The sequence below is a fragment of the Pelobates fuscus genome, chromosome 6 (genome assembly GCF_036172605.1).
Source record: "Pelobates fuscus isolate aPelFus1 chromosome 6, aPelFus1.pri, whole genome shotgun sequence".
NCBI lineage: Eukaryota > Metazoa > Chordata > Amphibia > Anura > Pelobatidae > Pelobates > Pelobates fuscus.
Genome location: NC_086322.1, coordinates 277,540,382 through 277,804,660, shown reverse-complemented (window position 1 = coordinate 277,804,660; position 264,279 = coordinate 277,540,382). Strand labels below are relative to the sequence as shown.

The following is a 264,279-nucleotide window of genomic DNA, read 5'->3' as shown; positions in this document are numbered from 1 at the left end:
CAGACACCTGACTGTGGGCAGTTGAGCAGGAACTGCTCAAGGCGAGAGACGGAGTGGCGGATGGTTGAGAGGGGCAAGGAGGACAGCAGTGGTTGATGTGGCTGAAGATGCTGGACCAGGAGGAGGATGGCGGCTTTGAGTTTGTGTGCTGCTTGTACTCATGTGTTGATCCCATAGGCGTTTGTGATGTGCGATCATGTGCCTACGCAAAGCAGTTGTACCTAGGTGGGTGTTGGACTTCCCACGACTCAGTTTCTTTTGGCACAGGTTGCAAATGGCATCGCTGTTGTCAGAGGCAGACACACAAAAAAAATGCCACACTGCTGAGCTCTGCAATGACGGCATTCTGGTGGTGGACACAGCATGCGTTGATTGGCGTGCTGTCGGGCTGACCCCGGGTGCCGATGCATGCTGTCTGACTGTGCCACTAGCTCCTTGCGACGACCTCCCCCTGCTTCCAACTCGTCTCCTCCTCCTCCTCTCTGTCTGCCCATCTGAACTTTCATCCTGTTCTTCTTCTTGCCGAGCGGGCACACACGTGACATCCATGGACGCATCGTCATCATCAACCGCTTCACTTGTATCTGACAACTCAGCAAAGGAAGCAGCAGCGGGTACAACATCATCATCATCACACCGTACGTCCATGTGTGTAATGCTGCCTGCCTGAGACATATCCCTGTTATCTACATCCTCTGGCAATAATGGTTGCACATCACTAATTTCTTCAAACGGATGTGTGAATAACTCCTCTGACATACCAAGTGAAGCGGCTGTGGTGCTAGTGTTGGTGGTGGCGGCAGACGGTTGAGTGGTATCTTGAGAGGTGCCCGAAGCTAAGCTGGAGGAGGATGGTGCGTCAAGGTTCCGAGCAGAAGCTGTAGAAGATTGGGTGTCCTGTGTTAGCCAGTCAACTATGTCATCAGAACTTTTCAAGTTCAGGGTACGTGGCCTCTGAAAACTGGGCATTATTCTAGGGCCAAAGGGAATCACAGCACCACGACCACGATGCCCCCTGCGGGGTGGCCTGCCTCTGCCTGTAATTTTTTGGGGGGATTAGTGGTTCTATGCGTGCAAGCTACTGTGAGACCAGATATGAGTGGCACTGTGCAGTGGCAGAGGTTGGCAGAGTACACGCTGTAGGCCTGACACACCCGCTTGAAGACAACTAACTGCTATTCAATATATAACAGTGAAAAAAGTTTTTTGTTTTTAAATGCACGCTATTGTGACACCAGATATGAGTGGCAATGTGCACTGGCAGAGGTTGGCAGAGTACACGCTGTTGGCCTGATGCACCCGCTTGAAGACAAGTAACTGCTATTCAATCTATAACAGTGAAACAAGTTTTTTTGTTTTTAAATGCACGCTATTGTGACACGAGATATGAGTGGCAAAGTGGACTGGCAGAGGTTGGCAGAGTACACGCTGAAGGTCTGACACCCGCTTTAAGGACACTGACTGCTATTAGCTTACAGTGAAAAAAGTTTTTTCTTTTTAAATGCACGCTATTGTGACACCAGATATGAGTGGCAATTTGCACTGGCAGAGGTTGGCAAAGTACACGCTGTTGGCCTAACACACCCGCTTGAAGACAAGTAACTGCTATTCAATCTATATCAGTGAAAAAAGTTTTTTGTTTTTAAATGCTTGCTATTGTGACACCAGATATGAGTGGCAATGTGCACTGGCAGAGGTTGGCAGAGCACACACTGTTGGCCTGACACACCCGCTTGAAGACAAGTAACTGCTATTCAATCTATAACAGTGAAAAAAGATTTTTGTTTTTAAATGCACGCTATTGTGACACGAGATATGTGTGGCAAAGTGGACTGGCAGAGGTTGGCAGAGTACACGCTGAAGGCCTGACACACCAGCTTGAAGGACACTGACTGCTATTAGCTTACAGTGAAAAACTTGTTTTCTTTTTAAAGGCACGCTATAGTCACACCAGATATGAGTGGCAAAGTGCACTTGCAGAGGTTGGCAGAGTACACGCTGAAGGCCTGACACCTGCTTGAAGACAACTAACTGCTATTCAATCTATAACAGTGAAAAAAGTTTTTTGTTTTTAAATGCACGCTATTGTGACACGAGATATGAGTGGCAAAGTGGACTGGCAGAGGTTGGCAGAGTACACGCTGAAGGTCTGACACCCGCTTTAAGGACACTAACTGCTATTAGCTTACAGTGAAAAAATGTTTTTCTTTTTAAAGGCACACTATAGTCACACCAGATATGAGTGGCAAAGTGCACTTGCAGAGGTTGGCAGAGTACACGCTGAAGGCCTGACACAGAAGCTGGCAGACAACTAACTGCTATTCAATCTATTACAGTGAAAAAAATGTTTTTCTTTTTAAAGGCACGCTATAGTCACACCAGATATGAGTGGCAAAGTGCACTTGCAGAGTTTGGCAGAGTACACGCTGAAGGCCTGACACTTGCTTGAAGACAACTAACTGCTATTCAATCTATAACAGTGAAAAAAGTTTTTTGTTTTTAAATGCACGCTATTGTGACACGAGATATGAGTGGCAAAGTGGACTGGCAGAGGTTGGCAGAGTACACGCTGAAGGTCTGACACCCGCTTTAAGGACACTAACTGCTATTAGCTTACAGTGAAAAAATGTTTTTCTTTTTAAAGGCACACTATAGTCACACCAGATATGAGTGGCAAAGTGCACTTGCAGAGGTTGGCAGAGTACACGCTGAAGGCCTGACACAGAAGCTGGCAGACAACTAACTGCTATTCAATCTATTACAGTGAAAAAAATGTTTTTCTTTTTAAAGGCACGCTATAGTCACACCAGATATGAGTAGCAAAGTGCACTTGCAGAGGTTGGCAGAGTACACGCTGAAGGCATGACACCCAGAAGCTGGCAGACAACTAACTGCTATTCAATCTATTACAGTGAAAAAAATGTTTTTCTTTTTAAGGCACGCTATAGTCACACCAGATATGAGTGGCAAAGTGCACTTGCAGAGGTTAGCAGAGTACACGCTGAAGGCTTGACACCCAGACGCTTGCAGACAACTAACTGCTATTCAATCTATTACAGTGAAAAACATTTTTTTGTTTTTAAATGCAAGCTTAAGCTATTGTGACACCAGATATGAGTGGTGGCACTGGGCAAGTGGGCACAGAATCCACAGTGAGCCTCACACAGAAGCTGGCAGACAACTAACTGCTATTCAATCTATTACATTGAAAAAAAATATTTTTAAATGTCAAGCTTAAGCTATTGTGACACCAGATATGAGTGGTGGCACTCGGCAAGTGGGCACAGTATCCACTGTGAGCCTGACACAGAAGCTGGCAGACAACTCACTGCTATTCAACCTATTACAGTGGAAAAACTGTTTTTAGTTTTAAAGGCACGCTATAGTCACACCAGATATGAGTGGCAAAGTGCACTTGCAGAGGTTGGCAGAGTACACGCTGAAGGCCTGACACTTGCTTGAAGACAACTAACTGCTATTCAATCTATAACAGTGAAAAAAAATGTTGTTTTTAAATGCACGCTATTGTGACACGAGATATGAGTGGCAAAGTGGACTGGCAGAGGTTGGCAGAGTACACGCTGAAGGTCTGACACCCGCTTTAAGGACACTAACTGCTATTAGCTTACAGTGAATTTTTTTTTCTTTTTAAAGGCACACTATAGTCACACCAGATATGAGTGGCAAAGTGCACTTGCAGAGGTTGGCAGAGTACACGCTGAAGGCCTGACACAGAAGCTGGCAGACAACTAACTGCTATTCAATCTATTACAGTGAAAAAAATGTTTTTCTTTTTAAAGGCACGCTATAGTCACACCAGATATGAGTGGCAAAGTGCACTTGCAGAGTTTGGCAGAGTACACGCTGAAGGCCTGACACTTGCTTGAAGACAACTAACTGCTATTCAATCTATAACAGTGAAAAAAGTTTTTTGTTTTTAAATGCACGCTATTGTGACACGAGATATGAGTGGCAAAGTGGACTGGCAGAGGTTGGCAGAGTACACGCTGAAGGTCTGACACCCGCTTTAAGGACACTAACTGCTATTAGCTTACAGTGAAAAAATGTTTTTCTTTTTAAAGGCACACTATAGTCACACCAGATATGAGTGGCAAAGTGCACTTGCAGAGGTTGGCAGAGTACACGCTGAAGGCCTGACACAGAAGCTGGCAGACAACTAACTGCTATTCAATCTATTACAGTGAAAAAAATGTTTTTCTTTTTAAAGGCACGCTATAGTCACACCAGATATGAGTGGCAAAGTGCACTTGCAGAGGTTGGCAGAGTACACGCTGAAGGCCTGACACTTGCTTGAAGACAACTAACTGCTATTCAATCTATTACAGTGAAAAAATGTTTTTCTTTTTAAAGGCACACTATAGTCACACCAGATATGAGGGGCAAAGTGCACTTGCAGAGGTTGGCAGAGTACACGCTGAAGGCATGACACCCAGAAGCTGGCAGACAACTAACTGCTATTCAATCTATTACAGTGAAATTTTTTTTTTCTTTTTAAAGGCACGCTATAGTCACACCAGATATGAGTGGCAAAGTGCACTTGCAGAGGTTAGCAGAGTACACGCTGAAGGCTTGACACCCAGACGCTTGCATACAACTAACTGCTATTCAATCTATTACAGTGAAAAACATTTTTTTGTTTTTAAATGCAAGCTTAAGCTATTGTGACACCAGATATGAGTGGTGGCACTGGGCAAGTGGGCACAGAATCCACTGTGAGCCTCACACAGAAGCTGGCAGACAACTAACTGCTATTGAATCTATTACAGTGAAAAAAAATAATTTTAAATGTCAAGCTTAAGCTATTGTGACACCAGATATGAGTGGTGGCACTGGGCAAGTGGGCACAGTATCCACTGTGAGCCTGACACAGAAGCTGGCAGACAACTCACTGCTATTCAACCTATTACAGTGGAAAAACTTTTTTTCTTTTTAAAGGCACGCTATTGTCACACCATATATGAGTGGCAAAGTGGACTGGCAGAGGTTGGCAGAGTACACGCTGAAGGCCTGACACTCGCTTGAAGGACACTGGCTGCTATTAGCTTACAGTGAAAAACTTTTTTCTTTTTAAAGGCATGCTATAGTCACACCAGATATGAGTGGCAAAGTGCACTTGCAGAGGTTGGCAGAGTACACGCTGAAGGCCTGACACCCAGACGCCTGCAGACAACTAACTGCTATTCAATCTATTACAGTGAAAAACATTTTTTTGTTTTTAAATGCAAGCGTAAGCTATTGTGACACCAGATATGAGTGGTGGCACTGGGCAAGTGGGCACAGAATCCACTGTGAGCCTCACACAGAAGCTGGCAGACAACTAACTGCTATTCAATCTATTACAGTGAAAAAAAAATATTTTTAAATGTCAAGCTTAAGCTATTGTGACACCAGATATGAGTGGTGGCACTGGGCAAGTGGGCACAGTATCCACTGTGAGCCTGACACAGAAGCTGGCAGACAACTCACTGCTATTCAACCTATTACAGTGGAAAAACTTTTTTTATTTTTAAAAGCATGCTATTGTCACACCTGATATGAGTGGCAAAGTGGACTGGCAGCGGTTGGCAGAGTACACGCTGAAGGTCTGACACCCGCTTTAAGGACACTGACTGCTATTAGCTTACAGTGAAAAACGTTTTTCTTTTTAAAGGCATGCTATAGTCACACCAGATATGAGTGGCAAAGTGCACTTGCAGAGGTTGGCAGAGTACACGCTGAAGGCCTGACACCCAGACGCTTGCAGACAACTAACTGCTATTCAATCTATTACAGTGAAAAACATTTTTTTTGTTTTTAAATGCAAGCTTAAGCTATTGTGACACCAGATATGAGTGGTGGCACTGAGCAAGTGGGCACAGTATCCACTGTGAGCCTGACACAGAAGCTGGCAGACAACTAACTGCTATTCAATCTATTACAGTGAAAAAAATGTTTTTCTTTTTAAAGGCACGCTATAGTCACACCAGATATGAGTGGCAAAGTGCACTTGCAGAGTTTGGCAGAGTACACGCTGAAGGCCTGACACTTGCTTGAAAACAACTAACTGCTATTCAATCTATAACAGTGAAAAAAGTTTTTTGTTTTTAAATGCACGCTATTGTGACACGAGATATGAGTGGTAAAGTGGACTGGCAGAGGTTGGCAGAGTACACGCTGAAGGTCTGACACCCGCTTTAAGGACACTAACTGCTATTAGCTTACAGTGAAAAAATGTTTTTCTTTTTAAAGGCACACTATAGTTACACCAGATATGAGTGGCAAAGTGCACTTGCAGAGGTTGGCAGAGTACACGCTGAATGCATAACACCCAGAAGCTGGCAGACAACTAACTGCTATTCAATCTATTACAGTGAAAATTTTTTTTTTCTTTTTAAAGGCACACTATAGTCACACCAGATATGAGTGGCAAAGTGCACTTGCAGAGGTTAGCAGAGTACACGCTGAAGGCTTGACACCCAGACGCTTGCAGACAACTAACTGCTATTCAATCTATTACAGTGAAAAACATTTTTTTGTTTTTAAATGCAAGCGTAAGCTATTGTGACACCAGATATGAGTGGTGGCACTGGGCAAGTGGGCACAGAATCCACTGTGAGCCTCACACAGAAGCTGGCAGACAACTAACTGCTATTCAATCTATTACAGTGAAAAAAAAATATTTTTAAATGTCAAGCTTAAGCTATTGTGACACCAGATATGAGTGGTGGCACTGGGCAAGTGGGCACAGTATCCACTGTGAGCCTGACACAGAAGCTGGCAGACAACTCACTGCTATTCAACCTATTACAGTGGAAAAACTTTTTTTATTTTTAAAAGCATGCTATTGTCACACCTGATATGAGTGGCAAAGTGGACTGGCAGCGGTTGGCAGAGTACACGCTGAAGGTCTGACACCCGCTTTAAGGACACTGACTGCTATTAGCTTACAGTGAAAAACTTTTTTCTTTTTAAAGGCATGCTATAGTCACACCAGATATGAGTGGCAAAGTGCACTTGCAGAGGTTGGCAGAGTACACGCTGAAGGCCTGACACCCAGACGCTTGCAGACAACTAACTGCTATTCAATCTATTACAGTGAAAAACATTTTTTTTGTTTTTAAATGCAAGCTTAAGCTATTGTGACACCAGATATGAGTGGTGGCACTGGGCAAGTGGGCACAGTATCCACTGTGAGCCTGACACAGAAGCTGGCAGACAACTAACTGTTGTTCAATCTATTACAGTGAAAAAAAAATTTTGTTTTCAAATGTCAAGCTTAACCCCTTAAGGACCAAACTTCTGGAATAATAGGGAATCATGACATGTCACACATGTCATGTGTCCTTAAGGTGTTAAGCTATTGTGACACCAGATATGAGTGGTGGCACTAGGCAAGTGGGCACAGTATCCACTGTGAGCCTGACACAGAAGCTGGCAGACAACTAACTGCTATTCAATCTATTACAGTGAAAAAAATGTTTTTCCTTTTAAATGTCAAGCTTAAGCTATTGTGACACCAGATATGAGTGGTGGCACTGGGCAAGTGGGCACAGTATCCACTGTGAGCCTGACACAGAAGCTGGCAGACAACTAACTGCTATTCAATCTATTACAGTGGAAAAACTTTTTTCTTTTTAAAAACACGCTATAGTCACACCAGATATGAGTGGCAAAGTGCACTTGCAGAGGTTGGCAGAGTACACGCTGAAGGCCTGACACCCAGACGCTTGCAGACAACTAACTGCTATTCAATCTATTACAGTGAAATTTTTTTTTGTTTTTAATTGCAAGCTTAAGCTATTGTGACACCAGATATGAGTGGTGGCACTGGGCAAGTGGGCACAGTATCCACTGTGAGCCTGACACAGAAGCTGGCAGACAACTAACTGCTATTCAATCTAGTACAGTGAAATTTTTTTTTTGTTTTTAAATGTCAAGCTTAAGCTATTGTGACACCAGATATGAGTGGTGGCACTGGGCAAGTGGGCACAGTATCCACTGTGAGCCTGACACAGAAGCTGGCAGGCAGGCAACTGCAATTACATTACACAAAAAAAAAAAAGCAGACTGATGTTCTGTTTTTGGGGTTCTGTCCTTACAGCAGAGATCAGATGAGTCCTTCAGGACTGTAGTGGACACTGAATACCCTAGCCTGGCTATCAATTTCCCTATCAAATGATCAGCAGCTACACTTTCCCTCCTCTATCTAAGAATGCAGCTTCAGAATTAATCTAAAATGGATGCTGTCCAGGAGGTGGGAGGGTCTGGAAGGGAGGGTCTGCTGCTAATTTGCTGGAATGTGTCTGCTGACCGTGAGGCACAGGGTCAAAGTTTACTCAATGATGACGAATATGGGGGCGGATCAACCGTGCATGTGTTTGCCCGCCGTGGCGAACGCGAACACGCTATGTTCGCCAGGAACTATTCGCCAGCGAACCGTTCGGTACATTACTAATTCTGTGACTATGTGGCTTGCAGTTAAACTGCTCAGTACACTATTATTTACAAGTTAAATCACTTTGTTTGTACAGCCTAAGACAGATGTATTTCCGTGTCATGTGTTAGATTGTCAATGATACATTGTCACTATTTTCCAACCATCGTAAGTGTTTACCACCAATACTTACTTTTCTTGACCATACTTCTTGAATAGTTTTCCAAAATAAGTCTATTTTGTTGTTCAACCCTTTATGACCCTTGTGTAAACCTGGCAATATGTTTTCATTATTAGTTGTTTGTCTATGTTTTCTATGAACCATGTACATGGACCACTCTAAGAGACCAACATTTAACAGTCCAAATTGCATTTATGGTGTATTTTGTTGCATGAATCACTGCTTTTCTGTGACAAGTCTAGTATATCCATGTGTTCCTCGTGAAAAAAAAAACAAATATATATATTTTTTTATTCATTTGGCTGTCAACTTTCAAGTTCCTTATTCTTGTGCTTCAAGTGAAGAACTATTTAATTCAGCCACTTTTTATTTGTTTTATTGTTGTCCATCTGTCACTATCTCAACAAATATATAATCCGTTTGATCAGTTAATTCAAGTCTGTGTCTGGCATAGTCTGCGTGCAGTGGATATCAACTATGTTGCTCCAAGAGCCAAACTACAAAGGCTCGGTATAACCTTTACAAGGTGTGATTTTCTATACCTTTGATGTACATTTATAATATAAATGAGTATATTAATAATTGTATTCACCACCTGTAAGAGTTCTCATTAATTCACAAATTATTTATACCTTAATCACATTTAAGGCAGATACAAAACATTGCATAAAAGAATGTGATGCCTATAAAATACCCATAAAAGTAACCTTATTCTAGATAACTTGCTTCATATATAAGAAGGTTGAAGTCAAAGAGACACTTGCAGTTTACTTTCTTAAGAAGAAACATTTCCAATTCTTTGTACAACTCAATCAGAGATCAACATGAAGCATCAAGGCAGCTACTCTTCTTCTGGATCCCTCATGGTAGGCCACAGCTCTAGAGGCCATTGTTCCTCTGGTAGCATCTCTTCACTTCATCATGGAAGCTCCAATACATTTCACCATAAGAGCTTCAGCTGCTCTAATACTGGTGGTTCCTATAAATCATCCAGCCACCTTGGAGGAAACTCAAAACTATCTATCAGTTCATCTGCTGGTCTTGCACATGGAGGTGGAAGTGGCCATGGTGGCCTTAAAAGTCATCTCAAGAGTTCTAACAACCACGCTCATAACCTACTTCGTATTAATGAGAAAGATACAATGAGGGCTCTGAATGAGCGTCTTGCCTCCTATTTAGACAAGGTCCATTCGCTGGAGCAGGAGAATGCTGAGCTGGAAAGGAAGATATGTGAATGGTATGCAAACAATGCCCCAAGCTCACTCCCTGACTCCAGTGAGTACTATAGGACTATTCAGGAGCTACAGAACCAGGTAAAAATAGACATGTATGAGTTTATCTCCAATGTGGTTAGTTGTAGAATGATCTTACCTACAATGCATGTTTTAATGACTTAAAGTAAACTTGTCATTCAGTAAAATATCCAGACCAAAGTGTCTGCAAACCCTGAAAATTCAACTGTAGACATGACTGTATAATAGATATATAGAAATGATAAATATTCTATAATATTTTAAATACATTACATGAGAAAATATATTATATACACTGCATACATTTCATTCTGAATTGAACTAAACCAATATATATGCCATTAAAGATTTCTTCTACTGTGGATATTTGTTGGGTGATCCTACTTACAATGTATTATTTAATGACTTACCTTCTTAATAAACGTACCATTCTCTAAAATAATTCTAGTCCTAAAAGCTCGTGTACAACTGACTGTATAATAGAGATACAGAGATGTTCAAAATTGTTTTATGTAACTTATATAATAAAAACTGTTAAATACACTTATAAATAGTATGATGTTGTTACATTCAAGAATGTAGCATTTCACAGAGCACAGAGCTATAAAAATTGCATGTGGTTCAGCTTTTCTCAAATAGAAAATACAACATCAGTGTGTATAATCAACAGAACATTTTCTCATAACTTTAGTTATAGTCAAATATAGTTCACAGAGACTAAAATATTTAAACAAAATAAGTAATATAAATTATTTTTAGAGATTAATTGAGAATGACTTTGTTTACCAGATTTCTTCGGCGACAATTAACAGTGGAAGGATTGTCCTACAGATAGATAGCGCTCAACATGCTTCAGATGACTTCAGAAGCAGGTAAGTCCATGAAGTTATGAGATTTAAAGAGACAAGTGAAGACTTTGCTTCATACAACTGTAGCAGCATATATATTGTAAAGGTGGCTTTGTGTGGCCAAATATTAATATAAACATATATTAATCAAGTATGGTGGTTGGTATTAAATTAATAATTAAAAAAACACAATATTAAAAAAAAATCTAAAAAGCTCTAATTTCTCACAAAGAAACCTATTTTTATATTGTTACAGCAAAACATTCAGCATAGAATTGTACATAACTTCAGTTTAATGAAAATTCTCTCGAGTCAACGATGGGGGTCTACTAGCACTGAAGTAACTGCTTTAGTAATGTTCTTACTAAGTTTTCGGTTGAGGAAAGTTAGTGCAGTAGCTGTAAACTTTCTTATGTGTTCTATTAAGGTGTCTATTATGTTTGATTGTAAGCATTAGTTTCGTCTAGTATGGTTTTAACTGTTAGAAGCCATAACTTCTTTGGTGGATTTTCTGTTGATGTCTGTGTCTTTGTTTTTATTAAATGTCCACTTTGTAAAACAGACCGAGTTACGACCATAGGTTAGAAGATAGTGCTGACCTTTATGGTAGACTATTGTCTAATTTAGGATTATCAAGGCATTATAATTTATCCATAACTATTTCTGTATATTGCTGCATTCCGTGTAATCATAGTACAATATATTGTAAATACCTTTACACAATCCTTTACTAACTGCACATAGCATTACCGTAGTTATCATCAAGCTGCGTTTTTTTCATGTTATTCCATACAGAAAAAAATACTTTCAACCAGCGTTAAATTGAAAAGTGATAAATAATTAATTTCCATGCCTATTCTCAGAATTGATTATATAATATGGTGTGCTCTTTTATTATTTTTATCAATTTAGGTGTGAGATGGAGATAAACACAAGGAACAATGTGGATGGAGATACTGGTTCCTTGAGAAGAGTCTTACAACAAATTAACAATGAAGTGCAAACCTTATCCGGAGGAGTCCAAAGTCTCCAGCAAGAACTTTTCCAGATGAGGAATAACCATTCAGGGGTAAAATGGAAAGATGTAGATGGCTTATTATTATAATTTATTAAAACACTACTGAGAACAAAGATGCATTTGGAATAATTACAGGACTTTAAATGTCAAGTCGTAAGCTACTAGCCAGGCCTCAAAATTTTCTTGCCACTGCAGGCTAGAGAATCCTTGGTACTTTTACCAGTGGTTACTTTGTACGATACAGGGCTACATTTTTACTACAAATGTCCAGTTACATTTTTTCCATTAATTATTAAATGTGAACAGTTTTGGGGATCTCTTTCTTACATACATCGTGGGTGTTTGTTTACACATTCAAACCTAAGGGTAAAATGTTGAAAGGTTACTATGGGCTCCAATACAACTTTTCTTTATAAATTACTTTAAAATTTTCCTTTCACGTCTTACCCTAGTCCTTTGTCTTTTTCAAAGGAAGTGGATGGTCTGCGTGCTCAGCTTGGAACCAGAGTCAACGTAGAAATGAATGCTGCTCCATCCATCGACCTGAACAGAGCTCTATCTGAGCTCAGACAAGAATATGAAAACATGATGGAGAGGAACCTCAGGGAAGTCGAGGGCATGTTCTTGGCAAGGGTAATTCTAACCATAATATCATAGAGCAACTAGCTGACAGTAAACTATAACACTAAAACTATAGACCCATACCAGATTGGTAAGAACCGTATTACTGTTTTTACATGAAATATTTTTTTTATTGCAGAGTGCAGAACTGGACCGTGAGATGTCTTTAGGAGCCGTACAATTGCAGTCAGTTAATAATGATATCATTGATTCAAAGCGGTCTTTACAGACCCTGGAGATTGAGTTGCAGAGCCAGCTGAGTATGGTATGTCAGCATGAATTAAAATATGTAAACATATTTAAAGCAAAACCATGCCTATATTCCGCACTTGCTGTTTTTATTGGTTCTAATAATGCTCTATTGACTACAAAGTCTCTTGTGTCAGTCTTTAGTTTAAGAAAGTTTACCATCATCCATTTTTGGATGTCTTCAAGACGTGCCATTAATAGCATTTATGTCTTTTTCATCACGTGCATCTTATATTAATAATAATTCTGGAGAATTGTTTTATAATAGGATATTTAACATGTCTTGCTATTTTTGGAGGTTGACTTCATACAGTTTGGTTTGATTGTGTTTTTGATGATGACCTTCTAGTGTATGCTGGATGCTTTCCGGAGAAATGTTTCCATTGCCTTGTAGAAAAAAATAAAATAAATAAATAAATATATATATGTATATATGAATGTTAACTCTCAATGTTAAGAGTTACTTAATGTATTTGCATTGAATCTCCCAATCTTTCTGGGCGAGCATTTTATTATACTATGCAAAAATGTATCAATGTGTAGTGGTGGTACTCGTCAAACTTTACTTTCAACATTTGTTGAAAATTTATTTTGCGTTCACTGCAATACATCCAACCACTGACACACAACACAAAGAAGCAAAGCCAGCTATTTTAACTAATATCAGCATGATGGAATGTGGGAATGTTTCGAACCTTTAAATATATTAAACAATAGTACAATAATATGATGGAAAAAATAAATCCCTGAATAAGGGATCATATACCTACTTAGTTACGTAATATTGCTATGTCATCATTGGCAGAAATCAGCTCTGGAGGGCACCTTATCAGAGACGGAGGCAACGTTTGGTTCCCAGCTTTCCCAGTTACAATGCATGATTGATAACATTGAAGGTCAGCTGACACAGATCCGATCTGACCTAGAACAACAGAATCATGAATACCAAGTTCTCATGGACCAGAAGACCCATCTAGAGATGGAAATCAACACCTATAGACATCTGCTGGATGGACATGACATTCAGTGCGTATTACAATTTTTTGTCAAATTTAGTTGTTAAGTATTCAGATCAAAAAAGGAGAAGAAAAACAAAATAATGCTGGTTTAAGTGTAGTCATCATTGTCTATGATGGAAAAGTTGACAAAACCTGGCTATTGATATCTCTTAATATTCATGTATAACACCAATATATGGGGCACTTACCTACATTCCTGAGTATACTGTCACAAGTGAGCATAATAAACACTAGAATATTTTAAATGAATTAGCTTATAGAACATATCGTAAAATATAATATTAGTAACTGAGGTGGACAGTTAAATGTATATATTATTTGAATGGATGAGATAGGTGACTGAGGGAGAAAACTAAGGAGGAGATAATTATTGGTCGTAAAGAAATTACAAAATGGGGTTTCACACAAGGTATATGTGCGTAGATGGGTTTTGGGGTACAAAAAATTATAAATGAGGTGGCTGAATAGATAGTTTGTTTTAATATTAGGGTTTAGAAGGAAGAAGATGTGCAACTGGGAAGAATCCCGGAAGTCAGTGGTAAGGATGTAAATAAAGCAGAGATGATGAGTGTAGTTTACATAGTAGATTAGTAAGAAGACATAGGGAAGTGCAACATACTAAATCAGAAGTGGCCAAAACAGAGATCCCCACCTGTTACATAACCACAGATCACATGTTGCTTTACTAATTGTAAGGTTGACAGTGCGTCATTGGGATTATGTGTCTGCCATAGCTGGGCATCAAGTTTCTGGATGCACCTTTTTTAGAGGGATTTTTTTTTACTGGTTAAAGCGTTATTAATTAGTTTATTAGTAATCCTGAACGCATATTACGAAGTATGAAGTACTAAGTACCGAAGAATGTTGATGTTAAGGCAATACAATATGTGCTGCTCTATATACAATTACAGTTAATTTCACCTAAGGTAATTGCGTATTTTTGATAACAAATATAATACACACCTCTTTCATATCAGTTCTTCTAAACATCTCTAATTCTTTTCGCAGTATTTCCAATCATACCAGTTCTGGAGGTGAGTAATATACATCACAATAAAAAAAATTACATTTGCAACAAAAATGCTTAGCTATGTATCGCAATGATATTTGATATTTCCAAACCTTGCTTATTGATCCAACTGTTATACAGTATAAAGGGAATCAACACAGTAAAGGAGGAGACTATATTTAAAAGAAGAAAAACTACCACAACAAGAGGACATAGTCTTAAATTAGAGGGCAAAGGTTTAAAAATAATATCCGGAAGTATTACTTTACTGAGAGCGTAATGGATGCATGGAATAGCCTTCCAGCTGAATTGGTAGAGGTTAACACAGTGAAGGATTCGTGGGATAGGCATAAGGCTATCCTAGCTATAAGATAAGGCCAGGGACTAATGAAAGTATTTAGAAAATTGGGCAGACTAGATGGGCCGAATGGTTCTTATCTGCCGTCACATTCTATGTTTCTATGTTTCTATGTTTCTATTACTTTCTTAAGATTTAATCAACTCAAAAATAAAAGATGTAATAAAGTCCGTGTGCCAATCTAATTTTTCCATGTCTGCTCTGTTCTAGCATCCCATGACAACAAGTGCAAGTAATGGCCATGTGCTTCTCAATATGCTCTTGATGCTTCTCTAGAAAAGAAATAACATGAATTGAATCATTATGAAGTCAACTTCTCTGGAATTAGCAATCTGCCTTTATTGTCTTTCTTTAATTCCCTTTCCATTCCTAAACTGATACTGATTAAATGCAAGTGAAAATCCAACACAAAATATATTAGCTATGTGTACAAGTAAAACTGATATTGTTCTGAATTATTGGACACTGTTTGTGTCATATTGTTCCTGAAAAAAATAGAACTCATCTACAGCTTGTATATCAATACAATATTTACAATGACTATATGCAGCTTTATCGAAGGATGGTGTTGAGTGGTTTGCCTAGCAAATATTAAAGGAAAGAACATTTTAATTTCCAAGTTCTGAAAGCATTTTTGTAACTGTTTCATCAAATTATAATGATAAGACAATGTGGATCTGCTGCATATTTTTTTGTAAACTAGTATTTTACTGATATTGTAAAGCGCTGCGGATTAGGTGGGCGCTATATAAATGCCAAAAAGAATAATGAATTAATAATGATATATTTATTGTTTGGATTTAAGTTTTGTGGGAACTTTTGGACTGTATTGTAATTACAACTTTATTGTAACTGAATATACAATTCTTTGAAAATAAATAATTTTTCTTTGTCTTCTGCAAACCCGGTGGTGTATTTGTATTTTGTATTACGAAAGCTAATGTTGGATTCTCAGGTTTTTTAAATATTTTAGAATTGAATTTCCTAAATTTAGCTAGTAATATTTGTTTTCACTACTGTTTGGAGTTTAGTGAATAAAAAACCCTAAAACCCACACCCTCAGGCAGTTTCTGAAAATATATTTACTGTGATAATAATTACAATTAAGTTAGATCAACTTTAAATGTTAAGAATAGTTATAGTGTAAAAAAACAAACAAACCAACAACAACAAAAAAACAAAACATATGAAATATACCTCCACTACAGGCAATGTAGACTATGAATTGTACAACGTCTTGGAAACATTGTAAAAAAGAGTTTATTGGTTTGATATTTGTGAGAACAGCTAGCATGGGCATTCACAAAAGTGAGAATTCAAAGTGAATTTAGAATTTAAGGCTAAAGTCCACCCCCTCCACCCCCCTCCCCCCCCAACTGGACGCTAGCTGTGAATCCAGTTTGGTTACTTTGGCCTTACATTTGAAATCCATTCACTTTGAATTCCCACATTTGGGAATAACCCTGTAAGAGTAACTAAATAACATGTAGAGAATTCATGAATTGCAGATATCCAAACAAAGCATATTTTAATTTTGTAAACATTTAATTCTAAGAGAAAAGCAGTCTGTTTATATTACCAATATATAAAATTCATCTGTGATATTAAAAATATATATAATTTGAGAATAACATACTTGGCGTGTATAGCTTTATTTTTGTGTTTTAGTGTCACATGGGAGAGCAGCACATTGTTTTGGTCTCTGCTGTGGCTCACCTAATAGAAATAGATGGAGACCTATCATCAAGCCCCTACTTCAGGGATAGGAACCCTTCGGCATTCCAGAGGATGTGCACTACATATTCCAAAAGGCTCCTACAGCCATGATGCTGGCAAAGCATCAGGGGCGATTTTGTCCGCAACATACGAAGTGCCGAAGGATGTCTATCCCTACGCTACTTAGTATTTTAGGGTCACATAAAATTTTTATTCCTTTATTATGTTTTGTTAATAAAGGGACACATGTCTTTGTCAGTGTGAAGAAGCCACATGGCTCTCTCTAATTGCTCTAACAGCTTACAGCAAATATATGTGCTGACAACGTGGAAAATAAGTCAGTCACACATTGGACTGCATGAATGATGGAAACTAAAAAGAATATTATCGCCAACTTCTAATCGATGAAAACAACAAAAATCCAAAGGTAGCATCATATGGTACATTGGCACCTTTGATGCAGGTTGGGAAACGATGATTGGTATCTTCAAAAGTTTTGGCCCATACTAGCATCAGATAGACATCTTAAGGATGTCGTGACACTTCATCCATCTATTACGGCACGCAGAGGGAGAAATTTGATAGACCTTTTGTTACCCAGTCATCTCCCCACTAGTGCCACCTCAGGTCACCCTAAAAACTACTTTCCAGAAGGCACCTACCAATGTGGTCATTGTAGTGCATGTCCCTTTATCAACAAACATTATAAGACCTACTCCAGTAGCACCAATACGGAAATGTTTAGATCACACTCTTACTTTAATTGTTGCACCATTGGAATAGTCTATCTACTCACCTGTTCTTGTGGCCTGATGTATGTGGGTAAGACATTTCACCTATTTAAATACAGAATCCAGGAACACGTTAATTCAATATAGAGACGTCTGGAAACCCCAATCTCCAGGCATCTACATCACCATCATGACCACTCCTCAGTGTCAGGGTACCTGTTGTCTCTACCTCAGAGGAGGTGAGATACTTAGACGTTCATCCTCTCAGAGGGGTTGACTCACTCGTTCCTCGCAGTTCTCTCGGCCGTTTACACGCCGGCCGCGAGGGACCCGCTTCCTTTTATGACGCGGCGCTCAGTAGCCGACGTCATGACGACAATCCGTTCCGACCTGTCAATCAAGTCCCGACCACGAATCAGGACTCGTCGGGGGCGTGATTACCTATCTAGAACCAGGGTATAAAGTAGGGCTTTATGCATTTGCTCATTGCCCTGTCGTGGTTCTAGCTTGTCTAGTCACTCAGTGCTCTTGTTTTCTATTTGTCTCTTTGGTTTTGACCCGGCTTGTTTGTTCTACCCTGCTTACCTCTATTACCCTTTGACTCGGCTTGTCTCTCGCTTATCTGCTCTCTCGTTCCCTCGACCTCGGCTTGTCTCTAGACCATTCTTTGCTTACTCCTTACGTTAGTCCGGCCATTCTAAGGTCCGGTATACGTACCTACCTCCTGTTTGTACTTTGCGTGTTGGATCCCTGTCCCGATCCTGACATTACGACAGGGCCAATGGACCCTGCAGGTACAAACACTCAGGTTGGTTCTTCCGACTCTAGATTTGAGGCCATGGATCATAGAATGGATCAGATGGCTCTAGCGCTGCAGGCTTTATTATCTCGTTCTAATAATCAACCAGAAGAGATGCGTACTACATCCATCTCCCCTGTAAGTTCAGGTCTAGAGGTAGCCACAGTAGGTGCTTCTTCCCGTATTACTCCTCCTGTACGTTATGGTGGCTCTCCGGATAAGTGTCGTGGTTTTTTAAACCAGATAGGTATTCATTTCAAATTACAACCCCGCTCCTACCCTACAGATAGGGCGAAGGTTGGATTCATTATCACACTACTCATTGATAAGGCTCTGAGATGGGCCAATCCATTGTGGGAGAATGATAACCCGTTAGTCTATAATTATAATGCCTTTGTCGCTGCTTTTAGAAGAACTTTTGACCCTCCAGGTAGAAAGGTCAATGCAGCTAGATTATTGTTGCGCCTTAGACAAGATAACCGAACCCTTGTGGATTATGCACTAGAGTTCAGGTCCTTGGCGGCAGAAGTTAAGTGGAATGAACAGGCTTATATAGACGTATTTTTAAACGGACTATCAGATGAAATTCTAGACGAGGTTGCTACAAGAGAGCTTCCTGAAAATTTGGAGGATTTAATTTCTTTTATTTCTCGTATTGATGAACGTTTAAGAGAGAGGCAGAACACTCGAGATAGAACCCGTAGACCTTCCTTTAAACTAGCTCCCTCATTTCAAAGTCCTGAATCCACAACCTCAGCTTTTCCAGAACCTATGCAGATAGGCAATACTCGCCTCTCAGAAGAAGAGAGACAGTACAGGAGAAGGGAGGGGTTGTGTATGTATTGTGGAGTAAGAGGGCACCTACGCCTAAATTGTCCTAATCGCCCGGGAAACGCTCGCACCTAAGTTTCTCTAGAGGACAGGCCTTGGGTGTTTCTATTTTGTCCTCTATACATAATTATAAAGATCACAGGCTTCTGCTACCTGTTTCTTTAGCTTGGGAGAAGGGAGTACTAAAAACTATGGCGTTGGTAGATTCCGGAGCTGCTGAGAGCTTTATTGACCAAGTTTTTGTTACTAAACACTCTATTCCATCCCAGCTAAGGGATACACCCTTGGCCGTTGAGGCCATAGATGGTAGACCATTATCTGAACCTGTTATTTTTCGTGAGACCATACCTGTTAACTTAACTGTTGGTATCCTACACGAGGAAGGTATATCTCTTATGCTTATTTCGTCTCCTTCTGTTCCTATAGTCCTGGGGTATCCATGGTTAAAGAAACATAACCCTATTATTGATTGGGAACTAGGGGAGATAGTCTCATGGGGTCAGGGTTGCCAGAGCAGGTGCTTACAGAAAGTCTCACCGGTTTGCGTAGTTAACGCACCGGCTAATTCTACCCAGTCTACAGACGTACAAATACCGCCTCTGTACCTGGATTTAAAGGCAGTCTTTGACAAAAAGAATGCTGACACTTTACCTCCACACAGGCCCTTTGACTGCAAGATCAGACTCCTGCCTGGGACCATGCCTCCGAGGGGTACGGTATACCCTTTATCCACTAAGGAGAACTTAGTCTTAGAGGAGTATATTCGTGAGAACCTAGACAAAGGATTCATTAGGAGATCCTCCTCCCCTGCCGGGGCTGGTTTTTTTTTTGTGAATAAGAAGGATGGTACATTAAGGCCTTGCATTGATTATCGATGCTTTAATAAAATAACGATTAGAAATGCCTACCCGATTCCTTTGATTACTGAGCTCTTTGATCGTCTAAAAGGCTCCAAGATTTTCACCAAGTTAGATCTCAGAGGGGCGTATAACTTGGTGAGAATTCAGCAGGGTGACGAGTGGAAAACAGCGTTCAATACCCGATATGGGCACTATGAGTACACGGTAATGCCTTTTGGGCTCTGTAATGCACCGGCAGTATTTCAGGACCTGATCAATGAAGTTCTTAGGGAATTTCAACAGGATTGCGTTATTGTATATTTGGATGATATACTAATACACTCTAGAGAAATTGAGACCCACCACAGACAAGTCAGAAGGGTATTGCGCAAACTTCTACAACATGGGTTGTACTGCAAATTGGAGAAATGTAGTTTTGACCAATCTCAGATAAACTTTCTTGGTTACGTGATTTCTGGGGACGGGTTTAAAATGGATCCGGATAAACTCCAGTCTATTTTAGATTGGCCATTACCCAGGGGTCTCAAAGCCATTCAGAGGTTTATTGGATTCTCCAATTATTACAGGCGTTTCATTAAAGGATACTCTTCTATTATTGCTCCTATTACCAATATGACCAGACAGGGGGCTGACACTAAGACTTGGTCTACTGATGCTCTCGTTGCTTTCAAGACACTCAAGGAACTTTTTGCTTCTGCACCAATTTTAGTTCACCCTGATACGACTTTGCCTTTTCTACTCGAGGTAGACGCCTCAGAGACAGGGGTAGGCGCTGTCTTGTCTCAAAGGTTAGGTGTGGATAAACCGTTACATCCATGTGGTTTTTTTTCCAAGAAATTATCTGGGCCTGAAAGCAGATATGACATTGGTGACAGGGAACTACTAGCGGTCATCATGGCTTTAAAGGAGTGGAGACATTTATTGGAAGGGACCTTGCATCCTGTTACTATTTTGACGGATCACAAGAACTTGTCCTATATTGGGGAGGCCAAGCGCTTGTCCGCCAGGCAAGCTCGTTGGTCCTTGTTCCTCACTCATTTCAATTAGGTGCTCACTTATAGACCTGGTTCTAAGAACTCTAAAGCCGATGCTTTGTCTCGCCAACATGAACCTTCTACTATATCTGAGGCGGTTTTGTCTTCTATAGTTCCCAAGTGCAATATTATCGCCAACACGAGTCTCAGGATTCATTCTCCGTTGCTGGCCGAGATCATGAAGTTACAGCATCTGGCTCCTAGACAGGGTCCTGGGGCAAGGTATTTCGTTCCTCCTGAACTCCAACTGGAACTGTTACAGTGCTTTCACAACAGTAAGGTGGCTGGGCATCCTGGCATTCGCAAGACGTGTGCCTTGATTTCCAAAGATTTCTGGTGGCCTTCACTACGTAAGGATATTAGGGATTTCGTCGGAGCATGTGAGGTCTGTATGAAGACTAAACAACCTCATACGCTTCCATGTGGGCTTTTGCATCCCTTGGAAATTCCCGAGAGACCGTGGTCCTGTCTGGCTATGGACTTCATTGTCGATTTGCCTGTTTCTAAAAAACAGACTGTTATCCTCACGGTGGTTGACAGGTTTACTAAGATGGCTCATTTAGTGCCCTTACCTAAACTGCCATCTTCTCCCGAATTGGCTGAGATATTCGCGAGAGAGATTTTTCGTTTACATGGGATACCCTCCGAAATTGTTTCTGATAGAGGTTCCCAATTTGTTTCCCGTTTTTTGGAAATCCTTCTGTTCTCAACTGGGCATCAAATTGAATTTCTCTTCTGCCTATCATCCCCAGTCTAACGGAGCTGCTGAACGCACCAACCAAAAGATTGAACAATATTTACGTTGTTTTGTTTCCGAACACCAGGACGATTGGGTCGGTTTGATTCCTTGGGCGGAGTTTGCACACAACAATCTCGTTTGTGATTCTACTCGTTCTAGCCCCTTTTTCATGAATTATGGCTTTCATTCTTCCCTCGGTTTCTCCTTCCCAAGGGGTACCGTCGGTTGACGTTCATGTTGCCAATTTGAGGAAGTTGTGGGATCAAACTCGACAAATTCTCCTGCATAATTCCGCGTTGTTCAAGAAACACGCTGATAAGCGTAGAAGGGCGGCTCCGGCTTTTGTTCCAGGTGATAGGGTATGGTTGAGTACCAGAAACATTCGCTTGAAGGTTCCTTCTATGAAATTCGCCCCTCGTTACATTGGCCCTTACAGGGTTCTGACTCAAATTAACCCAGTTGCGTATCGTCTGGCCCTTCCATCTGCCTTACGCATTCCTAACTCCTTTCATATTTCCTTGTTGAAGCCTCTAGTATGTAACAAGTTTTCCTCCGCTGTATCCTCTCCTCGCGCTGTTCCGGTTGAGGGTCAGGAGGAGAATGAGATCAACTCCATCCTCGATTCTCGAATCTCTCGGGGGAGGTTACAATATCTTGTTGGCTGGAAGGGATATGGTCCTGAGGAGAGGACTTGGGTACCTCAGGAGGATGTGCATGCTCCTCGCCTCCGCAGGGCTTTTCACTCTCGTTTTCCATCTCGACCCGGTTCCTTCCGCCCGGTGGGCGTTTCTGAGAGGGGGGGTACTGTCAGGGTACCTGTTGTCTCTACCTCAGAGGAGGTGAGATACTTAGACGTTCATCCTCTCAGAGGGGTTGACTCACTCGTTCCTCGCAGTTCTCTCGGCCGTTTACACGCCGGCCGCGAGGGACCCGCTTCCTTTTATGACGCGGCGCTCAGTAGCCGACGTCATGACGACAATCCGTTCCGACCTGTCAATCAAGTCCCGACCACGAATCAGGACTCGTCGGGGGCGTGATTACCTATCTAGAACCAGGGTATAAAGTAGGGCTTTATGCATTTGCTCATTGCCCTGTCGTGGTTCTAGCTTGTCTAGTCACTCAGTGCTCTTGTTTTCTATTTGTCTCTTTGGTTTTGACCCGGCTTGTTTGTTCTACCCTGCTTACCTCTATTACCCTTTGACTCGGCTTGTCTCTCGCTTATCTGCTCTCTCGTTCCCTCGACCTCGGCTTGTCTCTAGACCATTCTTTGCTTACTCCTTACGTTAGTCCGGCCATTCTAAGGTCCGGTATACGTACCTACCTCCTGTTTGTACTTTGCGTGTTGGATCCCTGTCCCGATCCTGACACTCAGCTGGGATAAGATTTATGGGTCTGGAACAGGTACCTCAAGCAACACGTAAAGGGGGTTGGTAAATTTAACTTTGTCAGAGAGAGGCGATCTGGATCTATAGCTCAAAAACCCTATCGCCACAGCGATTAAATAAAGGGTTTTCTTACACCCCCTTCATATAATACAGGGACTGATTATGTGACTATGTGGCTTTTTATTGTAAGCTACTATGCTATACAACAATTGTTGTCTAAACCTTTTTTAACCTTTTTAGTTACTTATACTTTTTAATTGGTGTCTTTAATCACTAATTTTGCTCTCATCTAAATATGTATAATGATGACTGACTACTTGTGACATTATAGTAGTTCATGTATTCTTCAGTGGCTCTTTTTACCACTTTAAATTAGACTTCTACTTATGGTAAACCAATTGAGAGACACATGCCTGGTTGAATATATGAATTATAAACCTTGGATCGGACACACTGTTCATTAGTTATATGCTTGTTGCTGCAGACCTGACACTTGACTACCAAGGGACCTTATAATTTCATTACTTTTAATGTTATCACTGATTTCTTGATTCATTAGCCATATGCAACTTTTCTTTTTGATGCAATATTCTTTGGATTACGGTCACACAGTAGTGAGCTTGATTGTAGCATGATTTAAGTCACAGCATTTACTTGTGTAACCAACTGATGATACAATGTAACATTACCCCTGTCCTGGAACTACCAAGGGAATATAGCAAGAAGATATCCATTTATTATATATACTCAAATTACAGCTATGCTTATGATTACATGTGGGAGGTACCTTCTAATGGGTCAACCCACGTTGGTACTATTCATCCATAATGCATTCCCTCATCATATATTCGTCTTATGCCTGCCTTATAATTATGACATGGCAGAAATGCCATTTACTGCAGGACTTTTCAAATAATAGTATTAACCCTTCTTTACAGCTAACCAGGTCATAATATAACTTAATTTCCGTCGTGGTATACACAAGGGTATGATATTTAATGGTAACTGCCCACTATGTATGTTGGTTTGCAGCGATCGCGTGTGGGCGGTGCTTGAGGATGGGATGTCCCATCCCAGTACTACTGAACACACCCACTCTGCGCACATCACGGATGCTGCCCACGTCCCATGTTGGGTCGGACCTATGACGCTGCATACTGACGTCTCCTGTGCAGGCAGTTCGATATGGACGTATGGATGCAGCTTTCTTATAACAGGTAATGTGAACAAATATCGCCTAACTGGCATACAGCCATGCTAGTCACAGGTGGTGACTGCCTATTGGTGGTCTTCCCAACCCCATTGATTATACAGCTCCCTGCGAGGTCTGACTACACTCCAAATAAGGGGATTGGATGAGACAACTTTTTACACCGCCCCCTGACCAGCTGATTCTGTTATGGCTAATTGTTTATATGGTATTCAAACAGACTTCTGGATGAGACAGACTACTTTGCCCCTGATGACGGTGTTGTATCACGCCAAGACGCGCGTCACACTGTGTGCAGCACTGGCGTTAGTTCATATGGCAGATCATATGGATGGGGCATTGCGATGTCACTGGGGGGGGGGGGTAGGTGAGAGGGTGGGGGCGGAAAATCTTTCTTTTGCCTAGGGCGGCAAAAATCCTTGCACCGGTCCTGCGTATATGAGAGAATTAAAAGATGCATGAGGTTTAATAGAGTGCGAATGCTGGAAAGGGAAAATGAACCCTCGGAATAGGATGTATCAAAGGTAGCCAAGTATAAGAAGAATATTGCAGGGAGGGAGGGGGGAGAATATTGCAGGGAGGGGGGGATTGCAGGGAGGGAGGGGGGAAGAATATTGCAGGGAGGGAGGGGGGTATTACAGGGAGGGGGGATTGCAGGGAGGGGGAATATTGCAGGGAGGGGGGGAGATTGCAGGGAGGGAGGGGGGAAGAATATTGCAGGGAGGGAGGGGGGGAGATTGCAGGGAGGGAGGGGGGAGAATATTGCAGGGAAGGAGGGGGAGAATATTGCAGGGAGGGGGAGATTACAGGGAGGGGGGAATATTGCAGGGGGGAGAATATTGCAGGGAGGGAGGGGGAAGATTACTGGGAGGGAGGGGGAGAATATTGCAGGGAGGGAGGGGGGGATATTGCTGGGAGGGGGAGATTACAGGGAGGGGGGAGAATATTGCAGGGAGGGAGGGTGGAGAATATTGCAGGGAGGGAGGGGGAAGATTATAGGGAGGGAGGGGGGAGAATATTGCATAGAGGGAGGGGGGAGATTACAGGGAGGGAGAGGGGGAAATATTAAAGGGAGGGAGAGGGGGGAAGATTACAGGGAGGGAGGGGGGAGGGAGTAAAATTACAGGGAGGGAGGGGGAGAAGATTACAGGGAAGGAGGGGGGAGTGAAGAAAATTACAGGGAGGGAGGAGGGGAGAAGATTACAGGGAGGGAGGGGTGGGAGAAGATTACAGGGAGAGAGGGGGAAGTGAAGAAAATTACACCGAGGGAGGTGGGGAGAAGATTACAGGGAGGGAGGGGGAGTGGAGAAGATTGGAGGGAGAAGAAGAGAAGATTGCAGGGAATGAGGGGGGAGTGGAGAAGATTGGGGGGGAGAAGAAGAGAAGATTACAGGGGGGGGGAAGAAGAGAAGATTACCGGGAGGGGGGGAGAAGAGAAGATTAGGGGGGAGGAGAAGAGATTACAGGGAGGTAAGGGGGGAGAAGAAAAGAAAATTACTGGGAGGGAGGGGAGAAGATTACAGGGAGGGGGGAGAAGAAGTGAAGATTACAGGGGGGAGAAGAAGAGATTACAGGGACGGGGGAGAAGAAGAGGAGAACACTGGGAGGGGGGAGAAGTGGAGAACATAGGGAGGGGGGAATAAGAGGAGAACACAGAGGAGAAGAAGAGGAGAACATGGGGGGAGATGAGAACACAGGGATGGGGGGTTGAGGAGAATGTGGGGGAGGGAGAGACCACTAAAGGAGGGAGGGGGTGGTGGAGAGAGCACTAGGGGAGGGGGGTGAGGAGAGACCGCTAAGGAAGGGGGGGGAGTGGAGGATATACCACTAGGGGAGGGTGGGGGTAGAGGAGAGACCACTAATGGAAAGGGGGGGGGCAGAGGAGAGCAGAGACCACTAAAGGGGAGACGAGAGATCACTAATGGAAAGTCGGGGAGAAAAGGAGACCACTAAGGGAGGTGGGGGGGAGAGGAGAGACCACTAAGGGGCAGGGGAGATCTCTAAGGGATGGAAGGGAGAGCTCTATAGGACAGGGGGCAGGACAGGGAGCTCTTTCACACTACGCACACACACACACACACACACACACAATGCATCCCTTTACACACAGAAACACAACATGCTTCCCTTACACACAGAGAAACACACAATGCATCCATTACACACACACACACACACACACACACACACACACAATGCAACCCTTACACATAAAGACAATGCATCCTTTGCACATATACACAGAAACACACAATGCATCCCACACACATGCAAACACACACTGCTTCTCTTACACAGACACAAAACACAATGCATCTCTTACACACACTCAACGAACCCATTAAAGACACACACACTGCATCCCTTACATACACAGAAACACACTTTGCATCCCTTATGCATACAAACACAGATTCACACAATGCATCCCTTACACACAACAAGAAACACACAATACATCCCTTATACACAAACACACACTGCTTTCTATCCCTTACACAAAAACACACTGCTTCCACTACACACAAACACACTGCATCAACTACACAAACTGGTATCCCTATACACTACATTCCATAAGCACACACATTAGATTCTCTACAGTAACACATAACACATCCCCTACACACTCCACTCCCATGAGCGAACTCATGGGTGGAACATGTAGGTGGACTTATGGGTGGGCCTTATGGGCATACTTACCGTCAGGCCCTGGTGCCCAGACCTTGAGCTATGTAAGGGGCCCAAAAAAATGGAGCTGCTTCCTGTTCTCCCAGAACATTGAATTTTGTGACCACAGTTACAAACAGCCTCCAGAGATCCTGTTCTACACCAGACCAGTGGAGCCATACTGCAGCCAGAGCCCATCACCATCCTCATCTGATTGTAAGTAGGCAATCTAGTATATTATTAGTGATACTAATCTCTAATTTACCTCACATTAAAGGGACGCTATAGTCCCCAGAACCATTGCAGCTTAGTAAAGTTGTTCTGGTGTCTATAGTTTGTCCCTGCAGGCTTTTTAATGTAAACACACACTGTGTGCAGCACTGGCGTTAGTTCATATGGCAGATCATATGGATGGGGCATTGCGATGTCACTGTGGGGTGGGGGGTAGGTGAGAGGGGGGCGGGCGGAAAATCTTTATTTTGCCTAGGGCGGCAAAAATCCTTGCACCGGTCCTGCGTATATGAGAGAATTAAAAGATGCATGAGGTTTAATAGAGTGCGAATGCTGGAAAGGGAAAATGAACCCTCGGAATAGGATGTATCAAAGGTAGCCAAGTATAATTTAAACATATATGTGACCTAGTTAGGTCTCCTATTAAACTGACAGAGTATTGAGAACCTAGCCGAGAGCTTGCTTACAAAATAAAAAAAACTGTTAGTCATGACAGAAACAGGGGGAGATTGCAGGGAGGGAGGGGGGAAGAATATTGCAGGGAGGGAGGGGGGGAAGATTACCGGGAGGGGGGAGAATATTGCAGGGAGGGAGGGGGGGGAGAATATTGCAGGGAGGGGGTGGGGGGGGAGATTGCCTGGAGGGAGGGGGGAAGAATATTGCAGGGAGGGAGGGTGGAGAATATTGCAGGGAGGGAGGGGGAATATTGCAGGGAGGGGGGGAGATTACAGGGAGGGGGGAGAATATTGCAGGGAGGGAGGGGGTGGAGATTACAGAGAATTAAAAGATGCATGAGGTTTAATAGAGTGTGAATGCTGGAAAGGGAAAATGAACCCTCTGAGTAGGATGTATCAAAGGTAGCCAAGTATAATTTAAACAGATATGTGACCTAGTTAGGTGGCCTATTAAACTGACAGAAACGGGGCGGGGGGGATTGCAGGGAGGGAGGGGGGAAGAATATTGCAGGGAGGGAGGGGGAAGATTACAGGGAGGGGGATTACAGGTAGGGGGGGAGAATATTGCAGGGAGGGAGGGGGGAGAATTTTGCATGAAGGGGGGGGGGGGAGATTGCCAGGAGGGGGGGAGAATATTGCAGGGGGGGATTGCAGGGAGGAAGGGGGGAGGAATATTGTAGGGAGGGAGGGGGGAAGATTACAGGGAGGGGGGATTACAGCGATGGGGAGAATATTGCAGGGAGGGGGGGAGATTGCAGGGAGGGAGGGGGGAAGAATATTGTAGGGAGGGAGGGGGGAAGATTACAGGGAGCGGGGATTACAGGGAGGGGGGGAATATTGCAGGGAGGGGGGGGAGATTGCAGGGAGGGAGGGGGGAAGAATATTGCAGGGAGGGGGGGAGATTACAGGGCTTCTTTGTGAGGTTCACATTGGATACTGTGCCTACTTGCCCAGTGCCACCACTCATATCTGTTTTAACAATAGGTTAAGCTTTACATTTAAAATAAATATTTTTTTTCACTGTAATAGAAGAGCAGTTGCCTGCCTGCCAGCTTCTGTGTGAGGTTCACATTGGATACTGTGCCCACTTGCCCAGTGCCACCACTCATATCTGTTTTAACAATTGGTTAAGCTTTACATTTAAAATAAAAAATTTTTTTCACTGTAATAGAAGAGCAGTTGCCTGCCTGCCAGCTTCTGTGTGAGGTTTACATTGGATACTGTGCCCACTTGCCCAGTGCCACCACTCATATCTGTTTTAACAATTGGTTAAGCTTTAGATTTAAAATAAATCATTTGTTTTCACTGTAATAGAAGAGCAGTTGCCTGCCTGCCAGCTTCTGTGTCAGGTTGGATGCCTTGTCCATTTGCACAGTCTGTGCCACCACTCATATCTGTTTTAACAATTGGTTAAGCTTTAGATTTTAAATAAATAATTTTTTTCACTGTAATAGAAGAGCAGTTGCCTGCCTGCCAGCTTCTGTGTGAGGTTCACATTGGATACTGTGCCTACTTGCCCAGTGCCACCACTCATATCTGTTTTAACAATAGCTTAAGCTTTAGATTTTAAAGAAATCATTTTTTTTCACTGTAATAGAAGATCAGTTAGTTGCCTGCAAGCGTCTGGGTGTCAGGCCTACTTCAGCGTGTGCTCTGTAGACCTGTTCCAGCGTGCTTTGACAGTTGCCAATCATATTTGGTGTCTCTTTAGCGTGCTTTTACAAAGAAAAAAGGTTTCTAGTGTAAGCTAATAGCAGCCAGTCAGTGTCCTTCAAGCGGCTCTGTCAGTCCTTCCTTCAGCGTGTGCTCTGCAGAACTGTTCCAGTGCACATTGCCAATCATATCTGGTGTCTCTATAGCGTGCTTTTAAAACCAAAATTTGTTTTTCACTGTTATAGATTGAATAGCAGTTACTTGTCTTCAAGCGGGTGTGTCAGGCCTACAGTGTGTGCTCTGCAGAACTGTTACAGTTCACATTGCCAATCAAATCTGGTCTCACAGTAGCTTGCACGCATAGTACCACTAATCCCCAAAAAAATGACAGGCAGAGGCAGGCCACCCCGCAGGGGCCATCGTGGTCATGGTGCTGTGATTCCCTTTTGCCCTAGAATAATGCCCAGTTTTCAGAAGCCACGTACCCTGAACTTGAAAAGTTCTGAGGACATAGTTGACTGGCTAACACAGGACACCCAATCTTGTACAGCCTCCGCTCGGAACCTTGACGCACCATCCTCCTCCAGCTTAGCTTCAGGCACCTCTCAAGATACCACTCACCCGCCTGCCGCCACCACCAAAACTAGCACCACAGCCGCTTTACTTGGTATGTCAGAGGAGTTATTCACACACCCGTTTGAAGAAATGAGTGATGCGCAACCATTATTGCTAGAGGATGTAGATAACAGGGATATGTCTCAGGCAGGAAGCATTAAACACATGGAGGTACGGTGTGATGATGATGATGTTGTACCCGCTGCTGCTTCCTTTTCTGAGTTGTCAGATACAAGCGAAGCGGTTGATGATGACGATGCGTCCATGGATGTCACGTGGGTGCCCGCTCGGCAAGAAGAAGAACAGGGTGAAAGTTCAGAAGGGGAGACAGAGAGGAGGAGGAGACGAGTTGGAAGCAGGGGGGGGTCGTCGCAAGGAGCTAGTGGCACAGTCAGACAGCATGCATCGGCACCCGGGGTCAGCCCGACAGCACGCCAATCAACGCATGCTGTGTCCACCACCAGAATGCCGACATTGCAGAGCTCAGCAGTGTGGCATTTTTTTTGTGTGTCTGCCTCTGACAACAGCGATGCCATTTGCAACCTGTGCCAAAGGAAACTGAGTCGTGGGAGGTCCAACACCCACCTAGGTACAACTGCTTTGCGTAGGCACATGATCTCACATCACAAACGCCTATGGGATCAACACATGAGTACAAGCAGCACGCCTACTCTAAGCCGCCATCCTCCTCCTGGTCCAGCATCTTCAGCCACGTCAACCACTGCTGTCCTTCTTGCCCCCTCTCAACCATCCGCCACTCCGTCTCCCGCCTTGAGCAGTTCCCGCTCATCTGCCCACAGTCCTGTGTTTCTGTCAAGGACATGTTTGAGCGTAAGAAGCCAATGTCACCAAGTCACCCCCTTGCCCAGCGTCTGACAGCTGGCTTGTCCGAACTATTAGCCCGCCAGCTTTTACCATACAATCTGGTTGAGTCTGAGGCGTTCAAAAAATTTGTAGCTATTGGGACACCGCAGTGGAAGGTACCCGGCCGGAATTTCTTTTCACAAAAGGCAATCCCCAACTTGTACTCGATTGTGCAAAAGGAAGTCATGGCATGTCTGGCACACAGTGTTGGGGCAAGGGTCCATCTGACCACTGATACCTGGTCTGCAAAGCATGGTCAGGGCAGGTATATCACCTACACTGCGCATTGGGTAAACCTGCTGATGGCTGACAAGCAAGGAATGCGTGGCATTGCAGAGGAGTTGGTGACACCGCCACGAATTGCAGGCAGTCCTGCTGCCACCTCCTCTACTCCTCCTACTCCATCCTCTTCCATAACCTCCTCGGCTGAGTCCTCTTGTGCCGCTGCTTCTTGCTCCACATCAACGGCACCCCCCCAGCTCCCCAGGTACTATTCCACATCCCGGATACGGCAGTGTCACGCCGTCTTGGGTTTGACTTGCTTGAAAGCAGAGAGTCACACCGGACAAGCACTCCTGTCCGCCCTGAACGCACAGGTGGAAAAGTGGCTGACTCCGCAGCAACTGGATATCGGCAAAGTGGTGTGTGACAACGGAAAAAATTTGATAGCGGCATTGAAGTTGGGCAAGTTGGCACATGTGCCGTGCATGGCACATGTGTGTAATCTGATCGTACAACGCTTTGTGCATAAGTACACAGGCTTACAGGACGTCCTGAAGCAGGCCAGGAAGGTGTGTGGCCATTTCAGGCATTCCTACACGGCCATGGCTCACTTTGCCGATATCCAGCGGCGAAACAACATGCCAGTGAGGCGCTTGATTTGCGACAGCCCTACACGTTGGAATTCAACACTCCTAATGTTCGACCGCCTGCTCCAACAAGAAAAAGCTGTTAATGAATATTTGTATGACCGGGGTGCTAGGACAGCCTCTGGGGAGCTGGGAATTTTTTTGCCACGTTACTGGACGCTCATGTGCAATGCCTGTAGGCTCAAGCGTCCTTTTTTTTTTTCAACGTATATTAAAATTTTTAGTATACAAATGTAAAAACATATCCCATGCTTTACCCATTTTACAGTACAACTGTACACATGCAACAGAAAAGAAATCACTGAAATTCAACAACACAAAGCTTACATGGGCTTTGAGGTGTTTGCCAAAATGCATGGATTTGCAGCCCATATATAACAGTGGCTATAATTAACCTATGTAAACTTGTCACATCTGGCACACTTATACATTACTAAACACAGAATAGTAGTGAACTAAAAAACAAATTACAAATTTCTGGTATTTGAAGAATATATTCAAATCATTTGTTTTCTGCCTACATTTTGTCATTCAGTTTTCAATTCAGTACAAATAGATGTTCAGTGAATAAACAGCTTAATATGGGGTTGTTGCTTGCTAAAAACAGACAGTTATGCTTTCTTCAGAAAACAATTATTGAACATTTGAAACTCCCATAGAAAGTATGGCTTTCAACTTACTGAGACAAATTAAAATTTCAGCTTTGATGTTCAGCACATTACATGTATTTTTTTCAATATTTCGCTAAAACATAACAGTTAAAAAAAACCAAAAAAACGTAAATATAACAAAACTACAACATTTATGCAAAAGGTTGAGGTCCTGCAGTAAAATGTTGATCAGATAAGAAGTTAGGTGGTATTATTTGTGAAAGCGGGTAAGAGAAGAGATTGGCTGGGTCAATGGACAACGGCATGAGTGCATGAGTAGGGGGCAACATACCATGCCAGCCAGGGTAGGCTGCTTCTGGATACAATGGAAAAGATGGATATGGGAGACCTGCTGGAACAGTATTTGGCACATGGAGAGGTGGCATAATATTAGCACCCTGACTCTCTCCTATAATTACAGAGAATTCTCCTGGGAACTGAAGGCCATTGCTCAAATTTTGGAGCATATTCATGGTTTCTTGGTAATTACCCATTGGCTTAAGTCAGCATCACCTGGGGGGTTTATCAGCCCTTTGCATATAAGGCAGTCCTGATCTAAAAGGTGGCTCTTGTGTTGGGATGTTGTGTCCCTTTTCTCTGAGATGCAATCCTGCTGAGAATCCTGAGGCTGCCACACAGAATCAGACAGATCCTCTAGGGTCAAGTTCTGATCGGGCACGGTATCAATTTCAATTAACCCCTTGTGTGTCAGCTTTGTCATCTGAATCTGGTATGGCTGTCTTTCCTCTTTCTCGATTAGTTCCAGTGCATGTTTTCTCTTTTGAATTCTCCAGTTGGCCAGCTCCTGTGCAGCCATTTACGTTGCACTCATTAGAACCACTAATAACACTGTGGGGTGATTTATGGCCCCCACCCACCGCGCAGGGGTTGGGGAGGACAGTAGCTCCCCCCAGTGTGTATCATGGGCTTTGAGGACAGGTGTCAAGCCATACCTGCCAAGTGACCCTATGTAGGGGTAACAGTCCCTATTCTGCTCTGTGTCAGTGTGTATCATGGTCTCTGTGGACGGGGAACAGTCTCTATTCTGCTCTGTGTCAGTGTGTATCATGGACTCTGTGGACAGGGAACAGTCCCTATTCTGCTCTGTGTCAGTGTGTATCAGGGGTTTTGAGGACAGGTGTCAATCCATATCTGCCAAGTGACCCTATGTAGGAGGAACAGTCCCTATTCTGCTCTGTGTCAGTGTGTATCAGGGGCTTTGAGGACAGGTGTCAATCCATACCTGCCAAGTGACCCTATGTAGGGGTAACAGTCCCTATTCTGCTCTGTGTCAGTGTGTATCATGGTCTCTGTGGACGGGGAACAGTCTCTATTCTGCTCTGTGTCAGTGTGTATCATGGACTCTGTGGACAGGGAACAGTCCCTATTCTGCTCTGTGTCAGTGTGTATCAGGGGTTTTGAGGACAGGTGTCAATCCATATCTGCCAAGTGACCCTATGTAGGGGGGGCAGTCTCTATTCTGCTCTGTGTCAGTGTGTATCATGGTCTCTGTGGACGGTGAACAGTCTCTATTCTGCTCTGTGTCAGTGTGTATCATGGTCTCTGTGGACGGTGAACAGTCTCTATTCTGCTCTGTGTCAGTGTGTATCATGGTCTCTGTGGACAGGGAACAGTCTCTATTCTGCTCTGTGTCAGTGTGTATCAGGGGTTTTGAGGACAGGTGTCAATCCATATCTGCCAAGTGACCCTATGTAGGGGGAACAGTCCCTATTCTGCTCTGTGTCAGTGTGTATCATGGTCTCTGTGGACGGTGAACAGTCTCTATTCTGCTCTGTGTCAGTGTGTATCATGGTCTCTGTGGACAGGGAACAGTCTCTATTCTGCTCTGTGTCAGTGTGTATCAGGGGTTTTGAGGACAGGTGTCAATCCATATCTGCCAAGTGACCCTATGTAGGGGGAACAGTCCCTATTCTGCTCTGTGTCAGTGTGTATCAGGAGTTTTGAGGACAGGTGTCAATCCATATCTGCCAAGTGACCCTATGTAGGGGGAACAGTCCCTATTCTGCTCTGTGTCAGTGTGTATCATGGTCTCTGTGGATGGTGAACAGTCTCTATTCTGCACTGTGTCAGTGTGTATCATGGTCTCTGTGGACAGGGAACAGTCCCTATTCTGCTCTCTGTCAGTGTGTATCAGGGATCATTACAATAGGTGTCAATCCATATCTGCCAAGTGACCCTATGTAGGGGGAACAGTCTCTATTCTGCTCTGTGTCAGTGTGTATCAGGGATCATTAGGATAGGTGTCAATCCATATCTGCCAAGTGACCCTATGTAGGAGGAACAGTCCCTATTCTGCTCTGTGTCAGTGTGTATCAGGGGCTTTGAGGACAGGTGTCAATCCATACCTGCCAAGTGACCCTATGTAGGGGGGACAGTCTCTATTCTGCTCTGTGTCAGTGTGTATCATGGTCTCTGTGGACGGTGAACAGTCTCTATTCTGCTCTGTGTCAGTGTGTATCATGGTCTCTGTGGACAGGGAACAGTCTCTATTCTGCTCTGTGTCAGTGTGTATCAGGGGTTTTGAGGACAGGTGTCAATCCATATCTGCCAAGTGACCCTATGTAGGGGTAACAGTCTCTATTCTGCTCTGTGTCAGTGTGTATCATGGTCTCTGAGGACGGGGAACAGTCTCTATTCTGCTCTGTGTCAGTGTGTATCAGGGCTGGGCTTTGAGGACAGGTGTCAATGTTAGGTGATTTCTGCCCTTTATGGATTAAAAGCAGACTCTGCATCAACTGTGCAATTTTCCATGGGAGTTTTGCCATGGATCCCCCTCCGGCATGCCACAGTCCAGGTGTTAGTCCCCTTGAAACAACTTTTCCATCACTTTTGTGGCCAGAAAGAGTCCCTGTTGTTTTTAAAATTCGCCTGCCCATTGAAGTCAATGGCGGTTCGCATGGTTCGCGCGGTTCGCCGGTTCGCGAACATTTGCGGAAGTTCGCGTTCGCCGTTCGCGAACCGAAAATTTCGGGTTCGCGACAACACTAATAATGGCACATACACGTAGTTTAGCCGGAAACCTGCATAGAATTACATGTTTACCAGTAGCCAACACTGCATACTCTTTTATGCCCTGATATACCACCTACTGTTTTATCTATAGCACGACATCACTACTTAGATCAGCAGTTACCGTATAGCATGTATACCTATCAATTACGCATAGTCAAGCAGACCCAGATCAACGTTTACACCTTAAAGTGAGGACACTCTACGTAAATATTAAGCTACTGTTCTTCATCGATTGTTATCCATCTGTAATATCTAACCAAAAAAGAAGTGCTTTGTCTATCTACTACCCAATGTAACAAATGTTTTGAAACCTACGTATGGAATGCTGTTGGGGTACCATATGTAAGCATAAAGATTTATAAAGCTTTGTACGAACTTACTGAAAGCCGCCGAAAAATATTTGAACGGATGATTACGTGAACGAGAAAACAAATAAAGATGTGAATACAAAAAGGGAGCCTATCCCTGCGTTTTTAGGCTTGAACGTAGGAATAATCGATTATTATTCCCTACATGAACTTACGTGTGCGTGCTGGGTCTCGTGTCTGGAAGGCGGGTGGATGCCCACAGGTGAAACAGAGTGTTAGGCCAGAGGTCAGAGCAGAGGGACGCTGGAGTTGAAGTTTTGGCGGAAGTGCTGGTTGCTATGGTAACAGGTCAACCAGCGAGATCGACATAGGTGAGTAGGAGCCATGCGTTTAAATATGCAAATAACTCCTCCCACAAATTCAGGCCTAATGGCCTTCCTATATGTTAACTTTAAAAAAAAAATTTCAGGCAGTAGGGGGACTGCTTGAGAGTTCAGGCAGTCCCTCTGCAGACAGACCTGCGTACAGCCATTCCGGCCATGTGATCGCAAGGACCCCACGATCACATTGCCCAAGAAGGCTGGATCAGATGGAGGGGGACTGCCTGGGCTCACAGGCAGTCCCCAGGATCGCGACCATAGAGGATTGCGGGGAACTAGTAAGTAGAACGAATCGCGAAAGGAAAAAAAGGAGTACAGTCCATTTTGGTTTTGGAAAAATTTAAACTCATTAAAACTCCCAAATAGGAAAATAAAAGTTAAAGGGATACCCTATGCACCAAAACAGCTCTAGCTTAATGACGTGGTTTTTATCTATAGATCATGCCCCTGCAGTTTAACTGCTCAGTACACTATTATTTACGAGTTAAATCACTTTGTTTGTACAGCCTAAGACAGATGTATTTCCGTGTCATGTGTTAGATTGTCAATGATACATTGTCACTATTTTCCAACCATCGTAAGTGTTTACCACCACTACTTACTTTCCTTGACCATACTTCTTGAATAGTTTTCCAAAATAAGTCTATTTTGTTGTTCAGCCCTTTATGACCCTTGTGTAAACCTGGCAATATGTTTTCATTATTAGTTGTTTGTCTATGTTTTCTATGAACCATGTACATGGACCACTCTAAGAGACCAACATTTAACAGTCCAAATTGCATTTATGGTGTATTTTGCTGCATGAATCACTGCTTCTCTGTGACAAGTCTAGTATATCCATGTGTTCCTCGTGAAAAAAAACAAATATATATATTTTTGTATTCATTTGGCTGTCAACTTTCAAGTTCCTTATTCTTGTGCTTCAAGTGAAGAACTATTTAATTCAGCCACTTTTTATTTGTTTTATTGTTGTTGTCCATCTGTCACTATCTCAACAAATATTTAATCCCTTTGATCAGTTAATTCAAATCTGTGTCTGGCATAGTCTGCGTGCAGCGGATATCAACTATGTTGCTCCAAGAGCCAAACTACAAAAGCTCGGTATGACCTTTACAAGGTGTGATGATCTATACCTTTGATGTACATTTATAAAATAAATTAGTATATTAATAATTGTATTCACCACCTGTAAGCGTTCTCATTAATCCACAAATTATTTATACCTGAATCACATTTAAGGCAGATACAAAACATTGCATAAAAGAAGGTGATGCCCATAAAATACCCATAAAAGTAACCTTATTCTAGCTAACTTGCTTCATATATAAGAAGGTTGAAGTCAAAGAGACACTTGCAGTTTACTTTCTTAAGAAGAAACATTTCCAATTCTTTGTATAACTCAATCAGAGATCAACATGAAGCATCAAGGCAGCTACTCTTCTTCTGGATCCCTCATGGTAGGCCACAGCTCTAGAGGCCATTGTTCCTCTGGTAGCATCTCTTCACTTCATCATGGAAGCTCCAATACACTTCACCATAAGAGCTTCAGCTGCTCTAATACTGGTGGTTCCTATAAATCATCCAGCCACCTTGGAGGAAACTCAAAACTATCTATCAGTTCATCTGCCGGTCTTGCAAATGGAGGTGGAAGTGGCCATGGTGGCCTTAAAAGTCATCTCAAGAGTTCTAACCACTCTCATAACCTACTTCGTATTAATGAGAAAGATACAATGAGGGCTCTGAATGAGCGTCTTGCCTCCTATTTAGACAAGGTCCATTCGCTGGAGCAGGAGAATGCTGAGCTGGAAAGGAAGATATGTGAATGGTATGCAAACAATGCCCCAAGCTCACTCCCTGACTCCAGTGAGTACTATAGGACTATTCAGGAGCTACAGAACCAGGTAAAACAAGACATGTATGAGTTTATCTCCAATGTGGTTAGTTGTAGAATGAGCTTACCTACAATGCATGTTTTAATGACTTAAAGTAAACTTGTCATTATAATAAAATATAGAGACCACAGTGTCTGCAAACCCTGAAAATACCACTGTAGACATGACTGTATAATAGAGATATTGAATTGTTAAATATTCTACAATATTTTATATACATTACATGAGAAAATATATTATATACACTGCATACATTTCATTCTGACTTGAACTAAACCAATATATATGCCATTAAAGATTTCTTCTAATGTGGTTATTTGTTGGGTGATCCTACTTGTAATGTATGTTTTAATGACTTACCTTCTTAATAAACGTACCATTCCGTAAAATAATTCTAGTCCTAAACGCTTGTGTAGAACTGACTGTATAATAGAGATACAGAGATGTTTAAAACTGTTTTATATACCGTATATACTCGAGTATAAGCCGACCCGAATATAAGCCGAGGCCCCTAATTTTACCCCAAAAAACTGGGAAAACTTATTGACTCGAGTATAAGACTAGGGTGGGAAATGCAGCAGCTGCTGGTAAATTTCTAAATAAAATTAGATCCTTAAAAAATTATATTAATTGAATATTTATTTAGTGTGTGTATATAATGAATGCAGTGTGTGTATGAGAATGCAGTGTGTATATGAGTGCAGTGTGTATATGAATGCAGTGTGTGTATATGAATGCAGTGTGTGTGTATGAGAATGCTGTGTGTATGAGTGCAGTGTGTGTGTATGAGAATGGTGTGTATGAGTGCAGTGTGTGTATGAGTGCAGTGTGTGTGTATGAATGCTATGTGTATGAGTGCAGTGTGTGTGTATGAGAATGCTGTGTGTATGAATGCAGTGTGTGTGTGTATCAGTGCAGTGTGTGTATGAATGCTGTGTGTATGAGTGCAGTGTGTATGAGTGCAGTGTGTGTGTATGAGAATGCTGTGTGTATGAGTGCTGTGTGTGTGTATGAATGCAGTGTGTGTGTATGAATGCAGTGTGTGTGTATGAATGCAGTGTGTGTGCATGAATGCAGTGTGTGTGCATGAATGCAGTGTGTGTGTGTATGAATGCAGTGTGTGTGTATGAATGCAGTGTGTGTGTGTTTGTGTGTGTGTGTAATGCAGAGTGTGATGCAGAGCCTTGGTGGGGGGTGGGCATTTTTATTTTTTAATTATTTTAATATTTTTTTGCTTCATTACATTTTTTTATTATTATTATTTTTTTTATTTTATTATTATTTTTTATTTTATTATTATTTTTATTTTATTATTTATTTTTTATTTATTTTTTTATTATTATTAATATATATACATTTTTTTCATCCCCCCTCCCTGCTTGCTAGCTGGCCAGGGAGGGGGGCTCTCCTTCCCTGGTGGTCCAGTGGATGGGCACTGTGTAGGAGGGGGCTGTGGGGGCTGTGGGGGCTGCAGAGAGATGTTACTTACCTTTCCTGCAGCTCCTGTCAGCTCTCTCCTCCTCCGCCGGTCCGTTCAGCACCTCGGTCAGCTCCCAGTGTAAATCTCGCGAGAGCCGCGGCTCTCGCGAGATTTACACTGTGAGCTGACAGAAGAGCTGAACGGACCGGCGGAGGAGGAGAGAGCTGACAGGAGCTGCAGGAAAGGTAAGTAACATCTCTCTGCAGCCCCCACAGCCCCCAGTCTGTATTATGGCAATGCAAATTGCCATAATACAGACAATTGACTCGAGTATAAGCCGAGTTGGGGTTTTTCAGCACAAAAAATGTGCTGAAAAACTCGGCTTATACTCGAGTATATACGGTAACTTACATAATAAAAACTGTTATATACACTATATAAATAGTATGATGTTGTTACATTCAAGAATTCAGCATTTCAAACTCTGGACACAGGGCTATAAAAATCGCATGTGGTTCAGCTTTTCTCAAATAGAAAATACAACATCAGTGTGTATAATCAACAGAACATTTTCTCCTAACTTTAGTTATAATCAAATATAGTTCACGGAGACTAAAATGTTTAAGCAAAATAAGTTATATAAATTCTTTTTAGAGATTAATTGAGAATGACTTTGCTTACCAGATTTCTTTGGCGACAATTAACAGTGGAAGGATTGTCCTACAGATAGATAGCGCTCAACATGCTTCAGATGACTTCAGAAGCAGGTAAGTCCATGAAGTTATGAGATTTAAAGAGACAAGTGAAGACTTTGCTTTATACAACTGTAGCAGCATATATATTGTAAATGTGGCTTTGTGTGGCCAAATATTAATATAAACATATATTAATCAAGTATGGTGGTTGGTATTAAATTAATAATTAAAAAAACACAATATTGGGGGCGGGGCCGGACCGCCAGGCTGAACGGACGCAAAATGGAGTAGCTCCTGAAGGAATCTCAAGTTTTGGCCTTAAAACGAGCTTACCGAACAACCGGCTGCTGAACCCCGGCATGAGAGGTCACCCTGGTCCCGAGGAGAGGCTTGCTGAGAAGTTCTAGTCCCTCGGAGGGCGATCCCTGTCGCACGATGAGGACCGCTCGGGCGGTGAGCGAGGTGGACGGCCGCTGCCCAGCTATCCTGCCCACCAGCGGTAAAGAACGAAACCCGGGGTTGGGAAGGTCCGGTTCCGTGCCCCCCCCTTTGGGCCGGCGGGGGTGATCCCGGCCCCCACCCTGTGACCCATCGGAACACCACAATGCCAGCGATCGGAGCGGAGGCAAAGAAGGCCCAGTGCACAAGTCCCCTTTAAAATGGCGGAGACCACATGGCAGGCGACTCTACTCACAGACGGGTGCACTCACCTCTCCTACAGCCACACAAACAGACCGCTGAGCGGGAACTGGCGGAGAGGGAAATAAGACCTCAGGAGCAGCGTGAATGAGGAACTGTCACGGTATAATGGCCTCCCTGCCACACGAATCTGCCCACCGCGAGGGGACCGCAATATACCTACTGACCACCCATAGCAAAGATAATTCCTGGGATCTCTTTCCAGTCCGATCTGCCCACAAAGGGACCATGAACAGAACAGCAGCCAACGAGCTTCCCGTACCAAGAACAACATCCTCGCTGCAGAAAGGCTGGCCCCCTGACAGGCAACCTCTGACCCTCGCCTGGCCGACATGGGACTCAATTGGGGTGGATATACTACAGTCTAGTCTTAAAATGCTAGGGCTACCTTAGGGTTTATTAGAGCCACTCAAGTTCTAGTCCAAGTCTAGCATAACTTGTAACCACTCTCTCAAAGCTCAGGCAGCCAAGAAAGATGAATACTCATTAATCTTCACCTAACCTACTTTAACCATGATCTCCTTTTTGTTATTCACTATTTGTATTGAGCTCACTAACTCAGCTAATGTACCTAAACTAAATGAACATGCTATGTATATGCATCCATAATTTATCCCAGTTTTATTCTTTAACCTGCCTAAATAGCATGTATTAAGCTTGTTTGTAAAACAAAAAACTAGTGCATCGTACTAACATACCCCACTGCTCTCCCTGTTATGTAATCTTGGCTTAGAAATCTGCATGTGGATTGCCTCTGGGGTACCACATGCCTGTATGTTACCCTCATATGCACTACAAAAATAAAGAATTAAAAAAAAAAAAAAAAAAAACACAATATTAAAAAAAAATCTTAAAAGCTCTAATTTCTCACAAAGAAACCTATTTTTATATTGTTACAGCAAAACATTCAGCATAGAATTGTACATAACTTCAGTTTAATGAAAATTCTCTCAAGTCAACGATGGGGTCTACTAGCACTGAAGTAACTGCTTTAGTAATGTTCTTACTAAGTTTTCGGTTGAGGAAAGTTAATGCAGTAGCTGTAAACTTTCTTATGTGTTCTATTAAGGTGTCTATTATGTTTGATTGTAAGCATTAGTTTCGTCTATTATGGTTTTAACTGTTAGAAGCCATAACTTCTTTGGTGGATTTTCTGTTGATGTCTGTGTCTTTGTTTTTATTAAATGTCCACTTTGTAAAACAGACCGAGTTACGACCATAGGTTAGAAGATAGTGCTGACCTTTATGGTAGACTATTGTCTAATTTAGGATTATCAAGGCATTATAATTTATCCATAACTATTTCTGTATATTGCTGCATTCCGTGTAATCATAGTACAATATATTGTAAATACCTTTACACAATCCTTTACTAACTGCACATAGCATTGCCGTAGTTATCATCAAGCTGCGTTTTTTTCATGTTATTCCATACAGAAAAAAATACTTTCAACCAGCGTTAAATTGAAAAGTGATAAATAATTAATTTCCATGCCTATTCTCAGAATTGATTATATAATATGGTGTGCTCTTTTATTATTTTTATCAATTTAGGTGTGAGATGGAGATAAACACAAGGAACAATGTGGATGGAGATACTGGTTCCTTGAGAAGAGTCTTACAACAAATTAACAATGAAGTGCAAACCTTATCCGGAGGAGTCCAAAGTCTCCAGCAAGAACTTTTCCAGATGAGGAATAACCATTCAGGGGTAAAATGGAAAGATGTAGATGGCTTATTATTATAATTTATTAAAACACTACTGAGAACAAAGATGCATTTGGAATAATTACAGGACTTTAAATGTCAAGTCGTAAGCTACTAGCCAGGCCTCAAAAGTTTCTTGCCACTGCAGGCTAGAGAATCCTTGGTACTTTTACCAGTGGTTACTTTGTACGATACATGGCTACATTTTTACTACAAATGTCCAGTTACATTTTTTCCATTAATTATTAAATGTGAACAGTTTTGGGGATCTCTTTCTTACATACATCGTGGGTGTTTGTTTACACATTCAAACCTAAGGGTAAAATGTTGAAAGGTTACTATGGGCTCCAATACAACTTTTCTTTATAAATTACTTTAAAATTTTCCTTTTCACGTCTTACCCTAGTCCTTTGTCTTTTTCAAAGGAAGTGGATGGTCTGCGTGCTCAGCTTGGAACCAGAGTCAACGTAGAAATGAATGCTGCTCCATCCATCGACCTGAACAGAGCTCTATCTGAGCTCAGACAAGAATATGAAAACATGATGGAGAGGAACCTCAGGGAAGTCGAGGGCATGTTCTTGGCAAGGGTAATTCTAACCATAATATCATAGAGCAACTAGCTGACAGTAAACTATAACACTAAAACTATAGACCCATACCAGATTGGTAAGAACCGTATTACTGTTTTTACATGAAATATTTTTTTTATTGCAGAGTGCAGAACTGGACCGTGAGATGTCTTTAGGAGCCGTACAATTGCAGTCAGTTAATAATGATATCATTGATTCAAAGCGGTCTTTACAGACCCTGGAGATTGAGTTGCAGAGCCAGCTGAGTATGGTATGTCAGCATGAATTAAAATATGTAAACATATTTAAAGCAAAACCATGCCTATATTCCGCACTTGCTGTTTTTATTGGTTCTAATAATGCTCTATTGACTACAAAGTCTCTTGTGTCAGTCTTTAGTTTAAGAAAGTTTACCATCATCCATTTTTGGATGTCTTCAAGACGTGCCATTAATAGCATTTATGTCTTTTTCATGACGTGCATCTTATATTAATAATAATTCTGGAGAATTGTTTTATCATAGGATATTTAACATGTCTTGCTATTTTTGGAGGTTGACTTCATACAGTTTGGTTTGATTGTGTTTTTGATGATGACCTTCTAGTGTATGCTGGATGCTTTCCCGAGAAATGTTTCCATTGCTGTGTAGAAAAAAAATATATATATATATATATATATATATATGAATGTTAACTCTCAATGTTAAGAGTTACTTAATGTATTTGCACTCAATCTCCCAATCCTTTTGGGCGAGCATTTTATTAGACTATGCAAAAATGTATCAATGTGCAGTGGTGGTACTCGTCAACCTTTACTTTCAACATTTGTTGAAAATTTATTTTGCGTTCACTGCAATACATCCAACCATTGACACACAACACAAAGAAGCAAAGCCAGCTATTTTAACTAATATCATCATGATGGAATGTGGGAATGTTTTGAACCTTTAAATCTATTAAACAATAGTACAATAATATGATGGAAAAAATAAATCCCTGAATAAGGGATCATATACCTACTTAGTTACGTAATATTGCTATGTCATCATTGGCAGAAATCAGCTCTGGAGGGCACCTTATCAGAGACGGAGGCAACGTTTGGTTCCCAACTTTCCCAGTTACAATGCCTGATTGATAACATTGAAGGTCAGCTGACACAGATCCGATCTGACCTAGAACAACAGAATCATGAATACCAAGTTCTCATGGACCAGAAGACCCATCTAGAGATGGAAATCAACACCTATAGACATCTGCTGGATGGACATGACATTCAGTGCGTATTACAATTTTTTGTCAAATTTAGTTGTTAAGTATTCAGATCAAAAAAGGAGAAGAAAAACAAAATAATGCTGGTTTAAGTGTAGTCATCATTTTACAGTCTATGATGGAAAAGTTGACAAAACCTGGCTATTGATATATCTTAATATTCATGTATAACACCAATAAATGGGGCACTTACCTACATTCCTGAGTATACTGTCACAAGTGAGCATAATAAACACTAGAATATTTTAAATGAATTAGCTTATAGAACATATCGTAAAATATAATATTAGTAACTGAGGTGGACAGTTAAATGTATATATTATTTGAATGGATGAGATAGGTGACTGAGGGAGAAAACTAAGGAGGAGATAATTATTGGTCGTAAAGAAATTACAAAATGGGGTTTCACACAAGGTATATGTGCATAGATGGGTTTTGGGGTACAAAAAATTATAAATGAGGTGGCTGAATAGATAGTTTGTTTTAATATTAGGGTTTAGAAGGAAGAAGATGTGCAACTGGGAAGAATCCCGGAAGTCGGTGGTAAGGATGTAAATAAAGCAGAGATGATGAGTGTAGTTTACATAGTAGATTAGTAAGAAGACATAGGGAAGTGCAACATACTAAATCAGAAGTGGCCAAAACAGAGATCCCCACCTGTTACATAACCACAGATCACATGTTGCTTTACTAATTGTAAGGTTGACAGTGCGTCATTGGGATTATATGTCTGCCATAGCTGGGCATCAAGTTTCTGGATGCACCTTTTTAGAGGGATTTTTTTTTTACTAGTTAAAGCGTTATTAATTAGATTATTAGTAATCCTGAATGCATATTACGAAGTATAAAGTACTAATTACCGAAGAATGTTGATGTTAAGGCAATACAATATGTGCTGCTCTATATACAATTACAGTTAATTTCACCTAAGGTAATTGCGTATTTTTGATAACAAATATAATACACACCTCTTTCATATCAGTTCTTCTAAACATCTCTAATTCTTTTCGCAGTATTTCCAATCATACCAGTTCTGGAGGTGAGTAATATACATCACAATAAAAAAAATTAAATTTGCAACAAAAATGCTTAGCTATGTATCACAATGATATTTGATATTTCCAAACCTTGCTTATTGATCCAACTGTTATACAGTATAAAGGGAATCAACACAGTGAAGGAGGAGACTATATTTAAAAGAAGACAAACTACCACAACAAGAGGACATAGTCTTAAATTAGAGGGGCAAAGGTTTAAAAATAATATCAGGAAGTATTACTTTACTGAGAGGGTAATGGATGCATGGAATAGCCTTCCAGCTGAAGTGGTAGAGGTTAACACAGTGAAGGAGTTTAAGCATGCGTGGGATAGGCATAAGGCTATCCTAGCTATAAGATAAAGCCAGGGACTAATGAAAGTATTTAGAAAATTGGGCAGACTAGATGGGCCGAATGGTTCTTATCTGCCGTCACATTCTATGTTTCTATTACTTTCTTAAGATTTAATCAACTCAAAAATAAAAGATGTAATAAAGTCTGTGTGCCAATCTAATTTTTCCACGTCTGCTCTGTTCTAGCATCCCATGACAACAAGTGCAAGTAATGGCCATGTGCTTCTCAATAAGCTCTCGATGCCTCTCTAGATAAAGAATAACATGAATTGAATCATTATGAAGTCAACTTCTCTGGAATTAGCAATCTGCATTTATTGTCTTTCTTTAATTCCCTTTCCATTCCTAAACTGATACTGATTAAATGCAAGTGAAAATCCAACACAAAATATATTAGCTATGTGTACAAGTAAAACTGATATTGTTCTGAATTATTGGACACTGTTTGTGTCATACCGTTCCTGAAAAAAATAGAACTCATCTACAGCTTGTATATCAATACAATATTTACAATGACTATATGCAGCTTTATCGAAGGATGGTGTTGAGTGGTTTGCCTAGCAAATATTAAAGGAAAGAACATTTTCATTTCCAAGTACTGAAAGCATTTTTGTAACTGTTTCAGCAAATTATAATGATAAGACAATGTGGATCTGCTGCATATTTTTTGTAAACTAGTATTCTACTGATATTGTAAAGCGCTGCGGATTACGTGGGCGCTATATAAATGCCAAAAAGAATAATGAATTAATAATGATATATTTATTGTTTGGATTTAAGTTTTGTGGGAACTTTTGGACTGTATTGTAATTACAACTTTATTGTAACTGAATATACAATTCTTTTAAAATAAATAATTTTTCTTTGTCTTCTGCAAACCCGGTGGTGTATTTGTATTTTGTATTACGAAAGCTAATGTTGGATTCTCAGCTTTTCAAATATTTTAGAATTGATTTTCCTAAATTTAGCTAGTAATATTTCTTTTCACTACTGTTTGGAGTTTAATGAATGAAAAAAAACCTAAAACCCACACCCTTAGGCAGTTTCTGAAAATATATTTACTGTGATAATAATTACAATTAAGATAGATCAACTTTAAATGTTAAGAATAGTTATAGTGTACAAAACAAACAAACCAACAACAACAAAAAACAAAACATATAAAATGTACCTCCACAACAGGCAATGTAGACTATGAATTGTGCAACGTCTTGGAAACATTGTAAAAAAGAGTTTATTGGTTTGATATTTTTGAGAACAGCTAGCATGGGCATTCACAAAAGTGAGAATTCAAAGTTAATTTAGAATTTAAAAAATCCAAAGGTAGCATCATATGGTGCATTGGCACCTTTGATGCAGGTTGGGAAACGATGAAGGGTATCTTCAAAACGTTTTGGCCCATACTAGCATCAGATAAACACCTTAAGGATGTCGTGACACTTCATCCATCTATTACGGCACGCAGAGGGAGAAATTTGAGAGACCTTTTGTTACCCAGTCATCTCCCCACTAGTGCCACCTCAGGTCACCCTAAAAACTACTTACCAGCAGGCACCTACCAATGTGGTCATTGTAGTGCATGTCCCTTTATCAACAAACATTATAAGACCTACTCCAGTAGCACCAATACGGAAATGTTTAGATCACACTCTTACTTTAATTGTTGCACCGTTGGAATAGTCTATCTACTCACCTGTTCTTGTGGCCTGATGTATGTGGGTAAGACATTTCACCTATTTAAATACAGAATCTAGGAACACGTTAATTCAATATGGAGACGTCTGGAAACCCCAATCTCCAGGCATCTACATCACCATCATGACCACTTATGGGTCTGGAACAGGTACCTCAAGCAACACGTAAAGGGGGTTGGTAAATTTAACTTCGTCAGAGAGAGGCGATCTGGATCTATAAGTCAAAAACCCTTTCTCCACAGCGATTAAATAAAGGGTTTTCTTACTCCCCCTTCATATAATACAGGGACTGATTCTGTGACTATGTGGCTTTTTATTGTAATCTACTATGCTATACAACAATTGTTGTCTAAACCTTTTTTAACCTTTTTAGTTACTTGCACTTTTTAATTGGTGTCTTTAATCACTAATTTTGCTCTCATCTAAATATGTATAATGATGACTGACTACTTGTGACATTATAGTAGTTCATGTATTCTTCAGTGGCTCTTTATACCACTTTAAATTAGACTTCTACTTATGGTAAACCAATTGAGAGACACATGCCTGGTTGAATATATGAATTATAAACCATGGATCAGACACACTGGGCATTAGTTATGTGCTTGTTGCTGCAGACCTGACACTTGACTACCAAGGGACCTTATAATTTCATTACTTTTAATGTTATCACTGATTTCTTGATTCATTAGCCATATGCAACTTTTCTTTTTGATGTGATATTCTTTGGATTACGGTCACACAGTAGTGAGCTTGATTGTAGCATGATTTAAGTCACAGCATTTACTTGTGTAACCAACTGATGATACAATGTAACATTACCCCTGTCCCGGAACTACCAAGGGAATATAGCAAGAAGATATCCATTTATTATAGATACTCAAATTACAGCTATACTTATGATTACATGTGGGAGGTACCTTCTAATGGGTCAACCCACGTTGGTACTATTCATCCATAATGCATTCACCCATCATGTATTCGTCTTATGCCTGCCTTATAATTATGACATGTCAGAAATGCCATTTATTGCAGGACTTTTCAAATAATAGTATTAACCCTTCTTTACAGCTAACCAGGGCATAATATAACTTAATTTTCGTTGTGGTATACACAAGAGTATGATATTTAATGGTAACTGCCCGCTATGTATGTTGGTTTGCAGCGATCCTGTGTGGGCGGTGCTTGAGGATGGGATGTCCCATCCCAGTACTACTGAACACACCCACTCTGCGCATGTCACGGATGCTGCCCACGTCCCATGTTGGGTCGGACCTATGATGCTGCATACTGACGTCTCCTGTGCAGGCAGTTCGATATGGACGTATGGATGCTGCTTTCCTATAACGGGTAATGTGAACAAATATCGCCTAATTGGCATACAGCCATGCTAGTCACAGGTGGTGACTGCCTATTGGCGGTCTTCCCAACCCCATTGATTATACACCTCCCTGCAAGGTTTGACTACACTCCAAATAAGGGGATTGGATGAGACATCTTTGTACACCGCCCCCTGACCAGCTGATTCTGTTATGGCTAATTGTTTATATGATATTCAAACAGACTTCTGGATGAGACAGACTACTTTGTCCCTGACGACGGTGTTGTATCACGCCAAAACGCGCGTCAGGCTCTTTTACTATTTTCAATTATGCACTTGTTTTCACGTTAGGTAGCACTTCACCTTTTTGTTATCTCTGCAGGGTCTATGGTTTAGGTAGGCACTAGCCTAGTGCGGTGCCGAAGTATTAGGGACAGAGTATTTTTGTAGGGTATGATGTGTTCCTCTTATTGATTTTCTAGCATTTTTTCTTTTTGCTTTTATTTCAATATTTGTATTGGAATAATTCTGCTCTTCGTATATTTAGCTCTTCATCTACAATTACAGCTGGATGAGCAATTTCATTGCTTCTGAGTGAAATGCAGACAATTCCCTTGTGTCCCCATGTACCCTTTGACAGTACCTGTATATTAGCAGGATATCTTACCAGAGTGGAGTTACTTTTGTGCCTCTCATCTGTCCTATAGGGCTACCCTCTACCTGGCATTCAGACACTGTATTTCCTATTTAGGACACCTAGTTAGATATAGTGGCTCTATGTTATAGCCTTAATAAAGGTTTTTAATTCAATTTATTTTGGTTTTACTACTATACTATTTTAGGTCTCAATTCAAATTACTTGGGAGCCACTGGCCTAGTAATCCTTTCACATGAGGGCAGCTTGTAAAAATCACAAATCACAAAATTGCAAAGAAACATAGGTAACCACAGTCGGTTCCTCTATTTACCACTATAATGTCTTGAAGCATAGAATTTAGCAGGGCTAACCATACAGATATCGTAGCCATAATATTATATAGTTTGTAAGAGTTCCTCTATTTAAAATATATAAATATTTGAGAATACAATATAAAGACAGAGACAAGCCCCTAATTGTACGGGGGACTGAACGTAATGACAGAAGGCTGAGTGAGGCCTTGTGAAATTGAGGTAATCGTAACGAGTAAGATTTCAGTACCTGATACTGTATGTCAGGAACAAGGTCTACAATCCATATTTTTAAACGTGGTAATTCGATGTGCCTAAAATCGTGACATAGTGAAAGCACTAAGTACAACGTATATGAGAGAATTAAAAGATGCATGAGGTTTAATAGAGTGCGAATGCTGGAAAGGGAAAATGAACCCTCTGAATAGGATGTATCAAAGGTAGCCAAGTATAATTTAAACAGATATGTGACCTAGTTAGGTCTCCTATTAAACTGACAGAGTATTGAGAACCTAGCCGAGAGCTTGCTTACAAAATAAAAAAAACTGTTAGTCATGACAGAGAAGGATAATGACATGGATAAAAAACTTGAAAGGGTTAAAAATTAAGTACGTGACTTCTGTAAATGGACAAGACTATATTATTAGAAATAACAATTGTTAAATGTCAGCTTAAAAGTAAAACCTGTTGCAGACCATCAAAGAAATAACCTTTTAACCTCTGGTTACAGAAATACATGTTGTTGGTTGCTGAATAAGCAATATCGCGTTTAGCTGATGTAATCTTGTCATGTTACTTTTGCGAATAGATTTTTAAACAAAGTGCCTTGTAAACTAATGGATAAAGTGAACCAATATCTAACGAAAACCGTTCGAAAATATGTACAAATGAAATAAGTGAAGGGAATTGTATTGAGTGAACTGACTACATGATCGAAGAACAGATCGTTCGTATGCACGATTAGGTATAGCTGATACAAAATTGTATTGGAAGCTTTGCACGAACTTACTGAAAGCCGCCGAAAAATATTTGAACGGATGATTACGTGAACGAGAAAACAAATAGAGATGTGAATACAAAAAGGGAGCCTATCCCTGCCTTTTTAGGCTCGAACGAAGGAATAATCAATTATTATTCCCTACATGAACTTACATGTGCGTGCTGGGTCTCGTGTCTGGAAGGCGGGTGGATGCCCACAGGGGAGCCAGAGTGTTAGACCAGAGGTCGGAGCAGAGGGACGCTGGAGTTGAAGTTTTGGCGGAAGTGCTGGTTGCTATGGTAATAGGTCAACCAGCGAGATCGACATAGGTGAGTAGGAGCCATGCGTTTAAATATGCCATGGCCTTCCTATATGTTAACTTTAAAAAACTTTTTTCAGGCAGTAGGGGGACTGCCTGAGAGTTCAGGCAGTCCCTCTGCAGGCAGACCTGCGTACAGCCATTCCGGCCATGTGATCGCAAGGACCCCACGATCACATTGCCCAAGAAGGCTGGATCAGACGGAGGGGGACTGCCTGGGCTCTCAGGCAGTCCCCAGGATCGCGACCATAGAGGATTGCGGGGACCTAGTAAGTAGTAAGAATGGTGAAAGGAAAAAAAAGGAGTACAGTCCATTTTGGTTTTGGATAAATTTAAACTCATTAAAACTCCCAAATAGGAAAATAAAAGTTAAAGGGATACCCTATGCACCAAAACAGCTCTAGCTTAATGATGTGGTTTTTATCTATAGATCATGCCCCTGCAGTTTAACTGCTCAGTACACTATTATTTACGAGTTAAATCACTTTGTTTGTACAGCCTAAGACAGATGTATTTCCGTGTCATGTGTTAGATTGTCAATGATACATTGTCACTATTTTCCAACCATCGTAAGTGTTTACCACCACTACTTACTTTCCTTGACCATACTTCTTTAATAGTTTTCCAAAATAAGTCTATTTTGTTGTTCAGCTCTTTATGACCCTTGTGTAAACCTGGCAATATGTTTTCATTATTAGTTGTTTGTCTATGTTTTCTATGAACCATATACATGGACCACTCTAAGATTTAGCAGTCCAAATTGCATTTATGGTGTATTTTGCTGCATGAATCACTGCTTTTCTGTGACAAGTCTAGTATATCCATGTGTTCCTCGTGAAAAAAAAACAAATATATATATATTTTTGTATTCATTTGGCTGTCAACTTTCAAGTTCCCCCTTCTTGTGCTTCAAGCGAATAACTATTTAATTCAGCCATTTTTTTTTTTTTGTAAATATTAGTTTTTATTGAATGAAAGGTTCACAGTTAGACTCACAGGTCTCCAATTGCATTTGAATCAGGTGGTCAGGATACAACATGTGTCAGAGCAAGATAAAAGAATAAACATGGGATGAATCACAAACAATTGGGCGCACAGGCCCTCAGTATCGTTGGACTCGCAGGTCCCTAGTAGGTTTCTCAAAGACATCAGACTATAAGTTAGATGTTAGCTTCCACTATGCAATTTTTGTTGTCGTAGGTTCGTTTTGTCAGTACAGTATTTCTTCGAGATATAACGGTCCTGTCTGGACTCGCGAGTCCCAAATTGCAATTAAGTGTTGTAGCTAGTTCACAGCATGTGTATGAGAAAAACAGAAAGCATATATTCGGGCACGCAGGCCCACATTATCAATGGATTCATAGGTCCCTGTTTGACACAAGGTATCCCTTCACAGCCAGTTGTTTCTGTAAACAGTTACACAGTGTACCATGTGTCTTATCTGTGTCTAGCATAGTTTTTGTAGCATTTAGAGTATTATGAACATGGTATTATAGTGATGTGTGTATTATCTATATTGTGAGACAGGTTGACCTTTCAAGTCGTCTGTGGTGTCTGTCGTCAGCTCATCAGTGTTATTTGAGCCTATATTGCTTCGTTCCGTGACTGTCGTCCGGAACGTACGGTTACGCTATCTGAGATTGTTCCCTTTTCCGTGTCCGTGAATCCCCACCTCTTTAGTAGGTGACCACAGAATAATACGGGGATGGGGGGGGGGGGTTGGTTCAGGTAAGGAAGGAGGGATGGGTTCAGTCCTCAGTCCCTGTGTCGGTAAGTTGTGTGTCCCTAGGTATGTGCGCAGTCAACAGTGTCTGAATTTCGGGTTTAGCAGTTGTCAGTATCCAGTGGGTCCATATATCGAGGTATGTCTGTTGTTGCGGTCCAGCCGCGTGCATGGTAAGATCCTCTATGGCTCTGAGGTCTTCCATTTGGGTGAACCATGTGTGTATGGATGGGGTTTCTTTTTTCTTCCAGAACTGTGGGACTGTCTGTTTAGCAACGTTGAGGATTCGAATCGTGAGTGATTTTTTATATTTGGATGTCGGAGTTGTCGTATGATGGAGTAGCATGGCTGCCGGTTCCAGTGGTGGTGGGTTGTCTGAGAATCGGGACAGTATTGTGTGAATAGTGCGCCAGAAAAGCTGTATGAGGTCGCAGTCCCACCATATGTGTAGGAGGGTGCCTATTGTCTTGTCACATCTCCAGCAGAGACGAGTCTCGTTGGTGTGTATGTGGTGTGCCGTGGCTGGCGTGTAATACCACCGTGTAAGCAACTTGTAAGCCGTCTCTTGGCTTTTGCTAAAAACAGAGCAATGATGTATGATATTGCACATCTTTTCCCATTCTTGGGTGCTTAATGTTTGGTTTAAAGATTCCTCCCATTGCCCCATAAATTTAGGCAGTTCCCCTGGTGTTTGTGACTGGAGGAGGGAGTATAGGTGTGACACCCCGTGTGGTAGTGGATCTGGGTCTGTGCATAGCCTTTCGAAAGCAGTGAGGTTCCTGGTCAGAGCTACTCCTTGCGGGAGGAGTCTCACATAGCTGCGCAAGTGTTCGTACCTAAACTGTGTGAGGAAGGGTTGAGGGTTCTCCCCACATATCTCTGTCAGGCCCTTCAGTCCTCGTCTGGTGCATACGTGTCTCAGTCGTGGTAGAGGGTCTCCGACCAGGGCCCGAAGGGCTCGCGGGTCTAGACCCGGCGGGAAGTCTACGTTGTGTGTGAGAGGTAGTAGTGGGGATGGATATGTGGAGAGGGCATGTCGGCCTATGCTCCTCCGCCACACCGTCAGCGTGGCTTTGGTGTAGGCTGAGTATCTTCCTTCCCCCCTGCCCCTTTCGTGGGTAGCCATGGGAGGAGGGTGGGGGCATGCCCGCCATTTCCTCCTCCGCTGTTTTCCAGAGCTTGGTGACCCCCGTTTTGGACCACTCCATAACGCGCTGTAGGTGGCATGCTTTATAATATAGTGTGAAGTCTGGCAGGGCTAGTCCCCCTTTGTCTTTGGGTTGTGTGAGTAATGCGTATCTTAATCTAGGTCTACTGCCATCCCACACATAAGCCCCCATTGCTCCACCAAGTGTCTTGACGAAGGAGGTTGGGATCTCTATGGGTAGGGCCTGGAAGAGGTAGAGCAATCTCGGCAAAAAATTCATTTTCACCACTTGTACTCTACCCAGCCAGGATATGTGAGGGAAGGCCCACTCTCTTAGTTCTTTCTGGAACTGGAGTAGTAGTGGGGCAAAGTTTGCCGTGTACAGATTCGCTGCTTTCGTCGTTAACCAGGTGCCAAGGAATCTAATTTTGTCTGGGGCCCATTGGAATGCATGACTCTGTTTTAGTTGGGTGGCCCTCTGCGTGGGCAGGTTAATATTTAGAATATAGGATTTTGAGAGGTTGATTTTCAGTCCCGATATTAGCCCATATGTGTGAAATGCCTGCAATAGGTTCGGTAGGGAGACCTCCGGATGAGTTATAAAAAACAGTAGGTCATCCGCGTATGAGGTGGACAGCAGGAGAAGGCCCCTGTCTTCCCCTGTCGACCTCTGCATGAGTGTGAGGGCTCGGATCGTATTATCCCTGGCTTCTTGTCCCATCACAAACCCCACCTGGTCCGCGTGGACCAGTCTGGGTATGTGTGTCTGGAGTCTGGTCGCCAGGACTTTTGCCAACATTTGCCAATTGGTCATTTTGAGGTTGTTATTGATGAGGGAGATAGGTCGGTAGTTCCCACATTGTTCCCTATCCTTGCCCTCCTTAGGGATTATGGTGATGTGTGCCGTCAATGTTTGCTTGGGGATGTCGTGCCCCTCCCTGATTGCGTTGAACTTGGCCAGTAACGGGGGGTATAGAACATCTGCATATCTCTTATAATATTTAATGGGTAGTCCGTCTGGGCCTGGGCTCTTCCCCGTATTAGAGTGTTTGATCACTAGAGCTAACTCCTCTATGGTAATGGGTTCCTCTAGTTGGTCCACCGCCGTTGTCGGGAAACAAGGGAGTGCATGGGATTGGAGGTAGTCGTCTATGGAGGAGTGGAGCTTGTGGGCGTGTGTAGTTGATTGTGGTCTCGGTATTGAATACAACTCTGCATAGTATGCTCGAATGACCTCTTGTATCTTAGTGGGGTGTCTGTGTAGGGTCCCACCCTTGTCTCGTATGCAGTCGATGTAGGTGGCCTGGCGTTTTTTATTGATCATGCGTGCTAGAAGCTTCCCACTTTTATTTCCGTTTATGGCAAAGAATGCCCTATGGCGCAGTTCCTCTCTATGGTGTTGAGAGTGTATTAGTGCAGTCAGTTCCCTCCGTAGGGAGAGGAGCATCGCCTGGTGTGTGGGGAGTTGGAGGCGTTTGTTGAGGGCGTCTAGGTGTCGCATTTCTGTCAGTATTGTGGCCATCCGCGCCTCCCTCTGTCTCTTCAGGAGTGTGCTCTTTTGTATGAAATGTCCTCTAACCACACTCTTGTGTGCTTCCCACCTTATGGTGGGGGAGGTCTGATCGTTATTGTTTGTGAAGTAGTCTTGTAATGCCGTTTCTATCTCTGTCGCTACCTCGTGATTAGCAAGTAAGGCTTCGTTCAACCTCCATTTGGATATCTTTGGCCGGAATAGGGGGGATTTCAGAGTGATGGTCACCGGTGCATGGTCTGACCACGACGCGGTGCCCTGTTCGGCTCTGAGCACTAACGGAAGGGTGTACTGTGGTGGTAGTCGATTCGGGTGTACGAGTTGTGGGGGTGGGAGTAAAAGGTATAGTCCCTTTCGTCTGGATGTAATACCCTCCAGCTGTCTACCAGTTGTGCCTTGGCCAATAAAGTTCTGATCGCCGTGATGTGTTGGGTAGGGATGTGGGAGTGTCCTAGGGAGGAATCCCACTTAGGGTCCAGGGCCACATTTAAGTCTCCCCCTAGTATCATAACGCCCTCTGTGAAGCACTTAAGGGTGCGAAGTACCCGGGCTATAAAGCGATATTGGTTGCGATTTGGGACATATATGTTAGCAAATGTGTATATTGTGCCAGCTATCTCCCCTTTTATAAACGTGTAGCGGCCTTCTGGGTCCGTCATCACTCCTGACTCTTTAAACGGAATGTGTTTGTGGATGAGGATTGCAGTGCCTCTGGATTTGCCTCCCTTGAAATCGCTGTAGTAGCCTATAGGGTAGTGGTGGTTAGTCAGTGTGGGTCTCGACCCTTCTCTGAAATGTGTCTCCTGGAGGAACACTATCGATGCCTTGTGGGTTAGGAACTCTCTCATGGCTCCTGACCGTTTTTCAGGTTTGTTGAGGCCTCTGGCGTTAAGAGAGAGTATTGTGATAGGGGCTGGGGCAATGGACATGGTCGGTGTCTTTCAGTTGGTTGTGTTTGTGGTCTGTCGCGTCATTCAAGGGATCTTAGGTTAGGACGGGGATAGGGTGTAGGAAAGTGTGGGGTAGCCGGGAAAGGGAAGGTCTGGGGCCGTATTACACAGTCCCAGTGTCTCGAAACAATCGCTGTGTGTAGCGATATCAGAGAAGAGCGTCGGGGGGCAGTAAATCCCCCTCTCCACAAAGGGGTGGAGGGGTACCGCTCACCTGAGTCTTGTCGCTCGCTCCAGTAGGGCCGTCGAAGGAGTCCAAGAATTCCTAAGTGGGCAAAGCCCAGGGGACCAAGTGCGCTCACAAATCGGTCGTCGCAGACCACCGTGGTCTCTCGGGGCTCCACCCAGTCAGGAACTTCCGTCTCCCCGACTTGCGGCTCGATCCATCTAGAATGTAGCATATGTGTTAACCTCACCGATAAGTAACAGTAATTAAACATGGTATTCAGCCATAACATAAACAGTATAACATAACATAACTCCCCTATGTGTCTTGTCTGAGTAGCCCAGTGACAGGCTTGTCTCCTTACCCCTTCCCTCCCCCCTACCACTTTTTCTCCCCTTCCTCCCCCCTCCCCCGGGCTTCGAACGTCAATTTGTGGCATAAGTGTCGTGCCCCAGAGTATAATCAATGATCTACCCTTAGGATAGTTATGGACCTTGCCCGCCCTCCTCCCCCCTTCTAGCGAGAGGCCCGGCGTGGTTCTCACCCCCATCCATTGTTTTGGGGGTTCCAGATACCCCCTCTGGGTCCTAGTTCCCCCATCACCAAACACCCTCCTCCCTCCCTCCTGACCCTCGCCCAGGCAGTACTTGCTGTGGAGAGGGGGTAGATGCGTGTTCAGGCTGTGGTAGTGTGCCAACGGTGCGTCCTTAGGTTCAATGGCGTATATGCCCGCTTTGTCCGGAGGAGGTGAAGGAGAGAAGAAGATGCAAATTACAAGGTTAAGGTTTAACTAGAGTCAAACAGTAAAGAGAGTTTGTGGGAAGTCCCAACATGTCCGTACAATCAAAGTTATTTACTGAAACTGGTATTCGCCTGTTAGTCTTTCTTGCTGGGAGTATGATCCCAAGAATGAGGAGGCCCGCGGTGCTCAGTTAGGCGTCCCCGCCAGTCTGATCGTTTGTGTGCGGGGGGGTCTCATTCGTTGAGGTCGGGGGCCTGTGCCTTGCTGCTTGCGGCCAAAGGCGGGTTTGGCCATTGCAGTGACTCTGGTGGCAGGTGGAACTCCCTCTGGAGTGCAGCGGCGTCTTCTTCACTTAGGACCGTAAAGGGGCCGTTGAGTGTTGCGACCTGTAAGCCCGTGGGGAAGCACCAACGATACCTCATGTTGGCTGCTTGTAATTGTCTGGTTAGGGGTTTCATCGCCCTCCTGAATGTTAGGGTTGCAGGGGATAAATCTGGGAACAGGTGTATCTCTGAGCCCTCTAGTAAGATGTTGTCAGCGCCCATGGCCTTGCGGAGGATCTCCTCTTTCAGGGGGAAGCTCTCTAGCCAGCAGATGATATCCCTGGCTGGGCCTTCTGGGGGTCCCTGAGGCCTCAGTGCGCGGTGTGCTCGCACGAAGCTTATAGGTGTCTGGAGTGGCCGGACCAGTAGTTTATTGAATAGCTCTGATAACGTGGTCTGTATTGGTGTTCTCTTGTCCAGCTCCTCAGGCACCCCTCTTAAGAGTATATTTTGTCTCCTTCCCCTGTTGTCTAAATCCTCTATGTGTAATGCCATTTGCTGCAGTACCTTGTTGTGTGTTTGCAGTCTGTCTGTGTTTGCCATGTAGTCGCTGTCTGCTTCTAGCTGGGCCACTTTCTGGCTGAGGCCTTGAATCTCTTCACGCAGTGCATGTAGTTCAGAGGTTATGGAATTGCGAAGTTCGGCGTTCGCCATTTTCAGGTCTGCCTTTGTGGGTAGTTGCTGGAGCAGTGAGATCAGCTCTGGTGTGAATGTGGGGGAGATCTCATGTGTCAGTTCCCCCTGCGGTGATCGCGGGCGGGAAAGGCCTGAGGCCGTGGAGTCACTCGGGGCCTGTTGATCCAGGTCCGCCTGTGGCACCAGAAAGTGCTTCACGGAGGGGGTTGGGTTGCCTTTCGGGGTGTCCGCTGGCCGCTGGGCACATGATGTGCGGTGAGTTTTCCCCATTTTAAGCTTTAGGCTGTGCTGTCGGTGAGGTGTTGTGCTGAGCCTGCGGGGAGCTCACGGATTAGGCTGCCATCTTCTCGGACCTCCAAGCCACGCCCCAGCCACGTTTTCTTTCTTTTATTGTTGTTGTCCATCTGTCACTATCTCAACAAATATATAATCCCTTTGATCAGTTAATTCAAGTCTGTGTCTGGCATAGTCTGCGTGCAGCGGATATCAACTATGTTGCTCCAAGAGCCAAACTACAAAAGCTCGGTATGACCTTTACAAGGTGTGATGATCTATACCTTTGATGTACATTTATAATATAAATTAGTATATTAATAATTGTATTCACCACCTGTAAGCGTTCTCATTAATCCACAAATTATTTATACCTGAATCACATTTAAGGCAGATACAAAACATTGCATAAAGGAATGTGATGCCTATAAAATACCTATAAAAGTAACCTTATTCTAGCTAACTTGCTTCATATATAAGAAGGTTGAAGTCAAAGAGACACTTGCAGTTTACTTTCTTAAGAAGAAACATTTCCAATTCTTTGTATAACTCAATCAGAGATCAACATGAAGCATCAAGGCAGCTACTCTTCTTCTGGATCCCTCATGGTAGGCCACAGCTCTAGAGGCCATTGTTCCTCTGGTAGCATCTCTTCACTTCATCATGGAAGCTCCAATACACTTCACCATAAGAGCTTCAGCTGCTCTAATACTGGTGGTTCCTATAAATCATCCAGCCACCTTGGAGGAAACTCAAAACTATCTATCAGTTCATCTGCCAGTCTTGCACATGGAGGTGGAAGTGGCCATGGTGGCCTTAAAAGTCATCTCAAGAGTTCTAACAACCACGCTCATAACCTACTTCGTATTAATGAGAAAGATACAATGAGGGCTCTGAATGAGCGTCTTGCCTCCTATTTAGACAAGGTCCATTCGCTGGAGCAGGAGAATGCTGAGCTGGAAAGGAAGATATGTGAATGGTATGCAAACAATGCCCCAAGCTCACTCCCTGACTCCAGTGAGTACTATAGGACTATTCAGGAGCTACAGAACCAGGTAAAACAAGAAATGTATGAGTTTATCTCCAATGTGGTTAGTTGTAGGATGATCTTACCTACAATGCATGTTTTAATGACTTAAAGTAAACTTGTCATTCAATAAAATATCCAGACCAAAGTGTCTGCCAACCCTGAAAATTCAACTGTAGACATGACTATAATAGAGATATAGAAATGTTAAATATTCTATAATATTTTATATACATCACATGAGAAAATATATTATATACACTGCATACATTTCATTCTGAATTGAACTAAACCAATATATATGCCATTAAAGATTTCTTCTAAAGGGGTTATTTGTTGGGTGATCCTACTTGCAATGTATGTTTTAATGACTTTTCTTCTTAATAAACGTACCATTCTGTAAAATAATTCTAGTCCTAAAAGCTTGTGTAGAACTGACTGGATAATAGAGATACAGAGATGTTTAAAACTGTTTAATATAACTTATATAATATAAACTGTTATATACACTATATAAATAGTATGATGTTGTTACATTCAAGAATTCAGCATTTCAAACTCTGAACACAGGGCTATATAAATCGCATGTGGTTCAGCTTTTCTCAAATAGAAAATACAACATCAGTGTGTATAATCAACAGAACATTTTCTCATAACTTTAGTTATAGTCAAATATAGTTCACAGAGACTAAAATGTTTAAACAAAATAAGTAATATAAATTATTTTTAGAGATTAATTGAGAATGACTTTGCTTACCAGATTTCTTCGGCGACAATTAACAGTGGAAGGATTGTCCTACAGATAGATAGCGCTCAACAAGCTTCAGATGACTTCAGAAACAGGTAAGTCCATGAAGTTATGAGATTTAAAGAGACAAGTGAAGACCTTGCTTTATACAACTGTAGCAGCATATATATTTGTAAAGGTGACTTTGTGTGGCCAAATATTAATATAAACATATATTCATCAAGTATGGTGGCTGGTATTAAATTAATAATTAAAAAACACAATATTAAAAAAAAAATCTAAAAAGCTCTAATTTCTCACAAAGAAACCTATTTTTATATTGTTACAGCACAACATTCAGCATAGAATTGTACATAACTTCAGTTTAATGAAAATTCTCTCGAGTCAACGATGAGGTCTACTAGCACTGAAGTAACTGCTTTAGTAATGTTCTTACTAAGTTTTCGGTTGAGGAAAGTTAGTGCAGTAGCTGTAAACTTTCTTATGTGTTCTATTAAGGTGTCTGTTATGTTTGATTGTAAGCATTAGTTTTGTCTAGTATGGTTTTAACTGTTAGAAGCCATAACTTCTTTGGTGGATTTTCTGTTGATGTCTGTGTCTTTGTTTTTATTAAATGTCCACTTTGTAAAACAGACCGAGTTACGACCATAGGTTAGAAGATAGTGCTGACCTTTATGGTAGACTATTGGCTAATTTAGGATTATCAAGGCATTATAATTTATCCATAACTATTTCTGTATATTGCTGCATTCCGTGTAATCATAGTACAATATATTGTAAATACCTTTACACAATCCTTTACTAACTGCACATGGCATTGTCGTAGTTATCATCAAGCTGCATTTTTGTCATGTTATTCCATACAGAAAAAAATACTTTCAACCAGCGTTAAATTGAAAAGTGATAAAGAGTTGATTTCCATGCCTATTCTCAGAATTGATTATATAATATGGTGTGCTCGTTTATTATTATTATCAATTTAGGTGTGAGATGGAGATAAACACAAGGAACAATGTGGATGGAGATACTGGTTCCTTGAGAAGAGTCTTACAACAAATTAACAATGAAGTGCAAACCTTATCCGGAGGAGTCCAAAGTCTCCAGCAAGAACTTTTCCAGATGAGGAACAACCATTCAGGGGTAAAATGGAAAGATGTAGATGGCTTATTATTATAATTTATTAAAACACTACTGAGAACAAAGATGCATTTGGAATAATTACAGGACTTTAAATGTCAAGTTGTAAGCTACTAGCCAGGCCTCAAAAGTTTCTTGTCACTGCAGCCTAGAGAATCCTTGGCACTTTTACCAGTAGTTAGTTTGTACGATACAGGGCTTCATTTTTACTACAAATGTCCAGTTACATTTTTTCCATTAATTAATAAAAGTGAACAGTTTGGGGGATCTCTTTCTTACATACATCGTGGATGCTTGTTTACACATTCAAACCTAAGGGTTATTTAAAAAGAGAAAATGTTGAGAGGTTACTATGGGCATACATATATACAACTTTTCTTTATAAATTACTTTAAAATTTTCCTTTCACGTCTTACCCTAGTCCTTTGTCTTTTTCAAAGGAAGTGGATGGTCTGCGTGCTCAGCTTGGAACCAGAGTCAACGTAGAAATGAATGCTGCTCCATCCATCGACCTGAACAGAGCTCTATCTGAGCTCAGAGAAGAATATGAAAACATGATGGAGAGGAACCTCAGGGAAGTCGAGGGCATGTTCTTGGCAAGGGTAATTCTAACCATAATATCATGGAGCAACTAGCTGACAGTAAACTATAACACTAAAACTATAGACCCATACCAGATTGGTAAGAACCGTATTACTGTTTTTACATGAAATATTTTTTTTCTTGCAGAGTGCAGAACTGGACCGTGAGATGTCTTTAGGAGCCGTACAATTGCAGTCAGTTAATAATGATATCATTGATTCAAAGCGGTCTTTACAGACCCTGGAGATTGAGTTGCAAAGCCAGCTAAGTATGGTATGTCAGCATGAATTAAAATATGTAAACATATTTAAAGCAAAACCATGCCTATATTCCGCACTTGCTGTTTTTATTGGTTCTAATAATGCTCTATTGACTACAAAGTCTCTTGTGTCAGTCTTTAGTTTAAGAAAGTTTACCATCATCCATTTTTGGATGTCTTCAAGACGTGCCATTAATAGCATTTATGTCTTTTTCATCACGTGCATCTTATATTAATAATAATTCTGGAGAATTCTTTTATAATAGGATATTTAACATGTCTTGCTATTTTTGGAGGTTGACTTCATACAGTTTGGTTTGATTGTGTTTTTGATGATGACCTTCTAGTGTATGCTTTCCCGAGAAATGTTTCCATTGCCTTGTAGAAAAAAATAAAAATAAAAAAATAAATAAATATATATATGAATGTTAACTCTCAATGTTAAGAGTTACTTAATGTATTTGCATTGAATCTCCCAATCTTTCTGGGCGAGCATTTTATTATACTATGCAAAAATGTATCAATGTGTAGTGGTGGTACTCGTCAACCTTTACTTTCAACATTTGTTGAAAATTTATTTTGCGTTCACTGCAATACATCCAACCACTGACACACAACACAAAGAAGCAAAGCCAGCTATTTTAACTAATATCATCATGATGGAATGTGGGAATGTTTCGAACCTTTAAATATATTAAACAATAGTACAATAATATGATGGAAAAAATAAATCCCTGAATAAGGGATCATATACCTACTTAGTTAAGTAATATTGCTATGTCATCATTGGCAGAAATCAGCTCTGGAGGGCACCTTATCAGAGACGGAGGCAACGTTTGGTTCCCAGCTTTCCCAGTTACAATGCCTGATTGATAACATTGAAGGTCAGCTGACACAGATCCGATCTGACCTAGAACAACAGAATCATGAATACCAAGTTCTCATGGACCAGAAGACCCATCTAGAGATGGAAATCAACACCTATAGACATCTGCTGGATGGACATGACATTCAGTGCGTATTACAATTTTTTGTCAAATTTAGTTGTTAAGTATTCAGATCAAAAAAGGAGAAGAAAAACAAAATAATGCTGGTTTAAGTGTAGTCATCATTTTACAGTCTATGATGGAAAAGTTGACAAAACCTGGCTATTGATATCTCTTAATATTCATGTATAACACCAATATATGGGGCACTTACCTACATTAATGAGTATACAGTCACAAGTGAGCATAATAAACACTAGAATATTTTAAATGAATTAGCTTATAGAACATATCGTAAAATATAATATTAGTAACTAAGGTGGACAGTTAAATGTATATATTAATTGAATGGATGAGATAGGTGACTGAGGGAGAAAACTAAGGAGGAGATAATTATTGGTCGTAAAGAAATTACAAAATGGGGTTTCACACAAGGAATATGTGCATAGATGGGTTTTGGGGTATATAAAATTATAAATGAGGTGGCTGATTAGATAGTTTGTTTTAATATTAGGGTTTAGAAGGAAGAAGATGTGCAACTGGGAAGAATCCGGGAAGTCGGTGGTAAGGATGTAAATAAAGCAGAGATGATGAGTGTAGTTTACATAGTAGATTAGTAAGAAGACGTAGGGAAGTGCAACATACTAAATCAGAAGTGGCCAAAAGAGAGATCCCCACCTGTTACTTAACCCCTTAAGGACCGGACTGTTTTTGTAATGTTGTACATTTGCTACCAGGCATCTTTTTACACTTTTGTGGTGTTTGTGTTTAGCTGTAATTTTCCGCTCTCTCATTTACTGTTCCCATACAAATGATACATTGTTTTTTTCAGGACAAAGGAGGCTTTCTTTACATACCATTATTTATATAATCTCATGTCATTTAATTTTTTTAAAATGAAAAAATATGATGAAAAATTGAAAAAATTGAAAAAAATACATGTTTTTTGACTTTTATGTGAAAAATCTTTTACTCATCTACAAAAGCGAATGAAAAAAACTGCTAAATAGATTCAAAATTTTGTCCTGAGTTTAAAAATACCAAGTGTTTACATGCTTTTTGCTATTTTTTGTCATGTTATAGGGCTATAAGTACAAGTAGGATATTGCGGTTTCAAAACATACATTTTTAAAATGTATCAATAGTGACATTGTAACACTATTATCTGTCATAAATCGCTGAATAACACCCCATATGTACATATTTTTTTTAAAGTAGACAACCCAGGGTATTCAATATGGGGTATGTCCAGACTTTTTTAGTAGCCAGTTAGTCGCAAACACTGGCCAAAGTTAGCGTGAAAAAAGTAAAAAACTAAATTGAACGCTAATTTTGGCCAGTGTTTGTGACTAAGTGGTTACTAAAAAAGACTGGACATACCCCATTTGCAATACCTCGGGTTGTCTTCTTTTGCAAATGGTATGCCATCATGGGGGTAATTCTCATTCCTGGGCTACCATACGCTCTCAAAGGCAACGTAACCAACCTGGCCATTTTCAATGTAAAAATATTTGACCCATATATTTGACCCTGTAACTTTCAAAAACGCTATAAAACCTGTACATGGGGGGGTACTGTTATACTCAGGAGACTTTGCTGAACACAAATATTAGTGTTTCAAAACTGGAAAATGTATCACAACAATTATATCATCAGTAAAAGTGCTGTTTGTGTGTGAAAAATGCAAAAAAAGTCACTTTCACTGACAATATCATCGCTGTGATATGTTTTACTGTTTTGAATCACTAATATTTGTGTTCAGCGAAGTCTCCCGAGTAAAACAGTACCCCCCATGTACAGGTTTTAGGGTGTCGTAGAACGTTACAGGGTAAAATACAGTGATAGCAAATTAAATTCTCTGGACTTTCGGCCTGGGTTGGCAGGCAGGTCCCTTAAATTGCAATCAATAAAATAACTTAATTATGTAAAAATATTACATAAATACGCACGTAGAATTTAAATATATATGCATATTTATATATTTGAAGTCTACGTGTATATTTATATAATTATTTATGTAATTTTGTATATGGACATATGAATAGTTCGTATTCTTTTTATTTATTTATATAAACATAGATATATATACAATTTCATTCTAAGTGTATTTTGATATAAATATATATATATTAATATCAAAATACAATTCGAATAAAATTTCGTATAGATATATATTTTTTTTTACATTTTTATTATTATTTTTACATGTTTAATTTAATTTAAATTACTTATTATTTGTATTTTATAATATATATATACAATATATAGTTATTATATATATTATATATAGGTGTGTAATTTAATTGTAAGTGTATTTTTATATTAATATATGTACATATTAATATAAAAATACACTTAGCATGACATTATATTTATGATATATAGACATATATTATATAGGTATAATATATGTCTATATATCATATATATATACACATATATCATAATATTTTTTTTTATTAACTATAACTTTAATTTTTTTTTTTTTATTTTACACATGCAGGGAGACTGCCTGTCAGCACAGACAGTCCCCCTGCAGGCAGACACATGGACACCTATTGTGACCATGTGGTCGCCCTGTTGGGCGATCACATGGCCACAGGGGTCCTAATTCGCCATGGGGAGACTGTCTGGGCTGCAGGCAGTCTCCCCACACCGGGACCAACGCCGATCGCCGCCGGGGGAACGACGGCGATCGGGTAAGTACATTTTAAATTTAGGACGGTTCAGGACCGTCGTCGGTCGGCAATGGAAAAATGCCGATGACGGTCCTGAACCGTCCTACGTCCTTAAGGGGATAACCACAGATCACATGTTGCTTTACTAATTGTAAGGTTGACAGTGCGTCATTGGGATTATATGTCTGCCATAGCTGGTCATCAAGTTTCTGGATGCACCTTTTTTAGAGGGATTTTTTTTTACTAGTTAAAGCGTTATTAATTAGTTTATTAGTAATCCTGAATGCATATTACGAATTATGAAGTACTAATTACCGAAGAATGTTGATGTTAAGGCAATACAATATGTGCTGCTCTATATACAATTACAGTTAATTTCACCTAAGGTAATTGCGTATTTTTGATAACAAATATAATACACACCTCTTTCATATCAGTTCTTCTAAGCATCTCTAATTCTTTTCGCAGTATTTCCAATCATACCAGTTCTGGAGGTGAGTAATATACATCACAATAAAAAAAATTACATTTGCAACAAAAATGCTTAGCTATGTATCGCAATGATATTTGATATTTCCAAACCTTGCTTATTGATCCAACTGTTATACAGTATAAAGGGAATCAACACAGTAAAGGAGGAGACTATATTTAAAAGAAGAAAAACTACCACAACAAGAGGACATAGTCTTAAATTAGAGGGGCAAAGGTTTAAAAATAATATCCGGAAGTATTACTTTACTGAGAGGGTAATGGATGCATGGAATAGCCTTCCAGCTGAAGTGGTAGAGGTTAACACAGTGAAGGAGTTTAAGCATGCGTGGGATAGGCATAAGGCTATCCTAGCTATAAGATAAGGCCAGGGACTAATGAAAGTATTTAGAAAATTGGGCAGACTAGATGGGCCGAATGGTTCTTATCTGCCGTCACATTCTATGTTTCTATGTTTCTATGTTTCTATTACTTTCTTAATATTTAATCAACTCAAAAATAAAAGATGTAATAAAGTCCGTGTGCCAATCTAATTTTTCCATGTCTGCTCTGTTCTAGCATCCCATGACAACAAGTGCAAGTAATGGCCATGTGCTTCTCAATAAGCTCGTGATGCCTCTCTAGATAAAGAATAACATGAATTGAATCATTATGAAATCAACTTCTCTGGAATTAGCAATCTGCCTTTTTTTGTCTTTCTTTAATTCCCTTTCCATTACTAAACTGATACTGACTAATGCAAGTGAAAATCCAACACAAAATATATTAGCTATGTGTACAAGTAAAACTGATATTGTTCTGAATTATTGGAGACTGTTTGTGTCATATTGTTCCTGAAAAAAATAGAACTCATCTACAGCTTGTATATCAATACAATATTTACAATGACTATATGCAGCTTTATCGAAGGATGGTGTTGAGTGGTTTGCCTAGAAAATATTAAAGGAAAGGACATTTTAATTTCCAAGTAGTGAAAGCATTTTTGTAACTGTTTCAGCAAATTATAATGATAAGACAATGTGGATCTGCTGCATATTTTTTGTAAACTAGTATTTTACTGATATTGTAAAGCGCTGCGGATTACGTGGGCGCTATATAAATGCCAAAAAGAATAATGAATTAATAATGATATATTTATTGTTTGGATTTAAGTTTTGTGGGAACTTTTGGACTGTATTGTAATTACAACTTTATTGTAACTAAATCTACAATTCTTTTAAAATAAATCATTTTTCTTTGTCTTCTGCAAACCCGGTGGTGTATTTGTATTTTGTATTACGAAAGCTAATGTTGGATTCTCAGCTTTTCAGATATTTTAGAATTGAATTGCCTAAATTTAGCTAGTAATATTTGTTTTCACTACTGTTTGGAGTTTAATGAATAAAAAACCCAAAAATCCACACCCTCAGGCAGTTTCTGAAAATATATTTACTGTGATAATAATTACAATTAAGATAGATCAACTTTAAATGTTAAGAATAGTTATAGTGTACAAAACAAACAAACCAACAACAACAAAAAAACAAAACATATGAAATATACCTCCACAACAGGCAATGTAGACTATGAATTGTACAACGTCTTGAAAACATTGTAAAAAAGAGTTTATTGGTTTGATATTTTTGAGAACGGCTAGCGTGGGCATTCACAAAAGTGAGAATTCAAAGTGAATTTAGAATTTAAGGCTAAACCCCTCCACCCCCTAACTGGACGCTAGCTGTGAATCCAGTTTGGTTACTTTGGCCTTACATTTGAAATCCATTCACTTTGAATTCTCACATTTGGGAATAACCCTGTAAGAGTAAATAAATAACATGTAGGAATTCATGAATTGCAGATATACAAACAAAGCATATTTTAATTTTGTAAACATCAGTTTATCGGGTATCGATTTGGTTAAATGTGACAACATACTCTAAAATATCAATTTAATTCTAAGAGAAAAGCAGTCTGTTTATATTACTAATATATAATATTCATCTGTGATGATAAATATAAAAATATATATAATTTGAGAATGACATACTTGGCGTGTATAGTTTTATTTTTGTGTTTTAGTGTCACATCGGAGAGCAGCACATTGTTTTGGTCTCTGCTGTGGCTCACCTAATAGAAATAGGTGGAGACCTATCATCAAGCCCCTACTTCAGGGATAGGAACCCTTCGGCATTCCAGATGACGTGCACTACATCTCCCATAATGCTCCTGCAGCCATGATGCTGGCAAAGCATCAGGGGGGATGTTGTCCACAACATGTGAAGTGCCGAAGGATGTCTATCCCTACCCTACTTAGTATTTTAGGGACACAGGTGACCTAAAATTGTTATTCCTTTATTATGTTTGGTTAATAAAGAAACAATTGTCTCTGTCAGTGTGAAGAAGCCACATGGATCTCTCTAATTGCTCTAACAGCTTACAGCGTATATGTACTGACAACATGGAAAAACATGGACTGCATGAATGAATGATAGATACTGAAAAGAATATTAACCTTGGGATAAGTCAAATAATACTCTGCTAGCCAAGTCAAATAAAGCTAGGGTAATCAACTAACCATATCTGCTAGTCAAGAGAGAAAGGTCACCAGGTTATACTCATATTAAAGGGGTAACCCTAGTAATTAACAGTTAGAAAGTAGAGGAACAGAATTCCAGACTTCCACTCCCAACCTAAAATAGTATAATAGCAAAACCAAAATAGATTGAATTAAAAATTCACGAACTAGGGGTCCTAAATAGGAAATACAGTGTCTGAATGCCAGGTAGAGGGTAGCTCTATAGGACAATTGAGAGGCACACAAGTAACTCCCCTCTGGTTAGTTATCCTGCTAATATACAGGTACTGTCAAAGGGTAGATGGGGACACAAGGGAATTGTCTGCATATCACTCAGAAGCAACAAAACCGCTCATCCAGCAGTAATTGTAGATAAAGAGTTGAGTATACTAAGAGCAGAGTTACTCCAATACAAATATTGAAATAAAAGCAAAAATAAAAAAATGCCAGAAAATCAATAATCGGTACACATCTTACCCCACAAAAATACTCTGTCCCTAATAGCTCGCCACTGCACTAGGCTAGTGCCTACCTAAGCCAGAGACCCTGCAGAGATAACTCAAAGAAAAGGTGAAGTGCTACCTAACGTGAAAACAAGTGCATAATTAAAAATAACAAAAGAGCCTGACGCGCGTTTCGGCATGATACAACGCCGTTGTCAGGTGCAAAGTAGTCTGTCTCATCCAGAATTCTGTTTGAATACCATATAAACAATTAGCCATAACAGAATCACCTGGTCAGCGGGCGGTGCACAAAGATGTCTTATCCAAACCCCTTATTTGGAGCATAACCAGACCTCACAGGGAGGTATAAAATCAATGGAGTTGGAGAGACCGCCAGTAGGCAGTCATCACCTGGGACTAGCATAGCTGCAGGCCAATTAGGTGATATTTGTTCACATTACCTGTTACAGGAAAGCAGCATCCATTCATCCATATCAAACTGCCTGCACAGGAGGCGTCAGTAGGCAGCGTCATAGGTCTGACCCCACGTGGGACGAGGGCAGTATCCGTGATGTACACAGAGTGGGTGTGTTCAATAGTACTGGGATGGGACATCCCATCCTCAAGCACCGCCCACATATGATCACTGCAAACCACCATACATAGCGGGCAGTTACCATCATATTTCATATCCTGGTTTATACCAGAACGAAAATATAAAGTTAAATTATCTCCTGGTTATCTGTAAACAAGGGTAAATACCATTACTCGAAAAGTCCTGCAGTAAATGGCATTTCGGCCACGTCATAATTATAAGGCAGTCATAAGACGAATACATAATGGGTGAATACATAATGGGTGAATAGTGCCAACGTAGGTTGACCCATTAGAAGATACCTTCCACGTGTAATCATAATTATAGCTGTATGTTGAGTATCTATAATAAATGGGTTTATTTGTTATTTTTAATTAAGCACTTGTTTTCCCGTTCGGTAGCACTTCACCTTTTCTTTGAGTTATCTCTGGAAGGTCTATGGTTTAGGTAGGCACTAGCCTAGTGAGGAATTAGGGACAGAGTATTTTTGTGGGGTATGATGTGTACCTATTATTGATTTTCTAGCATATTTTCTTTTTGCTTTTGTTTCAATATTGGCATTGTAGTAATTCTGCTCTTCGTATACTCAGCTCTTTATCTACAATTTCCGCTGGATGATCCGTTTCATTGCTTCTGAGTGATATGCAGACAATTCCCTTGTGTCCCCATCTACCCTTTGACAGTACCTGTATATTAGCAGGATATCTAACCAGAGTGGAGTTACTTTTGTGCCTCTCATCTGTCCTATAGGGCTACCTTTTACCCACATTCAGACACTGTCTTTCCTATTTAGGACCCCTGGTTAGATATCGTGGCTTTATGTTATAGTCTTATTAAAGGTTTTTAATTCAATTTATTTTGGTTTTGCTACTATACTATTTTAGGTTGTACTCTTTCTCATACACCCCCTCTGTTGGGAGTGGATGAGTGAACGATAGCTAATGCCTGCATGTAATGCAAACTAAATGAAAGGGTGGTCATTTAACAATGAGTTTATAAAGCAGGTTTGAGGTTTTCCTCTTCAGTCTACCCACACCGGTACAGGAATGTGCAAATTACTCAGTATATCAGAATCAGAAATAGTGAAACCAGTCGTCTCAATTCAAATTACTTGGGGGTCACTGGCCTAGTCATCCTTTCCCATGAGGGCAGCTCATAAAAATCACAAATCACAAATTTGCAAACAAACATAAGTAACCGCAGCCGGTTCACCAATTTACCACTATAATGTATTGAAGCATAGAATTTAGCAGGGCTAACCATACAGATATCTTAGCCATAATATTATATAGTTAGTAGGAGTTCCTCTATTTAAAATACATAAAGAATTGATAATTCAGTATAAAATAGGCATTTTCTTGGAAGCAATAAAGTTTTGTCTTTTTAAATATTTTATTAAATAAAAATATAAAGATAGACATATAAAACCTTAATAATCCATTGCAATATTTTATAGCAGAGTTTATAAGATTAACCCCTTAAGGACCAAACTTCTGGAATAAAAGGGAGTCATGACATGTCACACATGTCATGTGTCCTTAAGGGGTTAAAGTATATGCTTGCAATATCAGTAAAATAGAATAACATACCCTCCTGAACATGTCAACCTCTCAGTCGTGATAACATGGAGTACCTTCTTTTTTTTTTTTGTAAATATGATTTTTATTATTTTCAAATAATTTGTCAACAAATGGTAAGTAGCATGTCGAGACTCGCAGGTCTCCAATAAAACTTTCGATAGGTGGTATCAGCATTTGTATGAATTCACAGTGTTTCATGGGCACATGCGCCTCTACGTAGTAGGGACTCGCAGGACCCTTGCGAAGTACATATGAACTGTTGCCTTTTGGCATATACAACATTTTGGTTCATTTTAGAACTGTGTGTAGGCTCTAGGTTCTCATCCCTAATTTGTCCCAGCTTCTTAAATCAGTGAACGCATTTACCCTCATTAGTAGTTGTATCTCTTATCCTTTGTATTATGTCTGTGTGTGTGTGTGTGTGTCTGTATTGTTATGGCCCTCATCTAATTGTAGCGTGTGGTGGGTCCCGAGACTGCCGGGGTCCGGGCTTCCTCCGTTCCGATGCCCTGTCTTTGGCGTTTGTTTCTTACGTGTTTCGTCTCTCGTCCTAGGTATGAGTTATGTGCCTCCCGTCCTCTGCTATGGCGGAGGTCTGAATTTCCTGTTGGATGTGTGTCCCATCCCCTCTCTACTTTGTCTGTCAGGGGTTATGTGTCGCGTCTGTCTTGAGGACGTCCCGGATGTAACCCTCTCTTTGGTGGTATGTGTGGGGTCAATATGTGTTTGGGGTCTCACCCTTCTATCTAAGCGGGGGTCGGGGTCCCAGTCTCAGCAGTTTGGAGTAGTGGTGGGGTATCTCTGTGTTGGGGATTCGTTCCCTCCTGCGGTCTGTGTTCATGAGGCTGTTGCATATTAAGAACCTGGAAGAGATGTAATCATCTCTTGGAAATCTGATGTGGTAGATTTTAGTATCCAGTGTGTCCAGGTATTGAGGTATTTTTGGAAGGTGTCATTTGCTGTGTTGTGGAGTTCCTCAAGGGATCTGAGTTCCTCCATTTGTGTGAACCATATCCTGAGGGGAGGAGTGACTGGTTGCTTCCAGAATTGGGGTATCAGTGCCTTGGCTATATTCAGAATGTGGATAGTGAGTGATCTTTTGTATGCGTTCTTAGTGATCTAGGTGTGATGTAGCAGCATTGCTGCCGGGGTGAAGGGTGGCGGATCGTCTGTGTATTGGCAAATGATTTTGTGTATGATTTTCCAGTATGGGGTTATCTTGTTGCATTCCCACCATATATGTAGGAGAGTGCCCTGTTCCTCTTCGCATCTCCAGCATAGGGGGGGATGTGTCGGGATTCGTGCGTGTAGTGTTGCGGGAGTGTAGTACCAGTGGGTCAATAGCTTGTACGCCGTTTCCTGTGTCTTACTAAAGCTTGAACAGTGGTGTGTGAGGTAGCAAATTTTTTCCCATTCATCTTTATCCATTGTGTGGCCTAGTGTTGCCTCCCATTTCCCCATAAATCGTGGTTGTTCTATTGGCGTAAGAGTTAGTAGGAGGGTGTATAGGACGGATATTCCATGTGCCAGTGGGTGGGGGTCCATGCAGAGGGTCTCGAAAGTGGTGGTTGCCCTTGTCAGTATGGGACCCTGAGGGAGGGAGGTTATGTAGCTCCTAATTTGCCTGTATTTGAGGTGTGTTAAGAAAGTGTGTTCCGATTGTCCACGTAGGTCGTCTATGGTCTTAGGGCCTCTAGGTGTGAGTACATGTGTGAGTCTGGGTAGAGGGTCTTGGATTAGGTCCTTGAATGCTCTCGGGTCTGTTCCGGGGGGGAAGTCGGGGTTATAAGTGAGTGGTAGCAGGGGGGTGGGATAAGTGGTGAGACCGTGTTTCCCTTTGGCGTGGTTCCATTCCCATAGAGTCGCTTTTGTGTATGGGGAGTGTGTTGCGTGCCCTGTCGATATCTCAGGTGGCAGCCACGGCAGTACTGCGACCGGGATTCCCGCCTCATGTTCCTCCACCTGTTTCCATAGTTTTTGTGTGCCCGATTTGGTCCATTCCACTATCCGTAGAAAGTGGCATGCCCTGTAGTACAGGGTGAAGTCCAGCAATGCCAGACCACCTCTGTCCTTTGGCTGCGTTAGAAGAGCATGGTTGACTCTGGGTTTTTTCCCATTCCATACGTATTGAATTATGGCTGTACGTAGTGTAGCAAAGTATGTGCGTGGGATCAGTATTGGGATAGCCTGAAACAGGTAGAGCAGGCGCGGTAGGAAGTTCATGTTTACCACCTGAATGCGGCCTAACCATTATATATGGGGGTGTGCCCATTCCTGCATCTCTGTGCGCATTTTCGTTAGTAGGTCAGTAAAGTTTACTTTAAATAGGTCCCCTGCCTTCCTTGTCAACCAGACTCCTAGGTATTTGAGCTTCTGAGTCGCCCATTGGATCGAGTGGTGTTGGCGCAGGGGTTCCGCCCGTCGTTCAGGGACGCTTATGTTTAGTATGAATGATTTGTTCAAATTGATTTTCAGATTAGAGAGCCGCCCGTATTCCTGTAACGTTTTAAGTATATTTGGGAGTGATATTTCGGGATTAGTCACGTAGAATAGTAGGTCGTCAGCATAGGCCGCGAACTTATGGTGGGTCGACCCCGTCCTCATCCCCGTTATGTCCGGGTTGTTTCTAATGGCCACCAGTAGTGGCTCCAGGGCTAAGACAAAGAGGATCGGGGACAGGGGACATCCCTGACGTGTACCATTTAGTATATCGAATGGTTCCGAAGGGGCCCCATTTACAATCACCTGTGCGGATGGTTGCGCATACAGGGCTTCTATCCATCCCCTGATGCCCGGTCCTAGGCCTATGTGGGCGAGGGTCTGGAATAAGTATTTCCATCCCACCCTGTCGAAGGCCTTCTCCGCGTCCGTGGATAGCAGGAGAAGGCCTCCGGCAGTGCGCGCACCTCTATGTATCAATGTGAGGGTGCGCATCGTGTTTTCTCGCGCCTCCCTCCCTTGTACAAACCCCACTTGGTCTGGGTGTATCAGAGTGGGTATATATGATTGTAGTCTATTCGCTAGTATTTTAGTCAAGAGTTTGAGGTCGCTGTTTATTAGGGAAATAGGGCGGTAGCTTCCGCAGTATTCCCTATCCTTTCCATCCTTTGGGATAATAGTGATGTGCGCTGCCAGGGATTGCTTGGGGAGTGGATGATCCTCTTTTATGGCGTTAAACCTCAATATGAGTGGGGTATATAGTATGTCTGCGTGTGCCTTAGAATAGCATAGTGGTAAGCCGTCTGGGCCTGGGCTTTTGCCTGTTTTCGTCTGTTTCACTGCTGTGGTCAATTCGTCTAATGTTATCTCCCTGTCTAGTAGTTCAGCCGTGTCCCTGTCTATCGTAGGCGTCGAGTGGAGCGTCAGATATGCATCGATGGAATCTGTCAGTCTCGTGTCTGCCTGGTGTGTGTGTGGTCCGTGTAATGCGTACAGATTAGCGTTGTATGCCCTGATTGTTTCCTGTATCTTGCAAGGCAGTCTGTGTATTGTGTTCTTATCGTCTCGTATGCGGTCTATGTACGTCTGTTGTCTGCGTTTGGCTAACATCCGTGCCAGTAGCCTGCCACTTTTGTTGCCATGTAGTGCGAAAAAAGCGGTATGTCGCAGCGCGTCTCTGTGGTATTTTGTCTGGAGCATTTTGGTCAGGTCCCTGCGTAGTGTGAGTAGTTGACTTTGCGATTCGGGCGTCTGGTTGGCTTTGTTCAGGTTATCGATCTCCCTAATTTTTGTCAGAGTGTCTGCCATGGCTGCCTCCCTTTGTCTCTTTAGTTTAGCGCTTTTTTGAATAAAGTGGCCCCTGATCACACTCTTGTGTGCTTCCCACATGATCGTCGGGGATGTTTGGGATGGGGTGTTTGTGGCAAAATATTCACGGAGAGCCGTGTCGATTTCCGCTTTTACCTCCGGTATGGAGATTAAGTGTTCGTTGAGCCGCCACTTAGTGACTTTGGGTCTGTAGAGTGGGGATTTTATCGTGAGTGTCACGGGGGCATGGTCCGACCAGGTGGCCGTGCCGTGTTCTATTCGTAGGGCAAGTGGGAGGTGGTATTGGGTCATAAAAAAGTAATCTATTCTGGTATAAGAATTGTGTGGGTGGGAGAAGAACGTGTAGTCCCTCTCGTCTGGGTGGTGGGCTCTCCAACTGTCTACTAGTTTGTATTTGGATATGAGGCGTTTGAGTTTGTTCAGGTGTTGTGTGGGTATGTGGGATGTGCCTGTGGACGTGTCCCATTTAGGGTCTAGGGCAATGTTGAAGTCCCCTCCTACGATCAGTGTACCCTCTGTAAACCCCTGTATCTTGCGGAGTATTCCTGCCAGGAATTTGTGATGTCTCTGGTTGGGGGCATATATGTTGGCGAAAGTATATGTCTGACCCGCTATCGTTCCCTTTAGGAGAACATATCTCCCCTCCCTGTCCGTCTGTAGGCCCCATTCCTGAAATGGGATTCCTCTGTGTATCAAGATTGCTGTTCCCCTGGCCTTCCCCCCGTGATAGTCACTATAGTAGCCCGTGGGATAATGGTGATTATGTAGCTTCGGTCAGGCACCCTCTTTGAAGTGCGTCTCTTGGATAAATACTATGGATGCCCTAGCGGCGTGAAAATCTTTCAGGGCTGTTGACCTCTTTTCAGGTTTGTTCAAGCCTCTTGCATTTACGGTTAGAAGTGTGAGGTTAGCCGGGGTCAACGACATTTTAAGCTAGGCCTATCTGGTCCTCAGACCCGGCAGTCCCAGGCCGGAAGTTAAATTGAGTATGTGTTGTGTTTGAGGGGTTTGTGAGTGTGTAGTGTGGGGTGTCCGCCTTCTGTTCGGCGTTAGGGTATTAGCGTCTCGGTGGTCGTGGGGGCTCTTGGCCGCCCCTGGGTGTTAAACTTCGACCCCTTGTAAGTGGCACCTGTCCCTCGTGGGTGTGGCTGGAAGGCCTAGGCCTCAACGTGTGTATGGAAGTGTCCTGGTTGCTCGCTCCGCGAGTCTCTCTCTGGTGTGACCTAGTGTCTCTCACCTAGTCCCTAGTTGTCCCCCTTGTGGCTCTGTACGATCGTGTATGTGTCACATATCCTCGCCAGTGTACAGGTGTGACATTAGCAACGTATACCATATAACATGATAATTAACATAAAGTAAAACAGTAACAATGAAAATAATAACATGCATTGTCAATTATTAGCCAAATGCCCTCTTAGGTTGTCGTCCGCATCCTATCTCCTCCGCTCACCTATGGAGGCGTCTATGTGTTTTTATCGACCCGTCCCCCACCCTCTGGGGTTCCCTCTTTCCTCCCATCCCTACCCATCGGCTCCCCATTCTATCTGTTAAGATTCGGTCATATATAAGTACCTCCCGGCTCCTGTTTAGCCGTCTTACAGTTGAGCCCTTGGGTGGCTATTTCCCTTTCTCCCCCCAACCTCCCACCGCTATGAAGCAGCCCATCATCTCGTGTCCTATTTAGAGATCGTACCCTGCTTGGAGCCCAATTCTATCTGTGTGCATGTGCCAGGGGTCTGAGCGAGGCGGGCCCCCGCCCCCTCGGCCTGCTCCTGTCCAGGTCATCACAAGGCCCTCATGGGGGGGGACGGTTGCCCATCCCGGTCGTTTCCCTCCCTTCTCGCCTCCCCGAAAGCAGGCCCCTGATTATCTTCGAGCCCTTGTTATCTGTCCCTCCCGCCCCCTCCCCTTGCCCCCACGTTTTGGCAGTCATAGGGTAGTTAGCGATTTGAAAGCAGGGTTACACATGAGCATTAAGAGTCTCTCAGGCCTGTCGGCCAGTAAAGTGTGATACTTGCGATTAGAGGTGCGGGTCATGGTGCCCATAGCAAAATGTCCTTGCGTCACAGTCCTTGGGTCTTTAACATGCAAGTGTAGGCTACGTTTCTGCATGTAGAAGATGCGTTCTCGTGCGGCAGGTAGCCCCAAGTTTGTGTAGGTCATGCCGAAGTTCTTCTCGATCTGTGCAAGTCCGGTGGCGGGGAGGGATTGAGTGCAGCAAGGTGGAGTGTGTTCCCAGTAGGGGGGGTCGTGTCGAGTCAAGTCCTGATAATGGCTGGCTTTACCCCCTTTCAGAGGCCACGTGGGCCGGTCGCTTGTTGTCGAGTGATCCTTGGGGGTTGGTTACTTGCCGTTCGTGGCTTCGGGCCCTGGGTGGGTGTATAGAGGACTAAGGGATCTGGCCATTGTAGAGGGGCTGGTGTGATCTGGAGTTCTCTCCCTAGTTCCTCTATGTCGGCATGGTCCTTTATCATGTATGGGCCTCTATGCGTGTGAACCTGTAGTCCGGTTGGGAAGCACCAGCGGTACTTGATCCTATTGGCCTGCAGTTGTCTAGTAAATGGACGTAAAGCTCTGCGATAGGCAAGGGTGGTAGGAGAGAGGTCCGGGTATAGTTGGACCTCTGTGTTGCCCAGTAGTATTCTGTCAGTCTCCCTGGCTTTGCGTAAAATTTCCTCTTTTAGGTGATAGTCTGTGAGGCAGCATATGGCATCCCTTGGCAAGCTCCCCGGAGGGCCTTTAGGTCTCAGTGCCCGATGTGCTCTCACCATGTGGATAGGTTCCTGCTGGGCGCGGCCCAGTATGTTGTTAAAGAGTCCCATAAGGATTGCCTGTATTGGAGCAGCTTCATCGGTATCTTCTGGGATCCCTCTGACTCTAATGTTCTGTCTCCTACCTCGGTTGTCGAGGTCCTCAAGGTGATGTGCCATCTGCTGGAGTCGCTGGGTGGAGAGTTGTAGGGCGTCCGTGTTGGCAGACTGCGCCGCCTGTATATGGTCGCAGTCCGCTTCAATCTGGGAGACTCTTTGACTTAGGCCACAAAACTCCTCCCGCATGGCCTGTAGTTCTGCAGGGATGGATGCCCGGAGGCTGTTGTTTGCTTCGGCCAGGTCTGCCTTGGTAGGTAAATTGCGGAGGATGGAGAGCCATTCCGGGTTCGGCTCTGAGGGGTAAGGCAGTGGTTTCTCTGCTTGTGCTTCATCCCCACTCCAGATCGGTGCCGGGAGGGCCTCTCCCGTGACCAACGAGTCAGTGGAGGCCTGTGTTTCTCCGTCGGCTTGATTTGTCAGGAATCGCCGCATGGAGGGGTTCGATGGTCCCCTTGGGGTGTCTGCGGGCTTCGAGGCTTGCGTTGCCTTCTGTGATTTGTCCATTTTCGGGGCAATTGGGTGCTACTGGCGAGGGTTTGCTATGAGCCTTGCGGGGAGCTCCGGGTTCACGCCGCCATCTTCCTCGGCTTCCAGGCCACGCCCCCCTGGAGTACCTTCTTTGTCTCTAAAATCTCTCCTCTGTGTCCTAATAGTAAGTACACATATTTATACCTTAGAGGTTCAATTTGGTCATTTTAGGACCTACCTTAACTTGGCAAAGATACAAGGCCATACCTTGGTCATTTCACATGGGACCATCTTATCTTTGTTTAGACTAAAACATAAGGGTGCACATGACATGGGAAATTCCTTGACTTGGGAAATTACACTAACATAGGAAAAAATGGCGTCCTAAAGTCTGAACACCATATCCACTGAATATGGGTAAGAGTTAATTTATTAAAGAAACATTGTATGAAATACAATATGTTTCATTTCTAACAATTTGTCAGTTTGCAAAACCTCTTAAAGAAAAAGTACACATTTTAAGAAATACAACTTTTCATTCTACAACTTGTAATATTTACATTTTCCAATAACACATACCTTTTTCAAGCCAGTTTTGTGATGGTGAGTCACTGATTGGCTGAGAGCATCAGCTGACTGCGCTCAGTCAATCAGCAGTGCTCATTTCTGGTGGCACTCCATGCCAAATGCCGTCTGGGGAGAGGTGAAATCGCCACTGGAGACAACTTTCGGGTTAAACCGTTTGAGAAATGGACAGCAGGCTGGTAGTTTGAGACTGATCTTTGAATTCTAGAATTTTGATAAACACTTTTATTTTTTTATGCACAACATATAGACACAATCTTTTTTAACAGGTATAAAACAAATTGAAAACTGTGTGCACCTGTGTATACCTAAGCATAATAATATATACTTACACAACATTAAAATATTCCTTTTTATTATTTATTTTCAACTAATAAAATAAATAAACTATTCGTAAGAAACAGGGTGACATGTGGATATTAAAAATGTCATGGCACAATTCTTTAAGCTCACGGAGAATTAGCATAATCAAATGAGCAGAACTTCTGTGGCAGGTGCACAGGATAAAAAAACAATATGTGCAAATGTGCAAAAACTTTTATTTATTTATAAAATATTTTAACAGGAAGGATACATTGAGATTTCTCTCATTTTCAAGTATTTATTTTATCCCACAAAAACTACATTGTTACAACAGGGTACACTATAATATTAAAATTATAAAATAATATTAAAATACACATATATAAATTCAACACAGAACAGGTTAGAAATATAATCAACCATGATTACAGGTGCATTCTGTATTGGGATATTTATTGCTGGCATATGTTCAAAGAGATCTCTTACAGGATTTTAGACTGGAGGAAGATTTGATTGTGTCCGTGAGGTTATTTTGTAATTGTGGTGTTCTGTAGGAAAATGAGAATCACTTTATTTTTGCATTGCGGTATACTAAATAAAATCCTGATAGTGGATTGGAGGTTATAGAAGGTCAGACAGCCGTGGAGAGTACCTAACTTATAGCTATGGATATAAGGGCTTTCAATGCCTGTAAAGGTATTTCTCTATCTGTAACATATTGCTCCTTCGGAATGAAACAATCAAGAGAAAAAGTTAAGTATTGTTATAGTGTAACTGTACTTCAAGAGGTGCTATACATTAGGCTTGATTGCCAGGACGGAGATATTTGTAGCACCAACATATCTTTCTATCTTATTTGTTTCTTATTTTCTAAGACTTATATGTAAAATAAACCTAATACCATACAATATAAAATAATACCTCCAGATGATAGTTAAACTGTCAAATACATTTGAATCATTTGTTTATACCAAAATAACTTGGTAGTGATGGTTTTAAAAAAGTGTTTAAATAGCTTTTATAAATAATGCAATGAGTAACAGTCATTCAGAATCTAAGCTTCCAACCTTAACAGGAAAAAAGTAATTAAAATAATAAAGAAGTGCATAAGGACTTTTCAGTTAATATAACATGTATATAAACTACCCCTGTGATACAAATAGTACATAAAGCATTAACAAGTGGTGATTTACACTATATACAGGGTGTGGAGAAGGGCCTCTTTGATGTACTATTGACAATGACATAGTTTGTCTGACTGTGAGTATGCTTAGCAGTCCCATAAACTGGATTTAATGTCTGACCCTTACCATAAGGCAGGTCCAATAAAGTATAAATATGAATCTGATGCTTATAAACTACCTATAAAAATGACCTCATGCCATCAAACACATTTCTTATAAAAGGTCAGTGCTGAGAGTACTTTTTTTGTACTTCACATTCTGGACAAACAGAACGATAATTTCTACTTTCATCACAGCAAAGGTCTGAGGTCAACATGAGTTACCAAGTCAGACATTCACCCAGCAGATCTCTCATCGGAGAGTATTATTTTAATGGTTATTATACTAAAGGTTACTACCCTCCATTTCATCATCTTAACTCAGAGAAAGTCCTCTATATGAAATCCAGCATGTCACATCAAGAGGGTCAAAACAAAGGTGGCATTGTTCATGGACAAAGTAAAAAAGTATCCTTTGCTTGTCCTTCTTCTGTTCATGGTGCATATGGACCTGAAAGTGTACATGATGATTATCAACACACATGCTATGGAGTTCGCACTAACGGAAAAAACAATAGCTTGAATGGGATCAATGCAAAAAACACCATGCAGGATTTGAACAATCGTCTCCAGGCATACATGGAGAAGGTCCATTCCTTAGAGCAAGAAAATGAAGAGCTAGAGACAAAGATTGCGGAGTGGAATGTGAACAACACTCCCAGATCACCCCCTGATATGAGGCACTTCTTTCAAACCATTAGAGAGCTTCAGAATCAGGTAAAATAAAAACCAAGGGAATTCTGCTTTTCAACTCTCTGTTTCAGTAATTCCAAACACTCTCTCCACCTTTACAGTCCACCTTATATTAAATAAGCCACAAGTCAGGCCCACTATATGAAAGCTAAGATCAAAACACAAAAGGTAATATTGCTACATTCTCTACATACAAAAGCTGTTTCTGTCCAGTCATAGACGATGAAGTCTTCCTTCCTCTTCTTCTCAGCTCTTCTTTAAATGAAGTCTGTGTTCTTTACTCATCTTCACTTAGCTTTAAGACATTTCCATGCTAGCACATCTTTCGATTGATCACTGGGCAATTAACCTAATTCTACAAACATACAGAATGAAGGGAATGTGAGAAGGCAAGTGACAACAGATGCAAAAACACATATTCTAAAGAAACCTTTTCTTGACTTTACTTCCCCAGTTCTCTACCAAGTAATATTTTGTTTTCCACACCTTACATGCTTCTCTAAAGACTAGAACTGCCCATCCAGCTTTCTCCTAAATAAAGGGACACTATAGCATCCTGTATATTATATATATATTGATTATTCAGCCACCCGCAAGGGTTAAAAAAAGCTTTTTAGTTACTTTATATCTGAAAAGGCAGTGTTTATGTTTCTGAGCTGGCAGGGACATGCTATAGACACCAGAACAAATACATTAAGCCGCAGTGGCTCTAGTGACCATAGTACTTCTTCGATATGCTACATGGCTTTTGCAACCAAAAACCTATTACATTAGCATTGACTAAAGTAAAGCAAAAATGAAAGGCTATTTAATGTTTCTCATGCTGATGTTTTGTTTTTTATTAAAACCCAATTCTTGTGCAAAATCTCATATCCTCTGGTATTTATTATTTTGTTCTTTCATGGGGTTAAATCATATTTCTCAGATTGTTTTTAGTTTATTTTAATTAGTACTTGTTTACTATTTTAAATGTCTTCTTAACTAGAACATCTTTATTATCTCTGTTGAGCGTCTGTTGGGGTACTTCTCTGTTGGGGCAAAGCTTTATTCTATACCAGGGGTCCTCAAACTCCAGCCCCCCAGATGTTGCTGAACTACAACTCCCATGATTCTTTGAATTACATAGATAGCCAGAGAATCATGGGAGTTGTAGTTCAGCAACATCTGGGGAGTCGGAGTTTGAGGACCCCTGTTCTATACCTTCCTCTTCTCCATCTACACATCCTTTCCTAATAGATTCTCGTTGTTTTTAGCATCATCTGTAAAATGATGGCACGCTAATTTAAAGGGAAATTGCCACTTCCCAGGATTATGTTTATTGATCCCTATATTCTATAAACATATGGATTTGAAAAGTGTGAAAAGAAAACCAAATGTAGAAATCCAAGTATCTTTAACCTGCAACTGATCTCCTCCATCTTAGCTCCCTGTCAATCATTGTTATTAGCTGTGTTCTTTGTACCTCATTTGCAATGTGTGTCCTGACTTTTATTTTGTTAGAACTTTCGATTATGATGTGATTTGCCAAATATTTCATAAAAATTGAAAAAATGTAGAAAAAATGTCAACATGAGCTATAGCTCATTTCCCACGTTCCCCTTTTTTCAGAATCTTCTTTCTTCTTGTATACTATCTGAAACCTCCCTCACAGTTAATACCATAGCAAAATCTCTCCATAAATACAAGCCTCTTCCTTTTACCCTATACATAGTATTTTGATCAATCTTTAAAACATCTTAAGAATCAGTCTGTTTTTTGCACTTGTACAACCATGCATTAATGCATTCATCGGTAATGGACAACCTGGGCTTCTGAAACTTTATCGCAAGATGTCTTACCGTTTATACTAATACTCTCTCCAAACCATATTGAAAACCTTAACTAGACTAGTTTTCCCAGCCTACCATTCATTACCCATGTACCCACTTTACAATACCCTCAAACGGCAAATCACCAGTTCAAAAACAAAATACAAACTTCTAACCGTAAACTACAAAGCCCCTACTAAGTAAACATCTTCATATTTTTCTACAAGTCGACTTCCCTTGGAAGTACACCTTTTCATCTCTCATCACATTCACTCACTCCTGCTTTAAAATTAACATTGTTTAAATATATATATATTTTTGTGTGTATTTTAAAGGTCTCCTTAGCCACTATGGAAAATGCAAGAATTGTGCTAAAGGCAGGTAATGCTCAACTTACTGCAGATGACTTAAAAAGCAAGTAAGTGTTTTTACTTTACATATGTGAATGAAGAAACACGTTACATATACAATAAAACAGTTTGGGTACAATCACTAAGGCAGCAAATAACAGCTAACTCCTATTACAAAATCAGTCAAAACTAAACCTATAACAATTGTTTGTGCATCTTAAGTTTGATCACAAGTTAAAACAAACTCATCAGGATTAACATTATTTATTAATTTGCTATTTCAATATTTAACTGTTTGTAATATTATCCAGTCAATGTATTATAACCATTATACAGAATACGTAGGAGACTCAATAACATGCTACTTCCATTTCCTGAACATGTCATATCTGTCACCCCAGGATTGAGATGGAGCTAAGGTTAAAGAGTGATGCTGAAAAAGATGTTGGTGTCCTTCAACGTGTTTTGGAGCAGATCAACCAAGAGAGGCAAGATTTAGAGAAACAACTACAATGGCTCAATGGAGAACTTACCAACCTGAAGAACACTCACGAGCAGGTAATGTAACATTATAAGAAAATATCTGACTACATGTATTGCAAGTGGCTTTTTACATTGACTTGTACCAGACCCCTGAAACCAAGCTTGTCTGGATGACTTAAGTCAGATTCTCCTGCTTTCGTGTAAGGAAAAAAATACTGGCAGCTGCCTTCTATACCACATGGAGAGGTTGGCAAAGAAAGATGAATGTGGGGGTTCTCCTGACCAACTACTAACCAGGGAAGATCTGATAAATGGTTTCTCTCATTTCATAAATGGGGGCATGATGACTAATATTCATCACAGGGTACACATATTTCTCATGCTCCATTCTAAACCATGTGACCTGTTAGATCAGTGAGTTAATAAATTCCAGGAGTGAGCACTGGTTTATGGAGCAGAAGACTGCCAGTTCTCACTACTTATTAATAATATTCTGTGCTCTGAGGTGGGCCATTCTGTGGAGTGATAGGATAAGTGAACATTTATAGGGCAGGAGTCTGTTGACTCATTGCTCATACTTTCTGATCTGATGAAGACCATATGACTTGAACAGTTAATATCCGTAAGTGTACTTTCATAATAGATGTCAATGTAAGGCATTCATAACATAATTAATGTGAGATCTACCAGAATGAGCACAACCAACATGACAGCAAATTACTTGTTTCAACTACAAAATTGATCAAAGCTGCTCCATAGGGTTTTATATCCACCAGCCAGTGTCTAAACCCTATGGTGCTCTATATTGCCTTAATACACAGTTCCAGAGTGGCTCAATTTGGCTTTCAAGAAGAAAATAACTATCAGCAAAGTGTAGAATATGAGACAGATGCTAATTGCTGCTTTGGGTCAACTTGAAATTACATTTTCACCTGACTTTCTTTCAAACTTCATTAGAAACGTCAGAGTTTAGTGAAAATAACCCATGTTAAGATCACGATTCCCTTAGTCCTTCCTTACCTGAATAACAAGAAGAAAAGTGTGAGGAAAACACAGTGGAAATATGTCTCAATATTCTGCATGTAGAACAACACTTTGCAAGTTCCTTATTTAGGTCTTCAAACAAATGCCTGCTAAATTGTATGAAGAGCTGAAAATAGGAATGGTGGATAATTTGTATGACACACATATAAGAATTCACTTATGTATTTTATCATTTTGCCTGCTTTTTGAAAATGTTTAGGAATTGAAAGAAATACGTGCTCAGCTTGGGACAAGAGTCAATGTAGATGTGAATGCTGTTCCATCCATCGATCTCAACAGGGCTTTAACTGAGCTCAGAGAGGAATACGAAAACCTGATGGAGAGGAACATTAAGGAGACGGAGGACTTGTTCCTGCAAATGGTAATAACAGTTTATATTTTATTTATCGTGTTTGCATGTAAAAAAAAAGAAACTATACACTCACAATGATGGAATAACTAAAATATAAATGATAGTGGAATATATTGTGGTATATGAGAACACAAAAAAATGTAAGAGACAATGCAATTAAGATAGATAGGCAAACACACAGACAGGCATACGGACGGACAGAGAGAGACAGAGAGATAAGTAAATAGATAGATAGAAAGATAGATAGATAGATAGATAGATAGATAGATATACAGACAGACAGGCAGGCAAGCAAGAAACAGGAGCAAGTGGTGGCTATACAAAAATATTGCTCTGTACAGATTACTGACATGATGTATCTTTAAGAAATAGAAGAAAAGGGGTTAGGTGGTGGGGAAAACCACCACCACTGGCCTAGAAAAGGTTACAGGAGGTATAAGGGGTTTAACCCCAGGGACTAACAGCAAAAAAACAGAAGGAGTGGGGTAGAGAATCCATCTACGTAAAACAGGTGGAAAGTCCAACCCACTAGAAATACCTCCCAAAGTAAAGTGTCACATAAGTAGGGTAGAATAACCTTTATTGGAAAAAATAATAATAATAATATACATATACTAACTACACCAAAAATGTGTGTAAGTAGTGAGAAAGTAAATACCAACACCAATAAAAAAACCTGGGTAGGTTAGACCTACAGAATCACTTTAGCTAGAGATAAGATAAAGGTGGATAAATAGTATCTGCCTTAAGGCAATTAGAGTAGAATCACCTAAATTGTCTCAGTATAGAGCTAACAAGATGGTCTAATCTAAAGGAGAAACGTAATTGGGATAATGGTCTGGCAGTAGTTGTAGTGCCGATAATGAAAAAAAGCGGCAAGGCTAAAGTGATAGACAGGGGCGTCTAGGACTAAGTCCTGAAATGTCTAGGAAAAAAAGGAAAGAACTTCCTAGTAAGTAACACTCTAATTACCAATAAGGTAAAAGGTAAAGAGAATCCCTAATGGATTAAACCACAATGGGAGTAGCATGTCCGATAGTATCGTCAGTTAGGAATAATCAGGACAGAAATAAATTTAACCTTGTGGACAAAAAAGTATCCAAATGTGGAGTTTGAACCTAAGATGCCCTAAACAAACTGTCTAAACCCACAGCCGCTCACTGCTGCTTCATGGCAGCCTAACAAAATCCCTCAAAGCTGTAATCATAGTGTAGGACGCTAAAATAGCGCCATAGAAGTCCAGGTAAGTAAAAGTAAATGAAGAATAGACTTAGTAAGAGATCATAGCATCGGCTACTACCAGCTTACCTACTACCTACTTATGTGACACTTTACTTTGGGAGGTATTTCTAGTGGGTTGGACTTTCCACCTGTTTTACGTAGGTGGATTCTCTACCCCACTCCTTCTGTTTTTATGATGTATCTTTAGTTCTGTTGAATCTAACAATGAGCCGTCAAGTATTTTTTTTCGAAAGATTAAAGATATTCTAAAGAAAATATTTTTGTTCTTCATGAGACCAAAGATAATTTTACAACAGCATTACAAAAATTAATCTCTATTTCCGAAACAACACCTCAATACTCAACTTATATTATAAAAAAAGCAAAACCATAACACTAAATAAGTTACTAACTAAACCAAGGTTATTGGATGGGTGCCATGCGATCTTTATATTCAGGCCACAAAAGCTAGACTGGAAAAATTCTCCAACTCAGCTACTTTACTAAATCATTTTACTAAAATTTGCAATGCACAGTTTTATGCAATTTTTATGCACTTTTATGCAAAGGACTTTTTCCTGTTTTATTTGGGTAGAAAATGAATTTTTTTTCTTAAATGATGTACCCAAGAATAAGCTTTAAAAAATCAAGAGTGCAAAGAAAACAGTGGTAAGCTATACTGGTTTTGCATAGAATAACCTGTTAAACGTTTGATATACGTAGGAATGATCAGTATTTGCCCCAAAAATACCCATCTTTTCTTAGTGGTAAGCAAAGACAATGTTTAACTAGTATTTTATCTTCATATTAAATATATTCTCCTTTCAGGCTGCAGAGCTGGACCATAACATATCTTCTGGACCTGACCAGTTGGAGACAGTTGATAATGAGTTTATTGGACTGAAACTCGCTGTACAGACTCTAGAGATAGAGTTGGAAAGTCAAATGAATGTGGTATGTTTTAAAGGTTTTGCAGATGAAAATATATGGCTTAAGGTTTTTTATGATGTATGTGCATTTATTTATTTAAAAGAAAATTTAAAAATGCAAGTAAAATTGAGACACAATGGCACCGATATCAGAGAAGGCAGCTTGATTTTATAATAGTGACTCACCACAATGGCTAAACACAATACGTTACAAACAATCACATGTATAAACATCATAAAGTAGGACATTATCGTACTCCACTGCTTACTGTACTTTGATGGTGGAGTATGTGTAGATTGTCGTGGGACACACATGGGAATAAACAGGATGTTCGTAAAATCGGGATGATATTTACCAAAACAGGTGGAATTTATCTTAAATTAGGCAGCATTATCACATTTTGACTCTCAGAATACCCATAAAAAGTGTAGTTATATTTAAATGCCAAAATTGCACTGTGAATTATAGATCCAAGGAACCTACTGCAAAATTATGGTGCTATAAACACTCAAGAACCATAACTGTTTATGCTCTACCACTAATTTACAGATTTAAGATTCAACTACAGTAGCCTTGGCAGTGTTTCTACTGAATATCTATATAGATATGTTACACTGTTGACGTTAGCAGGGTTCACATTTGAAATGATATAATTATTACCCTAGTCATAGGATATAATCCAAAAAGAATTCCAAGATTCTTCTGCACTTAGACTCTGGGTTAATCCATTTCAGCTGCAGATAATAATTTCACTTTTGGCTTGATATTACTCCAATGATGCCATAAAGCGGCTCTGGAAACAGATGTAAAGCACTTGATCTTTTATCTTGTGGATTATGCTGTCTCCACAATTCCATTGTTGGCATTATAATTCATTGGGCAATTTTGCAGTGTCTGTCCGAACGCCATATCCTCCAAGAGCTGCTTGGAGAGCAGACTGGATGTGCTGCAAGGCAAATGTAATAGAAGGGCTTGTACTAACTTGCTGGGCCGATAGGGCGCGGCCATTTGATCGTGATTCGCCGGCACTGTGACACCAGTGAATCCTTCACTGGTCCACCTGGAACTCCAAGCAAGTAGAAGAAACTTTGGAGTAGAATCTAAGGAATATTTAAGGGTATGTAGAGAAACATAGTGGTATTACGGCACTGTGGGTGGTGTTTTTTAAGTATATTACACTTGATGATGTTCTACATGCATTAAAGCGAAATACAAAGTTTCCACTATTTAATATATAGTGATTACTTAACTTCACGTTTTTTTTTATTGTAGAAATCAGCCCTGGAGGGAACTCTGGCAGAAATAGAAGAAACCTTTGGATCTAAGCTTTCTCAGTTGCAAAGTTTTATTGATGACATTGAAAGTCAGCTAGAATACGTCCGGTCACGTCTTGAGAATTTGAACAAAAACGTAAAACTCCTCATGGACCAAAAGACCCATCTAGAAAAGGAAATTTCAACTTACAAACAACTTCTTGATGAACTTGTTGATTACTGGACAGCAGATTGTGTTTATTTCTGAGATGCTATAAACAACCAGGGCAACCAGGACTATGTGTTTTTGAGACTATTCTTGAATTGCATGAATAATATCTCCTTCTTAAAAGAAAAAAAGAAACCCAAATATCAAGGTGTTACTTGACATCCAATTGACTAAATACTTGTTCTTGCCGTCCAAAGGAAGGATAGCAATGTCTACATTGTCCTCCAACAAGCGAAGAAGGGATAGGACTTCTGCATATTTTAAACTGTGTATTCAGCATGCATTGTTATTTCCATGCTGGCTTTGCCACTATTTCTGCCAATTGGCATTGGCGGTGTTATGGACAAGTGGGCTCACTAGCGATCTTCCAAACTTTACTTTACCAACAGATGTACAGATTGCAATGTTGAGTTTTTACTCATCGGGTGTTTTTAGTAAAAATTTTCTCTCGGGTTTTTGGATTTGAAAAATTATGGCTGGCTTCCATTTGGAGCACAAACAGAATTCCTTTCCTATAGGAAATATAAGGTGTTTTACTTAGAGTATCTGTTTCAGTCTAAGTTAACAAGGCATGTATGTGAAGTAGTGTGGAAATGGAAATTTTATGAGGATGAAAATAACTGATAAGGATTGATCACATAAAATGATCACATAAAGTGAAATGAGTCTGCGCAGGTGAAATTTCTTAAAAATTAAACAATTGAAGGGGCAATTTTCTGTATGTCAACCATAGATTTTACTGATTTGAAAAACATTCCTAGACTGTAATTAGTTATACGAGTTTTGTTAAATAATCAGCAGCAGAGTCCATCACAGCTAAGTTATAATGTAAAGTATCTTTTATCTTATTTACACTTATTTATTAAATATACACCAGGTGAGTTGTCTTACTTGCTAGAGAATATTGCATATACTGTTATATGTGTTTGGATTGGGCATAAGTAACCAATGGTATCAATAAGTCACATGGCTTTCTTTGTCGGAAAATTCTAGAATGTGGGACTGAACTAATCAGAACCATATGGATGTTCTTATTTGAGTGGTGTAACTACAAAAAGAAAAATTGTGTTACATATATTATTTATATAAGTGGAGTATTGGGGGTAGGTTTAGAACTTCTCTGATTTTAAGAACAAAGACTCCATCTCTCTCTTCCTGAGTCCAGCAACTAGCATCTGCTTTTAAACATCCATCATTATGTAACATCATTTGTTGTTTTATTATATATTACTAATTGTAAAAATAATAAATCTAAAGAAAACATGTGTGATGCATATTGATATTTCTAACTAACACACAGAATATAATACATTTGTATAATAACATTGAGGTGAGCCACCCAACAAGAAGAAGAAAGAATAAATACATAAATAAATAAATAAATAATATATATTATAAGAATTGCAGATCAAAATTTTACTAACATTCTTAAACTATCCCATGTATTTTGTATTAAAAGGTTATGCTTTAGAGTTCTTGTTGTTGTTTTTGATATATTGAGATATAAGAAGGCATAACACGTAAAGTCCACTTGCTGGAACTTATCGGTATAAAATTGTATTGGCTTGATGTTCTGCTGGATTTAGTAATAGGAAACAAATACAAACACATGATCGACATTGTTCCATTGAAAAGGGGACCTGTGTTTGATTCTGGGAGATTCTGGGAGATTCCACTCTTCCCTAATTAATGTGCTATGTAAATGCTATTCGGTGAGTTTCTCCTGGGTCTCAAAAATAGGATGGATTGGATTTAAACATACCAAGTGTGGGACTAGAGGGCTACAGGGATCAGTCTCATGAGGGGCAAAAGGAAGCATGATATAAAATGAATGTGGATTTTAAAGGACTAAAGGTTGTAGGAATCAGAGATCAGAGATAAGAACTGTAGATGTCAATTATTACTGAAAGTCAGCCATTTTTTACACACATACAGTTATTAACACGAGAATTCAAAGCGAGTTTCACATTTAAGGCCAGAGTAGCTGAATTAAGAGCAATTCTAACTTAAAGTTCGGCTTTTTTACCTTAAATTTCAAATTCACATTGAATTTACTTTGAATTATTCTCACTCTAGTGAATTACCCTGACAGATATTATATCTGTGCTATGTTTGTGTTGAGTTAATATAATGATCAGCTTCTCCACTTGCCCCAGGCTCTCCACTATAAGGTACTGCTTAGAAAGAGCAGGAGGGTCAGTCCTGCTTCAGAGTTTAAAGATTGTAGGTAGGGATGTTCTCACAATTATAGTGACAATTATCGGGCATCCCACTGCCACTACCCATACTTAAGCTACAGAAAGTCTATGTTAATCATCAAAGTTTCTAGCTACATGTCTGTTGATGGAAGTGAAGAAATCAAAAATCATGTGGAGGATGATAATACGTTATATTTGGTGCTTATCTTTAATTTGTTTTGTTTAATTGGTTGTGCTTCTCTTTCATTTTTTTGTTTAATTGGTTTTAATCAAAATTACTTCAAACTTGTACAAGAAACATTATTCACTGTAGGGATGTTGCAGCATCTCCATACAGATGTGTGTGTTAAAAATGTTCCATAGAAGTCTGGATCCACAATATGAAGCAATTTGCACATTGAACCACTGTCACAACAGATAAAAATGGTAATACTGACATACAGTAAAGCTAGTCTGGATTTAACACCTGTTTGATCTTGAAAGAAAGCAGTAGTTCATGTTATAGTCAGGGTGTGGAAAAAATGCTCATTTCCGATGAGGTCTGATGATGACAATAAATCTGCAATTGCCTTCCCCACCTTGCTGCACCATTTATTTTCTCGTATACTAGAAGCAGAAACCAACAGTTAAACTAAAAAAAAATTAAGAATGATCAATCACATGCCCACGCTTTTTATAAGAAGTCCAAACAAATTCACGTAAACATTTCTAGGTTTTACAAAACACCTCCTACTCACAATATAAAAGGATGCTTCTGGTTAGGAAAACATTTGACATTCATACATTTTTAGAGCTTCTGTGATCCAAATTTTGGTCTACAGTCATCATGAAGCCTATCAAAATGCAAAAGTACTCTGCAGTTGCTTCACTCAAACGCAGATGTCAAGTAGGCAATCAACATCTGAAGAATTCAAGTAACTACTCCTCATCATCTCTTAAAGGATTCAGTTTCTCACAACATGGGGGATTTCAGAAGGCACCTACAGGAGCTTCATGTGTCTTTAGCAAGAGCAACCATGAAGGCTCCTATTTATCCCAAAATGGAGGTTCCCATATGTCATTGTTTGGAAGCTCTCATAATAACAGTCATGAAGGACCCAATACATCTCATCAAAAAAGCTCTACTACCATTTGTCATGGAGCTGCTAGCAAGTCCCATCATGGAAACAAAAACATAGGTCTACATGGAAAATCAGGCTATAAAGGAGTTTCTTTTTCTAAACGAACGTCCATCAGTCATGGAGGCATGCATATCAGACATAGTCGCAGTTCTCATTTTGGAGACCACAGTAATTGGAAGAATAGCGGACTGTTAAATATAAATGAAAAAGAAACCATGAAAATTTTAAATGAGCGACTTTCTTCTTATCTGGAGAAAGTAAACTCCCTGGAAAAGGAGAACACACAGTTGGAAAGGAAAATCAGTGAATGGTATGAAAATAATGCACCCAGCAAATTCCCTGATTCTAGCAAATACTTCAAGATCATTACAGATCTCCAGACCCAGGTAAAACACCTAATGATAAGCAGCATAGCAATATAAATTAATTTTCTCAGAATACGCTGTCTAAAAAAGACACTATAGAGACTATTCTTCATACCTCTAATTGTCACACTTAAGACATTTGGGCTTTGTGTGACAATTAGAGATATGAAGAATAGTCTTTAACCCTTTAAGGACACATGACATGTGTGACATGTCATGATTCCCTTTTATTCCAGAAGTTTGGTCCTTAAGGGGTTAAAGGATTAAAGTTAACGCAGGATTATGAGTTTTTTAGTTCATCTAAAGACAAAAAACAAAACAAAACCAAGAACTGTGAATTGTATTACTTAAGATTAACTATATATTTCTTGGGATGCTGACTACGACAATTACACCTTGGGATAAAAGCTTAATAAAAGTTTAAAAGTTTAATAGAAATCACACATTATTGAATTCTCAGCAAATATTCACAGTTGAAGTTGTAGGAACAAAAATGAGATGCTTGCATTCAAAAATTTATTAAGCAGAGCATTTGCTGAGAGACTGTCAAAAAATGCAAAATGTGAAGTCTCTGTCAAAAATATGTTGTGGTCAGTCTTATACTAAAATTTATTGTACAGATTTCTTCAACCGCCATGGAAAAAAACAAGATCATCCTACAAATAGACAATGCAAGGCTTGCTTCTGATGACTTAAAGAACAAGTAAGTCTTTCATATAAGTGATGCAAGAGGTTTTTCACGTATGGTCTAATTTATTTGTACCTCATCATATCCTGATAGAAGAACATGTTATTTTATTCATATTTAGAACATATTATTTTATTCATATTTTGTACATTTGAAATGCTAATTTCATTTATTTTTTTGTCTGGTTCTGTGTTAGTTTATGACCCAGATTCTTTTGTGTGCGTAACTTGATGTAAACACCACTGAAATTCAAGCACAGTTCAGAGGTAGATATTTTGGTCCATCCTATATAGATGACTTTAATATGCAGAATCTCAAAACAACTGTGTCATATTAGAGCAGTGGTTGCCAAACTAGTCCTCGGGTACCCTCTACCAGTCCAGGATTTAGGGATTACCCAGTTGTGTCTACAGTGTTTATAGAAAAAAAAAATTTAGACGCAAAAGGGTAATACCTAAATCTTCGACTGGTAGGAGATACTTAAGGACTGTGTTGGGAACCACTGTATTAGAGAATGTTAGTGGCGGAGGAGAAGATACACAGGGTTCAAAGTGAATTCCAAGTCACATATGGTTCGATTTTGGCTACTTTGGTCTTACATTTTTAATTCACTTTGAACACACTTTCTCACATTAGTGAAATACCCTGTGAATTCTAGTGACGATAGAGAAGAAGAAGGGCTAAAAGTTGCAAAAAAGCAGTAAGTAAAGGTAAATTATTCATAGAATAGGAGGTGTTAGAATGGTCGATCTTTGTTATTTGCTAAATTTCAGTGCAGACTACCTTTATTTGATATGATCAATTCTAAATGTACCTCAATTTAAATTAACTTATCCGAATACCTATTCTCTATCTTTAGGTATGAAATGGAGCTTCAATTAAGTAATAGCACTATGACAGATGTCAAGAGTTTGCAACGATTTTTGGAAGGACTGAACCGAGAGAGATGTGACCTGGACAGAGATGTCCACAACCTTCAAGAAGAACTACAGCAAATGAAAGTGAATCATGAGGAGGTAGATTGACAGGATTTCTAAATTATTTTTGTGAAACATATTATCTGTCAATTGTTTGTCAATGTCAGCATATTTTAGGCATGTATTTATGAGATGATGTTGGCTGGTGAACTTTTTTACTATTTATCGTCATTCTTTTGTAGGAAGCCAGCAGTCTTCATTCTCAGCTGGGTGCCAGGGTGAATGTGGAACTCAATGCGGCGCCGTCCATGGATTTGAACAGCGCTTTGTCTAAGATTCGAGACCAGTATGAAAATCTGATGGACAAGAACTTAATGGAATCTGAAAATATGTTTCTACAAAGGGTACGTAGAGGTATCCAAAATGCTGTCCTTATAAACTGAACTTTTCCGTAAAGTTGCAAAAACCTTCTATACTATAATATTGTAATCCAACCATTTAATTTATGATCTCATTTTCTTTTATTTGTAATAAGCCAAACATAAGTAAATGTAAGTAAATGTACAAGAGTACTACTTACCCTAGAACAGGAGTGGGCAATCTTTGCTCTTGCAATCATAATGCTGGAAAAGCATCAGGGGAGATGTAGTCTACAACATCTTGTGTGCCGAAGGTTACCTACCCCTGCTCTAGAAAAAAAAAATTAAAGCAGATTAAGAATTATCTCAGATGTTATTTTCATTCAAAAATAATTAGCCCTTGAACTTATTGTTTTTTGTTTCTGTCCATGCAGACCTAGCCACACCTCCCATAGGCTGCATACACAGCCTGGATGAAATAATTGTTTCATTTTAAAACATATCTCAACTTACTTTAGACGTTTATATCTCCTGCTCTGTAAATTAAACCTTAATCAGACACAGCGGGCTCCTGCAGGTTCTATGAGGCTATTAACAGAGCAGGAGATAAGAACATGTAATTTCTAAACCATGAGATAAGAAATTCTACATTAAACAGACTGAAAAATCACTCTTCACAATGCCACAAACTCCACTTCATTTAAAACACTGATTATTATTTTTAATGAAGACATAGCTCTTCTAAACATAGCTCTTTTTAGACATAGCTCTTCTAAACATTAGTTAGGTCTTATCATAATACCACTTACTGGCTTATTCCATAAAGAAAGCATACTAAATATAAAACCCATTACCGTAGGTGTTCTAAACTAAATCAACGTTCCCTCTTACCTGGCCACACATGCTTTGATTGATCACTCTGGACTCATTGTACAATTTGGTTAGTGGACTCATTGTACAATTTGGTTGTATTTTCTTCAATTGACTGTGGAGTGGGTTCTGCATGACTAGATTATTATAACACCTGCATAAAATAACTCAGCTTTAGAGAGATCCTCTAAATGGCATTTTGTTGATAATCTAGAAGATATTCACACTGGACTAGTGCTTAGTGAGACCTTATTACTGATTTAGTCTTGACAAAATATAAGATATTAATCCATTGCTAAAGTTCATCTGGCTGTTGACCACACAGCAGATAATGATCCATATCCAGATTCTAATCCAGCTTTTTCATGATACTCTACAGTATTCCAAGAGCAATGGCTATTTTAAGTTATACATGGTTTATGATTTGTGTTGGTCTTACCACATACCTAGACTGGTTTCTTACAGTCCATCATGAATTCTACTGGCTGGATATGTTCTTCATTTTATTTGAAAACATTACACTTTCATCCCTTATCATTTAAAATCCAGTTAAATATCATATTACCCACCTACAAAACACAAGATGCATATCTTCATTATAACCCCATCATTTTTCTAGTTTTGTCTATTTAATTATCCTATCTGTCCACATATATCTTATCTCAATCAATTTTCTGCATTCATCTCATTTCATTATGCATTCTTCAACTGCATATGTAATTTAATTTGTATGAACTTATACACTTAGAACTTAGCTGCCAATATTTCTGCGGTATACTTTAAACATTTCAATTTTTAGTTAGGCTGTAAGCTTACATTAGCAGAGCGCTCATCACTTGTCTATGATTACCTTATTTTCTTAAAATTACTTATGTCTTATTTACCCACTGAATAGTGCTGTAGAATGTCTGATACTTTAAGTAATAATATTAATAATACTATGGAAATGCACATATGGGTTTCTTCAACATAATTTAATAAGTAGTGAGATGTCTCTATAGATAGATGAACAAAATCTTAATATTTGAAATTTTCTCAAGTTAACTATATACAGCTTAATACTAGAAGTATCATGAATGAATAAGGTTTATAATCAGATATAAGTCTAAATATGTTCTAAATGTCTGACGTGTGTTGTACCAGAGTGAAGAATTAGCTCACCAGGTTGAGTCTGGGGCTGAACAAATGCAATCAGTACTAACCAAGGGTATTGAGCTGAAACGTACCATTCAAACCGTAGAGATTGAGCTACAGAGTCAGCTGAGTATGGTAAGTCTGATGATCTTGCTGATGTTCATGTTCCATGTGCTATAATAACTCATGTTCCTAATGTTTAGTTATATTTTTTCTAATTGAACGTGAAGTGTTCTTATATTAATTTTAAACGTAAACCTAATCTTTGCCAAACTTGCTGTTTACAGACATCAGCTCTAAAGCATAGTCTAGAAGAGACACAAACCAACTATGGATCTCAGATTGGCCAGTTGCAGAGTATGATCAATAATATAGAATCTCAGCTATCAGAGGTTAGATCTGACCTGGAACGCACGAATCACAAGTACAAAATCCTTATGGATCAGAAGAACTATCTGGAGATGGAGATTGCAACCTACAAACGACTTCTAGAGGGTCACGATATCCAGTAAGTAAGAGAACTAGTTTATGTTATGTGTTTGCATTAAGGAAATGAGTATCAGTAATAAAAAGAGTCCATTGTAAGGGCTCAACCTAAAACATATAGCAGAACAGTTACAATCGTGCCTAGTGTAGCAGATGGTAGAGGCTTGGAAAATATGGGAAAGGCATTTAAAGATGAAAGGAAGGAGGAGGAGGCAGTCGGAACGCAAGATGATCAGGGACGAGGGGGGTAATAACACTCTATAGAATGTTTGCTTGGAGAGGGTTGAATCCTTACTATCATAAAACTTACGTAGGGGAAAAAAATATTTAAAAATAATTTCTATATTTATAATAAAAAATAAATGAATACAGCTCACGACCCATTACTGTGGGGCCCGGCGCTCAGATGAATGCCAGGTTTCTCTGTAGAGAGGACCCTCAAAGAGAGAACTACTTACTAATCAACCAGAATGGGGAAGTTGGAAGGGGGACCAAGCACACACTGCTGGCGGGATTGGTATAGGGTTTAAAGGTACATATATAAACCTAGATGCTAGACATTTCAAGAAAGACAGGAAGCTGTACACGAGAGCTACCCACATTGTACAAAGTTATTCCCCATCGTGTGTACCAGGACACATTACAGACAGGCAGTTATTGTTCGGCTAGGCCACAGTTGATGGGTTGTACAAGACTAGCATGGGGAACTTGTAAACCACAAAGGATATGGGGTGCAAGTTGAATGGGAACTGAAGGGTAAAAGCCCAGGAAAGCCTGTAGCATTCCCTCTACTACACAACTCTCTCAGAGCTGGTTGATAATAGACGCGAACACCTTAGACGGACAAAGAGGTACCACAAACACACAAATAAAACTGGCATAAGCCAGTGGTTATCTATATCCCCCTTTTAAACTACCACCAATACAGACAGGACCAACCTGACAATTACAAGCGATACAGGAAGTGCCCCAATATAACCCACAATCGATGGGACGTTATGACTTACCTACTGAGGATATACAATAGCGGTTTAAGGGATGTTGGTTGTGTCCAACATCGTGTTCCCGCCAGGGACATGACATCAATTCGAGCGTATATGGCATGAATGTAAAGTATTATATTACAGCTGTACCTGAACTGTACTCAGGTCCATGTGGATGTTAATGAGATACATGATTTATGTTTTTCCCTTTTCCCTTTTTTTTCCTTTATCTACCCTATATTTTTCCAAAGAAAACAATAAAAATTGTCGAATTGAAAACAAAAACTTGACTAGTATAGGCGAGGTTAAAAATAAGAAACACGGACGTTTACAAACTGTATGTACAACTGACCCTCTCAGATTATCTCATTGTTTGTTCTTTGTACTTAGGCTGACCATATCTGGACTGCATAACTAAACGTTGCAAACACCTTCGCCCACAAAATGGTGTATATGCGGAAGTAGCTAAGACCCATTGTATTGCTTGGGGACGCGGGCCAGAATTTGGTTTTCTATGTTTTTCATGTTTTCTCTCACATCTATCTAACTGTATTGGCAGCTCGTAGATCCGAAAACTACATGACAGTCTTGGACATAAAGAGGTTTGCTTTATGCACACTGTAGCGTAGTAGAGGCTAAACCAACAGTGACCCTAATCTGCCACTCATGCCTAGCTCGCATTTCGTAGAATGCATGCACAGAATACTCATGTGCTCTATCGCAATTTGAATGTCCTATTATCATAATATAGCAGGCTGCCATATAACTCAGACAGCATAGATTAATATTGCCCCACATTATAGGACAGACACAACATCGCTGACAGCTTCCTACTACATCATAATCCATAGCAGCTTAGCGCACCCGGTCACACATCGTATACCAACCAACCATTACTTTACTCACTGCTACCTATGGCCATGCTTTGAGCTCACATGCCTGCCCTTACCTGAGAGGAGACCAGACAATCAACTTAACGGCAGAACGCATTGCCAAAAAGTCTTACAGCTATCACCTTATGTAGGAAGATGCCAGGATAACCGGTAACATGATATGGGACCACAGCACACTCAGGAAAAGGTTTCCCTAGGTGACAATCAAGTTGTTTCTTGTACAGGTACCGTGTTTAGCTTAGTCTCTCACCTCCCAACCTCTGTGCCTAGCGGTGCATTTAAACACCTCAGCAGGTCGCCTAGAACCACCAACAACACACTCATTACCTTCACTGACCATCCCTGACTTAGCGACTGACAGGTCCCATTGAAGAGGTCTACGAACCACATACCAAGCGGCATGCCTAACATAAATACAGCCGCGCTCACCAAGTGGCACCTAATGTCACATTCTACTTCACACCTTGGGTTACCTCATGTTAACAAACGGTTTTTTTCTATTTCCATTGTTTTTACCGATAACGTAACTGTTTTGTTTAAGCGTGATATCCGCTACATTATATGAAAAAAAAGTGCATTCTGTCTGCCACTGCATACATACTGTAATCTTGAAATGCGCTGTTGTGGCGCCTGTTAATAATATGTAACCACCTGCACAACCAAAATAAAGAATTACAAAAAAAAAAAAAAAAATAACAAACACAGGAACAATTAAAGAATACAACAGATCAAATAGATAAAATAACAACTGTGGCTTTACTTTACAAATACTGATATATATTTTTTCAATTGTAGGGTTAAATGTTATCACAGTACCAGTGGAAAAGATGGTAAGTAGATAATTGTGTTATCAAAATTTACTAGTAACCATCATTATTTAACTTTCAAGATTCATATTGTTCTCTGTCCATATTCTTCTTATACCTGCAACGTTTTTGCCTTAAGTAGAAGTGCATTCAATCCTTTTTTGTTTGGTCAATCTTACACTAGACCAAGGTATTAAATCCCCCTAACACTATTTTTAAAGGGGAACTATTACTTCTCTGGATTCTTAATATTATACTTACTTATCCCACTATTTAACAAATATGTCTTTGTGAGGTATGAAAAATTAAATTGAATTTGAAATCCACATTTCTTTATCCTGCAACTGGGCGCCTTCATCTTAGCTCCTCGTCATTGATATAAACTCTGTCCTTTGCACCTGGCAGGCCGAATAAAAAAAAACTTACGGAGAATGGGACAATGCTTCAATTTTTCATCTTCATTTGTAATATGTTTCATGGCTTTGCCATGTCTGAATTATAATGCCGTTTGCTACATTTTTAATAGAATTTTTTTTATTTTTTAAATGGAACAACTCATAAAGAAATAGATTTCACTATTTTATTTAACTGTGTGAGTTCCAAAGAAATGACAGTTCCCCGTTAGCCATAGTTGATATAGTTTTAAAGGTACGCTTTCAATAAAAATAATTACTATTGACTCAACACAGTTTTACCCAAGTTCATCACACACCCTTTCACTATATATATATTTGGCAATTTTGATATAACATGTTTTTTTTTCATTTTTAGCATCTGATAATGGGCATGATACAAAATAACCGAAAAAATGACCTTCACGAGTGACTTGAAGAAAAGAAACTAAATTTATTAATTTAAATCTGCATTGTATTTTAATTGTCTCAACTTACACTGGGATCTAAATCACTTTTTCTTGTATTCTTTTATTTTTAATTGATTTTTCTTAAAAAGGAAATTTAAAAGATGGTATGTTGTATGTGAAAAAAATCCAATGGCTGTGGGAAGAATGCATTGTAGTGTGACATTAATTGTAAAATTCTTCAAATATTTCAGTTCTAAAAATCAAGACACTAGTAAATGGGCTTGTGTTCATGTGAAAATTCTGGAAGAAGAAAATCGATCATCAACTATATCTGAGCATTTATTTATCCTTAGTTAATGATGGTGATACAGAAAAATATCATTGAAAATAGGAACAAATTGAGCAGATGCAGAATTATTATTCAATATTCTACCACTTATGGGTTACTTTAAATTTAAGATTTTTTTTAAATCAGATACACTTGTTGAATTACATTCTTGTCATCTTATAGCGGAATCAGATAGTCATAGCAAAATATATTAATGGTAATTAACATTATTTCCCTATGACTCACAAACTTAGACTTTCTTATTTAAGGTTAAAATATAAATAACAGTTCTAGCAGTGCAGTTTGACACCTAGTTTTAAGAATAACCTCACATTTCCATAAACAATATGGCAATGGTAAAAAAAAAAAACAATATTGTGATAAAATGTACTACACTGCCTAATGTAACCCACTTATTATGTCATTGTGATTCTCTGTGACCAAAGAAGCCTGGAATGTTGCTTTTTTCAACTTATAGGCCTTTGTGTAATAATGATGGACTTCGAACAGTGTCGTTAACCCTTTTTTCTTACTTACCCCTCTACTATACAGCATTCAAATGGTCTTAGATCCCATAGATTATTCTTATAAACATTTAATTGTGAACACAGACAAGATAGTTGTTATAGGATTTACAGAATACTATATTGTAACTACTATATTTACATGAATAACGTATTCTTACTGTATATATCATCTGAGTTTGCTGAAATGCCTAGCGATATAATCATAAAATGTTAACGGGGTACTGGATGGACTTCTGCTTGTTGACATATTTGCTGTTTCAGCAAAAAAAACTATGTTTATCTAATTTTCCATTACCCTCCTTTACTCTCAACATACATTCCCATCCTTCTGTGTCAGCACCACTTACCTTTGTCTCAGTGCTCCTTTCTCATCCCCCGACATTAGTTCACATAACCCCCCTAATTAGTATACCTTGCACATTCTCCTTCTCCATGCACCGCAACATCTTAGCATATTTTCCAATCCCCTTATCTTAAATCCAGCATCTCTCTAGTCTGTACCAATTCTCTATTTTAGTGCCTTTTTGCACCATTCCCATTATCTCACCATAATTATCTCATCTCAGGATCAGTATTTACATTTCTCAAAGTGCCAGTGCCCAAACGTCACTCATGTCAGTACCACCATCCTTTCAACTCGCTCCTTTCTACGTATTTGAATCCTGTCTAACTCTTTCGATCTCAGGATTTGAATTCCACTACACAAGCAAAAATGTTTCTCCTGTTTTACTAGACAGAGCCTCCCTATCTCACTACCAACATTAACAAACTCAGCATTCATATCCCCCATTACAGCAGTATATCAATAAAAGTGCCACATGGAGAAAACATTCACCTGCTACAGAATATCCAACTCCAGTCTAGCACAAACAGATACTGTCTGATCACAATGGAAATTACATTCTATAAGACCTCAAAAAAACATACCTTTCCCACACTGTGGAATGGTTTCACATGAGAGAAGTTATTATTATTAGGGTATACCTATAAAGAGAGTGATATATGCCAGGGTTGGTGTTGGAATGGATATTAATGGTTCTCAGTTAGTTATCTCTTTAGAGTATGTTAGTGGAGTTTAAGAATCAACAGATATTCAGATCAATATTGTGATAGGAGAATTAATTATTGATGCAATATCTTACAAGACCACGTGTTGAGCCTCATTGACAAATGTTTACTTTTGGGTTTTATTTTAAACGGTAATGGTTAATGTGTAATATATTACCTGCAACATGTATTTCTTGTGTATGTCACATATGTTTGCTCAAAGTACTGCATTACAGAAATATAGCAGAACATTCAAACGTATCCATTTCAGGATTTATTTGATGACTCTTTTAAAGTGTATTTAATCCTTCTTGACACTTTGGATGTCTGTTGATAAATTATATGTGAATATCAGTTTGGGGAAGGTACAAACAACCGATAGAATTGACAGTGAACCTATCACTGTCACATGATGCATAGCGAGCTTACTGGTGGGATCCGAATAAACTTCTGTTTTGGGAATTTGTGTGTAGCAAATCTTTTTTCATTTTGCTTTTGTTTAAAACTGCCCAGATTGCCGTATTGGTCCTTTGCACCATGTGAAGCATATCCCTGCCACTTGTTGAGAGCCGTCTGAGGCTAAAAAATTTTTTTTCCAAAGTAACGATGACAACATAAATACAGAATTAAATAAAGTATAAAGGGTGCATTATTTCCCATGATAGCCATACACATGGACAGATAGATGGTTCAGGTAAGAGTCAGTGGCTGGCCACAGAGGTAAATGTTTTAGGTGGGGGAAGACCTTGCAGGAAAGAAATCAGAGCCATTTATAGATATAATCCAGAATTTGACAAAAATTCTAAAACTCTAAAAGCCTTTTAAGGTTTCTTGTGAAAGAGGTTATGGGGGTACTTAACAGTCTTGGTTCTGCATTTACTGTGTCAACAGTTTAAAACAAAACTCTCAGCTAAAGAGAGGGGGCACTGAAAAGAAGCTCTCATATCACAACAAAAACATGTAATGTGTCAGACCCTTAAAATTGTATAAAAAGGTATACATGGATGAGGAAGGGGTGTCCCATGTCATCCCTTCTTTTCATCCTTTGGTAAGAACCTTTAGCGCAAAGTTTTAGACAGAATTCAGACATACATGGAGTCACTATTCATGGTCATCACCATAAACTGTCCCTCTTTGCAGACTATGTACTTTAACATATACACAACCAAGGATCTCTACCCAATTTGATACCAATAGAAGACTCACTTGGCTTAATTTCCTACTGGAAGCCTAATACAGCCAAAACACAGGGCCACACAATTAACACCCCATGCCACACAGTTAGAAACTTTCAAATTTGATTGGAGGACAAATGATGTGACCTATCTGAAAGTGCGAGTTACAAAGTCTACTCTAGTGGAGGATACAGGGTGACGTGGTTGACTGTAAAATATCTCTAACTCACAGTATAATCCATTCAATAACATGAATAAAGTTAATGAAAAATGTATTCACACCTATACATATGTTCCGCTTTTGTGGAGTGCTGCATGTGGATGTGACCAGTCTCATACCGGAAATCTACCAAATGCAAATACGTTTCTGCTGTGTGTTTCCTCCTCATGTAGCTTTGTAGCTTTGTTTATGCTGCATAGGATATTTCGTTTATTTTACGATAATCTCTGTGATATAACTCTTTTTGCTTTCCTCATCCAATTTTTAAATAAATCGATATTCTCTAATAAAAACAAAAAAGTGGGGGACGGGGCCGGACCGCCATTCTGAGCAGTTGCATACACTATCTGCTCCTGCACTATTCCATTATTAACATTTTAAAACAGTGTTAAAAGTGCTCATATTAAGCCTGGAAGTAGTGATTCTGCATGCACAGGGGTCCTGGTGTCAAGGCATCACTTTTCACATGAATGTTGGCCCCTTTGAGGGTGCTTTGACACGATGGCTACTAAGGCCTACTCCAGTGGTGGGGTGGGCGGACGCTGCCCCGCTATTCTGCCTTGTGGATGGTACCGGAATCTCTGAAATCACGTGGTACTTGTCTCGTCCCCCCCCCCTATGGACCCGTGAGGGTGATCCCTGACCTCACCTTGGGGGCCCTCCTACAACTCAGAGTCACTATCAGCTTGCTGAGCAGACCAGGGAGATGGTGGAGGACGCCTCGTGTGAACTTACCTGCAGCCTTGAGCAAATCTTTGCAGACTTCTGGGATAAATTGAAGTGATGCCTGCGGATGCCGGTCAGATGGGAGGGAAACAAACACTTCCTCGGATATCATTGTCCAAGTGCGAAGTATCGGCGCAAGCTGCAAAATTGCCTTGTGACAGAAGGCAGCAAACATAGCAGCCTGTGGAGGTGGATGCAGTGACTCGCACGTTAGAGGGCCATGGCCCACATAGTCCTGTGCAGGCAGAGGCCCAGAAAACTGGCTCACAGCGGGTCCTACCACCGCCATGACAAAGCACGAACAGCCACAACACATGGGTGCCAGATTTGCTGGCAGTGATTCCGCGGGCCAGACATGTGATTAGACCAGTTTAGGACTGTCCTATACCTATGGAAAGGGTTGGTTGACTTGTGTCTTTTGATTCAGTTATCACCTATGCCGCCATCATGTCCTAGTTTCAAATGATAACTCTTTAATTTGTTTATCTTTGTTATTACCTATTCCTAACCTAAAGTTTATATTCACTGTGGGGTATTAGTTACCTCTTGCATGAGTGTAGGGTCCTTGGGCTGACATAACTAATCTGAGCTACCAGTATGTGTTATGACTATTTTTTTGTTCATGTAGCAAAGCAAGTAATCTTCATGTCTGTATGTTACCACTAGTTTTGACACTCATATAGCTATGACTGTTGAGCATGACAACTCCCTATTATAAAATAGTGCAGCTCTCATGACATGGCATTAGCATATTCAATTGAGTATTCTATGTATACTAATGTTATCCTCTCATTTATTTATATGTATGTACCACCCTGCACTACAAAAATAAAGAATTGTAAAAACACCTATAAAATATAAAAAAATACAACGTACAAGATACAGAACCCTTAGCTTCAAACTAGTTTCTAAATCTATATAGTTTTTAAAAGCATATTTATGTACAAGATGTGTTCATATATTGCATAAGTGTGCCACAATCACTACATGTTCCTATTTTATCACATTTCTGTCCAAAACCAATGGTTGCTTTTATGATATGAACCTAGTTATGAGGGGCACTTAGCATCCTGGAGCTATCTGAAAAGTTATATAAACATATATATTACAAATATGAGCAAAAATTACTTGAACTTGACATAGAAGAGGACTCTGATGAAGGTGCACATTTCTATGCACCGAAACGTGTGTCAGGTTATCTCTAATCTCACTTTGACACTATAGACACGGTGTTGGATTACCGTATATACTCGAGTATAAGCCGACCCGAATATAAGCCGAGGCCCCTAATTTTATCCAAAAAAACTGGGAAAACTTATTGACTCGAGTATAAGACTAGGGTGGGAAATGCAGCAGCTACTGGTAAATTTCTAAATAAAATTAGATCCTAAAAAAAATATATTAATTGAATATTTATTTACAGTGTGTGTATAATGAATGCAGTGTGTGCGTATGTGTGTGTGTATGAGTGCAGCGTGTGTGTATGAGTGCAGCGTGTGTGTGTATGAGTGCAGCGTGTGTGTATATGAATGCAGTGTGTGTGTGCATGAATGCAGTGTGTGTGTGTATGAATGCAGTGTGTGAATGCAGTGTGTGCAGGGCCGGTGCAAGGATATTTGCCGCCGTAGGCAAAAAAATTTTTGCCGCCCCCTCCCCCCCCCATATGTCCTGACTTCCCCTCCTCCTCCCTCAGTGGTCCTTACCTCCCCACCCCCGTGTTCCTTCACCCCCCCCCCCAGTGGTCCTGACTCACCCCTCCCCTAGTGGTCCTTACCCCCCCCCCCCCTAGTGGTCCTTACCCTCCCCTCCCCTAGTGGTCCTTACTTCCCCCTCCCCTCCCATAGTGGTCCTTATCCCACCCCCTCCCTCTCATAGTGGCCCTTATCCCCCTTCTCCCTCCCATAATGTTCCTTATCCCTCCCATAGTGGTCCATATACCCCCCCCCCCTCCCTCCCATAATGGTCCTTATACCCCCCTCCCTCCCATAGTGGTCCTTATACCCCCCTCCCTCCCATAGTGGTCCATATACCCCCCACCCCTCCCTCCCATAGTGGTCCTTATACCCCCCTCCCTCCCATAGTGGTCCTTATACCCCCCTCCCTCCCATAGTGGTCCTTATCCCACCCCCTCCCATAGTGGTCCTTATACCCCCCCTCCCTCCCATAGTGGTCCTTATACCCCCCCTCCCTCCCATAGTGGTCCTTATACCCCCCTCCCTCCAATAGCGGTCCTTATCCCCCCCCTCCCTCCCATAGTGGTCCTTATAACCCCCCCCCCTCCCATAGTGGTCCTTATCCCCCTTTTTTTTGTTATTAATTTTTTTTATTATTATTATTTTTTTTAATTTTATTTATATATTTATTTTTTTTTGTCCCCCCTCCCTGCTTGATATATGGCAGGGAGGGGGGCTCCTTCCCTGGTGGTCCAGTGGCATTGGCAGTTCAGTGGGGGGGAGAGGGGGGCTGGCAGAGCTGTAACTTACCTGTTCTGCAGCTCCTGTCAGCTCTCTCCTCCTCCGCGCGGTCTGTGCAGCTCCTTCTATCAGCTCACACTGTAAGTCTCGCGAGAGCCGCGGCTCTCGCGAGACTTACACTGGGAGCTGACCGAGGTGCTGAACGGACGGCGCAGAGGAGGAGAGAGCTGACAGGAGCTGCAGAACAGGTAAGTTACAGCTCTGCCAGCCCCCCTCTCCCCCGGTCTGTATTATGGCAATGCAAATTGCCATAATACAGACAGTGACTCGAGTATAAGCCGAGTTGGGGTTTTTCAGCCCAAAAAATGGGCTGAAAAACTCGGCTTATACTCGAGTATATACGGTACTTTATCTGGGCACCTTATACATGTTTGGCTTTACAGATATAGATATATAGAGACAGATATAAGGACCTATGACATCCAAGCAAACCGATTAAAACCACAATTTTTGGAGAAAGGATATGAAGAGACTCAACTTTTAAAAGTGATAGAAGAAGTAAAGGAAAAAGATAGAACATTACTCCTTGAATATAAAACACAAGAAAAAAAGTCTTAAATCTGATATACCTTTTATATGTAATTTTAATTGCAATAATAAAGAGATGAAAAAGATTTTAAACACATTTTGGCCAATTCGTAAAGGGGACCCTATACTTTGTCAAATGTTACGTGAAAGACCCATTATCATATATAAGGGAGCACCCAGCCTAGCCACCAAACTTACACACAATCATATGAAAGAAAATAAATCTAAAACATTTTTACACAAATATGTTTTCTTTCAGATGCGGAATATGCATGGACTGTAGGAATACGGGCAGCATAAAAAGACACATAACAACGTTTAAGAATATACACACTAAAAAAGAACACAATATAAAAAATCTAATAACTTGCCATACTAAACAAGTAATTTATTTACTAATATGTACATGCAATTTATACTATGTGGGAAGAACAAAGAGACCCCTATACATCAGAATTAATGAACATATAAGGAATATCAGGAAAGGCTACGAACAACACAGTGTATCTATGCACTTTAAACAAAACCATAACTGTGACCCACAAAGTATGACATTCCTAGCCATTCAATGAGTAGAGACCAATTGGAGAGTAGACGGTGCAATAAAGAAAGTAGGCGAAGCAGAAATGAGATGAATTTTTAATTTTAACACTTTAGCTCCATATGGTCTCAATGCAGACTTTGCATTGTGTTATTTTTTATAATATTTTTAACATATACATATATATTTTTAGATTTTTACAATATGCTTTTTATATATATATATATATATTTTTTTAAGTGATTTTTTTGTGGTGTTTTTAGATTGGGTAATATTTTACCTCATGTAAGGATACTACAGGAATTAAAAATTAGATTATATTTAAATAGTTTTTTACATTTTACAAAATAACAAAATATTCAGATCACATGTATTTATTGTGGGTACATCTTTTTCTTCTTTTCTTTCATTCTGTTATATATTTTATTTTAAAAAAGGATCAAGTTTTATTAAAACTACACATACTCTTATATGTCACATTTTGTAACAGCAAATATACTTCTGCCCTTTTATTGTACATCTTTACAAGTGTGGATATATATTTTTTACTATTACAACTAACCATTTCTCTCTCCCTGATCGCATACATTAATATGGACTAAACGACACGCACTATTGATGGTGCAAAACCCATGCAAAGCATCATGAATGATGTAGTTCCGGTAAGATTACAAGTACAGAAAGAAACTGGCGCCATAAACACAACATTAGGACGCCCAGGTGATCGAGGAGGATACCATCAGCTCACTGATTGGAGCAGAATATTGAAAGGCGGGATGAACTTTCGTTTAAACATCAGAACTCGGAACAGAAACAGCACATCGATTGAGAAAGCCTACGAAGTAGGAGAAGCGCGTCTCGGAAGTTGGCTGACTCAAGGACTTTTATTCATAGTTATTCAACAATTCGTTTTTATATTATTCATTGTTATTTTAATTTTAGTTTAATAAAGAGCACTGTGTGCACTTTACAACATCATCCAGACTCCTCCACCGGATTCATCAGGGCAAGTGTCACCCTTAATAGACACTAATATGCTACAACTTAGAGACAGTTCTTAAAAGCTCTACAACGGATCGACGGGCACCCCGACTGGGTACCTCCATTGAAGGATGCTCCTAGCGCTTCCTGAGGACTCCAAGCACTGCAGCAGACACCACAACCACCAAACAGGAGAAGCATATGAATGCTCTCAAGCATATGAATGCTGTAAACAGCTGAACAGGAAAAGCATACAATCAGCTTACACTCCTGGCAATCAGCATACAATCCAATTCCCCCAATAACGAGACGACACTTCAAATTGAGGGTGAAGTAGAACTGACTGTACTGGCACATACAGCCTCTTTTATTCACAATCCACAAACATAGTACTGCCCACAGGGTTTTGAAATACAACCAATCAATCCGTACAATACACACAGACACTCCCACACAAAATCCTCCCCTCTGCCTGTGATATGATTACTGAACACAATGGGTAATATAATTATCACAGGCAGAGAAATACAGTTTTTACAAGATATTAATAACTACCAAAATATACATGCCATTTACATAAATTTTCAGAATCAGCATGCTTGAAATATACACATACTCAAAAATCAGGGCAATCGGTTCAGGGGTTAAAAAGTTATGGGAAAGTCCTATTTGACCAAATGAAGCATGGCTTTTCTGCCCAAAACCAGTTCCACAGAGTCTTCTATCCTGGAGATAATTGGGAAGTAATCCAATTATCTCCAAGGACAGAGGCAAAACTCCTTTAGCCACATGGTAGCAACATATAATAAAATACAATATGCCCAAATACTGTATTTAAAGGGCTAAATCTCCCAGGGGCCATAGTCAGCAGGCAGGAGGTGGGCAAACAGGCTTCTCCAATGCCCAGTGGCGAGGTTGGTTTCGCCACAAGCTCTTAACAAAGTGAGCACTCTCACATATATTTGCTTAACACCACCAATTTATACTAATACACTGGACTTAGAATATATCTCCACTTCTCACAAGCTATAAAGTTTAGAGCCTACATTCTAAAGGCTCTATACCACGTGAGTTTGGTCTTATACATCTTAACAGATATCTCAAAACTACATTACAGTCTTGCACTATATCTTTCTTCTGTTTTTTCATTACGTGTTCTTCATTTTACCCTACTTATTGAAGGGTAAGTCCCTGTTTTGTACCATATATGCACTTCTAAGCGCTGCACTGATTATACTTTGTGACTTAGGGGTTTTTCACCTAAACACTCAGTACTTTGCCTTTCACCTTATACACGTTTGGCTGTATCCAAATATTTTTAACTAGACACCGACCGAGTGATATGCTGCAAATTTAATCTCTGTTTTTTCCCCATATCCTATCTAGTCAGATCTACAGGGAGAGAGGCTTACTATAATTTTTTCTTTTCATATTCCTTGATGTCATTTCATGCTAAGACTATCTATGCTGAGCTTACATATTTTTGTATTTTGCAATAAGCACAGCATTGGACATACACATATATTTCTCATTGGACTAATTAGCAAATACCATTGTAACACCACTAGCAACACGTGCTAATATCATTGATACTATAGGCATTATTGCTATTTGTATCACCTGGATACATTGTTTGTGATGATTTTTTGCTCCAACTCAGACAGAAATCTGACTTAGAAATATACACAGGATCGACCTTATACCAGGCCCATTTGGATGATTTTAATAAAGCCAGTCATGTGCACTGTTTAGTAGACCTGTTACATCAGGTATATGAATAGCCTTATAAGGCTAAGCTGTTTATGTATATAGTTAGTTTGTAAATAATTTAGGTTTCTGTTGCAATCATTTCTACCTCTATTTTCCTATTTTTCTATCTGGTCAGATTTAAAGGGAAAGATGCTTACTACAATTCTCCTCCTTATATCCCCTTCTTACCAGTCTATGCAAAGACCATCCATGCTGATTCAACACACCCTTTAACTCTGTATTAAGCACATCACTTGACAGACGTATATTTTTCCACATATATTGGTACTATCCTGCAATTACCATTACAACATCAGAAGTAACACATGCTAGTATTATCGATACAATTGGCATGATTACTTTGTATATTAATTTGATACACATACTGGTCTGTGATGATCTTTGCTGAAATCTGACTAATATTCATACAGAATATACCTTACACTGGATCTACTTTTTACCAACAATTAAGCCAGTCATGTATACTGTGTGGAAGACCTATCTCCTCTAATATAGGAATAGCCTTACAAGGATAATGAATTTATGTATATAGATATTTTGCTTATAAGTTAAGTTTTTGTTACAATTCTCTTCACCACATAGATCACACCATTACTTTAGATACTGGTATATTTCCATGGAGCCCTCTCCTTACTTAAGTGAGAAGATTTTGGCTTATTAGTTTTTCCTTTTTTTCCTACATTAGGGGTTAAGCCCTAACACACCCCTGGAGTGTCTCACTAGTGTATCACCTCTGTGACTGTGTTAACACTTAAGACACACGTTCCTGTCACGCTGTTGTCTGGGTGTGACACAGTCACAGAACCCTTTTTTGAAGTAAATATAGGAGTTGTTTGGTAGTCTTAATCATATATGTTGCTCTTACTATTCCAATATATATTGTCTGTGTGAATCATATAGTTACATACAATGAAAAAAGAGATTTGTGTCCATCAAGTTAAGCCTTTTTCACATCTATTTCCGCTGTTGAGCCAAAAGAAGACAAAACACAGTTTGAAGCACTTCCAACTTTGCAACAAACTAAGAAAACATTCCTTCTCAATCCCAGACTGGCAGTCAGATCTCTCATTAGATCATAAACTGTTCCACCACATATTACACATGATAACCCTGAATATAATGTTTTTGCAACAATTCACATAGATGCTTTTCCAAAAAAATGTACAGAATCTGATAAAACAACCTCTTCTTCTAAATCATGTTTCTTTCAGTCTAAATATGCTACTTTGTTCCTATCATAAATCTATATTATGAATATATTTCCAGGCAATGGTTCGTATTGACCCTAAATATATTTGTATAATTGTATCCTGTCCCCTCTAAAACACATTTTTTTCTAAGAAAAAAGTAATTAAATCGGGCTTTCTTCATAGTTAAAATCTTCCATTCCCCTTATTAATTTTGTAGGCTGTTTCTGCACTTTCTATTGCCATGATATCCTTCTTTAGAACAGGTGCTTAAAATTGCACAGAATATTCAAGGTGTGGTATTACTAGTTATTTACAAAGAGGCAAAACTATATTTTTTGTCCTAACAATTGGAAAGGAACTGTTATTTTCCAAATCTGCTTTTGTATAATGAAAGGTAACACAAGAGTCCACAAAGTTCTCAGCACTCCAATTCTACATATTTTGGCCTAAGGTCTAAATACCCTTAAAGTGATGCAATACCACAAAGAAGATAAAGACATTTCTGAAGTTTTTTCTGTGTTTTTACGCAAAGAAATGGTCTGATGCAAGCCTGAAATATAGTTGTTGTTACCTGCAGTTCAAAGCCTAATGACCTACAGATATCTCTACAATACATAATTCGGTAATAGCAATATCAAAATGTTCAAAGATTTAAAAAAATAAATGATCGATCAGCATTATATATGCAATTCCAAAATATATTTTGAGGTCTTTTGAAACTTAGGCCAAACATGGGTGGGCTTAGTTCAATTGACCATCCTTTAACAGTTTGATTACTTAGCCAGGAAAGTTGCCAGGGTTGTGGTGCTATAGTAGTTATGCTTGAAGTGTTTCTTAAATTTCTTTCCTTTCTATAAAATTGTTCATTAATATTTCCATAGAATAAAAGTCTGTAATATTGTGGGATTTTTTTTTCTCTCAGAAGACCAGCCTTCTGGGTGTCACCTAAATGGAAATTATTAGAAAAAATATGTCCTAAATTTTTTTCTTTAACAACAATATCCTATATATTTAACAGAGTAAATTGAGTTTAACCTTTATTTAATTCAGAATTATCTAATGAATTAGAAAAGACTGTTATTTTAAGGATTGCTGTTGAATTCAAAACATGTAATTAAGTCCATAGTTCTTTCAAGAATACACAAACTGGCCAAGTCTTTGTAATCAAGAGAAAAATTTATATTAGGCCTCAGTAATTATTGGAGCTTATTTCTAATAACATTATTAAAGATCTAACCATTTTGTTAGAAGACACAGAATAGGCACATACACCGTATAGTCTTTTTATATATTATTTGAAAAACTTAATATGTGGCTTCTGAATTCTATCAAGGTGTGCTATAACTTAATTTAACCTAGCACTAGACTTTTGCATGTCAAGAAAATTTGATTTGGCCAAACCATTTTTCATAAAAATAGATGATTTTATGGGACGATAAATTTTAGACTTATGGCAGCTTGGCTCGGCAGAATTTTGGGACCAACCAAAACCTCAATTTAGAACCAAATTTGATGAACTAAAAGGTCCCCAAAATGGGACAAGGAGGGTGCTGAAAAATATATACATAATATATTATACATTTTATAATTTTATAATTTTATAATACAAAAATTACAGTATGGAGAAACTAACTAGTACAAACTATAACCACCTGGGTGCTAATTCTCATTGGTATTCCCTCCAATACCAACATAAATAGCAATCAAAATAAGTAAGAGAAGGCACACCAGAATACACATTGAATACTCAATCAGGTTTAATAAACCAATATCAAGATTAAAGTACAAAAATATATAAAGTGATACAAAATAGGCAAAAAATAATAAACAACCAGGAGGTGCCGAAAAGTTGGGGGGTTAGTTTTGATTCCTGTTTCTGCCCTGATAGGCTTGTGAGAATTGTGGTAAATCTATTGTTTATTATTTTTTGCCTATTTTGTATCACTTTATATATTTTTTATATATTTTGTACTTTAATTCAATGTGTATTCTGGTGTGCATTCTCTTACTTATTATAATTTTATAATATAACATTATGTACATATTTTACAGTGCACTGCATTTTCACACCATTCACACAGATGAAATGAGGAAAAGTAACCAATAGTGGAAAAAAGAGAAGAAAGAGAAGCATAGTAAAACAAAATCTACATTTATATATTAACTAAATATATAATATATAAATATACTTAGTTATGCTTTGTCTCCTCCTTTTTTTTTTCATGTATTGGTCTCTTCTTGATCTGTAAATATTATTAATATTTAGTGACCATAGCCATCAATAATCTTTTTTTTCCCATCAATCATCAGTTTTTTTTGGTATCAGAGAGGAAATTCAGAATCATGAATTTAACATTTTCAGCCATTGTGTGTCTCATTCTGTTTGTGGTTCGGGTTCATTTCAGCTCGGAGTTCAGGAATTCAGCCGACAACCCAAAAGGCCCAAGTTCGGGTCAATTGTAGTGTGGACCTAAATGAATCTCAAGGTCTACCTAGTTCCTTTTATTTTAGAATGGAAAACAGCTTTGTGCATATGAACTTATTGTATGACATGTCCATCTGGTTTTCATGTTGTAAATCTTTTGAAAAATAAAATATGGAGATACAAAACAAGACATAAAAGACATTCAGTAGGACAAATGACAAAAAAAAAAACTTAGTTTGTGAAACCGTTCTTTTTTTATTTTAAATAGTTACAACTTGGGAGAGATGGACAATTGAATGTTGCCCACCATCACATGTATTACCTCCACACCTGAAGGCATTTGGTAGGTGTGGAAAATAGAATGTCATTCCAACCAATTAATTATTAAATAGACCCTGACAACCACCCATGGGTGGGGGCTGGGGCGACCTACTTTCCCCCCGTTTATCAATATTAAAACCCACACTGCTGCCCAATGATGTGGCTATGTTCACACAAGGTCCCCTCCCTTTTATAATTAGATCACCCACATGCCACCCAAAGGAGTTTAAGCATGCGTGGGATAGGCATAAGGCTATCCTAACTATAAGATAAGGCCAGAGACTAATGAAAGTATTTAGAAAATTGGGCAGACTAGATGGGCCGAATATTTCTTATCTGCTGTCACATTCTATGTTTCTATGTTTCTATGTCCCCCCTGACCAATATAAGAGCTCCCACTCGCTTGCCAGAGTCACTGTCCACCAATTGTCACTGTCCACCATCCACCTGATATCCATGGGTGACGGCACAGGGATGGGACTTGTGTCAGGTGCCCCTGGAGGTTTACAGGGTCCATCCCAGTATTTGCCTAGTTACTAGTTATAATTACATTGAAAAGCCTCTGGTTGCTCACTATTTAGTAGACATGTCCCTACTTGCAGCATGGCGTGAATAAAAAGCATAAGAGAGATGATACACTTCCCTTATACCAATACATTTTAACTATTTTATGTGGCAGCCGCTTAGCAAGTGCTGTTAAAAATGTTCAACAAAATCAGTTTTCACAACTGAATTGTGGCCAAAACAGGCTGGCACATTTTCCGAGCATTGGACATCCCGAACAAATTTTACAGTTTGGATCAATCGCTCCGTGCAGAAGTCTAATAAACATCTTTCATCATACTATTTATTTACCCTTGCGTACATGTGAGAAAAACATACAGAGGTTAAAATTTGATGAAACCTTAAATTTCAATAAAAAAAGTGTTTCTTTTAATTTTAATTTTGGGTTTGACATTACAGCTTTTAACTTATGTGTGCTGGTCAACACAGCTTTTTAAATAAAGCCCATTAAAGGCTACAATTGATTTGTCTTTGATGAAGTCACAGCAGGGGTGGAAAGGGTAATATTTGTTACACCAAGAAAGGTATTTCCTGTTACATCACGATACCAGAGAACAATGGTTTTGGACAACCAGCTTACCTTCTACCTCATCTATTCTATTAATTACTTTTCTTCAATGGATTTACTTTTGGCCAATTTCACAGGCGCTAACTTTCAGCCAATTCCTCTTGCTATACTAATTCTCATATTGTGATGTTTTATCAGACACTTACTCTATGTATTCCTATGAGTGCCCATCGGCTTCTATCTCTGGGGAAAGTTATTGATGTATTAATTAATTTAATTTTACCTGTTTATTTATACTAGGCAGTGTGTTTTTTGCATGCTCCACTGTTTTCTTCAGACAGACATGTGTTTTAAAGGACCACTATAGTCACCCAGACCACTTCAACTCAATGAAGTGGTCTGGGTGCCAGGTCCCCCCAGGTTTTAACCCTGCAACTGTAAACATAGAGAAACTGCTCTGTTTACATTGCAGGGTTAATCCAGTCTCTAGTGGCTGCCTTTCTGAAAGCCGCTAGAGGCGCTTCCGCGACGCTCAATACAAAAATCACATTGAACATGCAGAACGTCTATAGGAAAGCATTGATTAATGCTTTTCCATGGGCGGTTTGAATGCACATGTGCCTCTGGCATTGCATGCGCATTCGGTTCCACTTGGAAGCTGATGTCGGAGGGGGAGGAGAGGTCACCAGTGCCGAGGGAGCCCAGCGCTGGTTTAAGGTAAGTGGCTGAAAGGGTTTTAACCCCGTCAACCAAGCGGAAGGGGGGCCCTGAGGGTGGGGGGGACCTAAGGACTATATAGAGCCAGGAAAACGAGTTAGTTTTCCTGTAACTATAGTGGTCCTTTAAGTGATAAAGTAACTTGTAAAAGTGTCATTTGTTTGTTCCTATATATTTAGTATTGTGTTCCTCTATATGTTCCTCACGTGTTAGTCACATAATGAAAAGTAGTAGCATATTTATTATATAGATATATATCGTGTATTCACAGTGAGATTTCAAGATGAATTCAAAGCGAATTTCAGATTGTAGGTTTAAATAGCTGAATTGGAAAAATTCTCTAAATCTGCTATTCTTTCAGATTAGCTACTCTGGCCCTAATTTTCTCCTTGAATTTATCTTGAATTCTCACTCTAGTGAATAACTATGATAGACAGATATCTATTTCATATTTCCACTCCTTTTCTGCGTTAAACATGTTAACTTCTTTGGGATTTGTTTTTTTACTAAATAAACCTTGACATTCTCACATATACTAAACAAAAAATAAATAAATACAAATACAATATAATACTTTATTTAAACACATATAGTACAACCCATAGCTATATAGATAAGGACATCCAAACAATTGTGACAAAACAGGAGCGTTAATCTAATCGCTGTCTAATCTGACAACACTATAGATCAGGGTTCTCCAAACCTTGACCCTCCAGGTGTTGCTGATCTACAAATCCCATGATTATTTGAATAAAATAGATAGCCAGAGAGTCATAGGAGTTGTAGTTCAGAAACATCTGGAAGGCCAGAGTTTGAAGAGCCCTGCTATAGATTAACAGTAAGATAAAGTAAAATAAGCCATGGACGGACTTCGACTAGAAGTGCGCAACATATTATAAAACTAGTCAGTCATTAATATCTCTTTGATCATGAATTAGGGCAGGAGTTAATATTATAGGCAGGGTGTGTGAAGCTCTCCCTTCTGATGTACAGCATTGCAATAAACTACAGCTGCCTTATCCACCTTCCTATAAGATTCAAATTCTCGTATAATAGAAACTTTATTCAGCTGTTAAACTACAATAATAGTGATGATATATAATTTATTTAGCTTCTCTGAGAAGCCGGAAAAAATGCACATAAACATTGCTCGGTTTTGTACAACGCCTTGGGCTGTCAGTATAAAAAGAATGGATGTGTACAAGGAATCAATTGTGCATTAATAGTTGCTTCAGATACAGTGTTCTGTGCAACCGTCGGCATTTACCTTTTACTTCAACATGAAACATATCATGAAGCATTTCTCCTCTGCATCTGCTTGCCCAAAGAGTGATCACTCTTCAAAACATTCAAGTAGCTTATCCTCATCCCATCTTGGAGGATCCAGCTTCTCTCAACATGGAGGATTCCAAATGTCCACTGGAGGGTCTTCACACAAATCCCAGCATGGGGGATCCAATTTGTCCTACCATGGAGGTTCCACCATGACCCAGCATGGAGGGTCACTCCTCTCCTGCCATGGAGGCTCTCATTTATCCAACCATGGAAGTTCTCAAATGACTCACCATAGAGGGTCACATATGTCCCTCTATGGAGGCTCCCGAATGTCCCACCATGGAGGGTCTCATAAGTCCAATTTTGGAGGCTCAAACATGTCTAACCTTGGAGGCTGCCATATGTCCAAACATGGAAGTGCCCTTCAAGGCAGCTCTCATTTATCTGCTCATGGAGGCTCCTATCATGGAGGCTCCAGTAAGACCTCTTGTGGCACTCACAGTGTTCATGGTGGTTCAGGCAGTAAAGGGGTTTCCTTTTCTAAACATGCTTCCATCAGTCACGGGGGATCACATAGCAGCCATTTTAGCAGCTCTGGAGGCCATGGTGGTTGGAAGAAAAGTGGTCTGTTAAGCATCAATGAGAAAGAAACCATGCAATTTTTGAATGAACGACTATCTTCCTACCTAGATAAAGTGACCTCTCTTGAACAGGAAAATGCCCAGCTGGAGAGGAAGATATGTGAGTGGTATGCAAACAATGCACCCAGCTCATTACCCGACTCAAGCCAGTATCTCAGGATAATTTCTGATCTCCAGAATCAGGTAAGAACATATTATTTATTTCAACTTTAAAAGAGTTCCATTGTAGAAAATAAATTATATTAGGTGATCAAAGTTCCATGTATGCAATGAGTTTATGCGACTATATAGATTACCAGCAAGACCTAATGTAAAAATAGTCAATGTTCATTTATGCTTGCATTTTTTAGAATATGTATCATATGTTAGTTTGAATAATAATAAAATTAAAGTTCTGTAGAATAAGAAATGCTTTGAGTTCTACAGTAAGATATGTCTTCTAGATCTCAAGTGCCACCATGGATAATGCCAGGATTCTTCTCCAAATAGACAATGCCAGACTGGCTGCCGATGACTTCAAGAACAAGTAAGTATAATACCATACCAGAAGACCATTTCATCCCCTGTTGGCAATGCATAGATATTTTTGCATTTTCAGCTCCATGTTATAACCTGAACGGTATCAAATAGAATCTTGTATTTTTGTAATGTATTTCTGTAGGTTTGAAATGGAACGTCAGCTAAGTAATGGTACTGAGTCAGATGCCAATTGCTTGCGCAGAGTACTGGAAGGACTGAATCGGGAGAGAAGTGAACTAGAAATGGAAGTTCAAAACCTTCAGGAAGAACTTCAGCAGATGAAGAGAAACCATGAGGAGGTAGTGTACAGAAAGAGGTTCTACTTTAGACTAAAAATATGAAATTTTTTGTCACACTAACACTGCAAGTTGCCATATTTTATGCTTCCATTTGAGTCAAGGAATGTATTTCTTCTTTTTGGTGGAAAGGTTATCTAATTTAGCTAATTCATAGTAAGGACGTATCACACTATGTTTCAAACAATCCAGCTGCATACATTTTAACCTAATCTACTATACTCAACCCCATGCAGGAGGTGAACTGTCTCCGTGCACAGCTGGGAGCCAGAGTCAATGTTGAGTTAAATGCTGCCCCATCAATCGATCTGAACAGGGCATTATCCGAAATTCGAGACCAGTATGAAAATCTAATGGAAAATAACCTGAGAGAAACAGAAAACATGTTCATTCAGAGGGTATGTATACTTATTATTACTATTCAAAAATGTTTTATATGTTTCAGCAAATTATATAATATCTGAAAGTTATTTTACCTTGGATACCTTCTGTTTCTGTGCTTTATTTAGTAGTTTATTTAGTAGTTTGTGTGTGGGTCTAAGAAGCCTACCATACATTTCTATTAGTACTGTCCTAACAATATTCATTAAATGTTCTACTGGACACATGTCTGATAAGAAGAAGACCAATCATGAAGACAAGTGTGTTATGAAAAGCCTTGTGTTATCTTTTTGACATGTATGCCTGTTCTGGTCGAGACGTGGACCTTGAGAGAGTGGTGGAAAGTGATTGGATCAATGTGGTCATTGCAATAATTTATAGGTCTATGTGTAATAATAGTGAGGGGTGGTAATTCAATTATAGTGTAAAATCAATCTCCCTTTACAATGTGGTCAGCGGCTTCTTATAGCAGCCCATGATCAAGACAAGATCAAGACGAGATTCTGGTTGATAACAATGGTCTGCAATTATCTGATGTTACTGATGAATTTAACAGAATATATGCTTAACACTATTTGCATGCTGAATGTTTATTGTTCTCACAGAGTGAAGAACTGAACCGTCAGATTGGGTCTGGGGCCGAGCAGCTGCAATCTGTACAAACGGAGGTCATTGAACTGAAGCGTAACCTGCAGACCCTGGAGATTGAGCTACAGAGTCAGCTGAGCATGGTATGTTTACCCATAACTAATGTTATCTATGTTTCAAAGTTGGCATGGGATACCATTATTATAGTGTGATATGAAGAATTAGGATCTATTGTCAAACATCTATGAAAATATAATTTATGCTTCTTTAAAGACATCAGCTCTGGAATGCACCTTGGCAGAGACACAAGCAACCTATGGATCTCAGATTGCCCAGTTGCAAAATATGATCGACAGAGTAGAATCTAAATTGTCTCAAATCCGATCTGACCTGGAGCGACAGAACCATGAGTACAAGATCCTCATGGACCAGAAAACCCATTTGGAAATGGAAATTGCAACCTACAAGCGCCTTCTTGAAGGCCATGTCATTCAGTAAGTACATTAATTGTACCTCCATAATGGCAAAGGCCTCAGTGAGTGAAGTTGTCTCTTTTTTTTTTTACAGTAATATTGTAGAAAATAGAGGGTGCCTATTGTAGAATTATTAGAAAGTATTACTTTATTGTTGTTGTGTAAAAGCATTTAAAAACAGCAACACCAACCACACACAAATAATTACTTTATTTGCTTTGTTCTAGGGCTTCAGGAAATCACAATGCAGGCGGAAAACAGGGTAAGTAATAAAATACTGTTATAAATATGACTATAGCTGAATTGAAAAATTTTCCCGAATAGGTTATTTGGTCCCAAAGTTTGCAAAATGGATTTCAATTCATCACAAGTGCATATTTTCAGAATAAATCCCTCTAATCGCTACTAATAAAATCTGTAATATTACTACAGCTAACACTTTTTTTCTAACTTGAAAATCAAAGCACAGTTACTCAAAGAAAAGATAATTATTGGAGCAGATATTCAGACATCGAGGACAAATATTTCCAGATTACTTTTTAACACTATTTATATATGACTGGTTATTTAAGAGGACTAGAGATGTTTTTCTGCTAAGTACGTTTTGTACAAACCACTTGTGCGTCTAAATATATTGCTCTGATTTTACATTGTGTGTAGAGTAACAGTTTCTTTTAAATATGTTAAAAAGCATATTAGGCAGGCATGCTGTACACCAGGTGTGCTGAAAAGGTAGATCCCCAGTTGTTGTTGAACTACAACTCCCATGATGCCTTTAGAATGACAAACTATCATGGAAGCTGTAGTTTTTAAGCATCTGGGGATCTTCCTTATGGGCGCCCCTGCCGTAGACTTTCAGTAAGTAACCCTCTTTGATTCTCCCCCCCCCCTCCCCCAACTCAGTAAGTTGATTCTCGAGTCAAAAGACCTTACTACCAAATAAATGCCTCTTAGATAGTTTTTGGGGAGCTAACATGGAAGGGAAGTGAGGGAAACTGATCTGAAATATTATCGCTACCATTATCACTTTAACAATACCCTGTCTGTAGACCTATGTGATATTATAGGATTACATAAAACACTAGAGCAGGGGTCGGCAACTGTCGACACTCCAGATTTTGTTGACTACATATCCCATAATGCATTGACAGCTATAGTTCTGGGAGACCATCAGGGGTGATGTAGTCCATGACATCTGGAGTGCCAAAGGTTGCCTACATTACTCAGCTTAAAACATTAGTAGGGTTATTTACTAAAGTGAGAAATGTTGAGAGTTCAAAGTGAATTGTAAGTCAATTAAAAATTTAAAGCCAAAAGAGCTGCAGTGGAAGCACAGTTGACTTGAAGAATGTTTCCAGTTCGGCCCCATGAGGTCGTACATTGGAAATGTACTTTAAATTCCCAACAAATCTCACTTTTATTTCTAATCACTGTCAGGGTTATCTTCTAAAGTTAAAATTCAAAGTGAATTCAAAGTGAATTTCACATTAAAGTTCAAACTGATAAAATCAGATATTATGGTCAATAAATTTGAAATTCACTTTTAATTAACTAAGAATTATCACTTTCATAAATAGCCATGTGAGTAACTCTGCTTAAAACAACACTATAGGGTCAGAAACAAACATTCATTCTTAACCCTATAGTGATCTTAGCCGTATTAGTCAAGTGATGCAGATGTAAAATCTGACCCCATAGTGTTAAAAACACCATTTAGCTCCCCTATTTGCTCCCCCCCCCCTCCCCGGCTCCAGTTTCTCCCTTAAATATAGTAAACTGTTACCTTTATTCCAGTCTGCTGCTGCTGGCTCTGCCAATGATCTGCCTGCTTGTCTAACATCATCAGAAGTGTTGTTCAAAGCCAATGCTTTCCAAGGAAAGCACTGGATTGGCTGAGAGTGTCAAGGAGGCCGATCAGGGACAGAGCCAGCACATGCCAAACACAGCCCTGGCCAATCAGCATCTCCTCAAAGAAATGCATTGAATGAGGAGGAAGCACATCTAGTAGCCATATGAGGAGTGGCCAGTGGAGGTATCCCTAGGCTGTAATGTAAACAATGCATTTTACTGCGAAAAGCCTGAATGGAATGATTCTACTCACCAAAACAAATACAATACGCTGTGGTTGTTATAGTCACTATAGTGTCCCTTTAATAATATAACAATGTCTTTACTTTCAAGGATCTCATGTTACAATGGCTCATCACAGCACTGAACATGATAAGTGTTAAAACAGAGAAACAAAACTATTGGAGATAATAAAGAAAAAAGAAGACAAATGTTTATTCTACAATTTTCCATATCTTCAATTGGAATGTCCACTGCTTTATCTATGCTTAAACAAACTATGCTTGCATCTCCTTAAAAAAAACAAAACTTTAAGAACGATATAACGTAAGTGAATAATTCAATGGTTTGTGGGAACAATATGTACTGTATACTTCACTGAAGTATTCTCACCAATTCCAATCCTTCCGGTACCTTCATGAGATCTTTGTAGATAACACACAAGCTCAGCTTCTATTATATATATAGATAAATTAGTTTAAAACTATACTTTAATCTAGTGAAACTATCATCAATGTAGTTTCAAATGTGGTTTTAAAATATGTCTGGGTTTAGCGAGAAAGTTATGACATTTAATTTTTTCAAACATTTTAAACTAAGGTTTCTTTAAGTTACTGATATATATATACGGGAAATAGTGGGTCAGATAAATTTACTATGCTAAGAAAATCCAGCCCAATGAAAATTGAACTTTCTTCGGCTGAAATTAGTATAAAATTAGTACATATATTTAATGAGTACCATATCAAAACAGATCAGAGGAGGTCCTAATAAACTAGAAGTATATGATTGCATTTGAAGTAACTACTAAATAAATACTAAATGTATATTCTTATTAACAATACAGGTCTAGATTATTTTAAGAGAGTAGCGATTTATTCGGCTACCGAATAACATTTGCTCCATTGAAGTCTATGTCAAAATTGTTATTATAATCTAGCCCATAATGTGAAATTTCTGAAGGCAGATACTTTAAACAATAGTATCACCAACAGCCTCTTAATGTCAAAAACATGGTGATTTTTAAGATGACTTTTTGTTTCATTGACCAGGGAAGGTATTCTACTTCAATATATAAGAGACAGATTTAACTTAAATTTCAGTGTTTCTGTGTGCCTATAGGCATATATTTGCATTACATGCTTTTATTTTTTCACGGTTGAAATTTAAGAAAAAATTCTAAACACATTGAATGCATTAGTATAGCAATGTAACATTGTATCCCACTGAATATTACCATTAAGAATTTCAGAATTTGAGATTGACCAGAGAATCATTAAGTGTTCTCATTTTAACGATTTATGGTTCTGTATATCACAGATAAAGGTGGATTTTGGACTGTTTTGTCAAGCAACTGCAATTTCTTATTTATTTTATATTTAATCTATTTCTGTACTGCATGGAACATTCTCATAAATAATAAATAAACAAAACAAAAAATTTTAAAACGTTTGATGTGCATTTTTAATAATCATTTGCAAGAGTGGAGATATTAGAACGATTACTATAAAGCATTATGTGAATCTTACATGTATTATGCTGATCTTACAGTATTTACACTCTATGAAATAATGATAATAGTCATAATTAGAGATGTCCCGAACAGTTCGCCAGGAACTATTCGCTGGCGAACATAGCTTGTTCGCGTTCGCCACGGCGGGTGAACACATGCAATGTTTGGTCCGCCCCCTATTCGTCATCATTGAGTAAACTTTGACCCTGTACCTCACAGTCAGCAGACACATTCCAGCCCTCCCTCCCAGAATGTGTCTGCTTACTGTGAGGTACAGGGTCAAAGTTTACTCCGTACGTACTCCGTACGCCAACGCGAACAAGCTATGTTCGCTGGCGAATAGTTCCTGGTGAACTGTTCGGGACATCTCTAGTCATAATGTTTACTTATGACTGATCCTCAGCTGCAGAGATTTGATGGTAAATGTGAGATCATGTTATTAATAGAACATAAGGAATGACGTTCTCGATGTTACTGAAACCAAACATTCTAATATTTCTATTATAAAAAGATTTAAGGGAGAAAGCTATAATTATGATAGTTAACATTATCCAAACATCATTATCCAAATATCTAAACAAAGATGACACAACATCACAACCGTCCATTATAACGTTACGGGTGTTTCAGTTTGTTCTTAAAATAACCAACCACTTAAATATCCTAGAACACTTGTAACACTTATATTGTCATCAAATTTAGCACATTATCCCAGACATGTATGCACCACTTTTACACGTAGAAAAACTTATAGACACATATATGTCAGTTATCATTATCTCATTTACTATCCTCCTGTAACATTAATGTCTTCTTATCACATTGTGAAAATACGGCCCAACCGTCTCTGACCCTGATGGTGGACCAGTTCAGGTCCAATATCACCCATGGGATTCTTTGCACCAGCCCGTTCTTTTCCCACTAGCGAATGCAGCGTCTCTGCTCGCTGATGATTCAGTTAGAAGTGATACATTCCTGGCGTCTCTGTTAACGAAGGCATAACTGTTCGGATCTTGTATTGTCTGAGGGAACTTCTACCCTGAGGGCTAGGACTCTGGTATTGAGTTAATAATCCCTTGGCCAAGCAGGATACAACGCAAAGTTGTTCCAGGTATTACAGGATATTCTATCTAACTAAAAACTGAGCGATCGCACTATAGCAGAATGTAGATAGTTACAACACAGAAAGGGACAAGAAGGCTTCTTCCTGATGTAAAAGTGAATTCCAATGAACTGGTTTATTGTATGGGCACACAGATTTCCTTCATTTACAGGCATAACATTTGTTTGCATAATAGAGGGAGGAGTATGCATGTTCAGTATTACAGTGGGAAAATGGTCAGAGCCAGCTCTTGCATCACCATGGGTCTCCTTGACCATCTTACTTTAAGTTTACAATAGACAGGATGTGACACTGTTCACTCAGTCCCACCACTCGAATGGACAAAAGGAAAATAGGGCAAAAAGACCATTTGTCACACACATGTATGTCATGTCAGACAGCCAAATTACCTATATGGAGGGGTTGTCAGTATTTTGTGTGCAAAATGCAATATGCTGATGTTCATCTCTTGATTGCTACGCATTTAATTGGGCAGACTAGATGGGCCGAATGGTTCTTATCTGCCATCACATTCTATGTTTCTATGTATTTAGCTCTTTGCTAGCATGGAACCCATTCTTGCCTCAATAAATCTTCTACCTGGACTATTTCTTCCCATGACTGTATCTATAAGGATGTATTAGGAATACTGACTGTTGTCGAAAGTAGTTTCAGGCTATGATTTAGAAGCAGGACGGATGCAAGGTGCTGAGGAAACTTCATAATATATACAGAAAAACAAAAACAACATCATATAATTATATTTATGGGCTATAATAATATACATCAGAAACTGAAGGAATTGACATGTGCAGCAGAATGCATGACCCCATTTCATCTGGTCATTCTCTGTCTTTTTTAGACAGGTCACAGCTTTAAAAATAATCCCCCTATATCATCAACCATATGGCACAAGAACAGACAGAGGTCATGACCCATTAGAAGGAAACAGAAGGGTAAGATCTACCAGTTCAAGATCCAAACCACCAGTAAGGAAGACATTAATCTGGTACTTCAATTGTCCTCTAAACCTTTGTCTCAGGAACACTATAGAGTATTGTCTAAAGCGTTACCTACAGCTGGCACTGACACATTTAACAGAGGTGCAACTATTAAACATGAAGAGAATTTTGAACTTGAATATTTTAAGAGATTAATGGGAAAACAAAGAAAAACATCCTTTAAATTTGAAAAAGTACCTAAAATCCTAAAACGACACACCTCTCCATTAAAATGTTTGTACAACTAGTACGTTTGGATGGTGAACAAATCCTTGCAGTTAAGCCTAATCGACATACGAATTTAACAGAAATGGAAAGAACGGCTCTCAAGGATTTGGGCAATGACAACAGTATAACGATCAGACCAGCAGATACTGGGGGAGCTATAATGATAAAAGATTACAACAAATACAGAATGAAAATATTACAGCACCCCTCTGATACTACTACTACTTACCAAACATTACAAGATAATGGAAAAATTACAAGCATTGGTCAAACAAGGCTTAATGGCAGGATTGCTTAATTAATACGCGGCAATATTTTTGATAAATGAGAATTCCAATGTTATATACACTACTGAAGAACTACAAAGATCATGTTAACCCCCATGGGAGACTGAAAATAAAAATGCATTGATTTTTATTTTAAACAGTCTATAGGTGACATACCTACGTGTTTGAGGGATACAAGACTTTTTGTCCAAAATTAAGACTTTAAGCTTACCCAACTCTCCTATGAATTTTGCTACTGTAGATGTGAAGTATCTTTTTTTGTAATTTTTTTTATTTTTGCAGTGCAGAAGAATGGTACAGACCAGCTTGAGGTGCCCCAATAGCAATCCTCAGGCATGCCATCACGGATTACATGCGGGGTAAATGAATAACATGCACACTTTTATAGTATAAACAGGCATGACGTTGTGTCATTAGAGCATTATCATAACAGTAAGCAGGAGGTAAACAGGCTATGCAAATTGACATCAGATAAATATATAATAGCATGAATAAGCCTACGATAAGCAAAACCATCCTGTCTAGATAGTGGAGGGAGACAAGTGTATGGTGTATCCTGTGAGAAGTTGTGTAGTACAGAGTAAGAGAGTGTAGGATATCAGGCCTAGTGTGCTGGCAAAGTAAGGCAATATACGTATCGAGTTAAGATCACTAGACAAGTTGCGAAGATATGCCGTCCGATCCAGCGCCATCTGCAACAGAGCTTGGTAATAGATTCCAGCATGGTGAAGGTGGTCGTCGGCTGTGGGGAACCAAGCTAGTTCCTCTAGCTAATACTCCGGACAGTCATCTGATGACCCTACGGGGCTCGCTTCTTGCTAGTGGACTCAGACCGCATTGGGGAGCAGTGTAGCGATGTGGAGGCGGGGCGCCCCTCCAGCTTCGGTATTGCGGGAGAGCCGGTACCTTTATACCACGAACCTGGAGTCCTGTGAGGTCCAGGGTCTTCCCGTTAGGGATGGTGCGGTGGGCGCTGTTTTTTGTCAGTGTGGGATTTCATTCTTAGCCCTCCGTGTGTGTGGCCGGTACTTGTGGGTTGAAACCCTCTTTGCACTCAGCCCAGGTGAGCAGCGTGTGCTGGTTGTGGAAGCTTGGGACAAGTTTGTGCCTTTGAGAGGTTTCCCAATCCTCCTAATGCTGCCATCTTGTGCTCCCATAGGTAGCAGTTGCCGCCATCTTGGTTTCCTCCTCTCCCGGTCAGCTCAGGAGTAGTACAGGGTCCTCTGGGATGGGTTAGGCTGTGGCAGCTCTGGGCGATGGGGACTGGGATAACCCCCACCGGTCCACAGAGGGGGGGGGGGATGGGTTAGGAGAGTCATACTCAGACAGGTCTTGAGACTGTAGGAGGAAAGCGGACGTCTTTCCCCCATGCTCTCTTTGGTAGGCCACACCTTGCTGTTGCGGTTCCCGGGCACTCAGAACATTGACTCCGGTGTCAAAAGTAACAAGTAAGTTATCTCTGCTTGTAGGGCTCCGTAAGTACCGTTTTCCAACACCTCGGCCTGAAAAATCACCGGGTTTGTCGATTTGAAACAGGAGCTCATGTAAGACACGTCTAGCTAGCTTGCTGGTCAGGCTCTGCCCCCGATGTGAAGTATCTTTTAATGGTAATTCCACATAAATCAAGTATTTAGGCCATGCGGATGTTTTCTTCGGAGAGTGATACTTACACTGGTCCACCGACAGTATTGAATTTTTGTTGGAATGTTTAGAGTTTATTTTATTCAACGATTAATTTTTGAAAAGAACTTCTATAAACAACAGACCGGGAAAGTGATGGCATCAGACATGGCACTATATTACATCATGTTACATGCAGCAGCAGAACTACTGCCGATGCAGCCGATGCAGCACACCGGGGCCCGCATACTGTGTGGGCCCATCGGGTGTCCCAAGCACTTAGGGCCACTTAATGGGTACTGCTGAACAGGGGCCCGGCAAGGTGCCATGTCCTTTTAAGAGGACGACCATTCCCCTATAATATCAGCAGCCTGGGACTAATGGACAGTCTGTGATAGTGATAGTAGAAGCTTGCTGTAGCCCCAGATTGTGCCAAAGTGGTAATGTATGTTATTATTTAGAGCACTCTCACCTACTGTTTTATATTTATAGAGAGCGCAGTGCTCCACGTGGGAGGGAAAGAGGCACAGGCAGCAGGGAACAGAGACAGAAGGAATGAGCTGCTGCTGAAGGATCCACACACATAAGGTTCAGCCAGCAGCACCCCAAGAAAGCCACCCTCGTGCAGGAAAAAGGAATGCTAACAGGAGGGTGGCTGCAGATATAAAAATTATAACACAAATGTATCAGTGTGTCAAGGTGTGTGTATGTGCCAGTGTGTGTATCTGAGTGTGTGTCTGTGTAAGTGCCTGTGTGTGTGTCTGTGTGCCAGTGTGTATCTGTGTGTAAGTGTATGTACGTGTCTGTGTGTGTATCGTATGTGTCTATGTGTCAATGTGTTTCTGTGTGTGTTAATGTGTATGTATATATGTGTAAGTATTTATGTGATATTGTATGTGCATACATCCCAGCAGTCAAACACTAACACAACATGTAAACACCCCCCTGCAATCACACAAACATTACATACAAACACACTCCTGCATTCAAACTCCCAAACTATATACAAATACACCCCCTCACTCAAACACCAATACTACACACTAATGTAAATCCACATATAAAAGTCAACACTACATCTAAAAACACCAATGCACTTAAAAGTAAACATTACATAAAAACACACAATGTTAAAACACTAAAATGATATGCAAAAACCATCAATACACACAAAAGCACATGTGTATTAAAAAGCCAATACTATATACAAACACAGCCATGCATGCAAATGCAAACACTACACACAACTGCATTCTAATGGAAACAGTATATACAATTACACCCCTACATGCACACACATACTCTATGCAAAAAACATGGTAATATTCAAATGCACAAACACTACTCACAAATGCTAGATCCCCAGCTGGCAAAGCATTGTGGGATTCGCATGACAGATGAGGATCTATCTTTTCGCAACTATTGTGCTAGAGGGGTCCCAAAATATTTTTTTGCACCAGCACCCTTTCTACATTAGCTCTGCCACTGGTTACATGTAAACCCACAAAAGATCCAAAATTCTAACCCAATACGGGTCTCAATTGTTTTCATACCACAGGTTTGGGGGTGATATATTTATAATCTGGTCTCAATCTTCAGTTGAATTTATCAAGATGATTGAAGGATTGAATCAAGGGGATCTCCTAGTCCATTCAGTCTATATGATCATGATGAAAGAATTCAGTTTCTCGATGTGGAGGTGTACAAGACTGACAATAGAATTGGTTTTACTTTGTACAAGAAGCCTGTGCATAGTTTCCATCATCTGGCTTTAAAAAAATCCTTACCTATCTCTCTGTTTTTTTAGGAATTAAAAAATAAATCAGACAAGGCCAATCAAGAAATAAATTGAGATTATGAAATTGTCCTTCCTCAATATGGGTAAGCAGGTCTTGCTCAAATCATTGAAATGGGCTTGTGAGATTTTCTATGAGGCAACTGTGTTATACTTGAGCTGAACTGTCAAATTACTAATCCAATTAAATAATTCTGCATTTTACAGTATACCTAGAATTATTAAGAAATGGTGGGAACTGTTTTCTACCAATCAAACTCTCAGCTCCATCTTCTTCTCACAAACCAGAATAGCAATTCTATTTCCCAAATTGATGGAGAAAAGAGGATGTTTAAAGTGTTGATGTGTAACTTGCAAACATATGCTCACTGGTACCACATTTGCACATCCCCATTTGGGCAAAATACTTTCCTTCAAACATTACATAACTTGCCAGACAGACAATATGATTTATCTGATCTCATGCTCATGTGGACTTCATTATGTGGGAAAAACTGATTTAACTTTGAGGGACAGGATAAGAGACCATAGGTCACCTATCATGATAGCCTTCAGAGAAGACAAAATAGATAAACCTGTTACCAAACATTTCTTTGAGTTCCAGTATAGACTCTCCACACTCAAGTGTATTGCTGTTCATGTTATCCCTCCCTTCGTCAGAGGTGGAGATTACTCAAGGTTGCTACTTCAATAGGAAACATTTTGCATTAGGAATTTAGAGACTATTCATCCCAGAGGACTGAATGAGAATATACCATTGAATGCATTTTGAATGCACGCTAAGTTTTTTTTTTTTTTTGTTCTGATTAATTATTCTGGATATTCATCCATTTATTTTCTTAGGATATGATTGGTTGCTGCTTTATAGGTTTTGTTGAATCAGAAGGTATTTTGTTTCTAGCCTAAATTGCATATTTGGCTTTAAGACTTAGTATCATGTTTTTTCATAATTTATCATGTGATGTTTTTTTTATGGTGGTTCCTTGCTATGCCCCAGTATTTGGGGTGTCTTCACGTTTCACATGTTTCCTTACATACATACACTTTGGTCTGTGAGATTACTTCACTTTTGTATGGACAATTTTTACATACCCACTTCTTATTTCTCTAACCCCACTCCCACTTACACTTGATTTGGTCACAGCCGCACTTATTGCCACCGACACTTACCCCACTTGCCAAGTCTCAATTTTCAATGGATGTATGGCACAAGTAGGCACATAAGTTACTCTGCCCCTTCCCACAACTGACAGTGGTACCACTACCTAGACTGAAATACTATACACCCAATTTACCATTAGGTCACTGGATAAGTGCTAACATCACAAGGGTGTTACAGGTGGTGGGACTAGAGGGAGCTAAATCATTCCCTGATTTAAAAAAAACTGTTATAACCTTCCTACTAGAGAAGTTTTTACTTATATGCTGATGGCATCCAGACCTCCCTCTTTTTCCCTGACCTCTCTCTTTTCCTCTGACATCTAGATGCTAATTCTCCATCTCTAATTGGATAACTATTCCTCATTTTCTGAAACCTAAACTTTCAAAAATCCACCACCTTGCTCATCCTTATTTGCTAGTATCCCTTCTAGCATTACGTCTACCCTATAGGCTTGCTACTTCAACATCCTTGTGACTTGGATCTCTCTTTCCTTCCTCAGCGGAGGGACCGGCGATGGTGGAGGCTGGGACTATCCAACACAAGGCATCGGCTGAACTGCCCACAAAATAACCTACTCACAGCCAGACTGCAACAATCCTAAACATAATGGGCACACTGTATGTCATGTCTAGGCTGTTTAACTTCTACTGAGGTCCTCTATTGCATGTACCCCATCTTCATTTTTTTTCTCCTTGGTTAATATATCATGTACAATATATTCAGTTCTATGTTATACCTTACCTAGCCTTCTCTTAGTTACTCAGAAATAGGCCTGTGCTCCTGCTGTCTACACTTAAAAAACAGTGCAGTATCCGCGGTGCTCTCCCACAAAAATAAAACAAAAAGAAAATAAATCCTACTCCAACTTGGAGACTTACTAAACAGCAGTATCACTAACTATTCAACAGACCAGCTAATCTGATTCCCAGATTTAAACAACATGAAATACAGCACTTTAACCCGTTAACGCCGTTACGGCGTGCTATGCCGTCCTGTCGTTAATGGGCTTAAACGCTGCGGCGTTTAAGCCCACCTATGTTTCCCCGATCCCTCCCAAACTGCAGATCACGGTGGGGGGACCTGCCTGGCAACCCAGGCAGGTCACCTGTGGCCAATCCGTAGTGATCTGCAGTTTGTGATCGCAGTCACAGCCAGTCACTGCGATCACTGTTACAATGTGTCAGCCAATGATTTTAAATCACTGGCTGACACATTGTCTCTGCCCCTCTCCTCACCTCACTTCGATCTGAGAGAGAGAGGCAGAGAGATCCTTGCTGGAGAGCCTGGTAGGAGAGAGAATTGTTAAAAATAAAGAAAAAGTTAAAAATATATATTTGTTTAACCCTTCCAGTGCTGGTCACAGCATTTAACACTGTGATCAGCCTGTTTAGGGATTTTAGTACATTTGTACTATTATTATTATTTTTTTTTTAGGGTCAAAAAATATTTTGTAATTTTTTTTTTTGACCCTTTGTCAACCCAAATCTCCCTTAACCCTTTCCCCGCTGCCGTGATCACTGTACTGTACAGTATCGCTACTGTACAGTATTGTACCAGTGATCACTGTGATCAGAGGGCTCTCTGATCAGGCTGACTTTTTTGGGGGGTTATTTTTATTAAAAAAACAAAAAATAAAATAAAAATTAATCCTTTCTGTACTGGTCACAGCAGCCTAAACTGCGATCAGTACATTTATTTATTTTTTTGTGGGTTTTTGAGGGTGGGTAGTAGTGTGTTAGGCAGGTAGGAATTTTGTAATTTTCCCCTTAGAATTTTGTAATTAATTATTGAGTAGTTCCCCCTAGAATGGCACGTCGCTACTCGGCCGAGGAGGCATACACCATTCTGGCAGTGATAGTGATACTCTGCAAGACAGTGACACTATCACTGCCTCTGACATTGAGACTAAGACTGACTCCTCTAGTGATGGGGCCCCACCACCACCAACAAGAGGATGCTCAGCAAGCCCAATGCCAGCTGGAGACTGGGTGCCCCCAAACCTGATGGCCCCAGATATTCCACCATTTACGGCGACCCCTGGCATCACTGTTATGGTGGATGCTTGGGAGCCCCTAAAATATTTTGATTTGTTCATGTCAGAGGAAGTATTTCAGTTATTGGTTGAGCAAACCAATTTATTTGCCAACCAATAACTGACTGCGAATCCGGGGTCACATTACAATCGGCGTAATATGTGGCACCCCACGGATCTCGCAGAAAAGCGCAAATTTTGGGCCCTAACTCTAGTTAATGGCATTGTCAAAAAGCCGAGTATCAGGTCCTACTGGTACAAGCACCCCATCGTGGTTATCCCTCTTTTCCCTGGGGTTATGAAGAGGGATCGCTATGAGCAGCTGCTGCGTTTCCTCCACTTCAACGACAACACACTGTGCCCCCCCAAGAAATGACCCATTGTTTGACAGGCTGTACAAAATTCGGCCCCTAATTGAACTCCTGTCAGACAAATTCTCCCAAAATTATGTCCCTGAAGAAAATATTTGTATACATGAGTCCTTAATGAAATTTAAGGGTAGATTACTTTTTAAACAGTATATCCCTTCTGAACGGTCCCAATATGTTGTAAAATTGTATAAATTGTGTGAATCAAAATCTGGATATACATGGGTATTTCGTATTTATCAGGGGAAGGATAGCCATCTTGACCCACCAGGATGCCCTGATTCTGTGGGTACATGTGGCAAGATAGTATGGGACCTAATCCTTCCCTTGTTAAATAAGGGATACAGGCTATGGGTTGACAACTATTACACAAACATAGAGTTATTTAAAGCTCTATTTTGCTTTGAGACTGTAGCCTGTGGCACAGTGTGTAAGAATCATAGAGGTTTTCCCCAAACCATGGCAAGAGGTAGACGCAGTAGAGGCTCCCTTTCAGCGCTCCACCAGGATGAGTTGCTTGCCCTTCGCTTCACCAATAGGAAAGATGTGTACATGTTGTCTACAATGCACAATGAAACTTCAGTGCCAGTGTCTGTGAGAGGTGGAACTGAGCAGCTGGAGAAGCCAAAGTGCATTGTAGACTACAGCAAGTTTATGGGGGGAGTAGACTTGGCTGATCAGTGCATACAGCCCTATCTGGTGAACCGGAAGAGTAGGACCTGGTACAAGAAAATTGCAATCTACATAACCGAGATTGCAATTTTCAATGCCTATGTGCTTTATAAAAAGGAAGCCATAGGTAGACCATGCCCATTTCTAGAGTTTATGGTCAAAATTTTGTCTCAAATTAAATTTGCCCAGACCCCAAATCCTAACCCTCCTTTGGAATCAGAAGATGTCCAATGACTTTTCAGCAAACATTTCCCTTCCCGAATCCCCCCCACACCCTGTAAAAGGTCACCCCAATGAAAAAAAAAACAATGCTGTGTTTGCTGAAAAAGAGGAGTCCGAAAGGACTCCAGTTATTATTGCCCCTCCTGTCAATTCCTATCCGCCCTCTGCATAACAGACTGTTTCAAAGTCTACCATACAGAGCTGAACTACTAAATCACTCTGTATGGTACTTTGGCAGTTTGTTTGCTTGTTTTCTCTGGATTCCCTGACCTCGGCTTGTCCTGACTACGCTTCGTTAGCTGCCTGTACCGACCCATTGGCTTGTTTTATCGACTACTCTGACTTCTTGATTCCCCTGACCTTGGCCTGTCCCTGTTTATGCTAGCCATTCTAAAGTGGCTACACCAAACAACTCAAAATACTACATTTGTAGTACTTGAAATGTGCCTTCACAAAAAAAAGCAAAAAACTAATCACAGGGTTAATGCTACAGTATCTGAGTCAAAGATCTATCTGCCTCTCTCTGCCTTCAGATCAAAGTGTATGTGGGGGTACTGTAGTATTCCTGTGATATACTAAAAACCTGGAAACATTGTACATGTAGGTATCGTTATATGCAGAAGACAGTGTTTAATCAAAATACTGAGGTTTTAGTGCACTAACTAATATCAGGATTATGACATTTCTTGTGAAAATGCAATTTATGTGATTAAAAAAACAAAAATAAAAGTAGAAATTGCTACATGGGCCCATCATTTCTGTTAAAATGGCAAGACCAAACATCTCAAGGTCTGGCATTTTTTGTACTCTGGGTTGCCTACTTTTGAAAATGGTATGCCATAATGGTGGAAATGTTATTACCCAGGCTGCCATGCTCTCTGAATAGCCACATAGGCACAGCAAATCACTTTGTCAAACTTACAAGCTAAAAGGGCATCTAATATATTTCGCCCTGTACTTATCGGAAAGAATCTGAAATAATGATACATGGGGGTACCGTTATATTCTGAAGACAGTGTTAAATCAAAATACTGAGGTTTTAGTGCACTAACTAATACCAGGATTATGACATTTCTAGTGAAAATGCAATTTATGTGATTAAAAAGACAAAAATAAAAGTAGAAATTGCTGGGGGGGGGCGGGGCCTGACCGCCATGCTGGCTGGTCGCAGGGATAAACAGCTCCTACAACGTTCCGACTTTTAAGCCTAAAAAAAAGGGAATCCTGAACCCACTAGACGACCTAAAGCGGTGGGCCGACACATGAGGAAGCACTGGACCCGGGGAGAGGCTTGCTATTAAGGTTTAAGTCCCTCGGAGAGAAATACATCGTCCTTTCTGGATGAGGCCTACTCAGGCGGTGAGTGAGGCAGACGGCCGCTGCCCCGCTATGCTGCCCGATGGTATCCAGCCAGACTTCCTCAGATGAGCGATCCGGGCCCTGTTCCCCCCCTCTGGGCCGGCGGGGGTGATCCCGGCCCACACCCTGCGTCCCCACTGTAACAGAGATCTGAAGGCCCTAACGTACCACCAAAATGCAGCTCCAGACACAAGCCACATCTAAAATGGCGGCAACCATAGAACTGCCAAAACGCCTTGGCACCTCCAGCCCCTGGAGTGACACAATCTCCACAAATCCGAGGCAGGCCCTACATACCTGCTTGTGGCAGCCTGAACGGCGGGAGCACAGCGACACACCACATCAGCATATGCCTGAGAAAAGGTACCGTGGTCCCCGGGAGCACAAGCAGCAAAGAGGTTGGAGAGGCTGCGAGCCGGCACAGAAACAGCTAACCAGACCCAGCAGACAATCCCTGAGGCATGCCCGTACGGCTGACACATGGTGCACAACATCGCTCCACATCTCAGTTCTGGCCCGTAGCACCTCCACAGCGGCACTGCAACACCAGTCGGACCGCAGCAGGAGGACACCAAACGGCTGGAGGGTATGGGCTGAGGCGCTCGCTCTGCCAAAAGGGGACTTCCCAGCTTTCCGCCTCCATACTGCAGACTCTGAGTAGGGATGACTTAAAGAAACATCCTTTCCCTCACTAAGGGTGCAAAATGCCCTATATTCCTACTATGTGCATTACTACTCAGATGCCTGACGCTGGGATCTTGGGGTGTTCCCACACTATAAGCTTGTTTTCTCATGCTACCTATAGAGTTCTACAGGGCATACTCAATGTTTTTATATTTTATTTTAGGCCTGCTGCCCACTTATGTTGTTTTAGATGCCTCTATGATATCACTTTGCCAATTGACCCCTAACTAGCAAAGCATAGTCTACACAGGTACATAGAGTTGGTTCCAGCTGACTGACTAAGCCTAGTTTTACTCTAGTGTTTTCACATTGTGCTGTATACACCACCAAGATCTAGATCACAACTCCTCCATCTATGAGCCAGCACTAGTACAGTACCGTGTTATTCTCCCTTGAGTAATTAAGTATGACCCTAGCACGATCAATAAAACTAGCTTGTTTAAAGTCTCTATATAACCTATCTTATGGGAAATGTCCCATTTAAGCTTATACTCACATGACATCCACTCCTTAAGTCAGCAGTGTCAATATGTCTCAATTCCGACCCTATGCTACTTTATAGCCGACACAGAGATTTCTCTTGAACCCATCGTTTCTTATAATATAAAATGTGCACTGTGAATGTATGCCTAACACATGTTTATAAATGTTGATTTGACTGGCGAGCAACTGCTGTTGTGGCATTGCATGCCTATTTGTTTCTCCACAAGCACAATAAAATAGAGTTAAAGAAAAGTAGAAATTGCTACATGGGCCCATCATTTCTATTAAAATGGCAAGACCAAACATCTCAAGGTTGCCTACTTTTGAAAATGGTATGCCATAACGGTGGAAATGTTATTACCCAGGCTGCCATGCTCTCTCAAAGGTGAAATAGGCCCAGGAAATCACTTTGTCAAATTTCCAACTTTGAAATGGACATCTAATATATTTGTCCCTGTGACTTCCCCCAAAAAACAGAAAATCCGGTACATGGGGGTACTGTTATATTCAGGAGACAATGTTAAAAAAAAATAGTAAGGCTTTAGTGCAATAACTCATACCAGGAATAAGAAATGTGTGAAAAGTGAGTTCATGTGGGGAAAAAAGCACAAATAAAACTATCACCGCTATATGGGCCCTTCATTTCGGATAAAGTGCTTATGTGGCAAACACAGCCACTGTACATTGTCCGGTCTGTATATATATCCTGTTTCATGTAAAATGTGTATGCCTTTAACCCCTTAAGGACCAAACTTCTGGAATAAAATGGAATCATGACATGTCACACACGTCATGTGTCCTTAAGGGGTTAAGAACCAAGTGTCCGGAATGTGGTTCAGGCAAGTAACAGTATTCATATGCTGAATTTCATCACTGTTCGTGAAATGAATAAAACTACCGAATGGAGACCACACACAGGGAGTCGTGTGGCCCACATTAAGAGTTGAAACAATGTTGCAATCGGTAATTAAGAGGATTCAGGGTGGCCGTTGTTCGGCTACCGACCACGCGGCGGTTGGCCATCTTGGATCCTTTGTTAGCCCAGCGGTATTTGGTCGTCGAGCGCCTGGAACTAAAACTCGACAGCACGAATACCGCTGGACTTCCAAGCCGTTCGGGAGCCCCGGTCTTTCGGTAATGTGGTTCCCTAAGATCATTCGGTAGTTTGAAGGGAACTTAATTGTAATGTCTATTTCATGCGGCGTTAGGTTATTGAAGCTGGGATCTGAGCGGTATTCTCACGAAATGTGTGCTCAGACCCCAGCTATCTACCGAACGTCCACTCGTTTAAATCTGACGAATAATGTAAAAGTTATATATTTTAAGGTGAATTGTCAGTTCTGCTGCACGGATGGGTAATCCACTTAACTGTACATTCTAGTGGGAGTATCCCTCTCGTGCAGCAGTGCTTGATGGAAATGTCCAGATTATTCAGTTTCCCATGTAGTCCCCTACTGTACAACCCCTGAAATGTCAGTAGGGAAACCCCTTGCATGGGGAATCCCATAAATACTGGAAGTGTGTGAATAAAGCTTTAGTTGAGCTCCAAGCTTTGTGTCATCTAGTTCTTTGAGGGAAGAGATTGTAACTACGCTACCTGTCTTTTGCCTGTTTTGGATCTGCTTATCCTGTCTACCAGCGGAGATACCGTGGATAATACCTCTACTCCGCTACAATTGGTGGCAAGCGACGGGATTCTAACCACACAGCAAAGCAGCGTTTGGCAGAAAGTAAAACGAACAGAAGGGGAGAAACAATAATTCGTGAGTTCAACCATTCGGATGAAACCGGAGTTCGGGAAGACGTGGAAATGCACGAACAGCCGGTGAATGGAAACAAATTATACCCTTTTGAAACGAAGTACATTAAAGGAGCTACTAGAAGCAAGAGGAATAATAGCAAGCAACAAAGCCAATGCTATTTTAATTGCAGAGCTCATGGAAGGAGATAGAACAGCAGCTGCTGCAGCACCTCCAATGGGGGGGAATCAACGGAATATACAAGAGAATTCAACAGCAGGATAGCCCTGTATCCGACCACACCACCCCAGGAGATTTTTAACCGGATCATGGCAGATGTGCACGAATACATCTTGGTCAAACAGCAACAAGTAAACCAGCAATCCAGAGAGGGGCCACCAACTCCCCCCAGCAGCATACAGGGAAAACCGAAGATTCCCTACCAAGCTTTTAAAAACTTTACGGACACAGACGGCGACATTGACGGATATTTGCAGGACTTTGAAAGATTGTGCAAACTGCATGAGATCCGACCCCAAGATCAAGTACCCCTGCTGGCTGGTAACTTATCTGGCCGCGCAGCAGAAGCGTACAGAACAGTGCCTGATGAGGATAGCAGAGATTACCGGAAGGTCAAGCAAGTCCTCCTAGCAAGGTATGCCATTACCCCTGAGGCATACCAACTTCAATTCCGGGAACTGAAGAAGCAATAGAAGGACTCTCACGCTGAGTTTGCCCATCGCCTTCAAAGTGCAGCTACCGGGTGGATTGAGGCAGCGCAAGCAACCAATAAGCAGGATGTTATGCAACTGCTTTTATTGGAACAGTTCTACCGGAGACTATCCGCAGAGATGCAGAACTGGGTAAGTGACCGTAAACCCTGTACCTTGCAAGATGCCGCTAAGCTAGCCGACGAGCACCAAGACACTAGGCGGGAGCAGCGCCCAACACCTAAAATATTTCCCCAGCCAATCACCCACCGACCTGCCGTGGTTGACCTCCCGCGATCAGGGGGGGCCTACAATCAGCACCCACCCAGATACAACAACCGGGCACACATCCGATGCCATACCTGCAACCAACAGGGACACGTACAAAGGGATTGTCCCCGAAACAGGGCACGACCATCATGGCCCAACCATGTACAGCCCTCCAACCACCACCCAGGTGGAAGAACCGCTAGGCACCCTCCACGAAGTGAACCCGGTGCAAGCGGCATCTAAAAACCTCCAAAGCCATCGGCAAGTGGTCCATCTAGAAGGTAAACGAATGGAAGGGCTGAGGGATTCCGGGGCCACCATCACTTTGGTCCGGAACCATCTGGTTCCAAAAGAGTACCTCACGGGAGATTGTATCGCAGTACGGGTGGCAGGGGGAGCCATTTACAAAGTCCCCACTGCAAAAGTACATTTTTTTTTAAATTCTTTATTTTTTCGTGCATATATGCGTAACAGGTATGCGAGCGGTGCCCCAAAGGCATTCCATTCGCTATAGTATTATACAATCATTGCAATAGGGCATGGTAGAAACATTTGCACATTTTGTTTTTATGTAACGATGATATGCGGTGGTAGAGCAATAGCATAGATTAATCATGTGAACATCCTATGTAGTGGGCTATTCGTTGCTGCGGGTGCTCTCTCTCTGTGGAACCATAGTGTATACTTCCCATAGAGGTGCCTAGTCGCAGAGAGCGGGTGTAAAGATATTTTGTGTGATAGCTAGCGTGCGCTGCATAAGACAGGTGTGGCTATGCGGTAGGGCAATATATGTTGTGAGCTTATAAGTTGTGGAGCGTATTCTGGTGTATTGGGGTGCGTATCTGGCTGCAGTGTTTGGGTATGTTGTACCCGGTCGCTGCTTCGTCGCCCACTCCCCCGCGGCTACCCAAGGCCGGGATGGGGAGGGAGGGAAGGAGCCCGGCGTAAGTCAAGGTGTGTTTGAGCGTGTGTTGGAGCAGGAGAGGTGCCGGTGTGTGCGCTCATGTTGGTAAACTATAGTGTTCGGACCCTCGGAGAACAGCAATAAAAACAGTGTCAGAATCAACAATAAAACTATAAGAAGACAATAATCAGGTTATCTGTGAGGCAGCAGATCATATTGCCACAATGCCGTGACTGAGTACAGGGCAACCAGGCTAGATAACATGCTCTGCCTTTCTATACGTGGGGAACTGTCAGAAACATACTAGCCAACAACACAAATTAAACACGCGTATAACCTGAGTTGTTTCCAAACTGTTAACCTCTCTGTATCGCTTAATTTAAGTTATATAGAAAGTGTGCTCATGTTAGAAAGACGTCTCTAGACCATAAAATATACTACGATAAAACATGGTATAAAACTATGTAAAGATTGGGGCGTATGTATAAGTAAGCTGTAGTGTGCGGACATTTGCAATACAACTAATGAGCATTGTTAAAGTACACATTAAAACAACATTAGGGATACTTATAGAACTTTAGAACTTTAGTGGCTCGTGTACTATATCATAGTGTCTTAGTGCGGCCGAGTGGCCTATAGTCCCGTTCAGAGTGATCTGCATTTGGAAAGACCTCAGGGCCCCTTCAAGTGCCGTTATCTTCGGCGGTGGTCTGTTCTGGTCCGCGTGGTACAAATATTTTGGAGCGCACTGGGTCCCATCTGTGTTGCTGGCGTGGGTTCTCTTGGTGTACCGGTGCAGGGATCGCGTCTTGTGGTAGGCCCAAAGTGTGCTGTAGATTTCTTGCATCCTGTAGCGAGTGCACCACATGGCTGTCTTCCCCTTTCCTGACGATTAACGATCGGTCAAAGCGCCACCTGTATTTAATGTCCCGTTGTCTGAGGAGGGTAGTGAATGGCTTCAGGGTCCCCCTCCATGCTAGTGTGCCGCCAGTCACATCGGCGAAGAAGGTTAGTGAATGACCTTCGAACGTAACCTGAGTTCTGTTTTTAAGTGCTGCCTGGAGTGCGGCCTTGTCCTTGCGGTGGTGGAATCGGACTATGAGATCACGGGTTGCAGAAGCCGGAGCTCTAGCCGGTTTTGGGACCCGGAATATGGATTCGATTGGGATGTTTTTAGACTGCTTTGGTGTGAGCAGTTCCGTCAGGAGCCTGCGGACTAAGTGCGGCAGCTCCTCTACCGGTATATCCTCTGGCAGCCCCCGTACCTTTATATTAGTGGCCCTGCGCTCTTCCTCTGCGGCGGTGAACCTTCGATCGTATTCCTCGTTTTTGAGTTGTAGGTTAGTAATTTCCGCCTGCATTGCGGTGATTTGCGCATCTCGCGCCACAGAGGCATTTTCCAGGGTTCCCAGCCTGCCGTTCATGCCTTGTAGCTCCGTGCGTAGGGAAGCCATGTCCGCCTGTAGTGTGGTCTGGAGGCCCGCCAACAGGGTTTTTAGCACTGCAGTGGTCACTGGAGCATTGTCCGGGTCTGGAGGTGGAATCCCCGGTGCAGGTAAGTGTGCAGTCATTGGGATTTCTCCTTCTTGATAGAAATCGTCCGAGTAATCGGAGTATGTGTCAGTATGGTCGGTCATTTTGGGCCTTGCCGCCTCGCGGGCCTGTCTCCAAAGAGCCCCAATGTCTTGGCTCTGCCTCGGCTGGTCGGGCTTCGCTTTTTTAGTTTTACGTCCCATATCGGTTCTGCCTGCTCTCCCTTTCACTAGGGATGATTTGAGAGAGGTTTGGTGGGCCGAAATGGGTGAAAGTTTGTTTTTTCCGCGGGAGCTACAGTCCCATGCGACTTCTCTGCTTCGTGTCTCCATAATCATCGCAAAAGTACATTTTAATTGGGGAGCGGGGGCAGGACAAGTAGAGGTGGGGATGATGCAAGACTTACCAGCAGATGTTATTTTGGGAAATGACTTGGGAGAGCTAACCTCCGCTTTTATTCCAAGACCAACCACACAGGAGGCATACCCAGTCGTCACCCGACAACAAGCTCGCACCACGGCACCACCCACCGACTCTGAGGCTCAAGTAAGCGATACCAACCCCACTCACACTACCCTACCCTGGGATGCCCCTTTAGAATTTGGTAGCGAGGTCGCCCTAGATCCGTCTTTGCAGGTCTACAAAGACCGAATAGACAAGAACCAGGTAGGTTTAGAAGGGGAAAGATACGCCTGGGATAAAGGGTTATTATACCGGTATGCCGAAAAGATAATAGCCGGATCGACCCCCATTCCCATAAAACAGTTAATTGTACCTCGAAAATACAGGCAGAAGCTACTGCGCATAGCCCATGACATACCGCTGTCAGGTCATTTAGGAATCAGCCGAACCAAGCATCGGCTGACCCAAAATTTCTTCTGGCCAGGTATCTCCCAAGATATTAGACACTATTGCAATACCAGTGATACCTGCCAGAGATTCGGGAAAAGGGGAGACAGGTATAAAGCCAAACTCCACTCCCTGCCCATAATAGAAGAGCCCTTTAGCAGAGTAGCGGTGGACATAATAGGACCGCTAAGAAAACCCAGTCCCTCCGGCAAGAAATACATCTTGACCGTAGTGGACTACACCACCAGGTACCTCGAAGCAGTGGCCCTAACCAATGTTCATGCTGAGACCGTAGTGGATGCGAATCTTCTCCCGCATGGGATTGCCCCGGGAGATTATTTCAGATAGAGGCACCCAATTCACGGCAGAGATCACCCACCAGCTCTGGAAAGTATGTGGGGTAAAATCTATCCTTAACTCCCCCTACTACCCCCAGTCTAATGGCCTCTGTGAACGCTTCAACGGAACGCTAAAACAAATGCTCAGAACGTTCAGAGACACGCAAAAAGACTGGGAGCGATTCTTACCCCACCTGCTGTTCGCCTATAGAGAAGTACCCCAAGAATCCACTGGGTTTTCTCCTTTTGAATTATTGTTCAGAAGGAGGGTGAGGGGCCCCCTAGATCTAATCAGAGAACATTTGGAGGGGGGAATGACCGCTAATGGTACCCCTATTGTACCCTATGTGCTGGAATTTCAGGACCGCTTGGAGGCTTTAACCCAGACGGTGCGTACCAACCTTCAAGTGGCCCAGCAAAGACAGCGCAGATGGTATGATAGGGGAGCCAGGGACCGCAGCTTTCAGGTCGGGTAGAAGGTGTTAATCCTAGGGCCAGTCCCCAATGACAAGCTGCAGGCCTCCTGGCAGGGCCCATTCAAGGTGGTAGAGCAGATATGTGATACCACCTATAGCATTAGCCCATGCACTGGGACGGGGGGCAGACGCATGCTCCACGTGAACATGCTGAAGCCCTACCGCGAGCGCACAGAGGAGGTGACCGCAATATGTGCCTCGGCCGCAGAGGACGCAGACAACTTACCCCTACCAGACCTCCTTGCCAGGGAATCCCAAACAGAGGATCTAGCCGCTGTACAGTTAGGAGAGCGCCTAAATCCCCAGGAGAGATCCCAGGCCCAAAGCTTAATTAGGGAAAAGGGAGCCACCTTTTCCAATATCCCCGGGTATACCCCATTAGCCACCCACCGGGTGCAAACCCCAGGCCAAACACCCCTCCGTCAACCTCCTTACCGCATTCCAGAAGCAGTGAAAGAGAATTTGCGTAAGGAGATTGAGGAGATGTTACAATTAGGAGTCATAGAACATTCAGACAGCCCATGGGCATCCCCAGTGGTACTAGTGCTGGAGCAGGATGGGACCACCCGCTTCTGCGTAGATTATAGAAGGCTCAATGATAAAACTATATCAGATGCCTACCCAATGCCGAGGATAGACAAACTTTTGGACAAAATGGCTAGAGGCCAATATCTAACCACAATCAACCATTGCAAAGGGTATTGGAAAATACCTTTAGCCGAGGACGCCATCCCCAAGTCGGCGTTTGTCACTCCATTTGGCCTGTACCAGTTTAAGGTCATGCCATTCGGAATGAAAAACGCCCCAGCCACCTTCCAAAGGATGGTAGACCGACTCTTAGACGGGTTTCAGGAATACGCGTTCGCCTATCTGGACGACATATCAATTTTTAGCTATTCCTGGGGCGACCACCTGAGCCATGTGGGAGCCATTTTAGATCATATTAGGGAGGCAGGGTTAACCCTTAAACCAAGTAAGTGCCACATCGGAATGGCCGAAGTACAATACCTAGGACACCGAGTAGGATATGTCAAACAGAAATCCGAACCGGCCAAGAAAGAGGCCGTGGCTAAATGGCCAGCCCCCCGCACCAAAACCCAGGTGTTAGCCTTCCTAGGTACTGCAGGGTATTACTGTAAATTCGTACCCAACTACAGTACCCTGGCCAAACCCCTCACCGACTTAACCCGCAAGAACCTCCCCAAGATAGTAGCCTGGGCCCCAGAATTAGATTCACCTGGTTGATAACATTCAAGGGGTGACTCCCACCAATTAACCCCATCATGATGGAACTAGAGAGCGCTCCAATCTATCACTAACATAAAAGGCCTCTCTGACCCTGCCACAATAATATATATATATGGTCTACTGTATATGTATAGTAATGAGCACAAGATTAGAAGTAGGTATATAGGACACAGCATGTAAAATTCAGTAACTGTGAAAAATGTTGGTTGTGGTGTGCCGGACCCGACGATGCAGTAGGCCTGTAACAAAAGAGGACCCACCGTAGATAAAGATGTGAAAAGAGGGAGTAATAGTAGGTGCAAATCGCCAGACCAGTAATGGTATTGGGGAGAGGTCTGGCGCCCTTTAAAAGGGGAACCAAGCCCCTCCCACAACTACAGGCCCAGACTTACATTTGTGTTCGGGGTCTAAAGCCATAATGAGAGCAAAATAAGAAGTAGGTACATAGGACACAACATGTAATACTCAGTAACTATGAAAAAGGTCGGTTGTGGTGTGCCAGAACCGACAATGTGGTAGGCCTGTAATAAAAGAGGCCAAACGTAAGTATACCATACAAGATTTATTTCAAGCTACAAATGATAAGCATATTACAATTGGTTACATATTCATATTACAGAAATCTGACTTGTATTGCTTTGCGCTACAAAAATAAAGAATGTTTAAAAAAAAAAAAAAAAAGATGTAGACATAAAATAATGTTGAATGATTACAAATAAAAAGCCCTAGCTGCAATTTAAAATTAAAAAGATCTGGAGGACAATGGTACTTCGCTCATTTATTGTAGATCTGAAATGCATCATCTCATCATAGCATAATATGTCATACAAGCTATGCATTAGTGTGAAATGTTGTTTACAAACGTCTGCAGTGAATACGTTTTCCCTAGTTCTTATCTATTACGTTTATGATCCAATTTAACATTCGCAGACAGTGCAATATTATTAAATATGACACAAAATGACAACCTAAGTGGGAGATGTTAATAGTTTCTTAAACATATATAAAATGATTGATTTTGTTTCATGCTGTTCATGTGAAAGTATGAGTGATATCTTTAAAAAATGTTGAAAACACAATAGTAAACATACAATCCCCAACACCTATCTATAAATGCCCTTAATGTATTAACTGACATACTGTCACTTTTGTACCTCTAAGTGAGACAGACACATGTGTGGATTATTAAAGTAAATTATGCTTTTAAAATGCTTGTAAACACTGGTAGCATTTTACGCCTTCTTAATATAAAAGAGAAGTCATAGACGTCAAGTACTTGTATTTCACTTGTCAAAACAGCTCCAGATATATCGTTTAAGAACCAAGTGTCCGGAATGTGGTTCAGGCAAGTAACAGTATTCATATGCTGATATTCGTATGCTGGCGGCAAGAAAACCGCCAGCCTCCCTGCAAATCGTTTCACGAACGGTGAATTTCATCACCGTGAAACAAATAAAACTACCGAATGGAGACCACACACAGGGAGTCGTGTGGCCCCCATTAAGGGTTGCAACAATGTTGCAATCGGTAATTAAGAGGATTCAGGGTGGCCGTCGTTCGGCTACCGACCACGCGGCGGTCGGCCATCTTGGATCCTTTGTTAGCCCAGCGGTATTTGGTCGTCGAGCGCATGGAACTAAAATCGGCTACTCGACGGCACGAATACTGCTGGACTTCCAAGCCGTTCGGGAGCCCCGGTCTTTCGGTGTCAGGATCATCTTTGGGTTTTACACAATATTGTGTATTTGGGTCTGGCTGGGATCGAACCTGAGATCCCAGTCAGGATCCTTACATTGGGCTCCACGCATCTTTGACTGTTTCTACATGTCCTTGGTATCCTGTAGCCTGTTCCTGGTTCCATGATCATTGCTTGAGACTCCCTATTTAAACCTCGCAAGTCTGGTCCTCGTTGTCAGATCGTGTTTCCTGTTCCGTTTGGTTTCACTGCTGTTTATCTGACTCCTGGTTTTGATCTCCTGCTCGTCTACTGTTTTCGCCTGATTGCCGCCAGCCCTGACTTCTGATTCTGTTACCGACTACTCTTCTGGATTTCCCTTGTCTGTACTGCGTTCTTTGAAGCACTGGTTATTTCAGCCCCAGTGCACTGTGTCACACCCTTGGGGATTTCTGTCCTGAGTCCCCTCGGTCTGTGCCGAATTGCAAAGGGTGCCTTAACTCTGCCTGCCGGACTCCCACTCCAGGTAAGATCCCTGACATTCTGTAATGTGGTTCCCTAAGTTAATTCGGTAGTTTGAAGGGAACTTAATTGTAATGTCTATTTCATGCGGCGTTAGGTTATTGAAGCTGGGATCTGAGCGGTATTCTCACGAAATGTGTGCTCAGACCCCAGCTATCTACCGAATGTCCATTCGTTTAAATCTGACGAATATTGTAAAAGTTATATATTTTAAGGTGAATTGTCAGTTCTGCTGCACGGAGGGGTAATCCACTTAACTGTACATTCTAGTGGGAGTATCCCTCTCGTGCAGCAGTGCTTGATGGGAGAAATGTCCAGATTATTCAGTTTCCCATGTAGTCCCCTACTGTACAACCCCTGAAATGTCAGTAGGGAATCCCCTTGCATGGGGAATCCCATAAATACTGGAAGTGTGTGAATAAAGCTTTAGTTGACCTCCAAGCTATGTGTCGTCTAGTTCTTGGAGGGAATGGATTGTAACTACGCTACCTGTCTTTTGCCTGTTTTGGATCTGCTTATCCTGTCTACCAGCGGAGATACCGTGGATAATACCTCTACTCCGCTACAGCTTAGATCAAACATCTTAAAATGCACCATTTGAAATACTCTGGGTTGCCTACTTTTGAAAATGGTATGCCATAATAGTGGAAATGTTATTACCCAGGCTGCCATGCTCTCTCAAATGCAAGATAGGCCCAGAAAATCGCTATGCCAATTTTCAATGTGTAAAACCAAAAATGTACAAGCGTATATTTGACCCTGTAACTTTCCAAAACCCCATAAAACTTATACATGGGGGGTACCGTGGTGCTCGTGAGACATCACTGAACAGAACTAGGAGTGTTTCAGGGAAGTAAACTATATACTGACAATAATATTATCAGTATAAGTACAGTTTGTACGTGAAAAACGCAAAAAAACTAAAACCCGAACACTAACTTTGGCTAGTATTTGTGCCCAAAGGGCTACTACAAAAGACTAGCCATACACCATTTGGAATACCTTGGGGTGTCTACTTTTTCAAATGGTATGCCATTAAAGGGTAATTTTCATTTTTTGGCTGCCATACGGTCTCAAAGGCAGCCTAGACACAGCAAACCAATCTGACAAATTTCATTGTGAAAAAGCATAAATGGATAAGCCGTATATATGACCCTGTAACTTTAAAAAAAAACATAAAACCTATACATGGGGGGTGCCGTGGCACTTGTGAGACATCACTGAATAGAACTAGGAGTGTTTCAGGGCAGTAAACTATATACTGACAATAATATTATCAGTAAAAGTACAGTTTTTATTTGAAAAATTGAAAAAAACTAAAACGAACACTAACTTTGGCTAGCGTTTATGCCCAAGTGGCTACTACAATAGACGGGGCATACCCCATTTTGAATACCCTGGGATGTCTACTTTTTCAAATGGTATGCCATGATGGGGTAACTTACATTTCTTGGCTACCATACAGTCTCAAAGGCACCCTAGGCCCAGCAAACCAATCTGTGAAATTTCTATGTAAAAAATAAATAAATTGACAAGACGTATATTTGACCCTGTAACTTTCCAAAACACCATAAAACCTATACATGAGGGTTACTGTTTTACTCATGAGATATTTCTGAATACAAATATGTATGTTTTATTCAGGGCCGGCCTTAGGGGTGTGCGAGCTGTGCGGCCGCACAGGGCGCCATGTAGCAGGGGGCGCCGTGCGGCCGCACAGCCGGCTGGGATTTAAAAAAAAATTTTTATTTTTTTTTTACATTTGCAGCGGGGGCGGAGCTTACCGTGCGGCGGGGGCGGAGCTAAAAGCGCCGGAAAACTGCTGCAGGGGAAGCAGGAAGGAGTCCCTGCTTCCCCACCAAACAGTCACCAGGAGCTGCACTGCCTCCACAATGAACTCCACAGGTAACTGTGGGATTGTCAGGTGAGTGTGACTCTCTGCCTGTGTGTATTACTGTCTGTGTGTGTATGACTGTCTGCCTCTGTGTGTCTGTGTGTATGACTGTCTGCCTGTGTGTGTGTGTGTGTGTGTGTATGACTGTCTGCCTGTGTGTGTGTGTATGACTGTCTGCCTCTGTGTGTCTGTGTGTATGACTGTGTGTGTATGTGTGTATTACTGTCTGCCTCTGTGTGTGTCTGTGTGTATTACTGTCTGTGTCTGTGTGTATGACTGACTGTCTGCCTTTGTGTGTCTGCGTGTGTGTATGACTGTCTGCCTGTGTGTGTGTGTGTGTGTGTGTGTGTGTGGATGTCTTCCTGTGTGTGTGTGTATGACTGTCTGCCTGTGTGTGTGTATGACTGTCTTCCTGTGTGTGTGTATGGCCGTCTGACTCTGTGTGTGTGTGTGTGTGTGTGTGTGTGTGTGTGTGGATGTCTTCCTGTGTGTGTGTATGGCCGTCTGACTCTGTGTGTGTGTGTGTGTCTGTGTCACATACAACCAATACACGCATATCACACACTGTTAATACACCCATTACAAATATCACACATAGCATACATATCACACACAGTCATCATACCTACTATCACATACACAGACACATGGATGACGGGGGGGGGGGGGGGGCGCTGTGAAGATTTTTCGCACAGGGCGTCTAAATGCCTAAGGCCGGCCCTGGTTTTATTGCAGTAAAAGCAAACAGTATTGTGACATTATCGGTTAAATTGACATGCAGAAATTGAAAAATATCAAAATTTCTTAATTTTTTAAACCTTTTTAGATTTTATTCATATAAAATGGAGTTCTATATATGAATGTTTGATATGGAATGAAAGCCCTGTTTCCCCTGAACAAACCGATATATAATAAGTGTGGGTGCACTTAGTTTGAAAGAGGTAAATTACTGTTGAACATACATAGAGTCAAATTCTGTGGTTTGTTTACATTTTGTTTTGATCACAACTTGTACATTTGGCTCCGTCCGTAAGGGGTTAACCCCTTAACACCGCAGCCAAATGTACAAGTTGTGAACGAAACAAAACGTAAACAAAACCTGGCATTTGCGCTATATGTCTGTCCAACCGTAATTCACCTCTTTCATATTAAATGCACCCCCCCTTATTATATATCATTTTATTCAGGGGAAACAGGGCTTTCATTTAATATCAAATATTTAGCTATGAAACATAATTTAATATGAAAAAAATGGGAGAAAATAAGATTTTTTTTGATTTTTTTCGTTCTACATGACATTTTAACTGTTAATGTCATAATACTGTTTGCTTTTACTGCAATAAAATACACATATTTGTATTCAGCAAAGTCTCACGTGTAAAACAGTACCCCCTATGTACAGGTTTTATGGTGTTTTGGGAAGTTACAGGGTCAAATATAGCGTGTTACATTTGAAATTGAAATTCGCCAGATTGGTTACGTTGCCTTTGAGACTGTATAGTAGCCCAGGAAATAAATTTACACCCATAATGGCATACCATTTGCAATAGTAGACGACCCAAGGTATTGCAAATAAGCGATGTCCAGTCTTTTTTAGTAGCCATTTGGTCACAAACACTGGCCAAAGTTAGCGTTCGTATTTGTTTGTGTGTGAAAAATGCAAAAAACGCCAATTTTGGCCAGTGTTTGTGACTAAGTGGCTACTAAAAAAGACTGGACATACCCCATTTGCAATACCTTTGGTTGTCTACTATTGCAAATGGTATGCCATCATAGGGGTAATTTTCATTCTTGGGCTACCATAGGGTCATAAAGGCAACGTAAGCAATCTGGCGAATTTTAATGTGAAAAAAATTAAACACAAGCATTATATTTGACGCTGTAATTTTTGAAAACACCATAAAACCTGTACATGAGGGGTACTGTTGTACTCAGGAGACTTCGCTGAACACAAATATTTGTGTTTCAAAACAGTAAAAAGTATTGCAGCAATAATATCGTCCCTGTAAGTGCTGTTTGTGCGTGAAAAATGCAAAAAACGTCACTTTTACTGGCGATATCATGGTTGTAATACATTTTACTGTTTTGAAACACTAATATTTGTGTTCAGCGAAGTCTCCCGAGTAAAACAGTACCCCCCATGTACAGGTTTTATGGTGTCTTGGAAAGTTATAGGGTTAAATATAGTGCTAGCAAATTAAATTCCCTATACTTTCGGCATGGGTGGTCAGGCAGGTCCCGCTAATTGTAATTAATTAGGATACCTAATTATGTAAAATTATTACATAAATATATGTGTAGAATTAATATATGTATATATATACATATGTGTATATATACGTATATATATATATTTTTTTTTTTAATATTTTTATTTATATATAGGTATATATATAGTGATATATACGTATATATTTATGTATATAGATATATATATTATTTCGTTCTACGTGTATTTTGATATAAATATATATATATTAATATCACAATACAGTTAGAACGAAATAAAACACATCTATATATTTTTTAATATTTTATTTTTAATTATTTATTTTATTTTATTTTTTTACGTATTTACATATTTATTTTTTTTATATTATTTATAAATATATATATAACAATAATTATATATATATTTAATCAGTATCAGTCTACGTGTAATTTGATATTAATATATATATATATATATATATTAATATTTAAATACACGTCGTGTATGTGTAAATGTGTGTGTATGTGTATATATATATATATATACTTAGATCATATATATATAATATATATGATCTAAGTATATTTTATTTGTAACTGTCATTTTTTTTATTTATTTTTTTAACTAATATTTTATTTTTTTTACAGGACAGGGGGCAGAGACAGTGTCAGCCAGTGATGTCACATCACTGGCTGACACACAGGATCAGTGATCACAGTGACTGCCTGTCACTGTGATCACCTCCTGCAGATTGGGTAATTGACCACAGGGGGGAGTGCCTGGGTGGTACAAGCACTCCCCCCTTCCAATCTGCAGGGGGATCACTGTGCCAGTTACATGTGTCAGCCAATAGGCTGACACATGTAACACTGATCGCAGTGACAGGCTGTCACTGCGATCAGAGCGCTCTGAGATCGCAGTGACAGCCTGTCACTGCGATCTCAGACCTAGCAGATCGCGGTCACTGACCCCAGGGGGACTGCCTGGGGGGCCAGGTAAGTCCCCCGACCGCGATCTGCAGAAGGGGAAAGCCGCCGGCCGCATGTGTCAGCCGATTTGAAATCGGCTGACACATGCTTAATACTGGTCGCAGTGACAGCCTGTCACTGCGATCAGAGACTGCAGATCGCGGTCACCGGCCACAGGGGGGGTTGCCTGGGGGGCCAGGCATCCCCCCCGACCGCGATCTGCAGCGGGCGATTAGCGCCGGCCACGTGGGCGGCCATTATGGCGAGGACGTACTATTACGCCCGCCGGCGTTTAGAGCCGGTTCCTGCAGGGCGTAATAGTACGTCCTCCGGATTTAAGGGGTTAAGCAGGTTTCACACAGTACCTTTTTCTCAGAGTCTCAGAGTCTCAGGCTTAACTGCCTCCTCTGTCCCAGCTGTTAGATTCCCTCATGTCTTCAGAGGCTAACCTTTTAAAACCCTAGTGCTGGTTAATTACATTCACCTGGTTGATAACATTCAAGGGGTGACTCCCACCAATTAACCCCATCATGATGGAAATAGAGAGCGCTCCAATCTATCACTAACATAAAAGGCCTCTCTGACCCTGCCACAATAATATATATATATGGTCTACTGTAAATGTATAGTAATGACCACAAGATTAGAAGTAGGTATATAGGACCCATCATGTAAAATTCAGTAACTGTGAAAAATGTTGGTTGTGGTGTGCCGGACCCGACGATGCAGTAGGCCTGTAACAAAAGAGGACCCACCGTAGATAAAGATGTGAAAAGAGGGAGTAATAGTAGGTGCAAATCGCCAGACCAGTAATGGTAATGGGGAGAGGTCTGGCGTCCTTTAAAAGGGGAACCAAGCCCCTCCCACAACTACAGGCCAAGACTTACATTTGTGTTCGGGGTCTAAAGCCATAATAAGAGCAAAATAAGAAGTAGGTACATAGGACACGACATGTAATACTCAGTAACTATGAAAAAGGTCGGTTGTGGTGTGCTAGAACCGACGATGTGGTAGGCCTGTAATAAAAGAGGCCAAACGTAAGTATACCATACAAGATTTATTTCAAGCTACAAATGATAAGCATATTACAATTGGTTACATATTCATATTACAGAAATCTGACTTGTATTGCTTTGCGCTACAAAAATAAAGAATGTTTAAAAAAAAAAAATAGACATCAAATAATGTTGAATGATTAAAAAAAAAAAAAAAAAAAGACCTAGCTGCAATTTAAAATTAAAAAGATCTGGAGGACAATGGTACTTCGCTCATTTATTGTAGATCTGAAATGCATCATCTCAGCATAGCAGATTTTAGTGAATAATATGTCATACAAGCTATGCATTAGTGTGAAATGTTGTTTACAAACGTCTGCAGTGAATACGTTTTCCCTAGTTCTTATCTATTACGTTTATGATCCAATTTAACATTCGCAGACAGTGCAATATTAAATATGACACAAAATGACAACCTAAGTGGGAGATGTTAATAGTTTCTTAAACACATATAAAATGATTGATTTTGTTTCATAGTGTTCATGTGAAAGTATGAGTGATATCTTTAAAAAATGTTTAAAACACAATAGTAAACATACAATCCCAAACACCTATCTATAAATGCCCTTAATGTATTAACTGACATACTGTCACTTGTGTACCTCTAAGTGAGACAGACACATGTGTGGATTATTAAAGTAAATTATGCTTTTAAAATGCTTGTAAACACTGGTAGCATTTTACGCCTTCTTAATATAAAAGAGAAGTCATAGACATCAAGTACTTGTATTTCACTTGTCAAAACAGCTCCAGATATATCGTTACAAACATGAACCACCGATTCAAGCAGAAGAATCACTGCCTCTTTGGTAGCCAGTTTAACCAGACCACAAGAAACTTCCATAATAACACATTGCATCATTTAGGATCCTACAAAGGCCATCATGTTGTTTGCCATCAATCCTATCAAGGTGGATTCAATAATAATTTGTTATCATACAACCCCCAATATGGAGGATTCCATACAGGATATCATAGTCCCGAGCACTACCCTCATCAAGGACTCCGCAATTTTGGAGGGATCTTTAGAAACTCCCATCATGAAGACTTCCAAAGAACTAATAATCGTTTCTCAAACAACTTCCATTATGGAGGATTCCAAAACTCAAATTATGGTTGGTGGCAGAAAAGACTTCATGGAGGAAACCAACACTTGCACCATGAAGGATTCCATCAAGCTTCTAGACACATAACTCCTCCAAGAGAACATAATGTGACCACTGTTTACAGACATTTCAATCACAGATTTGGATATTATCAGGTGGGGCAAAACTATGACCATGGGACATATTTAAAAAACACTGGAAGAAATGGTGGCCAGAACAGAAAAGGCTTCTATAATATTAATAACAAGGAGTCCATGAAACACCTGAACGAAAGACTTTCATCTTATATGGAGAATATCCGCTCATTGGCACAAGAAAATATTCATTTGAAGAGGAACATCTGTGAGTGGTATTCAAAAAAAACCTCCCCAACACTCCCTGACTCAAACAAATATTTGAAGATAATAGAGGAGATTCGGTGTCAGGTACAGTATACAATATAATACAATACGTTTAGTTTTTTCTTTTGTAATATGCATTTAGGAGACACCATCATAATTAAGAAATATAAATGTTCCTGTCTGAAAATTAAAACCTTTCTTCTGTTACTGTTCCTGTTTGAGTTGTGTATAAGGCAGTTCCTTCAAAAGTGAAAAAGAATTCAATTACATATTGCATCAGAAAATGATATGCTTTTTTTGTGCCCTTTTTTAAGGTTTTGGAAAATTTGGACAATGGATTTTTTTTGCTATTTTTTTTATAAAAACAGGTATAATAACATGGGGTGTCCTGTAAGACCATCTTTCCTCTGACTTTAGGATGTACATTGTTTTGGTATATTTTCAGTTTTTTTCAACCTAGTCAGTACAACATGGGATGGCCGAAACCAGGGGTAGACAACCTTCGACACTCCAGATGTTGTGGACTACATAGAGATATTACATGTCAGCTAGTTAGAGCAATGGTAACATTACTTCCCTTAAAACTGGGAAAACCAGGTTCCGTCCCTGGTCAGACGACATCACCAGTAAGTGTCGTCGTACAAGACATCAAATGCTATATATCCACCTACCTCACATCCTCATATATAGTAAGGTTGTTTGCAAATGCTAATAAAAAATCATGTCTTATAAAGGCAAAGCATCAGGGGAGATGTATTCCACAACATATTGATTGCCAAAGATTGCCACCCCTGTCCTAGAATATCTACCTTATGAGTCAATGTGTTGTATACCATTGAAAGCTATTTATGTCTACTTTGTTGAGCTTTTGAGGAACTGTAGAAGACAGTCACAACTTCCACAAATTGTACACACGCAATTTATTTTAATTTCTTTGTTCCTTTTTCTTAAAACACAAAACGTAATAAGCAATGCCCCGGAACAATCTCCAGACCAATAAAATGTACTGGCTGGCTTATGAAAGTGTAAAGTGCTGCTTTATTAGGTTTTAGGCAGCCATATCCATTTATATAATGATGAGTGTATAAGTAGATGTGTCTGCTAAAAACAAAATTCATAAAATGTTATTAAAGATCCTATTTATCCCTTTTTTTAAATCTGTGGATAGAGATGGAGAAAATACATCTATTTTTCACTAACATCTAACAGAAATGTATCATTTCATGTTATCAACGAACGATGATAGTATTAGCCTTTGTCTCTACCACTAATACAAATCATACTATCTACATTACTTTTGATGTAGATGTCTCAAAATATTTTAAGACTATTTATATTATTATTATATTATGTTTTAAGATCCATCACTACACCAAAATAAGTGCAGCTATTTTTACTGAATTGTGTAGGTATATCTCTCTTAGACACTGTAAGCACCACAACCCCCTAAGTCTTAATGTAGATGCTTTGACTCACAAGTGACGTCCTTTTTTTTTTTTCAAACAATGTAAAACATTGTTGTTCTTGTGAAATACCAATGTTTACATTTGTCCTAGAAGGTAATTCAATGAATGATCCAATGTAGGGGTATACCGAGATACCCCTACACCCCCAGGTTTTGAGCCACAGACCAGCTCGAAACCTATCATACCAACTTGTCCGAATTATTCAATGTAGGGGTATACCGAGATACCCCTACACCCCCAGGTTCTGAGCCACAGGCCAGCTCGAAACCTACCATGCCAACTTTTAAACCACATACCAACTTTTAAAACCACATCATTAATTCAATCCCCAATAACAACACATTCCACCCCCCCCCCCCCCAATGTGTGTGACCAGACGGCGGATAACTCCACACCTAACACGAAATCAGGGAGAGTGGGAGGGACAACAACAAGGTCTTTGAGAAAGCATTAGAATGGGGAAATTTCAAGATGGCTGGAGCATGCATGTAAAGCAGCTGTGGTGATATCACTTACAGGTGCATCAGTTCTTACAACTCTCTCTTAGGGTTGGCGCATTTTAGTCTCTGCATCATAACATTTACAATCATGCAAAGTTGTTATGGTGGGTAGACCATTTAATCTGCGTCTGAAAGTTAATTTTACGTCTTTTGTGAACGTTACACTATTATGATTCCATGAAAATTATTTTGACCACTGTAACGTGTCTTCAATGGCAAAATGCAGTGCATCTAACGTGCGATGATGGTGCTAGCCACGTAACATAACACCACTAAGTGTATACGCATTCAATCTATGTATATTTTTTCGTCAATTTCTACTCCTGTATTGCTGTTGTGGCTATGTGGGTTGCTTCTGTCTCATCTTGCCCAACAAAAATAAAGAATTAAAAAAAAAATGCAGTGCATCTAAACATCATTAAAAATTGTACTTTAACCTTAACATTTTAAAGACTTAAATTCTTTGAGCTAATTAAAGTACTTTTATTCTATGTTACTATATTTTACAGTAAGGTATATCTTACAGATTTCCAAAGAAATCAGGGAAAATACCAGGATTATTCTAGAAACTGAGAAATCCAAACTGGCCATCGATGACCTAAATATTAAGTAAGACAAAGGGCACACATGCGACCTATATAATAAATCTGCTTTAAGATGTTCTTATTCTACTTGATTTAAAATACAAAAATGTATTCTTGAGAATTGACTGAAAGCTGAGCCACCTGTGATTAAAGTTAATATTTGGAATGAAAATATATTTTCAAGAAAGGGATGGTTGGTAATTTTCCAGAAAACTATATATTGAAATGTTTCCATATGTTTTCTAGCTTCCAGTGTGTCAAGACAGGACTTGTGAATGTGAATTTCGTAGAATCAAGGGCTGCTTCAATAATAATAAATTCAAATATTCAATACATAGACAAAATATTATAATATGAAAAAAATACAGCATATATAAAAATATATTAATGTATCATGAAATGCCAAAATATTAAAAAACATTTTTTTTTTTAAATATTAAATAATTTTAAACGTTTATCCAAAAATTATTAAATCGTTTCTGAAAAATCTAAAAAAAATTAATTAGACCCATGATAGGATGTAAAGTGAAATACAATAAAGTTATGGAAACTCAAACAAGCATTGGGCTTGGCTGGAACTGCTACCAATTATAAACTTTATTAAACTAATGCGTTACATGAATTGTATTTTACAAAGTGTTGCAGAGTTTATTTTTTGCACTGATATCTCATTGTTAATACAGAGTGTTACGACATCTGTATTTCTTACAACATTTAGGCATTGGATAGGTGAGAATGGTGTGATCAAGTTCACCTCCTGATTTTACAGAGTTCTAAACACAGCATTCTCTGCTTATCGCCAATGTCCAAGGTTGGACAGATTCATGCTGATGATGTAGAAGTTAAAGTTTTGTATTATTAATTGGGGTTAGGGCTTAGACCAGGCTTCCCCAAACTCTGTCCCTCCAGATGTTGCTGAACTACAACTCCCGTGTTTCTTTGAATGAAAAAGATAGGCTGAGAATCATGGGAATCATGGGAATTGTAGTTCACTGGAGGGCCGAAGTTTGGGGAAGCTTGGCTTAGACTACGTGTGAGAGGACAGACCTGTTAGTTTTTGAAAACATTTTCAAAACTGTTGGAAAAAAAAACTAGCACCACATAACAGCTACAATAAGTGGTTATGGTGCTCCAAGTGGCCCTTTAATAAATTATATATTGCATTGTATGCCTGTTGGCATATCATGCTATCTGCAGACCAAGTATTTTATGTAATGTTATCATTTAAAATGTCAGTAGGTATTAAACTATTATCACCAAATTCCCACGCAGAATAAATGCATTGATTGGTTCAAGTTGAGAATTTAAGTTGATAAATAATCACATTTATTTTTTATACACCTCACCGCAATTTATTTTTGTAAAAAGCCAATCAGTTTTGATTTATTGAATTTACCTAGTTAGATAGGCAGATCATTTGAAAAAATAAATATATTTTAATTTCTGCTAGGTATAAAGAAAAATGCGAGTTTAATAGTATGGCAACAGATGTGAAAAGTCTTCAGAGAACATTGGGAGTACTTAACCAAGAGACTGCAGAGCTGAACAGACAAGTTGAAAACCTCCAGCAAGAGATTCAGCAGATGCGAAGGGATCACGAAGAGGTAACAATAAAAAAAAAAGATGTTACTAAAAGTAGACTAAAATTTGAAATCAAATTTTTTATTTTTGGAAATACTGATGACATGAAAACAGTTACAAACTAGCCTGCATTTATTTTGGTGCCCAAACCCTCAAATGGTATCTAAAAATAAAGCCAGGGGTGGCCAGTACTTTCATTCTAATCATAAAAGGGTGTCCTTCACCCCATAGCTACGGGGGTCATATTGTGACACTATCCTAAAAATTCAGGAAGATTTCCAATTTAAAAACAAAATCAGAACAGCACACTCATACTTGGTACATGACGTTGTAAACACGATGGAATCTTGAAATTAATATAGGCCTTAATGGAGAGCACCACAAGCCTTAGGTCCAGAACTCCCATATGTACAGAAGATTGATGGGAAATCCAAAGAGAGGTGAACTGAACCGTTTCCCTAGTAATAGTTATTACTCTTTCACATGCAGAAGATGAAAATGCAGCTTCCAGAACTGGGCCACCGAGTTAACGTTGAAGTGAAAGCTGCTTCATCTGCTGAACTGACTCAAGCGTTACTAGAAATGAGAAAGAAATATGAAAAAGATATGGAGAAGAACCTTAGAGATGCTGAAATCATCTTTCGACAAAGTGTAAGTTAATCTTACCTACATTTTATCTTTGAAATTTCTATAACTGTGCCCTCTTTGTCTTTGTTCCTCTTTCTATCATATGCATTCGTTACCTTTTAATGTTTCCAAACTTTCTTCGCTTTAATTAGTCCGGTCTAAACATATAAACAACAGGATTTCCTCTAGAATTACTTTTCATTATGTGCTATTATTGTGTTCTTGTTGTTACGCCTGGCTACTTTCCCAATCCCTTATATTGAAAATGATACCCTAGTATGGTGCTAGAACCATATTTATCATGTTCTCAGATGTGGTACAACTGTAGAACTTTTAACACAGCTAGAACTTGATTCAAAGTGTGGAGGGCAGTGTGGTAGGTATAGACCTGTTATAAGCCCTTATCAGTTCCTCCTATTCTGATAGTCTTCCTGTTCTGTATTGGATACATGTTTGGCTAACAGGCCCTTAAGCCTATGCTTGAGGACTTGTGAAGATATATGCTGAGATATTAAAGAAATGTATGCACAAGACCAAAATGCAAAGAATGTGTGTATAGTGGATGCAGAGAGTGTGTGTGTAGCAGATGCAGATAATGTGTGTGTAGTTGATGCAGGGAGTGTGTGTGTAGTGGATGCAATGTGTATGTATAGTGGATGCAGTCTGTGTGTGTTTAGTGAATGCAGTGTGTTCAGTATATCTGTGTAGTGGATGCAGTGTATTTGTAGTGCATGCAGTGTGAGTGTAGTTGATGCAGAGTGTGAATATAGTGAATGCAAAGTGTGTGTGTATGTGTAGCAGATGCAGAGTGTTTGTAGTAGATACAATGTATGTGTTATTGTGTGTGTAATGGATGCACATTGTATCCACTACAAAAACTCTGCATCTGCTACACACACACACACACACTTTGCGTTCACTACTTGTACTGGATGCAGTGTGTGTGTAGTGGACGCAGCGTGTATATAGTGAATGCAGAGTGTGTGGAGTGGATCCATTGTGTATGTGTGTTTAGTGGATTCAGACGGTGTGTGTGTAGTGGATGCAGTGTGTGTGTAGTGGATGTTGTGTGTGTACAGTGGATGCAGTATGTGTGTTTGTGTAGTGGATGCAGTGTGCGTGTGTATATATGTGAGTAGGATAGGAGCTGCATTCTGTTAGCACAAGATAGGAGCTGCATTCTTTTTACACAAATTAATGAATTTTATTCCCCACTCCCTGCATCTTATTTGTAGCCAGGAAGGGTGGGCGTTTCACTCCTGGTGGTCCAGTGGCTTTATGCAGGCTGCCAGCTATCAGTATAGTGAAGAGGGGGGCCATACACAAGAGTTGGAGAGAGGAGCTACCAGTAGCAGAAGCGTGCATGTGCTGGGCCCCCTCTTCTCTATGCAAGATGCAACCAGTGGTCCTAGATAGCGATACATGTTATACATATGTGGACATTGGGAATGTAAGCCTGGGCCCCATGCAGCCGTACCGGCTGTACCCACCTGATGGCGAGCCTACGTGTAGCCTACTTCCTTGTTTCTCCTCCTCTATTCTTCTTCAGACCCCAGCTCGAAACTGAATGTGCAGTCTAACACATACACAAGCATTATCACTACATGTGTATCATACATACATATACATGCATATACATGCAGCATACATATTCATTCACAAATGTATACATACATTATTAAACACACAAGCATTCACAGATATCACAGACATAAATATCTTCGCACAGACTGCAAACATATACAACTGCAATTTTACAAATGAATGTAAAATGTGTATATAGGATTGAGTAGCAATGTAATAATGTGCATTAGGTAAAAGGAAGTGTATAGAATTTAATGTGTCTAGATCAGGGGTGCCCAAAAGGTAGATCCCCCAAAGTAGTAGGAGCACATAATGCTTTGCCTTGCTTTAGAATGGCAAAATATCATTAAAGTTGTCGTTTTTAAACATCTAGGGATCAACCATTGGGCATTTCTGAAACTTGTAATGAGTAATTATACAAAAAAATTTAAACATTTCATATTTCACAAGATTTGCCTTTTATGATTTTTTTCTGTGAATGTTGGTCTTGCAGATCGAAGTTCTGTATAAAAATGGGTCTTCTGGCCTTGAGCAGATAGAACCAGTTCAGACAGAGCTCATTCATTTGAAGAAATCTCTGCAGACCCTAGAGATTGAATTTCAACGTGATGAGGACATGGCAAGTGGAACTTTTATCATACATTACGATATTGATGTTTATTAGTGAATCTTTAGCCATGTAGACAGTTAAAACGTTCTTTTCAGTGGGAGAGGCCATCAAGATCTTTGAGTAAAACAAGTCCCCAAGTCAAAGTCAAGTTAAAAATAAAGTCTTTGGTTAATTTGATGCTAAAATAGTTTTTGACTGTTTTGGTAAAACTGTGAAATTCACTTAGAATTCAATCTGAATTTGAGATAATTCACACGTTAGTGAATGAACTAGACAATCTTTATATATCAGATTTTACTACAACAGGGTAGGTTTCACAATAATTGATTTTGTTAATAATAATCTTGATTTTGTTATAAAAAAAAGCTAAATAAATGAATTTGTGTCGGAAAACATTAAATTTGTATGGTTATTCATTTTAAATATTGACATTGAACCTAGGTAGGAGATGTTGTTTTTTCAAAATGTGTATACATTTAAAATGTTCCTTTACAAAGGTGCATTTAAATATTACTAAGAAGAGACTAATGGAAGTTATAGTCAACAGAAGCAGATAATCTTTGAAGCAGATAACCTCTAACCCTAATGTCTCAGAGACATAATCCCCTAAGCCTAACACTAGGATTGGCTTGCATATTCAGAATATACCATCATTCTGCATTGTGTTTTTTTTTTTTTTTTTTTTATTTAGTTAAGTAGGTATATTTTACAGGTATTAGATGAATCCACCCCTTCCCCCCCCCCCAACTATCAGGTGAGTGGGTAAGCAAGGATTTACCTTGCGCAGGACTTTCCAGAGGGGTGGCAAAAAATGCTGCTACCAAATGCCCTGACAACATTAGAAGATGCCTTGTTAGCCTTGTGTCATGAGGTGCCCAACAGCTGACTGGCTAGTCACCTTAGGGCCCCATCCCGAATCGGGGCTGTGCCTATAGCAGATGGTTGTTGAGGGAGCTCTGATCTCGTCTTGCTCTGTAGTGATGCCGGGACCCAGAATATGACATCGTTCTGGCCCCAGCATCACTAAATGGTGCAGGAGGAAGCTGAACAAGAAGATCAGAGCAAACAAAATCACACTGGACCCCAGTGGCAGGATCCACACTGGACCCAAGGGAAATAATCCACTTTGGCTCTCCCAAAGGTAAGGAGGCTGGGTGGACTTAAATTAAAATAACAAATGTAGCCATTTGCCAGCACATGAGAAAATGTATGTGAGTGTGTCAGTATCAGTGTGTGTGTGTGGGTGTGAGCCAGCAAGTGGGTCTGTCAGTGTTAGTGTTTGTCAGTGAATGTGTCTATCTTTCAGTGAATGTGTATGTGTGTCTATCAGTGTGTGTGTGTGTGTGTGTGTGAGTGTGTCAGTGAGTGTGTATGTGTGTCTGTCAGTAAGTGTGTGTGTTTTTCTGGCAATGAGTATGTGTTTGTGTCTCTCATTGAATGTGTATGTGTGTCTGTCAGAGAGTGTTGGTGTCTGTCAGTGAGTGTTGGTGTCTGTCAGTGAGTGTTGGTGTCTGTCAGTGAGTGTTGGTGTCTGTCAGTGAGTGTTTGTATCTGCATGAGTGTGTGGCTATCAGTGTGTGTCAGTAAGTGTGTGAATGTGTGTGTCTGTCATAGTGTATCGAATTAGTGAAACTGCATGTATGTCAGTGTTTGTCTGTCAGTGAGTGCATGTCAGTGTATGTGAGAGTTTACCTGTCAGTGAGTTGTTGTGTCAGTGTTTGTCAAATCAGTGAGTGAGTGTGTCTGTCAGTAAATGTGTGTGTTGGTTAAACAGTGTGTGTGCCAATGACTGTGTATCTGTCTATGAATGTATGTCAATGTATGTATCAATAAGGGCGTATGTCTGTCAAAGTGTGCTTCATTTTATACAGGATGCGGTGCAGCCTTGACATGAAGGGATGGAGCACATTTAGATTAGGGTGTGTCCCCATTGTAGACTATACTGTCAAATAATAATGTTCTGATCATACATATATTATTGAATAAATAAAAATTAACTATATTTTATCTTAACACACAAAATACACTGGTTTATAGACATCTACTCTGGAGAATACCCTAGAAGAAACACAAGACCTCTATGCATCAAAGCTCAATCAATTACAATATATCATCACTAAACAAGAAGGAGCCCTGGCACAGACTCGATCAGAAATGGAAAACCGGAAACAAGAATACCACCTTCTCATTGCTGAAAAAACTCGTTTAGAAATGGAGATAACTACCTACAAACACTTGCTGGATGGACATGACACCCTGTACGTACTGCAGACTGAACAAAAAAAGCAATACATAAAATTGCCAATTTTGCCTACGTCTTCAACCAACTATGCAAACTGACTAGTATTGTTTTTTTGATTTTTTTTACATGTTTTTGTTTTGTTTTTCAATTTTTATTGTAAAGAATGAGTCAAATAGCTTCTTTACACAAGAAAAGTAAAATTTGTGCAGTCATTCTGGTAGTTATGTACTCAACGATGTTTCGTGAGACTTGTATGGCTCTTTTCTGAGGCCAAAAAACCCACCAGTTGAATTATCAATATTCGTACATTCTGTAAGCAGAGGACATTGTTTATTAGAGCACATTACAAATTCTAAAGTGACTTTAACATTGCAAAGACATGTTGAGCATCATAGCTACTACAGTTTTTTGAAGCGGTTATGTTACTAAGATTATAAGGATGCAGTCCATCCATTTTTTTTTATCAAACATGGATTCTCATTAGTTGTCCAAAATATATGTGTGAATAAGAAGGAACACTGGGAAAAATTGTTGGCATCCCTCTTGGTGCAACTGAATTGAAGCAAGCTGTTTGGATTAGTGGCAATTTGGTTTTGGTTAATCCCACTTACCCACACAAATATCTTTGAAGCATAATACGGAAGGCAAGACCTCAAGGTGGGTTTTGGACTTTGACTGCAGAGAATCCATGTTTTGAATTAATCAATGTCCATGTTTTTCTAAAACTCTATAAAAAGCTAAACAAATAAAATCTTTGCACCATAAACACTACAATAAGCTTAGAATTTCCTTTTAAGCAACAATGCATTGAATTTATTTTATGGCAAAATCGTTATATTTTGTAAAATGTAGACAGACGATAGAGTTAAATGTTAAGTAGATAAAATAAAAATACAACCTGTGATCATTTTTAAATGTTCTAATTACATTATATTATTTGGTTTACAGCGTAGATGAAATCCTGAAGAAACATGGAAACTGTGGTATGTAGAAATAAAATTTATAAGCCAAAATAAGTTAAAAAGTATTAAAAGTCACACCTTTATAAAATGTAAAAATAGTTTAAAAAAAATCTGTATTGATGTATTCTTCTTGCATACAACATTTAATCTAAAGTAGTTAAAATAGATATCTACCGTGTAGGTAACCTTTGTAACCACCCCCTCCCCCCCTCTCCCCCCTGCAACCCATAACCCAATAACAAAATATGAAAACTTAACTGGTGAAAACAGGCTAGGGGAGTGATAAGCCTCGATCTTCCTTCATTATCCATTAGACTCCCAGTCCTACCCCGATTGATAAGGACAATCCACGCCTCCTGTGACAAGAAAATGAGTTAAAATAAACAAACCAACAGACACCGGATAAGACCACAGAAAGGGCAGGAGGGAGGGGAACAGATTCCTAGCCGATTATAAAATGGCTGAGGTCTACAGGGAAAATGGCTCCCTGTTTATACAACTCCTCCCCTATTGTCTGGACCACCCCTAGCCCTATGGATCCACCCCTATTAGCTACACTACACCCCCCCCCCCCCCACACTAACACATGCCCCTTTTATCTGGCCAGCTGCGCCCGCCTCCTCATGTTCTTTATTATGATTCAGAATCTAACACATCCTATTAGAGATCACAAAAATATGTAGGATAATATGTCAGCACTGTCATTGCATTGAAAGTCAGTGCCAGAAAAAAAATGCTTGGTTACTGGGTCATCCTCAAAAATATGGAATTGGAGGATACTGTTACGTTAGCTATGATGGGACTGATAATTGGCAAAAGCTCAAAGAAACCTCAATAGCATACATTTTGGTTGGTCCCCACACAAGACTAAAAAATGCTTTTGCTCATTGTACCATTGCAGAAAGATGCATATCAGACTGATCCCGCTCATAAGGGAAGTCCAGAACCTAATTGTCAGCAAAATCCCACTGCACTAGAGATACAGAAATTTCAGGCAATTGTTTCGGCCTTCTTATGGACTTCGTCAGCAAGGAGTACTCTGATATGCACATTGTTATGGAGCCTAGTACTCAGTCTGAATACCTCCATCTATTGTCTTCTTCTTCCAGGAGAAAGTCGAACTTCAGTGATTATACCTCTCCCTAGACATTAAACAACACATAGTGCTGGGTACAAGAGCAGGCTTGATTGTCACAAACAACTACATTTATAGAGACAACATCAGGGGGTTACACACAAGAATAATGGGTTACCGCCCTGGTGTCTCTAGGTCTATGATATAATTTAATTAAAGACAGATAACTTTATTAAGTCCCCAGACACCAGAACAGCCAAACAATACAATACATAACACCATCAACATAAGCTAGACATACTAATTATACATCCACAGATATGTCTCATTACCACAAGCAAAGTTTCCAAAAAGCACCCAGTTTAGATGGGCCTAGTCCAACAAATCAGCAAATTAAGTTGGAGCATGCTAAGATCATATGCTAATCCGGCACAGAGTTCCAGGCTGTTGTGGTCAAAAGCTGGTCTAGCGATTGTTGGCTTGCCACTCCTGTACCTCCGCTCCAAAATGCGCTCTCCTAGGTGTTTGAGGGAGTAGGAACTACCATTTGTTTCACTGACCAGCCACACTTGACCAGGCCAACTTAGTGTTCCATTAAATTTCCAACTGGTCCCACTAGAAGTATTGCAGTTGTCCTGGACTCCTGGAACTGTTTTGCTGACAGGAGAGGAAATGCTCAGCATGGTATGAGCTTGGGGAGGGTAAGAGATGGCCAGGGATGATTAGTTTGTTTGCAGAATTGTTAATTTAGGAATCCGACACCATTTATTCCACAGTCCTGGTCACACACATGGTATAGATTCTTTCTATAATGACACCAGCAAGCAAAACTATTTTTGAGACCTGGGTGGGGACTAAAGAATGGACAAGCTATGGAGCTTTTACCCATTCTCAGAGTTCTCATATTCTCCATTTTTGGTTGAAGGACAAAGAAGCTTAACTGTAAAAATTATCCTAGCAAAATATCCATCCAGTTTGGCTATTTTGGTCTTAAATTTGAAATTCACTTAGAATTTCTGACAATTGTCACTTCTGTAAATAACCCTGTTAATCAATACCTTTAGTATTTGTTTTAATTTAAATGTAAAGAAGAGTTATTATGGTTTAGTGCATTACACTATCACATCCTTTCCCTCTGATCCAAACATACTATACATTCTTCACATTAGCATAGGTAAGACATCACTGAATGGATAGCTTTATTTACCTTTTCCTCAATTATTTTGCTCAGTAGGAAAACAAGATATGATGAAACATGACACAGAGAAATCCTCGAAAAATTATTGCTAAGAACTTAATGAAGAATATCCTGGACATCATCGTGGTACACCAAACCTACTCAGCATAACATATTCTAACATTCTTTTCTTACTTTTTCTCTTCTAAAATGGTATATTGTATGTGACGAATGCATTGGTTTAGGGACTTTAAGTCACTCTTTTTTAAAGGAATCATGTATCCTATTGTTAAAATCTGCAGAACATGCAGATTATAGATGGCAAACAGAGTGGTGAAAAGCAGTTTTTGAAACATTTATTGATTGAGAGAAACATTGACACTGACCAATGACAGTAATTAGATCAAGAACGATCTCTAAAGACCTACCCGAGAGGGGACTCAACCTCTGGAAACCCATTTTTACACTCAAGCTTGTCTTAACTTACTTTATTACAACTTTTACTCAATAGTTTTTTCATTTTTCATATTTAGTCAAACAACGTCCATATGTTCAAGGGACTCCAATAAATCCAATATCACCTGTTAATCTACAAATGCTGCTAGCTAATCTATTAGCATATGTACCAACTTTCAGGATATATTAAAAATTAAGTTTATATAAAAAAACGTTGTTTTCAATTTGTTTTATCTCCTACTGGCATTCTCGGTCTGGCCGCACAGAACTTCCGAGTTAGATGCATGGGATTCCAGTGGCTGCACACACCTTATCCATCATTCTTTTGGTTAGTTATCTGCTAATCTACACATTCTAGCTTAGAATCTTGGATTGGAATCTGTGATTTTCTATTTTCGCAGTATTCCTTTAAGCAGAGCGTGTTTATTTTTTCTCTCGTTCAAAGCTCAATAAATTAATAACTACGTTTTCTTTTCTGAAGCATTTACATATAATTAAAATGGTTACTGCATGTCGATTTTCATTGTTTGCTGTTATGATTTCCTTTTAAATATTAGCATTTTGTGCTTCGTATGAAAAATAAATGCTCCAGTGCACCTGTGCTACTCAGTGACAATTATGGTCAAATGACCAGTAGACAGTAGCACACTGCCATTTAAAGTGACATATATATATATATATAAAGTCCAGAAATATAACCAATTTGACAGGCATGTGGTGTCCTATGTACAGTTCTAGAAGCTGTATCACCAATAATGATGGATCTTGGTCTAAGAATGATTTTCTGTGTTTCTATATTTTCTATTTTTTTACATGCTGAATAAAGTTTGTTTTATACCAGGATTATTGTTTTATGTTTAAATAACATGTTTGTGGAAATGATGGCATGACTGAGACTATTACATTAGTTAATATATTAATAAGCATTATCCTGATTAATAATAGCCATATGGTATAATTTAAGTAGAAATGTAGGGTAAGATTGGCTCTTTGGCTTTACGTTATGAGTTTCCTAGCCTATTCACCATCATACCTTAATAAGCCCCTCATTAACGTACCATTGTGTGTCTGTGTGTGTGTGTGTATCTGTAGACTTAAATAGACACTATAAGCAGCAAAACAGCTTTAGCTTACTCAAGCAGTTTTGGTGTATAGATCATGCCCATGCAGTTTCACTGCTCGGTTATCTGCCATTTAAGAGTTAAATCACTTTGTTTATACAGCCCTAGTCACACCTCTCTGCACGTGAATTACACAGCTTTCTAAACTCTTTCTGTAAAATGACATCTGATATTTAATCTTCCTTTATTGCACAGTGTGTTTAATTTGGAATTCCTTATCTAATTTTGTGTAATAGCCTTCTAGACCCAGCAGAAGCCTTATGAGTATGATTGAATTTAAAGAGCAGGGGATAAACATTTTTAAGTAAGTTAACATCTGACTTAAAGTGAAACAATTTTTTCATGCAGGCTGTGTCAATCCCAACCATGTAAGGTGTGGTTGGGACTGCATTAACAAAAACAAAAGGGATTTAACTCGTAAATGGCAGTGAATTGATCAGTGAGACTGCAGGAGCAGGATCTATACACCAAAACTGTTTCATAATTGTTTGATGTTTGTAATATCCCATTAAATATTAAAGCAGTGAAAAAGATAGGAGGCATTCTTCAGTGAATTTAGCAAGCTAAAGTATAAAATTCAGTAAGGAAAAGTATTAAATGGAAGACATTTTTAATAAGTGATTCCAATAATTTAAACTAGGCCTGGCACGTTAAATAAAGCTTTTAGCCCCTCCAGTGGATGCAGACTATGCATTTTACACAAATAGTATATAAAGTATAATAATTATAATACCGTAGCTTTTCACATCTATTGAGAAAATGTGAGAAAACTGTGTAAATGTTGCTCACATTTGATATTTATTTTTGACCCTGTTCTATTTGCTTTATTCCAGCTTCTTTTCTCTGTAGCGTAATTAAAACTTGCAAAGATTTGTTCCCCCCCCCCCCCCCCCCCCCCCCCAAAATATAATTTGTGGATAGAATTTTGTGTGGAGCTATGTAAAGTCATTTCAAAAGTGCACTTCTTAAGGCACCTAAATGCTTACTCAGAGATGCTTTATTGATGCTTGAATCACTCGGTAATAATTACAGGTAGAGATTTGGTCATCTGGCTAGTAAAGAGCTTACTTGAATTATGTATTCACAATAAAATAATATTTAACAATTGTTTTGAGTGTTGCCTCTGGATAAGTGGGATTCCTCCACACCCTGACACATTTTCTTTTATGCATTTTATTATTCACTTGGAGTGGAGTGGAGATCTCCAGGTCCTGTGTTCCCATTGATAAAATTGTGGCCTGTGGCCTTCAAGACCTTGACCACACAGACACTAACACTATAGTTCTTTTTTGAGTTTGTTTTGTTCACAATTCAATTTTAAACATCAAAATAGTTTTTAAAAAGAACCATAAAGTTAACAGGATCTATATATTGAGAAGTGTGGCAGGAAATTGAGCTGGGAGTCTCCAGGAATTGTAATCTCCAAAACAACTCTTCAAAATGGTTGGATTTCTTATAGCCAACCAAATGCAGTGAGCAATCATCAAAGATTCAGAGGTAAAATAAAATGGCTTACCTGGTGGAACTCATTCAATAAAACTTGATAAATTTACTGAGACCTGAGAGCTTGGGAAAAAAAGGTCTACACATCTTTGATTGTCTAACAAGCCCACATTCTGCTTTTAGAAACCAAGATGGAAAAATGCATTAGCCTTTGTTTGCAGCTTTTTATTTTTTATTTATTTAATTTTTTCCGAATCTTTACCTTTATTGGCAATTTATATGAAAATACAGCATGGGAGCCAGTTCAATACAAAAAAGGAACCCTTGTACCAAAACCAAAAGGTGAAATAAAAATAGCATTGAAATAAACTTAACAATATTCACATAAAATTCATCAAAATCGGACAAAAAAGATTCCAGAGCAGTCTATCCTCCACGGTCCAAGTAAGGTTCCCATATTTTATAAAATGTGAAATAAGCATTATTCATGATTGTGGTGAGTTTATCCATCTGAAAGTATCTTCTAATTTCTATTCTGCCTTAGGCATTAGTTTTTACATTTAAAAAAAAAAACACATTATATTGCAGATTTTGAGAATTTTAATTTTAACATTTACAGGAGTCTATTCTTCTTGTAAACTTTAGTACATATAACATTTAAAAATGTGCTTCACTACTAGTACTTATGCTAAATATTCCAACAATAAACTATGCACTCTCAAATCTCAAATTTTGAACTCCTTCTATACAGAAATCTTTACATTCTAAAACAGTGACATATTAAAAGTATGTTCGTTTCCACAATTTTAATTTTGCATTTAATCTTTCATTTGTTCTATAAATAATTGAATACATTATTTAAATATTATATGATTGATGTATAAATGAAGAGAAGGGTGTGACGGGCTGTTAGATCTAAACGTATTTTGCGTTAAACAGCTTTAGTTTAATGAAGCAGTTTTAGAGTATAGTTTAATGAACCCATTGTACAGCACTACAGAATCTGATGGCACTGACACTATATAAATAATAAAATAATAATAATAATAATAATAATAATAATAATGAAGTGATTTTGCTGTATAGATTATGCTCCTGCAGTTCCACTGTCACTGCTTACCGTAATTATCTGCCGTTTGTTAAATCACAATGTTTATTTCGCCCTAGTCACACTAGGCTGTGACTCATTCAATGAGGATTTAAAGAGGATACATAGCAATGAAGCAAATATTATCGGAACACAATGCCATCAAGGTGTTCTAGAGATATCATCGTAAATCCCACTGACTGGTATATAAATGTCTCCAGAACACCAAGGTGTCAATTTTCCCCCCTGAAACATTTCACCGTAATGTTTCTTTTATATGAAGTGATATTTTACAATAGGGTTAGTTTGTTAAGATTAGTGTTAGGGTTAGTGTTTGGGCTATACTTAGTGTTAGCGTAAGGGATAATAGTAGTGTAAGTATTAGGGTTGTGTAGAGGTTAAGGGAAGATGTCTAATGTGAAGGCAGCAGCATAAATGCATGTCCAAGTGCTTCCAGAAGTTAGCGGACATCACATTGATAATATGGCATCAAATAATTTTTCGGGAACCCTTTTAATATCACAAATTTCTGTGAGTACAAAATTATTATTTTTTTTAGCATAACTTGGACAGTTTACAAAATAACTGTTTTTGTGTACTTGTAACAGCAACACAAACATGAATATGAAAATTATTCTGTCATTTACACCCCTTAGATTATTTTATTCCCTTTATTATACCTATGGCAATTTTGATCTAGCATTTGATCTAGTTCCGTGAATCTTCCACCTCTACATACGTCTTAAACTCCTTGCTAAAAATAACACACCAGGAGAGGAGAGCTAATGGACATTCCAGGTTAGGAACTTTCGTCTCTCTTGGTAGTGGAGACGGTGAGCAGCACTCAGTGGACCCCATTTAAGAAGTCTATTTAAAAATGGTTTGACAAATTACAATGGAGAGGCAACAGGGTACTCCCTGCACCATAGCTACTACAGCGAACTGTAGTGGATATGGCGCTTGTAGTGTTCTTCTGACGTTCTTGTCTGACTGATACAACTCTTCAATCTAAGACAATCATTGCTACTAGGTAGAATGATCTGTTTCTACAATGCTTAGAATATAGTGTGCTCAATCCTGTCTGACTAACCAGTCAAAACATTCCACCTACCACAAGTTTACTTTTGATCTTTTTTAAATTATATTATTATTTGAGGTTTGTTTCATTCTTATAGTTCATTTACAGTGACTATTAAACCTTGTGTTAATTTCCACACAGACAGTTTACATAATACCATTAGTGTTTTTTTTTTTTTTATATTTTTTTTTACCACCACTGCAATAAAAGTATTTACTCAATGTTGAAATTATAAACACACCCTCCACCTTTAATATTTGCTCTGCCCTTCTAAAAGACTATATAACCTTTTCAATTAACGTCTTAGTTATGGCTATCATCCCTGTTTATTTAAACAAAATAAAGTGTCAGCGCTATACTTGAAAACCTAATTTAGGTGATCACTCTCAATCTGAAGTAAAACACTTATAAATGCGGATTCCTGGAAATACTTCCAAGTGCAATAAAATAAAATACAATAAAACAGACCACCATAAGTGTAGTACTCAAATAAACATGAGAAGTCTTGCTATAGGGTCCAATAAATTCTGGGTGATGACCTTTTACAGGGTTAAGATTAGTCTTGCAGCTATGTCACAGCATCTGTAGATACATTGTTGCACTGTGGGCTTTTAACCTTAAAGGAACACTATAGTCACCTAAATTACTTTAGCTAAATAAAGCAGTTTTAGTGTATATATCATTCCCCTGCCATTTCACTGCTCAATTCACTGCCATTTAAGAGTTAAATCACTTTGTTTCTGTTTATGCAGCCCTAGCCACACCTCCCCTGGCTATGATTGACAGAGCCTGCATGAAAAAAAACTGGTTTCACTTTCAAACAGATGTAATTTACCTTAAATAATTGTATCTCAATCTCTAAATTGAACTTTAATCCCATACAGGAGGCTCTTGCAGGGTCTAGCAAGCTATTAACATAACAGGGGATAAGAAAATCTCAATTAAACAGAACTTGCAATAAAGAAAGCCTAAATAGGGCCCTCTTTAGAGGAAGTGTTTATGGAAGGCTGTGCAAGTCACATGCAGGGAGGTGTGACTAGGGTTCACATAGGCTGCAGAGGCATGTTCTATACACCAAAACTGCTTCATTAAGCTAAAGTTGTTCAGGTGACTATAGTGTCCCTTTAAAATGATACAAAAAGAACTATCATAGCGTAATACTGCAGGATTTTGTATGTTAACAAAAAAACCTATCATAGCGTAATACTGCAGGGTTTTGTATGTTAACTTGATTAAATTGCAGTATTAAGCTATGATAGGTCTGTGTGTATCATTTCAAGGTTAAAAGCCCACAGTACAACAATGTATCTACAGATGCTGTGACATAGCTGCAAGACTAATCTTAACCATGTAAAAGATCATCACCCAAGATTTATTGGACCCTATAGCAAGACTTCTCATGTTTATTTGAGTACTACACTTATGGTGGTCTGTTTTATTGTATTTTATTTTATTGCACTTGGAAGTATTTCCAGGAATCCGCATTTATAAGTGTTTTACTTCAGATTGAGAGTGATCACCTAAATTAGGTTTTAAAGTATAGCGCTGACACTTTATTTTGTTTATATATTGTGTGTAACGTTTTTAAGGATCTTTATATGTGTATAGCTGCTGAATTTACTCACGTTTTTATTTATATTTAGTTGTATTTATTTTTAAGATCTGTCCTGTTTATTTAAAACCTTTTAGATCATGCTTTTTAAAAAGTTACAATAGCTCCAGCCCATGTTGTTAGCTGCTTGCATTAGCTCATGGGTAGTCAACCTGGTCCCTACCACCCACTAATGGGCTGTTTGGGATTTCAGGTGGGCAGTGGTGGGTTCTGCAGAAAATGCCCAGTGGTCCTTGATGGCCGTGGACCAATGCCGGCAGGGTATATCATTTAATCTCACCTGCCAGCCCATGCAGAGCCAGTCTTGCGGAAAATGATCTCCCTCACCAGCCCGCTGGCTCTTTGTTCCAGCAGAGGGAGGGAAGGGCCTTGGAGGCTCTGTGCTCCTCCTGTGAGCAGGCTGGTCTGAGCGTTGCTGCGAGTTAACATGGCAACTCTCTGATACAGTACTGTGCTCGCAGGAGGACAGGAGAGTCAGCCTGCAGTCGGAGGAGATGCAGGCCAAAGTGAACATGCCACCACTGGACCACCAGGGCTTGCAGCATTATGCCCCCCCTCCCTGGTAAAAGGTGAAAAGAAGGGAGGGGAAGACATTAAGGTAGATTTTCCCACCCATCTACACACAGCATAGACCCTATGCACTCTTCACACACAAACAGACTGCCTCCTCACATACACACTACACCCCTCACACACACACACACACACCTATGCACCTGACACACACTGCCACACACTGCCTCCCCTCCACACTCACACACACACACTGCCTCCACCTCCACATACAAACACACTTATCCCCCTCCACACACGCACACATACACACACATACACAGCACCCTCCAAACACACACACTGCACCCCTCACACACACACACACAGTGCACCCCTCACACACACGCGCACACCGCACCCCTCACACACACACACACACACTGCACCCCTCACACACAGCCACACAAATAGCATTCTTAAAAATAAATAAATAAATTGCACTTGTGCTTTAAAATGAGTTACTGTGGCATTGGTGGGCGGTAAGGAAATTTTACCATCAATAAAGATACAAAAGTGAGCGGTAGGTATTAAAAGGTTGACTACCCCTGCATTAGCTATTATATATTTAAATGTGCTACAATCCTTCCACAATGCAATATTTAAATTTACACTGATTAACCACAACAATAAATCTACTGACAGGTGAAGTAAATAACATTGATTATATTGTTACCATAGAACCTACATAGTAAGGTAAATAAGTTTCTCCAAAGGGGTTATCCCCTTTACCTACTCAGAGATTTAAACTGTTACAACCAAAAAGGGCTAGATCACAACTCACCAGAATACCTTTTGTTTCCATCTACAGTAAATATAGTAAAGACACTGCACATATTCTACATAAACAGTTATGCATCTTGAGTAGAACCCATCCAACTATTCCCAAGTTCCAGAACCCAACACTTTGCTTGTATCGTAGATGTCACAACACCCCTGACTCCCTGGTAAAAGCAGATATTGGCTCTTTCACCCATGCGAGACAGAGATTTTTAGTCAGTCCTAAATTCGGCATGTGACTTTGCCTCAATTGAAGCTCATTCAGTGATATCATTAAGAGGGACATATTTACCCACTCTCGATCTTCAAAATAAACAAATACTACACATGCAACTCTCCTTATGCAATTTACTTACTAAAGTGACCTTGGTGTCTCATCTACATAGTTGGGACTACTGAACATATGAAGAATCGCATAAAATCAACATAAATTCACGATACGCACCAAAAAACGTGACCTATCCGTACTTGAGCATTTTGCCAATTTTGGACATTCAATCTCTCAAATTCCATTTAAAAATATTGACTCAGTGGGATCTTCACGCAAGAGGTGGATAGAAAAAAGGCACCCCTTAAAAAAAGAGACATTTTCAATTTACACCTTAGACACCTTACAGCCCAATGGATTGAATAGCGAATTTGATAAGTTCTTCTAGTCCAACTATTTACTCTTCAGACTATTTCACAACATTTATTATTAACATTTATGATGTTGACTCCCCTAATTATTACTATGTTTGTACATATGTGATGCTGGTCTCACATTTTATCATCTGTGGTTATTTACATATGGTTTCAGACATAACATATCTCCTCATACTTTTCGGACATTTTATTTTGGTTGATATTTATTTTCGTGTTTCTATCCATACTACAATAATTTTGTCCCATATTTATTTTATCTTACTCTTTGTTATTTTTGGCAATTTCTCATGTTTCTATGCTACTGGTCTTACACGTCAGTATACCTACTATACTTTACTATAAAGTATTATAGTAAAGTATGACACAGTATTATTATAGTATTTTTTTTTTTTTTTAATTTTCACAACTGAAAACTACTCATAGCTCAATGTGGTAAATTTCATTCAAAATCGAATTATAAATAAGGCATTACTGTGTCATCACTACTGCTCCATTATTTGTTTATACAAGACATAAATACTTAATTGTCTTTGTATAAGCTGTGAAAAAAGGGTGGTGCTGTTTGGATAAAAGTATATATGAAATTGGTTTTATGTAAGGCGTTCCTCAAACACAGACTATTGCTTATATTTTGTCATCACGTTAATGATATATTATATTACTTTAACAGATATTACAGTAAAAATTACTATGCCATTACTATGTCTATAACATAATTCGTTTATATTCTGTATTTGTCAGTGGATTAAACATTAACCACTTAACGACGCTAGACGGTTCAGGACCGTCATCTGCATTTTTGCGTTGCCGACCGACGACGGTCCTGAACCGTCCTAAATTTAAGAGGTACTTACCCGATCGCCGTCGTTCCCCCGGCGGCGATCGGCGTTGCTCCCGTTGTAGGGAGACTGCCTGCAGCCCAGACAGTCTCCCCATGGCGGATTAGGACCCCTGTGGCCATGTGATCGCCCAACAGGGCGACCACATGGTCACAATAGGTGTCCAAGTATCTGCCTGCAGGGGGACTGTCTGTGCTGACAGGCAGTCTCCCTGCAAGTGTAAAATCATAAAAAAATTAAAGTTATAGTGAATAAAAAAAAATATTATTATATATGTGTATATATATATATGATATATAGACATATATTATACCTATATAATATATGTCTATATATCATATATATAATGTCATGCTAAGTTTATTTTTATATTAATATGTACATATATTAATATAAAAATACACTTATTATTAAATTACACACGTATATATATATAATATATATAATAACTATATATATTGTATATATATATATTATTATAAAATACAAATAATAAGTAAATTAAATTAAATTAAAAAAATAAAAATAATAATAAAAATTTTAAAAAAATTATATATCTATACGAAATTTTATTCTAACTGTATTTTGATATTAATATATATATATTTATATCAAAATACACTTAGAATGAAATTGTATATATATCTATGTATATATAAATAAATAAAAAGTATACAAACTATTCATATGTCCATATACAAAATTACATAAATAATTATATAAATATACACGTAGACTTCAAATATATAAATATTCATATATATTTAAATTCTACGTGCATATTTATGTAATATTTTTACATAATTAAGTTATTTTATTGATTGCAATTTAAGGGACCTGCCTGCCAACCCAGGCCGAAAGTCCAGAGAATTTAATTTGCTGTCACTGTATTTTACCCTGTAATGTTCTACGACACCCTAAAACCTGTACATGGGGGGTACTGTTTTACTCGGGAGACTTTGCTGAACACAAATATTAGTGATTCAAAACAGTAAAACATATCACAGCGATGATATTGTCAGTGAAAGTGACTTTTTTTGCATTTTTCACACACAAACAGCACTTTTACTGATGATATAATTGTTGTGATACATTTTCCAGTTTTGAAACACTAATATTTGTGTTCAGCAAAGTCTCCTGAGTATAAAAGTACCCCCCATGTACAGGTTTTATAGCGTTTTTGAAAGTTACAGGGTCAAATATATGGGTCAAATATTTTTACATTGAAAATGGCCAGGTTGGTTACGTTGCCTTTGAGAGCGTATGGTAGCCCAGGAATGAGAATTACCCCCATGATGGCATACCATTTGCAAAAGAAGACAACCCAAGGTATTGCAAATGGGGTATGTCCAGTCTTTTTTAGTAACCACTTAGTCACAAACACTGGCCAAAATTAGCGTTCAATTTAGTTTTTTACTTTTTTCACACACAAACAAATATGAACGCTAACTTTGGTCAGTGTTTGCGACTAAGTGGCTACTAAAAAAGTCTGGACATACCCCATATTGAATACCCTGGGTTGTCTGCTTTAAAAAAAATATGTACATGTGGGGTGTTATTCAGCGATTTATGACAGATAATAGTGTTACAATGTCACTATTGATACATTTTAAAAATGTATGTTTTGAAACCGCAATATCCTACTTGTACTTATAGCCCTATAACATGCAAAAAAATTGCAAAAAGCATGTAAACACTGGGTATTTTTAAACTCAGGACAAAATTTTGAATCTATTTAGCAGTTTTTTTCATTCGCTTTTGTAGATGAGTAAAAGATTTTTCACATAAAAGTCAAAAACATGTATTTTTTTCAATTTTTCATCATATTTTTTCATTTTTTTAAAATTAAATGACATGAGATTATATAAATAATGGTATGTAAAGAAAGCCCCTTTTGTCCTGAAAAAAACAATATATAATTTGTATGGGAACAGTAAATGAGAGAGCGGAAAATTACAGCTAAACACAAACACCACAAAAGTGTAAAAAGATGCCTGGTCGCAAATGTACAACATCGCAAAAACAGTCCGGTCCTTAAGGGGTTAAATATAAAATTTCAACTTCAAAAAGAAATGAGTCGCATACTAATTGTGTGAAGGTAGTGGGGACCGTGTAGATGTTACACACCCGTCTATTAGCTTACCTTAATAAACAGACGCAAGAAGTTTATGGTGAAAAACAGGCCACAGCTTTATTAATATCAATAAATAACATTAGTTTATTAAAATGGTTACTGCATATCATGTTAACATAATGTAACCATTATTTAAACATTACCAACTCAACACCCTACCAATTATTGCTTCCTATCCTGGGCACCTGCCCTCCCCCCTCATCCTATACACAAACTAGCCTCACAACTGACCTAACATGAACTCCATGCTAACCACTGGCCTATCTCTGGCTCAGTGGGCACGTACATTACCCATAATCATTACCGAGGTTAGGGGAGGGATCAGCCCCTGATTGACAAGGGACCTTTTCCGGCGAATGCTGTGACAAGAAACACGAGTTAGAAAAATAAACCATGAACCATATCTCAAAGGGAGAGAAGGAGGGAGGGAAGCTGTTCCAAGCTGAGATTATTAAGATGGCTGAACTCCTCAGAGAAAATGGACAATTATATATATGATATCTACCACTTACCCAGGGCTCCACCGCTGTTGCTCACTCAAGACCTCCCCTGCCCTGAATCTACACTCCCCTAACTAACACATGTCCCTTTTACTTGGCTAGCCTTTTGCCTGTCTTCTTAGGGTCTTACTTGCATCATGCACCTTTGTTTACAGTGATAAATTGCATGTTTTGTCTTGGACGCATTGCACGTCTCAAATAATATTTCTGCTATAATAGTAATAGTTTTGAAAAATCGTCCTTTATCCACCACTGTCCTGAACATGATGATAACTGATGGGCTAAAACCAGTGGCAAGCGACCTTTGGTACTCCGTTGTTGTGAACTATGTCTCCCATGATGCTTAGCCAGATTTATGGCAGTCAGAGCATTATGGGAGATGTAGTCCACAACATCTGGAGTGACAAAGGTTGCCTATCCCTGTGCTAAGGGGAACAAGAGAAAATTGTATTATAAAACATGTAAGGAAAACTAAGGCCAACTTAGCTGATTGCCCCTCTGTTTTACAGAATCTGGGGTTTATTTATCAATTGTAGTAAATTAAAACCCTATGTTTTAAATGTTGCAAACATTTAGGCTAAAATACCCAAGATGTAATAAGTTAGTTAGAGAATGTTTCAAAACAAGCACTTTGAAACACTCCACAGCCCAAATACAATATAAATAAAAATCCCTGTTTATTAGATACAGCCCAGAAGAACACTTGCATGCATTTTATTATGCGTTTTTCACTGGGGCTAAATCTAAAAACAGTTTGCAATACGTGCAGTTGTCTTGTCTACAGCCTTTGCAAGCCCTCCCCTTCTAACTCCTCCCAGACTTTCTGTGGCTGTCCAATCACAGACTTCCCAATGCAGCTCAATGAGAAACCTTTGCAAGGCAGGTGTTCTGGCCAATTGTTGCCTCCTGAAGTTAGCTCCACTGACCTAACCGAAGCAGAAAGTAACAGGACTGGTTGTCAGTTAGTCCTTTAATGTGGCCCTTTATAATAAAAAAAAACTAAGTGGACATTTTAACTCATTTAAAACAATTAGACAAGATAAATATGTTACACTGAATCTGTACATCATTACACTAAACAAAGGCATACACTCATGCAAAATTCTCTAATTATTTATTATATTTTAGTCTGTTTTTGACATCACCAGCAATATATCAGGTAGCTAATAATTAATTGCTATCAGTTGTCAGCTTGCAGAAATATAGCTAAATTAATTTAGCTGAAAAAAAAAATCCCATCTGTTAGGGTGCAAAAGAAACATCACATGAAAAAAAGCCAACATATTTAATCCGTTGCACCAGATATTTGCAAAAAATTAGATGTAAACATGTTGATGACATTGTGATAAATCTTTCCCATTAAGTCTGTTTGTCCTTTCCTTTCATCTATGTTTATTTTTTGCCTTGTGAAAAAAGAGGGTTACAACTACTAAACAGAACATTAAAAGAACTATAAAAAACAATATGTAATATTGCTGTATACTTAAACACCAGTCATTCTAATTCTTGTTCTGATTATTGTACGATTACGAGAATGTAAATTGTTAGGGTTTTTTCAATAGTAAATGTGTAACTATCTCCTCCTAAGCTGTTTTTGTGTATTTGTAAAGAGACAATTCTCCTTGTTGGTGTGAACATATTTAATGAAACGTAGTAGATTGTTTTATTATTTTGTTGTAGGTGTTTATTAACTTCCAAATGAGAAGGGTGTTATTAAAAGAGACTGTCTTTAAGAAAATGACTGATAAATGGGAAAAACACAAGACGCCTGTAAAGTCCCCATAAATGTTACAGATTATGCAACTCCCACTTTACTTAATATATAAGAAACAACAGAAAAAAAAAAACATTTAATTTCTCTTTTGTCAATTTAACTGCATGGATTCCTGCTGTTCTGTATTTTTTTGTATCAAGCGTAAAAGAAACAAGTGTGCAGCAACATGATGGATCACAGTCACTGTTCCCCTGGATCTCACAATGGCGGCAGCCATATTAGTGAAAATGCAAGAGAACTTGTATCCCATAATGGAAACTCGCATATGCCATATCAAGGACTTCAGCACACATCTACTGAAGACTCTCATATATCAAGACATGGAGGTTCACATATGTCTGGAGGCCACCAAATTTCTCATCATGGGGCTAAATACATAACTTGCCTTGGAGGCCACCAAATGACACCTCATGGAGGCCATCATATATCCCATCATGGAAGCCACCAAATCCCAAATCATGCGGGCAAGCACATGTCTTATCATGGAGGCCACCACATGTCTCATCATGGATCACAGCATATTTCTCACCTTGGAACCCATCATACATCCAATCATGGAAGCCATCACATGACCAACTATGGAGACCATAACAATTCCAATCATATGTCTCACCATGGAGGTCAACACTCATCCAATCATACAGATCACGAAATGGTCTATAATAGAGACAATCATATGTTTCATCATGAAGATGATCACATGTCCCGACATGAGGGCCATCAGATGCCAACTCATGGAGGAGACTATATGTACCATCATGGAGGTCATCACATGTCCCATCATGGAGGTCATCACATGTCCCATCATGGTGGTCAGCATGCGTCTGGAATACATTATATGGCCCATCAAAGAGGTAATCAACTGTCCAATTATGGAGGTCATCAAATGGCCAATCATGGAGGACATTATATTGCCCATCATGGAGGACACCACATGTCTCATCAAATGGGTCAGCATGTGCCTCATTATAGAAGTCACCACCGTAAGACAAGCAATCACAAAACCAGTGTCCATCGTGGATCTGCTAGTAAAGAAGTTTCCAAATATTCTTCTTTAAAGCATAAATATAGCTCTGGATTTTCACATGGTGGTCATTGCCATGGGAGTCATTCTAGCAGACATGCAGGCCAAAATATTTCAAAAATCGATAATTTTTTGGGTGCAAATGAGAAGCAAGTAATGCAGGTTCTAAATGAGCGGCTATCAACATATCTGGGTACAGTTCACACATTAGAGCAAAAAAATGCAAAGTTGGAGAGGAACATATCGGAATGGTATGAAAATAACACCCCACAAATGCCTCCCGATGGCACTCATTATTTCAAAATCATTGCTGAACTCCAGAGTAAGGTAACTATAACATAATAATTGGTATAGATAATTAATATATTATATTAAATAAAACCTGAGAGAATAAAAAAAGACATTAACTAAAAAATTACAAATGTGGATCAATACTTATTTTACTGCAGTATTATGTCACATTCCAAAACACAGAATCCATTTGGAAGAACAGCATTAATTAACTATATTTCAAGATTGTTTTTGAACCTAAAAAAAAACAAAAGCAAATTCTATTTTTTTTTTATTTTGTCTGTTTGTAAAAGCCTGGCAGGTCTGGTCAATTAGATTCACCAGGGAGTCCTGATGGCTATAGTGTTAATGCTATCCATTAAGTTACTAAACTATTGAAGCCTAACAGGGATATTCACTGAACTGTGGTTTGTTCTATCAGGGATTTGTAAATTGTCAAAATAACTGAACTCTAAAATTCTTCAAGTTCAATATATTTTCATCCTTGCTATTATTGCATCAGATTTGAAATTGCCACGTGCGTACTTAAAAAGTCCTCATGGTTTTGTGAATATCACTGACTGTGTATCCTTATGTGAAAAAAACTTTCTATAATTAAGGTAAAATTAATCCAAATCACACATTAACCAGCTGTAAGCTAGTACATTAATGGTAGACGTTGAGGGGCGGGGTAAGTATAGTAAATGACAGAACAGTGGTTACAGATATATCAGTGCTGATGTTCTGGCATCACTGTGATATTGGCATTCAGATTGGTGAAAGTTGTAAATTAAATTATTTTAATCTCTAATCCCTAGCCTTATCATATCAGTAATCAGAATTCTCAATAAATGCACTATTCCTAATCGATACAGTAACCTATCTTCGAACTTTATACCCCTAACCCCAATCACTAATTCTCTATCCTCTATTCCTAATATGTAGATTTGTTGCGTTCCGAACTACAATTCTTCCAAATTTGGGACGATCAGGTGTTAGGTCAAAATCCCAAACCCTGAGCCAAAATGTAGCCAAATCATAAAACTATTGAATGACCCAGCATTTCATTTTGATTAGTGGTAGTATATTCCACCTATGGTGCCAAAAAAGAGAGATGCTTGATGACAAAAAATAGAGAAGATTGATGAATAGGGGACGGTAACTATAGGTTTATTTTATTTACAGATCAAGTGAGAACTGAGCAAAAAAGGAGGAATAGTAAAAAGAGAAAAATACTTTAAAATCATCTCTCAATATATTTATAAATGACATATTTAATACATAGATAATATATACACACAGGATATGTTACTGCTTCTCCTGTTTTTCCATCTACTGCTTACCTTTTCTCACTAGATCCAAACCGGTATATGTCCAAAATTTGGTATTTATTTTTGGAAACAATAGTTCAACCAAAATACATTTTCTGGCCATGCCAAGTCTACTGATATGTCATCTTTTCACTGATGCCATTACTTCAACCCCTTTTAACCTTTAAAATTGAGTTTACACATCAAAATTATCTTTATTCCAAAATGTCGGTGACAAACGGTTAGAGCCAAGATTTACCACTAGACAATTAATATGTATCTTTTCTATGATTCCTATCAATTTTAAAAATCTAAAAGTATCAGATGTGTCATATGCAATATTTCAAGTTAGTTTCATGTATTTCAGATTGGTGAAGTTGCTAAGGAAAATTCCAGTCTAATCCTAGCCCTGGGTAATGCTAAACTAGCCGCTGATGATTTCAAGGGCAAGTAAGTTAAAAGACAGGAACTTTTATATAAAAGGAAGCATTTCTGCTTAGATAGACAGACGGACAGAGAGATGGAGTGACATACAGACAGACAGACAGACAGACAGATAGATAGATAGATAGATAGATAGATAGATAGATAGATAGATAGATAAATAGAATGGACATATGGAAAGATAGACATACAGAAAAGTTGATGGAGGGACAGATAGTCAGACAGATGGACAGAAAACAGTAATGGTTACTGGTGCAAAGAAAAACTTACTGATTTAAAGGAATTTCCCAACACTCAAAGAAAGTCACTGCCCCCACCTCTTGTAAGTAGTCAAATTATTTTAGAAAGGTTTGACTTCTTAACTGGGGTCTGCTAGGTGCTACTCACCTCCTCCATTACTGACGACAGAAAACCAGAAGCTCCTAAAAAATGCAGGGCTAGCTTATTAGCTGATAAGCATCAGCTGATAGCTCTCAGCCAATGAGCTAGACCCTGCTCTGAGACTTAGCTCAGACAGAGAACTTTCAGCTCTCCATCATCAGAAGTCACTCCTGGCACCATAACCACTACAGTGAGTAGGGATTTAGAACAACCTAACAAATATAGAGATTCAGTTTTTTTAATCATATAAAGTATGCATAGCGCTGGTTAATGTTATCTTCTCTCCCAAAGGTATGAGATAGAGCTCCAGTTTAGCGAGAGTGCTATGACAGATGTCAATCATTTAGGAGGAGTCCTTGAGGCACTGAATGGGGAGACAGCCAAGTTTGAGACACATGTCCAAAGTCTTGAGGAAGAGCTACAGGAAATTAAGACGTCTAATGAAGAGGTAATACGATGGCATTTTATTTTGATTCATTAATAAGGTGAATTAAAAATTAGAAACCACCCAAAGTCATGAACAACATTTAAAGAGTAATTCTATGCACCATAACCAGTACTTGACATTCTAGTGTTTTTAGTTCTAGTAGATTGCCAATTCTGTCCCCCAATTCTGGGTCAAACCATTTTAAAGCAGTTTTATGAAAAATGGCTGTCTCCACATGGAGTTGTCCTCTTACTGTCCGTGATGCTAATGCAGAAGTCCAAAATGTGTTCTTTTTTTTCCCAACAATTTCATCCTTATTTGCATGTAATTAATTGACAGAGCGTGTCTTCTCATGAGTTCAGTTTATCGCTGCATTACAAATATGACTATAATAGATATTATATGTGGAAGTTGAAGTGCACTGAGGCTTTAGTAAAACAGGGAACATTTTTTGTCAAACTACGTCCTGCATCCTGTAGTAGTTATGGTGCTTTGAATGTCCCTGTAATGTTATCGTATGATGTATCTTACTTTACATTTCTTGCATTTGACAGTCAATATCTTAAATTCATATGCCTTAAATGCCTTGTGCACTTTAAAGGTATTTGGGTCAGTCCTGACTTGTTCTGTACAATTGATAAATCCTCTGTTCTATTGTTTTGGGAACCTAATCATTTATATGTTTGTTTCTCTATATGCTGAAGGTCAGACATTTTATCTGACTGAATGGCTCATCCTGATAAATAATAATAAATGTTCTACTTCAGGAAATTGACAATCTGCTTGGCCAACTTGGAGCCAGGGTCAATGTAGAAGTCAATGCTGCCCCATCTGTTGACCTGAACACTGTCTTGTCTGAGGTCCGAGATGAATATGAAAACCTGATGGACCAAAATCTAAAAGAGGCTGAAGAAATGTTCCGGCAAAGGGTAACCAGGTTTCAAACATTCATTCAGTTTATTTTATTTTTTGGGGGAGGGAAGGTAATTGTAATAATCTATATTTCTATCTGCTAGAGTGAGGAACTGAATCGTGAAGTGGTCTCTGGATCTGAGCAGTTGCAGTCATTCGAAATGGAAATCATTGAAATGAAGCGGAACATGCAGGCCCTGGAGATTGAGCTGCAGAGTGAAATGAGCATGGTATTTATTGGTGGTGGGGGGGATGCATGTTTCTTGGAAGATATGCTTCAGTCCACTTAGTGAAAAAAATGACACACTTTTTGTATGATTAGCAAACCAATTTGGTATTCAGGTTTTGTTGTGTGAAGGTTATGTCACATAGAAATATTGAAGACAAAAGAATATTGGTCTTTCCAGTTACACCATTAGCTAAATGAAAACACATCATTCTGGTTAAGAAAGCAATATGTCTATCCAATTTGTTTCTTGAACATTTCCATTATCACTCACTATCATTTTTACTATTAATTTACAGTGAAATATGCAAGAAAAAGCATGCTATGATGTTACTCTTGATTATCTTACCATCCAAAAATTGCTGTAATCAGTTCTACACAGATTACATTAAGAGTTAAATCAATTTACACTATAAATATTTAGCTCTAGTATATTTAAATCTATCTGAAACTCAACATGCTTATCTAGATGAGGTCTTAAAAGGGATCTATTTTATCAAAAGTGTCTCCCTTTTCCTACTAGTATTCCATTAAAATCCCTCAATATTTTATCTATTGGACGGATTATGTTTGTGCTTTGTGCTTCCCAACAACAATCTCCATGTTCCATTGCTGATCAAAAGTCCCCCTCTAAATATAATCTTGAGAACACAACAGAATAGAAAATCATTATCATACATTTCCCATTCCCTTTATAGCCATAGTTTTAGGTACAAATAATTGAAAGAATGTAACTTTTTTTTAATAATATTTCATGTGATATTTTATTCTTATAGTGACTACAATATTTCTGATATTATGTATATTGTCTGTGTTCTAGAACTCAGCTCTAGAGGGTACATTGGAAGAGATACAAGGCACTTTTGGCTCTAAGTTGGAACAACTACAGAGTGTTATCAACGATGCAGAGTCTGAACTGGGCCAAATCCGTTCTGACCTTGAGCACCAAAACAATGACTACAAGATTCTCATGGACCAGAAAACGCACCTGGAAATGGAAATTGCCACTTACAAACGCTTGTTGGATGGGCATGACATTACGTGAGATTTTATTTGTTCTTTTCCCTTTTACGAATAATGAGGTACTGTCACTTCCAGTGAAGAGACAGTTCCTTGTTCCGTCACAAATGTTAATGCCATTCCAGCTCCTATTGGGGTGAATAGAACAGTGGAGGTAAGTAAAAAAATCTATTTACCTCTGCGACTGTTCCACATTTCAGAGGCTCATACAAGCGCTCAGACATCCCACGGGCACATGTGTGTTTTGAATTCTTTCTAGAAGTTAACTAATTTACATACTGTGTCTACCTTGTAAAGTATGTAATTTAAAACATAAAGAAGGAAAATTAGCTTTTAAAAACAGACACTTCCTCTTTAAAGGAACAGGTTGCATTTGGCAAATATTTTTTCATTCCTTATACCGGTTGTGCATTAATAATTTAAGCAAAGGCAATGAATTAAAATAATATTATTTAAAAAAAAAAACTTTTTAGAAATTTCTACACTGGTTGCCACTCCCCAGTATTTGCAGCTTCTGCAGTGAACTCTATTGAGCCAATCATGATGTTCTTTTCTCTTTCTGTAGAAATGCTATGCTAATGCAATAATTAGTTCAATTGTCAGTCTTCTGTAGCACAGATGAATTACAACTCCCGGAAACTTAAGTCAATGCAATAATATGATTGTATTAGCGGAGCAATATTGGAAACATGTACTATTTAAAAAATGTAAATACTAAAAACAGTACAAAGCAACAAGCATACTTAATTACAGCCCAAACAACACATTGGATTTAATTTGAGGTGGCTTAGATGTATCCCTTTAAAATTAATTTACATGAAAAAAACAGTTCCTGTTTCTATACAGGAACACTCTAAGTACCATAACCACTAAAGCATGCTGGGTTTGTTATGGTCCCAGGAGTGCCCCTTGCTACCTCTCAGAGCTGGGGAAAATAGATGTCAGTTTAGTTAAATAGAAGGACTTGTAAGTTATTCATTGGCTGAGAGAGAACTGAGGTGACACACTCAGCAAAGCAATGTTTATATAGGAATTCAGTTTTTATTGTTTCTGAAGACCACATGCAAAATGGGTGCATGACAGGACCCAGGTAAGTACCACACCATGCAAAAATGGTCTGGCACATTACGCTGGCATAGTGCTAGTGCCCTCCTGGCACCACAACTAGTACAGTGGGCTGTTGTGGTTTCGTGAAAAAACAAGGAGGTACGTTTCTATCTCTTGCAAGTTGGGTAGGAAAAGGTAGTTGGAACAATTCAAACAGGAGTCTCTCTTATTGGGTCAAAGGAGGGATGTAAACAGATGAAGAGATCAACGCCTAGGGAATTCCTCAGGGATAATCGAGTATGAAATGAGACTAGCACACAGGAAAATATGTTGTGTAGTAGGTTGGTTGATGTTATCCTAAAAATGAAAAAGAGAAGATGCACTTACAATACATAGAGCTACCAGTAAGATCTACTTGTATGCACCTTTGCAGTACAGTAACTCTCCTAAGGATGTGAAGTATATCTCTTGGTTGATCCATTATGAAATATAAACAGAATAGATACCAATATGTTGTCACTGGTGTGGCTAATATTGTGTATACACTCACATTTTATGGAACCTGAAAATGGCTCCTAACCGATAGCATGAAGTGGCACAATCCCCACTCCTGCATATATATTGTAATACTGGTACTCCCTGTGGCAGTATGTGGATAAAAAAGAAATTCAATATAGTGCCCACCGTAACTGGAAAGGTGTTTAAAATAGCTGGAAATTTACTTATAAACCTGGAGCAAAAAGAGGTTTTTGCTCAGTCCTCAAAGCATAGGTGGTATGATCCCCAAGAAGGAATGTGAGGTCCAGGTGACCGGAAGGAAGCAGGATGGTCCTGGAGAGTTAAAAATTAACTAGTTTATTAGTAATATGTAAATGATAAAAAAAAAATACAGCAAAATGTAATATGCTTTTCACCACATTAGATGGACTTTATCAAATATTTTTTTTTTATCAAACGGTTTGATAAAGCCCATCTAATGTGACAAATTAGACTAAAAACCAACAAAATACAATTTGGTCAATTCAAAGCTTTCCCATTGGGAGACTAGTGCACATGCATGGCTCTTTGAGACCATCTCATAGAAACAGTGGAGTACCTGCAGAGTGGCAATGTCTTCAGCTGTAGTGCTATGATGAGGGATACGTGGCACCTAGACCACTTCATTGTGAGGAAGTGTTTTGGGTTCCTGTAGAGGTCCTTTAAGTCTACTGTTACACATTCACAATCAGATCTTGCATGTAATCTTGCAAGGTACTGATATTTGGTAAACAAAAAAAGATCTCATAAGTCTTTAGGAAAAATTGCAAACTCATTTTAACATTTTGTACCCCCTACAGAGTTACTGGACCCCAGACGTCAGGTGAACATCAAGGTAACAAATAGGATATAGACAATATAATTAAACATAAAAAAGAATGTCAATCTCACAATTTTAGTCATACATAAAAACATTAAGCAGTCAATGCAAAGTGATGAATCATACTTGCAAGGTGGGATTGGACAATTAAATAGTCGATAGTGATTGGTGAGTCCTTGTGTTTCTGACAAAAATAATTACATGAAACAAAAATATTTAAAAAAAAACACTTTACGACTGGCAAATACATTTTTGAATTAAAATACAACATTAGATGCAGAAATATAATTTACTTCTGGACTCACGCCGCATAATCCCTATATCTAGAGGTTTGGCCAAGAGGTTCTGCTATGACAGTTTTTGGTAAAGTCTGAACATAGAACATATGTGTGCCTCACATCCTTCTTTCTTCTCAATCTAGTTTAGGCTCCCCCGCTGCATTCAAATTGAATCCAGTTATTAGCAACTATTATTCCAGAATTATATTTATTATTCCAGTTTTTCTGAAGCATGGAATGCATTGACTTAGCTAAAGATGCATTATTCTATATCGTGATATTGAAGGAGACACAAACCTTTGCCATAAAAACAAAAAAATGTGCTAATTTGACCTGAAAGCCTTTGTTTTCCTTTCTAGAGGCCCACCAGAAAAATGCACATCATGCCAAGGAACATGACCATCAAAGCAAGTGATAGATCATCTGATTTTTCTTATCCAGTTCTTATGCTTTTTTTAATGGAAATATATATCCCCCCTACCTCGAATAAAATGCAAAAGCTCAAGGTCGTAAGATAACTTAAGTGTCTTACCTGTCTATGTCTCACTTCTCTTCTTTTTAAAATCGTTATCCTTTTTATTATAAACGTTATTAGAATTACCATGGCTGATTGTATGTTAGAACTAAAATGGTTATAGAGGAATATTTGTTCTTTGTGCTCAAGTAAACAAGGATCGTTTTTGTTTCGTGCTTTGACTCCAGCAGGGTGGCCAATGTACGTTATACAGTGATCCATTGTAGACAAGACATGGATCACAAGATTTTTAATTACTTAGAATAAATATGTCTTATTCTACTGTCATATTCTGTGCTAGTATAAGATGGAAATGCAAAACATAAAACAGAGTATAACAAAGTGCAGACTTTTAACCTTCAAAATGTGCTTTCTACTCACAACAAGCTTATTAGACCAGGGTTGTCAAATTCCAGCCTTCGGATGTTGACCAACTATAACTCCTGAATTTCTTTTTATTACATGAGATAAACTGTCAGAGAATTATGGGACTTGTAATTTAAAAACCTCTGGAGGCCAGCATTTAGACAACCCTGCTTTAGACCTCTACCTCATAATTCTTTAAAAAACAGGAAAGGCACATTCAGATTACTCTGGTTTCCAAGTACGTCCTGGGGATGTTACCTTAGCCCAACATCCAGGGGTTGTTACTATTACCCGATTTAATGGTACTAATTTTATCTACCTCGGAAGGATGAAGGGCTGAGTCAACCCTGTGACCCAAAGGGTTGAACAGACATAACAATCCTTTCATTGTTCTGAAATGCTTTTTGTTTCAATAGCTCTGCTTTGATAATCCACATTTGAAAGCTAAATATCTCCATTTTAATAAAAAATTATTTGTATGTAAATATTCTGTTACTTTTCGGAAACAGCAGTGATGCATGCTTTTTATAAGTCAGATATTTTTTTCATGAATTTTGATGTCTAATGAAAGCAAAAAAAAAGTGAGAGTTAAAAGTTGTAATTTGGAAATGCTTCTGTGTGGGCACATTTCATATATTACTCTTAATTTTAACTATTACTTTTGCAATGATGACTGTGTTTTATCTTTAAAGGGATGCTATAGTCACCAAAGCAACTTTAGCTTAATGAAGCAGTTTTGTTGTATAGGTCATGCCAGTCTCACTGCTTAATTCTCTGATATTTAGGAGGAAAATCACTTTGTTTATGTAGCCCTAGTCACACCTTCCTGCACGTGACTTACACAGCCTTCCAAAACACTTCCTGTAACGAGAGATCTAATGTTTACACTTCCTTTATTGCACAGCCTGTTTAGTTTAGAAATACTTATCTACTAGCTTTCTAGACCCTTTGTGTGATAAAAGTTCAATTTACAGAGCATGTGATAAAAACTTCTAAAGTAAGTTAACATTTGATTGAAAATGTGTGAGTCACAGCCAGGGAAGGTGTAGCTAGATCTGCATAAACAATAACAAAAGACTTCATTGGCATGATATATTCACAAAAACTGCTTAATTAAGCAAAAATTGTTTTGGTGACTATAGTGTCCCTTTAACTTTGTAATGTCCTATTTGGTGTAGGGATTGCTGAGAGTTACCCTAATGATATATAGAGGACTGACAATGTGATAGGCTGCACTTGGCAACTGGCTAGAATGCCTCGCAAAGAGAAGTTTCTATGAGCTACCAGTGAACTACTGGTAAAGGTGTTCTTTGATTAAAAAAAAAAAAAGTGTTATATATTAACAAAACTGGAGCATCTATATGTAGAGAAGATGTAAATGGCCAATGACCTAAATGGAAATGAGAATGTTATGTTGTCTCTAGCTTAATCTTAAGTGGAAAAGGTGATAAATGTTTGTCTTCTGGTCGGAACATTTACAAAGCCATAAAAAAGACGGTGGCTAGTGATAATTATTAAGGAGTTGTTAATGGAGATGAGTTCAATTAAATTGTGCCGTTACTGATCTTTGCACCTTAGACCTTCCTGTAAAGTCAGCCTTAAATATATGGCATTGCATCTTCAATCTCATGGAACCTGCAAGAATATGTATTTGAAGCAGGCATGGCAAGAGTAAGAAGATCCAATTGTACAGAATGCCTAAACAGTTTTCGAAAAAGCCAAAAGACATTATGAATGCTGGTATTACAGAGCAACAATGTAACCCTATAAAATATAACCATTTGAATATCTTAGTTGCTGCTTGTGAGTAGCTTTATGGCTTGTATGTCACAAAAGAATGATGGATTTTTGGACTGTGATGTCAAATTGTATTATTGCTAGATATTTTATGATTAATCTTTTATTTTTTTTACATATTTCCTAATAAACTTATTTCTGTCTAATGCAAGTAATATTGTGTAAGAGGCTTTATGTGGTATACTTAAATATAAAGGCTTATTAAAATTGTATTTGCAAAGCAACTAAATTTTTCATTAGAACATTGTAAAACGAGAAGAAAAACTGAAAAATGAACTTGTACAAAGAAACAGATATCCAGGATGCCTATGAGGAACAAACCAATTTAGGTTATGTTGGATCCTCTTTATAAAGTTTCTATATAATTCTATAGCTGCCTAACTGTAAATGCAGTAACCATCTGCACTGTAAATGAGGCTAATAATATAATAATAATAATAATAATAATAATAATAATAATAATAATAATCATCATCATCATCAATACTCCATAGGCCACATATATGTGTGTCTCTGTATCTCTTTGTGACTGTGTGTCTGTGTATCTGCATGTGTGTCAGTGTGTGTATATGGGTGTATATATCTGCATACATCTCAGCATCTTTCCAACACTACACACAAACACATTCCTGCATTCCAGTGTAAACACTACATACAAACACACCTCTGTATTAAAACATCACCATTATATATAACCACACCACTGCATCTCGCCAACACTACACACAAATGCATGCCTGCATTAAAATACCAACACTACATACAAACACACCTCTATATTTGTAGGGGATAAAATCAGCTATACACGAAACCCTCTTTGTTAGATGGATATTTTGTCGGAGCCACACCCTCTTAGATAGACAGACAGGATGCTGGGAATCAGTCAAGAAGACAAGAGATGTGTTCTATAACCAATTCAAATTTAATTATACGTCAGTTGCATTTATACCCCATTTTCATGTCGGTGGGGGTCATGAGCATTTAATTACATAATATGTTTTTCACAAGTTATAAACAGCTGTTTCTAGTTATAATCTTTCGTTATATAACGCATTACACATTTGATTAAAACCAGATATTTACAAATACCGATATCTTGGACAATTAACAAAAACATTTCGAAATCAGTACTTTTCCGTAACTAGGATTTTATATAAATCCTATTTCCGAGAATAGGAGATAAAATGCCAAATTTATTCTTGGTTCAAATTAACCCTTATATGAACAGCTAGGATAGATAGCAAAATGGATATTTGTATCTACAATTCCCCTCTTAGATCACATCATGATCTATCTTACGGTAAATATCCATGGGAAGCCTGCGGCAGAGAAACAAAAGGAGGTATATTCAGATGTGCTAATCACGTCTGCGGGACTTTGATTATTTCTTCACCTCGATTTTCCCCATTTGCTCTGTGCCGTAGGTTTTCCCTTTAAGAGGAGTTCGAGCTGTCGATTTTCAGCTTCTGTAATCATTTGTTGTACACGTTTCTTAAGTGTGCAAGTTAGATAAAAATTAAACAATATCATTAATGCAAGTATTATTACAATAATGACAATAGGGTAGAAAAAGGACCTTACAGTAGAAGACCAACCTGTGAGGGCATCATACCAATGATGGGCAAAATTTTCCTGGATTTTAGAACTAACTTTAATTAATTCCCTTTCAACTATGTGGGTGGTTATTTCAGTATGTACTAAGGCATCTTTATGTGCTTTCAAATGTTTAAACATATCCTCTTTTCCTTGTATTAAATTGATTATTATTCCTATAGGAAGTTGATAATCAACGATAGGTAACGCAGGTGGAATATATGTTATGGACTTGTATATACTAGGAATAGGTTGCAGGAAATAAGTCTGATCTTTCCACATTATCCAGGTGGCATTTGATATACATCCCACAAAGGGTAAATGTTCATCAACTTTGGGAATATTGACAGGTTGGTTGGTAGCTAGGCACACTGTTTGTGGTTCTATTTCTAACATAATTGAATAATCCGATGGATATACATGCCAAGTACAACTACTTATTTGATTAGCTAATAAGCATGGTTCATAGATGGAATGTCTGCATGTGTAACCTTTATCTGCCTTATCACAGTGTTCTAATGAATATGTTTTATTATCCTTGGGGAATATATATTCTCCTGTATAAGTTGGATTCCACCAAGTAAGATTATTATTAAGTACATTAAACACAGGTGTAGGTAAAGTGAAGAACTTACATCCTAGTTTTATATGGGTTGGAGCAACTTCGTATAACGTAAATCCAACCCTACATGAATAACTCGATATCTCATCTTCTACCCATTCTTCACAATATACATCATTTGACCTTAAACTAATCCAGTAGTTGTCAGTCAATTCCATAATTTCTCTGACTTTCTGTATTTTGGGTACCATAAGAGTATTCTCTAGTCTTAACCTCTGTTGATGCATACATAAAACTCTAGTGGCACATAAGGTCCAGTCAGTGCTTCCTTTTGTTAGGTTAGTAATTGCATATGTTAGATTACCTAGATAGGTGCACATAGACTGTTCTAGTTGTAATTCCTGCCATTGTGATTGTACCACAGTAGGGGCCCATTTAGCCATTACATGGAATCCTATCCCTAATTCTTTCCGTGGATAACTTATTCTTTAGTATTTCCATATCTATACCATTTAATATCCCCATAGCTGTTCCCGTACCTCTGATAGGGTAGCATACCATTCTCTCTTCTCTCTATTAGGTAGTGGGTTACATAATTGTACATCAGGGGTAGATATATTTAGTGTTATGTGTACAGCCTTCTGAATTATAGTAGTGTTCACACATGATGAGGGTATTGGAATATGGGAATAATTATGAACAGTAGGTGTAGTATGTGGGGTACAAAATAATAAAACAGCAAACCAACCCCTGTTTTCTATTCTAGTACGATTAGTTATGATACGGACGTATCCTCTTGGCCATGTGGTATTATATGTGCCTTGAACATTATCATTATCACCAGTTGCAATAGATGTAAAGGGAACCGGATTGTCTTGATCTAGAGAAACATTAGAATATTGCAAATGATAAAATATTGAACCAACCCCTTTGTTTGTGAAAGGATGAGGCTCTTCAAATAGCCAAGCATGAGTATAAAAACCAGTAGTGTTTGTAATTGTTATAGAGCAATTTATGGAATCATCATGCAATGGTTTGACCACTACTTGTGCAGTCTTTGCAGCAATACATATTTGACCATTAGTTGTAATGTTAAGTACAAGGCAGGTTTTGCCACCATTACATATGAAATCGTCTTGGGTTCTAGTCTCTTTGGCACGGCTCCACCAAAATACTGATTTAGAAGAACAATTGGTGTGAGTTTGTAAAGTCTTGTCTGTGGCTAGTGATCTTTTGTGTCTGGTTCTATTAGTAGTACAGACTCTTCTCAAAGAAGCCATCTAATATAGAATCTAATATAAGATCTAATATAATATATTTTGATCAGTGGTATAATGCTCTTCCAGGCTACTTTAAGGGAAAGGGTAAAAATGCCCATGTGACCATCAGAAGAATGTGGTGGTGACAGTAAGCTATCACCCATATCAGTATCATAGTGAATACCTGACTTTGCCACATTGGTTTGGAATGTGTCAAGTTACCTCAACTCACTGTTTAAATGGTAGACTGATACATGTGTATTAAGAAATGACAATGTCATCCTGTAAAATATAACCTCACACATATGTAAATGACTTCAGAGAAAAGCAATGTCCTCCCGTCCATTTACAAAGCCTCTGTGTCACGAATGCTGATGGTTTAATGTACTATAATGCCAATATATTCTTCCCAATTCATCTTATTAATATTTTTATGGACTCCATAATAAAATATTTTCTGTCAGATGCAAAGCAATGTTAATGGTCAATTAAAGAACATGGTGAACACAGTTCTTGCAACTTAAATAAAAAAAAATAAGTATAATAAATATATGAACAAGACGAATCTTAAAGACAAACTCAAGCATCATATCAATGTGTCAAGTAACCTCAACTCACTGTTTAAATGGTAGACTGATACGTGTGTATTAAGAAATGACAATGTCATCCTGTAAAATATAACCTCACACATATGTAAATGACTTCAGAGAAAAGCAATGTCCTCCTGTCCATTTACAAAGCCTCTGTGTCACGAATGCTGATGGTTTAATGTACTATAATGACAATATATTCTTCCCAATTCATCTTATTAATATTTTCATGCACTCCATAATAAAATATTTTCTGTCAGATGCAAAGCAATATTAATGGTCAATTAAAGAACATGGTGAACACAGTTCTTGCAACTTAAATAAAAAAAATAAGTATAATAAATATATGAACAAGACGAATCTTAAAGACAAACTCAAGCATCATATCAATTTACTGTTGTCTCATATATTTTTCTCTCTCCTCTCTCCTAGTTGCTTAAACTAACAGTTAGTTAATTTGCTACATTTAATAATAACAATAAGCCCAACTCTCCTCTCAGATATATCATAGAGACAATCTTTCTTCGGTTCCAAACTATTTCTAACTCCATCAAACACCCCAAGTCTTAAAGAAACACTTCAAATACACAGTGTACCTTAGATTGCTATATATCTAAATGGAAACTTTTACAAATGAACTGTGTTATACCTCCCTGGCTGTCAGTCATGCAGCCTTTCCTGTTACTTCCTGGTAGTTTAGCTCAGTGTACCTAAATTTAAGAGGCAGGCATTGACTCCTTGATGAGAATACTGGTAATTGAGAAGTCTGTGATTGGACAACCATTGAAATATGTCCTGTGGAAGAAAGGGAATCATTGCAGTAGCTGCAGATATTAGTTCTGCAGCTATTGCAATACAATACTTCATACTAAAAAAAAAGCATGCAAAACAAATAACATGCATATTTTCTATATATATCTACTACATTGTTTTTAATATATTTTTAAATGAATGGTTTTCTTTAAGCGTCTAAAGAATGATATGTAATAATAGTGGTGTGGATTTAGAAGCCATATGGGTAGAAATCCGCACAGGAGAAAGCAAGTAGGCATTTGTTGCAAACCCCCACACACTAATAATGAAGGGAAGAACAACTGCTTTGTGTCAAATTCAACAAATTCGAAAAAAAAAAGACATTTGTCAATACATACCAGTGGGAAACAAATATAAAATAAGTAAATTAAAACCAATGTGCCTTAGTAACAGGAATAGTCAAGTAAAAAACAATCCATTAAAAACATTTAAATCAGATGGGTCAATTGCATCCTTTAACAAATATCAACATGACAACAGGTTTACAATAAGGGACATAAGATGGGCTAAACTAGAAAATGGAAAGCCCATAGCCAAAGAGAGCAAGACCAACCCTCAAAAGTACAATAATACTGAAAAGAGTGAAATTCTTGTCCATAGAAATCTAAATTTGGTGTGTTAACTAAGGAGAGCTGGAATTCTAGCTATGTTTTTTTTCAGAATTATCTGTGCCTTTATATTTGAAAATCCTTGCTACAAAAGCCATACATATGATAATAGCAACATCAATTAAATATAGTGGATGTACTAAAAATCCCCAGTGCCAGATGGTATTCACCCACAAGTACTTAGGGAGCTTAGTGTAGAAATATTCATAACACTGTTTTTAATCTTTTGGAATTATTTTATTTCAGAAATCATATCAGAGGACTGGAGAAAAGCAGATGTGGTACCTAAATTTAAAAAGGGTTCAAAAGGTCAACCCAGAAACCAAAAAGGAGCTCAACATCTGTGATTAGAAAATAGTTTGAGGGCTATTAAGGGATAATATTCAAGAATACATTTTGAACAACAATATCATTGGTAGGAATCATTATGGTTTTATGAAAGTCAGTTCATGCCTAACTATTTTGGTTTGGTCATGCTAAACCAGCCTCAGAGTTATAGCAGCTGTGTCACCACCATAAGCATCAGTCTGCCTAACACCAAATGCAAATAAAGTGCTTGCCAATGTCGATATCATCTCCCTTGACTATTTGATGATTGCAGTAACTCACAAACGGTAGCTACTGCACTCACATTTAGGAATCCCGGTGATTAGCAGGGCAAGGTTTTTTTCAATAAATCTGCCTTCCTGCAGCAATCCTGAGTGCCTGGAGCTAATTTATTTTACTTGAGGATTGCAGTCCACTTCTCACTTGTCTTTCAAATCTCTCCATAGCACTGCTTTTGTCTACCAATCCTAATATGCAAGTGTTTCCCACCCAATGCTCTGCCGAATACCTGTGTTTATCTTCTGTTTTTGCCTCTGACTCTAGCCTTCAAGACTTCTCTAGTGCTGCAACGGTACTTTGGAACACCCTTCCCAACTCCATTAGACTCTTCCCAGTCTCAATTCCCTCAAAAAATCACAAAAAACTTGCTTCTTCAAGAAGGCATATCAATTAAACTGTTAACAACTTTCCCTCCCCACCCCTCACTAACCTACCTTCTCTCCTGCAACTGCATCATTTACTAAACTAAGCCTTTATTGTAAGCTTTTCTCGAAACCTATTTTAAAACTACATGAAATACATCTTATTCTTACCTCTTGTGTCATACTAGTTCGCTTCCCTTAGAATGTAATCGGGAATCGTGATGGGGGGGACTTGCCTGGCATCCCAGCCAGCAAGGGAAGTGCCTGGGATGACAGCTAGTCCCCCTGCTGCCTGTAAAAAGTTAAATTGAAGTGAAAACAGTGTAAAATAAAAAAAATATATACTTAGATCACATATATATATATATATATATATTATGTATATGATCTACGTATATATATATATATATATATATAACACATACACATACATACATATACACTGTCTAAGTGTTTTTTTTAATATTAATATGTATTAAAATCAAAATACACGATGAATGATATTAATTATATATATATATATATATATATAATTATTTTTATATATATATATAAAATATAAAATAAATAAATATATATATACGTTAAAAAATAATAAAAAAATTAAATAAATAAAAAATATATGTGTAATTTCGTTCTAACTGTATTTTGATATTAATATATATATATATATATATATATATATATATATATATATGTTGATATCAAAATACACTTAGAATGATATAATATAAATCTATATACATAATTATTTGTAAAAAAAACTGTGTGATTGTTTACATAAATATATATATGTATATTTTACTATATATCATATATCATATATTTTACCTATATATCAATAAGAATAAATTAAAAAAATATATATATATGTATGATCATATAATGTAACTAAACCCCCATTATATTTGCCTAGATCAGGTGTTTAAAAACAAAAATTGTAAAAATAAATAAAATCTTTTAACATTGAAGTTGCTGTTTAGTGGATATATATATATACAGGGAGTGCAGAATTATTAGGCAAATGAGTATTTTGACCACATCATCCTCTTTATGCATGTTGTCTTACTCCAAGCTGTATAGGCTCGAAAGCCTACTACCAATTAAGCATATTAGGTGATGTGCATCTCTGTAATGAGAAGGGGTGTGGTCTAATGACATCAACACCCTAAATCAGGTGTGCATAATTATTAGGCAACTTCCTTTCGTTTGGCAAAATGGGTCAAAAGAAGGACTTGACAGGTTCAGAAAAGTCAAAAATAGTGAGATATCTTGCAGAGGGATGCAGCACTCTTAAAATTGCAAAGCTTCTGAAGCGTGATCATCGAACAATCAAGCGTTTCATTCAAAATAGTCAACAGGGTCGCAAGAAGCGTGTGGAGAAACCAAGGCGCAAAATAACTGCCCATGAACTGAGAAAAGTCAAGCGTGCAGCTGCCAAGATGCCACTTGCCACCAGTTTGGCCATATTTCAGAGCTGCAACATCACTGGAGTGCCCAAAAGCACAAGGTGTGCAATACTCAGAGACATGGCCAAGGTAAGAAAGGCTGAAAGACGACCACCACTGAACAAGACACACAAGCTGAAACGTCAAGACTGGGCCAAGAAATATCTCAAGACTGATCTTTCTAAGTTTTTATGGACTGATGAAATGAGAGTGAGTCTTGATGGGCCAGATGGATGGATTGGTAAAGGGCAGAGAGCTCCAGTCCGACTCAGACGCCAGCAAGGTGGAGGTGGAGTACTGGTTTGGGCTGGTATCATCAAAGATGAGCTTGTGGGGCCTTTTCGGGTTGAGGATGGAGTCAAGCTCAACTCCCAGTCCTACTGCCAGTTTCTGGAAGACACCTTCTTCAAACAGTGGTACAGGAAGAAGTCTGCATCCTTCAAGAAAAACATGATTTTCATGCAGGACAATGCTCCATCACACGCGTCCAAGTACTCCACAGCGTGGCTGGCAAGAAAGGGTATAAAAGAAGAAAATCTAATGACATGCCCTCCTTGTTCACCTGATCTGAACCCCATTGAGAACCTGTGGTCCATCATCAAATGTGAGATTTACAAGGAGGGAAAACAGTACACCTCTCTGAACAGTGTCTGGGAGGCTGTGGTTGCTGCTGCACGCAATGTTGATGGTGAACAGATCAAAACACTGACAGAATCCATGGATGGCAGGCTTTTGAGTGTCCTTGCAAAGAAAGGTGGCTATATTGGTCACTGATTTGTTTTTGTTATGTTTTTGAATGTCAGAAATGTATATTTGTGAATGTTGAGATGTTATATTGGTTTCACTGGTAAAAATAAATAATTGAAATGGGTATATATTTGTTTTTTGTTAAGTTGCCTAATAATTATGCACAGTAATAGTCACCTGCACACACAGATATCCCCCTAAAATAGCTATAACTAAAAACAAACTAAAAACTACTTCCAAAAATATTCAGCTTTGATATTAATGAGTTTTTTGGGTTCATTGAGAACATGGTTGTTGTTCAATAATAAAATTAATCCTCAAAAATACAACTTGCCTAATAATTCTGCACTCCCTGTATATATGTATTAAGGCAATTTGCCTGGATTTGTGGGAGGGGCTGGTTTGCTACCTCTAGCCTACTTAAGGCACTCCCCTTACCTTGCTCATTACCATTCGAGGTCAGAGTTGAATGAGGATCCACTTCCGGGTTCTCTCAGATGCCATCTTGGTTTTCTTACCCACAAGTTTTTCTGCAGCAAGCTGTGTCCAGGAATCCTCTTGCAGGCCTTTTCCGTCTGTCCAGCTTCTTACCCGGGTCTTCGTCGTAGACCGCGTCCCAGGGACTCCTAAACCGTAAGTCAGACCTACCTGTCACGCCAGGAATCGGTTCCCACGGTGCACGGTACAGCACGGGTCCTCGCTTTACGGTTTTCCCTGCACAGTCGCATTTCAAAGCCTTTTTCGCTGCTTCATTTCTTACAAATTGTTCGGCTAAATTATGCGTATTAGAGAAGCGATCAATTCGTACAAACTGTTTTTCCCTTGCTTCATTTAAACGTCATTTCGGTTTGTGTTTTCTGGTCGGCACTTATTCATAGTATATTCTATGCACGATTGCTGTTCGCATTAAAATGCATACGGTTAAGCTATTCATGCTAACTTCTGTTTCCCTTCATACTAAGATTCGGTTATTCTGCTATGTATTCACATAGATCTTTTTCGTGAGTTACATTTCATCATGTCATGTATTTACATTTGGTTAAAAAGTTGCTTGTTTAAATAGACAGACCATTTTCATGCTATTTTTAAGGTATCACTTATTACATCAAGGGTATGAAATCAGCTAACATTTCTGTATAGACCATTGGACTCCCACGCTTACTGGAGTTTTTATTTTTTTTTTAATTATCCATTTCATTACAATTAAATCAGCCTACGTTACAGGCCTCAATTCTTTGTTGTTAGCCATGACACATAAGGATTTAATTCCTTTTCATGCATACTCGGGTTGAATCACACGTACTGATCCAACCAATTATACGTTTCCTGCACAGTAATATACATATATATATAACTTACATTTTATGTTCCCCTTACACACCATTATTATATAACACATATGTTGTTGGTACATAGGCCACGGCCTCTCTCAGATATCTTATTAAAGCCATGCCAACATTTCTGAGTAACACATATCTATTGCATAGTATCAACATTTTATTTGCAATCATACGCAAGCAAACCTTAAAACATTGCTGCTACAGGCTATACGTCTGTTTTCTTTCCAACAATCCACACTCATCATACTACTTTCTTTTACCCATTTCAGGCTGTCAAGCTTATATATATTTGCTCCACACAGGTTTTTCCTGTGAATTTGTCATACTACCAGGTACGTACACCTGCTCATATGGTATTTCTGCCATACATTTAATTTCAACCCCCTAGGTTAGAGTGCTGGCAATAGGGTCACAGGCATCCCAATAGGTATTTACCCCTTCTTGGCAATCGCCATCAGTTAGTGGTCCCACAAGGCCAACACCCCGCCTCAAACGTTTCAGAGGCAAACACCCATCGGTCCACACGTTAGCTAGCCGCCTCACATGTTGCATAGAGAGGGCCTCACCTGTCACTCCCTTCCCCTGTTTTCTGTCTTACAGTCACCGAGAGGTCTAAAACTCCTGCCACTATGACGAGTGGCCTCAATAACCCCTCGCGCCAACGCATAGATAGAGCCTCTCAAGCCGCTTGGCAATTAGCAGGGCCTCATCTGTCACCAAACAAGTATAATGTTTTCGCCATCCGGCCTAGCTAGCCTGCCAGTACAATTTGGTGGTTTCCTATACTAAATTAATTGTTTTGTTTTTAGTATGTCTCAGGAAGGGGTAGAGGATTTCTCCCTGCCTAGCACCCACACAAGGAGGAGAGCTAGCCAGTCCAGCATCGATCAGATCCTGGACGATCCCACGTATAACCACGGAATTGAGGAGACGACAAATCCCCTACCCCGCTACAGCAAGGAAAGGAGAACTTTTCAAACTGCTTCGCACATCTACAAATAACATGGATGCCGGGGAAGGACCTAGCCAATCCAACCCAGGAGATATACATGCCATGCTATCCTCACTCATGGCGTCCATGAGCAAGGTCAACTCCAGGCTGAAGAATCTTGAGTCGGTCACCACGGCCCTTACTCTAGCAGGGCCACCCGCTGCTGCTTCACAAGCACCAGCTGACTTGCCATTAGTTGCTCCAGCCATCACCCTGGATGACCAGGAAGTTAGCCCGGCTCATATGATACCTGAGCATATAAAAAGGGATATCCTGGAAGGTAAAAACGTCAACCTGGCTTCCCGGTTGATTGCCTCCCAGGATATTGTTGAGAATAAAACATATGCTTATGATGATGTATCTGTTGTTGTCAGGTCTAGGGATGCCCGCCTAAACAGGAAACTGACTGAATTTGTACTAGCTTTTGGTATTTACAGGGATGTCATCTGTGCGGTCTATCCCAACAGAAGAGAGGAGTTTGATCTCTATATGCACAAGCTGGTAGACCTGGGCAACAAATATGGTGGTTCAGCCTTCTATGACTACCATAGGTCTTTTTCTGCAAAAGTGTCTGGAGCCTTCTCCCAGTATGGAACACGATCCAACTGGGGAAGGATTGATACCATCATTTTTTGCAGACACTTTTCAGGTCTAAAAACACCGGCTTGTGCATACTGCTCCTCCACAGCCCATACTACAAACTTTTGTGCCTTTACGCAAGGAGCTAGTTCCTCTGGGGTTCCAGAGAAGTTGTCACAAGAAAGTCCAGAGAATGTAATTTGCTAATTTAACCTGGTAACTTTCCAAAACACTATAAAGCCTGCACATGCGGGGTGCTGTTTTACTCGGGAGATTTCGCTGAACACAAATATTAGTGTTTCAAAACAGTAAAATGTATTGCAGCAATGATACATGCAGTATTTTGCATTTTCCACACACAAACGGCACTTACACTGATGATATAATTGTTGTGACACGTTTTATGGTTTTGAAACACTAATATTTGTGTTCAGCGAAGTCTCCTGATTATAACAGTACTCCTCATGTACAGGGTTTATGTTGTTTTCAAAAGTTACAGAGTCACATAAGGCTTGTGTTTCAGTTATTTCACAAACACTGGGCAAAATTGGAATTCAAATTTTTTTTTTTTCACACTCAAACAGGATAGTTCAGTCCATAAGGCCACATATAAGGGTCAAGCCATCAATGAAGTTATCACAACTCTCATTATGGTGGATCACCCAACTCCCAACAAGATGATTTCCGCACAATATACTTTTTACCCCAAATCTTTCTAAATACAAACAACAACGCAGGTCTCCCAGTGCCCATGAGCAATCAACACAAAAAGGGGAAAAACAAACTTCTATAGGCTACTGACATGTTAGCAGATGGTGAGGGCTATTAATATATAACCGGGGGAACTTGATATCCCCACCTATAGCAGGAGTGTTTTTTTTATTTTATTTTTGTACTGAGTTTTTTTGCAAATCAGGTGTTTTATTATTTTTAATTATATAGGAGGACCATGAGTGGGGGCTAATTACAGGTGGGGGCTGGCATGGGGACATTAGTTCCCCTCCAGTTATAGAATAAAGATTGAGGGCATAGGGGGCCTAAATCCTTCCCATTAACCTACCCAGTCACATTTTTTTTTTTATTACAGTAAGCAGCCACTAGTTGCCCGCTGTTTATTAGATATACTCCCACCCACAGCATGGCAAGTGGGGGGCACTGATGAGTTTTTTTTAACCTCCCTTATGGTAATATAGAGGTCATATTGAGGTTTTTACATTTTTATTTTTTTACTTTAGTGTGGGGACTGGCTAGGAAATGCCTTGCACCACTATTTTATTTTTATCTTTTTTTTTTCTATTTCTCCACTGGCTGCTAATGTGGCGCAGCTGAAATCCAGATCACATTCACAGTCATATGGAGCGTGCATTTAAATCTGGACATTGTTAAATAATGTGAGCAATGTCTGAATTTTACAGTCCGAATTACCCCGTACCACACTGGATGGTTTTGCCCCTTTCATTATGAGGCCATTTGAACTTTAGTGAATAACCCTGTAAGTGGCATAAAAACAATACCCATCTTCTCATCATAAGGCAAGGACCAGGGCTAAACGTGTGAAATTTGAGTGTCCACACATTCATGCTTTGTTTGAAAGTTTTTTTTAACCCACTGTTTTACCTGCTTCTTTTATTTTATAGCTCAACATGAGCTGAAGATGCTTGTGGAACTTTATCGAGCTACCACAAATGCCAGGGTTTCTGCTTAACATTCTCAGCAATGAAATGCAACTAACAATGTCTGCGTGGGGACTTTAGCAGGAGACATGTACAGTACTTGTTACTGCAAACACAATGGATAAGTGTTCCACAGTTCACATTGTATAATATAAATAGTGTGTGGCACTCGATTCAATAGAATTCCAAATCTTCGGTGCAGGTGCCGCAGGAATGGACTTTGTTCACTAGACCAACATAATCATGTAATGACTGATTCCCCAGAACAAGGCAATGTGGTATAATGATATTATTAAACCATGACGTAAATATTGGGAGAGATTTGGCAGTAAAATTTGCTGGATTCCTGGATCTCCCCCATACGGAAGTAAAAAAACCTCACCTCAATCCAAGATAAGAAAAAAGTGACCTTTATTCAAAAAGAGTGGACATGTGGCTAGGACATACAGGGGAGAGCAGAAAGACTACTACTGGCATGCTTCATGCCTACCAATACATCATTAAACATCTTGAAATAGATACTCTGTACATTTTTTGGTTTGATAGCTGAACAAAACCCCATACATCCCATATACCGCATGGCATTGTGCCGAGGAGTCACTCGGTAAATTTTCCACAATTCATACATTCCCCACAGTCAAGAGCAATATGAAGAAAATTCTGATGCTGACATGTCCCTTTTCATATTCCACAATTGTATCATTTGTAATGCTGAGGAACAAATTAATACCCTGGATATGTCAAGTCTGGGGTAGTCTACTGATTTACACTTCTAACTACCTTATTTCTTTTGTGTTATTTATCATGAAAAGTAATTGATTAGGATTCCCATCACTTCACTAAACCTATATTCAAATTTTATGTTATGACTGTCATTCACTGTTATGTTAAGCAATGCAATGATCTGTTACCCGATGGCCAAATTAACAATTCTACTGCTGGGAAGAATGTGTTTTGCTAGACATGAATTATTGGTCTTTTGATGTTGACACAACCCAAAACCTGTAAAATTGCTAAAGCAATAAAATTTTAACACAGCCTTCCCCACCTTTCCATATACGTTATGTCTCAAACACCATGACCAACCACTTACTGTTCAAGCTATTTTTTAGAGGATTGACAAGACATAGTTACCTGAGATAGATGCCTGTAAAATTCCTTTAAACAATAACTGGCTCCTACGTCACTTTTGATCTTCATATAAAAGAAGAATATGGATGAGAAACATCAAAATTCTCATTCTAATTTCTAAATCTCTCCAACAACACTATGGCTCACATGAAAAATCAGAAGTTTTCTTTATTTGAATGCCATATGTCAAATCATGGTGGCTACAGTCATGGTGGTCAAAATCGGAGTGGATTCACTGAAGGCCAGTCAGGAGTCACCAATGCATTCAACCATGAAGGAAGCCATACTTCTCATGTAGGATTCTACAGAAGCCATCAAGGAAGTTATCACAACTCTCATTATGGTGGATCGGCCAACTCCCAACAAGATGATTTCCGCACAATATACTTTGCAACCCCACAGCTTTCTAAATACAAATGTCAACGCAGGTCTCCAAGTGCCCATGAGCGATCAACACAAAAAGGGGAAAAACAAACTTCCATAGGTTACGTATATGGAGTGGGAAATGTACACAGTACCCATAAAAATGGAAATTACCTTAAAAGGTCTGTTGACCTTCATGGAAGTATGCATGATGGTTTGTTTCATATCAATGAGAAGGAAACTATGCAACTTTTGAATGACAGGCTGGCAACTTACATGGAGAAAGTTCAATCACTAGAACAGGGAAATTCTCAGCTGGAGAACAAAATCAATGATTGGTATACAAAAAATGCTCCCAGATCACTCCCTGACTCAAGACCATACCTCTCAACCATTCAAGACCTTCAGACTCAGGTAAAATAATGTTTCCTTAACAGAATTCTATCATAGAAACCCAGTGAGTATATCATACTTTTTTTTATATAAAAATACATGTGTGTGTGTGTGTGTGTTTATATACAACAGGAGGCATACAGTAATATCACAGGGAAATCCTGATTTCAGGTTGGTGATAATAAATATGTCAGTCATAAATCTGTGGTCTGTATGTATTTATGTGTGTGTGTGTGAATGCCAGTGTTTCAATATGTTCTATGATAATGTAGATCTAGTGCACATGAAATGTTGATGTGTGACTGAGAGAAGATAAAACACACTCTAAATGTGTATTATATTATCATAAACATGTTTTAAAAAAACAACAACTCTGAACGATTTTACTGTGAAAGGAGCACCAATGAGAAATAGAGTTAACAGAGAATGAAGCATATGTAGATCAAGGAGAACACATATAATATGCAACTGGAGTACACAAAAATAAATTACTGTGCATCTAAATTTCAGGGTTTAACATATGAAAAAATATGGAGCTTAGTAACAATCTATCAAATCAAATAATTTATTTGCAAACTGTTTTACAGATTATTGAAACCACAGTAAAAAATGGCAGTATCTCTCTTGAAGTAGACAATGCCAAATGGGCTGCCGATGATTTTAAGAACAAGTAAGTTGGTGAATGCAAAACTCCAGAAAATATGTGTTTGACATAGAGTGAGTACCTGTGCATTTTCACTAAGTATTTTCATTTCCCAAAGGTATGACATAGAACTGAGGCTGAAGGATAGTGTTGAAAGAGATGTGAAAGGTCTACGGCAAGCCTTGGCTTGGTTGAAAATGGAAACAAATGACCTGGAGATACAAGTCCAAAATCTGCAAGAAGAGGACCAGGAAATTAAAAAGAACCATGAACAGGTCATTTTTAACTCAATCTTTTGCTAAAATATGGATAAGCTGTAAGATAACTTTTTTAATTTTTAATTCTTGTTATCATTATAATTTAAGGAAGTCACCGCACTGAAATCTCAGATGGGACAGAGAGTTAACGTGGAAGTAGATGCAGCACCATCCAGAGATCTCAACAAAACATTGGATGAGATTAGACAGCAATATGAAAATCTAATGGAACGGAACCTCAAAGAAGTTGAAAGCATGTTCCTTGCAAGGGTAAACATATTTACTTTTTATATTTTATTGTTTTAGCAGTTTGAAATATGAGTAGTTGCTAGTTCTTAGGGGATTGTGTGTTCTATGTCCATTGCATTAGTTGCCATATCCCACTCTCATTCATGAGGACAGACTTATTGCATGCTTCTGATGATTTGTATCCTCTTCATGTTTGCCTAATACTTTGATGTACATTAGTACACATTTTTCCATGACTATGAATGTTTATTATTTTCCATTATTTAAAAAAAAAAAAATAATAATAATAATTGTTTGGTCATATGCTATGGATATATACAGTTAAGGCAAAGCAGTCAGTGCATATGCCATAATTAAATTATTTGTGTTAATAGATGCAGCCAAATACAGTATTTATGCATGTTTGGTGAGATGTACAAGATAAAACAGGAGATGTACTGGTTGCACAGTTAGAAAATGCAGAAATAAACAGGAAAGGGGGATATGTATTTTAGTGTATGCGTTCTCTTCTAAAAAGTGGTCTAAAGTATTAAGTGGGACAATCACCATGGAAACCAGTGGACGAATCAGGCATATTCCATTGGCGACTCTTCACTGTTTGCAGTACTTTTTAAAACACTTTCGGGCACCTCTTGCCTGCTTGTAACACTTATTTGCACTGCAAAAATAAAGAATACAAATAAAAAAAACAACACTTTGATAACTCCACCACATGGTGTTGTCATGGATAACTATGACCTGCCATGCAGAACTCAAGCAAACACATATAATAGAGTGTCTGGACTGAATGCAAAACAGAGCAGTACAGGATAACAGAATGTAGAATAAATGACAATATTAGTCAAAGTCAAGTACAGCAGATAGGAGATTGGTCAATGAAAAGCCACGGTCAGATTAGCAATGAACAGGAAATAAAGTGCCTTCGGATTCACCAAACAAATGGAAACCAGGACAGGGCACAGTACTGAACTAAAAAAGGGGATTATTTAGATTAAGCAGACAGCTATAGGTTCATTTCTCACATGTGATGCCAGCAGGTGTGTGTGAGTGGCCAGCGTGGCAATGCACGCACATTAGCATCATCTGTATTTTCCGAGAAGACAAAGCTTTTCAAAGGCTCTGGCGTGCAGCGGCCTGCATTGGTGAGAACGCCAGCAGTAAGGGCAACTGCCTGCAAGAAGGATGTGGACAGCGTTCTCTGTAAGTATAGTGGTCACCGTCACATGGAAATGAGCCGCCAGATCCCTGACTGGCTGAGAACTGTGGCAGATGTTTGTTCCTTCTTTAGCTCTTTGCCACAAAATAGCACCTGGTTTTGCCTTGATAACCCTTTTGTTTATATTTAGTGTTTTACCTCTTCAGCCTATTTTCTGTCTTCGAGAACCCCTGAAATATTTTATGGGTCTGGTTTATTTACAAGAATGTCCGTTTACAATGGTAAATGATATGATTCAACAAATTAGACTTTTTTACAATAAAAAATAATAAAGATAAAATGACCACCCCATGTGATTCTCATGATTATTGTTTGCTTCATTTGTTCATAGAGTGAAGACCTGAATCGTCAGGTGGTCTCTGCTTCCGAGCAACTCCAATCAGTGCAAACCGTTAATATTGACCTAAAACGCAAAGTACAGACCCTGGAAATTGATCTTGAAAGTCAGCGAAGCATGGTATTGTACTCTGCTCTCATATTATTAAACAATAACTATTTAATATATATATATATATATATATATAAAAAACTATAAATAATAATAAAAAAAATATCAGGCATAGTAATAATACTTCGAATACTGCCATACATATTTTAGGTTAATCCTTAATAAACTTGGCATACACAAAATTCTCATGCAAGAAGGGTGGCATATGAAGATTTTGTGGGAAGCATTCAGCAAATATGTGTGTTGTTGTTACTCTCTGTTTCATATCCCATTTCACTGCCAGGACACTTACCTACTTGGTTGAGATTTTGTGGATATTTTTGCACTTTCAGAATGCTGCCTCTTCATTTGCCACGTTTTCTGCCCATGCCCTGTTCTTTTAATTTCTGAATCTCCTCAATTCTGTTCTGTAATAGCATTAAATAGACCCTGCTTTGTGCAAACTGTGTGTATGTCAGGGCCAGCTTCAAGTAGATGTGAAAATGAAATGTGTGAATTGTGTGGAAGAATTTAGTAGCAAATGTACCTATTAATTACTAGAAGGTACACTTGTGCACGGTTAATGCACAAATTGTCCAAATTGATATGTTAAAATAAATTCAATTAATAGTTTCAGGCGATTTGTGATTCATCCATGTGACATTTAGGTTTAGATGAATTTCGCTTCAGGAACAATGATTCGGGAAAAACCTAGAGGATGGAAAAATTGACCAATCATAGTACTGCAAAATCTAAATAATATGTATACAGCAGTAAATTGCAGTATACTGACATGTGCATTTGTCCCACCATGTGGTACGTAAATCAAGTCCTACGTCCTTGATTTAATATTTGTGGACACGCTTTTCAAATGATTGTCATCTATTAGAAAAAACATTTCAGATGATTTATCTATAGAAATAACCACTGAAGTCCATGGAAATTCTCAAAGACAAATTATTTGTAAAGTTTTTCTAGCAGATTGTGATCATTCAAAAGCTTATCCAAATATAATAAACTGGGCCCAACTGAGAAGACGTAACCAAGAGAGGAAAAAGGAGGGACAGAAAACTATCTATATGTATTCATATAACAAACCATCAATCAACCTTTTTTTTAAATTACATCTATTATCTTTTTTTTTGGTATCACATACAGGACTCAGAATCATGAAACAAGCAAAATGGTTTCATCCAAATGCACCAGTCTACTTGGAAGGTCACTTCAGTGTCCACCAAGATGCTACAAACCGGTGTGAATGGCTACATTGTTAACAGCCACCAAGACATTCAATTTTATTGCCCACCACCTGTTGTGGTCATTTAATTAGTTTTTGTCTATTTAACACAGGGCTGATAGCATAAAAGTTTATTCCTTTTATGCTTCCCATAGCTTTCAACAATTTTAGTTACATTTGATGTTAAAGGATTTTCTCAAAAGAGTGAACAGAATCAATAGATCTATAGATAGTTTGTGTAATATACAGTAAGCTAATTTTTGTAAAATTTGCCTTCTGAACTGCCCCAAAAAACTAAAACCTTCTGTCCAATAATAGAACGCAGCTCTGGAAGATTCCTTGGCCGAGACCGAAGCCACTTACAGCTCCCAACTCCACCAGATCCAGAAAATGATTAACCAAATGGAAGCTGAGTTGTCCGAGATCAGATATGACATGGAACGCCAAAACTCTGAGTACAAAAAACTTATGGACCAGAAAACTCACTTGGAAATGGAGATCGCAACATACAAACGTCTACTAGAAGGAAACAATATCAAGGGCAAAAAGGAAAATGTAACTTTTTCAACGGCAGATAAAATGAAAAGGTATATCTCTTACACGTTTTCACATTGTAAAGCTTGATGGCTAATTAAAATGAATATTCTGTAAAGCTAATAGAAACTCTTTTTTTAGATAAGTATTTGATTTATTGCAGACTGCGGTTACATGAATAGTTTTTAAGGTCTGGTTTGCAACTATTTAATTTAAATATATATGTACATCTCCAAGAAAGTGCACTCCAGAGGACCATGTGATAATGCTCCTTATTGTGTAAAGCCACACATGTACAAACCGCCAATGTTTCAGTCCATATACCAGGAATTTTTTCAAGACTTGAAAAAAGTCCTGGTATATGGACTAAATGTTGTCCATGAAGTCCTCTGGAGTGCACTTTCTTGGAGTTATGTATTAAGGCTAGGAGTTGGCGTGAACAAGATGGGAGAGTGAGTGCCTGGACTTCTTAAAAAGAGCCTTTACTAAAACATGTCCAACAAAATCAACGTTTCGACCCTATAGTGTCACGAGCAGGCTGTATAAGAAAGCAAAATATAGATATATAGGTGCAGGTGAAATTTTACCATGTGGGAAAATAAATTAATTTGCATGAAATGCCCAATCTGTGACTTTTCCCAAGGCAACTTCCAAGATATATTACTCTAAATATATGTTAAAAATTTAGCCATACTATAACGATACAGATATATTTAATGAATTTTATTGTAGTTTAAGTTATATATGCATATAGTTACATTTATGTATATTTCATGAATAATGGTCAGATTCATTAGATGCTCTTATTCCAAATAGATCCTGTGCTAACTCTATGTATCATGTCTTTGCAGTAGCACTGTTTCTTTAAGTAACACTGATGAACAAGATAAGAAGATCTCCAGTGTAACCGAAGGTAAACACTTTTAAAGAATATTAAACTGTTTTGGTCAATAACTATAGAAGAGTTTGGGGTTATGTAGGATGGTAATCATCTTATTAAAGTTGTAAAAATATCTAAAACGTTACTGTAACAATAAAGTGCGTTGTTCTCCAGAAATGTATGATTTCAAAGTGAAAAAGTTTAAGCATACATTTACTACTTTAAAACATTTATGATGCATCCAATGCTATTTCAATAGGACAGGCTTCAATGATGTCAGGACTTTGTTCTGCAAGACTAATGAGATTAAAGAAACATTTTTTCTGATAATTTATAGTTTGTGAAGTTCTTATGATCGTGCATTCATAGTTTAGCATAATCTAGGCACGTGTTGCAGCTACACTTATAGATTTTCTAATAAGTGATACAATTGTGCTAAAAAGGAATGTGCATGAGCAAAACATTTTGTTCGGTTAGAAAATGTAGGTAAATAAAAAAATGTGTCTGCTTCGGCAATTCGGACCAATGGCATTCAGTTCAGTTTGGCACTTCGGAACTTTGGAACTTTGGCGCTTTGGAATTTCGGCACTTCGGAACTTTGGCACTTCGGAACTTTGGCACTTCGGAACTTCAGCACTTTGAACATTCGTAAGCATGCGAATGTCCAAATGGCATGAAATTTGTACGAATGTTTATTCGAAACAAAACTAATTGGACAGGGAATAGTGAAACTGGATTGGGTAAGCAAGCATTACATTGCACAAAAGGAATTAGCTTACTGGTAAAGATTCCTGTCATCATTCACATAATTTTCCCTCCCTCTCTCTAGTTTTGTCACTTTTCAGAAATCCAAATCACTTTGGCACTTCGGAGGTTCGGCACTTTGGAGCTTCAGCATTTCCAAAGTACCGAATTTCGTCACTTCGGGAACTTATGCGCTTCAGGACTTCGGCACTTCGGACATTCATAAGCATCCGAATGTCCGAATGGCATGAAATTCATACAAATGTACATTCGGAACTAAACGAATCGCACATGTCTAGTGCTAAATCGAGTTGTGCAAATTCAGAAATTGAGAACTTAAAGGGACACTACAGTCACCAGAACAACTACAGCTTAATGTATTTGTTCTAGTGAGTATAATCATTACCTTCAGACATTTTTATGCAAACACTGTTTTTTTAAAGAAAAGGCAGTGTCTACATTGCCCCCCTTACTCCTCAGATGGCCACTGGAGGTTCTTTCTGGGGCAGTGTTGCACAGTAGGCTCTGGAGATGCAGAAATGTTCTCATAGAGATGCATTGATTCAATGCATTTCAATCAGAAGTTGCTAATTGGTCAAAACGGTGTTTGATTCCGCCCCATCCTGCTTCCTTGCCGAATTCAACCAATCCAATGAATTGTAATTTTGCTGATGTCACCATGAAGGGTGGATCGGGGCAGGGCCAGCACTGGTCCTGGAAATAATGTATATGTTTCAACCCCTTCTAATGGGGCTAAGGAGGATTGCAAGTCACCTGAATGGTGGCTTTAACACTATAGGGTCAGAAATACATGTTTGTGTTCCTGACCCTATAGTGTTCCTTTAATTTATTCTTCAATTATCCATAGCTAAATATATCAGCCCTGTGTAAGGATACTAGATACTCGTGGGCATTCAAATACAGAGTTATTCACTAAAGTGAGAATTCAAAGAGAATATAAACAATTAAGGCTGATATAGCCAAACTGGAAACATTATCTAAACCAGATATGCTTTCATTTAAGCTGCTTTGGCCTTTTTTGAATTTGAAATTCCCTTTAAATTCCCTTTGAATACTCACTTTAGTTAATAACCCTGGTTGGGTTAAACATACATATAAGGATTGACAATTCCTTGGAAAAACTATGCAACCAGTCGGTAACTTTTTATATACAATATTAGTAGGTGGATACTGAGATTTATTTACTGTAAAGTGGTTTGGTGATAGATAAAGAAGAGGATTATATATTTTAGCTATTTTTGTTTAAATGTTACAATTCAGATGACAACTTTAACCCCTTAAGGACACATGACATGTCTGACACGTCATGATTCCCTTTTATTCCAGAAGTTTGGTCCTTAAGGGGTTAAACAATTTGCTATTTCGTGAATAAACCCTTCTGAACACAATTCTGATGTGTAAACTATATTTATAGAGTCTTGCATTACGCACAGGAATAAGGCTTGTTAAGAATTCCTTCTTATCATTTTTTTTTTAATCTTTCTCTTTGCGGCTTAGACATTTGTTTAAACTTAGACCATAACACCAATTGAATACATACATTTCATAGTTTACCTTAATGCCAATTGCTTTAATTTACATGAAGAAACAGTTATAAAATAATTTATAAAAAATAGTTTTGTTTTAAATATATTACATATATATTATTTATATGCCATATATTATATATGAATAATAATGTATTGATGATGCGTTATCTAGAGTTCCTGCACACTAATGCTCGAGGTAATTCAGAACCAGCTCCAGAGATCAAAATAGACCAAAACTGAAAAATGAAGAAATACTATATTATAAAAAATCAAACAAGAACAACAAATAAATGAAGGAATCTTCACTGAATTATCCACTAATCCCATAAAGAAGATAAGTTTGGAATGCCCGATTTAACTGTTCTGTATCCTTTACACCCTTATTTTCCTGTCTGTAATTCATAGAAGGTAAATGGTATGTGATAAATTAAATAAATCGTGGGACATGTGTTATCTTTCTACTTATGTTTGAAATTGCTCAACTTTTTGTAATGAGTAATAGCGTAATGGGCACGAGTAATTACTATGAGATATTGAAAAAAGATCGAGGAGTACTCCTAGTAGTCCAGGTTAAAATCTGCATTTATTTAGCCCTACTCAAGGCAATAAGAAAGTGGTGCATAGGTCAAATGGTTGTGGCTTTAGTGTCATCTTCATATAATAGGTAAATAGTACAAGGATTCAATGCTAAGTAACCTCTTAAAAGCTCTAAAACAATCTAAAAAATATGGTTATATTACCACAATACAATAAATCCAACTTAAAGGGTCACTATAGTCACTAGAACAACTACAGCTTGTCGTATTTGTTCTAATGAGTATAATCATGCCCTTCAGGTTTTTTGCAGTAAACCTGTCTTTCCAGAGAAAATGCAATATTTACATTACAGCCTAGTGATACCTCCACTGGCTACTCCTCAGATGGCTGCTTTCTAGGGTAGTGCTGCAGAGTAAGCAGCACTGCCATTCAGTGTATCCACCCTCTGCATGCAGACACTGAACTTTCCTCATAGAGATGGATTGATTCAATGCATCTCTATGAGGAGATGCTGATTGGCCAGGGCTGTGTTTGACTTGTGCTGGCTCTGCCCCTGATCTGCCTATTTGACAGGCTCAGCCAATCATATGTGAAAGCAATGTGATTAGCTCACAGAATCATTTCTGATTATATCAGCCAAGCATGTGGATCAGGGGCAGAGGCAGCAGCTGCAGACTTGCATACAAGTAAGATTTTACTATATTTAGGGAGTCAAGGGAGGGGTTGGGGGAAGGGTGTTTTTAACACTATAGAGTCAGGAAAACATGTTTGTGCTCCTGACCCTAGAGTGCTCCTTGAACTGTTGTTAAATCATTGAAAATTAGATTATGTTTTTTCGGAGTCAAAATTGCAAGAGGCCGTTGTATTTTTGTAACATTTTAGTAATTCATTGTTTTGGAATTTGTAAATAGATGTATCTACTTTAGCAAGGCCTTCCTGTTTTTCACTAAGAGTGAAATGACACATAGAGCACCAATAGAGTGATAATGTTACCCACGTAAATTAATGGTTCAAGATTTTGGTTGAATATGAACAATGGTGATGTTTGGACTGTATTGTCAATTATTGTGTGTATTAGCTATGGTACCTGTTTCTCTTTTCAATAAACTATTTGGGCAGAAGTATCCTGATGTTTTCTTTAATTTATTTCTTACTTAAAATTAATATGACTACCAATAAATGCTTAAAGTTGTATAGAATAAGCTAATTTTAGTTTGTAAAACGTATTTATATAATTAACTGCATGGCGCATTTCAGCAGTCATATACATGCACAATTAATTCATATAATATTAATGTAATATTATGAACGATAACCTACAGTGACAGATTTACAATCATATTTTATACAAATTATTAATACTACTACTACTAATAATAATGATAATAATAATAATAATAATAATAAATACACTCAGTTGGCATTTTATTTGGTACACACCTGTTTGTTACCTCCTTTATTATCAAGAGGTTTGCAAAAAAAAAAGAAACCCAGAGTAATATGTGTGTCCTGGGAAGTAATGTTTAAATTTATTTTTTTTGTTTATATCTTTATGAATAACTTTAAAAACAATTATTTACCAAATAATTAAGTTACAGACAAGGAAACAGTTTTGTGAATATATATATATATATATATATATATATATATATATATATATATATATATTGTAGAATTATATCTTTCCACATTGTCATGATGTTGCCCATACCATATCACCCTCATTGTAGCCATGTTGCTTCTCTGGACACACATACTAATACATGCACACGCATATATACAATGATAAATGCACATATACACACTATGATACACATACACATATACCCAGATATTCCAAGCACAATCACTGATACAACAGATGGGAAGAGAAACAGACACATATTCACTTCCACACCCAGACTCATATTATCAGGCACACACAGATATACAATGTCAGATACATATATACACACTCACACAGATACCAAAATACTCTGTCAGACAGATACACACACATACTTGATGACAGACACACACTGTCACACACTACCAGTAACACACACTGTCAGTCACATGCACACATATATTATTATTATTATTATTATTATTATTATTATTATTGCCATTTATATAGCGCCAACAGATTCCGTAGCGCTTTACAATATCATGAGAGGGGATTTAGATATAAATAGGACAATTACAAATAAACTTACAGGAACAATAGGTTGAAGAGGACCCTGCTCAATTGAGCTTACATTCTATAGGAGGTGGGGTGTACAACACATTAGGACAGGAATTTGCAATCAAATAAGGTGGGCTGCCCTTTAGGACAGGGCAAGAGACAGGTATGTGAGGTATTGGTTAGTCTTGGAGGCCATAAGCTTTCCTAAAGAGATGGGTTTTAAGGCACTTCTTAAAAGATGCAAGACTAGGGGAGAGTCTGATGGCGGTTGGCAGGCTATTCCATAGGAAGGGAGCCGCCCGCGAGAAGTCCTGCAAGCGCGAGTTGGCCGTACGAGTGCGGACAACAGACAGGAGGTGGGCACGGGCAGAGCGGAGAGACCGAGAAGGGACATACCTATGGATCTGTGAGGAGATATAAAAGGGGCTAGAGTTGTTCAGTGCTTTATAGGTGTGAATTAGTACCTTGAATTGACTCCTATAGCATACAGGAAGCCAATTTAAGGACTGGCAGAGGGGTGAGGTGTGAGAGAAACGACTAGAGAGGAAAATCAATCTAGCAGCAGCGTTCATTACGGACTGTAAGGGTGCAGTACGGCTATTGGGAAGACCAATCAGGAGAGGGTTACAATAATCCATGCGGGAAATTACTAGAGCATGGACAAGCTCCTTGGTAGTATCTGGTGCAAGAAAGGGGCGGATGCGGGCTATGTTTTTAAGATGGAATCTACAGGATTTGGCGACATGCTGGATGTGAGGCTCAAAGGTGAGACCAGAGTCAAGTATGACGCCAAGACAGCGCGCTTGCAAGGATGGACTGATGTTGGTACCACAAACTTGAAGGGAGAGCGAAAGAGGAGGATCAGTATTAGGAGGAGGAAAGACACAAACACTGTCACACACACATACACTGCCAGTAACACACTCTGTCAAGATACATACACACATATGCATGCTGACAGACAAACAAATACTTACACACATACAATGTTAGAAACACACACACTATGGTGTGCCATCAGACAGCCTCTCAAACACATGCTGCTTCCTTGCTTCATCATGATGTGTGGTGTAGCTTGACATAATAATGGAGCAGGGAAGAGTGTGCTAGTGTCTGCTGGCTTCTGTCAGGATTTATAGAACACCATACCAGCTCCCCATCAGCCTCAGCCACCCTCTGATTAACTCCTCCTGAGGGGTGGCTGTTTCTTTGATTTGCACAGCAGCTACCCTGCTCCCTCTAAATACAGGGACAGAGAGCAAATGAGCTGTGGCAGTTCTCTCCCCCTCCCAGCATTGTGAACCAGGAACAAAGGACCCATCCCACTGGACTGCAGTCTAATCAGAAAAATAAAATGGAGAGGCTGTAGCTATGCCCCTCCCCAGTAGCATAACCAACTCACTGAAAAAAGCAAAGGACAGGCAGCCATCTCCCTATAGTGATACCGGAGAAACTGACGGAAGCCAAGCACAGAGAGATGGACACAGGTTTCTTCAGGAAGGAAGAGATTCTTTATTCGGTTCACCGATCGGGACTCAGAGGGACTAATGTCACCAAAAACCAGCAAAGTCTGAGTCCTGATCATACAGTGTAGGTCCCTTATATAGGCATGTAGCTCCTCCCATAATCAGTTCAACCTACACATACTCTTATCTAATCAACCGAATAGAGACTAAAATCCTGTTTGACCACATGGCTTGCCCAGCACAATGGAGGAGGGGAAATACTCGTATATCCTGTATTCCTACTTATGCTCCTTACACTACTGATTGTATCTTAGCTACGTGTAACTGACTTAACTGGTACATCAACATATGCAAATGCACATACCATGTGGCAATCTTGTCCTAGTAAATTTATTTTTACTGAGATTCCACCACAATAGCAGCATTCTCATGTTAGTGTGAAATTAAAGGAGAGAGGTCCTCACTTCCCATCCCATCATGAGATTTTGCAGCTCCGAGCAGAAGAGTTTCTACAGAGAGTTGAACACATTCAGTCTGTATTCAGCTCTATGATGTTCACAGCATTTCAGCTGCTAGTGCATCTTTGCTGTAACTTTGAGGAGATATAAAAGGCATAATTTGCAAACAAAATTTGTTTGCACTAAATGAATTGTATTTGCAGTTAGGCAAATCATGTATATATGAATGCGGGGTATGAATGCATGCCTTGACAACTGTGTATACACAAGGGCCGAGGTGGATGGGTTCATTCTTTAATCAACCAATCATGTGTCAGCAAAACAATGCATAAAACCATGCAGACATGGTCATTTGTTATTCAAATAAAACCTCAGATTGGTGAAAAATGTTACTCTGACCATGAAATGATTGTTGGTACCACACATGGTGGTTTCAAAAACTGTTGATCTCAAGGGATATTCACACATATTAGTGTCTAGAATGTAAAAGAATGGTGCAAAAACATCTTGTGAGTAGCATTTTATTGCACAAGACACTTTTTTAATAAGAGAGGTCAGTGGAAAATGACCAGACGGTTTCGAGATGACAGGTGAACTTCAAGTTCTGTTGTGACATGCAGGTGGCAGGGTCACAATTGATGGATTTATCATGTCTTGTGCCAACTCTTTAGACTGGTAATGGTAGTGCTGGTTGGTGGAATATTTTCTTTGCACTTCTTAGTTGGAGCTCAATATACAGGAGAGTGCACCCTTTGGCGTTCATTATTCCCACCAATACAAAAAATCTCACTTTTTTGTGCATTATTGCTGTGGAATCCAATTAGGTCAATACTCCTTGAATCAGTTGTTTCAATTCAGTGTATAGAATGACAATGTGTGTCAGTTGAGGAAGTTGCAAAGCAGCTCAATTTAATGCCATGGGGGTAGTAGAATGCCTAAGATTGGTGGTAGGAAAGGAGGAAGCAAAGAAATATAGAAACATAGAATGTGAAGGCCGATAAGAACCATTTGGCCCATCTAGTCTGCCCAATTTTCTAAATACTTTCATTATTCCCTGACCTTGTCTTAGAGCTAGGATAGCCTTATGCCTATCTCACGCATGCTTAAACTCCTTTACTGTGTTAACCTCAACCACTTCAGCTGGAAGGCTATTCCTTGCATCCACTACCCTATCAGTAAAGTAATACTTCCTTAATTTTTTTTAAACCTTTGCCCCTCTAATTTAAGACTATGTCTTCTTCTTGTGGTAGTTTTTCTTCTTCATCTTAGGTAAATGGTGCATCAGGAGTAGTCTATGATAGACCTGATGAATGGTGAGGATAACATCTAGTAAATGGGTATTGAAATACATTTTGCCTCCCAAGAGTGTACCCAGTGCTCACTCTAAGTGCATGGAATTTTCAAAGGTGCCCTTTTCCTAACAGGAATCTAGAATCGTTTGTACCTCCCATTCTTCAAGTCCATCTCCTATAAAAGTAGAAAAGGCAAATCACAATCATTCACCCACGGTTTGAGGAGAGAAGCATGGAAAAGTGGATTGACACAATTTTAGATAGTCATTCACTGTAAATAACCAATGAAATTATGGGAATTTGTCCTGTGAACATAGGACCCAACTTTTGGGATCAACATATAAAGTTAAGATGTTTATTGAAGAGCCAGAACATTAGTCCTGAGGGAGTCAACTTGCTATAGTGGTTTATACTGTGACTCCACCAAAATTTGTATGAAAACTATTTTTGTTTCATACAAACTGATTGTAGTCTGTTTGCTCATTAGTTCTGTTCATTGCGGTCATTATTTCGGTATAGCAATTTCATTCAGATGAATGAAATTCCAATCAGTACTGCAATTGCATCTTGCACCCATTTAGTAGATAACTCCCTAAATTGGTACCCTTGTGGGATTGCCACATTTAAGAGTACCAAATTAGGGATTTATTTAGTAGATAGCTCCCTTATGGTCTCTTTATGGCAATCCCACAAGGATTAGGGAGTTATCTAAGAAAGCCCTTGGACTTTCAGACAACTTTACTAATAGTAAGAAAAAAATACTTAGCGTTAGTAAATAAGGAAGGATACATCCTCCCTCCTGCCACTACCTGCCCTGCTTCGAGTAGGTGCATGTCTGCTATACAGCGAGCAGTCAGTGGCTGCTCAGTGTTATTAAAAAAAAAATAGTGACTGGACAGTTATTGGTCCACCACCCTTGTTATTTAAGGCTCCCACCCACCACCAATGCTCCCACCCAATTCATTTTATCTTGTAGCACCCACCTGTAGGCACAGGTATGGGCTGGAGCGAAACACTAGATCCTCTGTTTATATCAATAGCCCTCACTCGCAGTGCATGGGTGGGAACTGGTGGAGGACAATAGATCCACCCCTCTTATTATTTAGGGGCCCACACACCTCAAATGGGTAGGGGCTTGGGGGGACAATAGGTCTACCTTCCTTGTTATTTAGGCCCTACCCCCACATGCTTCTAATTGATTGGGGCTGGGGGGGGCACTGTTTATTTTATTTAGAAGCCGCCATGTGACTGGAGGGGGACACTAAGGCCCCTATTTATTTTACTGGCCCCCACTCACAGAGCATGGCTGAAGATACGGGGGGGGGGAGGGGGAGGGTAATATTAACTAAAAACAACTAATAATTCTATTATGTCATCGCCCCACCATGACAAAATGTTTAACTTTTGTTGTCATTTGTATTCCTCCATTTGTCTTACAGACAAATTAACCAAACTTGGATCAAAACATGCTAGTCCAAAAATGCCCAAGTCTAGTAGTTACCATGTCACTATGACACTGACACTGTCCCCTGGTTAGGTGTGAAACTTTTTTGAATGGATGGCACAATCCAAGGGTGACTGGGGTGGCTGTGACCTGGATCCTCATTTTCAAAAATACATCCTTTCTGGGAAGACAGTAGAAGAATAAATATCTGAATAAATGAATATATATATATATATATATATATATATATATATATATATATATATATATATATATATATATATATTATGATATGCCTGTTATACCTGTACTGTATGGATGGTGACATGCAATTTTTAAAACCTGTAATGAATGGGTAAAAATGCACAGACAGAGCTAGAACAATCATGAAGTGGTATAGGTGGCTGCTATAGGGTGCACATGCCTGGGGGATACAATTTTCGGGTGATCAACTGGAAGGGAGCAAACAGCTCCTAGTCACATGTAGTGTGGACGAGTGGACCACGGTAGAGGATCTTCTGTATCCTGCACCAGGTCTGACAGGAAGCTGCTTACTGAGAGCAATGAACAACTTTCAGTCAGACTGGGTGGAGGATGCAGACAATCCTCTACTGCAGTCTGCATTACCACGCTACATGGAGGGATTTAATCAGGAGGGGGGGGAGACCACACATTCAGGGGAGAGAAAGAGACACACAAAAGGAGCAGGATGTGGAAAAAGAGACGCTCAGGGGGAAAGGGGAGAAAGAGAAACAAAGGGGCTGGTGAAGTGGGAAAAGAGACACACAGTGGGGTTTGGGGTAGAAAGAGACAAAGTGATGGGGAGAAAAAGACACACAGATGGGCTGGGGAGGGAAGAAAGAGACAGACAGAGAGGAAGGGGGGAAACAAGATGCACAAATAGGCTGAGAAAAAGAGACAGACAGAGGTGCTGGGGGGGGGAAATAAACAAAATAGGGTTGTAAGATACAAACCAGGGGGGGGGGGGAATACACACTAAAGGGGGATTTAAAACACAAAAGGTGAAGAAGGAACACAAAAGGGGGGTTTAGAGATACACAGGTGAAGTTGTATATTTTTTAGGGGGGCAGCAGAATGCATCTACACCTGTGTAGCCAACAATCCTTGAGATCACCTTCATATAGTCTAGATACCTAACTGTCTGACCATCATTTTCAGTATTTGACACAGTTTTAATAACAGCATCTAAAATAGCTGGTGCCCAGGACTGTAATTTCTACTCATCTCAAGCAGCCCTGGGACATATGTCTTAGTACTGCCTATACAATAAAATCATTTCGCACATTATTCTAACATGCTACACTACACAATTTAGATTTTGGAATTAATTTTGGTTCCGAACTGCAATTTAGCAAAATTTGAGGTTGAACGTTGAAAAACAAAAAAAAGCCGTTAATGACTATTTGTATGACCGGGGTGCTAGGATAGCCTCTGCGGAGCTGGGAATTTGCTTGCCATGTTACTGGACGCTCATGCGCAATGCTCATGCGTCCTTTTGAGGAGGTGACAAACCTAGTCAGTCGCACCGAAGGCACCATCAGCGACATCATACCATTTGTTTTCTTCCTGGAGCGTGCCCTGCGAAGAGTGCTGGATCAGGCCGTAGATGAGCGTGAAGAGGAAGAGGAAGAGTTGTGGTCACCATCACCACCAGAAACAGCCTTATCAGCATCACTTGCTGGACCTGCGGCAACGCTGGAAGAGGATTGTGAGGGAGAGGAGTCAGAGGAGGAATGTGGCTTTGAGGAGGAGGAGGAAGACCAACCACAACAGGCATCCCAGGGTGCTCGTTGTCACCTATCTGGTACCCGTGGTGTTGTACGTGGGTGGGGGGAAGAACATACCTCCAGTGAGATCACTGAGGACGAGGAACGGGACATGAGTAGCTCGGCATCCAACCTTGTGCAAATGGGGTCTTTCATGCTGTCGTGCCTGTTGAGGGACCCTCGTATAAAAAGGCTGAAGGAGAATGACCTGTAGTGGGTGTCCATGCTACTAGACCCCCGGTATCAGCAGAAAGTGCCTGAAATGTTACCGAATTACCGCAAGTCGGAAAGGATGCAGCAGTTCCAAAATAAATTAAAAATTATGCTTTACACAGCATATAAGGGTGATGTCACAGCACAATGGGAATCTAACAGGGGAAGAGGTGAAAGTAATCCTCCTCCTCTCACGACCACGCCGGCAAGGACAGGACGCTTTACAGACGTGTTGTTGATGGAGGACATGCAGAGCTTTTTAAGTCCTACGCATCGCCACAGCCCTTCGGTGTCCACCCTCAGAGAACGACTCGACCAACAGGTAGCAGACTACCTCGCCTTAACTGCAGATATCGACACTCTGAGGAGCGATGAACCCCTTGTCTACTGGGTGTGCAGGCTTGACCTGTGGCCTGAGCTATTCCCAATTTGCGATAGAACTTCTGGCCCGCCCTGCTTCAAGTGTCCTGTCAGAAAGGACCTTCAGTGCAGCAGGAGGTATTGTCACTGAGAAGAGAAGTCGCCTAGGTCAAAAAAGTCTAGATTACCTCACCTTTATTAAGATAAATGAGGGATGGATCCCGAAGGGACTGACAGTGGGCGATACATTCGACTAAAAAAGGCCTGATGAGGGGGACGTAACAGGGTATAAACTGATAAGAATAGTACTACTTAACACACCACTCCTAGCTGGTGGCACATTAGATTACACGCGCAGTGCCCCAAATTTTGAAGTAGGAGGACCAACCAAGCATCTTTTTCCATCTCCCGGTTCCTAAAATCAATGCCATATACACGTCCCCTGATAGGGGACGTAACAGGAATTAAACTGATACGAATAGTACTACTTAACACACCACTCCTATCTGGTGGCACATTAGATTGCACGCGCAGTGCCCCAAAGTTGAAGTAGGAGGACCAACCAAGCATATTTTTCCATCTCCCGGTTCTTAAAATCGATGCCATATACACGTCCCCTGATAGGGGACGTAACAGGGATTAAACTGTTAAGAATAGTACTACTTAACACACCACTCCTATCTGGTGGCACATTAGATTGCACGCGCAGTGCCCAAATTTGAAGTAGGAGGACCGACCAAGCATCTTTTTCCATCTCCCGGTTCCTAAAATCGATGCCATATACACGTCACCTGATAGGGGACGTAACAGGGATTAAACTGATAGGAATAGTACTACTTAACACACCATATAATAACGCAGAGAGAGGCAATGCAGAGAGAGGAGTCTGAAGAAGAGGAGTCAGAGGAGGAAGGTGGCGTTGAGGAGGTGGAAGACCAAACACAGCAGGCATCCCAGGGGGCTTGTTGTCGCCTTTCGGGGACCCTTGGTGTTGTACGTGGCTGGGTAGAGAAGGAGACCTTCAATGACATCAGTGAGGACAATGAATGGGACATGGCTAGCTTGGTATCCAACCTTGTGCAAATGGGGAGTTTGCGGTTGTGCAAATGGACTGTTTGTGGTTGTTTGCGGTGCGTTAAACGGAGAGTTTGGTCTGTCACTGTGAAGCGGGCGTAACCCTTAAACTACCTGATCGATACAACATCATACTTGATGTTTTAAAGCACGTTATTCCAAACAATTTAGGAATGTTAGGTGATTTATGCCCTTTATGGATTAAAACCAGACTCTGCATCAACTATGTAATTTTCCATGGGAGTTTTGCCATGGATCCCCCTCCGGCATGCCACAGTCCAGGTGTTAGTCCCCTTGAAACAACTTTTCCATCACTATTGTGGCCAGAAAGAGTCCCTGTGGGTTTTAAAATTCGCCTGCCTACTGACGTCTATGGCGGTTCGCCCGGTTCGCCCGTTCGCGAACATTTGCTGAAATTCGGAAAATGTTATGTTCGCGACATCTCTACAGCACACTGATTGGGCCATTTACATACCATTTTGGTCTTTCTGATTCAGTTTCCAAATCGACATTTGGTTAGTTTTTTCTTTTTTCTGAATTTTTCAGAATTTCCCACGATGCACTCGTCTACTACACATTAACTCCTACGTTACCCTAACACTATACATTGACCCCTACACAACTCATTAACCCCTACACTAACACTATACATTAACCCCTTTACTAATTATTAACCTCTACACTAATACTAATCATTAACCTCTACACTAATACTAATCATTAACCTCCACGCTACCCACTAACCTGTACACAAGGGCAGGGGTAGGCAACCTTCAACATTCCAGAAATTGTGGGCTACACATCTAATGCTCATAAACATAATGCTGGCAAAGTATCATGGAAGATGTAGTCCACAACACCTGGGATGCCGAAGGTTACTTACACCTGCACAAGAGGTTAATCACTAAACAGTAAATTCTACTGAACTGAAAGTCAAATTACGAAACTTAGGCTAACACAATTATTATACTTAACGTGTAACATAGTTCCAAATCAGCACCTTTTGTCTTGATTTAGAATTTTGCTGTTCAATTTTCTGTTTATTACAATATGCTATTTTTATAACCTGAAACATTTTAACAGCACATATTAAATGTCACAATTCCCTTATAGAAATTGCACCTTTTCTTTTAAGCCGAAATGAAACATGTCATGTCCTACCTTCTACAGAATCTTGTAAACAACAATTTGTAACTTGAAAACAAATACATCATTTCCTGGAAAAAATCATAAATCTATCAACGTATTAAGTATCATCCTGCAATTTTTTCTTCACCTCCAATTAATTCTTATCTTCAATTAAGTCAACTCTGACTCCGTTGGATAAATATTAACGCTTTGAGTGCCAAACGCTTGTCCAACACATTGACTTGTAAAAATATTAATTCAGTCTGTACTAATTAATTCAATAAATTGCCCCCAAAAATGGGAGATCAAAAGCAAAGGGAGGCAAAAAAAGTTTTTTGCCAGTTTTACCAGTTTACATGCCTGTCAAGAAAAAAACAACAACAGCCTTTTACCAATAAGCTAGGTCCTAGATTCTAGAACTTAGATAATTGCAAAATACAACCAGCACTGTTCCACGCATGTCTTTAAGGTCTGCATACTATTCACATGCACCACCACTGGTACCGACCACTAGTAAACATTTACCATTTTGAAAATTGAACAAAAAGGTATTTTTTCTAATTAATTGCCATCGCAATTCCTTCAAGGCATTATAAAATGACCCTGCACTCTTCACTTGGGGTTTACTTAACAAATTGGCCCTTAAGGTAATATTCATTAAACAAAGAAAAGCAAATTCGGTTGAACTGAAAGCTGAATTGCAATGTTTAGGCAAAATAATTATGTTTGCCTACATTTTTTAATTTGGTGCTCTCATACATCTGACACCTTACATGTAATTAATAAAAAAAAAATACATACAGCATGAATAAAGAGAGTTTTTAATACTTCATTGTGGATACTACTTAATTTTTTCCCTATGGGATTAATTGATAAATTGCTGTCACTAACTTGTGTTGATGTAGTCATTAGCTCATATCAAATTACGCCCGATATGGCAAAGTGTTATGGTGGTGCTTGGCAGAGTGCTGGTAGACCATTTAGACCCCTGGGCTCTACTCTTACCAAAACTGTTTGATTCATTTACCAGAGCAGAAAAACAATCTCGTATGTATACAAACAAAAGAGGATACTGCTGCAGATCTACAAAATGAATACAAAACAAAATAATAGTGTAACACTGCTTGATAAGAGGCAAATGCACTATGTGGAATATAACTCACAAGAAGGATGAAATAATATCGCCCAAGGGTGCCTCCCCTGGTGCGGATGGGGGGTAAAAAACACTCCTCCTGTTTCAAAGATGACGGAGTCAGACTCAGGATTGTAGAGTAGAAAAATGTATACAAATATATAAGCTATTATTGTACCAGGTCCTACACGTTTCATCCACATAGGACTTCCTCATGATCCTCCTGGTATTCAAATGTATAACAGCAATAACAAATATACAAATAAGCAATATAATCCCTTCCCCCTAAGTCCATTCTTTTATATGGGTGGTTGGTCTTCCTCATTTAAAGGGATTATTTCTGGGAAATCCCTGGAGGAAGCTCTCACCACTATCCATTGAGATAAGTGCTGCCCTTTCACTTTCCTATTACATTTAGGTGTTAAGTGACTGTTTTTTCTTGTATATATAGTTACATAGTTACATAGCTGAAAAGAGACTTGCGTCCATCAAGTTCAGCCTTCCTCACATATGTTTTTTGCTGTTGATCCAAAAGAAGGCAAAAAAAAACCAGTTTGAAGCACTTCCAATTTTGCAACAAGCTAGGAAAAAAAATCCTTCTTGACCCCAGAATGGCAGTCAGATTTATCCTTGGATCAAGCAGTTATTACCCTACATTGAAAGATTATATCCTTGAATATTCTGTTTTTGCAAGTATGCATCTAGTAGCTGTTTGAACATCTGTATGGACTCTGATAAAACCACTTCTTCAGGCAGAGAATTCCACATCCTGATTGTTCTTACAGTAAAAAAAACCTTTCCTTTGCCTTAGACAAAATCTTCTTTCTTCTAGTCTAAACGCATGACCTCGTGTCCTATGTAACGTCCGGTTCGTGAATAGATTTCCACACAATGGTTTGTATTGGCCTCAAATATATTTGTATAATATTATCATATTGCCTCTCAGGCGACGTTTTTCTAAACTAAATAGGTTTAAATTTGTTAACCTTTCTTCATAGCTGATATGTTCCATTCCTTTTATTAATTTTGTAGCCTGCCTCTGCACTTTTTCTAGTGCCATAATATCCTTCTTTAGAACAGGTGCCCAAAATTGCACAGCATATTCAATGTGTGGTCTTACCAGTGATTTATAAAGAGGCAAAATTATATTCTCGTCCCGAGAATGAATGCCCTTTTTCATGCATGACAATACCCTACTGGCCTTGGCCACTGCTGATTGACATTGCACATTGTTGCATAGTTTGTTGTCTATAACAATTCCCAAGTCCTTTTCGTGTGTTGTTATCCCTAATTCGCTTCCATTAAGGGTATACGTTGCTTGTGTATTCTTTACGCCGAAGTGCATAACTTTTCATTTTTCAACATTAAATTCCATCTGCCATTTGAGTGCCCAGTCCTCCAGTCTATCTAAATCCATCTGCAGCAAAGTAATATCTTGCTCACATTGTATTGTTTTACAAAGTTTTGTGTCATCTGCAAACACTGAAACATGACTTTTAATGCTGTCTTCAAGATCATTTATAGACATGTTAAATAGAAGGGGTCCCAGAACAGACCCCTGAGGGACATCACTTGCTACCTCTGTCCAGCTTGAAAATTTACCATTAACGACAACTCTTTGTACTCTGTTTTTAAGCCAATGTTCTACCCAAGAACAAGCATTTTCATCTAGACCGATTTCCTTAAATTTGAACACTAATCTTCTGTGTGGAACTGTATCAAATGCCTTGGCAAAATCCAAATAGATCACATCCACTGCAACACCCTGATCTATACTTCTACTTACTTCTTCGTAGAATGCAATCAAGTTAGTTTGAAACGACCTGTGCTTCATAAAACCGTGCTGATTTTTGCTGATAACCATGTTCTTCTCAAGGAATTCTTGAATATTATCCCTTAATAACCTTTCAAATATTTTACCAGCCATATACAGAAAACAATCTTGCAGCAAGGATAGCGTTAACTACTTGTAGGGTGATAAGGGAAGTTTGGGTTACACAACAGATTCCGCTGTCCACGCGGACCTCTGCACTAATAGTTCACGAGGGCATCGCAAAAACCATTGCAAAGACCGTTGCTGATGGCCTTGCGACCCGCCAGCAACCCTCCCCACTAATAACCCCGCAGTGCACATGTACTGTATTAAGTGAGTTGTGGTCAGGAATATCGGTATAGTCTAAGATTTTGTTATTTACATACAAGTGTCCCAGTCTTGTGATGTCTCTATCATCACAGTGGGCAAAATATGTGGGTATAAATCCGGGTGGGAACAATTTATTGCATAGAATGGGTGTCAGTAGAGATAGAAAAGAGGACTGTTCAAATGTATCCCATCAATGGAATATGTAATTGTTGGTGCAGTTGGTGGGGGAAAGGGGACAATGAACCCTCATTTTAGGTTTGCTTTGCATTAATGATTTATATATATTTTTTTGTTATGTGACATATGAAAATATATTTTACTATAAAATGGTTTTATCATTGTGTTTTTACCCAATAACAATTTTAATATGTATGACTTCCACTTACACATTTCATGTTCAGCATTACACGTTATGTAATTTTCTAGAAACATTTTATTACGGATAAACTCATGAATATATTAAAACAGCTTCAATTCTTCAAAGGGTTATATGAGCTACCACTCCTTGTCTCCCAATTATAAATATTGTGTTTAAAGATTCAATTTAATCCCAAGGAAACAATCTGTGATTTTAACTAATTATTTGTCAGGCTTAACACATGCTCACATGAGTCAGTATTTACTAATACAATCTGAAACCTTGACAGAGCTAGTGCAAGATGAATATAATATAAATTCAAAATTAAACTTAAATTTAAGCTCTGCAAAAGTTGAGATAATGGGCCAATTATATATTAAAGCAAAGTTGCTACTCTAAGAACAAAGGGCATTCACCACAGAAACCAGTAGATTATAATGATTAACTCAAAGTCAGGAGATTTATAGTGAACCTGACATGAAAAATATACTTAACCTGAAATCCCCTATAAACTATGGCTATTTAATTTATCACAGAGATGAATGATATATTCTATTAAAAATGTTGAGATATTAACACTCAGGTCCAGCTCTCCCACGTCGTCATCTTGTGGGTTTTACATTATCATAACACTCAACTCTGGTCCAAAGTTCTGAAGAATTTCGGATGGTCTCTTTCCCTCCCCGACCCAGACAGGTCTATATTTATTTATGAAGATGTGCAAGACTTTTCATGTGAGGCTATATTCCAATCCACACAACGCTTTGATCAAATAAAGGAGATAAAACAGACTAGCAATCTTAAATGTACGAAAGAATACACTCAGAACATAGAAAATCCACCAGGAAGACTCTGTCTCCTTCAGTCCTCAAGCTAAACAATTATATATACTGTTCAATGTATTCAATTAGTAATTAATAAAAAAAAAATTAGTGGTTTATTCCCCATGTAAAGTCTTCACCTTAATGTTGCTTCAACAAAGGTCTCCTTATCTCCTTATCTCTTGTGGTTTGAGACATTTGTTTCCTTGACATGTGCACAGTCGCCTTGTCGGCCTATGCACAAAACCCCCCAAACAAATACTTAGTACAATAAATGACACTGACACCAGGGTTTTGGCAAAAATATATCACAGCTTTTATTTATTAATTAATTAACATAAATTATAAAGGTCATTGACCACATCAGGCCCACGTTGGCCTGCACAGTTTACCACATCAGTTTACAATTTAACCCCGGGACAATGACCCACCCTAACGTAACATAATAAACATAATACCCCAACATTGTAACATATTAGTTTTAACATAGAAACCTGACCATTGCCACCAAAGGGCATCAACCATTGCCACCAAGGGCACCATCCATTGCCACCAAAGGGCACCACCAGTGTAGGGGCATACCGAGACACCCCTACACACCCTGGTTCGGAGCTACCTATGAGCTCGAACCTACCAAACCAGTCCAAAGGCCTACCTATTAGCCCTGAACTCCAAACTTTCCCCCCATCTCACTCTTTCCTCCCCCAACTTTACTCTCCATCCCCCGCCGCGGTGACCAAACGGGAAACACCTGAAAGCAAAGGGAGCGTGGGTGGGACAACAAACAGGTAAGTGTAACTTTGGATTAAAAGTGACCGTTAGACTTAAAATGGCCGCTACTTATACTCCCCTAATAACTCCACCCCACTCCAACCTTAATCCAGCCCCCAACCACTGACAGCTAGCTGGCCTGTCTCCTGGCAATGTCAAGGCCCATTCCCCTTAGCTACGCTGCTCCATGGGCTACAGTGGAAAAATTCATTATTTTGAAGTTCTAGCAGACACGTAGCCTGTTCATGCCTCTACCAAATTAAAGGTCAATTTAATCAATATTCTGTGCTCTATACTCAGGAAGGAAAGTTTTATTTTCCTCCACTATTTTTTCTTTCCCATTTTCCCTCAACCCTAATAACCGAAACCCGAGTCCCTCAAGCCTACACGGTCTAAGTCCAACCCCAAGCCTCCTTTAACATTAAGACCCCACTAATCCCCAATGTTAACCTTACCCCCAATGTTAATACCCAATGCTAACCTACCCATAACACTAGTCCAATACTATCAATATAGAGATTCCACTAGCTAATATCCCTGCTGCCATCAACACAGGGATGCCCCTATTATACTCTCTGTGAGCACTCTGCACTTGATCACAACACAAAAGGGTATATTTCAAGTATATCTCGTGTTTTTGCCTGCTTGTTGGTATACACTGATCAGCAAAGGGTAACATGTAGAACGCTGTGTTAATAATGCATTCTCAGCTTTACCAGGGATGAGTTATGATCCCCTGCAGACAGTCGCCTATTCTGAACAGCTTCTGTACTGTATCATTATAAAAATAAAATAAATAGAATATACACAAATATCCAGTTTTCAATGTCTAAAAAAATAAAGATTACTGTATGCAACCATAGAAAAAAATAGAACTATTGCTTTAAGACTCGGATTGTGATGACAAATAAATATATATTTTAAGATAATTGTGTTGTTCATTCATAAAGATGATTATACAATATTCCATGCTCAAATCCAGTGATCCAAACAGGAAACTTTATTGCAGGTGTGTTAACATTTTTAGATATTTTTGCTTCTTTGATGCTAATTTCGACAGGGTGGAGTGAAGCTTTAAAAGTAACTCTGCAACAAATCTGTAAATGTGCTTAGATTGTTATTCAAACACCCACATCACTTTAAGATGCCTCACAAACCATATGACTTGAAAAAGAAATGCCTGAATGTTTATATGATCTCGGAGGTGGGTCATAAAGGATGAAAAGCTTGTTTCTCGACGCCCTTTACTATGCTTTTAAAGGAAGTCTTAAATTGAAGAAAACATTGACACTTCTTGCTGACAAGCTCCAAGAAATAGTTTATGCTCTGCTGTCATCATGAGCCATAGCATCAAGCAAACATCTTCTCTCGCGGGAGGTTTTAAGGGAAGTAACCACAGTGGCAATGTTTCACCAAGAATCGCAAGGCTTATCTCTGTTATACAACCGCAAGGATTCAAAAAAGTCAATCATGAAGTCATCAATAAACCAATATCTGTCCAAGCACCAGCGACCAAAGGTACCCCCATTATCAAAAGCAATCTCTTTAGTCAAAAAACTATATTTGGACGAATCCACGGTACCTTTCCTAAATTTAGCAGTGAAAAGAAGGAGAACTTGCTAACGGGCAATGAAAAGGGGACAATGAAGATACTAAATGACCGACTGGCGTCATATCTTGAGAAGGTCCGTTCGCTAGGCCAAGAGAATGCACAGTTGGAAATGAAGATCAGAGACTGGTATGACACACATAAACCCCAGTTGTTACCTGATTTCAGTTTCTATTTTGCAACAATTCAAGAGCTCCAGATGAAGGTAAGTAAATATAACAATTTTATGGAAAAGCGGTAAAGAAATTGACAAAAAATGTATAGGTTAAAACAGCATAGAAATATAAAATTATGAGAAATACTAAATTATTAAAATATATGCTATATTTTCATTTTTTTGATAAGCAAAGTAAAAAAAGAAATAAAATAAATATCAGCAAATGTTTGGAAATTTGATTGGAAACTCATTTTTATTAGGGAATTAGTGACATAGTGAATGAGCCTTTTTGACAGATTCCCAAAAATTTGGAATTTGTCAAAAAGGAATAATTTACTACATCACAAATTTCAGATTAATATACAATTTATTCATGGTAGATATTTCAGATATTTGTTCAACTTTGTTAATTTGGCCTAAACATGCAAATTCCCCGGTAAATTCATCCTAACTCCTGTTTAAGTAAATACACTTTTTTGAATCTTTTTTTTTACTTTGCTTTCAATCACATGAATCTGTAAAATGAATCTGCTGAAAGGTTCTCAAGACCTATATGGACGATTGATAAATTGACTAAAAAGAATTAGAGCATAGCAAACTGATAGCATGTTGTACGTGCATACAAAAGAACGAAAACAGGAGGAAGTTTTTCTATGTACTCATAAAATATATATAGAATACTGAAATTAATTAAAAAAATATATAAAATCTCTAACCACACAAAAACAGAAAAACATTGGGATTTTGGGGCATAGCTGCTGTCCATAGCCTTGAATTTTAAAACAGTGTGACTGACAAATTACACAGTTTTCTTCTTGCAATACCCATATCGCAGGTGGCCATCAATCAATCAATTACTGAATCTGTTTTATTATGTGTGCTTCCAATGCTTCTCTATGTTCATCTCTGCTATAACTAATGTGTCAACATGAGTGCTGGCATGATTTTTTTTGTATTGATATGCTTCCTGTGCTACTTGTTTTATACTCACTTCCCTTTTTTGTTAAAACATAGTATGTTTTATATATTAAAAAAAGCAAATTATTATATATTTTTTTTTATGATATATCCTCAAACTAAAACAAGGAGTCTGATACATTTCTATATTTCCTAGATATTAGAATCAGCTGGCGAGAATACACGGACTGCTCGTAGGGTAGATAATGCGCGACTGGCTGCAAGCGATTTTCTAAATAAGTAAGTCTTACTGCAGTCAATGTGAAGGAAATATAAAAAAAAGGAAATAAAAAGAGACATCTTTAAAGTGTGTTTTGTAATAACTTTTATAATGTTATCCGTGAACTATCTGATTTGAAAACATGTAAAGTAGTAAATTAAATCTATAACATTTAAGGTTTTGTATTTTTGAACTATGTCTTACAACCACTGTTTTTTTTCACAATGTATAGCACATATACAAAATGTGTAGAAATCCACACATCATATATTTTACATCATATAACATATGAAAGATTTAAAAGTGTAAAATATATTTAACAGCAAACAAAACATAAAATGTGAGCAAACAATGAGTGTCTAGGTAGGACAAGTGAGATTGCGAGACCGTGTTCAACATTTCTTTTACAATTTCAAGGCGGGTTTAGGGGTGTTATGTATAACACAGACTGATTTCTAAACATATTTACTGTAGTTTAAAGATACATTACCAGGACCAGTGCAAGCATCTTTGCCGCCTTTGGCAAAAACCAATTTGCCGCCTTATTCACTCCACCCACTCATGCAGACTGCATGCACACTGACTCAAGCAGACACACACTGATTAATGCAGATTTGCACACACTGACCCAAGCAGACAGACACACATGCACTGACCCATGCAAACTGATGCACACACACTGACCCTTGCAGACTGATGCACACACACACTGACCCATTCAGAAACACACACTGACAAATACACACATTGACCCATGCAGACACAGACATACAGATACACAATAACCCATGCAGACACACACTGACCCATGCAGACACACACACTGACCCACACAGACCCATACAGATACATACACTGATCCATGCAGATACACAGTGGCCCATGTAGATACGCACACTGACCCATACAGACACACAGTGATCCATACAGACACACACTGATCCATGCAGACACACACACTGATCCAGGCAGACATGCACACTGACCTATGCAAACTCACACTGATCCATGCAAACACACACTGACCCATACAGACAAACACTGACCCATGCAGACTGACATACAAAAACTTTCTGACTGAAGCAGACTAACACACATTCTCTGACACACACATTACGAGGTTCCATCTTACTTTTATTGCAAAGATCAGTTTGCCGCTCCTATGTTCACCTTGCCTGTGCCTGCCGGCCCATCACTTCCACTCTCAGCCTTTTTTACTGCACATGTTCCCACCCACTTCTTCCCACGTACAGGGCAAGGAGTGAGCAATTGAAGCACCCTTGCCCTGCTGCCGCAATTGATGTCTTGGAGGGAGGTCTGGCTGTGCAGGCTGAGGTGGATGCATCCGGACCGGTGTTCTACCAAGCGTGAGTAAGCAGCAATGTAAATGCTTCCTTGCACCTGGTAACATGGCTGGCGGCATACTCTGAATAAGTAATAATGAATCCAACTTCATAGTAAGGCAACTGTGGTACAAACGATCATAAAGCCTCTACCAGCTCTCCACCTTAAGCTGCACCCTTGGCGGACACCTAATTGGCCTGTAGTAAGTGCTGGTCCTGTACATTACTGTGAGTATTATTGTTGTGGAGCTCTGTTATACACCAACAATATGGAGCTCCTAGAAAAGAGGGGCAGAGGAATTTAGGCCCAAAATAGGGACTGTCCCTTCTAAACATAGAAACATAGAATGTGATGGCAGATAAGAACCAGTCGGCCCATCTAGTCTGCCCAATTTTTTAAAATACTTTCATTAGTCCCTGGCCTTATCTTATAGTTAGGATAGCCTTGTGCGTATCCCACGCATGCTTAAACTCCTTTACTGTGTTAAAATAGGGACACTTGGGAGGCATAGTACAACAATAGACTGTGAGCACCTCCACTTTCATAAACCATTATTATTTCCCTTTTTGGTGTCCATATATTTACACAGGTATGAAATGGAGAAGAAATTAAGGAAGGATATTGAGCAAGACGTGAATAATCTGCACGAAGAACTGAACGATCTCCAAATAGATATTCAACACCTCGAGAAACAAAGTCAGGAACATGAACAAGATTTGCTAGGGATGAAGAAGAGAAACGAGGATGTAATGTATACAGTCAAGATGTCTGGATAAGCACTGTCACTTAAAGGGACACTCAAGGGTGAATATAAAGTGGTTTTATTTCAAAGACCACTTTATATGCAACATGACTGATCCTTTAACCCCTTAAGGACACATGACGTGCCTGACATGTCATGATTCCCTTTTATTCCAGAAGTTTGGTCCTTAAGGGGTTAAAGGGGAATAGTCATTACTCATGTTTTTAAATATTACGTATCCTTATATTTAGCAAATACGTATTTCTGAGGCATGAAATATACAATTAAATGTAGAAATTCACACCACTTTAACTTGCAATTGGGCCCCTCCATCTTAGCTCCCTTCAATCATTATTATAAGTTATATTCTTTGTACCTAGCCATCAGTTTAGAGAAAGCGAGTAGAGGAGAAATTAAACAAGATTCATATTTCTTCTCTTCATTTGTAATGTTTGCCTTAATTTAAAGAGACACTCCAATCACCAAATCAACTTTATCTAAATGAAGTTGATATGGTGTCAGGAGGCCCCTGGGGCAACTCTTGTTCTCACCCAATCAGTGACTCCCCATTCACTAAAATGGCTTGGAAAAGAGAAAAAAAAATTCAAAGCCAGTGTTGTGAATGGGCACCATAACAACTTAATTTAGATGAAGTTGTTTTGGAACCTGAAGTGTGCCTTTAAGGGTAGACGTGAACTGAATCAAATTACAATGTAATTTGCTTAATCTTATTATAAATTAAAAACAAAATGGAAGCATTTGTCAATGTCAGTTTCAGAGAAGTGACAATTCTCCTTTAATATGTTTGGTCTGTATGTATAATAATAATTGGTTAAACTCCTTCACTGCCCAATTATTTAGTGTTTTTTTTAGTTTTTTTGTTTTGTTTTTTCACTACAAAATAATTTTTTTTTGTGTATATATTATATATATTTTCCTATTTATGTTGCCATACAACATAGTTTCAGATTTATGTATGTAGGTCTTTATTTATTTAGTTGTATGTATTTAGGCTTTGGTCATCTGTAACGTAAAAGTGTGCGTGTTTGGCTATGTGTGTATGTGCCTATGGCCGAAGGCTCTGTGTGTCGGAAAACACACTTGCATAATGTACATATTTTACAACTCTTCAATTTTCAGCATGCATTTGTAAATCTGTTGTCAAGCCACCTCAAATAATTTTTTAGAGAGCAGATTTCTAAGTTTTGCGTTTGTTAACCCTTGATCTTTATGACAACAGAAGAAGAATATAATAAACTGAAAAATGCTTTCAAAGAAAATGCAACAATTTAATTTTAAATAAAAAAAAGTTTAGGTAGAATTAACTGCTACAATGCTTTCTGTTCATTGAACTATATTTTTTTTCTAACACATTTGTATTATTTCTTTTTCAATGTTCGAATGCGATGGTAGGTGGTGAAGAATCTATATGGTCAGGTCGGAGCCCGAATCAATGTGGAATTAGAAATGACTCCAGCTGTGGAACTGAATAAGCTCTTGTCTGACGTACGAGAACAGTACGAACAACTTATGGAGAACAACAAAACAGAGGCTGAAAAATGGTTTATTGAAAAGGTGTGCTAGTGTTCTTTATTTTATCTGATGGATGATACGCAAGAAAGACATTAAAGGTGCTTCTTATTAGCGTCCTACAATCTATGCAGGATCAAAGTTTAGTGTCATCATGTTCCAAATATAGATATATTGGGATTAATGCATCTCTATACGGTTTTGTGCAGAATGTCAATAGCCCTGCATGTGCAGTAGCGTCCCAGTGCTTCTCTATGGGAAAGCCTTAGATTGGCTGGGATCATCAGTAATGACTAGTTAAAAGTGGAATTAAAGGGAACCTTTCATGGAAAAAATGCCTTACCTGGCCCTCCATTTCCCTGCGGAAAACTCATTGAAGAGGTGGGCGTTACACTTTTGCAGCACCCACCTCTAGGTCCATCCTCACTCATCTGTTCTGTGCTGACTTGCCCTGTTTGGGGACATTCCCCCAAGACGGCACTTCCTCCATGATGCTGACACGTTGGCTTCATTGCTAGTGTGCTGGTGTCTGAATGAGTGACATCACATCACTCCATTCCTATACTCACTAGACAGTGGTAGAAGTACCAGCTAGGGAGTTACAATATCAACCACAGTGCATGCGCTGTCGTTGCTATGGGTGGAGGGCAGAGGCACCATCTGCGGAAGCTCTCTTCTGCTCTCCCTGTCCCTCAATTCCTTGGCATTTAGTATCTATTGGGATATTTTTAAACAGGTTTTTCTGCAAATCTCTACATTTGCTAGCAAAACTGCTAGAGCAATGTACAGATGGAATTTTAAACTTTTTTGTGTACCATGACAGGTCCCCTATAAAAGTGAGCAAAAACTTAGTTTTTTTAATTGTTTAACCCCTTAAGGACCAAACTTCTGGAATAAAAGGGAATCACGACGTGTCACACACGTCATGTGTCCTTAAGGGGTTAAAGAGACACATTAACCTAAATAGGCAAAAGTAATCCCTAACTTCCAAAATGTATATTTCTATCGTTTAAGCAGTCTTTTGCATAGTTGTGACCTTGTTTCTATATTTGAGACAATTAAAGTATGCTTTAGGTTCGCAGACTGCAGAAGACCTGTAGGGTCAACTAGCTTGCCAATGTTTTATCTATGTATTTTTCAATTTTATAAATGGAAACATTTATAGTCTTTGTTTTCTTCATTTAAAGAGTTCGCAACTTCAAAGTGAGACTGGTAACGACTCATCTGAACATATATCAACACTCCATAATGAGATCATTGAACTGAAAAGGATTGTTCAGACCTTGGAGATAGACAGACAGAGTCAAATGAGCATGGTATGTTTCCAAACTTCTTAAACATTTAATGAAAATTAATGAAATATATTTCAGGTAATATGAAGTGCATATTATGTCGAAGAATACAAGAAGCAACTTAAAATCTATCAGGAGTGATGTATTAAACCCATCTCACTGCCACGCATCATATTTACAGGGTACCATTCATGCCTATTTTAACATATCTTCTTTGGAAAGATCATATATTGCTGTCTCTACATTGTGCTAGAAAATTAGAAGATTGGGAGAAAATCCTATTTAAAAATAAGTCTTTCCTACACCTGTCAGTCAATTATTTGGCAAAAACCCCATGCCGAAGAATTGACTGCAAGGGTGTAACGGCACCCTCAGGCATAAAGGGGTTAAACCGCCGTTTAGGAGATCTTCCCCTTGCAGATATACAGGCACAGCTACTGCAGAACACCAAACTCCCAAACTGGATACAAAATAGCACTCCAACTCCCGAACTGGAACCTCACAAATAGCTTCTAGCAGACGAACAGGAAAAGCAGACAATCAGCTTACACAATCAGTCTCTAACAGCATACAGTAAATCCCCCCAAGAACGAGACAAAGCTCCGTGTTGAGGGTCAAGCAGTGGTCTGTTTTAATTAACACTCACAGACTTTTATGCAAGTCCCCATGCAAGGGGATATCCCACAGGGAGGGACAACATGTAACCAATCCCGTACAGTAAAACATAAAACACACCCAGCACAAACACATAAAATACTCCCCTCTGCATGTGATATAATTACTGAACACAATGGGTTAATGTAATTTATCACAGGCAGGAAAAATACAGTTTTTACAGCATATTCATAACTTCTAAAATATACATCACATTCACATAAAAACACATTATATATTCACAATCAATCCATCAAAAAATGGCATGAATCAGACCAGGGGTTCAGAAGTTAGTAAAGTATCTTTTGGGGCCTGGCTGGCAGCATGGCTATCTGGCCCAAACCGGTTTTACAGAGCCCTCTATCCTGGAGACAATGGGGAAAATAATCCAATTATATCCAGGGATAGAGGCAGACTCCATTGAGCACATGTTACCAGTAAAACACAAAAGGATACAAAAATACATAACTCCTATCATACAGAATTGAACGGGCCAAATCTCCCAGGGTCCATAGTCACAGGGCAAGAGGCGGGCAACCAGGCTCCTCCAATGCAATGTGGCGAGATTGGTCTCGTCACAAAGGGGAAGCAAAAAGAGCTCCCACAGGTGGTACTTCTGCTCTCCCCACATATCAACCACCGAACATGCCCTATGGTTGCTATGGTAAATCACTAGCCGATGTTGCCAGTGAAGGCTAGGGAGTATAGAAACAGTACATTTTAAAGTAAACTTGCAAGACCCTAAGACGAGATAACACAAGTCTATGTTTGATAGAAGATTTAGGGGTTAATGAGAACCTTTCCTATTAGCAAATCAGATCATCTTTAAGAGGAGTAGAATGTGTTTTGACCTTGTAGTCCTGGAGACTAAATTACAAAGAGAAAAATGGTATCTATGATGTAATCTGTTCTCCTTGCTTCTTTCAGTATGGGTACTGGAGATCCTTTCGAACAAAATGGCAAAATATCCTGAATTTCAAAAGTCCCTTTAGAAGGATAGAATTTTATGAAGTATATGAGCCAGAGCTACCTAAAAAAAAAAAATAATAATAATAGATTGCTGTTGGTGATCTTGGGCACAACCTTAACATGTTTATAATGTTGAAGTAAACCTAAACAAAAATTAGGAAAATAAGGAAAAATAACAAAAATAAGGAATGGTTAATCTGTCTTTCTACAACCTGAATATTGAAGAAGACATCCACTAGATTATAATTTTGCCATGGAGAACTTTGCTGTATAAGTATGTATCTGAAAATAGTTCAGGTAATTTTTGACCTTATGTCAGTTTGTTTAAACTCTTCTTTTGTGTATTGCTAAGAATTTCTATGTATGAAACATATCACACAATCCATTTCATTTAATTTCAGAATTCAGCCCTGGAAAACACCTTGACAGAGAAAGAAGCCAGTTACAGTTCCCAGTTGTCACAGATACAAGGCACGATACATGACGTAGAAGACACACTTACACAGATACGAGACAAGCAGAAACAACAGAGCTACGACTACAAAGTTTTACGAGATGTGACAATGCATTTGGAGAGAGAAATCACCACCTATTGGAGTCTTCTGGATAAACTGGACATCCAGTAGGTGAACACTAGTAACATTGATTAGATGATTACATTGGAGGAGGGTTGGGAAAGCTATTCCCAACTGTACACCAGTTATCGAACTAGTGCAAGTATTTAAACGATCATTAGGAGAGTGAGTGGTTTCATATAGTAGTTCTATGCAATTTACTTTTCTCTAGCTACATAACACATGCTATAAAACACTATATTTTCTTGCTTCTTCTATGCTTCTGCTTCCTGTATTGAGTTTATATCATGTTTCTTTTGTGAGGACAACCATTCTTAATGGGACTCTTTTCTGTATGCATATTAAGCTAGGCAAGATATTTCATCATGTGACCTAGGTACCAGAATCACTACAGTTCAATGCAATGGTTCTGGGTAAAATAGCCTGTAAATAAAGCTGTGTAAATGATACCTTTTCTGAAATAATGTAGTGTTTACATCGCTGCCTAAGACCATCTTTTTTGGCGTCCACTTGGACAGACAGGAGAGAGAGAGACATCCTGGATGCAGCCCTGCAAGATGGTAGGGCTGACATTCTGAGTCTCCACTCTGTTCATTGAGACCCGAATGCTCCCCTATAGAGATGCGCTGAGTTAGGTGCAGTTGGTGACGTGCTCCAACCTCCCAATGCTTCCTTATCGAAAAGCATTGGATAGGCTAAAATCATTGGTATTGTTACCACATGAGGAGAGGTGACTGTGCTGGGAGTGTCTCTTTAACATTTTAATTCTTAAATATGGTAAAAGGAAATGTTTATCTTTGGTAAAATGTTTGCATTATTTTACAGTGTTCCAAGACCACCATTACCTGATAATATAGAAGGTAAGTTTGAGAAAAACAATACATAACTAATAATTAGACACATTCTGCTTTCAAACTATCTATCTATCTATCTATCTATCTATCTATCTATCTATCTTCTATCTATCTACCTATCTATTTATCCATCTGTCCATCTTTTTATCTTTTAAAAAAAATACACGTACATGCAATGCTTCTACTAAAAATAAATCTACGTGAACTAATATAGTATCATTGTGGTTTATTTTTCAGTTTTTCCAAAAGGAGTCAAAGTTCTATCGATCACGGAAGAGATGGAAAGCAGAAAAATCCTTTCTCCGCGAGACAAATTTTAAATCTAAATGTTTTTGCTGAGTAGCGCTAGTGGGCATAAAAATTCACAAGTTCTACGGACCAGAACTTCTCATGTCAGCTTTCCAGGAAATTGTGTTTACAATTACATCTAACTGGCTTGTGAAATATAAGGGTATTTATTAATCATGCAGGCTGAGCCATAATATAATCATAACTCAATACCCTATCATAAAAGTGAACTACCTTCTTCAGAAGTTCATCTTTGCATTCTTTAAGTATCATATATTGTATCATTCATTATTTTCTGAATTAGTTAAATTATTTTCAATTACCATATTATGATTATTATTTTTATTATTATTAATACTACTTATTAGACATGTGCAAACTTTTAAGTGATTCACATGAAATAAATGCTAATTGTAAATGTCGAACAAATCAATCCTGAAATTGGTTTGTTCGTAAACAAACCAAATAGAGTTTTAGAATCGATTTATTCAACAAGTACCAGGCACCTTAGTAGTTAATTTTTGCACGCCTACTATTTAGAAACTACCTTAATATATTACATAATTAAATCTCACGTGCATTATTCTATATGATTCAAAGTTACCATGGTAAGAATTAACATTTTGATTTGTCAAATATGATTTAATCAATACAATAATTACTATATTATTTAATTATATATTCAATATAAAACATTTTGCAATAATGCTACAAAATAGCCCACGGTCATGTATTGTGGCCAAAAGAACTCATTCTTAGGACTGGGGAAAATTACTAAAAATACTGAAATTTTAGATGCAGAAACATACTAAATTTCATCACGTTGATTTTTCTTTCTTCTAGGCATTTTATCTGCTATCAGTCCTGCAGAATTTATATTGAAATTAGTTTATTTTTTTTATTCTATAAGTTCTGGGTGAAATCTTAAAACAAAGATAAAGAAAATGTTGTCCCAGTCCTACCTTTGAGCCCCACAGGGGAGGGATTGGTGTTAAGTCAGAGATGACGGCAGAGTACAGAAATTTGCTCACTTATTTTCCACAATGTGACGGCAAACTGGGTGCCGATTAAACAACATTTATGATTGAGATGGAATATGAAATGTCCTAACCTTATGTTCTTCGTCGCTGTTGGACATTCCCAGCACAAAGAAGCCAGTAAAGTACATTTGTATGTTTGTGCATAAGTGTGTCTGTATGCGATTTTCATCCCAATGACCCATAGGCAGAGAGATTACAGGTATCCCGACTTCAAAAATTGAAAGTATTGAATGTTAGGCATGGGTGCAAGTTAGGCAGCGTTTATGAAAAAATTAAGGATTTTGCTATAAAAGTGCATTGAGTTTTACTGATTGTGGGTCGAGTTTACCTGAACATAGGCTCGAGAGTCACATTATTTTTGTATTTCCAACAGACCAGGACAATTGGGGATTTAGGCGGTTTCTACCATGCCTTTCAATAAATCTTGACGTGTGCATGTGTGTGAATGTCCACTGTATGTGGAGTCACAAAATCTAAACATAAATAGTAAGGGATGTTGTATCTACCCTTTAGATTTAAAATGCATTATTTTTATGTTTAATGGTGTTAAATTGGCTTGGTAGCCCCCATGGTTCTTGCATAAGATTTAACCAACAGACTTTTTAAGAATATAACACTGACATTGAATTAGCCTACAGTTACATCAACATATGTATAGACAAATTAGAATATGTTTCATATTGACATACGTGAATATGTGCATAAATGTATATCATTTTGCATGTAGAGCTAAATTATAAAGACTACATTATGTTTAATTATGTAAATTGCATGGGGGTGTTCGATTAATCCTGAAAACAGCCAAAATAAAGTGTTTTATCTATAATCTGCCTCTGTGGCTCAACTAGCCTATGATTGCTAAATTGTCTTAAATAAAATGTGACTAAAATTACAACAAATGGACTCCCTGTTTGATTTTCTTCTACAAATATGTGTAGTCTACAGAACCAGTCATTAAATAATCTACTTTCTTTTCCCACAAAGTGTTGTAGTTGTAAAGATGAGACCTCTCATGAAGACACATTGAGCTTTTTTTGTTTGTTTTCTATACCACGTCATACAGAAATATATTGCAAGATAGGAACTAATTAAAAACAATGAAAAGCTATTAAGGGAATACAAAGAAAGTATCTATCTAGTAGTGAACAAATGTGTCTAGATAGATACTTAGTGTCTAGACTCCTTACTTTTTCTCCATTTGTGCGATTCAAGCCAAATCTTCTACTTGAATAAACCATAGACATGTTTTCCTTTGCTACTTCAGCTACATTACTACACTCAACCACTTATCTTCCTCGTCCCTCGTACTTTTATTGTGGCAAGAGATAGAACATATGAAATGATATATGATTGCATTCTACGAAGAAGTTAGTAGAAGTATAGATCAGGGTGTTGCAGTGGATGTGATCTATTTGGACTTTGCCAAGGCATTTGATACAGTTCCACACAGAAGATTAGTGTTCAAACTCAAGGAAATCGGTCTAGATGAAAATGCTTGTTCTTGGGTAGAACATTGGCTTAAAAACAGAGTAAAAAGAGTTGTCGTTAATGGTAAATTTTCAAGCTGGACAGAGGTGGCAAGTGGTGTCCCTCAGGGGTCTGTTCTGGGACCCCTTCTATTTAACATGTTTATAAATGATCTTGAAGACAGCATTGAAAGTCATGTTTCAGTGTTTGCAGATGACACAAAACTTTGTAAAATAATACAATGTGAGCAAGATATTACTTTGCTGCAGAGGGATTTAGATTGACTGGGAGACTGGGCACTCAAATGGCAGATTAAATTTAATGTTGAAAAATGCAAAGTTATGCACTTCGGCGTAAAGAATACACAAGCAACGTATACCCTTAATGGAAGCGAATTAGGGATAACAACACACGAAAAGGACTTGGGAATTGTTATAGACAACAAACTCTGTAACAATGTGCAATGTCAATCAGCAGTGGCCAAGGCCAGTAGGGTTTTGTCATGCATGGAAAAGGGCATTCATTCTCGGGACGAGAATATCATTTTGCCTCTTTATAAATCACTGGTAAGACCACACATTGAATATGCTGTGCAATTTTGGGCACCTGTTCTAAAGAAGGATATTATGGAACTAGAAAAAGTGCAGAGGCGGGCTACAAAATTAATAAAAGGAATGGAACATATCAGCTATGAAGAAAGGTTAACTAATTTAAACCTATTTAGTTTAGAAAAACGTTGCCTGAGAGGGGATATGATAACATTATACAAATATATTCGAGGCCAATACAAACCATTGTGTGGAAATCTATTCACAAACCGGACTTTACATAGGACACGAGGTCATGCGTTTAGACTAGAAGAAAGAAGATTTCGTCTAAGGCAAAGGAAAGGTTTTTTTACTGTAAGAACAATCAGGATGTGGAATTCTCTGCCTAAAGAAGTGGTTTTATCAGAGTCCATACAGATGTTCAAACAGCTACTAGATGCATACTTGCAAAAACAGAATATTCAAGGATATAATCTTTCAATGTAGGGTAATAACTGCTTGATCCAAGGATAAATCTGACTGCCATTCTGGGGTCAAGAAGGACTTTTTTTCCTAGCTTGTTGCAAAGTTGGAAGTGCTTCAAACTGGGTTTTTTGCCTTCTTTTGGATCAACAGCAAAAAACATATGTGAGGAAGGCTGAACTTGATGGACGCAAGTCTCTTTTCAGCTATGTAACTATGTAACTATGTAACTATGTAAAATGATACAGAAAAACTACCAGCGCAAATCAGCCTCATATTTTTTTAAATATAATAAGACAAAGAAATCAAGCTAGGCAAACCCAACATGTCCAGGCTAAACTCGACTGTCTAAGAGGAAATTAACATCTTAGCTCTCACATTTAACTCTCTTCTTCGCCCTATTGTTCCTCTGCCGCCTACTAACTTGACCACCTCAGACTTTGCAACTCACTTCACTGACAAGATCTCTACAATCGTCTTCTTCCCCTTACAATACTTCCCCTAACTTCACTCCCTCTGCTGTTCTATGTTCATTCGCACCCACTACAACGGAAGAGGTTTCTGCTCTGCTCCAGTCCTCCTGCCCCACCTGATCCCTAGATCCAATTCCCTTGCACCTCATCCCTACTCTGTATTCTTCTCTTTCTAAACCTGTCACTAAAATTCTCAATCTCTCTCTCTCCTCTGGCATATTTCCATCACCCTTCAAACATGCAACTATAACCCCAATTCTAAAGAAGCCCAACCTTGACCCTAACTCCCCATCCATCCCCATCCAACTACCGTCCTATCTCGCTACTGCCTTTTGCGTCCAAGATCCTTGAAAGAGTTGTGCATGCAAGATTGACAGACTTCCTCGAGTCCAACTCTCTGCTAGACCCGCTTCAGTCTGGTTTCCGCGCTAAGCACTCTGTGGAAACGGCACTGACCAAAGTATCCAATGATCTACTCACTGCAATATCTCGTGGTCACTACTCTATCCTAATTCTCCTTGACCTGTCTGTGGCTTTTGACACTGTTGATCATCAACAGCTTCTTCTTATCCTCCGCAATATCGGTCTACAAGATATTGCTCTCTCGTGGTGCTCCTCCTACCACTCCCAGCGCTCTTTCAGTGTTTCTTTCTCTGGCTCTGCTTCTTCTCCCCAACTCCTCTCTGTTGGTGTCCCCCAAGGTTCAGTCCTTGGTCCCCTACTGTTCTCTATCTATACTGCCTAACTTGGTAAACTCATTAGCTCCTTTGGCTTCCAATAGCATTTCTATGCAGATGACATGCAAATCTACCTGTCCTTTCCTGATCTCTCCCCATCCCTCTTGACATGTGTCTCTGACTGCCTCTCTGCTATTTCTAACTGGATGGCTGCCCACTTTCTTAAACTGAACTTGAACAAAACTGAAATTCTGGTCTTTCCTCCATCAAGTGTCGCTACTCCTGTGTCTGTCTGTCTCCAAGTCAACAGTGCTACCATCAGCTCCACCATGCAGGCTCACTGCCTAGGTGTTCTCTTAGACTCCGACCTCTCCTTCACGCCTCATGTTCAGTCTATCACCAAATCCTGTCGCTTCCATCTCAAAAATATTGCGCGCATCCGACCCTACTTAAAGCCTAAGGTGCTGGTCCATTCCACTGTCCTTTCTCACCTTGACTACTCTAATCCGCTTCTCAGTGGTCTTACGTGCTCCCAACTTGCGCCGTTACAGTCCATAATGAATGCCGCAGCGAGGCTCATCTTCCTGACCGCCCGCACCTCCCACGCCTCACCCTTCTGTCAGTCCCTACATTGGCTTCCTGTAAGATATAGGGCTCAATTTAAAATTCTGGTTCTTGCTTTCAAATCTCTACATAATACTGCTACCACCTATTTATCCTCCCTAATACACAAGTATGTCCTGTCTAGGCCCTTGCGCTCTGCTGAAGATTTACGTCTATCTTCTGTCCGTATTCCCACCTCTAATGCTTGCCTTCAAGACTTCTCGAGGGCTGAAACCGTTCCTGTGGAACTCACTTCCCTACTCTATTAGATGCTCATCCAGTCCCCACTCCTTCAAAAAATCATTAAAAACACACTTCTTCATAAAAGCGTATCAATTCAACTGTTAATAGCTCCCGACGGATTCCTCTCTTGCAATTGTCATTAGTCTAGTACTATCCTTACCTTTTGTGCCACTTTACCCCACTCTCTCTAGCACTTCAGCTCATTGAGCAGGGCCCTCAACCCCTCTGTTCCTGTGTGTCCAACTTGTCTGGTTACAACTACATGTTTGTTTGTCCACCACTGTAAAGCACTGTGGTATTTGTTGGCGCTACTTAAATAATAACATAATAATAATAATAACTAAGCAGTGGAGGGGTCTATCTTGACATGAGTAATGACTGCAATAGTGTTAAGTTTTCACACAAGATGAGAACCACTGGATCCTAGGACATTGCTTCTGTACCATAGTTAGCTTAACATAAATAAATAATAATGTTTAAATAAAAGGCTTCATTCAACCAATAATAACAAGATACACAATCACACAAAAATAAATTCAGCGCAGAAGCAAAGTGATAATAGTCCAAAAGCAGCTGGAACACGAATATGGAGTCTCTCTTTTCCGATCAGAAAATTGGATAAAAACAGGGGGGTAGGTGCAACGCTTCAGTAATCCTTGACAAGGTATATGTGAAGAGAACCAGAGAAGGAATAATAGTGTAGTATTTAAAACTGTAGTGGTGATAAGTAAAATAAAAGATGTTCACTCACACTTTCCTGGAGCTTCAATACAGCTCCAGTGTATGCACCTGTGTGGAATAATCCCCGCCTATGGATCAAGTGCAGAGGCAATTCTTCAAGTTGTAGGTTTGGTAGGGGGTATTCTCATAAAAAACAAACAAATAAAAATCGTATATGATGAAGTATGTAGAGCTATGAAGAAAGGGTAGGTAAACAATTTGTATTTGTTTGTTTTTATGAGGATACCCCCTACCACACCTACCACTTGAAGAATTTCCTCTGCACTTGATCCATAGGCGGGGATTATTCCACCCAGGCGCATACACTGGAGCTGTATTGAAGCTCCAGGGAAGTGTGAGTGCACATCTTTTATTTTACTTATCACCACTACAGTTTTAAATACTACACTATTATTCCTTCTCTGGTTCTCTTCACATATACCTTGTCAAAGAATAATAACAAGATGAATGCTAATGACATCTTGCAGCATGCAACTTCAGCTGAACAGCAGCTTAATAGATAGGTAAGTCCACGACCAACCACTGCTGTCAGGAAGCGCTGGGGACCTGCAGAGCAATCTTCAGAGGAGATTGCATAACGGGAATAAGGTAAATCAAGTCCCATACCCCAGGCCTGTAACCAGGCCTGCATCCTCAAGCCACGGACTCAGAATCTCCATAGGGCTAAGTCCATCCCAAATAGGGAATAGCAGGAAACCTTGGTGTTAACAGTCCCTGGCCTGTGTGGACAATGCTTTAGGGCACAACCCCCTGTGGCCTGTGGCTTAGGTAAGCACACATAAGTAGTAACAGACACCTGGAAAATCACTGAGCCCAGAGAAGGCCTCACCCCTTCACACTTCTCACCCCTTATTTCATTTAATTCTCTTGAGGCTTACAAGGAGGTGCTGTTATTCTTACTTGTAATGTTGCCCAGATGTGTGCAATTATCACCTCCAGCTTTAGCAGCTTCCTTTCAATAGAACAATGTTGATTCTGTGTCAGGCTTTGCCCACGATGAGTATGGGCGTTTGACAAGGGGCATGGGGGCAGCAAGAAGATTATGCACTGAGACTGTGTTGTGTGGATCAGGAGAGTGGCCGCATTCACTGCCCAATTTCTCCCAGAGGTCTGACGGCTGGCACTTTAGGAACCTGACCAATAGCACACTACTTGTGTCAGAAGGAAAGTAAGTACCAGTAGGAGCTGAATGAGTGTGATGGGAGTTGAAATTGTGCTGTATTCACCAAGTTAGCGGAGGAGCACACACAGGATTGTTATGGGCAAATGCAAATATTACAAGTTTTAGAATGAAATGTTGTATTTCTTAAACTGTGTACTTTGTCTTTAAGAGATATTGCAAACTGACAAGGTGTTAGAAATGGAACATATTGTTTTTCATAGATGTTTCTTTAAGCAATAACCTCAGTGCATAATATGTTTGCGCCATTTTGTCCCAGACGAATTACAATAACAATAATGCATAAACAAGCTTCAAGGCTATTCTACGACTCTTTCAGTACACAATATACTGTGGTAACCCCAAGTTAATGGAACTTCCCCAAATCCGGGAATCTCCCACGACTGTGCACTTACGTCTTAGTATAAACAACAGATAAGCTATTCAGACTTTAAGATGCCATCTTGAACTAAGTCAGGAAAATTTCCATGACGTATACACCCTTTAGTTATGGCCTTGTATCTTTGCCAAATTAAGGGAGGTCCTAAATTGATTTAAAGTAGACAAGTTACTTTTTCATATATGAACTATGGTGACTCTAAAATGACGACACTTAAGGTATAAATAGGTGTACTTTTAAAATGTTAAGAAACAGAGGAGAGACTTGGAGACAGACGCTGCTCCGTCTTAAAATGACTGAGAGGCTGACATGATGACATGTTCAGAAGGGTATGTTAACCTATTAATGATATTTGCAAGCATTTAATTTCATCTTATAAACTCTGCTATAATGGATTTGATATGTCTACATTTATATTTTTTATATAATAAATATCTAAAAGACAAAATCTATTGCTTCCAAGACAATCCTTATTTTATATTGTATTCTCAATTATTTATATATGTAAATAGAGGATCTCTTACTAACTATATAAAATTATGGCTAAGATATCTGTATGGTTAGCCCTACTAAGTTCTATGCTTTAAGACATTATAGTGGTAAATAAGGGAACCGCCAGCGGTTACAGGATGCATCCGACCGCCACGAAAACGAGGCCCTGCTCACCAAGTCAAATTGTTTTTTCCCCACCTCTTATTTATTTGTATTAGTTACTGTCCACCTGCCCATTTTACATTGTTGCAGAATATGATTTGCTTTGCAAATTAGCCAATAATAATTTTATGTAATTTTGAAAAATTAGTTTTGCCAATGCAAATTACAAAATTGACAAAAAAGACAAGTAAAAAAGGCGCGTAAATATAAATAACAATATTCTCCACAGGAGCTGCACCTTACACTGTGTTAAAGCTCAAAAACACTATAAAAATGGAAAGAAAAAAAAGGGCACTGTGCCTGTAAGGCAGAATAAAACTATTGTGCCACACTAATAAAGTGCTGTGCTAGATATTATACAAAGTGCACATTAACCCCTTAAGACCGGAGGGCGTACTATTACGTCCTTTTTAAAGTCCCCCGCGGCAGATCTTCCTCCTCCGGTCCCCCCCGGCCATGTGAGAGTGAGGTCCTTGCGAGGACCTCACAATCACATGGCCGGGATAGCTGGCTGCAGCAATGCCAGCAGGGGGACTAACTGTAATGACAGTTAGTCCCCCTGCTGGCTGAAAATCAAATAAAAATAACTTAAAATAAGTGTAAAAATATATATATATACTTAGATCATATATATATATATATATATTATATATATATGATCTAAGTATATATATATACACATATACACACATACACATACACTGTCTAGGTGTCAAATTACACGTAGACTGATACTGATTAAATATATATATATATAATTATTGTTATATATATATTTATATATAATATAAAAAAATATGTAAATACGTAAAAAAATAAAATAAAAAAAATAATTAAAAATAAAATATTAAAAAATATATAGATGTGTTTTATTTCGTTTTAACTGTATTGTGATATTAATATATATATATTTATATCAAAATACACGTAGAACGAAATAATATATATATCTATATACATAAATATATACGTATATATCACTATATATATATATATACCTATATATAAATAAAAATATTAAAAAAAAATGATATATATATATATATATATATATATATATACGTATATATACACATATGTATATATATATATATATACATATATTAATTCTACACATATATTTATGTAATAATTTTACATAATTAGGTATCCTAATTAATTACAATTAGCGGGACCTGCCTGACAACCCATGCCAAAAGTATGGGGAATTTAATTTGCTAGCACTATATTTAACCCTATAACTTTCCAAGACACCATAAAACCTGTACATGGGGGGCACAATTCTATTTGGGAGACTTCGCTGAACACAAATATTAGTGTTTCAAAACAGTAAAATGTATTACAACGATGATATCGCCAGTAAAAGTGACATTTTTTGCATTTTTCACGCACAAACAGCACTTACACGGACGATATTATTGCTGCAATACTTTTTACTGTTTTGAAACACAAATATTTGTGTTCAGCGAAGTCTCCCGAGTACAACAGCATGGGTTGTCAGGCAGGTCCCGCTAATTGTAATTAATTAGGATACCTAATTATGTAAAATTATTACATAAATATATGTGTAGAATTAATATATGTATATATATATATATATACATATACTGATGTAGAATTATTAAAAATCTTTATTGAACTTGTACTGAATTATTGTACTAACTCCATTTTAACCTCACACTGTAACAAACCCTCCATTTTGTCCTCATTACCTGACAGATTCTCCATCTTAAACTACATTACATGACAGAATTTCCCAGCAACATTCAATACAATGAACAGAGACTGTATTTTCTATAAAGACATAGCTGACTCCGGAATTATTGAATCTCCTGTAACATGCAACAAAGTATAACCAAGGCCAGAGCCAAGGCCATGAGAACACTGTACTAATGAAATGTTCTATTCATAAAAGAACTTTGCACCTGACCACAAGATTGACATCGCTGACTGTGTAAAATGACGCTCAAGCCCCCCTTTCCACCGAGTAAAACTCATGCTGGGAAAAATGGCGCCTGAGCCTTCTGTCCACACCCTTGTCCAGAACAATACCACCTCCCGGTGGGAGGACACCCAGCTAGTCACTCAAACCCCTGAGCCAATTAATAATATTGATGGGTGGACACTGATATAGTCACATAACATTTAATCCAATTAATGATGTTTATTTGTTATTATCTGATAACCAATGATGATGTCATTTTGCATTTAAAAAGGCCTGCATAACTTTTTTCCAACCAGATGGCATTAAAATTTCTGAAGTGCTTTTAACCTGAACTCCATGTGTCAGTGTGAGCTTACTTCTGCGTATACGCAATTTAATCATCTCAGATTTGGACAGGAACAGATAGACATTTAAACATATTTGTTTATTTCTAAATTAATCCACATCAATTTGGCGCTTTCCAACGTGGGGCATCGGGCTATGGCCTCTGGCCGGTGAGCCGTCCTAAGGAAGATGCTGTTGGACGGGGGAATCCTGGGGGTAGGAAAGGAGATTGATCACCTCCAGGTACACGGTAGAGACTTCTGCAGAGCCACCGGTATGTTCCGGCCCCTTTGATTGACCCGTCCACGTGTCTGTGACTGCTTCCCGGGAGGACATCAAAGACAGGTAATATCTTGCCCGGTGTCTCGTTACTCACTTGTTTACCTGCATTTTAGTCTATCTGTTGCCTGGGTGTGTTTGAATTGTTTGCCTGTTTCCCCATTTTGAGATAAAGGGGGGTGGACCTGCAGGGGATTTGCCTGGGGTTCTCTGTTTTGCTTGTTTTCCTCTTTTTGGGATAAAGGGGGGTGGACCTGAGGGGATTTGCCTGGGTCTTCAGTTTGTCTGTCTATCTGTTTGTATTTTACCCCTTTTGGGATAAAGGGGGTGGACCTGAGGGGATTTGCCTGGGTCTTCTGTTGCCTGTTTTACTCCTTTTAGGAACCACGGTGCTGTGGTTGTAGGGAAAAAGGGGGGTTGACCTGTGGATGTGTTCCTGGGGGTCTTCTTTGCCTGTTTACTTCTTTTAGGAGCCTCGTAGCTGTGGCTGTATGGAAAAAGAAGTTTGTGGAACTGTGGGATCTGTGTAGAATCATAGTTTCCTGTGATCCAATGTTGTGTCACTTTGATAGCCTAGCTAGCTTCACTGTGCGCTTTCGGACCATCCAGCTCTAGTTGAGTTGGGGACGTCCTGACCCGGACCATCCAGCTCTAGTTGAGTTGGGGACGTCCTGACCCGGACCATCCAGCTCTAGTTGAGTTGGGGACGTCCTGACCCGGACCCTTCGGCTCTAGTTGAGTTGAAGGTCCACTGATTATTTAATTGTGGTAGGAGACTTAGCCTTGTGGCAGGGGACTCAGTTTCCTGGGGGGATTCAGGCAGGCATTGCTTGTTTTCCGCATCACGTGGTAGTGAGACTTATAAAGTGGGTTTTATAGGGGCACTACGGGAGTGAGGGTGGCGCGGCCACTTTAAGTGGACTGCTGTAACGAGGGAGGCTAGAAAGGATTTCGGACCGGTGTTAGCTGTTATCCTTGGCCGCTGGTAGTGAGACTTTGTGAAGTCATTCTCCGAGCGGGGACACTACGGGGTTGAGAAAGGTGACTTTGGAGTAAGCACATGATTAAAGGAAAGGAATTACTGTTGATTTCATTTGAACTGTGATGCATGCACTGTATTTCAACTGTACTGTTGTCTTGTTTGTTTAATGTTGTCAGGGTACCTGTGGTCTCTACCTCCGAAAGAGGTAGAGACTTAGCTGTTCCTCCATCCAGACGGTCTGATGGCTCCCTTCCCCGCGGTCTATCCGGTCATGCTAGGCCGGCCGCGAAGGAGTGACTGCCTTTTACAGCATCTAGGCAGGAAGTAGTCATCAGGACACTCCCCCGGAACAACCTGTCAGTCAATGGCTGCAGGACCAATCAGGACGCCTTGGAGGCGTGGTTACTGCTCTGAACAGGGTATTTAACAGAGCTTCTTTCATTAGCTCATTGCCCTGTCGTGGTTCTAGCTTGTTCTAGTCACTCAGTGCTTGTGTATTCTATTATCCCTTTTGGTTTTGACCTGGCTTGTTTACCTTACTCTGCTTATCTCTGTTACCCTTGATTTGGCTTGTCTCTCGCTTACCTGTCTTCTGTTACCCTCGACCTCGGCTTGTCTTTGACCATTCTATACTGTACTACTTACGTTAGTCCGGCCATTCTAAGGTCCGGTATACGTATCTGGCTACTGTTTGTACTCTGCGTGTTGGATCCCTGTCCCGATCCTGACATTACGACAGGGCCAATGGATCCTGCAAGTACAAACAGTCAGCTGGCTGCTCCTGATCCTAGGTTTGAAGCCATGGATCACAGAATGGATCAGATGGCGCTTGCGCTACAGGCTCTATTAGCTTGTGCCAATAACCCACCAGAGGAGATACGGAATACCCCTGTTTCTCCTGTCGGTTCAGGTCTAGAGGTAGCCACAGTGGGTGCTTCTTCTCACATTACCCCCCCAGTACGCTATGGTGGGGCTCCTGAGAAGTGTCGTGGTTTTTTAAACCAAATTAGTATCCACTTTGAATTGCAACCTCGCTCTTATCCTACAGATAGGGCAAAAGTAGGATTTATTATCACCCTACTCATTGAGAAAGCACTGAGATGGGCCAACCCACTATGGGAGAACGATAATCCATTAGTTTATAACTATAACGCATTTGTAGCTGCTTTTAGAAGAACATTTGACCCTCCAGGTAGAAAGGTTAATGCAGCCAGATTACTGTTGCGCCTGAGACAGGAGAACCAAACACTGGTGGATTATGCACTAGAGTTCAGGTCTCTGGCGGCAGAAATCAAGTGGAATGAGCAGGCGTATATGGATGTATTTTTGAATGGCCTATCTGATGTAATCCTTGATGAGGTTGCTACCAGAGAACTCCCTGAGAATTTAGAGGATTTAATTTCGTTCATCTCTCGTATAGATGAACGTCTAAGAGAGAGACAGAACACTCGAGAGAGGAACCAGAGACCTTCTTTTAGGTTTGCTCCCGCTGTTCCAAGTCCTGACTCCACGATATCTTTGCTTACTGAACCTATGCAGATAGGGTATACCCGCCTCTCTGAGGAGGAAAGACAGCACAGGAGAAGAGAGGGTTTGTGTATGTATTGTGGAGCCAAGGGTCATTTACTCTCGAACTGTTCTAACCGCCCGGGAAACGCTCGCACCTAAGTCTCTCTAGAGGACAGGCCTTGGGTGTTTCTATTTTGTCCTCTACTCCTGATTATAAAGATCACAGGCTTCTGCTACCAGTTTCCTTAACTTGGGGGAAGGAAGTAGTAAGGGCTATGGCATTGATAGATTCCGGTGCTGCTGAGAATTTTATCGACCAAGCCTTTGCTAGTAAGAACAATTTCCCATCCCAGCTAAGGGAGACACCTTTGGCCGTTGAGGCCATAGATGGTAGACCACTACTAGACCCTGTTATCTTTCGTGAGACCATACCCATTAATCTAAATGTGGGTATCCTACACGTGGAGAATTTATCTCTTCTGCTCATTTCGTCTCCTTCCGTTCCCATAGTTCTGGGGTACCCATGGTTGAAAAAACATAACCCTATTATCGATTGGGAGTTAGGAGAGATACTCTCGTGGGGCCAGGGCTGCCAGGATCGGTGTTTGTGCAAGGTTTCTCCATTAGCTAATATTAACATACCGGAGAATCCTACTCAGTCCACAGAAAGACAAATACCAGACCTTTACCTAGACTTAAGGGCAGTGTTTGACAAGAAGAATGCCGATTCTTTGCCTCCACACAGGTCATTTGACTGTAAGATTAAGCTTCTACCCGGCACTATGCCTCCGAGGGGCCATGTATATCCTTTGTCTGTTCAGGAAAACTCGGTTCTAGAGGAGTATATTCGGGAGAATTTAGAAAAGGGATTCATCAGGAGGTCTTCTTCTCCGGCCGGGGCTGGGTTCTTTTTCATTAAGAAGAAGGATGGCACGCTGAGACCTTGTATCGATTACCGAGGCTTGAATAAAATAACTGTCAGAAATGCCTATCCTATCCCACTGATTACCGAGTTATTTGATCGTCTTAAGGGCTCCAAAATCTTCACCAAGTTAGATCTCAGAGGGGCTTACAATTTGGTGAGAATCCAGCAAGGTCACGAGTGGATGACGGCATTCAATACCCGGTATGGCCATTACGAATACACTGTTATGCCATTTGGACTATGCAATGCTCCTGCAGTATTTCAAGATTTGATTAATGAGGTACTTAGGGAGTTTCAGCATGATTGTGTTATTGTTTACCTGGACGACATACTAATACACTCTAAGGAGATTGAGACTCACCATAGACAGGTCAGAAAGGTATTACACAAGCTGCTGCAACATGGTCTATATTGCAAATTGGAGAAGTGCAGTTTTGATCAGTCTCAGGTAGACTTTCTTGGATACGTGATTTCTGGGGAGGGTTTTAAAATGGATCCTGTAAAACTTCAATCTATTTTAGACTGGCCCTTGCCCAAAGGACTCAAGGCTATCCAAAGGTTTATTGGTTTTTCCAACTACTATAGGCGCTTCATTAAAGGATACTCCTCTATCATTGCGCCTATTACCAATATGACCAAACAAGGGGCTGATACTAAGTTCTGGTCTAAGGAAGCTCTGGGTGCTTTCAAGACTCTCAAGGAACTTTTTGCCTCGGCTCCCATTCTAGTTCATCCTGATACGACTCTGCCTTTCTTGCTCGAGGTCGATGCCTCTGAGACAGCAGTTGGGGCTGTTCTGTCTCAAAGGTTAGGGGTGGATAAACCGTTACACCCTTGTGGTTTCTTCTCTAAGAAATTTTCTGGGCCTGAGAGCAGATATGACATCGGGGAAAGGGAACTGTTAGCAGTCATTAAAGCCTTAAAGGAGTGGAGACATTTGTTGGAGGGGACCCTACACCCTATTACGATTTTGACGGACCACAAAAACTTGTCCTATATTGGGGAGGCTAAGCGCTTATCCTCTAGACAAGCTCGTTGGTCCTTATTCCTGACTCACTTCAATTATGTACTGACTTACAGACCTGGTTCTAAAAACTCTAAAGCCGATGCATTATCTCGCCAATATGAACCTTCTACTGTACCTGAACCAGTTCTTTCTTCTATAGTTCCGAAATGCAATATCATTGCTAATACGAATCTCAGGATTCATTCTCCATTACTGGCCGAGATCATTAAGTTGCAACATCTAGCACCTAAACGGACTCCTGCGGGCCGTCATTTCGTTCCTCCTGCTCTTCAACTGGAACTTTTACAGTGTTTACATAATAGCAAGATGGCGGGACATCCTGGTATTCGCAAAACTTACGCGTTGATCTCTAAGGACTTCTGGTGGCCTGCTTTACGGAGGGATACTGAGGAGTTCATCGCTGCATGTGAAGTTTGTACTAAAACCAAACAACCCCATACGCTTCCATGTGGATTCCTGCAACCCTTGGAGGTTCCAGAAAAACCATGGTCCTGTTTGGCCATGGACTTTATTGTCGATCTACCCATCTCTAAAAGACAGACTGTTATCCTCACCGTGGTTGACAGGTTTACTAAGATGGCACACTTCATTCCCCTGCCTAAACTCCCGTCTTCTCCCGAATTGGCAGAGATATTCGCTAAGGAGATTTTTCGCCTACATGGGATACCCTCTCAAATTGTATCGGACAGAGGCTCCCAATTTGTTTCCCGCTTTTGGAGGTCCTTCTGCTCTCAACTTGGTATTAAATTAAACTTTTCTTCTGCCTATCATCCTCAGTCTAACGGAGCTGCTGAACGTACCAACCAGAAAATTGAACAATATTTACGATGCTTTGTTTCTGAACACCAGGATGATTGGGTCGGTTTGATTCCTTGGGCGGAGTTTGCACACAACAATCTCGTTTGCGATTCTACTCATTCAAGCCCCTTCTTCATGAATTATGGTTTTCATCCATCTATTCTTCCTTCGGATTCCCCTTCCCAGGGGGTGCCGTCGGTTGATGTTCATGTTGCCAATTTGAGGAAGTTGTGGGATCAAACTCGACAAATCCTTGTGCACAACTCTATGTTGGTCAAGAAACACGCTGATAAACGTAGAAGGGCGGCTCCGGTCTTTGTTCCAGGTGATAGGGTATGGCTGAGCACGAGGAACATCCGTTTAAAAGTGCCCTCCATGAAGTTCGCTCCTCGTTATATTGGACCCTACAGGGTGCTGACCCGTATCAATCCAGTTGCGTATCGTTTAGCTCTTCCTAATACCTTACGCATCCCGAACTCGTTTCACGTTTCATTGCTGAAACCACTCATATGTAACAGATTTTCCTCCACAATAGCCCCTCCTCGCCCCGTTCAGGTGGAGGGTCAGGAGGAGTATGAGGTTAACTCTATTATTGATTCTCGAATCTCCCGGGGGAGAGTACAATATCTGGTTGATTGGAAGGGATATGGTCCTGAGGAGAGGAGTTGGGTACCTCAGGAGGATGTTCATGCTCCCCGTCTCCGCAGGGCGTATCACTCTCGCTTCCCATCTCGTCCCGGTTCATTCCGCCCGGTGGGCGTATCTGAGAGGGGGGGTACTGTCAGGGTACCTGTGGTCTCTACCTCCGAAAGAGGTAGAGACTTAGCTGTTCCTCCATCCAGACGGTCTGATGGCTCCCTTCCCCGCGGTCTATCCGGTCATGCTAGGCCGGCCGCGAAGGAGTGACTGCCTTTTACAGCATCTAGGCAGGAAGTAGTCATCAGGACACTCCCCCGGAACAACCTGTCAGTCAATGGCTGCAGGACCAATCAGGACGCCTTGGAGGCGTGGTTACTGCTCTGAACAGGGTATTTAACAGAGCTTCTTTCATTAGCTCATTGCCCTGTCGTGGTTCTAGCTTGTTCTAGTCACTCAGTGCTTGTGTATTCTATTATCCCTTTTGGTTTTGACCTGGCTTGTTTACCTTACTCTGCTTATCTCTGTTACCCTTGATTTGGCTTGTCTCTCGCTTACCTGTCTTCTGTTACCCTCGACCTCGGCTTCTCTTTGACCATTCTATACTGTACTACTTACGTTAGTCCGGCCATTCTAAGGTCCGGTATACGTATCTGGCTACTGTTTGTACTCTGCGTGTTGGATCCCTGTCCCGATCCTGACAAATGTGGAGTCATTTAAACTCCTGTGTCTGTCCCTAAGGATTTTTCCTTACTCTTTACCTTTTCTACACTTCCTATACTATTATACTATCCACTCCCATTCCTCTTAATAGAGAAGTGATTGGTCACACACTTCTCACCTCGCTCCAATCCGTGTCTACCACCCCGGGTAGGCGGATTCAGTGACTAGTCTACGTTTTGGGAAGATGCACTTGAGAAGGGCCCACAATTCTCAGGTGGCAGTAGGCATTGTAGACGTTCCTGTTCAATTTTCCTTGTCTTTCCCTATATCTAGGACGCTGGTGTAGGGGAAAAGGGATTATGGGGCAGGATTTAACTAAGCCCAGTAAGGGCTGGCTAGCATGTGATTTAGTTGAAGACAGAGAGGGTGAGGAGATGGCTAAAGGTGTTGCAAAGATTGCAAAAGTATGTAAAATTGCTGTGCCTTCATGTGGTAGATTACTGACAGAGAAGAAAGCAAGCTTACTGGTACAGAGTAACAACGCTATTCAGCAGGAAGGTTGGACTGAGGAAGAACTAGATCACAAAGGGTTAAGAATATATGTATATTATAATAATTGTTTTTGTATTTTGTGTTAGCCATTACCCTGGTAGAGGGTGGGGGTTTTGTATTGAGTTTCACTGAAGAGTATTATTAAATGTTGTGTTTTTGTGTCTCTTTGCTTTTGCAATAATTGTAACGTAACTGTCTTTCCAGCACTGACATGGTTAAAATGTCATGCTTGCAGCCCCCCCTACCTCTTGTTTCTCTCCCTCTCTCCTCCTACCCCTCCCTTTTTGCCTTCTGTGAGACAAGGGAGGGAGGAGGAGGGGGGGGGCGTGGTTGCGACTCAGTGCGATTCAGATTTGTGTTTCGTAGAGTTATTACTGATAAGACTTAGCAATGGAATTTTTGCTAGAAAATATTCTAATTGTGTATTTTGCTACTTACATAGGAGTGAGGTTTCTAGGGTTTGTGTGTTGTTGCTGCTGCCATTTGTGCGACGCCAGCAGGTTCCGTGGCGTTGTATATGTATTTGGACGTGTTGAGTGATTAATAGCTGGTGAATGATGGGGGAGGTTGGTTGCATCCCGTGAGTTTATTTTTTTTTTTGCACCATGTTATTTCAAAGCTTCACGGGCTGTTAAATGTATAATGCTTTCATTTGTCAGCTGAAATGCCCTAAAAGAAAATGGCCCCTAGAACAAAAGAAGGTTGTCCTTAGTACCCACGCCTCCTCCTGCCCTCACTCTGCCCTTACCATATCAGTGAGGTCATATCCGCCCATGTATTGTGTCATGCTCATCCTATCTTAAAGACATGCTGTCTTCCTTAATTCCCATATATTATGAACAAAAAAGTTACAATTACTAAAATTATCCTACTATTAGTTTCCCTATATCAGGAAAGTGTCTGTGACAAGTAATGGTTAATATGTAGATAGAATATATATGTCTATCGTTTCACGTATAAGTAACAAGTGTGTTTTAGCTTTGTGTACAAAGATTGATAACATGCTGAAAGAAGGGTTATCTTAAAGAACATTTACTAAAAGAAAGTTCTAATAAACCAAGATCTCTTGAACAAATGAATAAGCCAAGTTTAAAGACTGACTAACATAATTTTCGTTGTAAGCCCAGATATTTTATTATTGCATATGCATAGGAATTGAGACTTTGGGCATTATAGTATATTAATTCTAGATCTGTTACTAGCAGCAAGTGCCTATCCCACGCATGCTTAAAACACTTCTACTGAGTTAACCTCTACCACTCCAGTTGGAAGGCTATTCCATGCATCCACTACCCTCTCAGTAATGTAATACTTCCTGATATTATTTTTAAACCTTGGTCCCTCTATTTTTGAGACTATGTCCTCTTGTTATGGTAGTTTTCCTTCTTTTAAATATAGTCTCCACTTTTACTGTGTTGTTTCCCCTTTATGTATTTAAAATGCTTTTATCATATTTCCCCTGTCTCGTCCTTTCACCTAGCTATACCTGTTAAGATCCTTTAACCTTTCCTGGTGAATTTTATCCTGCAATCCATGAACCAGTTTAATAGCCCTTCTTTGAACTCTCTCTAAGGTATCCATATCCTTCTGAAGATATGGTCTCCAGTACTGTATCCAGTACTCTAAGTGAGGTCCCACCAGTGTTCTGTACAATGGCATGAGCATTTCCCTCTTCCTACTGCTAATACCTCTCCCTATGCAACCAAGCATTCTGCTAGCATTTTCCGCTGCTCTATTACATTGTACATTGTCATCAACAGCCAGAAACTGGAGAACAAGAAATGTGAATTAATGTATAGCCATTTATAAGCTTAACAAAATCTCCATTATCT

General features: G+C 39.4%; 10 protein-coding genes across 11 annotated transcripts; all 10 read left to right on the top strand.

Annotated features, from left to right (window-relative positions):
* The first annotated feature begins 9,404 nt into the window (after nucleotides 1-9,404).
* On the top strand, nucleotides 9,405-15,826 carry LOC134565844 (keratin, type I cytoskeletal 19-like). The gene is made up of 8 exons (XM_063425512.1): nucleotides 9,405-9,928; nucleotides 10,658-10,740; nucleotides 11,629-11,785; nucleotides 12,206-12,367; nucleotides 12,495-12,620; nucleotides 13,410-13,630; nucleotides 14,632-14,657; nucleotides 15,201-15,826. The coding sequence occupies exons 1-8, from the start codon at nucleotides 9,440-9,442 to the stop codon at nucleotides 15,224-15,226; spliced, it is 1,290 nt and encodes a 429-aa protein (XP_063281582.1). The 5' UTR covers nucleotides 9,405-9,439; the 3' UTR covers nucleotides 15,227-15,826.
* Nucleotides 15,827-37,724: 21,898 nt separating this feature from the next.
* LOC134565843 (keratin, type I cytoskeletal 42-like) lies at nucleotides 37,725-46,481 on the top strand. The gene is made up of 8 exons (XM_063425511.1): nucleotides 37,725-37,924; nucleotides 40,020-40,102; nucleotides 42,284-42,440; nucleotides 42,862-43,023; nucleotides 43,151-43,276; nucleotides 44,060-44,280; nucleotides 45,287-45,312; nucleotides 45,850-46,481. The coding sequence occupies exons 1-8, from the start codon at nucleotides 37,754-37,756 to the stop codon at nucleotides 45,873-45,875; spliced, it is 972 nt and encodes a 323-aa protein (XP_063281581.1). The 5' UTR covers nucleotides 37,725-37,753; the 3' UTR covers nucleotides 45,876-46,481.
* A 12,431-nt stretch (nucleotides 46,482-58,912) lies between these two features.
* LOC134614937 (keratin, type I cytoskeletal 19-like) lies at nucleotides 58,913-66,993 on the top strand. The gene is made up of 8 exons (XM_063459220.1): nucleotides 58,913-59,470; nucleotides 60,203-60,285; nucleotides 61,174-61,330; nucleotides 61,768-61,929; nucleotides 62,057-62,182; nucleotides 62,962-63,182; nucleotides 66,301-66,326; nucleotides 66,880-66,993. Exons 1-8 carry the CDS (start codon nucleotides 58,982-58,984, stop codon nucleotides 66,903-66,905), a joined length of 1,290 nt encoding a protein of 429 aa, XP_063315290.1. The 5' UTR covers nucleotides 58,913-58,981; the 3' UTR covers nucleotides 66,906-66,993.
* A 13,958-nt stretch (nucleotides 66,994-80,951) lies between these two features.
* LOC134565842 (keratin, type I cytoskeletal 19-like) lies at nucleotides 80,952-89,367 on the top strand. Its single transcript, XM_063425510.1, has 6 exons — nucleotides 80,952-81,486; nucleotides 83,606-83,688; nucleotides 84,022-84,178; nucleotides 85,347-85,508; nucleotides 87,549-87,674; nucleotides 88,923-89,367. The coding sequence occupies exons 1-6, from the start codon at nucleotides 80,986-80,988 to the stop codon at nucleotides 89,169-89,171; spliced, it is 1,278 nt and encodes a 425-aa protein (XP_063281580.1). The 5' UTR covers nucleotides 80,952-80,985; the 3' UTR covers nucleotides 89,172-89,367.
* Nucleotides 89,368-92,156: 2,789 nt separating this feature from the next.
* Nucleotides 92,157-100,752, top strand: LOC134566173 (keratin, type I cytoskeletal 19-like). The gene is made up of 8 exons (XM_063425877.1): nucleotides 92,157-92,837; nucleotides 93,437-93,519; nucleotides 94,364-94,520; nucleotides 94,664-94,825; nucleotides 96,794-96,919; nucleotides 97,072-97,292; nucleotides 99,942-99,976; nucleotides 100,724-100,752. Exons 1-8 carry the CDS (start codon nucleotides 92,157-92,159, stop codon nucleotides 100,750-100,752), a joined length of 1,494 nt encoding a protein of 497 aa, XP_063281947.1.
* Nucleotides 100,753-118,028: 17,276 nt separating this feature from the next.
* On the top strand, nucleotides 118,029-133,897 carry LOC134566172 (keratin, type I cytoskeletal 19-like). The gene is made up of 10 exons (XM_063425876.1): nucleotides 118,029-118,895; nucleotides 119,156-119,238; nucleotides 119,374-119,530; nucleotides 119,764-119,925; nucleotides 120,514-120,639; nucleotides 120,770-120,990; nucleotides 126,514-126,607; nucleotides 126,694-126,846; nucleotides 127,450-127,461; nucleotides 133,550-133,897. Exons 1-10 carry the CDS (start codon nucleotides 118,077-118,079, stop codon nucleotides 133,895-133,897), a joined length of 2,175 nt encoding a protein of 724 aa, XP_063281946.1. The 5' UTR covers nucleotides 118,029-118,076.
* A 9,216-nt stretch (nucleotides 133,898-143,113) lies between these two features.
* Nucleotides 143,114-168,238, top strand: LOC134566171 (keratin, type I cytoskeletal 17-like). The gene is made up of 10 exons (XM_063425875.1): nucleotides 143,114-143,386; nucleotides 144,270-144,340; nucleotides 154,705-155,488; nucleotides 157,897-157,979; nucleotides 159,405-159,558; nucleotides 160,025-160,186; nucleotides 162,240-162,365; nucleotides 164,394-164,614; nucleotides 165,547-165,581; nucleotides 167,870-168,238. Exons 1-10 carry the CDS (start codon nucleotides 143,114-143,116, stop codon nucleotides 167,923-167,925), a joined length of 1,965 nt encoding a protein of 654 aa, XP_063281945.1. The 3' UTR covers nucleotides 167,926-168,238.
* A 13,695-nt stretch (nucleotides 168,239-181,933) lies between these two features.
* Nucleotides 181,934-198,978, top strand: LOC134566170 (keratin, type I cytoskeletal 19-like). The gene is made up of 8 exons (XM_063425874.1): nucleotides 181,934-183,184; nucleotides 184,805-184,887; nucleotides 185,554-185,710; nucleotides 186,457-186,618; nucleotides 186,706-186,831; nucleotides 187,648-187,868; nucleotides 190,232-190,266; nucleotides 198,878-198,978. Exons 1-8 carry the CDS (start codon nucleotides 182,000-182,002, stop codon nucleotides 198,976-198,978), a joined length of 2,070 nt encoding a protein of 689 aa, XP_063281944.1. The 5' UTR covers nucleotides 181,934-181,999.
* An 8,652-nt stretch (nucleotides 198,979-207,630) lies between these two features.
* On the top strand, nucleotides 207,631-223,455 carry LOC134566169 (keratin, type I cytoskeletal 19-like). Its single transcript, XM_063425872.1, has 8 exons — nucleotides 207,631-208,285; nucleotides 208,852-208,934; nucleotides 209,026-209,182; nucleotides 209,273-209,434; nucleotides 210,961-211,086; nucleotides 212,612-212,880; nucleotides 213,679-213,740; nucleotides 223,358-223,455. Exons 1-8 carry the CDS (start codon nucleotides 207,647-207,649, stop codon nucleotides 223,453-223,455), a joined length of 1,596 nt encoding a protein of 531 aa, XP_063281942.1. The 5' UTR covers nucleotides 207,631-207,646.
* A 10,914-nt stretch (nucleotides 223,456-234,369) lies between these two features.
* On the top strand, nucleotides 234,370-245,439 carry LOC134565840 (keratin, type I cuticular Ha5-like). 2 transcript variants are annotated; one of them, XM_063425508.1, is made up of 8 exons: nucleotides 234,370-234,963; nucleotides 236,030-236,112; nucleotides 238,026-238,182; nucleotides 239,592-239,753; nucleotides 240,896-241,024; nucleotides 243,025-243,249; nucleotides 244,024-244,058; nucleotides 244,290-244,342. In XM_063425508.1, exons 1-6 carry the CDS (start codon nucleotides 234,487-234,489, stop codon nucleotides 243,247-243,249), a joined length of 1,233 nt encoding a protein of 410 aa, XP_063281578.1. In that variant the 5' UTR covers nucleotides 234,370-234,486; the 3' UTR covers nucleotides 244,024-244,058; nucleotides 244,290-244,342. The 2 variants fall into 2 exon arrangements, with proteins under 2 accessions (XP_063281578.1, XP_063281577.1); XM_063425507.1 differs by having other exon boundaries at nucleotides 234,371-234,963; nucleotides 243,025-243,245; nucleotides 244,290-245,439.
* The last annotated feature ends 18,840 nt before the right edge of the window (nucleotides 245,440-264,279 follow it).

Bases quoted from the DNA above. Each gene is read 5' to 3' on its own strand.
- LOC134565844 (XM_063425512.1), top strand. From the start codon at position 9,440: ATGAAGCATCAAGGCAGCTACTCTTCTTCTGGATCCCTCATGGTAGGC. The intron at 12,621-13,409 runs GTATGTCAGCAT...CATCATTGGCAG, and splicing joins TGCAGAGCCAGCTGAGTATG to AAATCAGCTCTGGAGGGCAC. The intron at 13,631-14,631 runs GTGCGTATTACA...TTCTTTTCGCAG, and splicing joins CTGGATGGACATGACATTCA to TATTTCCAATCATACCAGTT.
- LOC134565843 (XM_063425511.1), top strand. From the start codon at position 37,754: ATGAGGGCTCTGAATGAGCGTCTTGCCTCCTATTTAGACAAGGTCCAT. The intron at 37,925-40,019 runs GTAAAACAAGAC...TTTGCTTACCAG, and splicing joins TTCAGGAGCTACAGAACCAG to ATTTCTTTGGCGACAATTAA. The intron at 42,441-42,861 runs GTAAAATGGAAA...TCTTTTTCAAAG, and splicing joins TGAGGAATAACCATTCAGGG to GAAGTGGATGGTCTGCGTGC.
- LOC134614937 (XM_063459220.1), top strand. From the start codon at position 58,982: ATGAAGCATCAAGGCAGCTACTCTTCTTCTGGATCCCTCATGGTAGGC. The intron at 60,286-61,173 runs GTAAGTCCATGA...TTATCAATTTAG, and splicing joins TCAGATGACTTCAGAAACAG to GTGTGAGATGGAGATAAACA. The intron at 61,331-61,767 runs GTAAAATGGAAA...TCTTTTTCAAAG, and splicing joins TGAGGAACAACCATTCAGGG to GAAGTGGATGGTCTGCGTGC.
- LOC134565842 (XM_063425510.1), top strand. From the start codon at position 80,986: ATGAGTTACCAAGTCAGACATTCACCCAGCAGATCTCTCATCGGAGAG. The intron at 83,689-84,021 runs GTAAGTGTTTTT...CTGTCACCCCAG, and splicing joins GCAGATGACTTAAAAAGCAA to GATTGAGATGGAGCTAAGGT. The intron at 85,509-87,548 runs GTAATAACAGTT...TTCTCCTTTCAG, and splicing joins AGGACTTGTTCCTGCAAATG to GCTGCAGAGCTGGACCATAA.
- LOC134566173 (XM_063425877.1), top strand. From the start codon at position 92,157: ATGAAGCCTATCAAAATGCAAAAGTACTCTGCAGTTGCTTCACTCAAA. The intron at 93,520-94,363 runs GTAAGTCTTTCA...CTCTATCTTTAG, and splicing joins TCTGATGACTTAAAGAACAA to GTATGAAATGGAGCTTCAAT. The intron at 94,521-94,663 runs GTAGATTGACAG...ATTCTTTTGTAG, and splicing joins TGAAAGTGAATCATGAGGAG to GAAGCCAGCAGTCTTCATTC.
- LOC134566172 (XM_063425876.1), top strand. From the start codon at position 118,077: ATGAAACATATCATGAAGCATTTCTCCTCTGCATCTGCTTGCCCAAAG. The intron at 118,896-119,155 runs GTAAGAACATAT...TATGTCTTCTAG, and splicing joins TTTCTGATCTCCAGAATCAG to ATCTCAAGTGCCACCATGGA. The intron at 119,926-120,513 runs GTATGTATACTT...TTGTTCTCACAG, and splicing joins AAAACATGTTCATTCAGAGG to AGTGAAGAACTGAACCGTCA.
- LOC134566171 (XM_063425875.1), top strand. From the start codon at position 143,114: ATGCAAGACTTACCAGCAGATGTTATTTTGGGAAATGACTTGGGAGAG. The intron at 157,980-159,404 runs GTAAGACAAAGG...AATTTCTGCTAG, and splicing joins ATCGATGACCTAAATATTAA to GTATAAAGAAAAATGCGAGT. The intron at 164,615-165,546 runs GTACGTACTGCA...TTTGGTTTACAG, and splicing joins CTGGATGGACATGACACCCT to CGTAGATGAAATCCTGAAGA.
- LOC134566170 (XM_063425874.1), top strand. From the start codon at position 182,000: ATGATGGATCACAGTCACTGTTCCCCTGGATCTCACAATGGCGGCAGC. The intron at 184,888-185,553 runs GTAAGTTAAAAG...TCTCTCCCAAAG, and splicing joins GCTGATGATTTCAAGGGCAA to GTATGAGATAGAGCTCCAGT. The intron at 185,711-186,456 runs GTAATACGATGG...GTTCTACTTCAG, and splicing joins TTAAGACGTCTAATGAAGAG to GAAATTGACAATCTGCTTGG.
- LOC134566169 (XM_063425872.1), top strand. From the start codon at position 207,647: ATGGCTCACATGAAAAATCAGAAGTTTTCTTTATTTGAATGCCATATG. The intron at 211,087-212,611 runs GTATTGTACTCT...GTCCAATAATAG, and splicing joins TTGAAAGTCAGCGAAGCATG to AACGCAGCTCTGGAAGATTC. The intron at 212,881-213,678 runs GTATATCTCTTA...ATGTCTTTGCAG, and splicing joins ACGGCAGATAAAATGAAAAG to TAGCACTGTTTCTTTAAGTA.
- LOC134565840 (XM_063425507.1), top strand. From the start codon at position 234,487: ATGAGCCATAGCATCAAGCAAACATCTTCTCTCGCGGGAGGTTTTAAG. The intron at 234,964-236,029 runs GTAAGTAAATAT...TATATTTCCTAG, and splicing joins TTCAAGAGCTCCAGATGAAG to ATATTAGAATCAGCTGGCGA. The intron at 236,113-238,025 runs GTAAGTCTTACT...ATATTTACACAG, and splicing joins GCAAGCGATTTTCTAAATAA to GTATGAAATGGAGAAGAAAT.